The sequence below is a fragment of the Labrus bergylta genome, chromosome 15 (genome assembly GCF_963930695.1).
Source record: "Labrus bergylta chromosome 15, fLabBer1.1, whole genome shotgun sequence".
Lineage (NCBI taxonomy): Eukaryota > Metazoa > Chordata > Actinopteri > Labriformes > Labridae > Labrus > Labrus bergylta.
Genome location: NC_089209.1, coordinates 17,739,678 through 18,025,818, shown reverse-complemented (window position 1 = coordinate 18,025,818; position 286,141 = coordinate 17,739,678). Strand labels below are relative to the sequence as shown.

Genomic DNA, 286,141 nt, shown 5'->3' with positions numbered 1-286,141 from the left:
CGATGTAGAAGCGACGAGACAGACGATTCTGCATCATGCGTCCATACAAAGCTTCAAGGATCATTTTGCGGTCCTTGTCCCACTGACACACTGACTGGATCTCGATTTTCTTTTTCACTCCCGCCTCCCTGACTGTTGATCCATGAGAAGTTGTTTCCTCTGTGGAGGCGTAACAATTAATATCAAATTATCGTAAAAGTCACATAATCAGACATCATGTCCTCCAGTCAAGAGGTGGAAAGCAAACTGAGTTTCAGTTGCTGGGTAAACTAAATGTTGTATCAACTGCATCTTTATTGCTTTCTCACCTGATTCATGAACATTCTTTCCAGAGCTGAGGTCGTGTTTCTGCAGGTTATCTGAGCTCGTGTCCTGTGGTTCTTCCGTGGGGTTCGGTGTTTCAGGATCGGGGATCCGAGGCTCTGTGACTTCAGGGGGGGTCTTGCTTCTGTACCCTCTTACACGTGCACAGGTCATCATGCTCTCAAAGTATTTATACACTGGACTCTTATCCTCCTCTTTGATCTGAAATCAGAGTTTGTATGTATATTTTGAGCAAGGAATGAAAAAGAAACAGAAAACAAATACAACTACAAAACAAAGGTACTAAACTTATTTGATTTACAAAAATGTAAGGCATTACTCAAATCATACTTTTGCTACAAAGCGGAAAAGCCTTAAAAAGATAAATGTTGTTTTACCAGTTGTATTGGACAAGGAACAAAGCTGCGTTTTGGGGCCTTGGCTGGTGCTGTCCACAGAGGAGCCATTTTAGGGGCAGAGAGTGGATCTGTATCCTTGTCACGAATGTCACACTTCCACAGTTTTTTAGCATGGGAGCCCGGGCAAGACTGGACCACAGGATCCATATTAGTCAAAGCTGAGGAGGGATAAAGCATCTCATTAACACCTCTGTGTTACAGACAGAAGTTTTAACAAACCGAGGAGGAAAAATAAAACCAATAACATAATTTATACATCAAAGTAAGGTAAGAAAAAAAAATGTTGAATACTTAAATAAAAATGTTGCATTCCTTCTAAATAATGTCAAGAATACAATAATGAATGAAGCTCACTCTGTAGTTCACTCTCCCCCGTGGTTGTCTGCTTTGTGATCTTGCCTTTGAAGCAGGTGCAGTCAAACATGCAGTCAGGCTGCTGGCAGTGGAGGGGACCTCTGTTGGGATTCTGCAGACTGGAACACACACAGCCCAGTATGCAGAAGTCCTGACCACATTCAGGTCCCTCAGCATTTTGATTTGGATACTGAGCCATCTTCAAGAGCTGGCTAGGCTGCATCTGATCAAGAGGGTTGGGTAGGGGTATTAATAAAATATGACTTGACACAACCCATCTTTAAGTTCACTGTACAAACAAAACAAAGTTATGCTGCATACCTGTTTGGTCAGTATAACAGACAGAGCCACTGACAGCCTGTCTTGAGTCAGCTGTGTTCTGTGCAGACCCTCATTCATGGCTCCGAGCTCCATCTGCAGCAGGTTGAACTGGGACTTAGTAAAGCCTGGAGGTTTATGTGTCATCCCCTGGTTCTGCCCAAAGCTCATCACAGGCCTCTGGCTCACCCCAGGGAGGTATGTGGACAATCTAAAGAGGCAGGATAAACGGAACAGGTAAGTGTTGCACATCGTATTATTTTTCTTTAAATAGCCATGGCTGCATTGATGAAACATTTCTACAAGGGAAGCAGGAGAACTCAAAACCATTTAGACCTTCAAACAAAGTTTGATTAAGTGCTGCTCTGAAGAATGTATCTCTCCATTATAAAGTTAAAAACATGCACTGACACTGATTTAACAACTTTGGGGAAAAAGTGTAGATAAAAGGTACAAACTGCTAAAGTATCTGCTCAACGGCCGCCATTTTCCTAAGAGTAGAAATCTAAATATATCCAGAGATGAATGAAGATACCCTTTAAAACAGAGTATTAGTACTACATGTAGCTGGAAAAAGCTGTGAAACTGTAAATTGGCATGACAGAAAAACAGAAAAAAGTGGACACTTAATGTTGTAACATGTGCAAACAGTGTGCTGACTAGTCATGCCAATGAAATTAATTTGCTTCTATTTTACGCATTAAATCAAAGTAAACAAACACTTCTCTGATTTGGACAATTGGTAAGACAATAAAGTAATAAGAAAATGTCAATGTTTGATTCAACATATCAGGAAAGAATGACTTGACCAAAACATTTATTGTGAAAATTAGTTGATAATGAAACTGATTTTAATAAAAAAGTGAAACTGGTCTTAAAATAAAGATAAATAACAAACATGTCCTCACCTCTGACTTGACCCAGAAGTATTCTTTGTTGTAATCTCGGCTGTTGACTCCTGAACTTCGGAGGTCCCACCAGAGTCGTGGACGCGTTTGTGGGAAAGAGGGCAGGGTCTGTTGCCCACCCCAGGAAAAGTAACGCTTCGATGCTTGAGTACGCTGTCCAGGGTCTTTACGTAGCTGGAGCTCTTGGCAGGCAGCTGGTAGGACACCAGGCCCTCAGGGTTTGTGGAGAAGGCAGCAGCACGCTCACTTATATACTGAGCTTCACTCTCCAAGTACTCATCCAACATGTTGCTGCAGAAGGCAGATAGGTTTTTTTGTGATCCTTGAGGGAGCAAGAAGAAAGAGACATTAAAACATCTAAATTGATGTTAATCACTTAAATTAACAAAAAGAAAGAAAACACTGACTAAAACTTACCATCAGCGTTAGAGGGCGATGAGTCTTTTTTTTTTATGAACTTGTTTCTCCATCCCTTTATTTTCGTCATGTCATTTGTCTTTCCAGTGCGTGAGATGAAGGGTAACCCTTCTGAGAAGGAAACAATAGCATAGCTTTAAGTACACAGACCACTAATATTCCATGGATCCCAACAGCTCTGTTTCCACTGCAGGATCTTTCCTGAGGAACAACAACCCTTTGGAGAAACCATAGGGCTATTTCTTGATCTCCTAAACGCCCTTGCTCAGGCGATATGATGATGGGGGGGGGGGGGGGGGGGTTGAAGCCCTGAACATGTGTGATTGGTTGAGTAGTCATCGCAGCTTATTTCTGCAACCATTAAGAAACACATACAACAGCCCCCTGGTCTTGTTTGAGGCGCTATTGGGCAAATATAAGCATTTCTTTCAAGCTACAACAGAGTGTCTTGAATTTTAGTCCAGGCTTACTGTCACACAGATAATGCTGCATCTTAATAAGCCTTATTTGTTGTTGAGTAGATACATCAAAAAATGGTTTGTAAAAACAACAGTTGATTTCAGTAAATCATCTTATCAATTCACTTGATGTTTGGAAGTCTTAAGACAGGTAAAAATGCAGAGACGATCTAATGGGGACTTTAGGTTCTTTGAAAAGTAGTAACAGAAACCAAAAATTAATTTACTGTGTGTGGGAAATGTTGCTAAAGCTGGTTGAAATGCCACAGTAAAAAGACATATTTGCCAAATGTAATCACTATGTCATTATCTGTTTAATTCAGTGTACGGAATGTACATTTACATGACATGAGCATATTCTGTTGTACCTCTTAGACAACATGCACAAGTGTACAATGAAGTACTGTTGCTGTGTTCTTTGACAGTAATCCACAGTCAAAATGAAAACTACCTGATTTTATGTTGAATAAAAGGTGATTTCTTCCATAAACTCATGCCATTGAAAAAAGAAATGCAGAAGATCCGTCCACTGGGTACCAATAAAAATGTTTAAGTATGATCACAAGGAAAAGAAAACTCCTGCTCCTATTGTGAAGGACTGGAAGGTGGTCTGGTAGCTGGAGAGGTGCCAGATCACTTCCTGAGGTGCCCTTGAGCAAGGCACCGATCCCCCCCCCTCCCCCATCAGCTCAGGAGCGCCCGATGTGGGCAGCTCCCTCACTCTGACATCTCTCCATTAGTGCATGTCCATAGGATCCTGTTTGTGCATGTGTGAGTTGCCTGATTAACAGTGTAAAAAACAATATTTCCCCTTGCGGGGATCAATAAAGTAAATCTTCATGAACCCAGGTAAAAACACACAAACATTTGCTTCCAAGGCAAAAGGCAACTAAATGCCCCCCAACAAAAACATACACTGAGAATCTGCAATCTGTCAAACATCTTTCTCACTTACCACCAGAAGCTGTAATATTGTCTTGTCTTGGTAGGTTTGGGGGAGGCAGCGGCAGGAGAACCCCCAGGTACTTCAGGTCGACAGACTTGTTTGGGTCGAGAGAGGACAACTTCAAGCCCACTAGAAAAATAAGAGTTCATAAAAGAGAAAACATGAACACTTTATGACTTATAAAAAGATACTGCGCCTCTGGGATGTTTTGGTGTGTTTGTGTGAACTCACCCTCCTGCAGCACAGGATGGATGACCTGTCTGTGTTTGAAGACTCTGAGGTTCTGCAGCAGGGCGGCCTCCAAGCGTGCTATCTTCTCCTCCTCGGCCTCTTCAATCTCCTCCACTGAAATACAAAAGAATTGTTATAGTGACATTTGATTCGAGGCTTGCCCCTGAAAAGAATTTAGCATTTTGTCAGTAGATACCAGATGAATAAAACCAGTAAACGGCAGAAAGACACAGTGAAATGTGAATTGAAACTCTTATAGGCTCTTTGGCACTACTTTAGGGCCCAGGAGCTGCAAGATGAAATGCCACTACTAAAGACTCATCGCCTGGTTAAAATCATTCATCTGGTGTTATTATATAGTTATTGTAGGCTGACATAGCAGTTACAACAAGTGAATTGGAATCTGAGTCACCAGACAAAATAGTAAGTTGGGTACAGACCTTCCAGAGACAACATAACTTACATAAAACAGAAAGAGACGATGCAGGATTTTCACAACATTTTAGATATCATCTACAGGACAGCAGCACTGCATTTCATTATTTGTCACTGACACGAGCCAAGTGAAAGTGATCACTACAACTTACCTGTTTGGTTCCACTCTGTAGTTCTTGTTTGGGATTCTGGGAAGGAAAAAGATGACCTATTGGCCGGCGTGTCCCCGACATGAACCTCAAGAGCTTCCTGTCATGCAGAAGAATGTTAAAGCTTTGACTCTTTACAGAACTTTTTACATTTCGCTAAATACTCCTATTTGCAAAAACAAACACCTAAACGAGTGCAAGTGAAACCTCAACACAACTATATGATATTGAATAGATATTTGGGTGTCATGCAAATAGGTGAAAAGAATTAGTTGCAGGAAATATAGTGTTTTTTACCTTTGAGGTAAACGATACAAACAGCAGGCCTTCTACTTCATCCATCTCTGGTTGCATAGCGACAGTTAATGATGGGCTGTGGACGACTGTGGGGGAGGCATCTGTAGCTTTCCACAGTTTTCCCCGGGAATTTGCCCAGCGTCTGTTGATCCTCTTTCTCCGCTTGTGGTACCCAAGCGATGATGCCGGGGTAGAGGTTTTGAACTTTGAAGTCCTGGATAATGATTTAGGTGTAAATCTGAAGCCTTTCTGTATCTTTGGGGTTACACTGATGGCATTTGGTTCTTCCTTGGCTTCCTCAGTTGGACGTTTTTGAACAAGCACAAGCTCACCAAGGGCATGGTTTCCTCTCAAACAGGGGACATACGGGTCATCCTTATTAGCAAAGGAAGACATTATCGGCTTCAGGACAAGTCGAGTTTCTTGCTCAGGGGAGACAGAAGTAGGGACGGTTTGATGGTTTGTGCTGCAACACAAAAAACACACAATATGATGTAGTGTTAGCAAGTAGTGATTCATAAAGGGTGAATGTGATTTTATGATGAATAAATAGACAGCCCCTTTCAGAGATTATATTCATGAACAGCACCAATGCATCATTTGAAAATCGTAATTAGCCCTCTTAACAAACATCAGCCCAGTGGCATTAATGTGGCATGCACTGATGCCAGTTGCCGATGTGCATCGGTTGTGTCGCATCATTGAAAAGCTACAAGCGGAATACCTAACTACTGATTCAGAGAAGACTTTATTTTTAAGGACAAGAAGAAGTCACCTGTTGGACAAACTCTTGACTTGTTGTCATGGTCAACCGTGAAAGAATCAATCTGCAGTGTAGGAGTCACACTCTGTCTCTTGGGATAGTTCAGTTTGTAAGTCATAATCCAGAGACATTTCAAGAGGAGGGACCTCAAGCAACAATTTAAAGACATTAAATCTGAGAGCTCATTTGACTAAGAATTAAGGAAAGGTACTGAAAAACTATTGCTGCCTCTCTATGAATACGGGGAGATACAGAACATAGAAATAGAAGACTACACAATACCATGATTATTAAATTATTTGAGGTGTGACAGATATATGAAATCAAAGTCAGAGTCTCTGTCAGAGGGCTGGACTCTGTTTACGATGAAGGTAGTTGGTGGGTGAGTATAACTAAGAAAATGACTTAAAGTATACTAAGAAGTAAGATTGTTTGATTGACAAGTGGATTGATATACATACATTACAATTTACCTGGTGTCATTTACGCATTATATATCAACAGAATGAAAAATTATTATTGTTGTTTTTTTTCTTCAAATATTGTTCAGCCCTAATTCACATCATGCTTTAACATGATTTTTCCCTTTTGGATAATTTCACACATATAGCTCACATTTACACGCCAGTCTATAGGGGTGTTGTTGTAACAAGCTATCAAAAATCTATCTTTCTATCTGTCTTAGGTTGGAAATAAGAGCACAGATTTTGTACTGAATCCCATAACTTTTCACAAGTCACTCTGCGAGACTGTATTCCAAAGTGTTTCAGAAAGAAAGAAACACATAAATATCCAAGACAAAACTCACCTGAGATTCACAGCCCCCTGGTTTTCATTAATCTCAGCCGGTATTAAAACAGTAGACTGAGTATCCAACTTCACGACAGGATGAGCCCCATTTGTGACCCGCTGTAGGCGAGGGTTGTTCCCGTCTTCCCTGAAGCCTTTTGCAAACGGATTATGATTAATTTTCAGCTGTGTGATGCGAAAATTCTGATACGTTGTCACCGCCATGAATTCAGTTTGTGGAAAGGTGAAGGTCATGCTCTCTGGTCCCATAACCACAGGCTTGTCTGGAGTGAATACGTCCCCATCTGGGACAGGAATCACATGAATCCTGGGAATGTAGCGCTGCATGGAGTGTAGGATTATATGCCCATCGTGATCCTCAGGATTATTGGTAAGTTTGAGTTTGTAGAAAGATACCAAGCTGCCCATCCAGTCCGAACCTCGAACGGGTGAGTAATGGTGAGCAAATGCCCGAATCAGACCCTGTGTCTGATGCTCTGCAGCTCCACTAATTTCCCATTTTAACTGGTTCCATCGGTACCTGTACTGGTCTGTAGGAACTATGGACAAAACCAGGCTATACAGCCGATCAGGGTCCAGACCGGCCAGACGATATCTGCAGTACGGAAACATGCGGCGCCCCTGTTTGGTAAGAATCATCTCCGTCCCACAGCTGTTAAATTGTTTCCACACACTGTTATTCTCCAGTGTGATGCTAACTCCTTTGAATGTCAAAACATTAGGAAAATCCTCCTGCTGGTCTCTATTGCCAAATGTGGTAGGTGGCAAAATAGGCAGTGACGGTGAAGGCGCTTCTGATAGGTTTATAAGGCTCGTCCCTGTGGTTGTCAGGGAGTCAGACGCTGATGCGATTTTTGAGGTATCTGGGCTGGTTTCAATAGTCCCATCAAAGGTAGCGGGTGGTGTTTCAGCAGGTTTGGCTTCAGCAGGAGAAGAGAGAGCTTCGCTGCAGTCATTATTAGCCATTGAGACAGCGTTTGGTACCTTCACTGTCTCACTTGGAAAACAAGGTATTGTAGTGGTTTGAACAAGAGGGGATGAAGAAGGGATGTGTTGTTTGGTCGGGCTGGTTTCAGCAGGCAAAGCGAGAGCAGGGCTGCAGTTGTTATTTGCCCCCGAGCCAGCTGTAGGGTCCATCATGGTCTCGCTTGTGATATTAGGTTTTGCAGAGGTATGAGTAAGAGGAGATGAAGAAGGGATGATTGTCACACTCCCCTCCAACTCCTTCTCTTCCATCGATGCAGGTGGGTCCTCCATTGATTTAGGTTCAGAGTCTTTAGCAGTCGTGACCGACGACTGTCCCACTTCATATGACACCTAACAGAAAATGACAGAATGTTAATTACACTGTACAGATGTTCAGAGATAAACACCTCTTTTTGGGGCTTACTACATAATAATAAGCAATAAAATCAGAAAACCTGAAACAGAAAAAAGTGCCCAATAAATAAATGTATAAATCAAACAACTGCTGGGAGATTTCTGAAAAGCAACTCCTTGACATTTAAATATGGTGTAAACCGGAAGAAAAATAAATTCTGATGCCTCTCAAATGTAGTGCTGGACAATAAATTAGGTTTCAATATCAATAATGATTCTAGCGTCCCACAGTCATGAAAACATGATAATCGAGATTAAACAATCACTGTGCCACATGTCATGATGTGCTTGTTATGTCATGTGTGGGTAAAGAGTACATCCTCACTACAAAGTGAATTATATGTATTTAATAATATAATAGAAAATCAAGTGAGAATCAAACCATTCCCTCCTGAAAACTTCAATGAGGTCCTAATGGAGCACAGCCTCTGTGATATGTAGTTCTATGATGAACTGGTGTTTCAGGCATATTTGTGTAAGTATGTATAATGTGTCATTTATTTGCCACATGTATCATGACAAGCTATAGCAACGACCTGCTTTTGCACCTGGTCAATTATGGTAGTTAATCCAATCCCATATATGCCTGTCCAATCCCATATATGTTTGTTGTGATATCCAATTTTGCATTTAAAAACTACCAAAACATGAATATTATATGATGGTGAAATCAGGCTGGACAAATACTGAGCCATCAGGTAACAAATTGAGGAGGAAATCAGAAAAGATTGACTTAAATAAATAAATAAATAAAAACATCTCAACACAGCCATGGCCTCATTCTCTAAATATAAACAAATTGAACAAAGTTGTGATATTAAATAGAAGTTTATATTGTTTTGTCTGACAGTCTTAAGAAAAGTGGACTTTGCCTTCGTGAAGAGAACCTGACTGACCAATAGCCTGCCTGATAGCCACCCGAGGACATGGCTGAAATGCTCGGGAAGGCCGGTGTTATTTATAAAAAAGTACATTCAAAACAGACATTTTACAAATATCTCTATGTATGCCTCTTAAATAAAATAATATCCGTCGACGACGGTGATAACCAGGACAACATACCTGTTTGCTTGTATTCCTGCCTCCCCCGGATCAATTTCCCCAAACACAGTCACACCAGCACAGATGCTGTCGTCTAAAGGTGTTACTCGAGACAAACGTGGTGTAACTACGCAAAACCTACAACTCTTCTCCGTCTAACTATTTTTCTAATTAAAATAAAAAGCCACGCAAAAAAAAAAAAAAAAAAAAAATGAAGTTGCTCAACAGCAGCTCTTTCTTCCTCACACACCGCAAAAGATACAGGCCGCCCGCTCCACCACTAACCAAGTTGGAAAAGTTGCAGGTTTCACGAACGCCTCACCTTTTAACATCCGCGGAAATGTCTCGTGCCGATCAAAGAAGACCCTTTACGGCGGAACTCAAACTGTTGCACGCCGTCGTGGCCGCTGTTGGGGTCTCGTTGAATCCCTCGACCGTAAACACAAACTGGCAAATGGAGGCCGAGAGCCACGCCACTGTGCTCGCATCGACCGACCCGAGCGTGCACTCAGTGGAGCCAAAGCGCATGCACAGTGTCACCCCCCTTCAATGGCGCGTGATTCCCGGGCCGCCGGAGTGAGGGACGCGGGAGTCCAACATCCCGGAGCTTTCCGCCCCCCCTCCCCCGTATTCCCACCTCTGCGCACCGGTAAGGACAACTCCAGCAGCAAGTTTGCAGAAGGTTGTGCTCGGATGTGTAATCCCTGAATTTAGCGCTCAGACCTGTGACTTTGTGTCTCTCCCTTTGTATTTCCTTTACTTCTTCCACCTTTTCGATCACATTTCTGTTCTCACCCTCCCTGAACCGCGCGCACACACACACACACTCTTCACTGCCCCTCTCTCACACACAAACAGTGGCGCTCTCGGGCTATGACGTCACACGTTTTCAGCCAATGAGCAAGCTCCCTCAGGAGGACTTCACAGGACAGTTTTTAAACATTATGTCAATGGCCTTAAAAATTACCTTAAACACGCTCATTATATTGTAACTCTTTTCCATTGAATAAGCAGAGCGGCTTCTCTGTTGATAACCCGCCCAAATAAAGTATTTAAACTGAATACAGGATCAACCACAGCTCACGATGTGTCCTCTGCAACTTGTAAAGGACACTTCGCAAACGAGTCAGAAGTGCCCTGTGTCTCCAAAATGGCGGTGGGAAAAACATATATAAGACAAAATTAAACATTTTTGCTTTAAAGTTGAATTAAAAGCCAAATGTGAAATGGCGCTATTGTTTAGCCATAAATAAGTCGTAATTTTTTGCTGCTCCGGCTGATAGTGTGCAGCTGTTTTAGGTGGCAGTCAGTAGCTATTAAAGTAGCCTAATAGCTTATAGTGCTGCACAAATCAATATTTGCAGTCTCTGGTACAAACAGAATTTAACCGGGAAGTGAATTAAAGTGAATCACTTTCTTTCAATCTATGGAGCAAACCAACCTTTTAGCAACAGTTTCACTCTTTTTGGTCCCTGTCCACAGTCTAATGTGTCCCCCAAAGGTGTTTATCATCTGAGCAGTGACGAAAATCCCTAAAATATATTTATTTTTTTATTTGTGAGTTCTTCCGTGGATCGCGAACAAAACGTAATAAAGGCTCAGCAAACCAAACCACTGCCCAACTAACTTTAATATCATTAAGAAGAAAATAGGACTAAGAAATTCGTTTCTGCATCGCGAAAATGTAAATTAAATTAAAAAGACGGTTATGCAAACGTGATGAGGGGAGTGGCTTAGCCTGTCCCTGTGACCCCAAATAAATATTAAAATATGGCGATTATGCTGCACATATGTGAACAAAGCTATTATCACATGATAAACGCATAAAATTACATATCTGGATAAAGTGAAATGTTACCCTTCCTGTTTGGGAAATACTAAATAAATAAAACAGGAAAGCAAACAAAAACATTTCTCCATAAATATTCAAACAGGGCTACAGTGTAGGTTGATTACTCACCGGACAAGGGTAGACCTATGGGGTAGACCCAGGCAAAATTACACCGACAGGGCGGAGTCTAACGATTTTGAGGAAGTGAGAAACCCTCATGAGCCGACCCGTCTTTTGTTCTCCACGTGGAGGTCTCGTGGCGGTAGACTGCAGCTCGTTCCTACAGGAGAGCCACTCACGCTCACTTGATCAAAATCTTCACATTTATGAGCTCTTTCAAAATATGAAGCACTATTCAAATAGACGATAATGACTGTGAGGAATAGCCTATAATTCGAAAGGCTGTCACCATAACTTCTCCCTTATATTTCTGTGCAGCATGCAATCATTCTGCACAAAGCAACACTTGGCAGTGACTTCCTATTTCCTTCAGGACTATGATATTGTCATAAAATCCAAAGGCATTTTAGGGGTTTATTTTGTTCAAAAACAGGAAATATTTTCAGACCAAAAATGTTTATTATGTTTAGCATTAATGTTTTTTTATAGTGAATCTCAAATGATGGGTTTAGAATTAGGCTATATTTTTAGTCAAAATAGATTTAGACAAATAATTACAACTCCAGGGAGGTTGCTTTAATGAGATTCTATAAGTCTGTTGATAAATTGATATCTCTACTCTCTTTCACTTTTCATCACTTGTATTTCAAATGCCCCATCTGGGATGTTGTTACATGAGGCTGTTGTTTTCCATATGCTATGTGACAGTGCATAAACACTGTTTTTTCTCATTAAGATATTTGCAAACTGCTTTGAAAACCTGCAAAGGATTACGCAACTCTATGAGCCATTTTAAAACAAACGATGTAAAATGTTATCAAATTGTGACGTCACCTTTGTCAAATCACCAGTGGCAGCGAATAATGAATAGTGCTCGGGCTTTGAACTGCTGTTTCAAGTCGTGCATGTCACAGCTGTCAAACCAAGTTTAAAATTACCACGTGCAGGCATAATATTTAGTCTATCATCACAATTTTAAAAAATTATCAGGGACTGTTTTTTGACAATTAAGATCATGGACATGATATGTAATTTGAAAGTCATTTACATTTTTCCAGGTACAAATCAGGGTGCAAATTAAGATGTCACAACTTCAAAACCAGGTCTTCAAAATTCTGCCAGGCAATGCACAGTATATCAGAGACACTCTTAGCTTATTTTATTATTTACAGTGAATAAAATTGCGCTTTATAAATAATGTTTTGCTGTGAACGACACTGAAACATTTTGCACATACACCAGGTTATTTTACGTCTAGTGATTTGAAATGTATAAAGCACATTTAACCCATATTAGTGAGATTTCCTTTCAACCAACCTATCTTAATACATCTGAGCAAATTGGTCAGACTCAGGAGGAGTCAAGACGAGCAAGAGGGGCCTTTATAGCATTGGTTCTTAATTGCTGGGTCAGGACCCAAAAGTGGGTCACATGAGCCATTTTCAAAAAAAAATCAGATCAAAACGTTTTTAAAGCAATTTTTAAACATACTTTCTGTTTCTTTGTTCTGTTATATGTTTTGTAACGTCTGAGATCCAAATTGCACGTTTCGGTGCAGGACTGGAAGTTGGTCTGGTAGCTGGAGAAGTGCCAGGGCACTTCCCGAGCAAGGCACCGAATCCCCAACTGCTCTGGTGCGCTCTCTGCTTAGCAGCTTGTAGCAGCCCCACTCTGACATCTCTCCACCATTGCATGTCCATAGGTCCTGTTTGTGCATGCGTGTGATTCGGGCCTATGTGTGTGAGAAGCATGTGTCTATAAATAACCAGAGTGTAAACCCGAATTTCCCTCAGGGATTAATAAAGGATATCAAAAAAATCCAAATTAAAAAAAAAAAGTAATTAATGATCACTTCAGTGCTTAATGAAGTCAGTACAACACACCAACAGATTTAATATTATTATTATATACAGTATATAGACAATAAACCAACACAGAAGTGTCAAGTTTTCATTTAGTTTTTTATGTCAATCAAACAATCAAACATTATTTGTAGAGCGCTAATTTACAACAAATGTTATCTCGAGACGCTTTACAAAAGATCAGGCAAAAGACCTTACTCATTGTAATGTGAAATGACACAAAGAACAGAAGTTATTTTATAAACTGTCACAAGTGGGTTTGTAATGAAGTCAAATTACTAAGAAGAAGGTCGAAATGTTGATGTAAAGAAGTGAACATTTTCAGAATAAAGTAACATTTTTGAGAATAGATTTGAAATGTTGAGAGAAAAGTCAAAATATCGAGAATTCAGTAGAAATTTAATTTTGTGAAATTTTGAACTTATTCTAAAAATTGTAATTCAATTTTATTCTCGACATTTAAACTTCTTTCTCAACATTTCGACTTACATCGAAGTGCCTAATGAAAAAAAGTCTTCATATTCTTGTCCTTATGGTTGTACAGCTGTTAAGTGTGGGATTGCATTGGAAAAATAAGGCAATGTGTGAGTTTACTGTTATCAGAGAAAAACAGAGACATGTTACGTCTTCGGTGTTTATTTGGGGTCAGAATGCTCTGCGTAAGATTTTCCTGCCCTAACTGCCAGACTGTAAGTGAGAAGAATCTCCAGGAGAAAAATAAAATTCTTCTTGGGTCTAAAAAAATAACACTTGCCAGTGCTTTACTAAGTCAAAATGTGTGCAAACTTAAACAATTTCACATTTGATTTATCTGAGGGTCTAAAATGATAAAGACAAAATGCTGTCATTTCTTATATGACTACTGTTCAAAAGATATCAAAACCTCTTGTTTACCTATGTTATCTCTGAGTTCAGAAACACAATATCACTGACAGTTTCTAACATTAAGGAGCTGTTTTATTGGCAAACTAAATCTCGTGTTTTTTGCTTACCACTTTTTATCGCCCAAATCCAGACATTTCATTAACAAGCCTGCGTTAAAGAAAAATGTAGACTACTTCTTTGTTAAGTTCTTGAGAGTGAACAGGTTAGTCCCTATCCCGTACACATATGGACTGATGGATGCATAGGAAGTGGAGATGAGTAACTCTATTTCAGCCCAAAAAGGAAACTCAATTGTGCTCAAAGTCAGATGGAAGATCAGATAGAGAGTCCAGTTTACCTGAAAGAGTCCCATAGCTGCCAGCACGGCGATGGTGCTTCTCTGGAGCTTCATATGTGTACTCTTCCTGCTGAAATGACTCGACCCGCTCACACTCCCCACCGGCTGCACCTTCCTCCTCTGTTTCATCAGCACCCTAATGATCAGGATGCCTGTTACTGTCACAATGATGAGAGGCAGCAGGTTGCACACAAGGAGGAACAGATATTTGAAAAATTGGTTGAGAGTGGGACAATCATTTTGACTGCATTGAAAGAAGTCTGGAGGGCAGACGCTGCTGTTTCTTGTGATGTTTGCTGTATGACCATGAGGGCTGATGACAAAAATGGGAACACTCAGTAAGAAGGAGAGCGCCACACAAACCCCGCTGACCATCCAGGCTAACCTGATGCTGTCCAGGAAAATTGAAAGATTGCCTCGTTTGCTTGCATCTCTTAACTTCTGGTAGCGGAAGATGCTGATGAGGACTGTGAAGAGGATGCTGGAAATTTCCCCAAACACAGTCAGGAACTTTAGCAAATGACACGCTAACGTACCAGTGGCTGTTGCGGTGGTGGAAGTCCAGTGGATTATTATATCATAGATGTTCACAATGATAATTTCCTCCAAGTTGGCAACAGCAAGTCCCAAAAGAAACAAGTCGAAGGATTTCACTCGAGAGAGCTGGTTCTGAAGGATGGAGACAATGAGAAACACATTACCCAGAAATCCAAGGCAGGATACGAACATTGTGATTTCCAGGATGGCAGAGAAACTGACCATTATTTAAAGTGAGATCAAACAAAATTTCTGACAAGCAGGCAAAGATATGACAGTCCGACATGGAGCCAAGTCATTTCATGTCGCATCACTGACCGGAATCTGTGTGTTATCAAGTCCTCAAAGGTGGCAGGAATCATGGTTGCTGATTGGCTGTACTCATTACAGAGAAAGGAAAAACAAGAGGATGCTGGGAATCATTAAAGTGTTACCTTTGAGCTTTACATAGATTCATCTTGAGACCAACATGTGACTGATTGAAAGCACTGACAGGTTTTTCCACTAGATGACATCATCAAATGCAAATCCTTCATTCAGGATCACCACAAGACTTTTGGCAAGCTGTATTTTTACTTTCAAGTAAAGTCATATTTCTCCTCCTATCAATGAGGGATGTAACACATTTTGAGGCTCACTGTCCAAACCGTTGGTCTGTCTACCCATAGAGAAAGCAAACCATTGCTCTTTTCTTTCCAGATCGTTGACCTTGAGAAGACTCAGTAGTGGTTTCCTTACTGATATTAACCACAATATATACTACAAGATAGAAACAAATAATGGGCCATTTTAAAGTCTTCAATTTCATAATCTTCACCTTTCAAAGAGGAAATATTCTGCTTCTGAGGCTCAGACTTCTATAGAGTTCACAAAGTCAGCCATGTATCTAAACATAGCATTACCCGCAGAAAACTTCCTGTTTTCAGGGAAAGCGGATGAGTACACAAAGTAATATGAGAGAGGAGTTTTAAAAATTACATCAATGCATGTGGTTTCTTAAGGTTTTCTTTGTAAATGTTTAGGATAAACTGAAAAACCAATCGTTAATTACTGAAATATCATAAGGAATATATGTTTGAGTTGCTGCCTCTGTGTGTGTTTGTGTTTGTTTGTGTGTGTGTGTGTGTTTGCGTGCGTGCGTGTGTGCATGCGTGTGTGTGTGGGTGTGTCTGTGGTGGACAAACAGAGGAATACATAATGGGACAGGGGATTCTGGACTGTGTTATTCAAAGAGGACCAGTTCATGTCCCAGCTTGTCTCTTTTCCAATTTTACTGCACCGTCTAGTTAACAAGAGTTCTCTTCAATGGAGCCCTGCATCCTGATTCAGCTTAATTGTGAATCCCACTGTGTGCTCGTGTGTGTGTGTGTGTGTGTGTGTGTGTGTGTGTGTGTGTGTGTGTGTGTGTGTGTGTGTGTGTGTGCTCGTGTGTGTGTGTGTGTGTGTGTGTGTGTGTGTGTGCGTGCGTGTGTGTAATTAAAGATAAGCCTATGCCTGGACAGCTTAGGAAGTTGTAGTCCTTTTTCACTGTCCAATCCAATCAAAGGGCAGAATCAATTACTTTTCTCAGTTTCTTCATTGTTTCATTGAAGTAAGGTCCAATACACTTTCTTATGCCCATTTTTTTACTGCAACTCCAGCTCAGTAGAAATGTTTTTCTGTCTTATACAAAGACAGTTGGGGATTTCCACCAGCCACAGTCAGTTGTCTTCCTTATTTTGTATACAAATTAAATGGACTGAGCTTCATGGAAAACCCCAACTATATCCTACACTCATTGTCTGAAACTATCTAGGCCTACTGAAGGTTTTTAGTAGAGATAAATAAACTACTGTAGGCATTAGCATGTTCACAGTCACAATAATGACTTTGTGAGGCTCTAAAGGCGGTGCTTTGAGCCAAACAGCTCCTCAAAGGCCCTACACATTCAATGTGGGACTCAACACTTATTATTTTTTGGTAAGCTAAAACAGAGAGAGAGAGAGAGAGAGAGAGAGAGAGAGAGAGAGAGAAAGAGAGAGAGAGAAACAAAGAGTGTTATACCGGGTCAAGAGTAGTGAAATTATTTACATGCACAATAAAAGAGCTGTACTTTTACTTTTACTTAAGTAGGTTTTCTGTTAAGTATTGTAATTCAGTACATTTTAAATCACATCTGTTAGTGAGTAAAAATTATTTACATGCACAATAAAAGAGTTCTAATCACTCATCTGAATTGACTATTTTATGTTTTCTGATGATAAAAAAAGAAAATAAATTAGTTAGCTATGATTTTTTTAATCTGGTGGAGATTGTTAGCTGCACCTGCATGCAGATATCTATTTATAGAGATAAAGAAATCACCGTCAGATTACCACCCTTAGGAGCAAGGATGTCATTGTTTGGATTCCGCCAGCTTTTCTCTCTAGTATGTGGACATAAATAGCTGCATACACAAGGCATGCTGATACATCATAGGGCTTTTTCAATAGAACAGAATACACCTATAGCAAGTAAGACCAGACCATATGTCTATTAAACCAAGTCCAGGCTTTTGTCCCAGTTACAATCTAATCTGTATACTGGAGATTGTACTGACAAGTATTTGAAAAACTCTGAACACTGAAACATGTCAATAAGCATAATAAAACGTATACGCTTTTCCTATTATGATAAATCAAAATCTCTTCCATGAGGGGGAGCTCTTGAAGCTCTTGTATGTATTATTCAGTTAAAGACTTGGACTTGACTTAAATAAGCTTGAAGTCATAACTTAAACGTGCTCTTTACAATTTAAACTTGAAAAAAGTCCAACTTATGCGTTGGCACCTTGGGTACGATGCTCCATGTCATTTAAATAACAGTAAGCAGCAATCAGACACACATATCTCTTGCCCATCAATCTGTCAAGCCAGTAGTTATATTGCTTGATGGAATAATTACATTTCTGGTCCCTGGTTATGTATGTGCCAAATAGTTTGGTAAATTTGGTTTAAAAACAACCTCAGTAGGGATATGCTCCATGAATCTCACTGAACTAGAGTTATTAACACAAAGACATTTCTAGGTTATTACAAGTCTCAGTGACGTAACCCGCTGACACTCATCATATTGGAAATGTGTGCTGAATAAATTTCATGGTTGCTGAAACACCTGGTATGTTTCGCTCGTCATCACGCTATATATATATATATATACACACACACACACACACACACACACACACACACACACACACACACACACACACACACACACACACACACACACACACACACACACTAAACTATAAAAGATACACAAACAAAGACAGCGGTTCAAGGTAATTGAGGTGGGATCAGTTAAAACGCTTAATTAAGTAAAAGTTCATCAAACTGTAGAATAATTAAAAATCTACATTTTACCCATTATTGTAATGATGTACAAACATAGTTTAATTTGACATAAAACCATATCATTAAGTGAAATGAAAATTAAATGAATGTGTAAAAATACTTCAAATATAAGTTTGCACATGACAGCAACATTGTAGGGTTCCTCTGCTCTTTACACAAAGATGCACACACCTGTGAGTCTTAAAGGGGTCATATTATGCTTTTTCTGGTTTTATATGCTCTTTAGTGTGTTTTCCAAGTGTCCTGTGCATGTTTAGGCACATCTATGTGCAAAAATTCAAAGTCCGCAGAAACGCGGCTTCTCCTATGTCCTCCTGTTAGCTGCAGCATTAGCTGCATGTAACGCTCGGTTCTAGCCCCCCTCGAAAAACTTTTGCCAGTGTGACATCTTGGCCCATTGGCTCGTTGTGGCAAGCCCAGCAGCTCATGTTGCACGCCCATTAACTTCTGTAGCACGCCCACGATATGCTGTAGCCTGCGATTGCACAGTAGTGCTAAGGTGCTAATCTTTTTGCTCGGCCCTCGGAGCCAAAGTGGCTGCATTCCCAATATGGTAAAAGGGGCGTGAATTTCCGAGAACTGTGCTGAGCGACTGACCAATTACGGCAGAGCCAACAGGCCGACCAATCAGATCAGACTTGGCACACGTGGGGACTCTGAACGTGGGCACTTCAGAGCCTTAGAGAGAGCGTCAGAAGCGAGCCGGTGCATGGAGCGGCAGTACATGAAAACAGACACTTTTTTCAAACTTTAGCTATTGTGAACATACTTTAGTAGGTACATAGATGAAATATACGAACCCCAAAAAGGGCATAATATGACCTCTTTAAGTTTGTATATGTACACTCAGTGACAAAGGCTGTATACTAATACATAATACATCCAACCTTCACAACATAGCCCTTGGTCTCTAGCTAGACTCTATACCTCTGTCGCCCCCCGGTGGTGGAAGGAACTACCAAACTCCATTTGTACCTTTAAGAAAAAGCTCAAGAAACAGCTCTTTCATGAACACCTATGACCTTAACGATATTGATGATGATGACTTTGTTTGATAATGATAATGACGACATTTAGGATGGCTTTGATGCTGATTAGAACTCTCAAGAGCAGCAGTCGATGTTGATGTTGGTGATATAAATAACTTTTTATTTTAAAAAGAGGGCTTCGCCTCTGTGCACAGCCTGTCAGCGTCCTGTGTCCGATCAGACTTAAAGCTGTTCGATTGCACTCACTGATGTTATTTCCTCCTTTCTAGATTCTTGCTTGTGTTGTATTACTCTCTGATGTACGTTGCTTTGGATAAAAGCATCTGATAAATGAATTGTAAAATGGAAATGAAATCCTGCTCCTGGCCTTTCTTACAATAAATGACTATATTAAATAATTTAGGCTGTTGTATTCTTTTGCGTTGTGCGTGCATGGCGGTGCGCTACATTCTATGCCTTAACCACTTCAAGGAACAGTGGGGGCCCGCAGGTTCTGGCAACCTTATCTTGGGGGTCACAAGCTGAAAAGTTAAGGAACCCCTGGACTTTGTATGCCTTTATTTAGAGACAGGACTTAGAGCCAGAAACTGGGGAGAGAGAGAGCGAGAGAGAGAGGAGCCACAGGTCAGATCAGAGCCCAAGCTGTCTGGAGGACTGCAGCCTCCATGCACCAACCATCTACAGTAGTTTTTAACAATAAGGAAAATGTATCTATAAAGACCAAAACTGTTTTTTGTACCAGGCTATAGACATGTTTGTTTCTGTTCTCAAAATATTTAACATGGGACTCTAAATGGAGATTATTTGGTTTTGGGAGCCAGCCTCAAGTCCACAATTGACGAACTGCAGTTTGTAGGATTTCATGTTTCGACACCAGAAATTGTAATCACAAGTCAAAAATGAAATAATGAGTTTCTTCAATACACAGAGTTTTTGGCTTTTTCCCCCTTTACATTTCACTGTGAATGTTTAGGCCTATATTGCGGAAAATGTGATGTTAAGCAAAGCACAAGTTCCAGGCCCCCTGAGGCAGTAGCCCACCAGAAAGCAACTGTCCATTTCCTGTCGAAGTAAAACCTATACTACTTGAATCCTCCATAGATAACTGGCTCATGCTTTGGGGATCATGTAGGCTATTTGCTATGGAAAATTACAAATTCGTGTTCAGTTAATTTTAAACCTAATTTGGGCTCAACTGTGGGCATGTGGCCCCTGACAACACAATGGGAGATGTTTCCCTGGCCTCAATCCGACTGTGAGTCCTGCTATTTAGCCAGGTGCTTCCATACTTCCGCGCATCCCTCCGGAAAGTTACCGGAGACCTAAAAAAAAAAAAAAAAAAAAAAAGCCCCCTTCCTCAGCAGCTTAGCGTAGATACCCCTTTAAAAGCCTCACCATGCTGCCATCACATGCTTCATCGCAGAAGTCGGGTGAGGATGTTATTTCGGTTGTTGTGTAAAACACACTTCTTTTTTTTTTTTATATAGCCTAGTGTGCAATCTTAAGACTGGACAGACTTTTGCGGAGGACTTCTTCACTTTGTACGGCATATAGAGAGGAAGGGGGGGGGGGGTCCACCCACCCCTCCTGTCAGCGCTGCAGTCAGTCAGTCAGTCATGTTGTGCTGCTAGTTGTTGTTCAGTAGCAACACACACACACACACAAACACACAGACACAGACACAGAGAGAGACAGAGACAGACACACACACACACACACACACACACACACACACACACACAGGGACTGGTGCGCAAACTGAAAGCTGCGTGCGCTGTTAATGCCAAGCGGCGGATATTAAGCGACGTGTGTGCGGGCTACACTGACTGAATCTCCCGCAGAAAACACTCCAGCCTTGCTTGGCGATGGGATAGAAGCAAATAAACATCTTGAAAGAGCCTTCTCTCCTCGGAAAAGGAGTGCTGCCTCTTCTTGCGAGACGAGAGTTGTGTTTGCTCCGTCTCTTCTCTTCCTCTGCTCGGGCTTTTTTTTTTTTTTTTTTTTTTTTTTTAAAGGGTTTTCCTCGAGTGGAGTGCCGAAAACATCGGCGACATTCTGGGTTTATTTCCTTCATTACCGGACGGGACTTGCCTTACCTCGCCGTTTGGAAAACAAGGTGCCCCTGGCTGGCTCCTCTCACCATTATAAATTAGACGAGATAGTGCTTGCCTGCTGTCACACGGAGCTTCGGTGGGGTAAGTAGCGGCGGCTGCTCTACATTATCTTTTCCTCATTGAGCTTTCTTTCTTTTGACATTCAGGCAGAGCCTCTTTTGTGCACGCTCTTTCGCCGTGTATCGAGGACGTTGCACAGGCAGATAATGGCCATGGTGATGAAGGAGATTCTCAGGGAGTGGTACTCTGTCGGACTGGCCGTGCAGTGTGTGTTATCATACCCTCGCACCCCCAACCACCATCAACTTCCCCCTTCGGCTCCACCGCCACCTTCACAACCAGCAGCAGCAGCAGCAGCAGCTACTCATTTTTTAGTAGGCTAACATAACATTGCGATAATAACAGTGTTGTCCGCGAAAGGGACTGGAACAAGGTCAAAGATAGGGACATTAGCCTGTAAGCTCTCTAATGTTATGATTGGCTGGTTGGATGTGAGATGTGTTCACCTGGTTATCAGCCCCTGTGTGTTTGTGTGAAAGGCTGGTAACAAACTTCATGGCTGCAGTGGCGTGTTTTCGGGTTGTGCTTTAATAGTCTCTTTGTATGCCACTTATATTGGGGCTTTAACTTGTTACTTAATACTCAGATAAGAGTGAATAAGTTCCATCGTTTCATCAACAGTCAGATGGCTGTTCACCAATCATTTTGGCTTCGCCACTGTCGCCATGTGCTTGCTCATCGGTGTATTAATGATTGATCTCGATGCAGACCAACCATATGTGTCGTGAGATAACTTTTGTTGGGATTTGCTGCTGTATAAATGAATGCAAACGTATCAAAACGCTTGGAAAATAAACCAAATTGACATTTTACCGATCATGTCATAATTGCAATGGGCTCATAGCAAACCATTATGACATGACAGATTTGACAGCTTCTGCTGTCTGTGAAAGTTTCAGCATATGGATCTGAAGTCACATATGTGAAAGGATTTCTTTCATTAGTTCTTGGTCACATTCAAAAGAAACAGGGACCTTTTATATGGAATCACTCGAGTGTGAATATTTCATCTCTTTGAAAAGTGGCCTATCAAAGCCCTCAGTAAATCAGGCCAAGCTGTCTGTTTGTTATGAAACTGACAGCAATCTGAAAAAATATCATGATCAGTCATATAGATTTTCTTTGAGTCATTTTTTAACTCAACCTGTTCTTTAAACAACAGCAATAGCAATACTTAATATTCATGCTCTGTTAATATAGGAATTGTAAATTGCAAATCAATGTTTAAATAATTGAGCACGGGTAACAAGTACATCAACAAATCACATTTAAACTGTACATTTATACGCAGCAAATTGTATGCACAGAATCACAAGTATAGCCTAAGCAGAAAATGCCTGCATTGACTGCATTATAGCTAATATAAAAAATGAGCAACTAGGCAACTGATATAGGCTATAGGTCTCTTTTGGGTCAGTCATTTGTATCCCTGTACTGGTAGCTCTGTTCCTAATGAGGGAGGAGGAGGAAGAGGGAGAGGGGCAAAGCGGCACTGAGGAGAAGGTCTGAGCTGAATGAACACTACCTGTTGCTAATTTGCTGTTGGTTGCTCACAGTCACCAAGGTTTTGTTTATTTACAGGGTTAGGACTGTGAAAAAAAAACAAAAAAACATTTCCTAATGCATTCATTAGGGCTGTGCTAAAAAAAATATGGCAATATATCGCCATGTGCTCCGAGCAAATACATGTATCGATGCAGATGTTACAGAATCGATATGGCTTACAAAGCGGTTCACAATAACACCATAACCATAGCTCTGGGTTTCAAATATTTGAATGGATAGGATCTCTGAGGACCTGAATTTAAGTGTTTTAAGTTGTAGGATCCTTAATATGCCACTGCTGTTATTCTCAACCATAAAGAACAGCTGTTGTAGTGAATTCTATGAAGAACATGGTCATTATTAAAAAAAAAAAAACAATGTATATCACAATATGTATATGTGTGGTAGTGTGGTCTCTGTATCGTGATATGTATCGAATTGTGAGGTTGTGGGAAATACCCAGCCTTAGCAACCGCTGACAGCTTATAAACCATGGTAGGTGGGATAAGCTATTTAAATCAAATATACGTGACAAATTGGACAGGTATATTTGAATTGCTGCCTATCTGCAGCTCTCATTGGGCAAAAGATGGGGTACATCCAAGACAGGTTGCCTGTCAACTATAGGGCTGACATATAGAGTCACACAAATCTTCACACTCACACCTATGGGCACTTTAGAGTCACCAGTCAACCTAACAAGCATGTTTTAGGATTGTGGGAGGAAGCCAGAGTACCTGGAGTGAACCCACACATGCACAGTGAGAACATACAAACTCTGACCCACTAAAGTCCCTACAACCAAGGATTGGAACCAGCCACCTCTTTGCTGTGAGACAACGGCCACTGTCAACTGTGCAGCTAGCATCATTAAACGTCTGTTTACTTTATTTTGACCTCCCAAAATGTCTTTAAACGGCTTTAACTTCAGCCTGCAGTCAATGTATTTTGCAGTAGTAAGAAGTATAGAATTTGCATCCCAAATGAAGCAGAGTAGAAGGTTAAGGTAGCAATGGGCAGCTTTGGCTCAGTGGTAGAGTCTGTTGTTCTTTAACCTGAAGGCTGGGGGTTTCGATGCTGAAGTGTTCTTTGCTACGCCAGCGGCATGTGAATGGAATAGTACTGTGCTTGGGCAGTTATTGCTAACTTTAGGTAGCGGTGTGAATGGGTGAATGTGACATCATGTACTGTAAAGGTGCTTTGATTGGTTACAAGGCTAGAAATACAACGCCCAGTCCATTTACCACCAATGCACCTCTAAATAGAATAGAATTACTTTATTGATCCCAAACTGGGAAATTGTGGAAATTTGTACTGGTGTACAGGATTTGAGAAGTCGTATTAATTTTCTTCCCCCCATGTTGATCAGCTGTACAGCTGGATAATAAAATGTGGTCTAATTTACAGGAAGATAGGAAGACTTTAGTGACTCTTTTCAAGGAGTAGTTCCTCAACACTTTGCTAATTAAAGCATCGTTTTCTCTGTTATAATCACCTTCAACACCTTACTCTCTCTCATGTTAACACTCAGTAATGATCACTTCTTTGTCTGCCATCTTCTTATTCAGCTCCTCTGTTAGACTTTCTTTCAGTGTAAATGAAAAAGGCTGGTCTGCTGGCCTCTCTCTGACACACGGGTTTATTGTAGTTGAACATTAATCTTTTGGAGTTACTTCAGCAGACAAATACTCCACTGTGCAGCACCTCTTTTCTCTCTGGTCCTTCAGACCGCACCCCACCTCACTAAAGCATCATAAATGTCATAAAACCTAATGCACAAGTGTTTTAATGACTCGCACCTAGACTCTGTCATTAAATAGCCATGCAGGACTAATAACAGAGCCATTACTGTAAGAGCAATCCACTGAGTATTGTCTGTGGACCTCTGCCAACACACAAATCTAAAGCTTTAATCATCAATTAAACGAAGGCTGTGAGAATCATTTACAGATTAGTACTATATATTGTAAGTTAAATGTATTCCTATGCTTATTGTCATGTATTTATTCCATCACTATCATCCTTCATTCATGCTAATTGTTTAGAATAATTTTTACTTTTTTTCATAAACTGTCCATTAGACATTCTGGAAAAGGAATTAAATATCTGTACTTTAATTAAACATCATAGGAGATAGTTGTGTTTTACTTTTCTTTTTTTTTCAAGCTACGGAACAAACTACGGAGGGAAATATTTTATTTTTTTCTTCTTAGTTGTTAATAATTAACGTTTAGAAAAGCACATGTGAAGCCTGAAATATAACGGAGATTCCTTACAATTATCTCCTGAACTTATTCTTCATTTTGGATTCAGAGTTTAAAAAAAGTTTATAACTTGGATTAAACTAGCACTACAATGGGCAGCTCCAACAGTAAAATGTTACATAAGGGTTAATACATAATAATCATACTGTTATTTGCTTTTTTTTTTAAAGATTTATTTATGGGATTTTTGTGCCTTTTAATGGAGAGATAGGACAGTAGATAGAGACGAAAATCAGAGAGAGAGTGGGGAATGACATGCGTGAAAACAGCCACAGGTGGGATTCTAACCTGGGCTGCCTGCTTGGAGGCCCATAGCCTCCATACATGGGGCGTGCGCACTAACCACTGAGCCACCAGCGCCCCAATAATTGTATTGTTGTTGAAGAACGGAATCTCCATGATAACAACCGGTTCACTATTCATAAACTTGTTTATTAAATGGGTACTTCATAAGAAATTTGATCATTTCAAACACAATATTGATTTGGAATCTTTTTTAATTGATTTGAAAATAATGTATTTCTCCCACTAAACAAATAGTTGGAATCAACTGTTGCAGTAACAGTTAACAGGGGTGAACTCATCATTGTCAGAGTCTGGACGTATTCTCTTCCGTCACCTGTCTTTTAACACCACCTTATCCCATACACATTTAATTATGAGTTGCCTTCATGTGTCATTTTCATTGTTGTAGATTCCTCCGTCATAGCCTGCACTTTTGACTGACATCAAATAAACCAGACTTCTTTCCAAGGATTGATATGATTACAGTTAGTCCCCTAGAGTCCGTGATAAGAGCCGCATCACTAGGAACTAGGCCTGTAACGGCTTTTGTGTTCCTCGGTTGTGGAATACAAATTATGAATGAAGGGAGGTCATTTGTTCTTTTAGAAAAGGGCGTTTCTTTCTAATCACAGTAATGACATGGAGAAATAGCCTGTCAGTGGTGGTCTTGACTGCTCTTGATTTAAAATCCTGAGTCCCCTCAGTCTGAGACCGAGACAAGAGTAAAGATGTAGCGCGTCCGATATGAGACCTTCAAAAAGTGATCTCAAGGCCGGTATTGAGACCAAGACAAATCTCCATCATAATGGTACTGTCAGCTGTATGCCAGAGTGAGTCTTCTCTGAAATGATACAGTGTAAGGCTTACTTTATACCATTTATCTGACTGGGCATTTTCTTACCTCATACCAAGAACACAGCAGAACTCAAGATAAATACCTGAAAAGTGTGAATAAATTCTAATGTAATAGACCTGTTTGAAAGACTGTGACACTGAGAGGGCTTTCTTGTGCATCAACGTGTGTTTACTCACCTCAATGACTGGTTGTCATTTGAGCAGTGTCACACAGGAGCACCTTGTGATGAGAGCAGAGATTAGTGTCACGGTTGCTTGGTTTCATTAGAAGAGCCTTGTTTATGTTCATTCACCGTCATTGTCCTGAAGAAACTCTGTACCTGCTTCACGCCAGGTCTGCATGACTTCCCTTCTCAGAGTAAAATCACATCTGTAAACTCTTTTCTACGCCTGTAATGCCTCACTGCTAAACATTTCTATGGCAAAAGCTAGCAGAGCTGACCTTGTGAATTACATGATATCTTTATGTCTGCTACTGTCCTTTCACGGTCATATATAATTTCATAATTAACCCTCGGTGGCGCTTCAACTATAGACGCTCTGCCCTTTTTATTGAATTCATTTTCAATGCCCTGCCGTACTCTGTCCACAGTGGGGCTGAAGCTTTCATGTCAGCTCTATGCTGAGGTGTAAAGTAACGAATTACGTTTTTAAAATCTGTACTTTTACTTTTACTTAAGTAGGTTTTCTGTTAAGTATTGTAATTCAGTACATTTTAAATCACATCTGTTACTGAGTAAAAAAAATAGGCCTGCTATGAATGATTTTCCTTCATCGCACCGGAGCGACGAGAGAGAGAGAGAGAGAGAGAGAGAGACAGAGAGAGAGAGAGGGGCAGAGAGAGAGAGAGAGACAGAGAGAGAGAGAGAGAGAGAGAGAGAGAGAGGGGCAGAGAGAGAGAGAGACAGAGAGAGAGAGAGAGAGACAGAGAGAGAGAGAGGGGCAGAGACAGAGAGAGAGAGAGAGACAGAGAGAGAGACAGAGACAGAGAGAGAGAGAGAGAGAGAGAGAGAGGGGCAGAGAGACCCTTTTCTTGGCTCGTGCCACTTCAGCTAGTGCAGCACGGATAAGCACCTCCACTACAGCGGGTCTACCTGCTGATGTCTCATTGTCTTAAGTCTGCAGCTCCGAGCGATAAACAAATTTAATTCCGGAAAGTTTTTCACAATAAAAGTCCCTTATTGCCATCTCTGTGATGTGCTTTTATTTTGACGCCGGCGTATTAGGAAGTTGGGTGTTATAAGTTGCAACAACTTAACAAATGTCATATGTGTGAAAATAAATACTTCAACACAAGTAGATTCAGTTAGAAGCTTCAGTAGCTAATAGGTAAACAAACATAGACTAAAACATCTAATATTTAAGCTCATAAAGGCTCATTTTAAAACAATAAATGGATTATCTTTCATCTCAGGTTTAGTTGCAGCTACATCAGCCTTTGAGGCTGCATTTGAGACTAAGCAGCCTCAGAATAATAAAACTAAAAAGACTAAAATACTCTTTACACTGTCTATGATTGAGACAAAGACCCTTTTAGTATTTTCTTAAAGAGTTTAACCTTTTCCCTTCATAAAACAGCTGATTACTTGAACATATAAGCCTTGATATTAAATTATCCATCATTATTTATATTTTGTTTTTGTCAATGGGGTAGAAAAGAAAATGTTTATCTGAAAAGATCAATCTTTGTAAAGATTTTCCTTTAATTAAAAAAAACTTTGAGATCAATATCCTCTCGTCCTTTTTGCACTACACAGGAGAGATGTGTTGTAAAACAAAGTAACTAAGTAACTTTTACTTAAAGTACATTTAAAACAAGTTACTTTTTACTTTTACTTGAGTACATTTTAAAAACTGGTACTTTTACTTGTACTTAAGTAAAATTGTATTATAGTAACAGTACTTTTACTTGAGTAGAATATTTTAGTACTCTTTACACCTCTGGCTCTTACTGAACTAGTTAAGCTGAGAGTCAGCGTGTGTCGTCAGCGCTCAGATCCACGTGTGAATGTTTGCACACAGGTTTGATGGTCTCTGCCAGTACCCATAGTATTTTTTCTGCAGGAAGTCTGAGTGAGCTGATGTGAGAATGCATGAGGATATAATCAGCACAATTCACTGAAACTGGGAGAGGCTGTTGCTGTTTATTCCCTGCAATTGGTGTTCATCCATAGACTGTGTGCACGTGACCGGTACGATCTCTGTAATTAAACTGCTGTATTATGGTATGTTCTTCTCTGCTCTTTTGTTGATATTGTGTTTCTGTCAAAGTACACATAGCATTGATATAAAGGCAAATACTCTCATCACAGAGTCGTATAGTAGACTCTGTTGCTTCGTCTGCCACTTCAGCGTTGTTCATTTTATGTCATGTTGGCAGGCTGACAGGGATAGTCTCCTGCATGTGAGGGGCATGTGTAAATGACGAGATCAGAAGGATTTCAAGGGCAGTCTGCCTGAAATTCTCTAGAATTGTTCAGGAGAGCATATTTGAAAACAGCTCATTTGTCACTTTCTATGATCCTCCAATGTCTGTGCTTGTCTCTAATTATCCTTCTAGGATTTCAGAAAGGTTAGAGGCTGACAGATATATGGGTTGGCCGATATCATCGAGTTTTGATATGATGTTTTCTGATATGTCTTCATGGCAACTTTTCTACAGGTACATTTCAGAACAGGTTTTTTTCCGCTCACTTTGCTCTTACTGCCAGGCTGCAACACATGATCAATACCATCACAGCTGAGGAGACGCTGGTGAGACATGACCAAAAAAAACAAATACACATTTTTTAGCTGAACAACTCTAAAGTTAGTAAAGTCAAATGGACCCTTCATTATTTTCATGTGAATTAAAAATGTGTTAGGAATCTAATCATAATGTTTTTAACTTAATAGGGACTGCCAGAAATTCAAAGTCACTGCTTGTTAAAAGTAGGAACAATTAATCTTGTGCTTTTTGACAGATATGCATGTCTTCTGTAACTCCTGAGTACAGCAGAGACAGCTACAGGAATTGAACTCGGTTTGTGTCTGTTTGTGTCTCTGACTGTCAGAAAATGTGTTCAAGTGAATCATTGAATGAGCAGACTAAATCTTTAAAGTGATACTGCTTGCTAAGTCTGTGAGCGTGACACATTCACCCCCCTGAACTTTCACGGTTATTTTAACAGACTCAATCATATCAAGGAAGAAAATCATCATACTATTCAACATCAACTCCAGATGTAATCCTTTTTTTTTTAGCAAACAATGTTTCAAAATGTGAAGCCTGTTTTTTGGTTTAGAATACTTAATTTATTAGGGCTTTCACACTTGAAGAACACTCCTGATATTTGCAGGAGGGGCTGTATGTGTGAACACACACAGCTGAATTTCTCGCTCGGACTTCACCCGGAGGTTCTCCTGCCTCACCCCTAGTATTATTTTTTCCACAACAAGTCCCAGTGGACTGATGTGAGAGCGAAGCAGGATATTCTCAGGAGAATTCACCTTGAGCCAATGGGAGAGGGAGTGAAGTTTATACATGCAACCGCTACAATCTCTGTGCACGTAATATGTTTATGTTTTCTGTTCTTCAGTAATCAGTATGTTCTTCTCCGCTCTTTTGTTGACATTGTGATTCTGTTGAACTACACTTAGCATTGATATAAAGGCATATATTTTGCTTCGTCTGCTACTCTCAACTTGTTTTTACGTCACGTCTTACCTCTGTAGACCCCCCCCCCCCCCCTCCCGTCTGACAGGGATAGTCTCCAGCTGTGAGGAGCATTTGTGGACAGCCAGGTCACAAGAAAATCTGGAGCAAAGCTCCTGATATTATCTAGATATTTTCAGGATATATATATGTATATGTGAAAACGTCTTAAGATATACGACTGATTTTTTTTTCCTGTCCCTCAAACAGCTATTTATTCTGGCAATGTGTAACGTCAGCGCTAGGAATGTTAATGATGAATCTTTAATCGATTAATCACCGTTAAGAATTAAACCGATTAAAAATTAAATTACCGACAATCTGTTTATAATTTTACCGCGGCCACGTATGATACCATTTTATACCAAAAGAGGGCGCCCTCTTTGCAACTCATTTAAACTACTGTTATTACTGCTAAAGCCTACAAGCCAGAAGTCATTGTGAAAGAGACTCAGATGGTTTAATTTGACTTTGATACAGAACTTTATGATGATTTTAAAAATGAGTTTCATTCAGTCAGCCTTGGTAGTCTAGAAACGGCAGTAGCGCCACGTTTGGCAGCGCGGCTAAATAAGGACAGTCGTACGTTGTTTTCAAGCAAGAGTCTCGTTGTTTTATTAGTTCAAACTCTACATAACATAAACAGAGAATTAGACGTGCATTTTGTGGCACATTAATTATTAATGATGAATCGATAATTGATCGTTAAGGTGTTCCACTATCGGTTAAGAAAAATGACTGAAATTTGCAACCCTAGTCAGAGCCAGCAGGACGAAAGAGCGCCGTGTGTATTTGCACAGCTCCTACAGTCTGTACACACGTTGTGCTTCTTGTGTCCACAACGCCATAGCAATGTAAAATCCCTCTCTGGGAAACCAATATTATGCTGTTGTGGATTCAATGTAAAAGTACAAAGGGGTAATGATGGCAGAGCTTTTTTAAAGAGCTGTTTAGGACTCGCAATGTAAAAAAAAAAGAGCTACATCTGCTTTGGGTGGTGGGGATGATTAATCGACTAAACAACACACAACCTCTACCAATACAACTGGTGTCTGTGTGGATGCTGAAGTAAACGTCACGATAAACTAAACCACAATGTTTTTTTCTGAACTGTAACTCTGGTTGTTTTAACCTGAAACTAACCAAAAAAACTCTTTGATGTCAGACAAAAGGGGAAAATGCTGTCCTTTACATCTTCATGAGAATACAATGGGTTTGTGCCCAATATGGAATAAGAATGTGTTGGCTATAGGCACAGCCATTTTTGCCTGTATAGAACTATTTACAAGTTCATCTATAAACATAAAGAAGGTTAAAGCCAAAATCAGTTGGTTGTGCGAGATGGGGCATGGACCCTGATGCCTTGCGTGCAGGCTGAACACATCCCATCACCTCACCTCGTTATATTTCAACAACACGACTTCTTCACTGGTGCTGAATATAAACATTGGATGTTTAATCAAGCAGTGCTTAATCATTCAATATGAGCTCTATTACAGGGAGTGTGATGGTTAAGACACACTAAGGATGTACTGCAAAGGAGAAGGATGAGAAGAAGGTTAACTGTCTTTCCAAAACTCTCTTTGGGATTTGAGACTCTCTTCTGCAATTCTCTCCATTCTCTCACGGTCAAGAAGTAACTGACTTTTATATATCGAAGATTTTAGGCCTGTGTATCTTTAAACCCTGCCTGTATCACTCGTGTGAACTCATGAATACCAACCAGTTGGTTTAACAGCTGGAGCTTAGTAAAATAAATTATTCACAAAGACACATAAGTGACAACAATAGAAGTGATTGGATCAACTTCCTCAATAAAACCGTATAAAGAGGTAGTGACTGTTAAACAATACAGTGTGACAATCACTGGAGTTGTTTTCCCTCGCCACAAAAAGGCTCGGCCAATAACGGGCCCCTTTTTCAAGAAGCTGAATTGATGTAATAGCTGTGTATTCAGGTGTATAATTTGGCCTTTTCAGATAATCTGGCACTTGTCTGCTTTTCTTTGAGTTGAAAAAGTAATGTGTCTAAGTGGCTGCTTTCCTTGATTGCAGGTTCTGATTCTTTCAGATGACAAAAACATCTGACAAAAAGAGATTTTTAAACACTTCTGGATGCAAGACAGTAAGTGCCCTCTACAAGGCAGATGCAATTAAATTGATAACTTAATATTTTGTGGAATGACTGTGATCAAAACATGTGTAACAAACAGAAATGGAGAATCTATTGAAGATCTGTGTTTTGCAAGTTTCTCTTTCAAACAGAGGCCGATTGTGTGCAAGGGATTTACAACAAGCATTAAGTAATTTATTTGATTTAAATTACAGTAGTCACTCAGGTATAAGATCAATGCCACAAAATGTCCACAGGTGGGAGCTGTAAGGATGAAGTCCGCAGCACATAGTTCTACATTCAGATCTTAAGGTGATGTTGCAACATGAAGCATGCCTTTTGACAGACACACCCAGAATCTGTCCATCCTACACCTACACCATCCTGCACCGATTAGCGGCAGGGTTCAGATGATTCAAAAGTCTAGTTTGACACTACCTCTCCTTACTTCACATAAAAACATTCCTTGTGTCCAAATGTCAGAACCAGTTATTGCACCCTGATAAAAGCGCTTAACTACTGTAAAACCTCATCACTTCAAATCCTGCCTCACTCGTCCAGACTGTTTAGATTGAGTTTAAAGGTGGCTGATGCACAGAGATGTATAAAGGAACCCATCCTCAAACATCGCCTATCATAATCTGATGAACCTGAAATGCCTCTGGGGAAAAAAATGCCAACTTCTCAGCAACTGTGGTGAGGCCAGCGGGTAGTGTTAAACGACTTCTAGCCAAGACCTCCCTTTCTGCATGGCAACATAAACGCCATTATTTCCTGGCCCATTACATCCCACGGAGTAGCACGTGGTCATCTGTTTCTCATGAGTATCAGTTCAACATGACAGTTACACATGGGCTTCCCTCTGGATAACTTGAGCTGTATGACCCGAAAAAGAAACGCTTCTCTTGGGATTTGCTTGCATTAAATGGGTAATAAGTTAAAATAACATCATACCTCATCAAGTCTGTCCTCAAGTTGATACCAAAACAGTGTTGAAAATGCTTGTTTGTTAGGAGGTCGATCGATTCGATCATTTCTGATGTGTTTAATGTAGTCTAAACGCTGAGTGGCTTTCGTGACAGCATCAAGCAGATTTGTCACTCAATTTTGATTAATGATCTATATTTCATCATGAGCTGCCCTTTATGCAGATACATTTATACAGATGAATATCAGATTACCGGCTGTATGTCATTATCGTGGATAGCGTATACTGCCTGTTTTTGGAATGGTGTGGACTTCTACAAATCTACAAACCAAAGCCTTCTGATATACAATACAGCTCAGACTACCAAGGTACTACTAACCAGGGTTTTTCCTGCATAGAGAATTCTTTGGCGCCCCCCAAAGAGGTTTTACCCAGCGCCAAAGGAAAATCACCAGCGCTATAAGACGATTCAAATTGCAAATCAAATCCTCTCTGAATGCATGTTAAAAATATCAATACATCAAACGACTGTTGAACAATCAGAACATAAACTTAAATACGACGTCTCTGACTTCTAGCAGTCATCTCCCCTCTCATCCATTTACGCATGCGGCTCGCGCACATAGCCAGCTGATTGACTGGTTTTTTTCTTTTGACTGGTTCCGGACGCTCCGCTGACACCCACAAAGCGCAAAATGCGCTTTGTGGTTGATTTTCCGTTTGGCGAATTCATTTCACAGAGCAAACAACTTAATGGCGGTAAATATTTATCCCAACAGTCATGTTAAAACTATACTAAACCGCGTATGATGTAGGCTAGCTGCAGCTACTTGTCCCTGCTCCTCTGCTGTCTGCAGACGGGTCATCGGGGGGGCACGCCGAGACGAGACACACCAACATACATACATGGCTGCACACACACCGGAGTGCCAACCACCGCGCGTAACCTGTTTACTTGTAGTGCAACTGAACCTGGTTGATCCACTATTCATATGGACCGAGTCTTCAACGCACATTCAACTTTTCTCTGTTCACTTCCACCGTGTCTGCTTTTATCAACAATCAATAACTTAACGATCGTAACGTCAGCCAGCTGTAGTCTGTGAACTTCTCCACACAGACAGTCAAACAGCGCTACGTTATAGCCAGCAAATATATTTTTTATTATTTCTCAATTTCCTGATCTGATCAAATGATCCAAATTATCTGTGACTTTAATCTGTGATTATTTGACACAATACCTTAACTCAAATAAATGTGTATGTAAAACGAAAACACAATTTAAAGGAAAAGAGCAGCCATCATAGGAAGGGGGTGAAATGCACTGGCAGGATGTGACCTTCCCTCTGCCAATCTCATTTACACCCCTCTCCCTCAAAATCCCTCCCATGTTTCACTGTTGCAATAAAAACAAATTCTTCACCAGATTTAATTGGGGTTTCAGTAACTTAAGCATAATGACAATATTATTCATGAAATGGTCAAATAAGGTAATACAGACTCGTAGACTATACTGTAATAAGCAGGTCGAACGTTTACTACAGCGTGTATAGTCGCCCCCCAAAGGCCCATTCAGGAAAAACCCTGCTAACAGAAACAAGAACACTTCCCATGTTGCAACGCCAGACCCCTGAGTACAGAGTCTACATCTTTATGCAGAATCTAGAGTGATCCTGAGTGATCTTTCTAATGCAGCTCTACATGTTCAGTGTGGACTGGAAGAGTGTAACTAGATTTTTTTAAGTACTCCGCTGATGTTTTCTGTGTGGCAATGCTTTACTTACTCCATGCTTGTTTGATCTGGGGGAAAAACGGAACATGACAAGCCGCCATTACTGTGGTGGCATCTCCCTTCAACAGCTGCGGGTTTGAATGCAAGCTGTCCTGAAAATTTAACATTTTCTTTCAATGTAATTTTACGTTTTACAACAATGTGAAGGGGAGTTTTACTGTTTACTAACAGATGTAAAAACTTCAACTTTTGTGAGAAAATAGGGAAGTGAAGAGCACACACTATGAGGGCGAACACTTAACACACATTCACTGTCAGAGGACTGAGAGAGTGTTCAGAGGTGGATCGAGACAAGACTATAATAAGTAGTTTCTGTTCTCTCTGAGTGATCTGTAGGTGGTTCTTGGTGGTTTATAACCAGGTGATTAATACAATGATCTCGTATGACGTTAATCTATTAGCGAGCACAATGTAATCATGCAATCATTAGAGATCAGGTTGTTGTTGTAAAAGATGTCTTATATGTAAACTCAAAATAGTATTATGATCTCCTGATTAAGGTTCCTTGATTAGCTGCTATCTGAGGTTTTCAATCTTACTATGTAGCTACAGTCACAGTAAACAGGCAGTAATGGACACAGCAAGCAGGTTGTAGGAATTTATACTAATAAGAAATAAATAAATCAATACTGTTTTGAGGTACCTGCACTACTTGAGTATTTACATGTCTTTTGTATTTTCAGACAATGAATGAAGACACACTTTCTATGTTAAACTGAATATTCCACTCTTGAATTTCATTTTCAGGGTGGAAAAAATATCCAGACTTTCTTGTTGGGAAGATTTAACAATGTGTGAATGTATAACAATCTAAGAAAGTCTAATTTGACAAAGGCCTATACATCATTTTAAAGATTTTAGAGGGAGGACACTAACTCCTTGCTAGTGTTGTTGCATTAGTATATCGAGGATAACAGTTAACGAATCCACTGCTGTTTTCTTTTGAATTAGTTTAAAGCTTCTTTTGCTGCATCAAACTCGTATATATATCAGCCTTCATAAGGCTCATGTTTCTCCTTTAGACTAGCAGTGGCCTTGCTGTTGGGCAGTTATGAACATTTTTTTAACCTGACTGATTTTTTTTTAACTGAGTTAAGTCACATGTACCAACATTGCTTTTAACTACTTAATTCAACTAGATGAAATATTCAGTAAGTATGAGCTAAGAGGCAGCTCAGCTCACAGTTCGCCCTGCTGAAAAGCATTGCAGATCTTTAACTTATATTTTATATGGATTTATCACTACTCCATCTGTTTTTGTGAGGAGGAGACCTGTTGATAATGGTATAAATATTGTAAAAATAAACACAGAACTAAATCATGTGGCTGAAGAAAATGCTGATATTTTACTGACAAAACGTGAGTTGACTGAGGGGTCTTCTTAATTATGATTGCAGCTGAGTTTTAGGGGACGGGATAGTTGAGGGACATTTGAAGGTTGAACTTGATCTTGTGTTCTTTTTCCAGCCAAGGTTTGTAAATCTATAAAGTTTGATTCAGGAATGATGATTTAAATGTAATTGATTTGAACCCTTTGAAGCTTATTATTCTTGATGTTGAATATATTTGTAAGTTGGGCTGAAGCTAAGGGTTAAATACTTAACGTTTAAAGTGATTTTCGTGTTACTTTCCTTTCCTTAAACATCTCATGACTAGACATAACTTTGTTAAATATGAAGCAGCCTATTTGTCTCTCGTGTGCCACATGGGACACTGTTGACGTCGTTTTAAGCCTTTTACATGTTCACGTCTCACATGAATTTCTCTAGACGTGTTTTTAACAGTCTGGTGGCTGACTGGTCGTGGTTTTGTCACGACAATGATAGGGTGAGGCTGTCTGTCGGCGTTTGGGGGGGGGGGGGGGGGGGGGGGCAGTAACATCCATCGCCTGTGAGGCAGCTCTGTGTTTTAATATACTGTCACCAAGTTAACTCATAAAGCACACTGCCTTTAGGTTTTTTATATCCCCTTCCACAATAAAAACAGCTGTTTGTCCGTCATTGGAGAACGAGGGTGTCAAGCGACCCGGGTCCGTGTGGCAATTGGTTCAGATGAAGTTTTCTTCAGATCGGTTGAAGCCCAACCAGGAAGAGCACCACACACATACACACAAATATACACACACACACACACACACACACACACACACACACACACACACACATCTCGCAGGCAGCGCCACCGACCGTCCTCTCTCCACTCCTCCCCAGCTCTCCCAGTTACGGAGCTCTACCATCGCACCAGTCCGGCGGCTTCTCCTCCCCCCTTTCCTCCCCGCACATTTTTTTGCTCGACGGTTCCCGGCTCGTGCAGGAGGAAGCGTGTCCGCGAGCCGTAAGTTACCGCCTCTCGTTATTTTGTTGCGATTTCGCCCTGAATGTTTGAAGTTGTTCCGACTGGCCAGCCGTCCAAAAAGAGGAGCGCAGAACCCATTTTTCGCTTCGTGCACCAGAAGCGATACACGCACACACACACACGCACACACACACACACACACACACACACACATATACACACACACACACATATACAAGGCTGCTGCTGCTATACGAGCCAGACTCTCCGAGGTCTCAACTGGAAGGACCGGGATCTGAACAGCCACCGTGTCGGCAACACGGAATCCGGCTGGAAAACGCGAACAGGAGGGGTGACTGCCCTTTATTTTGCTTGGTGTGTATGTATGTGTGTATTCGGGTACCCTCTCCCCCCCCCTCCTCTCCCCAGCCCATATTTAGAGCCTGGCTGGCTACTTCAGATGGGCAAGCTACGTCAAGCTGTACTGTATCACATCCTACTGTAGGCTATCCCTCGGCCACTGTATGTAGCCTATAGATACATGTAGTAGCCTATGTATTTAGATATTAATGAATGTAAATCTTCCTCGTCATCTGAGCAGATGAAGCTCAAGGCTGCCGTGTAAGTCTTGGAAGAAAAAACAACAGAAAACATGAACCTGGTGTTTCAGATTCTTGTAGTCTTTTCCTGATGAACGCCTCCTGCTGTATCTGCCTGACAGCAGCCCTGACATGGAAAATGTAAAAGAAGAGCCCTCTCAATCTGATCCCAACGCGCTGCTTATTTATTTTTGATGTGTGCGTGAGTGTGTGTGTGTGTGTGTGCTGTTGGTGGCGTGGCTCCACTTTAAAGTTGAAAAGGAGAAACATTAAAAAAGCAAGTGGATGAGGGGTTGATTACAGGTGTAATAATGTGGAAGAGCAGCTGATGAGTCGGTAATGGTTGCATGAACAGCTAGAGTTAGCAAGTGTTGAGCAGAGCTGGAGTTGTTTCCTGCCAGCAGTGTTGCATGTTGTTTCTTTATGGTTGGATAATATTAAAAGCTTTTGACGTCTTTTGCACCTTTTAAAAAAAAAATGAAACTAATGCCATCAAGAGATCCATTAACAGAGTTAAATGGGCCTAACAGTGGCCACGAGTTGTGACAGATTAATCTAAAAGTGGTTTGTTTTACTCAGATGTGTCATAGGAGCGGTTTTGGAGGCTTAACAGCGAGCCTCAAAAGCATTTCACAGAAAACACCAACATTTGGGGACTGTGTGATCATATTTAAGGAGAGGAAGGAGTCAGACTAGGGGGGAGTCTGAGCATATTTTCTAGATTTGTGCTCTATGGTTATTTTATATTTGACATAATTATTATATATGTTAGATAATATTTTGAGGACCCATTTTCTCCTATTTATTTACACAAATAGGAGAGAGGCTGTATTTCTCAGTGTTATGTTTGAAATATATCATTTTGAGATATTGAGGTGTACAGTGTAACATTTAATGATAGGGCCATGTTGGGATGTGTCGCTTAAGTTTCAGACTCCCCAGCTCAGTGATTTTCATACAGTCCTTTTAGAGAAGAGTTTTCATCAAGCAACACTTTATTGTAAGCCACCTGTTTAGGAATCATATAAACGCAATCAAGAATTTTACAAAGCAATATTATGGTGGACAGATTTTAGTTGTGTGTTTATAAATATCTTGTCAATGTTCTGTTTAGATAAATCTGTGTTTTATTACACTGACTAAAAGTTGTTATCCTAAATGATATTGACTTGAGTAGTTTTGGATACATTTATAAATATGTTTTAACCTGCACTGTTAAGTGTACCTAATACTGTTAAACAACCAAGATATATATGAACAATCATTTTTATTAGTTAGTTTAAAATGTATGTTTTCTCCTTAAAGAGTCCTGAAGTAAAGTGAAGCTATTATAAATATTTTATTAAACTCTACTGGAGATAGTCAATAACTTTTTTATGCTATAAGGATAATGGGGGGTTAAAGTTCTCCTGAAGACCTTTATAAACACCGTCAAAAGCTTAAAACAAAGCGTCTTATAGTCTTATAATTCTTTCACTCAGAGTTTAAAAACTAAAATAAAGTGTTGTTATAAAGATAAATTCTATTCTGCAACACATTTTCCTCTGTATCATGTTAATAACCTGGGACCCACTGAGAGGTTTTGAATTTGGCTTGTGTGTCAGTAATCAAGTAATAATCCCAAAGTGACTTTTGCTTTGTGTGCAGTTTTCTTTTATGTTTGTGATTGAAGATCAGGCTCATTGTCATATTGGCAAACTGCTTCATTTTTCATGACTTTATTTCTATAACCCAGGCTTGAACTTTTGTGCTTTATGCTGACTTGTGCAATATTTGGGACACAAAGAGTTTTATGGGTCTGAACTTATTGTTGAACTATGGAGGCTATAACATGAAACGTGTGCTAGACTAAAATATATTCATGCTTTAGCTTTATCTACATATCACAGTATAAAAAACTATTCATGAAGACATTCTTAGATATTGATTGTTTTTTGTGTGTTTTTTCCCCCCATCCTTAATGTGTAAAATTATCATTTAAACCCACCTAAGCTGCTGTTTCACACACATTGTCTCCAGAGTCCTGGGAGATTTTGCTGGTTTTATGTTGAGAAAAAGAAATACCTGGTGAGCCTGGTGTTTGATGCTCTGAAAGGCGCTCATAATCTGTTTTCTAACCAATTAGAGACGAAGCGCAGGGTCATTGATCTTCCCGTAAACGTGAGATTACTTCCTGAGGATAACCAGGTCTCACTGTGTTTAAAGAGCCAAATTGCTGTTTGGCCACACTGCTGCCTTGTAAGATAATATCTCTCAGGTTATCCCCTCCAGTGTTTCCCCACCTACACTTCTCAGCAATGCACCCATGCACAGCTGCTGCTGGAAAAATGTCTTTGTGGTTTTAAAAAAAGTCCTTATAACGGCTCAGTATCAAGGTCAGAGTTTAGATGTGAACTCGAATACAGACTGTGATTATTGATATAGATTGGAAAGCCGAAGAGGAATAGTTATTATTTAATTCAGGATTAAATATGAAAAGATACGCCTCAGAGTTTAAATTTGTATTATATCGTACTGGTATTGAATTTCAGTCTAAGCTGGCAAGGTCACACCGGCTGTGGCTCTAAAAGCACAAACACAAAATAAGTGATAAGGAATTAGGCCTGCACAATAGGAGAAAAAAATGTGCAATAACATTGTTTAATATTGAGTCAACTTACTGAATTGAGATATGTCAAATATTAGAGTGCCACTGCTAATTAGCTTAAACTCATAGTTTTTAATAGGGGTGTAACAACCCATTGATTTGAACAATGATCCAATCAAATAGATGGAAAGTCAAAACATCTAAATCATCATCTCTAAGATGCGCCTTTATTTACAAAGGACCACGGCACACCTGTGTGACAGTTTCCACCCAGTTGTGCGTCATCCTGAACTGTCAAACAAGCTATAGCAGCAAACGGACAATGACAAGCAGCCAAGATCAAGAAAGAAAACATTCACTCCTCTCTAGGGAAGCAACAACTGTGTGGAAACATTTTGGACATTTAGTCCACTTTTTATTTACTGACCATGTTTGCATTTTTCTTTTTTTTATCCGTATACGATCGCCATCTAAGATCCCATACGAGGGAAAAAACGATCTCCCTTCTGGCTACCTACTCATTAAACAAAGAGAGAGAAGTCCACTGTGTCTCCTTGAAAGGATCGACTATAGTGCGACATCTCATGTTAAATATATTATATACAAGTAAGCTGGACAGCAGCCCCCCCCCCCCCCCATCTTTATGAAGCCGCTCTGTGTCTGAAAACTATTCCTCGAAGAAATTGAATAACTTGATTGCAAATAATCTGCCTCGGGCCTCGTTTAAATCCTTAATATATGGAATTTACTTAATCTTATTTATGTGCTCTCATTTATTTCTGATGAGCATCTATATGTGTTTCTCTGTCCTGATCAATGTCTCTGCTTTGCTCGTGTGTTCCTTCCTACCTAGAGTGAGTGTTTGTCTTTGACACACGCACACTTACTGACACATCTCCTTTTATTTCCCCGCAGACTTTTAATATTTTTAATTGACACATGCGTAAAGCACGCTGCTCTTAAAGTACAAAAATATATGAATGGTGTCGACAAATAAAGCCATTCTTCACAACACAGAGATTATTATTCCTTTTAAGAAAGTGCTCTATTTTTTAAAAAGGATTTATTTTTGGGCTTTTGTGTTTTTAATGGAGAGATAAGACAGAGATGGAAATCAGGGAGAGAGAGTGGGGGATTGACATGCGGGAAAGGAGCCACAGGTTGGATTTGAACCTGGGCTGCCCGTGTTGAGGACTACAGCCTCCATACATGGGACGCGCGCACTAACCTCTGCGCCACCAGCACCCCAGAGAGTGCTCTCTTTTTGATGATCTGTATTGATTATTATTGGTGTATATTTACAATGGAGCAAGGGAGATAAATAACAGGAGAGTGATAGAGCGAGAGATGGACTGGCTGCACGCTCTGTTGATTTATTAATTAGCTTGTTCTAACAGAAACAGTCCGTTTGTGCTTTTCTTACAATATATGGACAACCAGAGTATTGTTGAACTTTTAGCACTATCTTCTGCCTTTACTGTTTGTTAGGATTTGTCAGTAGGACAAGTTTTTCGACAGCTGTGAAATCAGATATGACTCTCTGCAGGAGCAGCTTCAGTCACTGCTGAGATCGATGACGTAAAGATTGTAATCCTTGAGAAGCAAGAACTTTTACCTGATTGAAGTTGAGTCCCTGTCCTGCTGTTTCCCCCTCTGTCCCAGCAACAGATCCCTCTGTCCTCCTGCTTCTGGACAACGTACCATGATATGCTTGGAAATGTTTTAGTTCAACAAACAGGGCTGAATCCAGACTTTTTAGACTGGGGTGGCACAGCCCGGGCCCTAACTTAAACTTAAAGAAAAAAATGGCTCCATATTTATTTAACTAAAACAGTAAAATATGTTTTTGTTTTGCTCAAGTAAATTTGTTCCCTGCCTGTGCTATCTTAATTTAATTTCAATGACCAGTGACTTTACCATCAGACATAGGTAGGCAATAGCCTTGGGCCCCAAAACTGCAGGGCCCAATAAAATGCCCATAATGTGTTTAAGGATTAAAAAAAAAAAGAAAACTTAAGTAAGTTATTATGTTTTTTTTTGTTGTTGTTTTTTTTTAAATCCATATGCAAAAAATGTCATCAGAAGAATGGCTAATTCATAAATAACTTTTGTCTCAGGGCCCCCTCCCCCTCTGGCAGCGCAACATGGACTATTTTAATCTCATTAAAAACCCATAATGTCATTCAAAACTACATAAGAACTATACATTACGCTTCTTTCATACAACTACAGAAAGCATAAATGGCTAAAATAGTGCTAAAACACAGTCAATAATGAAGTCTTCATGTGGGTAAATGTATTTAAAAGAAATGTCAAAATAAGACAAGAAGGTTACAAGACTAGTTCTCCTTTATACTTTACTATGGCAGGTATACACTCTGGCAGTTCAGTCTTGGACCTGTAAACTGCACAAGCCCAGTCAGATTTAGGCAGACAAAATCAAACATGTTTGAAAAACCTTTTAGCCACCAGCTGTAAATTAGTCATAAAAGTAGGGTCCAAACTCAACAGTCCTAAATGTCTTCACACACAGAAATCGGTATCATCGTTAAAGCCTCTGTGTGCCTCACACAGCCATGCTAGTCTGAACAGATGCCTTGGCCTGTAACTCTTGCATTGCAGAATGAATTGGCAAACATTATAAAGCTGACTAGGCCTTGGATGACTTCTTTCTCTGGTGATGAGCTAATACGTGTGATAACTAAGATATGAAGGCTATTTAGGGAAATGTTAAAACTCTAAATTCATGAATACACTCTCTTTGCGCTGTTAAACACGGAAAGGATAGGGGCAAGCACTTGCTATAAATATTTATGTTGACAGTCTTTAAAGGGTAAGTACACCCTTAAATTCCTGCTAGAATCCTCTCCACACATTTAAAAACATGGAGCAGACGAAGGGGTTGTTGTAGGAGGCTGGGGCTCGATGTATAGACTGAAGTTGTGTTTTGTATCTGCTGAAAAGATGGGGAATGAGATGGAGGACAACATGTCCATTATCCTCTGAGTCATAAGGCAGAGGCTCACTGGATCAAAGTATGACGAAGTACAGTAGGTAGTTCTTAAGTGCAATTTCTGGGCGCTGTCCTTTGGCTTTTTGTTTGGATGTGCCGTTGAAGTCATGTGATGTAGTATGAAGAATGCAATAGTCAGGTTGCATTAGGGTAGTACTTCTCAAAGTGTGGGGGGGGATCACCCCCACATTACAGGAGCATGTAGTGAGCAGTGTTTTCCACCTAGGTGGACCACACGTATACGTATTACCTGGCGCCCAGGTATAATTTCCGCCCATATGATCAGCATTTAAAGACTGTGGACAAGTAGGTGATTGATCTCCTTACCCTATCCCCCAGGGTATATATCGCAGATCTATATATTTTGCAGATGACCAGACAAACAGAGAGATGTCTGCTGTTATGGCTCTTTGAATGCATTTGTTGCAGTACGTCTATTAAACAGAACTTAAAATGCTGTTCTTTTTTTTTTTCATTTTTTTTTCATTTTGTGCCGCTGCTTGCTGTTGATGTGATTCTGCTCTCTCTTGGTTTTTCTTTGTCTTGATAACACGCCTTCCCACACTCAGCCTACCTTTTCAAAACAGGAGTTTTGTTGTGTTGCACAGATTCCCCAAGTCTTAGTTACGAAAAAATAAACAGGCGATTGCAAATCCGTACGCACGGTTGATAAATCGTGGACACAGATTAGCAATGTCTGTTCACGGTTTCCTCAAGTGTATGCTCAGATTTGTAAACAGTATCATATACTGTGCGCACAGATTTTCAATGCATATCCATGGAAGTTTACAAATAGGTGCACTTCGTGAGGTCTGGGTGTTAGCAATTATTTCATACGACATTCATAAGGTGTGAAAGCTCTCACTGAAAACTTTAAATAAACTTTTCACAGGATGTTGACTTTATAATACAGCATGCATGGATGTATTATTTTTATTTTGATATTCTCTAATTGAAAACTTGATCAAGGAGTCCTACAAGTGATTAAAGTACCCGAGAGTGATACAAATTAACATTTGCCTCAAAAACTAAAATAAAAGCAAGAACAAATGCTGGAAATTCTTAACACATAATATTAATTTGTTTGAAACCTATTAAATCCATATGCAACAAAGAGCTTTGTAATTATGTATTTCAGTAACTTAAGATAAAGGGAATACATGAATTGGTTTTTACTGAAAAAAAATTGATTGGAGAAGAAATTCATGATTTGGAAACAGAAAACCTCCATTCAGTTCAATAAAGATGAACAACAATGCTTTGTTAAATTAGTTTTTGCTAATGGAGTTTTCTCCTCTCCCACGGTGCAGATTCTACTTTATGTTCAACTTTTTTTTTACATTATGCAGCCAATTCATTTTTATAACCAAAGCTCCTGTATGGTATATTGGCATTCAAGAGCAGTCTCTTGAGCATTTACATTAGTAATTATTTGATTTGTTTAGGTTGCAATTTCACAGTTATTTTTTATGAAAAATTCTGAAGATAATTGTTATAATTTAGTTTAGTTGCTCAAAGGGTTTAAAATGGACTAAAGGAGTGTCATGTTTAGCTACAGAGATATAATTGAGACTCCTTTTCTTCTAACATAACATGAAGTCATGAATCAACGTGAAGTCATTAAATTAACTGAAATGGTAACTTAACTTCGGCATTGAGCTAGTTTATTTTTCATTTGTTGTTCCTTCCTTAAAGGGGACATATTATGAAAAATCCACTTTTACAGTGTTTTTGAAATTATATTTGGGTAACCTGAGTGTCTACCGATCCACAAAATGTGAAATAGATCCATCCAGTCCTTTGTTTGTGGTCTGCATAAGTCTTACAAGAGAAAAATGCTCCGTTTCAATTTGGTCAACTTGTGACATCACAAGTGAGATTCTGGTAAGAAAAATACCCTCCCCTCCCCTGATATCTCCACCCATGGACTCCACTCCAGCCTAGAACAAAACTTTTGCGCAGGTCGGACATTTTCATTCTCACTAGCGAAGGAATGATGCTCATTGCATTTAAAGAGACACACACCAAAACGGAGCTTTCTGAGAGAACTGGTTTATACAGGGTCACAAACCTCCTCTGGTTCTTGATTCATGTTATATTTTGACCAAAGCACAGCACAGATGTTTCATTTAGAACACAGGGGACTGTTTGAAAAGGTGTAGAAGGGGGATAATATGTCTACTTAAAGTTGAGCTTACTGTTGAAGTTTTATTTTGACATTTCCTTTCCAGGTAATCATTGAGACTACACAATTGGCCTTAACAAGCTTCTGTTTGCATGCTTTGTGCAAAGTAAATGAATAACAGAGTGCATCAGTTTTTTTATCTTCTACATAAAACAAAGACACAAACTCAAAGCAGTGACAGGATCTCAAACAGGCGCACAATAGCTGGAGCTCACCATAAACACATCTATATTCAGCCTGATCACATAAACCATTCAGCTGAATGTAGTCATCATTAAGCTTCTTTATGTGCTGCATCAGATGGTGCTGTGTTTAACTCAAAACTGAAGGCTTATGTAAGATTGTCAATATTTCTGCTCCTATTTTGTTGGCTCTCACTTGCTTTCATTATCATTTTGCTGCTGTGTTTTCCACAAAGCAACAAGCTTTGCCTTGCTAAGAGTTGTGATATTAATAACATTTTTAGTAATTACTTAAGTAACAAGTGTTCACACACTCCTGAAATGTCTGCCCAGAAAATAACTTCAGTTCTAATCCGGCTTCATGACCAAAATAGTGTTTCTGCATATCTAAACTTATCTTCTGTGCAGAACACAAGTTAATGAAAGAACATTTTCATTTTTATTGTGTTTAGGGCTAGGGAAGCTAGCTTTCTTTGGGAGCAATTAAAAGCTTTGTTTGTAACTAACTTGTCTGCTTCTTCTGGTTGTTGTTCATTTGATTTTGATCTTTGTAAGCCCATGGTGAAACTAGGACAAACTGTAGTTTTTACCACTTGTCTCTTATCTGTAGGCCTCGTGGAGAAGCATGTGATGACTCACGCAAGGCAGAAGGGTTCCCTCAGGCAGAGTGACAGCAGTGCTGAGTGGTGGGACAACTGCCTTCCTTGGCCACATGGTGGCACTATGGGCGACGCTTGGTCTGAACGCTCACTGCGATTTGGAAGGACGAAGAAGATAAGTGAGATCATCAAACAAAAGAAGAATCCCGACAAGAGGATGAACGTCAAGAGAGGGAGACCTGAAAAATCAGATCAGAACAGAAAACTCAACCGGAAGAATGACAAGAAACGGGACAGGAAGTTGTATCCTTTGCGGGGGAGGGCTGGGGTTTCAGATGGGGAGGGGCTCAGCTGCCATGTTCTCCTTACCCGATTGGAGGAAAGCATTCGTGACAAGGAGAGTTCTGAAAAGAGGGAACATAAAGAAGGACGGCGACATTCATCCCTCAAATCTAAGCCTAAAAGGGGGAAAAAAGTTGTAAGAAAAGAGGAAAAGTTGTTACCAAAAACCAAATCAAAATCGAATGGCCCAAGTTATGACGAGTCTGTTCAGGTCCTCCAACCTCGAAAGCGCCGACTGGCCTCTCTAAATGCAGAGGCAGTCAACAGTCTACTGCTTGAAAGAGCGACTGACCTACAACCAGCCGCCAAACAGGCCAGACGACATGAAGAGCCATCAAATGGAGTAATATCTCTGGATGCAGATCCAACAAGGACTGGTATCTCTGGAAGTCTGAAGGCTTTGCAGGGAAACACTGGCAAAACCACCACATCTCACAAACTTGTAAAGTGCCAAAGCTCTAAGAAGGTCAAGAAGGCTAAAGCCAAACAAGGAGAGATTTGGGGGATGAGTCAGGAAAGCCTAGATGCCCCTGCACCCAGAAGATTGGCGGGCCTGAATGCTGCAGCACTTCTTAAGTTAACCAGCTCGTCTGCAACAAGTAAACAGAGAGTAAAGTCTGCACCTACTGCTACTATCACTTCAGACTGCAAGGCTCCTGCCGCTGCCTCGACCCCCAAACAGCAGACCAGGGTCAAACACAAGGAGCACTCTCAGAAGCAGAAGGGGAAAAAGGTCTTGTCCCCGCACAGCGCCTGCACATCCTGCAAGAACAAGGAGGACTTTGAGCCTAAAGTGGAGTGGGATACTGGCAGCTGCACCCATCGACTGACCAAACCCGGCTACCAGTCACGCAGCATGCTTGCGTACCCGCTAAAACAAGTGAAGGAAGAACAGATGGAGACCGAACTAAGCCCATACTACTGCTGTCCCCCCGAGGGCTCAGTGGAATACTGCCACCGCTTGGCCTTCTTCCTGGGCCAGCAGCCCTACGGAGAGTCTGACGATCAGCCTCTAAACTCAGCCATGACCCCTGTGAAGCGCGAGTGCCTCGTAACCTCCCCTTCCCTCACGCATTCCCATCCGCACACTGCCCTGACCCTCAGCCCCCACCCCTGCCTTTGCACCGCCGACCACTGCTTTTCCAGCTACTACGTCCACATCGCCCACCCGACACACACTGGAACAACATCATCGAGCCTGGCCCCACGACCACTGAACTTTGCCCCCACCAGTCTATGCCCTAACCGGATGACGGGCTCCAAGCTGCTGGATCCACGGGTGTCCCACGGCTCAGGGCTGCCCCATCCCGCCTACTGCAACTCTGTGGCCTCACCCTGCTATGGTGACGCCTGCGGAATCAGTGGATACACCTACAGAGCTATGCCTCCTGTTACCAGCAGGGGGTGCTCTTTCAGCACAGGATGCACTGGATGCACACACGCCATCAAAACAGGTGAGTGGAAGATGGAAAAAATGAATTAGAAAAGGATATAAAGTAGTTCAAAGACCCTAACCCATATCTGGAGTAATACAGCTACAAGCACTTCTAAACAAACACATTTAGCATTTCAATAAGATCTGGAGCAGGGATAGTATTTGACCCTGTTGAAAGAAAGTTCATCTTCATATGTCTTTGATCGCAAAACATGTTTGTAAAGTTTTTTTACTCAAAGAACCCTTTATCTCAATTTTACACTTCGATCCAGTAGGATAAGAGTCTACTTTTGCATAAACTGTGCCTCAAGCTAGCTGTGGCCGAACAATGCCCGGTTAGGGCATTTACGTTTTTTTTTTTTTTTTCTGGTGTGAGCTTTAAAAGTGTCCTTAGCTCGAGGCTTGTTTTCAGATATAATCCTAGATAAAAAGCTTAAATGTAGAATTTTCCGGAACAATTTGTGTTACGTGCAGTTTGGCTGATGAAAAAGATAAAGAAACTGGTTTCTTTTAAAAGGTGTTTTTTTTGTTGTGGAACCAATCTGTTTGTTGGAATTTGATTTTGCTTAACAGAAGTAACTAAACCTGCTAAAAAAGTTTGCCAACGTTAGCTTCCTGTAGCTTTAGTTAGACTGTTAGAAGTTAGACTGTAGCAGCTAACACATGAGTGTGTGTGTGTTTTTTTTCTTTTTGTCTTTCACAAGCTATAGTTTAAAGATTTGTCTTGCTGCATTGTGTCCACTATTCCAGAGGGTTACTCCTCCCCTCAGGATGACCACAGCCCCTCCCTCCTGGTGTCCCCCTCCATGCCGATGTCCAGCTGCCCTCTGTCCACTGGGCCCACTTCCACCCAGACCAGCCTGCTGACCCCTCTGTCGGGACGAGACCAGCCCCCTGCCAGGTTAAAGCTGGCCAGGGAATGTCCTCAGAGCCCCAAACCCTCCAACGGATCCTTGTCTGTCGTCCGCACACGGCCGAAACAGCCGTCGCCCCCGCCAAGCCTCAGCAGCACCAAACAAAAGAGAATCAGCCGCAGACGGGCTACCAACGGCTGGCGGCCTGTCGGCATGCCTTCAGAGAAAGAGGTCTTCATTGCGGTAGGTAATCTGTGAGTGTGTCTTTGAGTGGTGAAGACGAGTTACAGAGTTTTTTCTCTGAGGGCTAGTTGGAACATTAGCATCCATACTGCTGCCTGACAGATAGAGAAAACACATCAGTTCATGGGAGAACACGTCATTGTGTTTTGACCACACAGCGTCGTGTGACAGATTCCTTTTTGTCTTTATAATGAGAATTATATCTGTCATTGTGTGTGTGTGTGTGTGTGTGTGTGTGTGTTTGTCAGGGAGAGGATGAGACAGCCCTGCGGCAGTGTTATGAAGGAGTGGAGAGGGACGGTGAAGTGATACATGTCAGAGACACTGTGCTGCTGCGATCAGGCCCCAGGAAGAAATCCCTCCCATATGTTGCCAAGATATCAGCGCTGTGGGAGGACCCTAAAACAGGTGACGAAGACAAGGATGGGGAGAAACGGAGATATAACAGTGATTTATCTGCATGGAAGGGTAGACGAAAGGACATATGACCAGGATTGTTTACATATACCCCTCTCTCTCTCTGGACATCCCTCTCTCTCTCTCCCTCTTTCTATCTCTCCGTCTCTCTGTCCTAATTTGCCTCCTCAGGAGAGCTGATGATGAGTCTTTTCTGGTACTATCGACCTGAGCACACCCAGGGGGGCCGAGATCCCAGCGCACACTGTGAGGTGAGCATCACAATATAGATTGTACACTAGTTTTAAAAGTTTCTTTATTTTAAAAGAATAGTTTGGGTTAATAGTGGTTGTATGATAAACCGTGTATATGATTGTAGGATATGAGATACAGGAAAACACAGGATTCTTGGAATGAAAATACAACTTTTTAATTTTCTTTTCCATTGTATCTGTAGACACAGCAAAGTAAATAATAGGACTATTCCATTGTGAAATTTCCTTGGGAGTTTGTAAAATATGTTTTATAAAAGTTTGTTTTATGAACAGTTTCTCCTGTACTTGTCCATTACCATCTCAGTCTGTGGAGACAATCAGACAGGGGAGAGCCTGTGTGACGGACAGTTTGTTTTTTGAGAATGAGCAGACAGACTTCAGAGGCAGTGCTCATGGAATTGAAGAAAATTAACTTGCAAAAATATTTTTGTGTGAAAGAAGAAAAACATAAAAAAAGCCCTGAAAATGTTGGGAGAGTTTTATGCCCAAATTAAATTTGTTGCCAGCAACAGATTGGACAGGGTCATGTTTCCCATAATGTTGTTTCGCTTTTGCCACTTTGACATTGTGTTTTTTCTATAATTTTGACAGTAAAAATATCAACTTTCTTAACTTTGTTAGACTGACACATTTTGGCTCGATGATTTCATCAGTGTCTTGAAGGCCACGTGCCGAAAAGCGTCGCTCTAATAAAGTGAATAAAGTTGATTTTATACTACAAGTGTCGCTGGAGCTTCTTGACCTCCTCAAGCCTTTCACTCTCCATGCACCTTGGTAGTTGGGGAAGTTGTGCCAGAAAACCTCACTCTGCTTCTTCTATAATTTTGAAAGTGGAATGATTTACCATTCTTGCTTAATGTAGGAAAACAGCTGTTAAACAGCTCCTTGTTGTACTTTCCAAGGGTTCCAAGATGCTCCAAACATTTTCACTGGGTGACAAGTCGGGACTGCTGGCAGGCCTATTAATCACCTGGACCCTTTTACTCCGAGCCATGCTGTTGTAATACGTCCACAATGTGGTTCAGCATTGTCTCCAGCCCTCCCTGAAGAAGAAGTTGTCTTTTGGCTGCATAGAAACTGTATACATGCGTGCAGCATTAATGGTGCCTTTACAAATGTGTAGTTTACCTATGACGTGCACTAATGCATCCGGTAACATCATGGAATGTGTGCTGAAAACAAGTTAAATGGTCCCTTCCCTCTTTTGCCAGGAGGACGCAACTTCCATGATTTTTTAAGTGTAATTCAAAATTTGAATTGTCAGTCCTCAGGTCAGTTTTCACTCCGCCTCAGTCCATTTTAAAAGAATCTGGACCCAGAGAAGATTGTGGTGTTCCTAGATCTGGTGTATATAAGGTTTCCTCTTGGCATGGTATAGTTTAAGCTATTTGTGAATGCAGGGATGAACTGTGTTTGCAGACAATGGTTTTTGGAAGGGTTACGGGCTTAGTCAGTGAAGTCTATTACAGAATAGTGTGTCTTTAATGCAGGGCTGACAATATTCCCCTGAATACAGAGATGTCATCAGATTCTCTGAATCGTTTAATGATATCATGTACTATAGATAATGAGATCCCCAGAGTATTTGTAATTTTTCTGTTAAAATTATTGAAAAGTTGCACTGGTACTATTTACCAGTATAGTCTTTCATAAAGTGATGAACCTAGACCTAAAACAAATCAAAAATCTGCTAACGAAATTGCAATCGCTGCATCTCGGGTAATAATGCGAACCAAGGTGATTTACATAAGACCATAATGTGCATGGAGGAGGTGAACTCTTTCTCCATGCACACACACAGAGACAGACGCTGGGGCTGTCAGAGACATCATTATCTTCCTCCCAGCAGCCCTGAAACTGTTGATAGCTGCTAAGCTCTTTGGTGAAACCACAATGCAAGAGTGATGATATCTGTGCACCTCAGTCTGCACAAACAAAGAGTGAAGAAACACCACTCGTGTTCCTGTTCACAGTAGATATCCACGGCGTGCCTTCAGTGGAGAGAGGTCTTTCTGTGTGTTAGAAGCTAAGGTAGAAACCAAGAGAGGCACAACCACATCGCACATAAACAATTAGCCACGCTGATGAGTGAAAAGTGTCATCATTTCTTCAGCATTCAGCCTCTGTATTAAGAGGCACTTGAGGTGATGTGACATTGTACACCCACTGTGTTTTCAGAATGAGATTTTCGCGTCTCGGCATCAGGATGAAAATAGTGTGGCCTGCATAGAAGACAGATGCTACGTTCTCCCACTTGCCCAGTACTGTAGGTAAGTACCAACACACACACACACACACACACACACACACACACACACACACACACACACACACACACACACACACACATGGAATATCCCTCAGCATGAGTCGTTAGCAGAAAGCTATAAGGTTTGGTGTCGATCCTTTAATTAACACCTCAGTGTCTGACTTTGTTATTGCACTTCTGTGACACTGCAACAGATAATGAATTCAAGGGAACATACAACATGAATATTGAATAGTTTAGTGACTTGTTATGTTCAAATACAGTTCTGGCTATTCAGATTATGTTGTTTAATTTGATTGGAGGCGTCACCACGGATGTTGTGTGTCTGTTTTTTGTGTAGATTTTGTGCCTTTGTGAAGCGGCGTGCTGAAGGTGCCCCACCCAGCAGTGCAAGTATGGTGCCCTGCGGACCTGACTTTGCCCCCCCCTCCCACCGCTGTGTGCCCACCGACGTCGACCCCGAGCTGGTGTATCTCTGCCGGCACGTCTACGACTTCCGCTATGGACGCATCCTGAAGAACCTGCAGTAGAAGGCAGTGGGGGAGGGGGGGATTCACACCGATGAAATAATCACAGAGTAACTCCCACCTTCTGCACAGAGGTGGTGTTGCTGATGGACTGAACACCCATGTCTTCAGAGGGAAGAGGGGGGGGTTGTAAATTATTCTTGAGGGATTCAGATGAAGCAAAAAGTGTTTGTGACACATAATGAAGCACAGATCCCTTTAGTCGACTACAGAGGGCGCTACAATGTGAGGCAGAGCAACAATTTTTCCCGGTTTGTGGGAGCAAGGAAGAGAGAATTCATTCATCAGTTTGAAGATTTCAGCTTCCACAACAACCGCCCCCCACCACTTTTCTCCCCTTTGCCTGCCAGGAATGCTGAACACCAGACTGAACTGGCCAACGTTCAGGCCTACGGTTCTCCTGAAGCATCTCAGCACAACAATCATGTTTGTTTCTTTTGTAAGCTAAGGCTCAGGAAGAGTCCGGCACTAAGGTGCTTCAGGGTGAACACAGGCCTGCACTGTCAGCTCCATGTTAACGCTGCTCAACCAGCCAGGGTGAAGGAGCAGCTAATCAAGAGCGGCGTCTGATTTCTCCTGGTCTGTCTCACTCTCTGTGTGTGTGTGTGTGTGTGTGTGTGTGTGTGTGTGTGTGTGTGTGTGTGTGTGTGTGTGTGTGTGTGTGTGTGTGTGTGTGTGTGTGTGTGTGTGTGTGTGTGTGTGTGTGTGTGTGTGTGTGTGTGTGTGTGTGTGTGTGTGTGTGTGTGTGTGTGTGTGTGTGTGTGTGTGTGTGTGTGAGAGCGTAGGGGGAGCGAGTGTTGTCAGTGTGGATAAACGGGGGGAATGTGGGGATGTGTGATGGTTTTTTAGGAGGCTTTCAGGCAATCAAACCAAACAAGCAGCTTTAGAGGAAGCAAAGCTGCCGTCTCCGTGTGCCACAGCGTGCTGACAGAAACATTTTCATCAACACTGAACCTGAGAGCGTTCTGAAGCAGATCTTTTGCTTCCTGAACTTGACTCCAGGGACCCGTTTCAGAAAGAAGGTTTAACAAACTCTGAGTCAAAAACCTGATCTCTGAGTTGATTTATCCTCAGATGGGAAACTCTTAAGTTTCCGGTTCCAGAACAGCTGATTTGAGTTTGGTCACTCTGTGTTCAGCACGTGCAGCACGACTATAAAAAGCCAACATTAATGGAGCCTTAATACTACGATTCACCATGGCAACAGGTGACAGAAAGGTGGTTCTCGTACTTTAACCCTCTGAAACTATACATCCTCACGTGGACATACAGCAATTATGAACATTGCTGATTGTGGCAGCACGTTAGTTTGAATGTAGTCTATTTATTTAAAATGATATCATAATGCTGCTTTCACACACACAAATGTCCTCTCACTTATATCCTGTTTAGTTCAGTAAATAGGCCTAGTTAGATGTCTCCGGACGTAAATGTAACTCCCTGTGGAATAATGCAGCCCTTTCATCTCCAGGTTCCTCGACTAAAGGACATGCCATGTTGGACGACAAAGTATGTTTTTATAGTATTCTGAACAGATACAGATATTAAAACTACCTACTTTTTATTTTATTTTATTTTTTTTATAGACAAACACCACTAACACGCGTGATGCGGACTGAATGATTAAATGAGGAAATTAAACCCTGTTTCTGGCTCTAAAAGAGGGAGGAGACCGAAAGAAACTCAGGGTTCATTGAAGAAAACCTGCTCCCAACCAAGTTAGGTCCACAGACTCGGTAACCATAGTAACTGACCCAGAGCTTACGTAACCTCTCTTTCTGGAACAGGCTTGAGTTACGCTTTTTCTGGACGGAAAATTCAGACTTTCCCTTATTTGAAGGTTAACAGACTCGGTGTTTGCACAAAACCTTCTTTCTGAAATGAGCCTCAGGGGAATTTATTAGTGAAACGTTACACCGGACTAAAAAAAACTCCATGGATTTCAAACTAGAAAACTAACTCAAGGGTCTCGTTCCTGAGCGGCTCACTCATTTAAGTGGCTAGTGACCCTGTGAAAGCAAAACGAGGTCCATCCACTCATTCTTTCACATTTAGTTTCTGTTCATTTCTTCTTTTGTTTCTCTCCCTGTGACTTGCCTTATAACTTGCAGGTACAGCTTTAGGCAGCTAATCACAAGAAGTACAACTAAGAATTTGGAAGATCAAATTTACTGTAGTACCAAGAAAAGTTGTTTTGTTGTCAATCAACTAAGAGACATCTATGAAATGATCACTTGACAACTTACACTATGATTGTTTTCTTTATTCATTTCTTCTTCTTTTGTCAGTAAACTGACAAAAATACTGAAACGTTTCCCCTAGGCCAAGACAATTCCCCCGGTTATCTTGGTATGTCAAAGAAAACAAAAACAAATCTATATAACTGAAAAGCTCAAACAAGGAAATGTTTTGTGTTTTTGCACAAAAATTACGATCACATTTTCAAAATAGGTTTAGATATTTTATATTGGATCCAAAACGGTTGCATCTTTACCGGGACTTGTGTCATTCATTTGCTGCGCTTTACCTGCTCGCTTTGCATCCTGAAACATTGTGATGTGTCTTTTCTACCACTTCTATTAATCAGACATACGCATCATTTCCTCCCCCTCCCCCTCCCCCTCCCCCATCTCACCTCCTGAAGATAAACCAAAGGATCTCACAAACATCTCCTCCCTCGCACTTCTCCTCCTTGTCAGCTCCTGCTCGTGTTCCCTTTATCAAATTGCACTAATCCATTCCTCGATTATTACTAAAGTGTTTTTTTTTCCTTTATTTGTTTTGATCTAGCAACTTTTAACACCGTGTGTTTCTTAGAGTGTGTGTATGTGCGATTGGTAGAGGAAAAGGATGTCATGACTGCTTTCGTCAGTGCAAACTTTTTATTTTTTATTCTCTGTTAGTTGAGGAGTTGCAAACCGGTTGGTCATGTGACCTGATGCACAACCTGTTGAATATATACATTATATATAGAAAGCAAGAGTCATTCCATTTGATTTCTAAATCAGCTCTGACATAAATATACAGTATATATATGTATGTATCCACACTGTCAATGTGATAAGAGTTCAGAAAAGGCCTCTGACGTAGCAGCGTGTTAGGCGTGTATTTGGACTGAAGGTGGGCTGGGTGGTGTTTGATATGTAATTATGAGTCGTGGTTTCAAACCAAACTCATTCATTGCCTTTTAACTTGCAAGTGTTGTACTGTCATGTACAAAACGAGTTGTGTCAGAGTGTGTGTGTGTGTGTGTACCTTTTTAAAAATATAAAGAGTACCCGATTGCTTTCCTACACAGCCAAACGCCCTGTTCTTTAAAACAAGACTTTAAAAAAAAGTTGCCCCCTCTCTAAAGCCATCTTTAACTTTTTCTCTATTTGGGCAGCGTGACTCCTTCTCCCCAAAACAAAATCAAACCCTGACGATTGGGTTTTTTTCATTTCTATTAGCGCCCAGATTCTTCTAAGAGGTAATATATATATTCTCCTACTTTACAATTTATCCTTATTAAGAATATTTTATTATGTCGGTTTCCTAAGATGGCATATGCGATATATTTTTAGATGTACTATTTTTGGAAAATGAACTTAACAAATTCAGAAAAAGATATGCATTATTTTTTCTTTTATTTCAAATTAGTTTTCAAATCATCACAGCGATAATTGAGATTTGACCAAATAAAAGAAAGAGGAGAGTGAAGGGACTCCATGCCGTCATGACCTGTCAGGTTGTAGAGAGCAGGCGGTGAGAGACTCCCTTCAGGTAATTTCTTATAAAGTGTACATATCTGAACCCAGGAAGCACCGGGCACTCTTTAAACAAGCAGACAGCCAATGCACAGTGTAGTATTTTTGCAAGATCTGTAATAATTATATTTAAAGTAAGAAAAAAAATATTTAAATGGAGTAAACATTACGATATATTAAGATTTCAATCTAACTTATTTGGAATTACTGTGTCTAATTGATGAACTATATCCTGTTTGTTTGTGCTCCAGGATAGAAATGATCTGTTTATTTGTAACTTATAAGTTTAGAAATTAAATGATTTGAGTGACGATTTTTGACAGAGATGTAAATGTTTAGTTTGTTTCTGTTTGTTGTCGGGTTGGAGAGCAGACCAAAGCACACCCTGACAAGCAAGAGGGCAGAAGTGACTTCCAGATCTGATCTGATTCCACTTATTTAAAATCCGACCTGAGATCTATGGAAAGAAACCACTTCCAGCCCTCTTGTCTAACCTGTCTGACCTTAAGTGTAACGTTTGGGAGAATGTCGTGGCAACCCGGTCACTGGAGCTTTTATTGATTCATCAGATTAGGGATAGACAAAAAGAACACCTGAGACAGGACAGGACGTCCTCTGGACTCCAGGGAGAAGATCCCCTCAGGCTGATCTCAGATCAATATCCCTTCTCTAAATTTAGCGCAACGTTATGGAGGGTTCCCAATGAGTGTCAGAAATAAGGGACTGTTTGGAAATAACTAAGGAGGGGCATGCAATGAGATGTATTTGTATTTTATTTATATAGGATAATTGAAGGGAGACAGGAAATATGGGGTGGACAGAGTTGGGTAGACATGCATCTAAGAGCAGATACCAAGAGTTGAACCTGTGGCCGATGTGTAGGAGACAGCAGTCTCTGAACATCTGGAACCTGCTCCTCCGATTGAGCTAAACATTTCCTCTGCGATGAGGAAAGTTGTGGGATGAGTTATGTATTTTTATTCTGTCCATAGGGGGAGTGGGGGGCGGAGCTATATTTTTTTTCAAGATTGCAAAGAAGGGACTTTAAGCACTTTTGTTTCCAAATTTAATTTGGTTTTTAATTTAAATCTAAATTTTTCTTTTAAATAACACGTTGAATTACAACTCTACCTAACACAGGCCCAGCCAGGCTTCTATCAAAGGACTACTTTAAAGCAGCTTTCTATTTAAAAAGAAAAAAAAAAAGATAGAATTTCAGTGTGGTTCTTCCACATATGCGTTATGTTTGTTTATGTCTGTTGTTTTAAATATTGATGGTAAGAACTTTTTGTAAGTTCGGGAAAATGTCAAAAGGAAAACATGCTTTTTGTAGGGTTCAGGTAAATAGGATTAAGCCTCCCTCCAAGAATCATTTTCATACAGTCCCTTATTTTAGTGATCCACACTTTTAGGTTTACCGGATGACTAAGATCAATTTTGATGTAATAAATGTGAACTTTGCTGAGAATCTTCTCCCACCATCTGAATCAGATGCCCTCTGTTGCCTTCTCCCAGATGTGCATTGACAATATTTGTCCCCTAGAGGGCAGAAATCCTACTTTTGCAGAACAGCATCACGGCCACCTCTCTTAACAGCTTCCTCTCCTTGTCCTCTGTCCTTGCATCCTTAGTTTCTGGTGCAGGAGTTTCATAAAGACAAGAGATGAGGAGGAAAGCTAAATAAGAAAGTGTCAGTGAGTCATCCTCCCAGCTGCTGGCCCGCCCTGCAACAAAAAGCATGGACCAGATTGTATGTTATTATTTATGTAACTTAATTTACCAGCAGCTTTGCATGGACACAGTTTCATCATTTTGTTACCATGGCAACAAAGCCAGGCCACAGGCTGAAGAGGTCACGTTTTGTGTATGTAGGGGTCAAACAGTTAGAGACCTTTACTGATGCCACACTGAGGGTGTGTTCACAAACCCATGAGATTCTGCTTTTTATGTGGTATGTATTGATGCTTATTGTTGACATATATTTTATATATTTGAAAGAAAAGGGGGGTATATACAGTGAAAAGTCTTGATATTTTTGGAGTAGAGAAGCAACATGTGTATCAGATTATCGTCACTTTGTCATTCTCTCTGAAAATCTGTTGGATTTTTTTGGAAGAATTATATAACAACCCTACTGATTTAATGTTACATTGGAAGAATATTTATAAATTTTAAGTCCTTTGTGAAATTTCTGTGTGTGGCTCTTTATTCATTTGATATATTCCAATATATCTTCCACAGTGTTGTTTGTTGTATAATAGTTCACATACAGGAAGCTGTTTCTTACAGGTGATCAACAGAAGGGCTCCAAGTTAGAGGACAGCTGTGATGCCATATAGTGTCCACAGGTGGGCAGCAGAGAGTTAACCGGACCAGGTCAGGGTCAAACGTTTGACCTTTTCTTTTAGGTACATAATGGCCCGCAGTGCATGCTTGTCTGTTTAATTAAATACAGCAGCAGACAGGTTTCCACCTTACGTTGTCTCTCTCTCTTGTCTCCTTAGTCATTATGCGTCTTTGTCCTTTATCCCTGTACAGACCTCAGGGCATTAGGAATATCCAGCTCATACTGACATACATACACACAGTCCACAGGGCCAGAGTGTCTGTTTCACAGGGACACCAACAGACGATTAGTGTCTCATAATAACATGACCAGCAGCGCACTTTGACCTCTCAGGTGCTGCAGTCTGCTGTGAGATTGTTGGCTGCTTAACATGCTCAGGTGACCGGTGTAAACATGCCTCTCTGTAGGATAAAATAAGGGATTCAGCTTTAGACAGGAAGTGACACAGCGCGCTCACTGAAGTACGTAGGACGCAAATCCATTATTTTGGATCAGAATGGCCATGTGCCTCTTTGTCTTCAGAAGTCAATTGCATTGGTTAATACCTGGCATTAGTTGATGAGTGTATGCAGACAAAAGATGCAAACAAATGAATACAGAGGTTAACTTGCAATGTCAATGTTCTTCAGTGATCATGGAGGAGGAGGAGGATTTTCCCACCGCAGATGAGGTTTGGAACTTTATCCACTTGCATTTGCTTTTAGTCTTCTGACTGTTCAAATCATTTAACACACTGACAGAGACTGCTTTTCCTGCTGTGGAGAGTACAGACTGAAGAGAAAACCCAAAACTTGAGATGAAAGAAAGAAAGGTGAAACCAGCTTCTGGTTCTGTTAAAGAGGAAGATGGAAAGAAAAGCAGATCTAATATTTAACACAGGAACAGAGGACCTCCAGTCTGTGTCTGAAAAGCTCTGACAGATCAGCAAAATGTAACATCTGCTCCAAACAGAATCAATCCAGCGAGTGCACAATCGACAGAACTCTAGCTTACACTTGGGGGAAGACCCCCTGACACAATCACCTAACTAGCTCTTCATCTGCTCCTGTGGTCTTCCTCTGTGTGTCTAATTACCACACGCAGCTTATTGTCCTCACGATGAATGTAATTAATCAAGTTGTGCTGCCTAATCTCTGAATCTCATCATCCTTACAGCACTGTGGGGTCGGACACACCGGATGGTAGCCTGATGTAAGCTCTTTTCAGGAGAGTAATTGAGTGCTTGTCGGCAACTTTGTGTGCATCAGAAAATTGAATGAACCCTCCCTGCTGTGTTTTTGTTGTCAGGAGAGTGTGTGTTTTCTCTCTGTACGAGTCAGGTGATTTGAATCATTAGCTCTTCCTTGAAGCAACTGGCCTTATGTGAGCAGACAGCAGTCATCAAATTATCATACAGGACGTTATTTAGGTTTAAGTTTTAAGCTTAAAATATGTTTTAAACTACAAGCTTAAAACACATTTGTACCAGGCTGTTAACATGTTAATTTCTGCTGTTAAAATAGTAATTTTAATATTGTATCTAATGGGGATTTTTTTTTTTTTTTTTTACCTCAAGTGGACACTCGAGGAACTTCGTTTTTTTGTTTTGTTTTTTGTATTTTCAAAACCTGAGTTTGCCACTTGGTACCTACTCTATTGTGTTATTTATTGAATAAAAATTCCTATACACAAGTATGTACATTTTGTATGATACATTAGTATATGTTGTTAAAGTACATAATAATGGAGTGGTTATTATATGTGTAACCCCCCTCCCCCATAAGTAGGTACCCTGGTTGGGCCCCCCACAGTCAAAACTTCTTGACACACCCCTGTCTGTACATTTATAGTCTCTCTTACACATCAGACTCCTCTCTCATAGTCTTGTCCTGAGCTTCAGATGGCTTACCAGGTCTTTAATCTGTCCTTTGAGTGACATCACCCTCTCCCTGCACCCTCCATATGCTCTTCTTGAAACAGGGCAGCGAGTAAGGAGAAGGGAGGTAAGGAGAGTGGGAGGGGCTGGCCACTGTTGGTTTGTGGAAGGTGAATTAAACCCTGGCAGTGAAAACTTTGTTAGAGACGGATAAGAGCACTCCATCAAGGCCATGGCAGCGGGCACAGAGGAGGGGGATGCACACATGGAGGAGCTGCTGGACCAGGGTCTAGGGATGGAGGAGACAGGACACGACCTGCTGAGGAGGCCCTCGCTGAAGGAGTGCTACCACAGTGACTCCCTGCTGGCCCCCGACACTGACTTCATGATAGGTATGAGTTACCTCAGATTCTGAAGTGTCATTCACCAAAATGACAAATTTACTTTTGGTATGCAGTCAAGCAGGTAGCCTGGTTTTATTCTTATCAAAGTGAAACTTTCAGGATAAACTTTGCCAAAGCATCAGTGTACAAAATTATCAGTTTTGCTCTCTCTATGGTTTTCAGGTTCCACCCTATAATAAAGAAAAATGCAATTTTGATTATTTTTGAATATTATTTGTGGTGCTCTAGGAAGTGAAAATACACCAACCTTTAAAAAAATTCTCATGCACTGTATGTTTATCTAAAAAACAAATTAATTCAAGCTTTAAAGTGTTTTTAAAGACTGAAGTGCATCTTTATGTGTAGTAAAAAAATATTATATTACATCCCTTCCTTTTTATCACTAACTGGCCTGTATTCATACAGGTACTGTCTAAACACATTTTAACAGGTTTATTTACATAGTTGTTAACTAAAGTCTACATGTATATCAAGTTTGTTAGTTAAACGTTATTTGATGAAAATCAAAAATAACGCAGCAAAATAGACAACTGCATGAATCAATCATGGGCTGAGAGGAAATCATTTTAATAATGTTCATTTTAAATTGATTGACATTTTGCATCATACACCTGATGATTTAACTTATTAATACAGGAAGTCAAAAGCCAACTATTGTTTCTTTCTTGTTTGATATTGGCACTTTGGACTTGTAACTTGTTTGATACCTTGTTTGATTAAGCAAGTTTGATTTGAAACACAGTTCCTGCATTCCTGTCCGGCCTATCACATGCCACACAGTCAAACTGTGGGTGTGCTGGAATGTGCCTCAGCTGAGCAGATTTAGGGAAATGCCCCGTACCCTCAGGGATATTAGTATCAGTGGACTAATATGCAAAGGTTTGCCAGTGCACACGTGGCATGTATGTGTCAGCATGCAGGCTGATTTGAGCAGACAGATGCTGTTCCTTCATTCAAGAAACACCATCTGCGAGCAGAGATTAAACACACCACCGCTGCTGCTCTGTCTTAATGTGTTTTCATTCTGCTAAGACACATAACAGGCATATGAATTCTGAAACTGTAAGCGCTGTCGAAGCCCTATGTTCTTGTGAGAACCTGTGTGTGTATGTGTGTGTGTGTGTGTGAGAGTGTGAGAGAGAGATAGAGTCAGGGGCAAAACGATAGATTTAGTGTACGTGTTATATTTGTGTTTTCATTTGCATGAAAGGCGTCCAAGGAGCCTGCCTGTTCTCTGTATAGCTGAGTTAGTGCAGAGATTGAGCTCTGGGCTGCTAATTCCCTTTTACAGCACTGGGATTATGTGCTATTCTAATCCCAATCCCATATGGAGTGTGTGGAGGTGGCACGAGGGTGGTGTCACGGCCAGGACAAGAGGAGGAACAGAAAATCACAGTCCTACACAGAGTTACAGCCCTCCACGAGAGACAGATTACTGCTGGCTGTGAGCTTCAAAAAGTGTAGCCTGTTCTCACAGAAGATCAGCTTCATCAGGAGGAAAATCTTACATTTCAAATGATTTACATCCTCCCAAGAGCTGAGGAATTGTATTCAATTTTTAAACAAAAGAGGCATTTTAGAAGATTTTGTGGGTTCATTTGCACTAAACAATGAACTGCATCACTGTCAGACAAACTTGCATTACAGTTCATTTAAACTGTCTGTAATTGATCAGTCAAAGAAAGTCAAGTCGATGTTATTGTTCATATACTTAAGTTTACAGTAGGTCTGTTCATCTTAACTTTCACAGTATTACTACTACTACAACGATCACTGTAAGTGGTAAAGAAGCTGGTCCTTTAAATGTTCACACTATTAGTTTAAACATTTCAGCCATTTAAGAGCTTTTCACGAGTAAACCATTAATTATATATCCATATATTTCAACCATCCATTGATGACTGGCAGGTAACTTTTTCAACCATTAACTTATATGTTTAGCAAACTGGCTGCATCTTATCTAAAGTCTTTCTCTAACTCTTATTCATTCATTATTCATTCACTACTCTTGCTAGCTTGACGACCTGTTTTATCAGTTATCATTTGGTCATATATTTTCTACCTTCAGCAGATTATTTGAACTACTTTGCCGAGCCAATCGGCCTACTTTCAGCCAACGATTTTGACTCTTTTATCTACCAGGCTACATTTTGCTAACTAATTTAACAGTTTTGATATACCTGTTCGCCTATACTATTTTTATTTTCAACAGTTTAATTCATTATTCAGCTAGCCCATCTTTTTACAGTAAACCTTTAGCTAGCTGGTTTATCACTCATCAACTGATGACAACTTTGAGCAATTGTTTTCTATCCTGTTGAATTATTTACCTATAGCTCACTTTTCAAAAGTGTAATTATTTGCGTTAAACCATCACCATCATTTTAGAATTTTTTTATTTTCACTCTTTAACCCACATATTCAGACAGACTTTTGTTTACTATCTTCAGCCCTGTTCAGACTGCCGTTTCAAGGTGCGATATTTACGTCCCTGTGACATTTCACCTTCAATATGAATGTCACTGAGGCGTATTGGGAAGATAAAGTGATCCCACCTGTGTACCGTCTTCGGAGGTAGTAACAGAGGCGTTACAGGGGTGAGACGGGATCAGCTGAACCAGAGGGGGGGCGCAGCGCTGTGTGTGTGTGCATGGCTGACTGTGTGTGTATGTGGAGCTCACACTGTGCCCTGCTTCTGCAACACCGAAATGCAATTTGAATTCAGAGACTGGGACACCATCCCGGAATAAATATAATGAACAAAGACGTGATGACGTGGGAGCTTAGTTACAGGGTCATTGTGGAAACACAGTCTGAAAAGAGCTTTTCACTACTCAAAGTTTTAAATAAACAAAACAGGTCTTAAGGATACAAACCAAACTGAAACAGAAAATGCACAACCAGGTTGTTCATAACAAACTTTACTGGAGAACAGCAGTGAAGTACTTCATTGCATAACTGGATCTCTGAGTGGATTGTTGCAGTGTGTGTGTGTGTGTGTGTGTGTGTGTGTGTGTGTGTGTGTGTGTGTGTGTGTGTGTGTGTGTGTGTGTGTGTGTGTGTGTGTGTGTGTGTGTGTGTGTGTGTGTGTGTGTGTGTGTGTGTGTGTGTGTGTGTGTGTGTGTGTGTGTGTGTGTGTGTGTGTGTGTGTGTGTTCTTTAACACTTTGGTGTTCACTTTGACATGACAATCTGCTATCACTACCTTTATTGTGACCTCGGCTCCTCTGTGGATGTAGAGGATTGTACTGCAAATCAAAACAACCACAGGCCACGTTTCAGGTTGATTTGTACTGTTTTCTCTGTGTGTCTCCATCTCTGGTTGTGACATGGGGCTTATGTGTGGGGGCGGGGTCAAAGAGGCTCAGTCAGAGGGATTATCATTGTACTTTGCACACACACGCGCGCACACACACACGCACACACACACACACACACACGTGCAAAGACAATTTAGGCTGAATTGGACGACTACTGAGATTTTTTAGCATGATCAACCCCACCCCCACCTTTATACCAGCACACACCCTCAGCAAAAGGCTTAAAGCTCCGTCATACACATCGCAGGGTCCCAGAGTGAGTCAGGAGACCACCAAGGATAAATCGGAGGATCAAAACATCATTAACCTCACCTCCTGCAGCATATTCACTGTAATACTGCCTGGATGCTGTAACAGAGGAGGACATAACACCAGAGAGGCTGAGTGTGTGTGTGTGTGTGAGCTAAGTGGAGCAAAGGAGATGAGATCTTAGTGGACACCAGCCAGTGGATCAAACTCAGAATGGAGGGAGAGCCGACCCATCTGAGCGGAGCCAGAGGAGGGAAGAGGAGTGAGAGGTTGTGTTCGCGAGAAGAGAGGAAGAGGAGGAAGACATTTGTGGTGGAGGAAGGCCAAACCAGTGGCCAGCAGAAGCTCCCTGAATGCTCATCAGGGTCCAGTGTCTCCCACGGTATACACCTGTGAACTATTTTTACTGAAAAATATGTAAAAGAAGTTTATCGACAGAGAAATCAATGCTTGTTATTGACAGTTTAAATCGTTTTGGATGTGTGCTGGGCTCTCTTTGTTTACATGAGTCTAAGCGATTACAGTATGTGTGATCTGCTGTGTCCAGCTGTGCTGTGACCTCATTAGCTTGATTTCTGCTGAACAGGCACAAACAGGCTACATTAATGTGATATTCTTCTCCCTGTTGGCAATAAAGTGAACCTTAAGTTGGCTTTCCGAGTAGATTTTACTGAGTAGATAAAATACAATGCTTTGGCTTGTGTTTTAAGCTCAGATTTGAAAGTAAAGTAGAAGGGTTTTAGTTTTTGTTGTTTTTCTTCAGCAGTACACTCAGCAGTGGGGAAGCTTGCAAAAAATGTTTGCATTTGTCTTAGATTTCTCTCCAACAAATGAAGGTGTGTTAAACACGTTCATCAGTCTGCTAAGGAAGCCCTAAAGGGACAGTAATAACAGCTCTTAAAATGATCACGTAACTTTTTAAAATGTTTTTATTATAAAGCAGGTGATAGATGTAGACAACGTTCTGTGTTCTTCCTGGTTGGTTAAGGTTCTTACTGAGCATGTGCAGTACGATTACATCTCTGTATCTGTTTTCTGGTTTCTGATTGGAGGATTGGGGCTTAAAATCATCCCCAGTCATCCCTACACATTTTTAAATTGATTGAGCAGTTTATTTTACTTTCTTATTTTCTCAATGGAGAACTATTTTCACTCATGATCAATATTTTCTCTTACCAAACATTTGAAAGGTTTCAGTCCGAGTCAACCTGAGTTCATTTGGCATCTTTCTTATCCTCTCACCTTCCGACTGTTAAGTGTTGGAATTTTGCTCAGTTACTTTTTGAAGGTTTGCTTTTGGAAATCTGCAAATTTCAAATACCCAATGCTTATAAATTATAAGTTGATACATTTTGGATGCTAAAATATATTCATCAGATGCCTCTTTCAGTGTTGTTCATGTCACTGGTTATGTAATGTCATTGAAAGCATAAAATTCATAATCTCTGTCCTGCTGCAGACTTGTGTCATGCAATCTGTCGGTCTGTCTCTCTTTATCCATCCATTTATCCATCCATCCATCCATCCATCCATCCATCGTAACATTTACTCATCTCCGTCTTCTCTTCAGATGACCGTAGCTCAGCAACAAGCGGTCTGGATGTGGTGGACCGGCTCACCTACCTGGAGCAGAGGATGCAGATGCAGGAAGATGAGATCCAGCTGCTGAAGCTTTCTTTGGCTGACGTCCTGAAGAGACTCAACATTTCTGAGGAGCACCAAGCTGCTGCTGCAGCAGGGAGGAGGCCATCAGGAGCTAAAGGTGAGAAAAGTTCTGTGTGTGGCTTATTGCCTTCACTCACCATGTGTCATGATGTAATGATTTAAGGTGTAAAAATATGCAGATTTCATTAAGTAGACCTTTATTTTGTTTGTGATCTTTGTATGTTAGAACTACTGTCAAGGAATTTGTTTCACCACTGTCATTTATTGTGGTTTAAGTGCTGCTACTGCAGTCTTGACTTAATGTGAGTGTTAATGTTACTGTTAGTGTTACTTAATGTTTACGGTAGCCACGTGGTTAGTGCGTTCGTTACATCTTCAGAGTCTTCAGTCCTTTAGAGTGGTTGGCCCTGGTCCAAAACAGATCTGTTGCTCCTTTCCCACGTCATTCCCAAATTTCTCTCTCCCCGGTTTCTGACTCGATCCACTGTCCTTTCTCTCAATAAAAGCATAAAAAGTCCAAAAATACGTCTTGAAAATAAAAAAAACTAAATTTCTTTGACATGTTTGTTGACACTGGCTGTTTACTGTTCTGTACATTTATTTTCGACTCTCTGAATGCTACTTCATTCTGTATCATACTGAGCTTTTTTTCTTCAGATTTTAACATTATGTAAAAGTTTACTAGGACAAGTCCAGACTGTACGATACAACCGTACCATGAAGATTGGTACATCTGTGTGAATGCATAAATATGTGTAACAATGTGTTACATGTACTGTATACAGAACATTGACCTCTGGTCTGTTATGTAAAGTCATATACAGAAAATTAGCCACAAAATGATACCTAACTTTTTTCCTCGTTAATTACTGTCAGCTGGATGCTCATTTGCTAATTTCACAGACACCACAAACATCCCATGTTGTGGATATTTATGGAATATACATTTACTGTATGTCTGACCCATTTTGAAAACTTAATGGACCATTCTGCTAGTGCATTTTGTGCAGATTTGTAGAGATTTTTACTTTATCTTTTCCCAAAACATGTGCATTTTGCCTGAATAAATAATAAATTATAATCTGTTGTGAAAAAACAAATTGTGCATAGATTTGAACTAAATGTTTTGATGCTCCTCTAAGAATTTAGAGAGGATTTGAAAAAACCAAAGTCTTTCATATATTTGTCAAAATGAAGTTATTGTGTCATTGAATAAGCTATTGGTGGCAAAATGAGCCCTTCTTTTGATGTTAATGAAAAGGTGTTCAGCATGTTCATATATTTGGTCTTAATCAGAGTGGACACAAAGTATGGGTTCTTCATCTCCTTATCCCTCAATATCCAAACAGTCAGGAAATATGCCTTATTTGAATGTTTCTAATTTGAATGTTTTTACCAGAAGCACACTGAATGTTATGGTGGATCAAACTGAACACCCTTCAGATGCTGATTTTTAGTCGAGACTGATGAGAATGCACAAGGACTGCAAAAGCCCAGTTAAATCATTTCCAAAGAGCTTTGTGGTGCAGATCCTGAGCAGTGTATATTTCATACTCACTCCGTTGTGTATGTCTCTACAGCGAGGCCTGTGTCTCTGGCTCTGCCCTCCAGAGCGCCTATGACAACCTCCAGCGCTGCCTTCCTGAAGAAGAGCTCCACGCTGCCCTCTAGCTCCATAGCCAGGAACTACAGCCCCACACCGCTCCGCAGGTAACACAAACTGCTCCTGCTCAGATGAGATCACAGGAGGATCTTTTGGACGTGCATCAAATGGCCAAGGGCGGGGGTGAAACCTGCAACCAGTGCGCTGTGGACTGTAACACCAGCTACTTGTATTTTTTTACAATTTAATACATTTGAAAGATTCTCAATAAGCTTCCTGTTTAAAGAGCTGAATTCGATTTCTTCATTGGTTGACATTTTTCAAAGGGCAAATAAAATCAAATCCTCCCATCATGAACACACACAGAGAAACAAGAGAGTCTGTACACACAGTATAAAAGAAGCTTCAGCTCTCGTTATATTGTGTGAAAGAAACCAGCAGATACCTTCCATTATCACTGACACTGCACACGGATGCTCCATAATTATCACAGCGCTCGGCTTTATTTCAGGGTGATGAAGCAGGAAACGTCTCTGCACACGTTTTCCTCTCAATTACCTTTTAAATGATACTGGTATTAAAAAGCATTAGTCAGAGAGCAGCTTTGTAGTTATTCTCTCTGCTGCTTTTATGTGTTCTAGCTGGTAGATGCTGATATACACAGAGAGGTAGATCTCCATCACTTAAAGACATTGTCATCATCATCATCATCATCATCATCATCATCATCAGCAGCAGCAGCAGCAGCAGGGATGTCCTCTTCTGTCCTCTAAATATTGACATATTCTTCATCGTCATGTTCACGTCTTTTGCAATGTTTTTATCATGACTAGATGAGATATATTTAACTGTTGGATCCCCATTTTTATGGTGAATGTGACTAAGCTTGTAGCATTTTTATGTAAAAATGTATAGAAAGCTAAAGAGACATGACCTAACAGAGCGTTTTCCCATCTTGCAGTGGCGTGAAGAGCCCACCCGGTAGTGTGAAGGACAGTCCATGTAAGACGGCCAGATCTCGACCCAGCTCTTCGGCCTCCACCTGCAGGAAACCTCAGGAAAGGTGAGAACGTTTTCTAACATTTCTAAAAACCTGCAGACACAATACTGTGCTGCTGATAAAATCTGTGTCATTATGAAGCCAAATATGTTTCTAAAAATACACTTCCACCCTTTTTATTGATTTGTTTGATTTCTTAGTTTCTCATGCATACTTACAAACCAGTGCATGTATGAATTTCCATAGATTTTGGGGCCAACAAGTTATTCTTGGCTGAACAAGTAGGAATCAAATGTCTCACAATCAAGTCTAAGTTATTTCCAACCTCGACTTCCTGTTTAAAATGAATAAACCTCAAACCACAGAGAATATCACACTCAGAGCAGAACGCAGGTCTTCAACGGTTTAGTCAAACTGATACTAACAGTGTTTATGCTTCTGTTAAATGTGGTGACTGTTTCTTTTATCCTCTCTGTCATCGTCTTCATTCTTTTCTCTCTCTTTCTCTCTCATTTGAACAGCAGCAAGTCCAAAGACGCTGCAGTCAATGTAGGTAAGAACTCTCCAAGTTATCCTGTAGTCCCCCCCCAAGCATGTTTCTGGAAATATTCAGTCTCATAGCAAGACTGTGAATAAACTGCTGACCAAAACTCTTTTCAAAAACAGCAACACACAATGGTGATTTTAAAGACCCTGTGGAAATGAATGTGACCTCTGTGTTTGTGTGTTTGTACAGGGTCGAGGCGTGTGACACACTGCAAAGGTAGGATTTATCCCCAACCATACACTTACTTCACTTACAGCATATGGGATGCAGTTTTTGTCTTAATTATGTCAAACAGGTGCCTAACATGTGACAAAACGCTTGTCAAAACACTTCAGTTGTGACAAATCTCTCTTGACAATCAGATTGTCAATTGTCCAAATTACAAAATATTTGTCGTTGTCAACTCCACATAAAACTGCACATGTGTCATTATAACGCTGAGCGAGTTCAACATCTTTTGGTGACCTGGCTTCACAAACCCTGACAAAGGAGATTACGCTTAGAGGTCACACAAAGCTGGTTATCAACCTGATAAGTCAACAAGGTGTTTCCATGGGCGTGTTCACATAACAGGGGCGTTGTGTTGGCAAGCCTGTGACCAATCAAAAACATGATCATGTCTGCATGACAGTTTCACGTTTCATTTGAGCTGCAGACCCGACGTGATCAAACGGAGTAGTATGGAGCAATTAAAGCAATTAGAGCAATTAAATGAACATTAAAATATAAATCAAAGGGGCGCTTTATTTTGTATTATATAGGCATAAAAGCGACAAGTACAAGGATCTTGTATCAGTCTCTGTTGTAGGGTGATATCAGAAAAGTGAGAAATCGTGGTGTGTATGAGCATCGAGCTCTGTTCCAAGAGTCTGATTGGTCACTGGGCGTTTCTTTCTACAAACTGATCTCTTCTCCAGAACATAACCTGGTTACCGTGGTGATCTACCCCGGTGACAAGTGAACTACCTTCTTAGTACTCAAAACCCAGAGTTGACCCTGAAGTAACCCGATAAGCAGAAGACCTACTTTGTAGTCTACTCCCCTGATGTGTCCTCCTGATGTGTCTTTAGAAATGCACTCATCATGTTGTCATCATGTGTCGCAATGCAAGTTTGTGATTTTCCAAAATCACAAGAGTAGGTCACAAAATGCTTATCCTGAACATAAGACAACATGTTAAAATAAAATAGCTATGTGAGCCATTCGATTAAAAATGAGCAAAACTGACAACATGACAACCAGATACATAGCAGAAAATAAAATATGTTCACAATATGTTAAAGCTCATGTGAGGAGATTTTAACTGACATTAATATTGATGCCTTTATATGGGCTACAAAAGTAAACAAGACCCTCAGCAACAGGACCGAACATTCCTTTATAGTTATTTTTACTGCCTGAAATGAAGTGCCATGAGGGCAACATTCACAAAGACACAGCAGGATGATACAACACAGGCCAACGGCATCTTATCGGACACTTCCCATGTATTGCACTCCGAATATGTTTTCCTGAACTCAGGGAGAAGGTACAAGGTTCCTCTGTGCAAACACAACCGCTTCAAAAACTCATTAGTTCTTTTTTCAGTTAAGCTCGTTAAAGAGCAAAAAATAGAGGATGAACGGAAAAACAGGAGGCCCCCAATGTACCGGTAACTGTTGCCATGTATATATGTATGAAACCGTAAGCGTTTGGAGTGGCATGTGTACATGTGCACAGTGTGCATGCACCTGTGATTGTAGGAGTGAGTGTGTGTGTGTGCTTGTGTGTATGTGTATGGATACTTACTGTTTTTATATTGTTTTGATGTATTGTCCATGCAGCAATTTCCCAGTGTCCGAGACAAACTTCTCCCTAGGGAGACGAATAAAGAAACCTTGACAACAGGATGACATGCGAAACAAAAATGAAACGACAGCTAGTGCAACAAGACCACACATTTACAGTTTATAGCTGAACTGACACAGACAGCCTGATTGTCAAAATAGTTTTGTGACAACTGAGGTACAGTTAAAAAGGACATTAGTCCCAGACAAATGTTTTTTTCAAATATTTCTTGAGCTTTCTTGACATCATTTTTGTACAAATGGTCCCCTTATACCAACACGTGACTCAATCTTCATCACAAATACAGAATACATGTTGTTGAAAAGGAGGAATGCCAGGAGCATTGTGTTTAAGCTGTCATTTTATGCCCATTCTTCATTTTCGTCACATCTCACCATGACTTGTATGCCCCTTCCCCTCACCCCTTTGCAACCCCATTTGTTTTTGTCTTTTTCCTCCTAATCTCTTTAAATATCCACACTCTGTCCATCCGCTCACCCTCCTCACCTCACTTCACCACTTCACTTAGTGACTATGCAGATCTATCTGAGCCCCCTCGCAAGAAAGACTGGGTCTTCTGAGACCGCCAAATCTTCGGCCTCTGTGCCTGCCAGCAGCGGGTCAACGACAGCGCCTCACAACCCTCAGGCAAAGGGGGGCAGCAAGACGGGGGCGAGGAAAACAACCCCATCGTTCACCTTAAACCTGCAGAAAACCACTACAAGCCACAACACGGCCCAGGACACATCCAGCTACAAGAGCCCGCTCAAATCACCCAGCCAGTACTTCCAGATCTGTTATTAAACGCAAACTATTTTTTGAAAGCCTATATTGACTGCTTGAAGAAATATAGACTTTATTCAATTCTGAAAAAAACAATATTGAGTTTTAATGTGCAAAGATTACATAATTTTCATCTTTTGTCTTTTTGAAAACAATTCTTTAACAATTTTCAGAAAACATCACTGTCACGTTTAATATTCACATGATCACCTATTTCAAGCGTAGTATAAGAACTGTAATGCATTTTTAGCCTCCTCAGAGACCTCAGTGTAGCCGTAGATCTGTCTCATGCTAGTACCTGCGTTTTGTTTCTCTGAACGCTTGTTGTTTGCTGTAAAATCTTCTCTGTCACTCTGTGTGAAATACTGAGTCTGTGGGCGGTAGAGGGAACTTGTGTTTGATGTCAGTGTGTGTGCGTGTGTGTGTCATGTTTGTGTGGTCGCTGTTTTGTTTCTAGTTTTGTTTTTGGTGTCCCACTTTGAGCATAAATACTAAACTGCATTTAACACAATCTATGAAAATTCTGTTCTTTATAGTTTGAAAAAGACAATAAAACAGTGAATAAAAGATATGCTCACTACCGAAATGACTTGTTTCTATATTATCTTACATTTAGTATGTGTTTGAGCAAAGTGAACTGTCCTAAGGCATCATGTATCCTATTATTTTAGCTGCTTTGAATATTATTTTCAATAATCTCCATAAAGCCTAATATTGTAATGTGTCTGTTAGTCTTTTTGGGATTCATAATTATGGTGATTTCTATCTGGAAACCTTTAATAAACCAGTGTGTGAAGGACGATAAAACCAGTCTAAAAACTCCACATCAGCGCCCTCTTGTGGAGAAAAAGGCCAAAGACCCAAAAAGGATAACAGTGATTAAAGACACACATTAGGGTATTAAAGTAACACCAGTAAATCCAGATCAATTAGCAAATGTACAAGTGTTTTGTAAAAATAAGCTTATTATTATTAACTCTTTGATGAACCAGTGAGAAGCAGGTATGACTTCAGAGTTGATCCTCCCCGCTCTACAAATCACAGAAGAAAATACTTAAGTTGTTTGTGAATTAGGAGGACCTCTGCTGGTGAGAAGGCAGCACTGCATCAGCTTTGAATGATTATGATGTAATAGGGGCATAAAAACGACTATGATAAAGAAGGGAGCTGAATATTTAACAGATTAGTTCAAATTCAAAACATGACAACATATTTAAACATATTTTAGTGGGCTACCATAAATCTGTTGATGGAAGGGGTTCTTTCTGTCTTGTTAAGAAACAGATGTGTTGAGCCAACTCCTGTGCAAGAAAAATCACATCATTGCAGTGTGCATCATCCTAAACATGTACAGAATAACCAGCTGATCGATACTTTTTAAAATGATGTCCTCAAAAGACATCTTTTCCAACTTCTTACTGTACTGCTTGCCTCTACATCGCTAAATCTTATCTAGAAATAACAAAATAAATGTAGTTTTTCTATACTTTCTATACTCTCCAGACTCAGTGATGATTCAGAGATTTGTCAGGCTGTCCCGTAGCAACAGCAGCACAGCCTGAGCCTCAGTGGAGCTTTAACTGAGCCGTCTGTCCTCCATGTGAGGTAACAGCAGCTGCTGCTGCTGCACACACACAGACAGATGTTGGCTGGTCGATTGTTGCCGCTGCTGACAGGTGTGTGCACTACACAACACTATTTCATACAGTAAAACGCTGTTTTGGTTTCCACATAAAAAGTATAGCCTCCATCAACATGTACAAATACTTAAGAGTAAATGCTGAATATCAGAAAAGAAGAACATGAATCAAAGTGACAGTGATTATATATTAGGTAGGCTACAGCAGCTATTAACTCGTCTCACATTGGAAATTAGATTCAAATTAACCTATACTAACATGAAGTTTGAAATGTGTCTTTTGACTCCAAGTGCTGCATACCTTCCTCCACAAAAGTATTAGGCATATAGATAACAATGACACCATAAAATAATGGAATAGTATTTATGCAGGGTCTTAAAGGCCTTATGGTTATTTTGCGTTATTCTAGGCCTATATCAATTCATATATCATATATTCCAGGGAGACTGAATAATGTTTTGGTGTTAAATATGATCATTCTGGCCATTTTACAACATCATTTTATCTGTTTTTTATGGATTAAAAAAAAAACTAAATCAAAACAAAACAAAAATATTTTTATTTAGGCCTTCTCACTTAATGGACGGTGTGCGTTTGTTTGTCACTACTGCCTGCACGACTGCTTCATCACCTGACCGAGGGCGCTACTGTGCAGAAAACCCACTCAGACCTGAATATTTTAGCACTCTCTCTCTCTCTCTCTCTCTCTCTCTCTCTCTCTCTCTCTCTCTCTCTCTCTCTCTCTCTCTCTCTCTCTCTCCATGCAGCCTCCCAGTGGTCGAAAGGAGGAAAAGATGGCACCTCACGCGCCGCTGTCAGCCTCTCCGCCCGGCTTCTCGTCCTGCGGACAGCGGCGTGCTTCACTCTGAGACGGCCTCCTCCTCGGACCGCCAGCCTCCTGACGAAACACCGAAGAGCATTTCATTTTTTTTTTACTTTTAAAAGACAGACCTGAAAACTGTGCGCATCTTCTTGTAGCATTTCCCCCACACCCTGCCGCCTTCTCAGACCTCAACATCTGCACATCTCAGCCGGCTGCAGGCTGCAGCGCTGTTTTTATTACTCCGGAGCTGCTGCTGCTGCTGCTGGATCTTTTTTTTTTTTTTTTTTTACCAGAACTTAACTCAAGGACAAACAGTGAGCGGACAGAAAACATTCATTGTGTATACACAGGCAGGAGAGGACGATGAGGTAAGTAGAAGCATGTGTGTGTCTCTCTAGCTTCACAAAACAGTGCTGTGATTCCCCTCCGCATTATTCTGGGATTTAAAAGGATAGAGCGAGATAAGCAAACATCCCATTAAAGGGCATTAAGTTGGTTTTATCATCCATCATCATCATCCACAGGCCTGTGATGTGCAGCTCACCGCAGCACAATAGGTGTATCACATGAGCACGCGCTGCTATTGACCGGCAGGTTACCTGTTGGCCGATAGAAAATCAACCTTTAAGAGGAGCAGCTTCTAAAGTCAAACATTATCATACAGAGTGATGGCGCTTTGATGGTCTAGCTAACATCTCTGTGACCAGCTCGCGCTCTGTGATGAGTCACGTGGAGGTTGTCCGCAGAGAAATAAAAAGATTTGTAGTCAAAGAAAGCAGACTACACGTGCAGATTGGTTTTAATGACACTCAAGTACAACATCTATGTGATCCCTGGATTTAAAAAGAAGTCACAAGTGTTTCTTCTCTCGAATCACACCTATATCTGCACGCGCATGGGCGAAATCCTCGTGCGCATGCACGCGCACACACCTTCCCAGATTAGAGCCAATCCGCTGAGAGTATTCTCTACAGCATCCAGACACAGCTGTCTGAAGGATGCAACCACTGGTTTTATTGGCTGACTGAATGAGCGAATCAGGTGAAAAGTAACTGGCAGAACACAGCAGCACAGCCAATCAGCTGCGAGCCTGCTGAGACACAGATGTGGGTGGGGCAGGATGGTCTTGGCAAAGGTTCAGAATGGACAGGAGGAACCCTTGGCTGACTCTAATTGTTGTTGGCATTGAAATATCTGTGAGTTTGTGAGTGCATGTGTGTGTCCCAAGGTCAGAGTGGGATTTTGTCACAGGATGCTCGAGGTCAGTGTCTCTTTTTACAGGATTCCACTAAACACAGCTTTTCTCTCTGCTACTGCTATGACCACTGCTCTTTAAACTCGGTCCAACACTGGAGACCTAAACACACTCTTATATGACTTACTAATAATTTAGCCTGCAGGAGAGGGTTTATTAATAAAACGCTTTAAACGGTCAAGTGGGCATAAATATCACTTTCCTGCACAGTCATCCCTCTATTTTTTAATTTAGCAGATAAATGACTGTCGATGACTTTCTTCTGATAATGTCTTCCTTCATAGTTCTTGCCCATGTACCATTGCATATCCCTCCACCTTTTTCATTGCATAATTATTACATTATTTAACATTTTATTCTTCCTTAACTGCTTCCTCTAGCTTCCTTTGCTGATTTTAGTTGTTTGGTTGGTTCTCCGCTCATTTATTTTCACCAACTTTAGACTTATATACCTACAAAAAAAACCCACTGTGTATAATTGGCAACATTTGTAGAATTATAAGCTTTTTGGCTCCATCTTGGCCTTTAGGAGAAATCATTTTGCGCATAAAATGATCAACCAAAGAACAATTTAGAAATCTCTCTATTAATGAGGCTGCATAAACACACTGCGTAACAGACTTTTAGATGTTTTTTTATGCAGGTTTTTCCTTGAAGAGCTGTTATAATTCACATAATTCATATTTTCATAGCATCTACGGTCATACTTTTTTCTGTTTACATTATTTTGTCTCTTGTTATGTTCTGACCTGTGCTAAAAGACTCAGAAATGGCTGCAAGTTAAAAAGATGTAACCACGGGTTGAGGTTTATTTCATATAAACTAACTCTGACAAGCTGTCTGCTGTAGCATTTGTTGTTGTGGCTCTTTGTCTGAAAGCCACTTAGACACTCAGCTGTGAGTGATTGTGTGCTGTACGGAAGTGCTCTGCAGGTGGCAACATAGACTGTGACTTCACACAACAAGCCGACACACAGCTGTGAGTGTGTCCCTGCTGTCAGTGTGTGGTCCATACTGTGAGCAATTCTTTCGTTTCTGATATGGTTGTCTGACTTTAAATGTGCATAATTGTAGCACGTAAACTTGGTGCTGTTTGAGCTTGACCATGTTTGTTTGGTTAAGAAGCTGGGCTGATAGTTTGTGTGTTTACTGTTCTATATAGTACGCTGGTTTGTAGGACACAGGCAGCAGTTTAGTGCTGTGATCTAATGAGCATTAATCTCAGTGCTGGAATCTGCAGTTCAAACATCCATTATTTAAGGTTCATTAGAACTCAGTATCTTGGAGAACTGCAGTGAAGAGTTGTTTTTAAGTGCTTTTTAAAAAAATAAAAGGTCATTACCAGTTTGATTTAATGCAAGCACACATTATACAGTATGTTGGCTGCATCAGTCCCCTGTAGGTTTCTTTATACACATGTCTGATGCAGTTATCTTGTTTTGCTTTGAAGTATTTCAATAAACTTGGAATTTGATTATGAAATTGGCTTAAATTGGTCCTCGCATGCAGAATTCAATATTTAATCCTGTTCAGACTTTTCCTTTTCTATAACCGAGGAGGTCCAAATCTTTAAACCAACACAGCTCCTGTGTCTGTTCCTCATTTGTCAGGATTAGACACATTAGTGTAATTATCTCCGGCTGTGCAGACGGCGGAGGTGCTGCACGTCTCAGGGGGGAAAACTCCTGGGACAGTAAAGCCGGGGTTTGTGATTCCAGCCTGGGATTTTGTTCAAGGACTGATGGAGCCTGAATGTCTGAGTCCTCGTCTTCAGGATAATCATTTTATATTTCCTCCTCCACCAGCTCTCCCTCTCTCCCTCCTATTGATTAACAGGCTGTGATGACGGCAGCAGCCTCTTTTCCATGTTGAACTACTGGTCTGACACAAAACTAGTAAACCTGGATTACATGTGATGGACTGGTTTGTTGCTCTATGTGCTACATGTGGACTCTGCTGCTTCTTGACTCACAAACTAAACTGCAGACATTAGTTCTGAAATGGAACTTCAGGCCTGATAACTCTGATCATTAAATGCAATGTTTGTTGGCTAATGAATACTTCAACAATTAGGCTATTTGAAGGAATTCCCTGAAATTTAAAAAAAGGTTCATGTCCGTATAGGAGCATAAATCCTTTTGACTCAGGTTAGGGAAGGGAAATACATCAGCCTCTCCGGGATGAAAACTATTGAATTTATTACAGATATTTAAGTCTCCCTCAGGATTTAATGACCTGATTTCATTTACAGGTACACATGTTCATCAAAAGATCAACATCTTGTCCCATTTTTAGTTCATCATCAAATACCTGCAAAACTAATGACACCCCTGAAATATTCATCTGTACTTTGCGTTTAATGCTTCAACTCTTCAGAGACAGTAAATGTTACAACGGCTAAACAACATCCTGTTGGCACTATCACAGTGAGCATGTCGCCATAGCACGATTAGCATTACGCTTGTTTTATTGATTAATACTTGAAGTGACATAAAGAGCAGTAAAGTGGTGGTTTTAGCTCCTCTTGTATCGTGCTCCCCTGCTTTTATCGGTTGTGAATAACTTAAGATGTAATGTCATACTGGGAAAAAGATTTCTACCTTAAATTGATACGTTTAAGAAGTTTTCATTCAAACATCAGAATAAGTATTATAAATAATTACAAAATAATAATTGACGATGCGAATAATCTTTTCAGCCCTATACTTAATTCTGGACCTTGATTTAAATAGACTTAATTGAGCATGAAACATTTCGAGAGTGTTATCAATTTAGTTTGTCCTTGCATTGCAAGATAAGATATTGTTTTGCCTTGTTGCTTTGTGTACTTTGTATAACCATCTATCTAAAGAAAATGGTTAAATCCAAATTTGACATTTCTGATAAGGTCATCCCTAGTCAATTATGTCAAATCATGCAAATGACGTGAGATATGATGTTTGCAAACATTTGTGCTGACCAAAAGTTTACACTCTTAACTTAAACACACTTGGATGAAGCCTTGCATGTTAACAGTTCATGTGCCTGCGTGCTTTCCTCGCCCTTCTGCTGAGTTTGACTACAGGATTGATGTGTGGTCCTGCCTGCGGCTCACGGTGGCCTCCCACCACTGCCACCACCTCCATTTATGCATGAGTGCATAAAGCAAGTTATATTGCGCTCTAAAAATGAAGAGTGGGCTCTATCGATCCATCACCATCACTGCTGCAGATGTGTATTGACAGGAACAGTTGGTGGTATGTGTGTGACCCATATGAATAGTAGCAATATTAATAGTAACTGGGTGCTGAATTTATGCAGGACAAGGGCGAGCAGATGGACGTGAACTCGTTTAAACACTGATCAATCATACCAACACACAGGCTGATGTCTGAGCAGAAACGTGTGATAGTGAATGTCTGCTTTCCTGGTGCACTGTAGAGATGTGTCGTACGAGGGAAATAAGCTTCAGACAGGTTGACTTCCATTATACACTTACACTGTAAAACAATACTGCATGCACCTGGTGCTTGACCTGAAATGAATCATAATGTCTCCTTTTATTGTTTTGCCTGTGATGTTCTGCTAGTACCACAGAGTCATGCTTCTCAGAGGAGGTCAGATTTCTCTCTCCATGCACAGCTGTGCGCTTTGAAGTCACACAGGTGTGTGCTCTTGATTACATACTTTTTCCAATGTTAAAACCTTCCAGTTGAGGTATATTTTTGATCTTTGGTTCCACAAATGTTGGAAATTCAGAGGAAATATAAACTGTGTCTTTTAAAGATGCAGGCGTCTCATGCTTCCTGAACATTTCACAGTTAAATGTTTTTAAAGTTTAGTTAAAGCATCATAACCTGGTGACTACTCAAAACTTCTTTGGTTGATTTTATTTTTGGGCTTTTTATGCCTTTATATGTCAGGTCTCTCCTCAAGAGTAGAAGAAAACAGGTTAGAAGGTCAGAACAATGATTTTCAATAATATCTCAAACTGATTGTAAGATAGACCTCAATGCAGATATCTGTTTAGAGAGATTGTCACAATACTGTAGATGGGAGCTGGGATGACAAACACATAAAGTTCCTTCCTCCTGATTTTTGCTGAACACACAGACTGTTTCACCTGCATACACCTAAGCCTGCTGATATCTGATTGGTCAATACAGCTCAGACTACAAATGTATTACTAACAGAAACCACAACACTTCTCAAGCTGAAAATCCAGACCCCCGAGTACAGAGTCTACTTTTCTACATTAAACTGCCAGTAACTGTAGTGTTTTGGTGGAGTCCTGCAACTTTTCGTTTTTTGTATAGGCCGAAGTGAAAAGGAAGGATGCCACTACATTGTACTGCTCAAACAGAACAAAATAAAATAAATGAATGAATGAATGAGTCTCAAAGTTTTCATCAGTTTTTTGTTTTCCTTTAGCAAAATAATCTGTTTTTTTAAATCGCTGCAATAGTGCCAGAAAGCAGACGGACAAAAATACAGCTAGCTAGTGAGCATAGTGAAGCATTAGCATTAAAAAAAGGGATAGTTAATAAGTTATAAGACCAAACGTGGAGGTTAATGGCGGGCAAAACCTCGAACATTCAACACAGTATCAAACAGGACTGTAAATAAAAGTTGATGTTCGTTGTGTTAAAGTGTAAACATTAGCTAACTCGGTTGTGTTTGAACTTAAAAGCTATTAGCATTTCCGTATAGCTTCTTTTTCCACTAATGTTCTAAGTACCTGTTTCTGGAGGTTTGAGTACATCTATTTGAAATGAGGCCTGCATTATCTGCAAGTCAATAAAAAGTGAATTAGTTGATTGCTATTTTTAACAAATATGAACCACCACTTTTGATTATTGTTCACCACCTGCTTTATGTGGATCACTGGAGCTAAACAGGATCATGTTATACAAGTTTGATGTGCTAAAACTGGTTGGCAAAAATCCAAATGATCAAATGTAAAGGACTACAGAGACACATGCAGACAACAATCCCAGTTAAGGTTAGGAAACACTTTTGGTCTTTGGAAAAACTGCAATACTAAAGCTCCTTGGTCTGATGCGCCTGATGTGCTGTCCTATGATTTATATGAAATGTAACCACAGAACATCTTCCAGGCAGCTATAATTCAATGATGCAGTATATAAACACAGGGTAAAGTGTTTCTGATAAAAGATTTAAAGATGTGTGATGCTCTACCTGTGTGCCATCAATTTCATACATTTTGAACCTAGTGAGTAAAATATATTGTTAATGAGGCAAAACAAGATTCACAGACATCTGTGACAGCTGAAGTTCAGCTGCTTGTTGTTAAGTTTCTCTGCCTGCTTGAGGAAATTTAATGGACTTCCTGTGAGTTGTATATATTTATATCCCAAAGACTCAGTAGCTAACAGATCTTAGACAGATGCCGTTGCACATCTTTGAGTTATGACGGTCACTTTTATCATATTGCAGCCCGACACACTGCACAAAATGGAGATGGATGTTTTGCACAGACACACTGTGATACATCCCATGTCAGGTGTGAGGTCACGTGGCCTGTCCCCTGTTGTGAATCAGTATGAAAACACAATGCATTCTGGGTGACAACAGTGTGGTTTATGAGTCATAATAATGCACACTGAGGCGTCACAAGGCAGAGCGCTGAAGCTGATCTGCACAGACGTGTGTGTTTGTGTGTGCGTGCGTGTGTGTGTGTGTGCATGCGTGTGTGTGTGTGTGTGTGTGCATGCGTGTGTGTGTGTTTGTGTGTGTGTGTGTGTGTGTGTGTGTGTGTGTGTGTGTGTGTGTGTGTGTGTGTGTGTGTGTGTGTGTGTGTAAGAGAGGTAATCAAATCTTTGTGAATGAGAGGGAAACCACTCCCTCCCACTCTTCCCTGCTCTGTCACCCCCTCCCCCTCTTTCTCCTCTGCCTGCTCCCATTGGTGTGTGGCGTAATTAAAATGATGGGATCATGTGAATCAGACAGTGTGTGCGCGAATGTATGTGTGTTTGATTGCAGCTGAAATACAATCCCCGAGCTAGAGAGGATGAGTCTGTGTGAGTTAACTGAGGCGACAGGAAACGTCATAGATCTTAAACCTCCTCTCTGTAACACCTCTCACGCTCATTTAATACCATTTCTTTTGCCTTGTACAGCATCACTGCACACAGGTGGATTGTGGGTGTTTGTGGGGATGGGGGGGTGGTGGGGAAGTCAGATTGGATTATACAGAACAACATGTGACTGAACAGCTAGAAGAATGTATAGTTTAATCTGGATGTTTCTCTACGGTGACACACTTTATTGTACAAGAAATGAAAAATACAACCTAATGAGATCTAAGCGCTGCACTCAGCTTGAAACTGAATACATTTACATGTATATATAGGATGAACTTTATAGGAATTAAAGTCTATTTAATATCCCATAGTAGAGGGACATACTGATAAATTGCTGCTTAAATGTGTCTTGGGAGTGTATGTTTCTTTACACCATGATTTAATGGACAGAATAAGCTCTTGAATAAGTTCTATAATGCATTTTCATTCTGATCTGGTCTTTGTTAAAGTTGTCTCTTCATCACTTGCAGTACATTTGGACCACTTCTCGTCCTCCACCCACTTCAGTTTGCTTGTTTGTGTATGTCGAGGCTGAAAATCTAAGTGTCAAAAAATTGTGTTTAAGTCAGCCATTTGGTGCTGTGCTCTGCAAGACAAAGCCTTTGCAAACGACTGAGGCTGTAATGGTGGAATTCTTTTCAACGTCCTGGGTGTTTCAGTTGAAATACTGCTAATACATTAAAAGCACAGCCTTTGTATTATGTACCTGGATTAACCAGGATTTAAGGATTATATAGTTTGATTACAGTCCATATTTTAGGAGACATCATGGTTTCATTTTACACAGACAAAATCAGAATGCCTGTATTGTTCAGTTCAAACCCTCTTTTACATTGCCTGTTCAAGGCGGGACTGTTTCACCTCCTGTAACGTAAAAAACACAGAGGTGTAAGGTGAAAGGGGTTCACCTGAGAGTAATAGCAAAGGTAGTACTCGTTTGTGTGAACATTGGAACCAGCAGGATGTATCAGCACCGTGTATGTGTGTCAGAGTGTGTGTGTGTATATAAAGCTTGTGTGGTTTGTGTAGATGTTGTGCCTCTGCAACACTGTAATGCAAAAAAAAGATGAAGACTGACACTTTCAATAACACCTACACACTTAATGATATTGATGCTACTGATGCTACTGATGCTACTGATGATGTGATGACGACGATGAGGATATTGATGAAGCTGTTGATGTTGTAGTTGATGAAGATGATGATAAAAAATAATCTATTTCATACACCCTGTGCATTGTCTCTGTTGTTAAGTCAGTAAGTGCTGTTTATTGTCACATACTGATGTAGTTTCCTTCTTTTTTGTTCCACACTTGTGTTTTTCTTATCTCAGATGTACTTTGGAGAACAGCGCCTGCTAAATTAAATTGTAGAATTCTAAAATCACACACTGCTACTTAAATGTAACACAATAGAGGGGTTCAGTGTAAAATGAACATGGCAGGGTAACAGCAGAGCTTCATTACAGCACTATGGCAGAGTCACTGTTCATAAAGGAAATGTTTGGGTATGCAGCAAACAACAAAAGGAGACAATGAACCAGTGGTTTTTTTTTTTTTTTTTTGAAGATACACACAACCCTAGCTCATCCAGGAAACCACTTATAAAATAAAAAGGGGCAATTTTCTGATCTGTGACATTTATACTGAGGAATGCCTCAAACTGGATTTTGTGTACCTGTTGACCCTTGTAAATAGAGGGAAAATGTCCTTAGCAGATTAAAATCAAATGCTCCATAGAGTAATGAAATCCAGAGATTTAACTAAAGGATAAAGGTTACAGTTTGCAAATTAGAAAGTAAATGTCTTGTAGAATATTGTTGAAAAAGGTCAACCTGTAAAAGAGTACATGACAAAAATAAAATGTAAGGGGAAGAAGTAGAGCTCTGTAACCAAACACAGCTTCATGAAGGTGATGTTATGACTCAGGTATGTGTAGTTTAAACAGAGCCATGTGAATACCATACAGCAAGTTAAAGTTTTTATTCAATAGAGACTCATTTTTGAGATATTCACTTCTCATCAACCGTGAACATCAGATTCTGCCTACATATGCATGTGTGAATGGGTGCAAACTGCTGTGTACAGCTTGAGTTTATCGACATCACTAAGGCGAGTGTGTGACTCGTCTCCTCAGTGACAGCGCCTTCATGTGGTGCCTGTGAATCACAATAAAAAGTGCTGACATTTTGCAGAGTATTCTGTCACTTCACAGTAGACACTCTTGTGCAGAGTTTCGTGCTCTTTTTCACAGAGCTCACATCCCTGAAATGTCACATGATGCTTGTGCAACCTTTTATGTCAAGATGTTTAAACTTTCGATCCATTGTCTTAAAACGGGACGTGCTTTACATAAACCAACTACATTTATTCACCCTTCACACAACAGGGGGATAACATCTGTCCAGATGTTGTGTGAAGTGTGTACAAAACTGTTTCTTTGCATTTGTGCTTTATGAGATTCCATCACATTTTCACCCTGAATTTTTTTGTCCTCTCCCTCCTTGCACACACACACACACACACACACACACACACACACACACACACACACACAAACTCAGTCCTGCTGTGTGTCAGACAGAAGGCCATCCCTCCCGCTGTATGCTAACAGCCATGCTGTTACAGTAGCACTTGGCTGCGCTCTCTCTTTCACTCTCACACACACACACACACACACACACACACACACACACACACACACACACGCACACACACACTCAGTAGAAGCAGCGGTGTGTGGATTATACTGCTGGGGTCTAACCTGAGAGCGAGAATGAGGGATGGGTGGGGGAGGTGCGTGTACTGTAAGTGCAGGCTGGATGTCCTTTCACCTTCCTGTTCTGCTTCTCTTCTTTTCTCTCCCCATCTTTTTCTCTCCTGTTTCCCTCCCCCACTTCCCTGCCCCCCCCCCCCCCCCCCCCGACTTCCTCTCTCTCTCTTCATGCAGTCTATCTCCATCCCACTCTTAAACTCTTTACCTTATCCATCTGTATGCTCCTCTATCCCCTTCACCTGCACACTCCCCCACCTTGAACTCAGTGTCTCTGATATTCTGCTCACCGTGACAGTTTCTCCATAGCTCAGATTTAAAAAAAAAAAACAAGGACCTTCACTGTCACAGTTCCACACAAACACAAACTCACATTGTGATGAATGCTTGAGGGGCTTCTAGAGAGGGGCATAACTGACTTCTAACTGTTCAGTCAGTGAGAAGATTTTTTTGTGTTTTTTAGAGAGAGATGTTTTATGCTTTTGCTCATGTTTAACTGAAGCGCAGTTGTCCTCAGTCAGTGGTTATTGTCAGAGATTAAAAAAGAAAGCTGCTCATGGCGTGCTGAAGTTGAATGTGGAAAGAGCTAGATTTATTGATACCGTCTGTATGGACACTCAGTGGCCACTGGGGAAGCTTATAGCTTACAAACAAAGTTCAAACCTCAATATATTCATGGAGAAAATCATTCCCCTCACATGCTCCCATCAAACTTATCAGGCAGCTTTTTGGACTCTTTAATGATGAAAATTATGGGTTTTTTTGTACGATATGAAACAAAAACAAATGTAAAAACATCCAATCATCTCATCTCTTTGGCAGATTGTCTTCAGTGTTGTCACATTGTCGGTCTTAAGAGTTTAAGGCATGATTCTGGGATTAGACAACAAACAAGTCCAACATCATCTTAGATTTGACAGGAGTTAGGATTAGGCCGACATAAGTAATTAGCATCTGGCTCCAGTGTTTAAGTTTTAAAAAGAGAGACAACTGAGTCCGCATTTGGGACACATATGGTTGAAATTAAAAAATGCAAAAGATTTTGACTGTGGCAGTGTTTTCTTCTTCTCACCTATCACACCTTTCGCAACATGTTTTGTATCATCGAGGAATATGTATTTAAGTTTAAAAAAAAGTTGTCAATCTATTCTTGTATGTCTACATTTAGGGACAGTCTGCCAGTGTCATTCTAGGGTCTACTTCCTTTAATCCGTCTCTTGCAAGTGTCCCATCATTGCCGCTCTAAATCATTGCAGTCCCCTATAAGTCTCTGCCAAAGGGGCGGAGGAGTTGTAATGAAGCCTCATTTCTGTGAGGAGGCAACATGATGCAACTCATTGCAAGTAAAAGCAGACATTTGCAACTTATTCCAAGTAATTTTTTTTTCCAGCAACTGGAAAATATGTCTTCTAATATCATACAGACGTAACAGTAATTTGATTGGCATGTCAGCAGCAGAGTTAACAGTGACTAAATTGCTGCAAATTGCAATGTCAGCCATTGTCCAAACCTATATGACAGACCGAAGCATGTTATCAAACTGCTCTGCAGTCTGACCAATCAATGAAATGGCCTGCTGGCAGACCACAGCGGGACAGATGTGGGTGATGTGAGCTGTACTAGAAAGAGAACATTCCTCATACATCAGAGGATAGACAGTAAATATGAGAGGGATTTATTTATTACAGGCAGAAGATTAATTTTATGGCTCACACCATTTACTGTCAGTTATAATCTATGTGATCTGGATAGATGCAGGATAGCAACTTGACAGGAAGGCAAAAGTAAAAAAGAGGTAATGAAAGGGCAAATGTTGTCAATGCACAAATTTCCCCCACGGGGATCAAATAAAGTTTACCTTTTCTTTTATCTTTATCTTTATCAAAACTAGATAGTGATTTTCCACATGATTCCAGAGATACACTATTACATTTATTCAAAGCAACAGCTTATGTTACGATGGCCAACAAAGTTGTTATGATATTGCAAAAGATTTACATTTGGAAAAACAGGCTGTAAATTAAGAAAACGCTTCAATGTTTTTCTACGTTTTGCATTAGTTGTGTATTTGCAGCTGGTTTGCTGCCTTCGAATGTGTTTCACCTTTTTTTCAGCACATTTCTGTTGTTGTATTTGTTTTGTGTTATTTGCATTTATTTTTTGTACATTTGCATCATTTCTGAAAATGACAGCCTGATTCTCCCAATTGTTTTGTTTTTTTTGCCATGGTAGCATTTGACCTTCTTAGTATACGTTATTATGCACATGTAAATCATCCCTACAGATATATGTGACATTTTTCTTACTGTTGGTGGTTTACACATCTGATTTACAGCCAACTGAGACGTATTTCACCGAGCTCTAACAAAAGAATGTCATGCTTTTTGTATCCCCACCTGTGTCCCTTTGTGTTAATGAACATCAAGTCAATTTAACACCACGTGTGTGTGTGTGTATCCATAGCCCAACCCCAAGCCAGGCATACAACCTCAAATCATATGTGAGAAAAGATGGGAGCCATCAGTTGAATTAAATTGCTCCTCCTCCTCGCCTCTCTTTCCTCTCGCCATGTGGGCTTACACATTTTTGCCTCGGCCAATCATGCAGCCCGGTAGATGAGATGGAAGGGGGGGGGAGGAGGGGCAGGACCATCAGCCTCCAGCACTGGCGGCCCATCGCACTTGTCACAGCTGGGAGGGGGGAATGGGAGGGAGGGAGGGAGGAGGAGGAGGAGGCGGGGGGGTCGGGGGGGATGGAGAGGGAGGAGGTAATCCAATGAGACACAGAGAGGAGAGGCAGAGCGAGGGCAACGCCTCACAGCACCGGGAAGCTCTCTCTATCTTCATCTCTCTCTCTCTCTCTCTCTCTCTCTCCCTCCCTCTCTCCCTCTCTCTCTCTCTCTCTCTCCATCTCTCTTGCTTTTACCCCCCTTTCTCTTTCTCTGAAGCGTAAAAAACCAAACGACTCTCAGCTCCCATTCAGTCTCCTCGGTATGTGGCCAAGGGCTGCTCTCACACATTTTTAATCCTCTTTTTCCCCACAATTCATAATCATTCTGATTTTTTCCTGATTTTTTTTTTTTCTCTACAAGCTATAGGATGAATTCAAAACCACAAACCAGGATTATTGTAGTTTCTCCCGTGTCTTTTTGAGGCAGCATCTTTCTCTGGAGTCATCTTTGTTCTCTTCTCACCGCTGCTGAGTGTACAGTGGGGAAATAGGTTAGTGTGCTGTTCGGTGCCGGGCAGCAGAGGTGATTAAGTGGTCTGTGTGTGAGGTGGAAGAAGAGGAGGGGGATGACTTCCTGGCGGTGACGCTCTTTAACCCTGCGACCATTCGGGGAGAAGGTGAATTGGGAGGCTGGCGTTGAACTCTGACCTTTAGCAGAAGTGTCAGCCAAGAAATTCTGGACCTAAAAAATAAGACAACATATAGAGTGTTTTTTTTTTTGTTTTTTTTTTGTGAAACAGCACTGACCTGTGTGTCTGCTGTGTGTAGACACCATGGACATCAACCTTCAGTCGCACAGATTTTACTTCCCCCAGATCTACTGTGCTGAACCGGGGGCACAGCCACAGATCACAGAGTTCAAAGTCAGGTAAGCTTCCAAGGGTGGGAAAGGAGTAAATTCTAGTGATGATTGATCCATCGATGATTGTTGAATGATGGAGACACCCATGTCTGATGCCTTCATCTTCTTTAGTCAGCATCACATGCCTTTTAGATCCACCCTAAATTCAGCTTAGGCATCATGATTGTCTTACAATGAGAACCTCAGCTGCTGCTGCTGCTGCTGCTGCTGGGGATTGCATATGAAGCATTTCTGTGTACATTGAGAGCTGCTGTGAGTAGCTGTTTGCCCTTGCAGGGGGATGGGGCTGCATGCTAATGTGTTAGCGAGCAGTGCAGAAAAAGTGTTCTCCTCCTGAGAGAAGCAGAGGGCATTGATGGCCTGTGGTGGGAGCTTGCCAAGTTTGGACCGAACGGGCGACAGTGCAGCAGTTGTGTTGTGTTACATTTTGTAGCCGCTGCAGCCCTCTTGTTGGCCGCCTCAAAGGCTCTTTTGTTCTCAGTGTTTACGCCTTTCTTCCTTTTCTGCTACTCTTCCTCTCCAATCAACAGCGAAAGTGGTCAGGGTGGCTTGTTGCATCCACAGCTGACGCCTGCCGTCATCGGCAGACTGCTCGAGGACGCATGCTCAGATGTGCAACAGCTTCACTGCTCTTTGTCTTCTTTAGATGTAATTGTATCGGATGGAGATGTTGCGTTCAGACATGATGCTGTGAGACAGCCACAGGGAAATATTTGTCTTTTCACTTCAATGGTGTGCACATTCATGTTTATTTTAGCATCTTTTCAACCATCAGTGTTTGTATGAATCATACATGCCTCATCCTTGTATTCATGTTTTGAGATGTCCTCGTAATCGTGTGTGATACAGTTGACGATTACTTCTCTAACAGCTCTGATTAGTACAGCTTTAAGAGACTCAGCCAGAGTTTTGCCCCACTAAGCAGCTTTTAGTTTGGCCAGTGTGCCAGGCAGGAGCAGCTTTATGGGGCTACAGCGTGTCACTATCACAGCCTGGCCGAGCTCCCTGACAGCTCCACAAGAGTCTGAGGGCGTTCCCAGCTGGGTGACATCACAAAAGAAAGCGAGGGAAAGACAGTGAGGGCATCTGAATGTTCAGTTTAATAAAATGATGTATGAACTTTTTTTGAGTTGCTCAGCGGCTTCTCATAAATGACCACATTTTGAACTCCCTGCTATTGTAGAGAATGTTCAAAAACCTAAACCAGTCACAAAAATGCCTCTATTCTGCCTAAATGCCTTGTTGGTTATAGGCAAGTACCCTGATACACTGATACAATTCCATAATTTTCCATATCATGTTTTAAAACAGTAGCCTGCACGGTAAAGTACAAATTATGTATTATGCCACATGAACAGTTTCACATCCACAAAGAGCAACTCTGCCAGCTAATAAAGAGTGTAACGCTAGTCAAAGCAAGGATAATGAAAGAAATCAGTTTTCAATTCACACATTTTATTTTATACTTGTAAGGATGATTGTTTTTGCATTTGCCTTTTGTCGCTGGGAAAGCTATAATAAAAAAGAGAGAAAGGAGAAGGTGGAGTTGCACAATTGGGCTTCATGTCAGTGTTGAGCCTGCAAAGATGTGCAGAAGACTTTTATTTTTTTAATGTTCTAGTCTTTAAGAAACAGCAAAAACAAATAGTAAAGCATTTACAAATCGGGGTTTCTCCAATTCTGTCAACAGGCAAAGGCTCAGGGTTTCTTTTTTTAAAGAAAGCTAGCAAGAGGCCAACGCCAGTCCAACTCAGTGTCAGCACTCCCTGTTTTCCATTTGAAGTCTTTAGATTTATAAATAAAAGTTTAAAAATAAAGCTGTTATATTATGGCTGTTATTGGTCACCTTCAAAGGGTCTCCGGCTCACTAGTAGCTACATTAAGATTACTTCCAGGCCGTACAACTATGATAGCACTACTTCCTTATCCATAAATGGGTTTTTTTTCTATTGTCTATACTGCTATTAAAGAAATACAACAATTCAATACCTTTTCTGTCACTACTAAGAGACGTACTCTGCATTGGTTAATACTCAGATCTTGGCTTTTGGGATGCAAAGAGCAGGAGTAACTGTATAAGAATATCTCTGTTATACTCCAGTACTTCATACCTGCTGTTAAGCCAGCTTAGTATTTGCTGGATGGACAGAAGGGTCATTCTTCACATTCTTTGAGTAGGTACAAACAACTGAACAGGTTGGATCCTCTGCAGTCTTACTACTGACTGTGACCTTCACAAGGAATTGGCAGCTAATATCAGCTTTAGATGTGTCTGTGTAGTCTGCAGCCTCAATGAAAGAAAAAAAAAAAACGCTAGTCTCGCACATTTCCGACTGTGCCTCACACCTCTCCTCTTCTTTCCTTGAACATGTAACCCTAAGAGATGCACACACACACACACACACACATACAAACACACACTCACATAATGAACCCTGTGTGCATTTTCAGAGATTAAAGAGGTTTTAAGTGCAACATGTATTCACAAAACCCCATCCAGGCCCTTAAGCAATATTAATGCTTCACAAATCAGATTTCATGCAATGAATACTCACTTGAAAAGCGGAAAGAGATTAAAAAAAAAAAAAAAGTAAATACACATAAATAAACAGACTGTTGTGGCTATTTCTGTGCAGATTTATCGCTTGACATTTTATCAGAGCACTGCAAACGGGAAATAGACACAGTTACACTGCAGCTATGTTAACCATATTATTAGCAGGGTGAGCTCATTAGAAGTGAGTAAGAGGGAACGAGAAGAAGAAGAAGAAGAGATTTGAGATGAAAAATTAGAAAACAAGGAGGACAGAGGGGAAGAGAGAGGCATGGGAGGGAAATGAGAGGAGAAGGAGAGAAAATATGAGCCCAGGAGAGAGAGGGGGGATGGTGAGAAAAGCTAAGCTAAGCAAAAGGAGGAGAGAGAGAGAGAGAGAGAAGAGAGAGAGCGAGAGAGAGAGAGAGAGAGGATGTAAATGTGAGAGGGAAACAGACAGTTGAAAATAGGGTGAATTAATGAATAAAAAACTAATAATATGTGTGTGTAATGTGTTATTTGTTGGGCCTTTTGTGTAATATACACCTTGGAAAATCATTTGCAATGGATGCTGGGATATTAGGGGCAGCCTGGGCTCCTTGGTGATCGAAGTATAGCCACAGTATAGCCAGATTACCATGACAACCAGTGCTCGCCACTCCATGGCAGCGAACAGAGATGTACAGTAAATGTATGCAGAGAACACACACACACACACACACACACACACACACACACACACACACACACACACACACACACACACACAGCAAGAGAGAAAGCTTCTGCTTCAGTGACTCCACGCTACAAGCAGAAACAACCTTCTTGGTCATGTGTTCTGTGTGTGTGTGTGTGTACTAGAGAATTTATATTTTCACTTTTTGATGGCTCATCTAATATTAGCTGCTTTTCAGCTTATAGGTACACTTTTTATTATGGCCTCACCCTTAATTATCGATCTCTAATGCAAGGAAATTCTTCCATTTTCAATTATTCTTTTTATGTATCAAAAAAGATGAATCACCAAAAGCTCCAGTTGTTTTCAGCTAAATTAAAAACATTGCTGACTTTGACAAAATACCACCAATGATGCTGTGGTGCAGAAGCTGTTTTCTATTAGCAGCTCTTTCCCTGATATCCCATTCACACATCTTTCTTCTTGTGCTGCAAGTTCGGTACACATCGACCAAAGATCGCTGTACTTACATCATTTAAGCTCGTTCAACTGTCATTACTGTGGCTACACAAACAATTTAATTCAAGAGAGTTCAAAGAGTTTTGTTAATTCAGGGAGCTAACTCAAGCTGCTCATCTCTATGTCCTCATAGGCCACACACCCCCGTGGAGTCTATGTTCAAATACCTGCATTACTTTACATAATTGTTCAGGACTTTTTGTGACCATGTGAAGTGTGAGTTTGTGTGTATGAAGCAAAATGAATGTGACAGCGTGATAATGAGTGTTGGTCTCATTTAACCATGGAGGTGATCTTCTTCAAAGTTTAAGTAACAATATCTTTAAGAAAGAAAAGACCTTGACATTTACAATTATTTTTCATATCGTTAACAATGATTGTTTTGAAAGTGTTCTTTTTAAGAAATAACCTTTGGTCAGGCTAACTGATATGACCTCAAATGGTATCAGCCTCTCAAAAATACCAAAAATATGTCTGGATTTTTTGAAGTTTTAAATGTCTTCTTGATTCAAAATTACTTTCTATCCCTCAAAACTATCGAAACTAGGATTTCAGTTGTACGGGCTGATTCCCCCCTTCAGCTCCTTCACGTCTTCTTCACCTTGAAAGCCTTTGACATGAATCCAAGCGCTGCTGTAATGTACGTTATTGCTTGAGGATTACATCTTGCATGATGGAAAGGCTTTTTTGTTGTTCCCTCAGTGCACTGCATGACAGATTAGAGCCGGAGCCCGCCACACGTGCATGTCAAACATAGGACAGCACTGCTCGAAATTTGTCAAATATTCTGGGTCACTGCATCTTCTGACTGATGATTCCTGTCACGATTAACAACCAAATAAAATCACCATGTCCACTATGCTGCTGTTGCAAAATAGGATGAGTCGGCCAAATTTCAGACGCCTGTGTTATGTCTGTGTTATGCACACAATCAGAACCCACTGTAGTCTGCGATAGAGAGCACTTAACCTAATGGCCTTCAGCAAACTGTAAAATGGATCACATGTAAACACGTCTCAGCTGTGTGTCTGTGTGTGAGGCTCCACAGTAAGCAGCAGCAGTTAAATGGCATCATGGGGCAGAGTGAGAGAGCAAGGCCTCAGGGCATCTCCACAGCTTCCTTTTCTCCTTCCCTTTACTCGCTCCTTCTTTTCTACGAGAAGTAAGACAGTGTTTCTTCGTCGATGTGAGTCTAAATGCTCCAGCAAAGCTCTATCCTACAGTCCTCTCTTCCGGGAATTTTTTCCCCTCTTCCAAATGGAGATGCATGCATTTTTAAAGCCACCCTTGCTTTACGCTCCTTATCTTCTCTATCTCCCTGCCTCCTCCGCTTATCGTTCTGTCTCTGTCTTTTAATCTTTCTTCTCCTCCTTCTCTCCTCCTCTCTGTACGCTGTTGAAGTATCTCTGCCTGCCCAACCATTAGATCTTTCTGCACATGTCTGTATAAATTGGGAAATTCTAGCCCTTGAGATTCTCAACAGGATGATTCGTACATTAAGTTTACAGAGTGCATGTAGTTTCTGTCCAGGTAGACAAGGACAGCCAGAGGCTCCAGACTTAATATTAAACATTCCAGGAAATGCTCATTAAACTGAGATCAAGATTTCCACAACAAAAAACTAGAAAGGAATGTCTGGCTCCTAGCAGGGCTCCAAGTCTTCAATGCCACACATGGAGCAGAAGTAAAAGGTCTGTTAAAGGTACAGTTTGAGATTTTGAAAAAAATAAATAGTCTCATTTTCAGGCAGAGAGCTGTATGAGAAGATCAATACCACTCACATTTCTGTCTGTTAAACATGACACAGGAGCCTGTAGGCACATGTTATTACAAAGACTTAAGATGTTAACTTGATGCATCTACTCCCTGGTTGTCAAAGAAACGCTTTCAGACAAGGTTTTCGTTTGTATCTCATACAGACCTTGATGGAAGATGGAAGCATCTGTTTTCCCCTGTCTAATCATATGATTAATGTCAAAAGGTTTATTTAATTAGGCACAAAAACTACATGTTGAGGTCAGGATACCTTAAGTGGTAGCTTAAACTGTAACCTATTGTTAAAGATCGCAGAGGTCCCCAAAACATGTAAGTGAAGTTTCTTGCCAAAAATCCACTCTGTATTTGATCATGCCTATTTCAGCCCTTCTATGAAAATGCTGTGTCTGTAGCTTTAAATGTAAATGAGCTGTGTCTGACCACGCCCCTCTCTGGAAGGGCTTGTGTTGCTTGGGCATTCTTGCACCGTTCCCAGTTGTTTATGGTGAGAAGGAAGACTCAGAGGGCAGAACAAACACCTAGTGAGTGTCACCCCCCTTGGGGAGGGGCTGCTGCCATTTGTGATGTCACGGTGGTAAAATCTCCAAACGGCCTGATTGAGCACACATTTTTCTGAAAAGTGGAGAAGGCAAAAGATGGAGACGGTGTCAGCCTTGCAGCCGAGTGGTACCTCATTTGTTCTGTTGCTTTATATTTAACATCATATCTTAGTAAATCTCTGAAACAAAGACAGTTTGTGCATTCAAAATGTCCAATTATCCCCCTTAGGTGTTTTTAATGTCTTCATGCACCTCATTAGATCACAGACGTGTGTCAGGTTGACTAAGTTCACTGAGATTAACTCGTTTGTTTACAGCTTCAGTCAGGGATCTATCGACCATGTGTTGTCTCTGCCGACGCTTCTGTTATGTCAGAGGATTTGGCCGTCTTTGTAGAGACATAAAGGACCATCTGAAGTTTAAATCCTCTGCCACTGAGTCCCTCAGTTATTTTCCACTCTCTTCTGTCTCTCTGATTTAAGCCAAGCGGGGTCGAACACAGACTGTCCTCTCTTTAATTTCAGTAGTTCCGCCTGGCGTCTTCTCTTTCACTGATAAGTCAGAAGGGAGCAAAAAGATGTCAGGACAACAGTAGCATTTTTTGCCCATCCCACGCAAGCTTGCCAACTCTTTATTAGACCTTTTTTAGCAGCCATGATGCTGACGTGACAACGAGCCCTTTACGAGTTTTTACATTTTATACAAAACCACAGAATCCTCCGTTAAACCTCCAACACCCATAAACCTCTACTTTAATGCTAAGGCAAGATTTTCTCATCCCTCACACTTCATAATACACGCACTTATTGGGCAAACATAAAAGTACAGAATACATGACCCCTCATTAAACCTCCATATTCAGCCCTCCCCAAACATATTTCCCTCTGCTGTGTTGCTCTTTTCAGACTCTCAGCATTAGCGCTCTGGGTTTAGGAAACTCTTAAATGCTTTATGCGATCATGTCGAGCAGCAGTAAAAGAAACCTCATCCTTGCACTCTCTCCTCGCTTGCTCTCAGCTTGAATTAAACAATAAATTCAGACCTGTTTTATGGCACCATGGACGTGGCTCGGTTTCCCTTTTGGCCGTCCTTGCTAACCTCAGTGGACTGTCAGAGACGTTAAAGGCTTTATTAGTGGTCTGAAAAAGAACAACAAACCCCCAAAGCAAGGAAACATATACAGTATGCCCAGCAAATAGTTGTGAATATGTTTTACAGGATGTGGGGTCTGCCTGAGGGGCTAAGGGACAGTGGTTTGAGCACATACAATATTTCTAAGCTGCACATACTTGTCTCCCATGCACTCATGCATACCCACACACTGCTAACACACATCTGCAGCTCTCATGGTTAATTGATGTTAAGAGGATGAGACAGGACATTGTGTATTGTTTTTGCAGAGACGTAAGGCTTATGTTGCTGTTTTTTTTAATTTATCTTTCACTACTCATTCATCTTTTCTTCACAGACATATTTTCTAGGCCAAGCGAATATTCCACCCCAGTTGTCATGCCAACAGATTAGCGTGCTCTCGCGTGGCTGCAGCAGTTGAGTCTACAAGTGTGTGTGTGTGTGTGTCTGTGTGTGTGCGTGTGTGTGTGTGTGTGTGTGTGTGTGTGTGTGTGTGTGTGTGTGTGTGTGTGTGTGTGTGTGTGCATGTGGCCCCCTGTGTGTGGGTCCTCTCTGCAGGGTCTCCAGGCTCTGGCTTGCATTCAAATACACACGTGCATGTTCACACTCTCAGACCTCAAATGTGGAGATTCACACGAAAATAAACAGCGTCAGCAATCCAAAAAAAATTATAAACTGGACAAAACTATAAACGTTTCTGAAACGTTGAAATCTGAAGAAGCATATGCCTACAGTGATGTTTATGTTCATGTTAGTGTTTTCTTTTTTTTTTTAAAGCAGAATAATGGACAGATTCATACTTTTTCCTGCCTTTGTGTGTAGTAATGTATTGCTTGCTGATTATGCTTTTTTTAATATTTGCTGGGTTTTATATTTGGGTTATATTAAGAATTGTAGGATATAGACAAAAATAAGCCTTGGGTTTCAGTCTATTCTTTTTTTGGTCATTAAAAGTTTCTGGATGGCCAAATTGTCGTGGCTTCCGGTGTAGCCAGCAGTTGGCGATAAAGAACTTCTGGCCAAGACATTTCTCTTCTGTGTGTTGCCTTTGTTTACACTCTGACAGGCAACATTAGAGAATCGAATTGGTGTTAGGAAACAATGGGTAAGAGCGTTTACTGCACTAGCATTCAGATATGTGTTTAAAGATATTCATTTGTATCATTGTTAGATGATTGTCTAAGGGCCCCTAAATTGCATTAGGATGGTTTGTGTTCCACCTCTTTTACTCTAGACAAATATTTTTTTTCATGGGCACAACTTATGACAGCACTAACAGGAGTGGGGAAATCATGCACCTGCAAAAATGTTCAAAATATATTGCTAGCATCACTTTTATTGGACCCCAAGCAGGCTTTTCAGAATTGGCTTCAAAGTCTCAGCTACTTGCTAGACGTGTTGTTTGGATGAAGGTTAAATGTGCTATGTTAATGTCCCATGAATAATCAATACTTGATGAAGATCCACTGTTACATTGTCTGTCTTAAACTATATATTTTAGGAGTCTGTAAAGTTTTGGTTGTTCTGTGTATCACTTTTTTTAATATAAAAATTGAAAGTAGTAAAAAAAATACTGCTAACATGCTAATCTTTTTCTGGTAAAATGTTAACAGAGTGGTAGGATGGTAACATGTCCTTATTAACCAAACAACAAAATAGCACTGAGGCTGATGCTATGCCTCTTTGTAAGGTGTTAAATCTTAAATGTAAAAGGGGAAAATCTGCCCTGATAAAGGTGCTTCATGATAAAATGTTGATTTTCACAGTCATTTGGATTTCTCCTCTTTCGATTCTTGAATGCCTGAAGCAAATTTGATGTCACTCTGTCAAATAGTTGTCAAGAAATTTCACTAATATCAAACCTATCAGTCCTTATTCCATTCATCTGGATATGTGAACTTGATGACCTGGTGGTGGCACTATGGGAAAATTCAGGTGACCACCAAAGCAAGTATCCTTTGGGTAACTTGAATAATTGAATTACATTTTTTTTTTACAGCATATATCCAATATTTCACATATTTAACTTATATTTAACTATATTTAATCTCATTGACACTGATGGTGGTACCTTACGGAGAAATCAGCAGATCATCAGGAATCCATGAATGATTCTACAAACTCATATTTCGAATGGACCAAATTGGTAGATACATGGCCATCGATGCCTCTAGTTTAGCTAAAAACACAAATAATTTGAGTTTATATTACATGCTGAGTATACAATGGTTTTGTAAAAATGAAATGTGAATATAGTGTGAAAATCAGTGCACAGTTTTCTAAAATGCCTTGCATATAGCCTGAAAAATTGGGCCAGAGGGGGGGGGGGTTATTTAAAACTCTTGGTCCACAGAGATGAAGTTTAAAACCTGCTGTTCTATTTTGGTACTAATATGCCGAGTCATCCAACAATAATAAGTATTACTGAGTCACACTACAGCTTTCCCATGAACTGTTGCTTAACCCTGAAATACAGATGCTCTCTGCCAGGTCATCTGTCCTTAACTCTGACATTTAAACAAGCACACACTGACAGAGTGTTTTTCCACACATTTAAAACTAGTAACCTGATTCATCCAGGGACAGTTATTTTTAGACTTTTCTTTTGCAAGTTGAGCATTTTGGTTTGTTTTATAACAGTACGAGTTCGAGCCGACAGGCTGTTTGAAAGTCTGCTGTCAGCAAAGGCCAATTTTTCTCTCTTCTGAGTCCTCTGTCTCTTTTTACTCTCCCTACTTCCCTTTTTTTTTCCACCTCCTCCCTCCACCGCCAAAACCTCAAATACGCAAGCAAGCTGCTTATGTAACTGGCCTGCTAACCAGCATGACAGTTTATTTTCCCCAAGACCATTTTTCACAGATACATGCGTAAACATGTTTCTACGTATTAACATAGTTTGATTTATACCATGGGACAGAAACACACACACGCACGCACACACACATATAAGTGGCCAGAAATAAGCATCAGTGGCACACGGGATGCAGCTTTAGCTCTCATAATAGATTCAACTAGTCGTATGTGAAGAGGGTGGATTGTTAAAGTAATGCAGACAATGAATTATTTGACCTTTAAAGGGCAGTCGTGTCATGCAGAGCTCACTTGACGCAGGTAAATGTTCCTTGCAGTTTATAGTTGACTTTTTGTATTATAAATTATCAAAGGCCAGTTCACACAGAAAGTCGCTCTGTGTGTCTTCGCAAAATATTCAGCTCTACGTCTTACTGAACTTTTAGGTAATAGATAACATTTAGGTCACAAATCAGACCAAGCAATCTGATTGGATGAGAGGCATTTCATGAGTGCTGATATATAGAGTACAACTTCAATGGGACTTTTCACTGTCTGTATCACTCCGCCTCAGCCTTTTCAACAGAATATGTTCAATTAACACAAACAGCAGTGTCTTGATTAATTAATCCCACAACATACTATCATTTCACTGGCTGATACATTTAAACATACAGATAAATGTACATAAAATAAAGTAGCTGGTCTGTTGTAACAATGGACACACAAATTTGCAAGAGTGTTTGTTTTTTTTGTCAATCAATCAATCAATCAATCAGTAACGTTTGTTTAGCGTTAATTTATAACAACTGTTATCCTGATACACTTTATAAAAGAGCAGGTAAAAGATCTTACTCATTGTTATGTTACAAAAGGAAAATGGGATAGGGGGAAAAGGGTAATGGGTCCGTTTCAGTTAAGCTGGTGCAGCAAAACATTATCTGTTGATGGAGATTTTTTAAAATACTTTTTTTCTAAAATCATGCCACTTCTATGTTTTATTAAAAAAAAATATAAAGACATTCAAGGTCAAGATGATGTACTCGGTCTGTGGGCTTGTGCATACAAACGAAACACAGGAGATATAGCCTAGAGAACATCACTTCCTCTGATGTGATGTTAATTAATCCTCAGAAGTAGTTCTGTGGCGAGCTAGCTGCCCATTAACATGCTATTGAACAAGGAAGTTACTACAAGTGAGTCACAACTCATTAGCAAGCCTGTCAGGGAGACTCTTTTTTCTCTTAACTGCACCATTTACCGAACTTGGCATTTGGGTGTATAAGCCTACATAATTTTATTTGATGAAGAGTTGTTGAGGTGGAGCGAGTCAGCAGGGTTTCAGTTAGCAAGCTAGTTAGCTCTTTGGCTAATTTAAGCTAAGGTCACATTTAGTGCTCATGATGGATAGGCCGGGTCTTTGTAATATGTAATAATAAGTAAGGTCTTTTACCTGCTTTTGGTAAAGTGTCTCGAGATAACACTTGTTATGAGTTGACGCTATACAAATAAAAATTGATTGATTGATTGATTGATTGATTGAAACAAGTAAAATATATTTGAGGTTTAGGTTATGTTTAGCTTTCTACAAAGCTTCAAAACTAATGGTCTTAAAAATCTTTAGTAGCTATAGAAAACATGTAGCCTACAACTTTTAAGTAACAGAAAAAAAACAGGCTGATTAACTTGTTTTGCGGAATAAACATGGCTGACATCCAAAACTGCAAGCTCCTGTTTCACAAACTCTGCAGCAGAAACAACTGGGACAAACTGTCTTTGTCAAAGATTCTGCTTCTTCTTCTCCTCCGTATTGATGAATGTTTGTTTAGTGACTCAGATGAGAGCAGAAGATCAACATCATTGAACCAAAGTGGCTCCTCAATATGCCAACTGGTCCCTGTGGTTGGATTGCAGTGCCAGTTTTAGCACATTTTTTGTACGAGAGCTGAAGTTAAGCTTGGGCTCAGGCTCATTGCTAATGTAGCTCTGCCCTGGCACGCTCATAAATGTTTAAGCTGTCAGCTGTTCTTCTTCCTGCTTTATGCAGCTTTGATGTTTCATGCAGATGATGCTCACACGGCAGAAACACACTTACAAGAAGTCTCATTGTGCACCCTTGTCTTGCTGCTCTGCAGGCAGAGGATTTTTCATCTTTTTCTGCCCCATCCCAGAATACAGAGAACATTTTGTAAAGAGTTAGACAAAAAGACAAACAATTTGTGGTGACGACTGTTCTGCCAGCTAACTCTCTGGATTTGGCCGTTCCCTGTAAGCAGCTGCATTTGCGACACAAAGAGACATTGTGATACACTGACCTCTTCTTTTATTAAAACACAAATTCAAAAACATGCTACTTAATGGTGCATAGTTTTCAGAGGACAGTCAGAAAAGGCAACAGTTTGGGAAATTTTAGACTTTTATACCACTGGGCTGAATGCTGTTTCATCCATAATTTATTTTCTGTTTTTTATATTCACATATAGTGACTGGATGTACTAACATGTCCTTAAAACAGATGAATGTGACAGGAGAGAAGTGGAGTAACTCCTCCACTTCTCTCCTTATCATCTGCTAAAGCAGCAGAGCAGATCACTGTGATGTAACCCTGGAGAGTTAGAGCTCAATTCTTAAAGTAAAGGCGCTGCTTGTCTGGTCTCAAGGTCACTACTTGCTCAGAGGAAACACCATCTTTTGGATAGCATATGCTGTTTTTGCCAGCTTAGATATAAAGTACTTACAGAGATCACAATGAAATAAACACATTAGATTTCAGAAAAAGCAATACCGGGGTTTGACCACCAAACCATCATGTTAGTCTTCTTTTCATTTGACATTGTGCAGTCAATTAGACCATGCAGGTGTCTCAATTTCTCACACATACTGCGGTTTTAAAAAGCTAACATACTGTCAATTATCATTAACATCAGACACCAAGATCAGAGGTGTTGTATTCTGTCCTGTGAGCTGGTTGGTTAAGTAATTTACATACCTGAATTAAATGATTAGATTTAATCTACCTCAGACTAAAGCTTTGTTTGGTTCTTAAAATTAACTTAATTTAAAATTAACTTAATTAATAATTAACACAAATTGTATTAGTTTTCGTTTTACAACCAAGAACTTCCTGTCAACACATTTTTGTCAAAATATGAACGAGCTGCCTCAAATTGATGACACATATTGATCTTTCAACTGCAAATAGACCCAGAGATGGATTTTTCAAAACTGCATCAACTGAGAATAACCAGTAAGTGTTTTTTTTAAACCTTTTTACCACTTACTTTGGGTTGTAAAGATTTGGCTTGTTTATGACTATTGTGAAAAGGGTAAGCATGTTGACATGTTGACATGTGCCATCTTGAAGCAGCAACTTGGACATCAATTTAAGAAATGGCATCAAATTGTCAGCTATTTTTACGTCTTTTCTACTTTCATAACTCCTCTTGGATGTTGTATAGAAAACTGAGGACATCTGAAGATGGGTTTTATGGTGTGCTACATTCAGTACCCCATGTTTTTTTCTTCTGTTGGGTATGTAAGGGGTTTCATGATTTAGCTTGGTCTGTTTTTCCCATCATACTCTCTGGCAAAAGATTCATTCTCAAGATGCAGCAACTGTCCGATTTAGCAGAAGTTTAATCATGTTGCCTTGTTTAAAATGATTCCTCCACGCTAACATCAAACTTTGTCAAACTGAACGTGAGCTTGAATTTTATAGCTTCACTTGTCTTTTGCAGTTGTCGTTCACCTGAAGCAGAGTGAATATGAAACTGTATGTACTCTGAGTGTTCACGCAAATTTGCATGAACTCGCATGAACGTGCACTCGTGTGCCGGCGTTTCTATTTCGAGCAGATCTTTGTTGTTAACGCAGCGCTGCCTTGAGCTCGGAGGCCGCAGAAAGTGGAGCAGCACAATAGCTTTGATGTAGTGATGTCTGCAGGGTGGCTGCTGCATGGACACACGGCCCTCTGACAGCACAGATTAGTGTAAGAGACAGACTCAGACTGACACGTGCAAACACTCACAGCTCCACACACTCTGTGACAGGAGTTTGTGCATAGAGACAAGCACAAACACTCATGAGGGGAAAGAGTGACAGTAAAAGACTGTTCTACATCATGTTACAATCACACAGCAAGGATCTTTAGTGATTTGAAGAATTGCAGTCTGGCTTTCTGGCTCTTGTTCATTCACAAAATGATGCAGAAAATGAATGAAAACTGCACAAAAAGTCAAACATTTGATTAAATGTTTAACCAGACAAGCACTTTATTTTTCCCAAAGGAAAATCTTTTCACATAACAGCACCAAATTACGCAGAAATGTGAGAATTTCCACCTATCTTTCACTGCACATCACCATTACAAAGCATTTATTATGCTGAATTAAAATTCCACCCCCCTCATTGGCTGCTCATCAGTTGGAGAGCAGATCAAAGTGCTAATTATGCTCCATGCTGCAGGGTTTTTTTCCTTATGTGTGTGTTTTCCACCCTAATTCTCTCTCCCCTGCATGGTTCCTACCTGGGTTTCCTCTGTGATTTAGAAGCATATCCCTCTCCTGTGACGGCTCTCGGATGTGCTGCTCAAACTGGATCAGAGGAGTGATCCTTGCAGAGTAAATCTAGTGCAGGCAGACCGGATATTTGGCAGCAGAAATAGAGAGGGGAACGAAACACTTGACATTGCTGGTTAGTGAAACAACAGCGTGACTGGTCCAGGTGTGAGCAGTATTTTTTTCATCTAATAACTTTACTGCAGACTTTAGGGAAACGTAACTGGATGTATAATTTACTTTTGTGTGTAAGGAGAAACACGACCATCTGGTAATAGTGTAAGGATTTTGGTCAAAACAGGCATCCCATTAACCTTGCAATGACTTTAGACATACAAAAGAACAGCTAAAAGGTAGTGTAGTAGTTTGTGTGTCTGTGTGTGTGCGTGTGTGCGCGTGTGTGTGCGTGTGTGTGTTTGAAGGCGGATGATGAAAAAAGAATAGATGCATTTGTGCAATAATTATTCTTCTCAACTGAGCAGCCATCAGCAGTGTGGATGAATAATTCATGTGTTTATCATCTCAGACCCTCATTATTCTGACCTTAGACAGACCCATTAGCTTAACAGGTTTGATGTTTAGAAGCCCAATGCAAAAACATAGTTGTGATGATAGTAACATTATTTTGCGATAAAGTAATTTAAGATACAAATCTCTGGGCACTCTGGGATACTTGTTCAAAGTGCTGAGCTGAGTTCAAAAGTTTGAAACTAAAATCTTTTCACGTCTGGTTGTAATACATCACCGTGTCAGCAGTAGCAGCGGTGCAAGCTTTGATTCAAACACAACCAAACATGTGTTTCTCCTGCACGCAGTTGCCTTTAGTGCATTCTTTTCCCCCATATGGTGCATTGATCAAGACTGAGTTGCATTTATTTAAGTAATTCTCTGGTCTGCATCAATTTGAAAGTTTATGGAAAAAATGTATTTTCCAGATTTTATTGACCTAGTGATTTCTCTGTAAGGGCACAAGTTACCAAATATGAAGCTTTTCTGAAGATTTATTCGTATCTATTTATTGTGCAGGAATTAGAAAAATATCTAAACTATTTTCCTTTAATTATCGTCGGCAGTAAACAAGGCTGCACAGACTTGAAAAATCAAACTGTTAAACTTTTTTCAATACATTTTTGGTTGTTGTAAATGGAAAATAATAAAGCACTATTTTGGGGCAGATATGTTTAACTTTTGTTGAACTGGATGTGGATGTGGCCTCTTGGTTTCAAAAGTGAAGTCAATACATAAGTGCCTTAATCCTGCAGACTTTCTAAAGACTAAGAAGGGGTGATGCAAATATAATATGGCTACAGATATGAACCTGAACTCAAGGCTCTAAAAGTGGGGAGCACAAACCAATGGGTGATGACGTCACTGTTTCTATACGTCAAATGCTTTTATGACTTGGATGTAAAATATCATCTAAAAAATGTGGTAAATTATTGATTTTTCTAAGGGAAAACGTGTAGGAGTATATCATCTATGTTTCCATTGCCAAGGTTGTCAGGATTAAAGTCATTCAGGGATGAATAAAGCTGGATAAAGATGGTACAAGAGTATAGCAAAAATGTGCATCATCATCCAAAATGCTTCTTTTGAAGTGAAGATAGGGCTTTAATAATGATTGAGCACCTTTAACACAGTTTTTATCATCTTCCTGCTCTGTGATTAGACATTTCTGTGGAAGTGACTGCAGGAGAAGATTCCTGAGCAGCTCTCCGAGATTTCTCCGTCTGTCCCTGTCAGCTCGAATCTACCGAAGCTCTGACTTGACATGAACAGACCAAAGAGGATGGCATTCAGGGTGTGTGACCATGTGTTCGCGCTTATATGTGTGTTCATGAGTTCAAGCTTGTGTGCTGTCAAGGTAACTTCAAGGAGCTGATTTATTCATGTCCTGCAGAGCGATTGTTAATTTTTCAGTTGGTGTGACGTGGAGTGATCTGCACTACGCTTCTGAGTTTGAGTGCATGTGCATGTTTGAGTGTGTGTTTGTGTATGTGTGTCCCATAAATGTCAGTCAGAAAAACTGCCTCAGCTCCTTCTCTCTCTCTCCATCTCCCTGTCGCCTTCGTTTTTTCTTCCAGCTTGTGTCTCTTTTAGCTCGAGAACCTCATTTATTCATGCTTCTGGGCCTTTGTTGCCATTTTCAGCTAGTTGCCAAGAACGCCTTTTGAAAAATTAACACAGACGACACGTTAAAGACAATAAATTAAACAATTCATTGCCCTGCTGCTGCTCGGGCGGATTTTAGAGTGTGCACATTTAAACCACTAACGTTTGTGCAGAGAGTAACACTCAGCCTGGGAGAAAGTTATTTTTACCTCCAGCTTAAAATATATTCATTTGGTTATTGTGTGGAGTTTTATATGAATGATTTCTGGTGCTTCGAGTTTTAGCTTGTTCCTGCTGCTCTGCTTTCAGTTTGTTATATGGTAAAAGGGACAAGGTGCTGGTGTCATTTCTAGTATAAGTCTAGTATTAGCCTGGTGCAGTGTCTAATGAATACTTACATTCAAAAAGTATGATTTTGTTTTTCATTATTCAGTGTATGCCTAAGTCAGAAAAGGCTTTACGTAAGCTAAGCACTCCTCATCCTGTAGTTTTCAGCAAGGAATGCTAGTCATTGTTTAGTAATTTGTATCCCAGAATTTGAATTACATCACTAACTACCAGTCATAATGTTTCACTAATGAAGGTTGAATTCAATATCTTTGGTCATTGGTCATCTGGTTATTTGCAGGGATTTGATGAAAAGCTTGATAAAACTCTCATTTTAAGGTTTAGCCTAGAGGCAATTAGCAGTAAACCGGTTAAACTCTAAAGGTCACTAGTTAGTCCTTTGTTATGTCTTTATTCAACCTGTCGAAGGCTACACAAATAGGAATGGGAAAAGAGTCCAAAGCCATGCAGGTCTGTGAAATTGCACTGAGGAATGGCCATGCTTTCAGGTAAATGTTATCATGCTACCATGCTGAAGTTGATGATGTAAAGGGCTAATGGTCAGCAGTTGTTTTTACCATGGTCGCCATCTAAGTGTGGCAAAGTATAGCCTACTAACATTTGGGAAATAATGCTAAAATCATTTGACTGTTTAAGAGGGTTTTTTAAGAAGTTTCAGATATCAGACAAAACCAGAATGTTTACTGCTGATTTTATTGATTAGATTAGAAAATCTTAAGTGGCTGTCCCAACACTGACAGAAATGATCCTTTGACAGGGCTCAAACAATAAACACAATTTAGGCCTACATTAAAAAAAAAAAAACACATTTAAAGACCACACAAAGTTCAGACATTTAAAAGGCGACCAGCTGTTACAAAGTGTTTTATTTGATTCAGGGTAGTTATTGCAGAGGGAATAAAACATTTTTATGTGATGAAATTAATGATTTAAGAAATTAACATCTGCCAGATAGTCTTAGAAGTTATAATATTTTTAGGGTGAAGACATTGGACTGAAACAGGCAAATTGTTTATTGCTGCTTTCACTGTACTTGCTAAGCTAAGCTACTTGTGTAGACTGCAGATACAAACAAGCCAGAGAGCTAGCTTGGCTAAAAATGTGATTGTGTTTTTCCAGGGGTTTATGTGCTGGAATGATTTCTTTATGAATACAACATTCACTAGCTTGTTAATTTAAAGTACTAGTGGCCTTTTTTTATGGGTTGGTGGGATATTGGACAGAACCGGATAGTTGTTTACTGCTAGCCTACGTTCAGTAAAAATGCTGAGCAAAGCTATTGTGAACACGTATTGCTCTTTACGCTGCATTCAAACATTAGAGTGGGTGTACATCTTCTTCATGCTGCATCAAAACTAAAGTCTTCAAGCCAAGACTTTCCCCTTCCCCTTTTTTTCTCTCCTCTCTCTTCTGACGCAGCTTTTTCACTCAGCCTCAGGGTTGATCCACTAATTTTAGCCTGGCAAAGAAGCAGTGACACAGATGGGACTCTTCTTGTTAATCTCATTTGCAATTCAAATTGTTTCTCTGTTCCTCCTCTATGTTTTTTTCTCTCCCAATTTTTATCATATACATCCACCTTGATCGTGTCATTTCTCCTTCACTCTATAGCACATTGCCTATTTTATTTGTAAAATACATAAGAAAGATCATTGAGCAATGCTGTCATACTGACCTGTAATGAAGTCTTGAGATTTTTGTGTAGCAGTGAGTGAAAGTGTGGAAAAGCAGGAGCTACAGCTACTGATAAACGCAGTCAGATGTAAGGTTAAGCAGACGACACTGGAGGAAACACACTCTCACACACACACACACACTACTGGAGTGGAATTTGTGGAAAACTATTTAGATTTAAATGTACAGACATCATTATGTGTATTCACTTATCTCTGATGTCAGTCAGACCTGATAGAGTTCAGCTGTGACTAGATGACCCAAGGACAGCTTAGTGTGTCAAGGGTCTTCCCTCATATCTGCAAGGATGTTTGGTAGATTTATTGTATGTTCCAAATTGTCCTAGACATCACAGACTAGTTTAGGTGGTTCAGTGTGACCCTGACGTCAATAATGTCTTTTTGATATATAGCAAAGCTTAGGGAGAGTTTGGCAGAATTGGCATAGCAGGGACACAGCATCAGATGTGTTCTGCTACTCCATCTCTGCTCCGGAGTATTCTTGTTTGTATATACTTTCTTCAACTTAAGCCATATGAGTCTCCTGAATCATTTTGAGTGTGAAGTCAAGTTCTTAGTTATTTCCTCAACAAACTGGTGTTACGGACCTTGGAAGTAAGTGCAAATAATTTGTATTCTTTGCCATTTCCTGAGTTTGACGATATCAAAGGAAACTGTAATTCGGCTGAAATTATTAAAAAGCTTGACTACATGCTGTTGAATTATAGGTACCGGTATTATTATAAGTATATTTGCATATAATACAAATTGAATAAATTGTCAATGATTGAGAATCATTGATTGCTTGCATTTTCAAATTGGTGAGAGTTGGGCTGCCGGGCATCCTGCGGGGGTGTCTCGGAGGTCTGAGCCAGCTTTTGAGCTGTGACTTGACACAGATAAGACCAAACTGTGAACTTATATTCTAGGGGAGATGTCCCGGGGTGGATGAAAATTAATTTTGATAAGACCAGGAGGTGAATCTGTGTCCGGCGGGACCGAAGACTCTGTAGTCACAGGACTTTAGAGCAATAAGATTTGTGTGCACACTGAGCTGATTACTTAATGTATGGTAGTCGTTCGTTATTAACAGATCCAACACAATTAAAAAGAACCTATACATTGTTCTATATATGCAAAGCCTGTGGAAGAGTTTGGCAGAATTGGCATTGTAGGGACACAGCATTAGATGTTTTCTGCTACTCCATCTCTCCTCTGGAGCATTCTTGTATGTATAAACTTTCTTCAACTTAAGCCATATGAGTCTCCTGAATCTTTCTTTCTGGAAGTCGAGTTCTGAGTAATTTCCTCAACAGCTACGATTGCTTCTCATTAAGAACATCAACAGATTCTGGACAAGTGCTTGATTACATTTGGATTACACTATTAGTGTAACACAGGATGAGTGGACTGTCTGAGCAAGTAAGGGAGATAATTACAGCAAACAATGCAACAACTCAAACACACATCAGTCTGTACTGTGAAATTAAAGTTTGAGCCTAATGACAGAAAACATTTATTTACTGCACAACAGGGTTGCTGCACACTTGAACAGAGACTTTAAAAGAGACTGCAAACTGACTTAAAATTAGTAACTCATTGGTTATATCACACAGTGTATGAATACCAAGTTTGGACATTTCCTTAAATCAAATGTTTCTTGACTGCACAATGACTCATTATTGAATTGATCATTTCTACACAGTTTGAATGTAACTGACTGCCTCCCTCGTCTCTTTGCTTCTCTTTCTCCCACAGTGAGCAGAGTATCTGCCAGGCACGGGCCTCTGTCATGGTCTACGATGACACCAGTAAGAAGTGGGTGCCCATCAAGCCTGGACAGCAGGGATTCAGCCGTATCAACATCTACCACAACACTGCCAACAACACCTTCAGAGTGGTGGGCGTCAAACTGCAGGACCAGCAGGTAAGGGGGTAGAGATGAAGACATGCTGCTGTGTAGAAAACAGTGAATTTCTGCGGTTTAGTCGCAAGAGAGAGATATTTCATTGTGCTGTGGGAGGATTGCAACATACAGACATTTCTGGCTTTAATAGGTTATGATTGTGCGTTTTCTTTTAAGTAACTTGCAAGACATAATCCCTACAGCAGAGTTTAACAGAAGAAACTAATGTGGTTTGAAACAGAAACAGGTGCTCATAAGAACTGAGGACACCTTCTTCCTCTTTGTTTTTAATGTATGTTTGTGTTTAAGAAAACTAGGATTTCATTAGAGATTCCTCGGTCATTGTCTCTAAAGACAGAGTGTCATCAGTGCTCAATACTCTTAAATGTATGTTCATATGTTGATAAGATACTTTATAATATAAAGCTAAAAACCTGTAAAAGCTATAAAAACAGATTTGAAACTGGAAGAGTAATTCATGAAAATAAAAGGGAAAACAAATTCCAATAAAGTGGTTTCTGCCTTTAAAATTAGAAACCATAATAGTGAAATTAAATCAAGTTTAATGACTACTTGTTGTCAATCTCTTTCTGCCTAAGCCGTGTAATGCATTGTTGTTTGAAACAGTGATTTGACTTAAGATGACTTTTTAGTCACACAGAACTGAACTCATTTTAAAAGCAAATATCATTCAAAACTTGTAAGCTGAAAAAAAAACTTTGAGTAGAATGAAATTCAAAATGCTGATTATATCCTTCAATGACCAAACCCAAATAAAAAAATGCATGCACACGTCTATTGTAAAAGATGTTTTTATTCAAATATTTGGTTGAGTACAATAAAGATCTTAGAAGAAACGTGAAACTAAATATAAAGGAATGTAAAAAAAAAAAGGTTAATTCATTAAAAGTTAAGAAAGTAACGTTTATCTGCATAATATAGATATTTCACTTTTCCACTGACAAACAAAAAAATGTTTAAGTTTATAAGGAATGAATAACATTATATTTTTCATCGCTTTTTTTGTTTAAGATTATAGCTAATGATGTATAGCACATTAGCAGGGGACAAATCTGAAGGCTTTTCAGAAACTGTGCTGTTCATTCAAACCGGCTCTGACAGTTACAAAAACTCATTTAATCCTTTGAAAACAGAGGAATCAATTCTCTGGTATTTCACCGTGTTTTTCTCCCAGTAACCAAACTGAGTTTTCATAACAGAGATGATGTTGTATTTATTTCCCCAGCCTGAAATCTGTAGACATTCATCATCCCTCAGATAAAGAAGAATGAGTGTTTAAAAGAAACGCTCCACAGAGATAAATCTGTGTGCAGTTTTTCTTGTGTTTAATAACTACAGCTCGGTCTCTTCGCCTCTCTGACAGGTGGTTATAAACTACTCCATAGTGAAGGGCCTTAAGTACAACCAGGCCACGCCCACTTTCCACCAGTGGAGGGACGCCCGGCAGGTCTATGGCCTCAACTTCGCCAGCAAGGAGGAGGCGACTACCTTCTCTAACGCCATGCTGTTTGCACTCAATGTGCTCAGTGCTCAGGATGGAGGTCAGTTGACCTTCAGTGTATCACACAAACATTTAGGAACAGGTTCATTTTGATTTGAACAAACTTTGAAAAGGTAGAGTCAACTTTTCAATTACTTTTTTTTTTACTTAATCACTCACTCGAACTGAGGATGCAGTGGTTTCTAAATCCAGCTAAATATGAATATGATATGTATAAATAATGTCAAAGTACCTTCAGAGTGCGGCATGAGGTCTCTGATGGACTGACAGAGAATCAGTCTGCTGCTGAAATGTCAAGCATCTTGTCTCACACTGAAATGAACAGTTTCCTGGCTTCCTGCTCCATGTAAGACGAGTTCTTAGTTTATGCTTTTGGCACTGAAACACACGCACACAGGAACTGATCAGTGTCAGAGATACCCATATCAATGTAAACAGGTTGGAGTACAATCCTGCAGAAACGAGAACAATTCATAGTTTAAAAAAAAAACTATAATCACAAACTACATTTCCCATGGTACACAGCAAAGCACAGGTGTCAAATGTATAGATCTCAGTCTGCCTCTAGTTTTACTCAGTCAAATATTTGCCACCCTAAAAGTTAAGAGACCAAAAGTGTAGTGTAGTCAAAGTAGCATTAGCTGCAGTAGTTGTGGTTGTGTAACAGCCCCTGTTAGAAAAAGAGATTTAGAATGATTATTTAACAGCATGTCACACACTGATGGCAGAGGATGCTATGTAATCAAACCCCAGACCTTCAAGTTAATAGATGACCATCTCTACCACTGAGCCACAGTCGGGCCAAAGCACAAACATTGAAGTGTATCAGTTAAAAGTATTTATCATGTAAAAAAAAAAAAAATGTACAATAAGCAACGACACAGCATCCTCAGCAGATGATAAATCAACACAACCGCTGAGCTGGAGTGGAGCAGCAAACCTCTCAGTTTTTGCCATACCACATATAAAAAGTGATAAAGGATGCACTGCAGTCTATCAAATCTAAATCATCTACTTTATATACTACTGACAGCTCATTTGGACCTATGTAGTTGTAAATAACAACCAATAAATGGCTGTGTCTCATTTTGTACGCTGACACCTCTATTAATGGGATTAGTATTACCTTTATGTCACAATGTCACCTGTGAATGAAAGAGTGTCTTTAAATACTTCTCACTAATATTGAATGTAAATAAATCTAATTTTGGTGACTGAAAGGGCTTGAATGAGCATCAGAGAATATCACAGCTTCCATCATTACTCTAGCAGCAGCAGCAGCAGCAGCAGAGTGTCTCCCTCTGCAGTCCCTTCCAGCCTCTTAATTAGGGTGAGTCATTGAGAAGTTCTCCCTCGGGTCCCGTGCTAGAGAGCTGATCTTTTCATCTGCCTAATAACACAGGACCGAGAACAAAGAGGCTTGAGTGACATCAGCCAAACACAAGTGCACAAATACACAGAGAAGGAAACACACACCAAGAGATAGATAGCCTGATAAAACAACGCTATAATGACACCAGCTCAATACAATACAGCAGTGACTCCTCCTGCATAAAAAGATACAATCTGTGTGTTGAGGGGCACCAAGAATATCACACTCACAATGAAGTAACCGTATGAATAGCTGCTTTAATGTCAGTGTGTGTGGGTGTGTTTGAAATGAGAGCGAAAGAAGCAATTAATACATGTATTTCAGTGCGTGTTTCTGATTTCTTGCAAAAGCTGACAAATGAACAGATTGTTGTCATGGTGATTAATAAAACATCCATATCTTAGAAAGCAAATATCAGGAGGATGTATGACTTCCAATTCAATCTCAGCAGTGTTTCTGCCCCCTCTAGTGGTAAGAAGGTCACAACCTGACCTTTTGTACCCAGTTGGAGTAGAGAGTAAATACTGTAGATTGTGGCAGAATTCATGCGTAAAAGAAACGACACAAGTGTTTGGTATGAGTCACATCCTATTTTCAGACATGGGTATACTCAAAGACAATAAAATGAGCTGAAAAAATATCTTTTGGTGGGTGGTTAAAAAAAGAAAATCAAGTTAGTAATTGTTAAAAAATAACTGCGGAGGTTTCAGCTTCACAAAAAGGAACATCTGCGTTCTCTTTTCTCTTTACATCATTACATATCAAAATGTAGACGATTTGTGTTTTTTTTTATTAAGGTTAAGTTGTTTCATTTACGGTAAACATTGGTCTACTTTAGCATTGTTCTCTTGCTTTTCTTTCATGGAAAGATTTAGTTCATAGACTGCCATTCAAATGTGTAATTGGCTGATTATTTATTTATTTTGTGTTTATTTGTATAGGTGCAAGTATGCAGAAGGCCAAACAATGCCACACACAACAGCACTTAGCCTGAGATTAATTACAATGCCCCTACCTATAAGGGATTTGAAATACATCAAAATAAACAACAAATAGACACGAAACAGTGCGAAAAAAAACATATCAAGACAACAGTCAGGATACTGTAACATTACTGGGTACAAAATACCATCCAATTAAACAGTGTCATAAACAATGCTAAATATCAAATGAGACGACATGACTGAGTCTTTAACAAGACAGTTTGAGTTTGTACCTGTTAATGCTACATTTAGAGGATTTGGGGTGGGAAAAGGGACTGTTTGCTTTTGTTCTTATATGCATGGTTCATCAAGATAAAAGAGGTAAAAACACATTTAACATAGATTTGACCACAAGGTTCATTATGAAGCTTTGTCAAAGCCATATCTAATATCGCACAATTATCCTCAGCAGATACGTTTTCTCTGTTATTAAGGAAATACCCTTAAATATCTGTTTTTGTTGGTACACATGACCCTTCATATCAGCTTGAAAATGTTTGTTAAAAGTAAATTTTATAAACTTATTTATATATTTAACATAAAGATTAAAGTATATAAATATTAAGACTCTTTAATGTGTCTTTGTGCGGTTTAGCTGAAACTGGTTAACAATTGGCTGCAAGTGGCCAATACTGACTTTTCATCAGATATTGTAATAGACCTGTCATTTCTCACTGGACCGTCTCTTCGTACGAGGCTCTATCTGAAAGCAGAGATGCTCGTGTGTCAGCTCACTCTTATATTTGCATGTGTGTGTGACTGGCATAATGCCACCCAGCCTACAGACAAACCCGACCTTTTGAAACATTAACCAGAGATGCTCGCTGCACGGCTGCTGCCTGGAGGTGTGGGTTACAAGAAGATGACAGATGATACTGGTGCTGGGTGGAGGAGGAGGGGTGGAGGAGAGAGAGAGAGAGAGAGGCAGGTGAGGAGAGACAGAGGCAGAGAGGGAGGTGATGGAGGAGGGGGAAGACCAGCAGCTGAAGGGGAGAGATGGTGAGCGGGGAGTGGGTCTGTCAGTGTCTCTGTGTCTGCTACAGCCGCTTCCTCTTCTTCAGCATGTCGTGTATGTACAAAAACTCTGAGTGTGTGACTCCACTTCTGCATGGCATTTAGTATTTCAAGTGTGTGTGTGTGTTTAAAGGTTGTGGTGTTCATTCCTCCAAGTGTGTGACTTATTGATGGGTCAGGAAGTGTTGCCTTCATCCGGGTTAATAATATTCTTTGTGGAGGAAAATGTCACTCTTCTTACAATATGTATTAAATGTCACTTTATTTTTCAGACCTGTATATTCTGAGAAAGGAGATGTTACCATTAAGATCTGATCGTTTGACAGATATGAGCTACTGGTGTAGAAAGATGGTTGCTTTCATGATCTCTGAACATTAGAGGGTGTTTAATGGAAGACAAAAGTCTCATTATTAGATGGTGAAAAATATGTAAAAACATTCTTATGAGATTTTTTTTTAATTTGGATGGCAGTCTAAGTATTATTCAGTCGCTGAAATAATCCATACAGTATGTTTAGGCTTGTGGGAGAACCAAAGTTGTTTAGCATGTGTATAGGCTTATAGTTTGGGGGCCATCTGATAGGAGGCATGAGTCAGGTCTTTTGTCATTCTGTTATTCTTTTGGGTTTCTGTTACCTGATCAATGGCAGCCATTAGCACCATCGGCTGGAAGGAGAGTCACTTCCATTAGAGATGTGACCAGTGGAGAGAGGGGAGCTGTAAAAGTGTTATGTAAGAGATATCTTCCATTAAACCGAGGCAGACAGGGGTTTTGGAAACAACCCAAATGAAAGACTTATGGGTGTTCTGTTTTGTTACGTCACACTGAAATAAACTCAGCTCTAATTCAACCAAATACAATCCCTTACACTGCAAGAAATCAACCTTTCTCCTTTTACTTAAGATCGCCCATGTCTCAAATTTAAGAAGACACCAGTGCAAATTTTTTAATGTGAACGTTCTTTTTTTTTTTTTACTTTCCTTCTGAAGTTGTTCTCAGGAGGAACAATGAAGATAAATGTTGTCCCAGACGGGTTCAATGACGAGGAAAAGTCTCATCGTACGCCGATGAATCACTCCTGTTTGATTGTAATCCGTGATTTATCATCCTCTTGTCCTCATTTTATCATGTCTTAAATTAATTACACTCCCTATCGGCCTCTCCATCTGCAGATATCACTTCTGGTGTTAAATGGATTACATCCTAAGGACCTTGTAGTTCAAAACACATTAGAAGTAAGAGGGAAGATATTGGTGTGTCATCTCAAACCTCAAAAAGAACTCAGAACTTAATTGTTTCAAAAAACTAAGAGGTGTGATCCTTCTGTAAACTTTTATGGTGTCATTTTGTAAAGGAGGACAAAATAAATGAAGTAAAATCACTTGAATATTAGACACCAGAAGCACGTGTGTGAAGCAGCAGTGTGTCAAGGATTCCAAGACCGCAGACAACAGAATTCCCTCTGTTTGCACCAGCAGCTCAAACACAATCCAGACCTCCCACTCTGTAGTTTCATTTCACAGAAGCACTCGACTGTCTGTGTTTGTGTGTTTGTGTTTCTAATGTTACCACCAAGTAGAGAACTGTGTGTAACTGTAGAGCACACAGCCTGAATGACAGACGGACATACTGTATGTGCGTGTGATTTTTTTTCTTTTTTCTTTCATTCTCTTCAGGCGCTGTTATTTAAATCAAGAGGATGTTTCTGCTGGGTACACCCCAGGGTCAAAAGGGTTAGGTTTAGTGTTAGATTTAGGTCTGTCATAAAGTATGTAAAATAAAATGAGCCACACACACACTCACACTCACACTCACACTCACACTCACACACACACGCACACTCACACTCACACTCACACTCACACTCACACTCACACTCACACTTGCTATGAAGTCCTGCTTGCTTTTTACTGAACAAGTGGATTAATTAATTTATGTTAATTTACCTCGTGTGAGGGATTATTATGCTTTTTATTGCACATTAGTCATTACAGAAGAAAGAGAATGATGATCAACTGCAGTTTAATTCTCTGTCATTTGCTCGTTAATTGTCTCCTCTGGGAACTAAGTCTTTCTCTCTCTCTCTCTCTCTCTCTCTCTCTCTCTCTCTCTCTCTCTCTCTCTCTCTCTCTCTCTCTCTCTCTCCCTGCCTTCATTGGTATCTTCAGGTCCAGCTGTGCAGCGTCATGTCCAGAACGGACCAACTTCAGACGAGATGGAGGTTCAGAGAGCCAGGTAAAGAGTCATTACTGAAGCTGAAACTATGAAGTCATTTAGTTAATGTTAAAGTAGTACTACACAAAGTGGCTTGCTGACAGTCAATCAAAGCGCTGAAAACAAAACTTGGCCTTAAATCTGAAGTGGTTCTGAGTTAAACTAAGCCTGTCTTTACTTGTTTTTTGTAAATGAGCTTTACTTATTTTTTAGAATACAGAAATAACATGGAAAACTTGAAGAACACACTGAGCAGATAAAGCACAAGGCTCACATTCAGTGATCGCTGTGTTTCTGACCACCTGATGAATCCTTTAAGGGCTGCGTTTCTCTTCATCAAGAGCTGAATAAAATAACTGATTGGCAGTTCATTTCTACAACCCGCTAGTTTTGTTTGCTGTATACAGTGGGGTTTTTAGAGCTTCTTCACTGAATATACATGCATTTTTTTTAAATAAAAAGATTTTCAGCTATATTTAAGTCCTCCTAACAGTGATGAGACATTAGCCCACTGATTCCTGATTGTTTACTGGTAAGTCTGCTCAACTTTTATTTTGGCATTTTTCCGGAAATGTACTAAATAATATCCACACCAGCAGATGAACTCTGAGTGAACACAGCCAAAAATTAAAATATTGGATAGGATTATGGTCATAAGTGCAGCCCCATGTGTCTGACAACCTGCCACACAAAGAGAGAAAATATGAACCCTGGCAACTGAAATAACAGCCGATCTCTTTGACCTTTATTTCTTTTCTCTTTCATCCCACTCCTCTTAATACCCTCGGTCTCCCTCATATGACTCCTGGGGATAACAGTCAGATAAAAATACGTATACAACACAACATATTGCTTTTCCCTGCATCATTGAGGGAAATGGAATAATCCAAAATAAATGGATGAGTACAGGTCAGGATGATGCTTGAAGCAATTTCCGTTGCTTACTAAGCATCCAGCATTTCTTCCACCGTGGCCACGACTCCTCTCAGAGACGGACTCAGGCACAACAACGTCTTTGTTGCTGTTTTTAAACCTTTTTCCAGCTCTGCCCATTGGTTCAGCCAAATGCTAGGGCTTAAGCGAACAAATATGATGGGAGTTACAGCTCTGTCTGATCTAATGTCTGCTAAACTGTACCTCCTGCACAAAGGATTACGTCTGTGATTGTGCTGGGAGATTGTGTGCTTATGCGAGTGGATTTCCTGTGTGTGTGTGTGTGTGTGTGTGTGTTTTTGTGTCAGCAGATGCAAATTCATTTCACTGAGCTCTCTCTCTAGTGGTAGCAGGGCCGTGTTACTCAGCAGCTCTGCTCCGGCTGCGTGCTGCTGCTGTCACATCAGGAAGGTTTGCTAACTCAGCACTTCTGCTCGCTACCACACAGCTGGAAAATTCCACTTCCTCTCCAGGAGATTTCTCCTTCCTCTCCTGAATCATCACATATGTGAGGCGAGATGAGGAGGGTTTGATGAAGAGGACGAAGCTGTTGGGTTGAGAGTGGACAGAGACGAGGGCGAGTGTTATGGGTTTGAACTGAAGAGGAGGAAGATGTTTAAAGGGGAGACTTTGCAGAAGGGCCCAAAGTTCTTTTCAAAATAGGTTTACAAGTAAACTTTAAACTAGCCAAATCAAAGAAGCCTTAAGATAATGTTCATCAGCAGATATTATCAGATGCAATTTAAATGCAGTTTTGCACAAAATACTGATGTCATTGAAACTATTCTTGTTCTTTTATAGCTTCTGGTTTACTAGTATTATAGCAACTTGAATACAAAGACTTATCCCCTTTTTCTTTATCATTTCACATAATTTGTGGTTACAGTGGTACTAGAAATTAAAGAGTTTAGTGCAAACACACTGAACTTTATTTGGTTATTTAATGAGGTATGAATTAAAAGAACAACAATGTGTTTTAATCATGAGCTGTTTATTTTGTTACTTTAATTAGCAACTTTTTTACTAAAGATTCTGTGACAAATTTTCTTTTGGCGCCCCCTATAGAAAAAGCAGTTCACCTCATCTCTTTGCTGAATGTGTCCTGTATGTGTTTATGGAGTGTTAGTGTTTCCTTAATGGGAAGGTTCAGAGTTTTCAAGTGGGGTTGTATGAAGTAGTAAGTGTATTAGCCGCATGCTGGTCAGTCGAGCCCCTTCATTGAGAAACTGGTCAGATGATGGCTCTGAAGCTAGGTTAAACATTGCCGTAGGCGGGGCCATTTGTGCCCTTTAATTTAGCTATTCATTTTCACGGGGAAAAAATTATCCAAAAAACAATGAAATTGTGCATGTATGTAATGTTTACATAATTTACTTTGCTATCAGCAAGCCACTTTGTTTTTAATCAACCTTTAAAAAATCTTAACTATCCCTGCAATCACTTCATCTGTCACCTACCTTCTACTGCAGTAGTTTCTGTTATTAATTATAACAAAATAGAAATATTAACTTTACTAACCAATAGTGAACTTTGTCTATGTTTTGTGGCCATTTAAAACCAAAATATATTTTTCAGTGAAGATGGTTGAATGAATGAACTACATTAATCTGTGTTATGTTATTATTTAAAGTTATTTAAAGAGGGAAACATTTTTTAAAAAGCAAACAATTATACAAAACTAAAAAGATGAAGAGGGCAAATTGGTTCTGTTCTTCTCTAGTTTTTTTAAAATTCTGACGAGAAAAGGACAAATATATTTATCATGAAAGCTTAATTCTGACTATTTTTAGTTGTGTTTGCTCACAGCTTGTAGTGCCTCCTGCAGTGTTCGCTGCATTTGAGGCCTCTTTGGGTTTTCTTGTCACTTTTCCTCAGACCTGCTGATGTTTGAAGTTTAAGGCAGGAGGACTTTTCTCCGGCTGCTGCTTTGAGGTGTATGGCCGTAGTGCTCCTGTGGGACTGCAAAGTGACAGAATCGTAGATTCGATGTGACATTTGTGATATCGTGTGGCTAGCTGTGTTTCCTCTCTGTCCCTCTAGGCAGATGATGGAGCAGCAGCAGCAGATGCAGGCACACATGGAGCGGGAGCGACGGACGTCCAACTCAGGTACTCAAATCAAAGAGCCCTTTTTTTGTATGGTTAAGGTTTTTTTCCCAATAAACATTTTTACAATAACCTTTTTATTTAATGAACTGCATCTGAACCCAAATAAACATCTTTAAATAACAGATTATGTCACAATTCTCCCCCCAGGTTCTCCTTTCCAAGGCCACCCTGCTGTACTCTCTGTGGCCCCCCCTGTAATTCCTCCCCCTATGAACATGGGTGGTCCTCCTCCGCCTCCACCCCCACCTGGACCTCCACCACCTTCAGCAATGGCACCCCAACCTCCTCTCCCGCCCCCTCTCCCCCTTGGAGGTGGATGTCATGGGGAAGAGCCCCAGGCAGCGACAGGCCTCGCCGCTATGATCGCAGGAGCCAAACTGCGACGCGTTCAAAGAGTGAGAAGCAGTTTATCTTTGTGGCTTTGATGTTTTGATAAATTTTCCTCCAGTCAGACAGAAAATAACCAGATTATCTCTACCTGACGTGACTGACATTCTTGATAAATTCACTGTTTGTACATAATCTGAGAGTAAAAAGTAACTGTGGGGGTGTTATTCTTTTCCTCTCCTCAGGCTGATGACAACTCTTCAAGCGCCAAAAACGATGCCAACAGGACAAGTGGAGGAAGCGGAGGACTGATGGAGGAGATGAACGCTCTGCTGGCACGAAGGTCAGAGTGATGAGAACAGAAAACCACTGAATTGTTTTTGCATCGACATCCTGCAGCCACACCGGACATTAATAGTCACAATTGCCTTTAATCAATGTAAGATTGTTTATAACTACACTAAATGAAAATATTGGCAGTTATTTTTCTTACTCGAGGCATCTTCTTTCCCCCAGAAGGAAAGCAGCTTCAGAGAAGCCTGACGACAGCCAAAATGTGAGTGAAAGTCATTTACAGTAATTGAGATGATGATGATTAAAGGATTGCATTATCTGGGTGGTTATTAAATTAACATAATAATGATTTTTATTGTAGTTCCAATTGTGTTTTTTTCACAAAGTGATAAAAAACAGAGGCATTCAGAAAATCATAGTCATGATGTCATAGTCATATTACAGAAACATTACACACAAACTAAAGATATTAAATTAAAGGAACCTGTATTGTTTTGTGTGAATGGGATAAACCAGTGCAAAATGTTTTAACATCAAATAGCAGCATTTTGATCATGCTGGATGAAATGATGCTTATCCACTATTTTCTTTTTTAAGGATGACCCAAATTCTTCGTCACCCAGCACTCGCAGTGGACAGAATGCCACAGGTGGGGAAAGCACAGTAAACTATGTGACAACATAACACAATGTACTTTTTATGGATTTGGCATCAGCATGGAGTCAGTGACTATAATAGACACACTTGTTGATACTGAAGCCTTGAGCAGACATGCATCTGTACATTAAGTTTACTGCATTTTCCTGTGATAATGTGTCATTTCAGTTTTTCATCTAATACCCTGTGTAGCAAAAGTACTAAAAAAACAACATCACAGAAATAGTCTTAGTTTACCTCATTAATGTGGCCTATCACGGTGACCTGTCTATTGTTTTGTTTCCTGGATCACCAGAAAACGGTCCTGTCATCACGACAAAACATGCGGTGTTGTTTCAGGACGAGGAGTTAAATAATCCGTTATAATAGGAAAATCTGCTTTTTTATCCTGAGAAATATAAGTTAAGATCTCGAGAGAAAAACCAAAAATAACATGTTTTCACATTGGGTGAATAAAATATATGGATTTATGTCCGCTTAAGTTTCTATTTTACGATTCTCAAAACTCTTACTCTACATTTGAGGTGGGAATGTTAAACTTTTACAACTTTTTTCCAGTCATTTTTTACACTTCAGATTGGGCTTTTACACATACAATATTAAATAATCTAACAAAATCCAATGTTTTTACGGAACAAACTTTCCAAAGTCATATAAAGTCAATAAGATTGGGAACACTTTCAAGCAATAATGCTATTTATGCATGCATCTAGATGATCTAACTAAAGGTATTATACATAATAAAGTATCACTAACTGAGGACTTTTTCCTTCACTGAGTTCTTTCACTGTCGTTTTTCTCGGAATAATTTACATCTCTACCACAATTGAATACAATTTTGTACTTTTTCTTGTAAACACTGTGATTTTTTTTTCTTTCCCTTTAGTACAGTAGGCGTATAGGCCATGCGTACTTCTGTAAACTTTACTTCTGTAAATGTTTTAGGGGACTCTGGGAAATGCAGGAAAATTATACAAAAAAAGGAAAGGAAAGAAAAATGTAAAGTGACTCTCTAAAAGAAAACTGATCACAATGATTATTGTGCTCTTGATTACTTAACAGAATGTATCTCTTGATCAGTCTCTCAGTCTGACTGTTGATCAAACTCAAATCTGCTCTGTGTAAGTTATCAATAAATCCCTGCTGGTTTTTCAGTGAAACCTCCTCTTCTGTTTTCTAGATGGTGCAAAGAAGCCGTGGGACCGAGCTAACTCTGCAGACAGAGCAATGGCTTCAAGGTGAGCGCTAGAAAGGACAGCTTCTCTGATAGAACAGTGAAGCAATAAACAACAGTCGCCCTAACAGAGAATGATTGTTTTTATGTTCAGGGTACGGTCTGCGGGCGGTGGAAGTGACACAGACTCGATAGACCTCGATAGGATGAAACAGGTAAAGAAACACACCTAAAATAAACACTTTAACCACCAGACAACATGTGCTCCAAACGTGTGCTTCATGTGTACAAGGATTTAAAAAAATAAAGCAATGTTTGTTTCATTATGAATTATAATGTGATTTCTTTCTTTGTGCGTCATTAGGAAATCTTGGAAGAGGTTTTTCGTGAATTGCACAAAGTGAAGGATGAAATCATTGATGGTATGTTTACTTCCATTCGCTCACACTCAGTAATGGTATATGGACATTTAGGACCACAGGCTAATTTATGATAATGAATATATAATTGGAAATCTAACTAGTGGAGTGATGGGAAATGGGCTGTTATGTAGAGAAGGGTCCAGTAGGTGGCAGTAGAGTGTCAGAAACATCATCATAATAAATTCATGCATCCAAGGCTGCATTACATACACATAAAACACCACATTTGAAAACATGGATTCATCAATATTTTTTTGAACTACATGGATAAAAACAATATGATTACTTAAAGTTATTTAATTTTTAGTTAATACAATTCCTGATTTGTTAACAATGTAGTAAATCATATTATAGAAATGTGCCGAACAACCTTGATAGTCATTGTACCACAGGACTGAAGAATGAAGCCAAACTGATATTCAAATATTACATGAAAGTCATTCATAAAACATTTATTGGACATTTTTATTTACACACAAAAGTCATAGATTACAATATCATACTATACATTAAGAAGTAATAAAGGTAATACATGAAATATCTTCATATCATAGAAACTGTACTAACACATGTATTGGACATACAGTATACTTGCACAATATAATCACAAATTATAAGCTTATATAATTTAAAAAAAAAGGTTTCACAGTCATAGTCTATTACAAATAATACCAAATTTAAGAAAAAAAGGGCAGTAGCACAATTATTGATCACTTTTTTCAGAATGATAATATATGACAAAGCGATTCTGATGTTTGAGTAAATACTTTGTTATAGCAAAACATTTAGACATATATTACTCAATACAATGGATCCTACATTGTCCATAATGCAATAGTACAGCTTTCTTTTTGTCAGATGCACCCTGCCCGTCAGACCTCAAGCTTGTGACACAGGCTGTGTTACATTTTTCATGTCTTAATCTTAATCAAGGTAACACTGATAACAATACTGATTACGATATCAGGGTTCATTTCCTTATTTCCTGATACCATTAGAGAGAAGATTGTTCAACTGGTTTCACATAGACTGTGTATTACATTGATGTATGATGATGATTTGAACCTCTAATAACTAATTAAAAAGAAACTTCACCGAACGTCAACACAAACCAGTGTGATAATAACGAAAGATCATGACAGAGTTCACATTTGGGAGAAAGTTATGTGACGTGTATTTTAAATTTCAGTTTGACTCACATGCCATCTGTAAACATGAAGGAGGCGGGGTTTATGACCTATATTGCAGCCAGTCAGCAGGGGGAGCTCTAAATATTCTGGCTTCACTCCCCTGTAGAACTTCAGCGTCCACTGTTATTTACAGTCTATGTGTTGTGATAAAACCACTGATCTCCCCCTTCAGTTTGTCATTTCAGGTTACCACTAAGCACAAATGAATATGACTTTGTTATGGGGATATTTTTCCAGTCTTACCTGTACGATAAACCTGACTTTGTTCCTGTGTTTTCTCTTCTTTGTCTGCAGCCATTAGACATGAACTCAGTCGAGTTAGCACGACATAATCTTTCAGAGCCACTCCCTGACATGAACCACCTTTTGGAAAAAACCATTGCCCCTGCAGCAGCTCCTGTGGTCCTGATGAAGAGGAGGAGGATTAGGAAGAAGAGGAGAATCCGTAACAGAGGCCAAAACTGTGACATCCATTCATCCAGTTCAGCTGCGGTGTTGAAGCGACGCGGCTACATTGCTATAACACCTCAGACGTGTCTTTGTAAAGTTTGGTTTGTCTGTTTGGAGAGAAGGACGTGAACAGGGCTCACTCTCGCACTGATTCCTCTGATTTCTAAACATTTTATGTCTATTTGTTCGCCCACTTTGCCCGCCTGTCTTTGGCCTGAAGGAAAATGGATAGAATTCAAATTATTTTTATTTGTTTTTCTTTTTTCACAGTTTATTGGAACGTTTTTATTGTTACTATCATTTTCATTATTATTTCTATCATTTTTATGATTGTCAAATGTATTGTTAATATGAGTAGTAGTAGCGTAGTGAATACAATGGTAATAATGAGGAAATGATAATGGGAATATGATAGGAATGGTAATGTTGATCATTATTGCACATCATTTAATGTCAGCCTTTTGTATTTTCTAATGGTTGTTTTCATTTGTTTTTGTTTGAGATGAATTCACAAGTACATTAAAAAAGTGTTTTCTCATCATCTCACCTGGATTTTTAGAGGTTTTTTATTCTTTTGGCCAACACAGCTATGTGGCAGGAAAAAAAAAACAGGTCCTGACCTGAAACCGAGGCAGGGCTCTTTGGATATTGCAACCTTATGAACAAAAAAAAAAGAATAATACACCAGAGTATTTGTGATCATGTTGTTAATAAAATGTTTATTGGCTGCAAGGATATGGAGAAGTATTGTTCATTTTATTCTCTCCTTTTATGACTAAGTGCTTCCTGGTTTGACAACGGAAAAAAAAAGAAACACGCAAGTTTAACAAGAATTCAAATAAAAACTGTGAACAATGTCTTGGATAAATGAGGCTGTCTCTTTCCCTTTGTGCTTGCTTGTTAGATTTGGGCTTTTTTTCTAGCTATTTTTTTCTCTCCGTTACTTTTTTAAAACATAAAAACCTATGCTCATTGAATAGGTGCCATAGCTCACAGCTGGTGCAGCATAGAGAAGTGTGAAACATCTGAACTGCTTCTGTGTGTTATTCATGTGGTTCACACAATGCAGGATGCTGTCAGTGTCTGACAAAAAATGTTGGATGATTTCAAAGATAAAACCAAGTTAAAGCACATAGAGAGCAGTACTTAACTTTAATTATCCTCCCATTTTCCCCCATGTCTACAACAGGCAATAGTTTGAGTCCTCAGAATGATATTCTAATCATAAACATAAAGCTAGATTAGGTAATGTATTTCAAAAGGTCTTTGTAAATGTAATCTTGCAGGTTTGTTCAAAATTGCCTTTCTCCATTTGAAAATAATGCATGAGGGAAGAAATCATTAATCTCATTATTGTTGTTTTGAGGTTAAATGTCACAAAGGTGATACTTTAAGCTGAAAGGATAATGAACTATTTTCCTTGCTTAACTCCACAGAACCACTTGTGCAAAACTAAGAAAAAAAAACGGGTGCTCATGGTGGCTTGTGCTCCAGTAAAAACCAGGTGCTCTTGCAGACTAAAGAATATATACTTTTAAGTGGGGGAGGCCACTAGGTTGTCTCCAGGCACACTAACTTGGAGACAAGGATTAAGTGAAAATGTCTTTAAATAATCAATCAGGGCATATCTCTTTAAAAAAAAATAATAATAATAAAAAGATGAAAAAAATTAGGCAATTTTTGACCATGCAGGGTCTCCTTCGGGGCGTGACTAGGTCTTCACTTGTGCTGTACTATTTATAACCAGTAAGTATGAGATTAATCAATTAAGGCAAATGAAAAAGATGCTATAGTTAGAGAGACATTCTCATTTCATCCAAATCATGTTAATGCTGGTTGCTGGTCAGGATACGCAACTCGTATAACATACTTTTGGATTAAGTCAAATTAAGTCAAGTCATGTAAACACGTTAAGATTGAAAAAGCTGCAGCTCTAATTACTAACATTTAATTATGACTGGGTTCAGATGTTGACTCCATTGATCATAGTTATGTAAATTTATTTTTTTAAATGCTACCTATCCTAAAGGTACGGTTTCTGAGTATTTGGCTAAAGCCCGTGTCACTGAAGTTTGGGGAACCCCCTGGTACAAAACAACTAGTACCACACCAGTAGACCAGCAACACTTGGTATCGCTAGACTCACCAAAGTCTCGCGATGCTGGGCAGTGGAGAGTATAGTGGCAACGAGAAGTGGCGTGGGACGGAGTGGAGAGAGTTGTTATCGAAGAAGAGGGGAGCGCAGACAGAAGAGGCAGGAGCAGAGCAGGGGGTGTGTGTGTGTGCGTGTGTGTTTTTGTGAGGTTCAAAATAAAAAAAGAAAAAAGGAGCACAACACGGCGTGAATGAGAGAGGCAAGCTGGCGGAATTCAACATGGCATCCGGAGATACGCTGTACATTGAGACAGACGGCTCGGAGATGCCGGCCGAGATCGTGGAGCTCCACGAGATAGAGGTGGAGACGATACCGGTGGAGACTATCGAGACCACGGTTGTCGGAGGGGATGACGACGACGACGACGAAGACGACGACGGGCAGCCCATGATCGCGCTACAGCCGCTGGTTACGGACGACCCGAACTCGATGCACCACCACCACCACCACCACCATCAGGAGGTGATCCTGGTCCAGACCCGGGAGGAGGTGGTCGGCGGAGATGACTCCGACATGCACACGGATGGAGGCAGCGGGTTCGAGGACCAGATCCTCATCCCGGTACCGGCTCCCGGGGTGGAGGACGAGTACATCGAACAGACTCTAGTGACTGTGGCCGGGAAAAGCTCTCTGGGTCGGGTGAAACGGGGAGGCAGCGGCGGTGGGAAGAAAGCGGGCAAAAAAAGCTATTTAAGCGGTTCGGAAGCCGGTGGAAGAAAATGGGAACAGAAGCAGGTGCAAATAAAGACTCTGGAGGGGGAGTTTTCTGTTACAATGTGGGCATCGGGTAAGTAACATTAGCCCCGGCCGTGTGTGTTGTTAGCCGCTGCATGAGGCCTCGTTGTCAGGGCGTTGTCCTGCTGCACCAGACTAGTTCCTGGAGGGGCCAGCTGTACTGTCGGGAAAACAGACAAATCATGCAAGAAATTGTTGCAGAAACACTTCTACGCGATGGCGAATTGTTTTTGTTTTGAAGGGAGGCCATCTTTTAGGTGTTGCTGGGCGCCGCCATATTCCCCGAGATTAGTAAGTATGGCGGCGGCCCCGAAAAAATGGCGATAGTCGCGGCCAGTGCAGAGATGGCGGCGGTGCATGAGGGGGGTTGATAAGACAGCGGGGGTCTGGGGTGGTAGTCAGGCGGCTTTAATGTGGTTGAAAGTGGCTCTTTAATGCAGCGTGAGAAGCGCCAGGTGGTTATTTAAAGCGTTTTACTGTTCTGTGTGTTTGAATTTGTGGTCGGGTTTGGTTCGATTTAGCCAGCAATTAGTCACTTAGCATTTTAGCTGTGGTTGCTGCTGGTGGACAGCTCTGCGCATGCGTCAGGCAAGCTCACTGCTTCTGTGCGGTCTGATGCTGCTGAGGGCAATATCGATCAGGCTGTCCATCATTTATGAAAAACTAAGTCAGTCTAGTAGGCTACCTAAATATCCTAAATTTTTATTTGACAGCTAGATTTAAAAAAAAAAAAAAAAAAAAAGATAATTATTTAATGTTAGTTTGTTAATTTTATGTTAGTAGGTATTTTTCAATGTTATTTTTAATTGTGGCTTCAGGCTTTTTGTTCTCTAGTTTTTTCCTTCACACTCGACATGCCTAAAGCCTCTGTCGTTTTCATCAGCATTTCATTTGCAGTACACTTACCTGTACTATACTATATACTTATCATGCGTGATATAAATTTAAACTTGTTCAACATTAGTTATAGTAGAAAGTGAATTATATCTGAAAAACGGATCATTTCTCTAATGGGGAGTCCTCTGAAGGTGATTATGCAGACTGCTGTTATTAGCTGAAGACCAGTGCTGCTGTAGATGTTGTTGCTCTCCCTCACACTTGTTGCTAGGGAAACACCAATCTGTTATCCGTTCAGTCTCTGTAATTTGTGCCTAGATAACAATAAAGACATCGACCATGAGTCGGTGGTGGAGGAGCAGATCGTCGGGGAGAACTCCCCTCCAGATTACTCCGAGTACATGACGGGGAAGAAGCTGCCCCCTGGTGGCATCCCGGGGATCGACCTGTCAGACCCCAAACAGCTGGCTGAGTTTGCCAGGTGAGTGTATTGCCTTGGGCTCTGCATCCTGTTCCTGAATGTGTAAACACATCTGTTTCCTGAGAAAAACACAAGCTGTGGGTAACTGTAAACGATTCTGCATGCTCTGACACACAACTCAATCACCACATATTATGACTCTAAACAGTAGGTGCTGTTTTTGGTAAATATTATTGTATGTATTTATTTTTAATTTAATATGCTGCTTCTATCTTTATAAATATCACATTCAGGAGTTGTATGTGCATAATTCTCATACATTGTGCACAATATAAACATCTCTTTCACTGTTCTGCACACTTAAGGTGGAATGTGCCTGCTGTGACAAATAGCCTCTATCAGTACTGATACTTGTTATTGATTAACTGTAAAATTGAACAATATATCTGGACTGTTAAATGGCACAGTGGATTGTGTCAGAGGGATGGCTTTATGCCCACGGTCGTCTTTATATTTGTTTAAAAAACACCATCAAACTGACCCATCTTTTTATCCCTTACAGGATGAAGCCCAGGAAAGTGAAAGAGGACGATGCCCCCCGGACGATAGCTTGCCCTCATAAAGTGAGTTTTAAATTGATTTTTCCCAAAGGCATCGGGTCACCCCTTGCTTAAATATGAGGTCCTGGTTTCTGATTGGTTTAATTGTCTTACATTACCGCTTTGTTGCTGTGGGCGTAATTGAACATTTCTGGAAAGGTTATTTAAAAGTGGTCAAAGCACTTGAGTGTATTGATTTTCATGTACTTACAAGAATGATCAAGCCTTATCTGACCTTTGCATGTTTAGCTTTTGTAAATGCTTTCATTGACTCTATTAGCCGTCTGCCATTAGAGTGTGAAGCTGTTAAAAGTGCGTTATCACCTCAGGGAAAAGAGAGACGGAGCCACTTTTTTCCAAGTTCAAACGTCATTAAAGGAAAACTTACCAAAGGATGAGGACACTTTAATAACTTTTATATTTGTGACAAGAAAAGCAAAAACCTTTTCTGTGCACCACTTTTCAGTTTTCATGCCTGCTGCAAAGAACTGTCCATTATTTGCTGTTTGTCAACATTGTGCTGCACTTAACTCTGGTCCCCAGGGCTGCACAAAGATGTTCAGGGATAACTCAGCCATGAGGAAGCATCTCCACACACACGGACCTCGCGTGCACGTCTGCGCAGAGTGCGGCAAGGCTTTTGTCGAAAGCTCCAAACTCAAACGTCACCAACTCGTTCACACAGGAGAGAAACCCTTTCAGGTTGGCATCTGGACGAACTTCACACTCCCACACGCATAGATTTTCTCACACTATTAATACATCTAAAGCACATAAGCCCATGACTATTTTAAGCCAAATTCAAACCAAGGAGAATGAGATCATAATTAACTGCTCTCTCACAGGATGCAAATTATCACCCACCAACTACCCAAGTCAGTAAAGTTGTCTTCATTAGATACATTAAAGGTCCCCTTCTTCACCCATCACAAACAACTTCAGTCACAAAATCTGTTTTTCCTGTCTTACTTAAATATTTAAAACAAAATGTTATGTTTTGGAAATTTATGTTGACGTGTAAAACTGTTTAGGTGTTAGGAGTGTTTGCCAAGCTCTCCTCTGTTAGACACTGTTGCCAAACTTGTCAGGTTTTCTGCTCTCACCGAAAACAAAGCCACAGCTGACATTTAAATGTTTCCAGCTGTCTCAGAACTCTAAACTAGAATTTTGTAATCTGATGTATTGTGAATTTTGGTATGCTATGTACATACACAAATCCTTTCTTTAAGACGGAGACTAAGGCTGCCTCTCCCAGGCGAAAAGTAAGCTTCCTTACTTACCCAGGCAGAAAAATAATGATTTATTTATCACAGTGTAGAGCTTATATATAGTCGCTAGTTTGAAATGGAAATATATTTCATTACACAGTTTTAATGTGTATATTCTGAAAAAGTGATTGACTAACCTTTAGATTAAAAAGGCTTTAGCATGAACACAAATTTAATACAATTTTGGGAACCTTTGGCCGGTGATTAGGAAGGCCTCCAAAAGAGCCTCCACAAAGTGGCTAAATACTACACGGTGGGTCTGCTAGTTATAAATTAGGCCGTTTGTAAAATAATACCCCTAACCTAACCTATAGTCCTTTACTAATGCATAACAGTATGTTTATCATTCACAGATTTACCTTGAAATTAAAGCTCAACCAATACTAAAGATAGAAACTCTTATCGGTTGACATTTTGCTAAAGCTTGAGGATGTAGAGACCATGTTCAGTCCGTTGAGATTAGATCATCTCTGTTTGTGTATAAGATTTTAGGAAGAAATTCAATTAGAATTCTGATTTAATTCAGTAATGATCAGTGTGAATAATAACTCCCTGCTCCTCCCTTCCCTTTCAGTGTACCTTCGAAGGATGCGGGAAAAGGTTTTCTCTGGACTTCAACCTGCGCACACACGTGCGGATCCACACTGGAGACCGACCCTACGTCTGCCCCTTCGATGGCTGCAATAAGAAGTTTGCGCAGTCAACCAACCTCAAGTCTCACATCCTCACACACGCCAAAGCCAAAAATAACCAATGAGAACCCATCCACCAGCATCAAAACCACAGAGAAGAAAAGAGCTTCAGAACCTTCTTTTCGGAGATGGAAACAGAAAAGACTTATTGATTTATATGAAAAAATCTGACAGATTAAGAGACTTTAAAAACACTGAAGTTCCGCTCGTTCTCCTGCGTCCCCTTTCTTCTGCTGTCAAATCAGACGAGGAACACAGTGACTATTCCCCAAAGCCCCAACCGACACAGTCCCTTTTTTCTCCAGTGGCACTAAGCTTCCAGAAGATGGAACTCACGGACAAACATCAGAGACTTATTTTTACCAGAGCGAGCAGAGAAGCAGCAATCTATTAGTATTTTTATTTTCTCACATAGCTTTTATTTTCCTTGAGTGTGCATATTGTACACTTGTCTCAGGCTATGTTAAGTAAAAAAGTGGTTATTATTTTGACCCCTCCTGCATTATGAGATCCTACCTATGATACAAAAGTTTAAAACAGCTGTATGTTTGCATTTCCATACCTTTGGTTGTATTTTTCTCTAACCACAGAATAACCTTGTATACTTGTATTGTATGGCTGTATTGAAATTACGTAGACATAGATAGAGGTGTGATTTAAAGTGTTAACCAATTAAACTTTTAGTCATGAGTTGCTTTATATTTTCTATGGACTGACTTTACACAGATGAATGAGTAATGTACTCAGAGCCGTCTCAGCCGAAGTATCTGAAGCGTACATGGAGTGGACTGCGAGACCATCACTTTCTTTGTTAGAATGTAATGTACAGACGTCAACATTAACTTCCTTTGTTCATATTTACACCCGTGTATCTCAACAGCCCACAATAAAATGGGTCATTCTAACCCTGATGACATATACACGCTGTTTCTATAAAGTGTTCCATTGTCTTTGACTAGTGTTTGTTCTATTTTTAGATTCAGATGTATTTACAGCGACAGCAATGAATTGAGCTATCAGGAGATGATCAAGCAACCTTCACTAATCGGAGTGTTTGCTGCTTTTCTTTTTCCCACAGAGAAGTTAATTCAATATCTTTACATTTAAACCAATGATTGTGTACAATGTTTTTTTCAAGTGTTTTTGGAAATTGAATTGCTAGGGAACTTGATTAACTGAGAAAATGGTGATCAGTTTGGGACCACTACACAGGCAAACATATTTTGACTTCTAACTATAAGGAAGCATTCGTAACATTCACAGCAGTAATGCATGACGAGCATTTTTCACACATTCAAAACCTGCTTGAAAAATAGGAACATTCTGTGAGCCAGCAAGAATATTTTTAAACGCGAGATGCTTTTAGTTTCCTTCTAGAATATCCTCGTCTATTGTTTGTATTTTTTCAGGCTTGAATTTTCTGCCTATGAATACAAAACATCTAAAACAGTTTTTTTTCATTAAGTACATTTGCTGTATATGATTAACAAAGAAGACAATGTGTATGTTTATTCTTTCTTACTTAGATATTTCCAACATGTTTTTTTATATTTAAAATGAGGGTAAGGTTCACTCCATTATATGTCTTTATGACACGTTTTCGTTAACGGGTTATGTCACTATCTACTCTGTGGATTTAAAGTTTAGCATAGAAGAATCACATTTGATACAAGTATATCTGTCGTGTGGCTTAATATACAGGCACACAAAGCAGTTAAAATTAGCTCCCTCTCCTGCAGGCTGGCTGCAACATTAAAGCACTGCTGACAAGTAAGAAAAGAGCCTATGATGTACTGAACCATTCTGCACAACACCTATTATATATTATTGCTCAATGTATGCACTCATACTTCAGTACATAATTGAATGTAGGACTATCGTTTCTTATTGCGTCATTTTAGTATAACAGGTATCTGAATGTACACTCACCACTGGAGTTCATAATGCATGTGTTGTTTTGTTATTCAGAAGCTATTGAAGTTAAAACCAGCACCTTCAGTCATCCTGTGTTTACCAAAAGATGTTGAGAATTCTCTGTTAAAGCTCCCATGAAGAACCAAAGTTCCTCCCGTGAGGAACTTCACTTCCATAAATCACTTCCTCTGACACCCACCCAGCAGAGGTGGTTACAAGCATTAAAAATGACGACATAGAAACTATCAAAGTTGTCGCTGATGGTCTCCTTGAGTGCTTTTTTTAGGTCATAAAGAGGCATCATTTTTAATCTTTTTTTCCTGTTCCTTCCAGTTTTCAGAAAAAGAAAGAAATAGTGGGATGCTATCGGGTGATTGAAATGTAGAATTTAAAAATTCTAGAGGTGCAACCAAGAGTTGACATTTCCTTTAATGTGATATTAAATTATATATTTTTTTAAATGTGTTATTTATTTATTATTCAGTTTATAAAGGAGATAAACAATTGAGAAGCTCATGTTTTCTTTGAAAATGAAGTCAGCTCTGGAAAATTCACCTTCTGTTGCCTCAGTAGTGGGTTAAGTGAACACACCACAGGCTTTCCCAAGTCTATTTGGTTCGAAAAATTGGAAACAAAAATGTAATTCTCCCATGTTATTCTTGATATATTTTACCCAAGCTAAAACACTTTCTTAGTAAAGTTGCAACAGCTAGATGGAATTTATTTCCTTCCTTCCTTCCCTGGGTCTCCTCTTGCAGTTTTTGGAGTTTACACATAAATCTTTTCCTTTTTGTGCTCAGCCAGCAGGATTAGCACAACTGTCTACCTCAGCGTCCCTCTAAGATCCCCCCTCTTTAGGCCTCTGATCCTGACCATCCTGCTGCAGACCGGCTCTCACTACTGCCCCCTTCTGGCACTAAAGACTTCATTCAGATGACGATGCTGTCCATGGTGCTGAAACCCACCGACGGCTGTGCAGAAAAACACAACCTCATTGAGCTTATTTGTGTGTTCGGAGACTTCACTTTCTTTGTGATTACTCATGTCCTCATTCTGAGTCACACAGGACGATGCAAGAGGATGAGAAAAACAAAAAAGGGGGAGCCGTGTTGTTTCTGTGAGAGAATCAATTGATTCAGCTCCAGGGCATTGTTGATGTCTTATTGGCTTTTTTAGCCTCCAAACAGCTCAGACGGGCTGCTTGAAATTCAGAGCCAGGCGTGTTTTATCTCTACCTGAGACCAACTTTGAGTGCAGTGATGTGTTAGTCCATCCCCTCTCTCTCTCTCTCTCTTTCTCTCGCTGTGTGTGTGTGTGTGTGTGTGTGTGTGTGTGTGTGTGTGTGTGTGTGTGTGTGTGTGTGTGTGTGTGTGTGTGTGTGTGTGTGTGTGTGTGTGTGTGTGTGTGTGTGTCTGATTCAGGCATGATTCCACTTGGGGGTCTCTGTCTGCTTTTCTGTTTTTTTTCCCTTCTAAGGGAGCATTTATTCAAAGGATTGGTTGTTTTGATTGACAAAGGCAGGGGAGAGTAAATGCGCTACTTGTTATGCAGCTGAAGTCTGTCAAGCCTCCAACACCTGCTCTCTTTCAGAAGCTTATTTCATTATGGCTGCTCTCTCCCAGGAGTCAACATACTTGTATGTTTTTTTTCTTCTTCTATTTTTAATTCCTTGCTGCGTGTTTACCTGGATGTTATTCCTCTCCTTGCTCTTCTTTCTCTCTAGCTTTAGACAAGTCTCAGCATAGTTGAAGCCGGGGCTGATCGCACCTACAATCTGGAACGCCTGGATTTTCTTTCATTAGTTTGACTCCCGCTCTGTTGCAAGCAAACAAAGGTTTATCACGCCGAAGCATAGCAGGCAGCCTCGGCAAGTCAGATACTCACAGTCGCAGCGCTAAACCCCTTCATCTGTGAGTGGAAACTAAATCAGAAAAATCCTCACAGATCAAACCTCAGCCCTGCATGCTTTATTATTTATTTTACATTTCTTAATAACACCTCTGCCAGGATCTTTCCCTCGCTTGTGCTCTGCTTGTCAAGAGCGGAATTTCAGAGTTGGGTGTAAATAAATCCTGAGGCAAGCTACCACCAGAGTAAACATTAAACTGTATAAGCTGTGTCAAGCATTAGTTTAATGTACTCTGCGTTAAGGAAGACATATGGATTTAAGCCCATTAAAGAAGAGTTTATCTTGCAAATACAAAGTTGTACAAATTGATTTAAATGTAAATTTATCTTTCACTACATCCCTCTGTAAATATAATGGCCCGTCAGTGACTATGATGCTTTACTTCTCCATTGCGCCATCAAACAGCCAATTGGATGGTAAGACATGCAGAACAGCACAGCTCAATTCCATCCAATCTGCAGGTCAAATCTCTGAACTTAAATCTCTTCCAGACGCGTTTAAATCTCTTCAAGTGCTTCTTTTTTTTTTTTTTTTTGCGTTATGCACAGCCAGAGATGCTATTTCCATGCAGAAAATATGTTGCCAAGGTAACAGAAGAGAGTGAGTACGTGTGTGTGTGTGTGAGAGAGAGAGAGAGAGAGAGGCTGAGATACCCTCTGAATACCAGGACTGCCTCTGCAGACGTAGAAACATCGCTCCACCCTGTCAGCAGCAGATTTTCTATCCATGTACACCTTTTACGTCTGAATTCTGTCGTCGAACATTTAAATGGCAAGACAGTCATGTTTTTGTTTTGTCACACTAGAGAGCGGTACAGGTTGTAATTCATCTTCCAGTTCCCTGCTCTTTCTGCGTCTCACCCTCCTCTTCACCTCTGCTCCCTTTATCAGCTCCCTTTCTCTCTGACTCTGTCTCTACCTATATATAGACCTCCTTTCTTTCTCTCCACTGCCTCGGTTTCTGTCTCTCTCCATCTGAATACACCTGTCTTTTATTCTCTCGTCTTGCTTGGTCTGTCAAACTCAAATCTGCTTCACTGGCGAAGTCGTAATTAACTGCACTGCTGCCTATAGTTTGTGCTATGTTGGCAATGTCAGTATAACAATTTAGAATGTAAAACAGCAACCTTTCTGTTAGTTTATCAAAGTATGTTGTAAAATGTGCTGAAAAAAGCAAACAATGCTGGTTCCGAAGAAAAAGTGAGAAATTGCTGCTTTACTCAGTTTTGTATCTTTACAAGTAATCTATGGATTTAAACTGTTCAACCAAATAAACAATTTAAAGTGTTGCTTTAGACTCTGGAAAACGATTGGAAGGCGATGATACTTTGTCTTACACCTGACTGACTAAATAATCAACTGATTTTATTTATAAATAGTAGCCAAGTGCATTTGTTCTGCTCTTACTGTCATGTTTGACATTTATAGTTTTATGTTTACGTTTCTATTGCATTTCAATTTAGAGGTATTCTTTCTGCTTTAATACCTCATAATCAGTAGTTTAGTGGTGTGGGTATAGTCTTAATTTTTTCCCCACAATTCTTTTTTAAGTGGCCTTTCCAGCAGAGGAGAAACAGCCTTTGGCTTAAACAGTGACATTTAAGTGTACTAGTTAGTGATTACTAGCCAATCAGAGACATAGTAGGAAGAGTCACCCCTTCACCATACGAAGTAAAAAAAAAAAATCAATCAGTGGTGTGTATCAGAGGGGATTTAGAAGTAGGTGTACCCTATCAAGACTGAACTATAGGTGGGTATACTCCACATACCTGCATTTTCCCTGCACTACACCACAGCTTATAATGATACTATAGAATAGTATACATTGTCAAAGATTTCACCTTGACCAGCTACAAAAGTAATGTGCTTACAAATGTGTCTGTATCAACAATCTCATGAGTAGTTCTGTACCTTAATATGAGTATGCATATATTAGGTACTGAATGAAAGGCTTTTATTAATAGTAGATTATTTAACTTTGTTGTCTTTGATTATATCCTTTTCTGACAGATTAAAAATCTTAATTTAATTTTGGTAACAGGACTGCTTCTTTAGTGTTTCAGCAGGCTGTAGTGAGGCATTGATTGTTGCTCGGTCTCTACCTCCAGTTCTTGGCTGACTGACTCTTCTGGCTGGGTTGCCAGGTTTGTCTGTGTCCACCCGTCTCAATGGCCAAATCATGATCACTCTCTTTGTATTCAGTGTCTACTTGTGCTCTCTACTTGGGGTTCTTGATGGACCAGATTGTCTGAAGGTTGTACTATTCTGTCTCTCACTGTTGTCTCGCCTTTCTCCTTCCTTGTCTCTCCCGCCCTCAGCCACCAGGCGTCAATCACAAATCAACCTTTATTTGATTAATGCCTCATTAAGTAAATCATCATCACGTTGCTGCTTCCCTCCACCCGAGCACTAAAGGTGAAATCTCTTCTAAAGAGCACAGCCGTAACATCTACATTTCAAATCACTGTACGCCTCTGCAGGGCCGTGATGGGCCTGAGGGCTCTACATTACAAACGTAGTCACAGTCTGATCAAAAGACCTTCAAAGCCGTGTTTATGGAGAGCTACCTGACACTCTCAATTCTAGCCACAGTGGCTCTGTCCCATCACCTGCTGTGGATGACAACTGATCTAACACTAACTCTGGGTTCACGGCTTTGTTATTTTCTGTCCTTATCCCCATGTGTGTTAGCATGTAGGCTTTGTATGCCTAATTAGCATGATATTTGTAAATGCGACACCATGGTTTGATATCTCAACTTAACAAGCACACATAGATGCGATCACACAGCAATAAACAAGATTAGCACACAGGAACACAATCAATTCATAATCCGTAGTGTGAGCTGGTTAAGAAAGCCCCAAAGGCATGCAGATTTGTGCAGTGTGGATGTGGAAACCATTCAGTCGCTGCCAAATGAACTGCAGGCATGAAGGCAGGAACATGTTAGAGTTTTGGACCACTTGGCGCTTATGCAAAAAAATGTGGCCCACGACCTCCCAGCAGCTTCCTATCCTCCATTACCAGCAGCCTGAAGCGATAACAAGATTAACATAAGCACTTTTGGTAAGTCACTGAGAATGGGATCCTTAAAGAGGCTTAAGCTGTCCCCCCTTCTCCAGCAGCTGATAGATAGTTGGGTGCAGGGGTGTGTCCAGGAGAGGGTGTCTATGGTGCCATGGGTCCTCCTTTAAAATCTGGTTGGTAAACACCCGAATAAATCTAAACTGTTATTGATGAGTGATATTTCAATACATTTTTTGAAAGTCAAAATTATAGCTCAACTCCCAGACTTGCCTTATATCATTCATAAATTATTAATTTTTCTATGACTGTCCATCTTATCATCAATTTTGGGGGCTTTTTGGCACATTTTGTTCTTGTTATCTAAAAAAATACATAACTAAAAATTGAAGGACTATCTTTCAGGTTCAGATCAACCAAAAGTGCCAGGTTACTTAAAAATAATCAGTCTAATCATCACGTTGGCCCACTGGCAGTGTTTGGATTTCCTGTGTTGGATTCATATCTCAGTCCCAGAGTTAGCCACTTGACATGTACAGGTTTATGTGGACACACATTCTTCATCCCATTGTGATTCTGGACATGCCCCTAGTTTAGAGCTGGCTGGCAAATCTGCTTGGTTTATGCACAGTTCTCTTAGTGAGCTTGACACTTGCACATCAAGGTGTGATCCATCATTGAGGACACTCAGTGCAGAGACAGAGAGCAAATCACTGCTATAAGCGATAGCAGCTATCAGGCAAATGGGCAGAAAATGGTTCCTAATGGTGCCTGGTATGTCTGGTGTAAACTGCAGCCAGCCTATTTGTCGTCCATCACCCTCGAGCATGTGTAACCGAAGGAAGGAGAGGCGGCAGGAGAGGAGGGGAGAGGAAGCATCTGTTCCTTCAGCGTGGGAACCCCTCCGGGGGGGCAGCACGATAATCTAGGTTCACGTCAAACAAAATCTGGCGTCTGTGCTGCTGGATGACGACGTGTCACTCAGTATGTCTGCGTGTCAAACAGGGGAAGTCACTCAGTCAGCAACCCCCTGCTGTGTGACCTTCAATCAGCCGCCTCCTTCACTTTCTAATGGGATTTCAACAATGCTCAGTCATTTTCACTCCCGGCTTTGTCAGAATCCTGTTAGTAATCGAAGCACAGTTGACTTGAATGCGCAGATCATAAAAAATGAATGACTCCAACCGTTCTCCAAACTCCTTGAACCTGCAGAGTCAGAGAGCGCTGGTCAAGAGGGGAGCTGAGTGGTTTTCAGTGTGAGCTTTTGACATCATAACAGGACACTTGGCAGAAATTGGTTACCAGCTTTAATCCTGATAGTAACAGTTGGTGCTGAGCAAACAAGGAAGTCTTTAGTTTAGATTTGACCAGTTCAGTTATTGTCCCCCTTTGCCCAGACTGCTGTTTTCCCAGAAACGGTAATCACATTCACTATTAATGAGCCATGATGTTCATCCTGCACCCATTTACTCCTCTCAATAATGCATACTCTTTGGAATTACTTGTGCATATTTTACACGGTACCACCTCCCCTCCTTTAAGAGGGATATCCGGGGCATTTTGAACCAATTCGCTCTCTGGCCTCGGGCTCTCTCCTCTAGAGATAGAGAAGCTCGCCTGGGGAACAATGTCTCATGTGTGACTCTGACTAAGACTGCCTGCTGAGCAGAGATAATGATACTGTGAGCTACGGCCGCTGCATAGAGAGCAAAAGGTGCTAACTCACTTGTTGAAGGGCCTCGGTCTCCTTAAGCACTGATATAAGCCTTGTTTAATTCTAATTGGCTCTTCAGTTTGTTGAGCGATCACTTTGAATAAGACAATTGACCACAAATTGGACACATCAGTGCCCCAATGTGATTCTCCCCACATCATGATTGTCATTAAAAGCAAGCAATTGTGGCATCACAGGCCGTGTTGGCTTAAGTGCTCCGTAAAGCGACTCATCCTGTCAGAAGCAACTGAAACTCACACAAAGGAATGAAAAGCCTATTAGCAGTGACAGCAGAAAATGAATTTAATCAGCAGAACATTGACGCTACCATTGAGAAGAGGAAGAGGAGGGGGACGAGAGTTAATCAAAATGCTTCTGACGATCACACTGACCCGTGTGGCATTTGAGCAGCATATCAAATCAGGCCAGACTGGGGCGAGATTGGCCAGTCTGTTTGTAGCAGGCAGGTCAGGCTTGGGAAGATTGGCAGGTTCAGCTCTCAAGTGGGCCTGCGGGTGGGTGGTGGAGGTGTTGAGGGGTTTGATGTGTTTGGCAGCATGGCAGAACTCTTGCAGTGGAGAGGAGTGAGTCAGCACGGTACAAGACAGTAGACTGAGGAGGAGGAGGAAGGGTCAGGTGGTGGTGAGGGGAGGAGGAAGGCTAGACAAGGGCCAGGAAACATATTATGGGGAGTTTGGAAAGCGGGTCAGGTTCGTGCAGTTATGCAAACGGGGAGCGTGTGGTTCTGATGTGGCCGCAGGGTTCATTCCCCTCTGCTCGCTGTTAGACCTCTTGCCGAGGTCTCTCACCCGCAATCACCCTGCTGCTGCCCTCTCCTCCTCTTCCTCCTCCCTTTTGTGAAGGTGCACTGAATACAGAAGAGCCAGAGGCTGCATGGCTGGCTTACAAAGGATGCTCTTTTCTCTGTCTGAGGCTCTCCTCGTTCTGTTTCGCTCTGCTTTCTCTCTTGCTCCCTGTGCCCTCTTCCTCTCTTTCTCCAGCTCTGCGCCGTCTCGCTTTCTTCTCAGCACCTCCATTTCTTCATTCTCACCCCTACCTCTCTGCCTCCAAACCTCTTCAGCACATTTGTTTCACAAAACCTTCCATCTGCTCCTCTATGCTCTTTCTCAACTGCTCTCTCGCTCTCTCTCCCCAGAAATGCATCTATTATTAACATACACCTCTGGCTCTTGCTGAAGACTGAACCAAGGTTCAGGCCAAGCTCCTCGGCATTTTAATCACCCCTAATGAGCAAGAAATAATGAATACACATGCTTGAATCCAGCCTGTTTGTGTGACAGCAATTGATTTATGTCTTACATACAGTATGTGCAGCTAATCTTAACAGGTTCACCATGCATGGTGTTGTATTTCCAACTGAATGTGCTGTATCCTTAGACGTTTCCTGCTGTGAGACACATACCAGTGCATGGGTATAAAAATCAATCAGACAGCTTCCGACTACCCAACTACACGGAGAATCAGAGCTCGTATTGCAGCACACAATGCATATCATGTCATGTCAGACATTACCGTAGCTGGAGAATTAGTCGTGCGCTGGTTCCCACTGCGGAGCTCGTGTTAAAGCTCTCCTGCGGCAGGTTTCCGCAGTCCGAGGGCACACGCACGCCGCTGTCAAATGAGCGAGGAGATGCGCAGGCGAGAGGCGTCCCTGATGACTAGCATGGCCTCTTTTCATCATCTGCTTCCCCCCTCTCTTTGAACAAACACGAGGGCTCAAGGCAGGGATCTGTCAGAGGTCCAGCGCTCACAGAGAAAGGGGAATTATGTTGCTGCAAGACTACTGAAACCCCAAAATTCATTACCACTCTGGCTGGTTGAGCCTGAAAAAGTGAGGGATTCATCTTTTGTTTTGTTCTGACACAACTTCACAGCACATAGAGGCCCACTGTGTAATTCTGCGGGAAAAGTTGTAGGCATTCACAGTCTGAAAATGAGAAAAGTGTCCCTTTTATCACTGGTTTATTTATACTGGTAAACATCAAACAGAAACAACAGCAAAATCAAGAGCTGACGTCCTCCCATACTTGTGATTATCGTTTCTCTAACATCGACAAGTTAATTTACAATGGTTGTCATCGCAGACACGGTAACATCAGTATGTAAAAAATATGGAAATGAACCATTCCTCTGGATGTCATCCACACGTAATATCAGATCCCCCCCCCCTCCCCCTGTCATGCTGTTGTCGTTGGCTCAATTGTCGCTCAAATCAGCCACGACAGGAATCCTATCAGAGTGGAGTCTTTATGTAATTATGTGATAAAAATGTATTGATTCAAACCTGGGGGCAGTATTAGGCTGAAACGACTTGTGCCACAAAAATACTGCATTGTGCTGCATCTGGGGGTGTGGGGATGAAAAGATGGAGCGCTGTCTGTCTACTACATTCGGTTCCAACACCTCTGGGATGTAAAGCACATTCGTAATCTCTCCAAACCACCGTCAAGGTAATTAGGACACGTCTCCGTCTGTCTGTAGAGCTGGAGACAAGACTCATGTTCAAAGTCTACAGAGATTGTATCACGTTAAGTAACAGGCGATGAGAATGCAAGTATAATAACCCCACCTGTGAGTTTCTCTCTTTCTTATAATACAGTATGTCCAGGTTACTTACTGTATTCAACACCACATGAACACTTAGGGTTGTCTTGAGATATACAGTATCTCACACAACGAAACATTTTTGTACATGAAGCTGTTTTATACATTGTTGTGCCTTTCTTCAAAGTTTGACTGTTATAAAGAAGACTTTGATAGGTTATAAGGTAGAAAACAAATGTGAAACCTTTCCTATAGCCCTGAACGCCTGCCTTGCCCCCAAATATATGAGAGAAGTTAACAGGTCTCTCAGTGGTGAGCACAAAAGCTCAAAACAAGGCATAAAACCCCCGTCCCAGTTTCACAACGGGCCACAAATCCAATCCAAGAAAGCAAGAGAACGCAGGTTGTAAACTCCAAATCATAAAGTGCTCTCCAGCAGCCACTCAGACCTAGAGAGCTTGTCCCTGGCCCGCTGAATGTTTGTTGTGCTCACCAGCTGCGGCAGCTCTCCACTTATTGACAGGCTCCGCTTGGAGCGCAGACTGGCCCCAGTTTTTGGGTAGGCCACAAAGCAGCGCTCCCGAAAAGAGTCAGCATTTAGTGAGTGCCTGCGGTTGACCCTCATGCCCCCTGCAGGCACAGTCATGTAATGGTGGGGGGCTTGGTGAGGCCGTGGACCCCTGGGTGGTGCTGCAGTCCATTTGACAGGCTGGCCGGGAAACGCTAGAGCAACAGTGGTGTTGGCCATTTTAGTCTTCGAGGAGTTATTCCGGTTCATGTTCTCAAGCTCGACATCTGCCAGAGCTTCACTTCGTCGAGCTTCAGAAGATTTTGGTGGAGCGCTTGAACGTTTCGGCCTTGGCGCTCCTGGGGAGGCTGGGTGCCAGCTGTGACTGGCGGCAGAGGTAGAGACTGTGCAGTCAGGGACAGAGGGTTTGGTGCCTGATGCGACGGCTGGCGCTCGCTGCTTGGCCGGCTCTGGGGGCGGCAGGGCAACTCTGAGGGAGTCCTTGTCATTCTTCTCTGGGCGCAGGACCTGCTTGGAGAGGGATTTCGGGATCCCGCAGCCCTGTAGCTGTCCATCGCTGCTCAGAGAGCGAATATCCCCCATCTCTAGAGCCTGACAGGACAGAAGACAAGGGGAAAATACGTGAGGAGAGAGAAGAAGGAAAGAAATTGACTATATTTACTCAGTGGTCATTTTCTTGAAAAGCTGTTATAATGTCATACTGCCATTTTCCAGGGTTTTATTATATTCAGGGTATTGTTCAAATCGTTATTATTTCACAGCCTTCCAGAGAAAATCAACAGTGAAAATCTGGAGGGACATTGGCCCATATTTACAGTAAAAACGAAATATTTGATTACCCCTTAGTCAAACAACAGCTAACATTAGAAACTAGGCACTTACTAACTAATATAGACAGATAGGAAGTGGCTGCAAGATAATAGAACCATTTGATAATGTTACAAGCGACCATAAGCAAGGTTTAAGTGCTTAGCCTATATTGTTAGCAAGAAATGTAGTTTCCTTGCTAACATCAAAGTAGCTAGAAAGTATATTTCTTTCCAATGCAAAATTAGCTCACATGATGTTAGCAAGGAATTCCCTTCACAACATAAAAAGCATGCTTAGTATCCTATTAGCTACCACATAACAGCTTATGCTAGCATTTAACACTGCCTAGCTAATATTACATTAGAATTACGTTAGCTTGAAAGTGTTGAATGCTTATTTAATGGCAGCTAATAGGTTACTAAACATTGTTTGTATGCAAAAATGTTGCTGAATGTCTCTTTAGCTTCCAATAAGTAGTAAATGACAGTCACTTTTAGAAACCCAACATTTATTCGACTTATAAGTACAACTTTATCACAGCAGTAGAGCTTCCAACTCTGATCATGGCGTCAGAGAAAATGCTGCAGTGTGAATGTGGTGAAATCTATTAGACTGTCCTGTTTCAGTATGAACATAATTAATGAAGAGAAAAAAAACTGTGGGAATCATTCCAAGCTGACCTTATCTGTATCTCCTTGGTTACACACCCGGTAGCGCACAATGAGGAAGATGATAAAAGCGAGCACTGAGGCCACTATAATCCCTCCAATGATAACCACGATGGTGCCACCGAGAAACTGGGACTGCATGAAATGGCACCTCAGGTACTGCGGCTCTGTGGTGAAGTGGACACAACCAATGACACGGGTGGCAGTCAGCGCGGTCACCTGGTCATCATAGATAGCCAGCACACACAGGTCGTAGTGTGTACCAGCAGCAAGGTTGTTCACGAGGATGCTCTTACTGGATGGGGGAATCATTCTAAAGGGATAAAAAACAAAACTTTAGTCCTGACATAGATAAGAGGTTGTTAAATGAAAGCGGACAGAGCCAAATCAGATTATCTATCTTATTGTTTTGTACGGATAAAATGACATGACAATCATTTATCTCTCAAAGGACTATTTAAGATCTGTCCGGGTATAATCTTTTGTGACATTTGAGTTATTCTCTCCAGCGTCATTACTGATAAAAGCTTCAATCATTGCATTGGGACGCAGGATGCCTCTGTTCACAGCACCAGGATTAGTGAGTCGATTCTCTAATGCATCCTGAATTCAGTAGCTGCACCTGAAAACCATGTGTGTTGTTGACTTTCAAGTCCCTTTTCTAATAAGAGGTCTTTGCAATGATCCTATCACATCACAGTGATAAGCAGTAAATACAGAGCGAAAGAGGGTAAAGATGAAAGAAAGCTATGTGCGCCAGTTTCTCCGATGGGCATGTGCGACGCCTCTGATGCTTTTCTTTGTAAAACACTGCATGACTACTCTTTCATCTTCTATCAGTCCGCAGCTTAGTGCAGACATCATGTTTTGATTTTGTTGATTAAGCATTATCAAGGTTTTGCACATAGTAGGCCTAAATGATACACAGGCGAGGGGGGGATTAAGAGTTAAAGAATAAGAAGTCAGATAGAGTGCATTAGTCCGTCTACCCGATAGGCTTAATAGACACAGCAAATAATCATGTCGACAGCCAGGTCCACTTCTTAATGTCTGAATATCCAAAGAGATTTAGCATTCTGAGGATAATATAAAGGTAAAACATGGGTCAAGGGATTTCCATAATATTTTCCGTAATATGAACGAGCTGCTGTGTTGACATACATGCTGTGTTTGAATTTCCCTCGGGATCAATAAAGTATCTATCTATCTATTTATCTATCTATCCATCTATCTATCTATCTATTTATCTATCTATCTATCTATCTATCTATCTATCTATCTATCTATGTGAGACCTTAAATGCATTAGTAAATTGTTTACTGAAGTAAAAACTAAACGAAAGAGTGGGATAATTTTCTCATTACGCAACTTAAATTCATACCCTTTTTTTCAAACAGTGGATTCACCCCCTGCAGGTCATTATATAGAATTGCAGGTTAAAGGAATTATGTTTTTGGCTTCACTTTTGAATCCATAAGCTACGTCCACTTTTTGTATCATCACTTTTTGAGTCATTTATGTTTGACCAGAAAGTCCACTCTGTCTGCTTACCTGTATACCAGTGAATCGTCGTAGCTTCCATTATATTGGATCTGGAACATGCGTATCCCAGGAATACTCCTCTGGAAGTTGAACTTGACCAAAGCTGAGGTGGACGTGACCTCTGTGATGACCACTTTCTTCTCCTGGCTAGTCTTTGCATTCCCCAGAGGCAAACCTCCCGCCTCTGCCCCAGTCTTGGTCACTGTGGCGATATCTGATGATCCCGGCGCAGGCTCCTGCTCTGCCACCGTGTTGTTGATGATGTGCGGGAGTTTGGCAATGACCAGATCCACTGTCTGTTGGGCCTCACCTGCCGGGTTGGAGGCCACGCAGGTAAAGGAACCTGCAACACAAACTAATTAGATCATCCTTCCTGATATTTAATGTGGAATATAAATTAGTACTGTTTAGAAACTATGTTTCCAAGCTACAATAGAAACATATCTAATCATATTTAAGAAAAAGTTTGACATTTCAGGGACTTTATGGAGCCCCAGAAGTCTTTATCTAAGGTGTACCAGAAAAATAAATATTATCATGGGGCAGTATGTCTATGGAATAATACATTTTTTGGAAATACACAGACTGTTTCTCTCTGTTTACAGCCTGTTAAGATAAGCTTACCGACTTACTGCTGGCTGCACTGTAGCTTAATATTTAATGGACGGAACTGAGAGTGGAAGCAATCTTCTTATCTAACACACAGCTAGGAAGTATAGAAGTGTATTTCCCAGAGTGTCAAAGTATAGTGTTTAAACATTGTTGGAATAATGTAATATTTGATAATTTAACCAAGAAAACATTTCAGTTTGAAAAAGAACAATTACATCATAGATGTCTATGGCAGAAACTTAGTGGCAAACAAGGTAAAAAAAAGTCATTTTCCTTTCTTTGTGACCTTAATCAGGGTGAGCCAACACTCTCCAGACTAAACTTTGTCATCTGATGTAGGCAAATACTTCAGCCTCAGGCAAACAACTAATTTCATTCAGTAAATAACACAGGCACAGCCACTGGGGTGTAAACAGACCAGAGTCCTTGACGGTGCTGATGAGGATGTCCAACGTGCCGTCTGTGTGGACAGCCGCTCTGGAGGAGTTGGACATGAGACGTCCGTCAGGGGCGATCCAGTGGATAATGGGTTCGGGGTCCCCTCTGGCCTTACAGCGCAGGGTCACGCTCTGACCCTCCAAAGCTCGCAGCTCCTGAGAAGAGAGAGGGAGGGCGGTTGGTGGGAGGCATAAATTTAATACTGAGAGGCACTGATCTAAAAGAACACTTTGGAAAAACAAAAATCCTCTGTACAGTATTTTTTTGCTTAGAGATTAACACTGTGAGTAACTGAAATAACATAATTAACTCCCATATTGGTGATGTTGTGCCTTAGAACTTCATTCTCTGTAAATATAGGCTAATCAGCAATTGATTATGTCATGATATTGAATTAGCATGATTATGAAGCCAAGATAATCAATATGACAGTAGAGTGCCGTGCATATGACGGATCATTTTCTCAGCAATTATGTAAAGATGTCAGCTGAATGTTAATGTGATGACATAGCTGTAGTTATTTGGCTAGGATTTGATCAGATAATTTTGTTTGGATGCATGAATCACGGGCTAAACCAGTGTAAGCTTTCACTGTGTAATAAGAGCTTCACTGGGGATCCATCATAAACCTGCAAATAGCTGTATTGAAACCAAAAATGCTGCTAAAGAAACTTCTCTAAAAACCCTCCACAGGCCACAATTTGATTACATTTTTTTTAGTAAGTCCTATATATTTTTACAATATTGTGTTAGCTGAGCTGCCCAGATGAGTCCCAGACGTCTTGTAAGACTCAGTTGGCTTGCTCCGAATGCTAATATTTGCTGTGACAGTCAAAGAAAGCTCAAAATACCACCTTGGATTAAATTAGACAGAATCCCTTGTCTGGATCAGTATAATATCTGTAGTGCTATGTCTTACAGAAGTTTTACCTGAGAATGCCTGGTGATGAGAGGTGGCTCACACAGAAACTCCTCCTCAGAAACAGTCCAGAAATAGCGTCCAGCAAGGTGTTGCGGCGAGGCACAGGTCTCCAGATCGTCCTCCCTTCGCAGTCTTCTTAACCAGAGCAGCTCACAGTTACACCTAAGTGGGTTCCCTCCGAAGCTTAATGCGAACGACGTGGGACCCATGATCCCTGATGTGGCCAGGACCCCCGCTCTTTGGAAGACTGGGTCAGGTGGAAGCTTCTGAAGCTTGTTGGAAGTCACGTCCAGCCTCTTGAGCTTCTGCAGCCCAGAGAAGGTGCCCTCTGGGATGTAGCTGAGCATGTTGTGGTCCAGATTGAGCGTGTGGAGGCTGGACATCCTCTGAATGGCAACCCATGGAGCACCTTCCAAGTTGTTGTAGGATAAGTCAAGCTCTTCTAGGGCTGTCAGGTCATTAAAGGCCCCGATCTGGATGTGGGTGAGCTGGTTGTTGTTGAGGATGAGGTGGTGCAGCTTGGACATGCCACTGAAGGTGTCATTGGTGATGCGGGAAAGTCGATTGCTATCAAGGTGGAGGGCTCGAAGATTCTCCAGGTCTTTGAAAGCATGAGGTACGATGGAGCCGATAGTGTTCCTGGAGAGAGTCAGGTCTACAAGCTTGGTCATGTTGGCGAAGTCTTTGCGTTTGACGCTGGTAACAAAGTTATCTCCAAGGCGCATCTCCACTGTGTGCCTATCGATGTTCGGCGGCACAAAGAGAAGACCCTTTTTGTCGCACAAAGTTGCTAGGTTGGGGTTAAGCATCTGGCACACACAGCGTTTGGGGCAGATCTGAACCTTGTGCGCCTTCACAGCCACTCCGAGGACGATCAGATAAACCAGGAGAGACTCCATTTGGCTTTTCAGTCAGGTTAACACACCTAAAAAAGATCAAAGCAGAAAGAGAGAAAAAGAAAGGGCAGACTATTTATCGAGCAGTTTAAGAAGGCAAAGCGTGAAATCTGCCATTGTCGTTTCTCTCATCTTTATCAAACTGTAAATTCTGGAGCTGGATAATCACACACGAACTCCTTTAAAAGGGAACTGGGGTATTCTGCTCTGTCAATTTAAAGCTTTCCCACTAGATATGAAAGAATATCAATGCCAGCTCACAGCTGAGACTAACAGTCAGTCCAAATTCCGAGCAGGCACTAAGGAGAGTTAATGCCTGAACAAACAATGAACGCTATGCAATTAGACATGAAACTAATTAGTCACCTGCAGACTTGAGAGTGAAACATCCCTAGTAATCTTATGTGATTCCTATGACAGGATTCCTTTTTAGCCCCTGCTCCCTCAGATGTCCTTTTTTGAAACGATAATGCCAGTCCTTTTATGTTTGTGTACAGAGGGATGAAAGTCTAGACCAGCAGTCCAGGGCCTCATCAGAATTAGACTGATATCTCCCAGGATCATATCGCCAATAGGAAGATGATGATTGGGCCCCATGCCTCGGCGAGGATGTGCTGTGCCTCGCTATTGATTTTCTCTCTGCTCTCTCTGCTGCTACTCTTACTTACGACACAGCTGAGATGGGGGATAAGGAGGGATCCATTTGATGAATCCCGAGACCTTGTCAGGGATATAACATGTCATAAAAGTAAGACAGTGGAGATCAGATCACAGCTCTGCAGGTGCACCGCAAAGTGTACTCAAGCAAGAGCTATGATTATTTTTAGCAGTGAAATTTAGTGTCATTTTAGTTCAACATGCAATATTCAAGCCTCTGGGTGTCCTGTTACGGCACACAGAAAAGATCAACAGTCCAATCAAAAGAAGGAACAAGAGATCCAATCCCACAACTGTAGTAAAAATCCAAAGGCTAACCTTTAAATACCGAAGAGAACGGCTGATTTATGATCATAGCATTTTGTGGTTTGCTGGTAATGGCTCTATTGTCTGTGTTTGCGTCTTGGAAAGAGTGTGCATCTAAAAAAAATTCTCCTCAGCAGAGAGCCTGCCAAATGAGTGTCTTCATGCTTCAAAAGCTTCTGTTGCACTGGAGCAGTGACACACAAGTCGAGGTGTAATAACCTTGACAGTCGGAGTATATGAGGAATATATCATTGAGCAAAGAAAACATCAGACAGGATGGGAGTGACATCCCTGCCATGTGGGGGCACATTTTCAACGCGAGAAGAGGAGCTTAGGAAGCCGGGTGCCATCGGCTGACAACAGGCGCATTTTGACAACCGGGTAAAATGTTTCACAGTTAGACAAGGAGGCAGGGAAGAGGTAGTCTGAAAATGGCCCGTAATAGCAAAGGGAGGGATGAAATTATTGAAGGGAGCACCCTGGCTTTGACAATTTCTTGGAAGACTGCTGATCAAGCAGCTACGAATCAATGTCTTTCTTGACACATTCTAACAAGGGACATCTTAGTCACACAAGAGACATGTTTTTGTTGATGTAGTCTGGAGTGCAGAGCCTCCGAGTTATTTCAAATGTTGCCATGGCTCGTCTTAAAGATGGAAGATGATTTTAATATCAGGCAGTGCTGCAGAGCTGTGTACTCCTCCAAGTACCTGTGTGGAAACTCATGTTGCCAACCACTTTCTTCTCTGACTCTGAATGGCCCCTAGATGTAAAATGAGACGGACAGGACTTGCTTATTCCAGACTGGAATGGCGCTTAAGACGTGATATTGATTCACTTGGTAGAGGTTTTTTTTTTTTTTTTTTTTGCTTTTGCTTAAAATTCAGCCGAACGTGAAGAGGCCCATTGCAATGGTAATCCCAACAAAACACGCTCTGGGAGGGGCAAAGGGACAGCCCCTTACTAGCTGAGGCCAGGCCGGAAATATCTGTTGCCGTCTCTCTAATTTGCATTTAATTATGGTTGTTCCACGGGTGATTTGCATAACAGGTTGCACTCATCAGGTACAGGGACAAATAAGTAGATAATCAATCAATGCATTCATCAATCACACACTTCATCTTTAAATGTCACACCCCCAGAAAAATCATTACCCTTCATGTAGGACTGTTCATTATAGCGGAGCGACTTGGGAGGGCAACAAATAAACAAGAAAACAGATAATCTACTGATGCATTTACCATAATCTCCCTCTTAGTCAATCAAATGTTCGTTTACTACCTCTGAGCAGGTCTTTTTGGCCCTCAGAGAACAGAACAGACTGACAGAACACACCCACACACACACACACACACACCAGTGGGTGGATTTGTGCCTAATAGAGGTAGCTCACTACACAACAACCCCCAGCTATGGAGACAGACATTCATGTGCAGCAGCAGCAGCAGCAGCAGCAGCAGAGCACTGTAGGAGAGGATATCTATGCTCTCCCTGGGGCAGCATTCTCCAAGAAAAACCTTATGCAGCACACTGCATGCCAATCGGCCGGTGAGGTCATGGGGGATATGTTTTCAGATGGTCTAACTTATGCTGGAGCTCATGTGAGGAAGCCTATGCAATCCACGTCCGGGCAGGGAATCAGGGGGAGTTAATGAGATGAAGTCTGCTTGGTTTGCCTCCTCGCAGGTTGACACGATGGCACATGGCGGTGTCTCTGCATGCAGCGTCTCACCTGGTTTACTCAGGGTAAGAAACATCCTGATGTGTGCCTCTGCCAGAAATGTTCTTCTTTGTTGTGTCAAGGAGGTAAACTGATGCTGCAACATGATGGTAAAATGGTATCGACAAAGCACTGAAATGGGTCCTCAGCCCACTTGCTTTATGAGACCAAATGGAGCTGCTGCATCTGCTGGAGTGGATCATATTTTGACTGAAATTCCATTTTGCCGGCTAAACGCTCGTGTAGTCCGAGTCCAAACATCCTGACCAAACATTGATGCAGTTACAGACCGTCTCACTGACACATCTGTGTTTGTGAATGTGTCCATGTGCTGTGACACCCCTTTTTCCTGCAGAGTCTGCCAATGTTGGAGTGCGATAGCTCTTGGGTGACAGCCTTGATGCCATGGCAACGCAGAAAAACGTCAGTTTTAGGGTGAGATGTAATCAGTGGCTCATTTTCAGATCACCTAATAACATTTCAAACAAAGAGGCCTCTCTGTCCTGGTTGGAGGCCAGAGAAGAGGACTCATTGTGGCGTTTATGAGCCTGTTGTAATGAGAGGAAGAGAGATTGTGCATTCAGCTAATTTTCTATTGGATTTGATGTTTGGAGTGACTGAACCATTATTGTGTTCCAGTCTAATAAAAAACGAAATGACTGGGTGTAGGACTCTGATGTAGTTGGAATGATGTGTTGGAATGTGTGTGTGTTTCTCTCTCTGAGTGTGTGTGTGCCAGGGGGAAAGCATACTAAGCAGACCCCACTGCATCAATAGAAGTGCTGTTCATCAGCATTTACAACTCCCCCATGTAGGTCCAAGTGTTTTCCTTCACACACTATCACAGGAGATTCTCTGATACCTTGATATGCAGCAGATCTCCCGGCTGGAGCAGCAGTCCAACAAATCAACAAACAACCCAACAAAAGAAAACACTTTTTTCAGATGCAGTCTTGTATTACAGCAGGAAGCCACATTTAAATGCTGACCGCTGATTTTGGATCTTAATTCTTGCACTGGTGTGTCATGCCCTGATGTGAAAAATGGGCTTATGACCAGGGATTTTATACCGGAAAGACGAATACAGAATCCATGCACACCACCTCTGAACATCAATATGAAGTGTGTATTCTTCACAGTATGGACCCGCAGGTCTGTAGACTTTCAAATCCGCCAATTCCTGAGTGCAATTTCAGGTGGAAGAAGTGGAAAAACAAAAACCATCCATGCCCCTTTTTGCGAAATCACTATGCTTTTGTTAAAAGGGCTTTTATTTCATGCCACAATATATATATGGGGGAATGAAAACTGCCAAAATAAAACCCATGATCATGCATCCATTGAGTCATTTCCCCCCTTTTTCAAAGACCCCCAGGATGCTGTGTTTTTCTCCTCACACAGCAACAAAAGGGCTAAATAATGCATCATCTTCTCTCCTTATTTTGTTGTGTAATCAAAACGCAACTGTCACACACACATATACACAACATGTGGACCAGGTGTGTGTGTGTGTGCGTGTGTGACTATATCAAGTTTTTAAGTCTCTTTGAAAGCATTTCTCCTCCTCAAAACAAGAGCTTATTGTTGGTGAGTGGAAAAAAGAATTGGGTCAGGGAATGAGGAGCTGGTCTGCAGAACAACCTTCTATACATATCATTGCCTGCTATCAGTGAAGGTAGCTGCACATACGCTTCATGACTGAGTGCATAAACATAGCAGTGACAGCAAACAGAAGCAGCAAAATGAGGCGTGGGCCTGATTTCACTGGTGTAGCTGTTACAATGGAGCCTCAGGCGCTCATGAATAATAAGATATGTGATAACTAACACTCGACATAAGACCAGGGCTATTATACTCCATCCTTTATGAGAAAAATCACCGGGTCTCCATCAGCATCAACATGCCAACTCACTCATCCTATAATCAGATGTGTTACTTTGGCTAATTTAGACTTTATCACACCTTGATGACTGGTGGGTAATTTGCATAGGGTTTAAGTACAGCACAGAGCAGTTAGATAGCCTATCACTGGATCCCGTGTGCTGATAAAATGCACAATAAAACAAAGAAACATCCGACATCAATCATATCCTGCATGGATCACAGAGCGGGCTGAATAATGGCCACATTAGAGATGATTCTCACTTTCACCTGTAGGGAGAAAAAAACAAAAAAAACAGGACGCAGCCAAGTGAATACAAATGATACAATTGTTATCTGACAGCGTTCCTGTGCAATTGAGGAATTTTTTTGACCTTGCGGTGCAGGTCCTGCTGGTGGGTTACAGCCACAACCCCTGTCACGAGGGAGAACCTGAGCCCTTTCAAATGGGTGCTGAGGAAAGTACTTTAAGTCAATATTGCGCTTCAAAAGAGTTCACAGGCTCAAATTCCCCCCCAATCGCTGCTTATAGATAGATAGAAAATAAATAAATTAAATTACCTTGCAGATGAAACATAAAGACAAGTCAAAGGAGGCTGCGTTTGAGCTTATTCCTCCCAGAGAGCATCCTGAGAGTGTCTTCTTGCCTTTTAATGGGACCGACTGAGAGATAATTCAGGTGTCCCGAAACACGCGCCTCAGCTCCTATAACATGTGACGGCCTGCGAAACCAGCGATGCCCTTCAAGAAATCCATGAGCGGCAGATAAAGGACGACTCCTCTCCGATCCCGCCACGCCGGAGAAATGTATGAGAGTCCCCCTTTTTTTCTTTAGTGAAAAATACGCTTTGCTTGAAAAACGCAACCTGAAGCGTCCCAGCGTGCCGCTGAGGGGCTGCAGCTGTGCGGGATCGCCTCTACTGCGCATCCGCCTGTATGCACCTCCAGAAGAGAAAACGCCTTTTGTAGCGACAGACTGCTTGAATATCCACAGTGCCGTGAGTGACTGCTGCTGCTGCTCTGAATCCAGCCAGATGTTCCTATCGCTTTCACGCGTTTTTTTTTGCTTCCTGGCGACGCACGGCTCACTGCGAGTTAATCCAGATTGACTGAAAGGTTGCTGCCATAATATGCCCCCCCCTCTTCCTCCACCTCCTCCACCCTCCTCCTCTTACTGCCCCCGGACTACTGTCAACCACCGACCCGGCTCCATTTCTGACCAGAGGTGCTGTGCTCGGAATGGTAATCAGTGCGCTCCGAGCTGCACAGAGAGCATTTGTGTGCACAGACAGATGCAGTTGCCTCCCAGCCTCTCTTTCAGGCAAGGCATCATCATTTATTCATGTAGATTGAACTCTACTGCACGAAAATGCAGCAGGGTCTATAATATTCTGTAACTATTAAATTACATTGGAAAAAAAAAGCAGAGAAATGTTTATCTGATTAGACAGGACAGAAGGAGATGAAAAATTAGTCAGGCAATACGTTTTACACGCCTAAACTAGTCTGTTGTTGAAACTCTGTCCATTGCTTTGGATATAAACTGTGCTTAACTGGTACATCTGGTCAGAGAAAAAGCCAAATATAGCAGCCTATGGCTGAATATCCTGCATTTCTTACATAGATTATTGGTTATAAAGTGTTGAGTTGGCTGAAAGTGGAAGCCCCCTATTCCTGTGGGTCTGCCTAGCATTGGAGCCATCACTATTTGATGCAATGATCCCGTGGCCTTTTGTGCAACTTTGATATTGTTCATAAGTCTATAACAGTGCAGACTCAGTGTTTTATTATTCCCAAAGCACAATGACCCCACACTGCCCCTGAGCCTCCTGGTACTTTGAAATGACTGGTTGTTTGGTTGTCATCCACAGAATTACCCTGAGGATTTCTGCTCCAGATCAATAGCTCAATCCAGTTACGACACATCCACATTAGATCAACGGGAATAAGTGGTTAAAGCAGATCCGGCATTATGCAGAGCTGGAACGGCTGAAATGTTTAACTATTCATTTTAATGTGTGTCTGCAAAATCTCACTTATATAAGAGACATGAAAAGTATAGGCTCTGACAGTGACATCATCCACAACAAAGTAGAACAAGTTTACAGCATTTCAATTGAAATATTATTTTCAGACTGATTACATGTTGGCTACCTGCACAACAAACTAGCAGAATAACTGATTTTTATTGCTTGTATACAAGTTCTTACTTGTAAAATCCAAATAACTCTTTTAAAACGCATTCAACCTGAAAGCCTTTTCAGCTTTTATGTAAATACATTTCATTTAATTAAACTTTTTGTGGATTTTAAATATCTATTATTTCCCATTGTTTTGCCTGAAATGTTTTGACATTTCATTCCTTTTATAACCTGATGTTTTTATGACCTGCCAGTTTGCTATTTGTAACTTGGATTTTGAAAAATGCTCAATAAATAAAGGTCAGCATGAACTAACTTTAAAGGTAATTATCATTATGCACATGACAAACTGTCAATCAAGCTTTTTATGAAGTTCCAAATCACAATAATTACTTAATGAGACTTTATATAAAGAGCAGGTGTAAATTATATTATTTAAAGAGGAAAAACATGAATCTATCAGGCAACAGCTGTTAGGAAGAACTGCCTTTTAACCAATATGTACAGTCTATGCTTTTAACAGACAGAAACCTTGAACAGAACAAGACTCATTAGTGAAAAGCCATCTGCGATGACGGCATAAAAGCAATGCAAGCAAAAGTGGGAAATTACTAGAATTAGCCATAAAAACTATGACAATGATGACCTAAGTATGACTGCTAATTATAATTGTAGCAGTAGTATTGAAGGCTGCTCATTACTGACAGTCTATGACATGAAATGACACTGTCTTGTCTTAATTATTGCAGGGCAACTTCACTCATATGATTCAAACTTTTACTGACGCCTGCCACCCAGAAACTGTTGGTTGTAGGTGAGGCCGTCTGCCCGTTCACCTGACCGGCTCTTCCTCTCCAGGAACAGGCCTATGTGGTCTCGTGGAGGGTCAGCGATGCTACAACTCCACAGGGTCTCTGTGATCCCCAGCAGCTCACGAACACGAGCAGCGATGACCTGCAGGGCACACAGCAGGGTTGAAACCTTTGATAAAGTTTATGTTTACGATATCCAACCGTCATTTAATAAGGTAGTCACTCTGAGAGCGAGAGTCTCTCCTCTTTGAAGGTTATTCCACAAGAGTGTGGCATCACAGGAGGAATACATGACAGTATTACACCCCCAAAAACAAATAGATCACAGGGCTTAGAGGCTAAACAAATATAGAATTTGACTAAACAGAGCGCTGACGATTCTTAACTGAGTCTGCCTGTCTGGAGATATGTGCTCTGCTCCAGTGTAGCAGAGCTGAACACATACAGGCACTGTCAGCCAATTTAGTTGTGACCTCAGGGAGAGATAAGAAAAACACTGGCTTTCACTGTAAACAGCGTATATGTGTTACATCTGATCTGAGGTGTCTGCTGCCAGTGATGCTCGGTTACAATGCACAACTTTAATTGGATGTCACACTGTTCAAAGAGAAGAGTGTTGCGATGCCAAACTGGATGTGCAATTGAATTGGTAGACTAAAAAAATGCTATTGCAGCCCACTTAAGACACTGGAGAGATATTTGTTGTACAATTCTAATTACCATTTTAAATCTGTTAGATCTTTTTCTTTCTAAATCAATGTTACTTTACCATTTTAATTCACGCAAAATAGATTTCAAAATTTACCTTGGTATATTTACTATGTGAATTAGGTCCCTCAAATAATGATCACTTCTTAGGATTTAGGTAGAAGACAAACAACCCAAAAATAAAGTTGTTCCAGCACCAGATGGTGAGAGCAGGTTATACAGAGTACAGTGGTTTCAACAATAGCATCATTATCTTGGTGCTACTCCTCAGCCTGTTGAAACTTCTTTGAACATTGTGTGAGCCTCCATCTTTGATATGTAAACAAGTCCCCATAGTGACATCAATCTCTTTTGAAGGTGGGAATCAAAAACTCAAGCTTCTTCCTTTTCTAATACCTGCATGTCTTTAAAATCTGTGATTCCAAGCCTTGGCAGGTAGATGCAATCTACATAAATGAGCTTTCTTCCGGTGATGAGGTTGTCCATGAAACATGCCTGAGACAGAAATGAATAATGAGTGCACATCCTCTGACAGTGAAAAATGATCTTGTAAGGTGACAGGCACATATCCTGTAATGATCTCTGTTTAGTGAGGTGAATATTAACCTACTTCGTATTGTGGGAATCCTAAAGACTCAATCCATCTTGCAACATCATGACAACTCCACTGCAGGAACTCCATGTTGCCTGTAAGCATGTTACTATGGAAACTGTTACCTGTCACAGGGCATTGAGAAGAGTTTCACTCACAAAGAAAAAGGGAATTCTGGTCAGAAACAAATATATATGTTCAAAACTAGGTTTCTGAATTTTTTTGTCGAAGTTTGTATACCAGAAAAAAAAAAAATCCTCAAAACTTACCGAAAAAGCTTTCTTAAAGTCGCAATGAAGCAACACAAATTACACCCGCTTGTGTTTATTGAAACAGCCAATCAGCTTCTTGTAATTTAGGGCGGTTGTTTAATTGAGCGCTGGGATTGGATAATAAATCGGGCATGTCCCGCCTACAATAGAAGAAATCAGCGAATGCCACATCGCGTAGCTTTCACAGATCATCACATAATGTGGACTGGTGACAGAGGGAGAAAAATCACATCGTAAATGTCTTATGTATCGTATCAAAACGCAGCATAGTATCCCGCCGTCCCCTGCTCTGTTCTACTACTGCTAGCTAAAGTTCTCTTAGCTCGCCGCTGTACTGTGGGTCGGTTGAAGGGCTTCGGAGCAGGAACATAGAAACCAGACTCTCACAATGGCAGCAATTCTACTTCGTTCCCTTTTGACCAAGAAGGTAAAAAAAAAGCATTGTTAATAAACAGCTGGCTTCAGTTTTGCGCTTATGCAACCACACATAGCTGATAACCTGTGCAGCCAGCTAACAAAGTCGCAGTCAACGCTATCTTGGAAAGTATTTCAAGTGTATATTTTGTGCTTATTAAGTTTGATAAGTAGGGGCAGGTTTCACTTGCATTACGTGGAAAGAAGTGGCAATCAATTGAGCATTGACACCTGGCTCTTGTTACCTTTTTATAAAGTCATGTGATAACGAGTTAGATTTGAGCAGTAGTTGACTTTATGCTTTTATTTCTTGCAGGTGTCCCTCCAGCTCGGTCGCTGTTACTCCTCCTCCTCAGTGGTAAGAGCCTCCAATAACACGACTTTTCATTGTCTATATATTGAGAATACATCTCCTAATGAAACTTAACCACATCTCATCAGTGACCCTCATGTATGTTTTGTTCTGTTATCAATGTTTAACATATAATCCCTGCTAATGTTTCACCAGAAAATTCCTTACAGCAACAATATGTTACTTTCCCAACTTCAAATAGTAGTTTCAGAGGTGGATTATATAGCTCAATAACTTTCCACAGGGAGACTGGCTTCTCTCCTGCTGTGTGTCACTTTGGCAGCGGGCCGAGGTCATCTTGTGAGAAGTGCATACAAACTTCACAGCACTAGTTCACACACCGGCCTTTAGTTATAAAGAAGACACCAGTTTGCCCGTCTTGGTAAGGTTTGATACAATGGGTGAAGCCAAGAAGAGAAAAACATAAGTCACCAAGCAAGAAGCAGAGGGTATCTCCTTGCAGATATTTTTCATTAGTAGGCAACATTATCTTGAGATTTATCTTCCAGACAAACTTTCTTATTATGAATAAAGGTAAAATTTGAACTATTAGATCAATAGCTGCAATCAAAATGTCATTAGTTTTGAGACATTTTTAGAAAATCCTCCTGTTAGACCTGCTCCAAATTCTCTTCTGGTTCCTCCTTGATTTTAAAAGTTTAACTATGAATAATTGTTATAATAATCATTTTATTGCAGATTGCAAAAAAATGCTACAGAGATTTCATACAGACAGCACCATCTACTTAACCTACTTTACCTAGCAGAGCTTTAAAGTAAATGACCTCTGCTAACATTACTTACACTGAAACACAAGTCAATCAGACTGGGAGAAAAGCCATCCCTCAGACTTCATCGAGAAAGAAACCTTTTATTCCAAACCTACTTTTCATTAATTAATTGCATTGCAATGAACATCAGCCTTTTATAGAATACAGTCAGTTGAATCTTCCTCACTATTTCAATGCGCTAATACTTCATACTAGAAGCTGCTTAGAGTTGGTGTGTGTGGATTGCAATTGGATATGAGCTGATGACGCAGGGTGACTGTTTGAACCATCAATGCTTTAGGAAGGAACTGCATATGTTGTGACGATGGATGAGTGTCCCTAATGAACTCAGGGATGATGTAAGCATGCAGGACAAGATTAAATCATATGCTTCTGTGATCCTCTAGCCCACAACCAAGCTGTTCATTGATGGCAAGTTCGTCGACTCCAACACCTCTGAATGGCTTGACATCCACAACCCTGTAAGTACTCACAGTTGAACTTTACTCAACCTGTGAAGAGACTGCAGTAATACAAGCTCTTATATAAGCTGGCTGCAAATAACCAGTGCAAGTTTGAAGTTGTAACTTATAATCACTTTTGGTGGGGTGGGGGGATTGTAACTCTTATAGCTTAATGCACAAAGCGAGTGGAATCCATTCTGCACAGCCTCTTATGTTTAATATCTACAAAAAGTCCATCCCCGCTGTTGTGAAGCCTGACAAGTATAACCCTTAAGCACAGAGATGATTGGTGATAATAACATGCAGAAACAGCAATCACACAAAATATCTCACTTGTAAAGGAGATTGATTGATTAAATTAAATTTAAATTGATTGATTGATTAAATTTTATTTCAGACATCAAACAAACATTTGGTTATAGATATTAATGCATTATTAGTAATATGAAGTGATGATCTCTCTTGCTCGAAGTCAACCTGTCTGTAAGATCTGTCTCCTGCTCCTCAGGCTACTAACGAGGTGGTGGGGCGAGTTCCCAAAGCTACACAGGAGGAGATGCTTGCAGCAGTGGACTCCTGCTCCAGATCCTTCCAGTCCTGGTCTGAGACCTCCATCCTAAGCAGGCAGCAGGTCTTCTTGCGCTACCAGCAGCTCATCAAGGACAACATTGTAGGGAGAATTTTCACTTGTTTGCCTTTTGAGAGAAGTAGAATACTTAAGGGCTGCAACAAATAATGATGTTCTTTTAATCTGCTGATTATTTTCATGATAAATCCTTTAGTCAAAAAATTGTTTAGATGTTTCTCAAAATTTCCACTTTTGTCTTTAAATGGCTTCTTTTGTCTGTCCAAAATAAAAGGTCTCATCCATTTACTGTCATGGATGACAAGGAACAGCAACAAATTGTCAAATTCTAAGAACCTTAAAAAAGCAAATGTTTGACATTGCTGCTTGAGAAGTTGCCTGAAAGTATTCATCAATTATCTAAACAGCTAATTTTCCTCAAACACATTAATCACCAAATCTTTGCAGCTCTAGAGTGAATGATCACTTTGCTGATTTATTAATGAATAATTAATAAAACTATCATTAAACTGTTCATCCTCTATTATTTCAGAAAGAGCTGGCTAAAGTGATCACCTTGGAGCAGGGCAAAACCCTCGCTGATGCAGAGGGAGACGTATTCAGAGGACTACGTAAGTAACGCAGAGATCTCCCGCTGTGCTGTTGGGTTTTGATTTCCTGATTAGATAAGAGTGCAGGTGAATATACAGTGGGGATCAAATTCCCCGTTTCAAATAGTTGTCTATAGTATCCGTATCTGCTGATGAAAAGTCTGTGTCTTTGGCAACCCTTTATGCCTCTGCCTGAGTGAACTAAGTGGCTGCAGGATGTCAATTATTTGCGTGAAACCAAACACTCTTCTCACCTTTAAATTAATAATGGGGCAAGGGTTCTTTTTTGGCCATATAGGCATACAGAGGCTTTCAGAATGTCTAATTATAGCAAACAATGGATACAGAGCATTGTTAAGTTCTGATGTCATAGTGGGACCTCATAGTTTGTTTTCTACTAGCTAAGCTTTTAGTTGCATTCTATATAAAGATAATTCTGCTGCCCACCTCCCCCTCCCTTCTTAAAATACTCTTGTTCGCTTTGGAAAACCTGCATTAACAAGAACCATGTTAGGAAATAAAAAGAGCCATGCTCACTTTAAGTAAACGGAGATATATTTTTGTTATTTCGAGACAGAGCTGCCAAAGTGTATTTTGCACTTGGTACAGCTCCCAGTTTGGGGATGCCCGAGTTGTTCTGGCAGACCAACTCACCAACTTATCAGCTGAAAGTCAGGCTACATCTGCAGGTGTGCTGCCAACTGAAGAGATTTCCTGCAGTACTGGGACCAATGGTGTATGAAGATTTGTCTACTTCTGTTACAGTCTACTCATAGGGAAAGAAATAACACTTCAACATGCAATTAGCTAATTTCCCATTATGATTTCTAGAGAGGAATCCATTCACTTGTTATGTATCATGTCTATTTTTGAAATTATTTTATTTATTTTCCTGGTGGAGGTTTAACAGCTATGGTGTGTAAGATGACTTTCAAGATGATCCGTCTTTTCAGCTTTGACAATATCATATGACCCTAAACCTGTTGTATCATAAGGCATAAAAATAAAATCGGAAAAAGACATTTTTTTTTCTTTGAAATAAAGATAAGAAAAGATACATGTGTATGTGTGTATATATATATATATATATATATACCTAAAAGAAAATGTGTTTTTCCACTTCTCTCAAAGTCCTTTTGCTGATGCATCCATGAGAGGCTTATTCATTCAATATAAAGATTTCATGAATCATATCGATTGTGATTTTTCTCCCTCTGTCACCAGTCCACATTATGTGATGATCTGTGAAAGCTACGCGATGTGGCATTCGCTGATTTCTTCTATTGTAGGCGGGACATGCCCGATTTATTATCCAATCCCAGCGCTCAATTAAACAACCGCCCTAAATTACAAGAAGCTGATTGGCTGTTTAAATAAACACAAGCGGGTGTAATTTGTGTTGCTTCATTGCGACTTTAAGAAAGCTTTTTCGGTATCTGGTTTCTGGTTTAAAACCATTTCTTTGTAATTGCCATCCTGACAGCTTTCTCTTTATTCTTAACGCTAATTTCCTTTTAGTATTTGTAGATTAATCTGAAAGTCAAGTCAAAAGTTTAGTCTCAAAACTGAAGACAATTTTACAAATACATTTAAGTGTTTGTAGATCTTGAATCAAAAAATAGTTTCCTTTTTGAAAAGGCCCAATATCTCTGCATATATTGTTGATTTATTTCATCCTTTCTCCATACCCCCCAGAGGTGGTTGAACACGCCTGCAGCATTACCTCCCTCATGCTGGGGGAGACCTTACCTTCCATCACCAAGGACATGGACACCTACACCTACCGTCTGCCCATCGGCGTGTGTGCAGGCATCGCCCCTTTTAACTTCCCTGCCATGATCCCCCTGTGGATGTTCCCAATCGGCATGGTATGTGGCAACACCTACCTGATGAAGCCCTCTGAACGGGTCCCTGGATGCACCATGCTCCTCGCCAAAATGCTCCAGGACGCCGGGGCACCAGATGGTACGCTCAACATCATCCACGGCCAGCACGCAGGTGAGTGTGTCTTCATGTGAGTCATTCAGATCAACACAATCTTTTATAAGCAGTGGGTAAAAGTCCAAGAATGACTCAAACACTCATCATATAACCCCCAGCAATATGTAAATGAGAAATTTCCACAATGCGCTCAGCCTATATCTGTAAGTGATTTACAAGCATTCTAGGCACTACGATTTGAATCTCTGGATTTAAACCTTTATGCACTATTTTGTGCCTAAAGGGAGCCACACAGGCATAGAAGAGAGGATTCAAAGTATCTGTTTGTATTGTTTTGTAGCGGTGAACTTCATCTGTGACCATCCAGCTATCAAAGCAATCAGCTTTGTGGGCTCCAACCCTGCAGGAGAGCACATCTACGAGCGAGGATCCAAGAACGGCAAGAGAGTCCAGTCTAACATGGTACAGCAGAACTCCTTTTACTGATTTGACTGATTTTAACATCCTCAGACTAAATGTACAGATGTTAGATTGTAAGTCCCACCAGGCTGAGGTTCATGTCTTCCATAATAATCCGCATATTAAATGCTGTTCACATATGGAAAACAACATAACGTATAAAATATACGACTGTTACCAAGACAACAGCTCAGAGCTCAGCTGTCAATTGCTGATATGTGAAACATGTGATTATCACCACTCTCCCTCTGTTTGACGTGTGTGACCCAAGAAAAAAAAAAAAAACAGTGCACTGTCCTATATTTTCCATTTTAGGGTGCCAAGAACCATGGTGTGGTGATGCCTGATGCCAATAAAGAGAACACCCTCAACCAGTTGGTTGGTGCTGCATTCGGAGCAGCTGGCCAGCGCTGCATGGCTCTCTCCACGGCTATTTTTGTAGGAGAGTCTCGTGAGTGGCTCCCAGAGCTGGTGGAGCGCTCCAAATCACTACGTGTAAACGCAGGTAGCTTTATAGAGAGCTTCATTTTATAAACCTTTCTTCTATTCTTTGTTAGTGATACTGCCCTTCATAAAGAAGACTCTTACGTGTGGTGTGTGTGTCCCTAAGGTGATCAGCCTGGGGCAGATGTAGGGCCCCTGATCTCTCCTGAAGCTAAGGCCAGGGTGGAGCATTTGATTCAGAGTGGGGTGGATGAAGGTGCCAAACTGTTGCTGGATGGGAGAAATGTTGCTGTAAAAGGATATGAAAATGGAAACTTTGTAGGACCCACCATCCTCAGCAATGTAAAGGTGAGATTTGGCTCCAAAAATGGAATGTAGCAGCCGAGCAGATTCACTACAGAATAAAATGCATGGTCAGTTAACTAGCTTTTTACCTTTAAAATAAGAGTCCATAAAAATGCACGTAAAGCTTTTAAAGCATGAACAAAACCTTTTCTTTAACTTACAGTAAATTGCAACAAGTTTCAGAGGAGCTTTTTTTTTCAAACTCTTATTGTTGTACAAGGAAGAGTTCTGCACCAAAACTTTGAATCCTGAATCCCTGTGTTAATAAATGATAGTTATTATAAATCTTAGCTCAGCATTCCTTGTTCCCATTATGACTGTTAGTTTGAGGCTGCATCCCAAATTACAACCCAGTATGCACTGGATATCCAACAATGTGTTCACATTCACTGAACTTCCTATCAGAGAAATAACAGTAGTAAGGGCTGTATGTGTGCTTTTGTCACTTTATGGGAGTCTACTTGTTGGTTGGAGGCGTGTAATTATAAAAATGTTGTAAAGTGAGACCTAAACGATATTATACAAGTTACACCATTATTACACTAGAGCTGCCTTGGTGGCTTTCCAGTATTGTCTGTTTAAATATTGAATGGTCGGCATTATTGCATTGTGGGACATTGGTGGTTGTGAAGTGTACATTGCTTGCAAATTGATATGTCTTTGGAAAAAGTATAGATTTGACGTGTTCTTGATTTCAACTGAACTTCACTCTCAGATTGAGTGTTAATATAATGGTAGTGAGCACAGGATGAAACTGCTGTACTCTCCTCCTTCTACCCCCAGGAGATGAAGTCATGTTCCAGGTTAAGACACCTGATTCAAAATGCTTTAATTCCAAAATTAGGAAAACTTTTGACTTATTGCACTGAAGACAAACTTTCCTATTCAGACTGTGGCTTATGCTGTTACATGACAGACTTACAGAACCCTCGCCTAATGCTGCTTTCTCTGAAACATTTCCTGTTACAACTAAATCTCATGTAGTTTCAGTAATAGGTGATCTTAAATTGCCAGAGGAAAGTCTACATCGATCTTTATTCTGTTCCTTTCAGGCTGACATGAAGTGTTATAAAGAGGAGATCTTCGGTCCAGTGCTCGTTGTCCTGGAGGCAGACGATCTGGATGAAGCCATTTCTTTAATCAACAAAAATCAGTACGGTAACGGCACCGCCATCTTCACCAACAACGGAGCCACAGCGCGCAAATACACACATGAGGTGGACGTCGGCCAGGTGAGAGCAAAAGCTGAATAACTGGACAAGGGAGGTGTCTTCATAAGAAGCCTCTTATGGTTTTCAAATTGTTTGTTATAATCCAAGGTGACAGTCACCTCTTGGTGTTATTTCTGTTTCCAGTGAATCACCTGTGAGAGACTTTGATGAGTAAACAGATTTGTGTGGGAGGCGTTCTGTTTCAAAAAGACAAAACAGACATTGTTCATGTGAAGTGGGAATATTTATTGGAGCGACATGAAGGCTCAAAGGAAAACTGCTCTAAAGAATTCATGAAAGTGAAACACCCAGTGCTGATTTTTCTCTACTACATTTAACAGTTTCTTCTTTGAACCCAAAGCAGCTTCTGCATATTTGTTGTGGCATTCAAGTCTCTTAAAACATCAGCACAATCTTTCATGTACGTGAAAGGCGTGTGCTTTTAAGAGATCAATTATGCCATCAGAAGTAATAGTTTGGAAAATAAAGGATTGGTTCTCTTTTTTTTAAAGCTGCCTTCAATCAAACTGTTTCTTTCATAAAAAGCATACATTTGTTTGTGCTCAGTATTTACTTTCTCAAACAGATAATGTTGAGCAGGCAGTAAACAATGCATTGTCAACCTGCAGTTCCACCTGCCAGATATCACCTACCAGTACATAGAGTTTTAGGCAATCTCAACCTGTATTAAAGAAGACATGAGCCAATTTTCAGCAGATATCTGGTCCATAATCTGTGACAATGTGAAAATTGAGTCTTGTTCGAGGAGAGTTAATATACAATTTTACATTTATAACGTCTCTCTTGCTCATAGATGAGAATGAGTTTTTACAACCTTGTTTCTGAAGGTCTGACCAGGATGGATGTCTCCCTGCATGGACTCTTACAGATAATTCAGAGGAGCTTGTATTTGTGTGAAGATGAAAGGAAATAACTTGTGTGTCACACTTGACTTTTTTTTTTTTTTAAACTGATTCCCCAGATTTAGGACGGTTTAGCCAACCAAATGATAGAATTAAAAGCAAGATCCGTGTTGAGTCTTTAATCCTGCAGTAGCTATGTATGAATTCTTGTCCATGTGTTCATGCATTTGCACAGATTGGCGTGAACGTCCCCATCCCTGTCCCCCTACCCATGTTCTCCTTCACCGGCTCCAGAGGCTCATTCAGAGGAGACACCAACTTCTACGGCAAGCAGGTAAAAAAAACAAAAAACAAAGCAACTTGTTGGATCATAAAATCTAAACATGCATATGAACCGGGTGGCTGATGGAACACATGCATCTTTCCCAACCAGGGCATCCAGTTCTACACACAGATCAAGACTGTGACTTCACAGTGGAAGGCTGAGGACGCCACTGTGACCAGCCCGGCTGTTACCATGCCAACAATGGGACGCTAAGCTAAATTGACAGCACATGTAGCATAACCATCCCTGACTTCCCATTTGCCTTAAGAAGATGCCCACGGAGGTGATGGGGAGGTTTATGTCCTTTTTAACTAGGGATTATTACTTTGTGACATATCAGACAATGTTCTTCTACAAACACATAAATGCAATTCTAACCTCATTTGGAGACAAAACGGACTTTGTGCTGTCAGGCTTTTTATGGGTTTGTTGTCTCTTTCTATTCTGTTCTCACTGGGGGGAACAGATATTTAATCCTGGTCAGTCATTTTCTTTCTCTGCGGGGTATTCTGGTGTCAAAATCTTTCAAAAACCTACAGTAGAAATTACATTTAGGGACTCTGCCTTTAAAGCAGCCACAGTAAATGTCTTCCACTTTTATCCGCCTTGGCTCTTTCGATTTTATTTTTCATCAGAGCTTTGTGTAGACACTCCAAGTATAAACTGTATAATTGGAACAAATGCTACTCTAGAACAAGGAGACGCCCGTTCTGTTACTCCATTGAAATGTTTGTTGTCCTCTGTATGGATACTCAACTCTGTGTGTGTTAGATAGAGATTCAGTTTTGTCCTGTATTGAGAGAGTGATGCTTTTTAGTATCCATGAATGGCATGGAAGTTGAATTGCAGTGTTTGAAATGACATGGACTTGACAGTGGATGTTCTTTACAAGCCATTATAAAGAAACTGTGACAATATGTGCTCGACATCTTTTCAATTTATGTTTTTGAGCTACTTCAAACTCGGTTCCCTCCTTCACTCCTCCGTTCAGTCTTGTGACTGAAGAGAGGAACAATAACAAGAGTGTTTCAGTCTGTGGTTCACTGAATAAACACACTGTAATTTGTCTCAATTGAGTTCTGATTTGTGTTGCAATTTTTTTGGCTTGTTCATTGCACATAAATACAACTTGGTGATGTGCTGGAGCAAAAGGGGGCAAACATATAAATGATGCCTGATGAAATCGTATAATAATGCTTGAACTTGACTCGATCTGATTCAGCACTGCAACCTATAATTCAGCTGCTAAAAGCTTCCTGTTTTGACTGCCAGTTAAATGTAAACACCTGAAATAAAGCTACCACTGATATCTTTGCCACAAGCAGAATAAGCATATTCTTCTCTTTGCATGTTAATTGGTTAATTCATGTTTTATTCTGTCATGTATTGGTGAGTGAGCGGATGACGTCACGAGGAGTCAGCCGCAGCTAGTCGGACATCATGGTGAGCCTGGACTGTTTTCGTCATCAACACTCCTAGGCGCTTGAAAATATTGTTTTCGTCGTGCTTTTTTTTTTAATCGTTTTGAAGTGCTTTTGAAGTCTTGTGCTCACTTCTGCTCCTTTGATGAACCGGTTGTATCGAGATGTTTAAACTTCACCGGCTAGCTTTCTCCCACGCAGCATTTATGCTAGCTGTTGACACCAATAGTTCAGGATGACGCCAAGCAACTTTTAATAACCTTTAACGTAACCCAAACTTTTAAAATGTGTTTTACTGACGTCAAATCTAGCTGTCCAAAGTCAGGAGGACACAGTTCACCAGTTAACATGACCTGTAGCTCTTCATAAACACACGACAGGTGACCTGACGGTAACACCGACGGCCACAATTTAGTTACGTTAACATTCATAACTCGAGTCATGTCGTTTTAAATACATAGTCTAATATAAGTGATGTTTCACGAGATTACATAGTCTAATATAAGTGATGTTTCAAGAGATTGTGGACTCTAGTTCACTTCATGTGGGCCAGTTATTTTACATGTCTGTCTGCTTTAATAAGCATGTCCCGCCCCTTTTGATTGACAGCTGTCATATTTACCGTCTATGGTAGGGCTGGGAAATATATCGAGTTTTTAAGATATATATTGATATATTTTCAAACAAGATAAAGGGTAAGACAACATTGTTAATATGGATATAGTTTATGTTGCATTAAAGTAATGTTATAGAGGTGCCAGTTCACCTTTTTCTCATCTCACTGATGATGACTGACTGTCTGTCCCTCTTATCCCTGCTCCTCCTCTCTCTCTCTTTTATTGTATTTAAGGAACGTTTTTATTTTATAATATTACTTTTTAAATTCACAAACAGGTAGTTTATTTTTCCATGTGCTTTCACTGTTAATAAAATACATATCGATATATATATCAAGTATCGCCATTCAGCTAAACAATATCGAGATATGAGTTTTGGTCCATATCGCCCCAGCCCTAGTCTATGGCTGGAGCCAATGCATCAGTGCATTGGAAACGGCTGCTTTAGATTTTTATGCAAAAATTTGCTTATTTATTTCTGTTAACGCCACAGTAAAAGAAAGATTTTCTTGGTTATAAACTGTCTATTGACGGGCAAGCCACAAAGTGAGCCTGACAGAGAGATCAAGCATCCCTGCCATTCTTAAGCCCTCATGTTTTGATTAAAAATTATAAACAGATGCGATTAGATGTACCTGTAGCTAATGTGATTTTATTGAGCCTTGTGAAAAAACGAAATTGATGGTATTTAAGACACCTGTAAGCACAGCTATTTGGAACTTTGAAAGGCTTGGTATTATTGAAATTACACGGAGATATACATTTATTTAAGTGTTTGTTCATTTTGCTGAGTCTCAGTTGAATGTGTTTACTGTTATAAGTCTGCCGTGGATATTAAGCTTTTTAGGAAACAACAGTCAAGAAAAAAATGCACAAACTTGACGTCATTTAAGGTCAAGTAAGTGAATCATGCAGGTTTTTTCTTTATTTTTCTCAAAAGCGGACTCAGGTCCATAGACCACTCAAAGCACTTTGTCCACTCTAGCCAACAGATTAACCTTATTTTGATTAAATGATCCTATATGTACAAACTAACTGCCATGACTTTTTATTTTATATATGCGCTTCTAGCTGCTGAGTATACAAGGAGCGTGACTTCCTCATTTGATGATATTGTTTGGGCACGTCTATGATTGCACCTAATCTCCCAAAACATTTGAGCTGTACATTTCTGAAGACTGGTTTATTTTGTGACTTTCTAAGCAGAACGCAGCTTTAAATGAGCAAACATCCAGGCCCGAAAACAAGATTGAAATAATTGTTCTTTACTCCTTTAGTTGACACTTTAGTTCTTAAACACTTCAGTGAGAGAATAAATAATAAAGGAGTAAGGGACCAGAGTCAGGACGCCCAGCTTTTAGAAAGAACTTTTATCTGTAAGTCACGATTCCATTACGCCCTCCTATTCATTTTTCTATCTTGCTCGAGGCAATCGTGCAAGTGAAATTACTGAATTTGAAACTTAAATTGGCTTCTGCAGGCAGTAAAATTCCTCAAGAGACACTGCTTTTAGTGTCTCTATTTTCTGTTAGCGTAAGGTTGACAATGTCTCAGCAGGGTTCTCCAACACAGCAGCGTCTCACTGAGGCTTTGAAGACATCATCATTCCTCACATTTCTTATCTGAGTTTTTTTTTTGAGAGAGATGTAGAGACACGCTCGAGTTGCCATGTATTGATCCAACATCAAGATCAAAGGATTAAGGCTCACCAATTTAAATCCAACATGTTGAAAGTGTGATGTTTTCTAAAGCGTCCAGGAGTCACAGGAGTTGACTCAGCAGGTTCAAGAGTTGATTTAGGGATACGTCTGTGTGTGGTTGGCTGGGAAGTCTGACAGGGAGTGGTTAGAAACCCTGGTGTACATATCTCTATTACCTCTGACTCTTCTTTGCTTGTCATGAAGTCATCCAACATCTCCCATTACAAGCCAGCAATCGTTACAGTTGATTTTTCAATACATTTATGGTGACACAGTCCTGTAACTAGAGTTTGTTGTGTTTCTGCTGTTTCTCCAGAATGAAGATGAAGCTCTCCGTACTAATTCCACTCCTGGTCCTGCTGGCTATTATAGACCTGAGCCAAGCCCAGGTCAAGACCTCTCTCCTGGATTTGACAAACAGCATCGGGAGCATCCTTCCCAGCCTCAGCCGACCTGCAAACCATAGCAGGATCTTCTATGCAGTGATGTTTGATGCAGGAAGCACAGGGACACGCATTCATGTGTACACATTCATCCAGGGTGACTCAGGTAATAGCTGGTAGTACTCTGACCTGCTACTTTATGCTCTTTTAATCACATTATTATATCAGCATGCAGGGTGAGAGGCAGGTTAAATGATGTCTGTTAATGCAGTGTCGGACATTGTATTTGCACTTTTAGTCAAATACTATAAAGATATAAAAAGATTTTACAGTTACAGAGTTACAGTTGGGTAAGAAGCTGTCTTTTTTTCATTAATTCAGCTTGAGTTCTGTAAACCTGCTCGCTTTAACCGCAGGGGATAGAGGTTATACTTGAATTCCTTAACTTTTTAAGTAATAATCCTATTTTGACAGAGTCAACATGCCTCATTTTTGAATAAGTGGATATAGTCTACGTGTGTATGCTAAGCAGATTTCAGTGTCTTAATGCTTTAAATAGCTTGCTGCATATTTGATGTGGGTGGATCTTGTATCTTTTAGCAGAGCTGCCACTTTTGGACAATGAGATGTTCCATTCTATAAAGCCGGGGTTGTCTGGGTATGCTGACTCCCCTGAAATGGTGAGTTCATTTTCAAATCTAATCAATGATATTGAGCAGAAAGGAAAGGTCTGCTGGCTCTACATTGTATTCAGAAAGGCTGCTGATAGCCTCCCTCAGCGGGGAATCACATTTCGCTAATGAAAGTAGGTAGGAAGTGAGAAGAGCAAAGTGACAAACAAGTGACTGATATGTAACACTTGAAGTGTTTTCACAGCTCTTACCAGTCACCCTGTTGTCAGTGCTGAGCAGTGCTGTGTCGTACTGTTTTTAAAGGCTGCACACACGGTGAGGATGCTGCTGAAGGTGGCCAAGAAGACTGTGCCTCGTCTGGAATGGAAGAGGACTCCAGTGGTGCTCAGAGCCACAGCTGGACTGAGGCTGCTGGCCGCAGAGAAGGCCCAGGCTCTGCTGGAGCAGGTAAAAAAGAGTGCAGAGGTAATGAGACAAGACATACTGTTGGGAGCTCTGCAAAAAAAGAGAGCAGTTTTTTTATTCGGGGAGTTGTTAGGCGCTACATTGTCTGACAGTCTGAAAGGAGTGTGCGACCTCTTATCCATAGAAGGAGCCAGCAGAAAGAAAGGAACATTTCTTCTGCTATGGCAGATAGTTCAGACACAAGAGGAAGAGTATTGTTATCAGAGTGGTGGGAGCTTAGAGTGGAAAGATAGTAATGGATGGCCCTGGGGCACCTTGGAAGATAAGTGATACTTTATTAATCCCCTTGAGGGGATTAATTAATCCCTTCAAGCGGAGGGCACCTCTGGATGAGCTACCATTACAGTAGATGACATTAAGGCCATTTCTCTGCTGCTCCCCCTTTCTCTCTCCCTCTGCTCCCTCTCTTCTTCTTCTCTCTCTCTCTCTAGGTTCAACATGTGTTTGATGAATCTCCTTTTTTGGTCCCAGACAACAGCGTCAGCATAATGAACGGCACCAATGAAGGTAACGTCTGCCCACCCTCTGCCCTGACAAGCAACACTTTCGTCAGTAATCACAGCCACTCATGTTCTCTGCGCAGCGCTTTAGAGGTGGCATCAGAGATTCCTCTGCCCTACTTAAAGAGTGGGGTGTAATTTCTATGATGAATCTGTGTTTACTAAACATTTAACTTAATTACAGGAGATTATCTCTGTCGTTTATGATGACTCTCAGGAAAAGGAACTCACTCTCCAACTCCAAGGTGTTGAGGCTTTAGAAGCTGTGATTATGTGCAGAAAATGTCTGTTGTGCTGCAGTGTCAGTGATTTGTCAGCATTTCAACCTTGTTTTCAGATATCTTGCGCTTTCTCAAGTGTTCGCACATCTTCGTTTATGTGTATGCCGTCAACAGTAAATTCTATGAAAATTTGTCATCAATTTTTCTGAAATGAACCGATATTTCAGCTGTAATGTCGTATCTCTGTTTGCTTATCTCTTTTATGAAGGAGTCCTGGCTTGGATATCTGTCAACTTTCTGACAGGTGAGTGCTGTAAACTCATATCTGGGCTGTCTGCAATAAAGAAGACAATATATCTTCCCTGATTCTGTTGTATTTTCAGAGCTCAACTACAACTGCATCCAAATGTAATTTAGTGCCTGGGTTTCTCAGTGTCTTATTATAGACCCTGGTTCACACTAACTATGATCAAAATGATTCTGTAGCCCAAAGGGGAAAGCTGTGATATTAATCAGACTCAGTGTTTGGATTTCTTGTTCTTTTTCGACTTGCACATTCTGTATCAAACTGGCCTTTTGAAGATAACATCTTAGGTGTAACTGATTAGCTCCGCTCTGTTGTGGCTGCGGGATTAAAGTGTGGAATGTTTTTAGGTCACCTGAAAGCACAAACGAAGAAGACAGTGGGGATCTTGGATCTGGGAGGAGGATCCACGCAAATCACTTTCCTGCCAAAACTCAGGGTAAGGTGTTTGTTTGCAGATCTGCGTACAAATCACAAAAACTTGTTATTCACTATTTCTTTCTTATTCCACCTCAGAAAACCATCGGAAGTGTTCCTGTTGATGATTACATCGGCAGATTGGACATCTTCAACTCAACATTTGAACTGTACACCCACAGGTAACAGATTTAGTGGTATGTGTCATATTACAGTTTTACTACTTGTGACCACATCAGTTGTTTCTATTCAAAAGGATTTATTTTTATTTTTAAGTAGCTTACTCTGACCGACTTGTCACAGCAGTAATGCAGAAATTCATGTTGAAACTTTTAAACTTGATCTGATTGTTTTTAATTAGGACAGCATCTATTATCTGATTAGTCATTGGGATGTGAATAATAGGCTGACCATTTGTTTGGCCTAATTACAATATGACTTGCGTGGTACATACCCAGTCTGTTCCTGTTCACTCTTTTAACTGTTTGACAATCTTATTGTCCTCCATCTAGTTACCTTGGAAATGGTCTGATGGCAGCGCGACTGGCCACACTAGGCGCTCTGGGTGCAGAAGGTACTGTGCTTACATGATGAAAAGGTGGCCTGTCGCCATTAGCTGTGGGTCAGAGTTGTTCATTGTGTGTGTGTCCCTGATGGAGACAAAACATTGAGTCAGTTCTCCAAGCACTCTCTCCTGCCTGCATCTTCCTCCAAACACTCAGTAGAAGGGGGTTAAACTTGTTATCGTAGTAAGTCTTTTCTGTCCACTAAACAATTCAACCCAAACCCTGAGATTAATCACTGAAGAGCTTCAGGGGAAATCGAGTTGGTCCCCAGTTCTTGGGACATACTCAGACCACAGTAACCATTAGTGAAGCAGTTGAGTCAGTCAGAAAATTAAATGAGTCATGTTTCTGCTCTCACAGGGTTGGAGTGGCGGGTTTTCAAAAGTTCCTGCCTGCCAAAGAAGTTCAGGGACAAATGGACTTTTGGAGGGCTGACCTATCAAGTCAGCGGGCACCCAGATGGTAAGATCCTGTTGATGTATTGTAAGTGAGTTTAGACAATTCAGAGCTATTAGTGTGGGAATAAACAATTTTAAAAATCCCTTTGAAGTTCATTGTGATGGGTTTAACCTTACACTACAAACACACAGAGGGAATCAGAATGACACATTTGAGCAAACACAGAACTCCCAACTTGTGTGATAGCAGCCAAACATCCGTAATAAAGCTTTTAAAGCCCATTAAAATGGACTTAGCGGTATTACACATCATTTCATGTTGTTGTTCCAGTGAAAGATGCATAATTCACACGGCTGTCTCTGTTTTCTCTCCAGGTTATTCAGGATACAAGCTCTGTTATCAGGAGGTACTCAAGGTGGTGAAGGGGATTATTCATCAGCCCTACGAGCTGGAAGACAGCAGCGTCTTCTATGCGTTCTCCTATTACTTTGACAGAGCGGTGGATGCAGGCCTTATCGGTGAGCACACACTCTCACACACACACACACACCTTACATAATTATACAGACCCAGCAGGATGTTATTACCCATCCCAGTGCCAGACACAGGCAGGACAATTTGAGTCATCAGCACCTGTCTCTGTGGATTTGACGAGTTATAGGTGTGCAGGTATTAGAGAAATTGCTATCCTCTGCCAGTCTGAAAGGGCACCTGCGCTGTTATTAGTATTAAGGGAATGTAAATGTAGATCTTCTCTCGCAATGATAGGTATAGCATTTCAATGTAAGAAAATTCCCCAAATTCCCCCCCCCCCTCCCATGTTGCAGATGGGGTCCAAGGAGGGTTGCTGGAAGTCAGACACTTCAAGAAGAGAGCTAAAGAGGGTGAGAACCAATGCATGGTAACAATGACAGATCTGCAGCTCTATGTACTTGAGACACAGTGCGCATCTCAACTGTCTGGACGAGTGTCCTCGTTGCTTTCTGAAATCCTGCCCTCAGCCTCTCAGCAGAATACAGATGACTGATTACCCATCCTAACAGACACAACTCCCCCTCTGTCTGCCTAGTGTGCAATAAGATGACCAAGAACCCTCCCATCAGTTCTTTCCTCTGCATGGACATGACCTACATCACTTGTCTGCTCAAGGACAGGTTCGGTTTCAAGGAGAGCACCGTGCTGCAGGTGAGGCAGAACTTACAACATGTGATGAACAGAGGCAATACAAAGTAAAGCTCATTTTATATGGTTGTTAATTATTGTAAAATTCACTTCTCACATATGAAGTTGTGTTGTTCAGTTTAAAAAATTTAGGAATCAAAAGCTATGAACTCTTACTTAAATACATGAGTGCATTTAAAATAGCCTCCATTCAGTATTTGTTTCTATGATTTAAATAGATTATCGATGATGAGACTAAAAATGTGACATTTGAGAAAACACAAAATGTACTTTTTAATTAAAGTAGTACTACAAAATCTCCTGAAAAGATTGAGTCCCTGACTTTGTACAAAAATTAGAAAAAACAGGAGCAAATAAAAAAAGAAATCATAAAAGACACAAACATTGTTATTTTTTTTAATTCAATAAATACAAAAGGCATTTAAGTGATTTGGTGTTGGGTTTCCCCCCCCATCTAGTTGACCAAGAAAGTGAACAACGTGGAGGCAAGCTGGGCTTTAGGCGCCACATTGGATCACTTCCACAACCTGAAGATCCACTGAGGAGGAGGAGGAGGAGGAGGAGGAGGAGGAGGAGGAGGAGGAGGAGGAGGAGGAGGAGGAGGAACAAACACTGCTCATAGTGGGCACTGCCTTATCTACCAGCCTCAGACATCTGCTGTTTATTTTTGTCTAACCTCATGTGTAATTTGTCATTTCATTTAAAAAGCAATTATTCTCAAGTGTTAATACATTGAGCTGTAAATGAGCAATGTGTGCCTTACTCAGAGAACAAGTGGAGCGCTGGAGGTCCACACTTGGGAGTGGAAGAAGTTAACCAATACCACGCTCACGCTGAGTCAAGCAGATTTGGGCATTTTGTTTCAGATGGAAGTTTCTGTGTGTGGTTGTGACCAGTGTTTACATGCAGCAGTGTGATATACTGAGCTGTAACAGGTTTTTCTTATCAGTGATACAGATAATAACGTATTCTCTTTCCTGGTGCATTTCAATTTGACCGTCAACTTAATCAGCTCTGGCAGGACTCAGTTTCTACCAGAGAATATCATCACTACATTTCAACTTCAGACTTGTTTACAATGATGTTTTTTAGAACAATGCATGGTCATAATATATTTTCATAAACTTTTAAACCCGTCTCAGTTTTTCTTTGGGAGTATCTGAGTTCAAAAACTTGAGGAAAAATGTTGTTTGTACAAGCGTCGCCATTTCTCACTTTTCAAAATAAAACCATCATCCGTTGCTAATTACAGATATCTACAGGGGTTAAAGTCCTTGATTATTCTATATACAAATACAAGTCTACATTTAGTCCTCTCTGACTGACAGTGTAGTTCTGCAGAAAATGGCAGTGTGTGTGTGTGTGTAATATTTCATGATGGCAGCCTACAGCAGCGCCACCACATCTTCTCCATATGCATGGCCTTCAGTCGTCATGGTCACCAATTCATGTGGCTGTGAGAGAACTACCACTGAGTCTGCGGAGCCTGGAGGGACACAAAGGAGAGGAGGTAAAGAGAAACCAACTGTGAGCATGAAATATGACAAACAGTGAGTCACCTATCAATCTTGCAGTATATGTTCAGAATGCTAAGCTACGTCCGTGATGAGAGGACAAAACTCTAAAATTACATTTGTCCTTGAGTTTCTGAATGCTCTCACCTGGTTATACTTCATTGTTTAAATGCTGACAGGCCAATTTAATAAAAACAGAAGGACATTCAATGATCCCTTTAATGAGCCTATAAAAACATTCAGAGTAAAACACCAAGGGAGTGGAGGGGTTGCATATCGACTATGAAATGCAGATTAGAGGGGAAAAAATCTCAGAGTTAAAATCAACAGATAAATGCTATAAGCTCTTTTTAAATATGCAACAAAGTAAAACTACCAATTTAAATATTGACAAAAAATGGAACTGTAGGCCTTTCTTACAACAAAGGGACACACAACAAAGCAGAACCAAAGTTTTGTGTTTTTATTTGTTGAAACTGTCAAAAGTGTCGACTGAACTGTTGCTTTTTTTGCAGTGCTGCCTGTTACATAAATACCTTATTAAGTAAATTGCACCATGAGGTAATAATATTCTAATTGTGACCCCCATTTTCATTTAGCGCTGCAGCTCTCTGGTGTTTGGCAGAAGTTGTCAATATTTCTTTGAAGTTTAGATCACAGAAAATCCAGTCGGACAAAAAGAAATGGGAATGTAAGCCAAGGAAATAAACTTATAATTCAAGAGACTTTACTATTAAAAAAGTAATCCCCTAAACGTGGTTATCCTGTGTTTGTTGGAGAGGATAGATACATTGTACAACCATAAGAGTTACATTTATAAACCTGAGGCTGTGTCATTTTGACAGCTAGAGACCGACAGTGTAGCAGAATTCAAATTGTAAAATATGATCATATATGTTACAGTCAAAGTGTTTTTAGTGACTTCTATCTGTAATGTAATCAGCTGGTAAGTGTTTCTGGAGCAAACAGCAGGACTACAACAAAGAGAGAAAGAGGCGACAGATGGGAGAGAAACATCCAGAGTATAAATAGCATCACAATACCCAAACATATGTATTTATGTGCCAACGGCAGGGAAGCAGGTGTTACATTTAGCAGAATCACTAAGGTTCATCCTGAATCTACTAGCAGGCTGAGGTTTTCTCCGTGCAGAGATGTGTCATCACTGAACTGGTTGGCAACACTTTTAGAAGATTTTTGTCCCTTTTTCTTCTTGCAAAATTACATCTTTCTCTTTCTTTTTTTTTTTACAACCTTTAAACCTGAAATCTAGACGACACCATTTTTTCTTACACGAGTGAGAAGTTTAAGATTGAGGTACCGACAGGTTGTTTGTTTAAAATCTGAAAAGAGTTTTTAAGGCAACGAAAGCAAAGCAGAGGTACAGTATGAAAGATCTGACAGCTGCTCTCTGATTGGTTAGTTTGTTTGCTTCCAGGAAAACATCTCAAAGTCATGAAAACACACAAAAGCTGCTTGAAAAGAAGTGGCTACACAAAGAACACCAGCACAATTACAAAAAAAGAAATAAAAGAAACATCAGAGAGAAAGACAGCAGCTCGTCAGCTCGACTCAGCACTTCTGACATTAACATTAACACAGTGTACAGCGGGCTGATTGGGCTGTGAGACGTCATATCTTACCTGGTGATCTCAGCATAGCGTGGTGGAGGTTCATGGGCTCTACAGCTGTTGTCATGGTGACCATATCATCTGCATTTTCACCATCTGCCTCCAGCAGGCTGCTTTGTGTGAGAGCCTCACCTGTCGGACACAAACAGGCAACAAACGTTTGACATGGTGTGTTCCTTTACTTTTCAAACTTCAATAATAGTCTACACACACATTTCCAAACATGTCTGTAGATTTTTATTTGATAAGAGTAATCATACCTTCATGTTCATAATTCGTGTTCACATTTGAAATGTCTCCTTGTTTCTTGTTTAGTGGCTGTGCAGTCCACGCTAATGTTATAAAGGTGATGTAATCATCAATAATCTCTGGCCACAGAGGAAGTAAACAAACTGCTGTTAACGCTATTACTTTTCCTGATCAAACTAAATTCATTTGAGATTATTAGCCGTTCTTTATTTTTCCATACATCACATGTCATTTTTTTCTTGTCTGTTAGATTTCTTACTCTGAAAATAAAGGCTACATTTTTTTCCCTGGTTCATTTTTCCATATCATATCATATTAAATAAATATTCAATTAATGATTTCGCTATTTGTCTGGGCTCTTAAAAATTAAACTAAAATAGTGATTCACAGACTTTGGTGTTAGCCGATCAAAGTTCTTTAAATGAACTTTGTAGTGATTTAATTGACTGGTGTACTCACCAATATCCAGTTATAGTCTGATACAGATACTGGTTCAGTATCATTCTGTATTGAACCTCTCTCAGACACATGTATAGATTCGGTTAGTTTTCAGGCACTTAGGATAGAGCCGTGCGTAAAGCCGCAGACGCAGCTTTAAATAGGACAGTGTGCTAAGTTACACACTACACTACTGGCTCTTTAACAGAATGGAAAACATGTTGGCAACAATGTTGACCTGCTTCAAACACCATGACAAACACTCTGCTTGTATGATCAACTTCTCAGAAGTTCACAAGTACACGGTACTCTGTTTTATACTCATCCAGCCCTGAAAACAACAGTAATCCACTATACTTTTCATTCTTTTCATGAACCCTATTTTAGGATAAACACTTGTCTGAGACATCAGTGTTCCAAAGTGAAATCTGCTCATTACTTCCAACTTTTAAAGTTACCTTTTGACGCCTTTTCTTGGGGTTGTTTTTAGGACTGTCCTTATTCCAACAAAGTCGATTTAATAATTCATCTGGTATAAATAACACAGAGTCTCCCCCTCTGTTGTGAAGCTACATCTTTCTTTTTGCTCCGTTTTTTTACAAAAGACCAACGTCTTTGGGGAGGCTGACCCGAATAAATCTGCTGTTTATAATTAGAGCTTTGGCAGCCGTTTCCTCTGTGGTGATTCAGCTGCCGTGCTTCCCACTGCTACACAAATGTGACAAGGAGGAAAACACTCTGTCTGCTCTCATGTTTCATGCCAAGAAGACAACCTAATTTAAGCTGATTTTGTACAATTAGACACTATGTTTGAACATACAGAGCTCATTGAGAGATGCTTTTATTCTGAAGCGGTACTGGAGCCGATACTGAGAATAGAGGCAGGAGTGAACAGTGGTGCATTTCTCCACAGCTGCAGTGGGTGGATCTACACAAACACCCACTCATTTATCAGAGTAATTTGTTCGTTGACGGCAAAAGGAGCTTGAAGACATGAGTTTTAGTTATTGTGCCGTTTTAATTTGGTGATTACAGACAAATCTGACCCCATCACAAGATGCCCGACAGGCCTCTCTAGCTCTGCTATCTCTGTTCTTCTAGAGATATGAGCCGTCTGAAACGATTCAGCTACTAAGCCTGAAGAATAAAAATCTTCATGATTAATTTTTAAATGCTAAAAAGGCATTCATTATTCAAGTAATGTTCCTAAATGTAACTTAAACCAACACTTTCTCTGTGCACTTTTTTTAAATGTATGTGCTGCTTGGAGCTGCATAATCCATGGATTAGCATTACTGCCTCCTGCACAGGGTGTGTGTGTGTTACTGTGTGTGTGTGTGTTTGAAGGAAAAGAATAATGCCAGTGAGAAAGACCTGTTTCTCTGCTTTCAGTGCTGAGCCCCTCCTCTCCGTGCCTCTTCCTCATGTGGACGTTCCTGCTGCCCGACTGAGAAAACGTCTTCCCACAAATCCCACAGTGATGAGGCTTCTCGCCTGGGACACGACGGACAACAAACATAAAGAGACGTGAAATTATGTGATCCTGCTTTGAACTGGTGCAGCATGCATCTCGTCAAGGCAAAACAGGATATAGTGGATTTTGGAGGGCGCTAATTAAAAAAAACAGTGCTGGGACGTTCCACCTGTAAAATCTGTTCCACTCACCAGAATGAACGAGCATGTGTTTCCTCAGACTGGAATACTCTGCAAAGGATCGCCCACATCCATCTGCTTCACACAGAAAAGGCTTCTCTCCTGGAAGCAGCCGCCCACCCCCCAAAACACACAAGCACGAGCACACACACACACACACACACACACAGAACTCCATTTAACAAAGATTTACAAATATACAAAGCATTACTTTGCAGAACTGCATGCATTCAATTATTGGATGAGAATATGGGAAAATGGATTTAAACAGCTCAAAGCAGTCTGGAGGTGTTGAACGCAGCTCTTTTCCTGTTTATTTTACCCACAGTGACAGCCGACCTAATTTGACTCAAACTAAATTATATAATATTTAAAAAATCTAATCCATCTTCAAATGTTTCTTTACCATTTATTTTTCTTTTCTGATACCAACTCAAAGACCTGAATTTGTGAAACGGCTGACACAGAGTATGAATATGGTTCAAGTAAGCTAAAAAAAGATACATATGATTATTGTTACGCCAGGTGCAAGGCATGAGGAAGTTCTGTGATGTGTGATAACACTGCAGCTGCCTGTTAGTTAGAGCTACAATGGTGTGAGTGCATGGTCCAAGAATCATGCTCTTCATCGGATAGGTCAATTGTTGGCTTGCAGATGTGACTCAGTGGATGTACATTACACTTAATGTATGTGATAAAGGCAGTATTTTGTTTATATTGTGCATGATTACATCAAAATTGACTTGCAAGTGATTGTGCAGCCCTGAGTTTTACCATCTGTAGGTCTGTGCTTTCACCCTGTATGATAACACTAGTTTCAGCCTTTGCATACTGTACGCATGTTATTTTACTGTCGGGGTTTTTCAGGGTGATTATTGCCAAGTTACTGTCAGCCTGCTTCCAATGACTAACTTTACAATGTCTGCTGGCTCTACGCCGTTTGTAGTAGTTTCAAGAAGCAGCTCAGAAGAATGTATTCATGTTGAAAGAAGAGAATTTATTTTGACATTTCTGATGGCAGTATCCATATCGGAAAGACTTTATATTCAATTAAGTTGATCTAATAGCTCATAGAGAGCAGTTCTTCCAGACTTGTGGGTAGATATAAACACTATTTAGTTGATCTGCTGAAGAGTCCCTAGAAAGAAGACGCAGACTGTCTATCAGAAATATTAATGTCACCTTAAATAAAACATGACAGAGGACTGATACTCAAATGCAGCAGTGAATCGGAGGCGCCAGTGCTGCTGACTCTTCACATCTCCACCTTGACTGCACCTTCCAAGCATTAAATGAGCGCAGTCTAATGGTCTGACTCAGTTATTGCTTTCAGCATGTTGGTGCTTTTATATGTATGTGTCTCCCGCTCCCCACCTGTGTGTGTGCGTCTGTGGTTCTTTAGGTTCCCAGCAGTGGTGAACTTCTTGCCGCAGTTCTTCTCCTTGCAGATGAAGGGCTTCTCGCCGTTGTGGGTCCTCATGTGAACTTGCAGCCTCTGCAGCACGTAGAAGCTCTTCCCGCAGCCCTCCGCGCCACACCTGAACATTCGGTCGTTCCTGTGAGAAAACCGAACAAACGAGCCTCAGCGCCTCCCCGCACACAAGATTAATTCAGAGCCCACCTCGAGGTCAGACGGGGCAACCACAAGAAGATTTCCTGCACGTGGTGTGAAGACAACACCTGATGCATGAGTGTACATTTCTTTTCAAGTTTCAGCTCCGATTCTTCCAGAGAGGCAGAGAGTTTTTAAGTTAAAAACCTGTGGAAACACTGTGATCACTCAGCTGTAAAACATCTGTACAGCTCCACTCCGTCACCTAGTCTCCTAGAGGCCTGAGGATAACATATTTAATCACTATTTACTCAGATTTCTCCAGAGTTGTACAGTTAACGCCTCTGAAGTAATATAACATAGAATGATATAGCCACATCGTCTGAAATACCAAAGCAACTATTCTTGTTTGTTTATTTTGGGGCATTTTTAACACAGATTGAAATGCTATACAGAACTCTTTCTGTTGTATATAAATGTTTGGTATTCTGGGAATAATAACAACCTTCATACTTAACGTATGTTTTACAGGTAATAATGGCTTTGATTTTCCCTTAACAGTTCAGTTTGATTGCTCTTATTACATTTAAAAGTGACAGTGTGTAATGGCTGTATTAGCCTGCAAGCTTGTACTATTATTTTTCAATTTGGTAAATGTATCCACATTAGCTAGGCTTTGCACATGGTTGAATATTGATGGCAGCAGCAACTTGTAGGAACTGCTGCCTGGAGCCATTATCTTCAACTGCTGTGCATGTGTGTGTGATGTGTTAAATGTGTGTGTGATGTGTTAAATGTGTGTGTGATGTGTTAAATGTGTGTGTCATGTGTTACCTGTGTGTTCGTGATGTGTTAAATGTGTGTGTGATGTGTTACCTGTGTGTTCATGATGTGTTAAATGTGTGTGTGATGTGTTACCTGTGTGTTTTGAGGTGGTATTTGAGATGAGCCGGCCAGGTGAAAGTCCTGCAGCATCCCTCAAACGAACAGCGGAGGATCTGCTTGGAGAGGGGGCGGCTGGTCCGAGGCGGGAGCTCTCGCTTGTCCCCCTCTGCTATCAAACTGTGCGTGTGGTCACCTAGGCAACAGGAAGAGGAAAGTGAGCGGGGTTGTGCAAAAAACAATCCAGGAGTTGCCAGGTGGTCGGCCTCTGGAGCCCGGCCGTATAAAAAGCTAATCACTGCATAGTGACTGAGACCTGCTGAACAACTGCTGCCAGAAGAAAACAACCTGAAACTGAACGCAATCACTTGCTTTTGACCTGCTCAGACTCCCCACTTTGAACACTGTTAACAGGTCCAATTTTGCTTACAGCGTGTCTGCAGTAATGCAGCCATAAGTGAAACCCCACTGCTGAAAGAAACTTGTCTAATCTAATGCGAGTTGGTGGGAGGGCAGCTATTACAGCGGCTCAGATAGAGGAGTTTTTAGTCCCACACTGAAATCAGTTACAGCCTGCTGCAGACTTCTCATTTACCAATGTGCTCATTACTTCAGGCCCTTTCTTTACTACCACAGCATCTCCCAAGAACACTATATATCTTACATTGTGCTAAAATATAACATCATTGTCTTGGTAAACCTGATAAAAGACATACAAGATCGGATCCAGAAATACGTTACCTTCTTTCCTTTGAACCATTTTTTCCCTCGATCTTAAACAAGCTTAAAGAGGGCAAAACAAATGTGGAGCAGGTAAGGGGATCACCTGTCAGGCTGAAACCCATAATGATCTCTTTTGCCAAAGGAAAGGAAACACCTAATCAACTTTCTAAAGCACGTTGGGAAAAGGACCTAAACCATGTTTCAAAATACAAAGGTGAATTCACTAAGACTGGATTGTGTGTTTGATTGTGTGTGCTTCAACGGATGATGAAGTGAAACGAGAGGGGCCACTTCTTACCGGTTTAAATCCAGATTCAATAGATAAAGTGCAAGTTCATATGTTTATACAACAAGCCTCCTTCGACGACAAAGCCAGTAGCTTGTCCAGATTAAAAAAACTAAAAACCTACTCATCGCTCTCCTGCACAATGGCCAAGACACTTCATACTAGGGCCAGACAGATGTGGGATTTTTGGTGCAGATACCGATATTGCGGAAGGGAAAAAAATTTGATACAGATATATGGGCTTATATCTTTCTAAGATCAATGTTCGATCTGTAGAGATAGATAGATAAGACACATTTATTGTGTTGATCCCTCAAATTCAGTTCTCAAACACTTGTGTAAAAGATGTACACAGTATAATGTAGACAAGACGGTCACTCCACTGAAAAGTAACTGGGCATGTACGTGCATCACCGCTTGACATTCTGGAGAGTGGTAATGTTTGTTGTAGTCCATATAGCACCCTCTGCTGGTGACAGCTAGAAAGAGAACTGCTAGTGTGATACAATGGAAACAATGAAAACAAATTAAATGCTATTTGACTTGTAAAGAATTCTCATAAAATCGGCGCATTTCTGCGATAACATTAGCCGATACCGATATTCACTGGACAAGCCAACAATAGGTCAGACTCTTCTTCACACATGTTAAAGTGTGCCTGTATGTGCTGTGGTCTCTGACAGCCCTGGATGGATTTAACCCTTTAATATGATTTAAGTGATTTTAATGGAATACTTTTAAACTTTATTTACAGATAATTTAATTTTAAAATTTAATTTTTTAAATTTATTTTAAGAATAAGTAATTTAAATACCTGTTAGTAAGTAATTAAAATATTTTTTCAGTCTATCTGTCTGTTAGCCCCTTTATTTGTGGATGACAGTTTTTTGCTTTAAGGCTCATTTGCATAGAAAGGGGGACAATCTTAGCCCAAAGACTGCATAATGGCTCAGTTAAACAAGTTCATGCAGCACCAGAGCACAGTGATGCTGTTTGCTCTGCAGCACAGTTTGGGGTGCATTTTACTCTACAAGTGTGCTTTGTGGATCAGGCCCACAGTAAATTTAAATTATAAGTCAACAGCTGCCAGATGTGCTGTAAAAAGACATCACAAAACATCTGAGACAAAAGGCCACAAAGACAAAGTGTAGAACTATTTCTGAGGCTGTTGTGAAAGATATATTTTGATAGTGACAGCAGGGCAGTGTACTGCTGTGTCTTTATCTTATTTCAGGAAAATTGCCCAAACATCACACCATCATTAGGATAATATCTGTATTAAAACATTTACTCTTTTATGTTCCAAGGACTGTGAGAACTGCAACTGGATTCATCTCACTGCCTGTAACATCCAATACCAGAGCACTGCTTCTTGTGCAATCTGAGGGAATTAAGCTTTGCCAATATATAAAATAATAATATCTCCTTAAAGCTAAAAAAAAAAAAAAACACTGCTTAGTCTCTGGCTGTAACACCACTTTTAAAATGTGTTGAGAGCTCTTCTGGAGAACTTTAGACCCTCAAGGCAATTTAAAGAATAAGAATGTCAAGCATGGGATCCAAATGAGCTTTTTCTTGTTTTTCTTTCATTTTATGTTCCCCTTTTTTTCATTCCCCCAAAACATTACCACACACCTGTCTGTTTTTTTTGGGGTTTTTTTTGGGGGGGGGGGGGGGGGGGTGGGGATATGTTCACTGTGCTTTGTGTGTATTAATAAAAGTATTCATAATATGAAATAATAATTTGAAAACAATCTTTTAATGTAAATAACTGATTACAAACCCAAACAGCATTATTGAGAAAGGAAACTTGTATTGCAAAGCATAATAACCCAAAACATTATTTTCTCACAAACCTAAACATTTCCACCAATGAGCGAAGAAGAAACTACAAACGCAGTGAAGCAGAATTGAAGTCAAAGATCCAGAACAAAAGATCCGGGTGTGCAGGAGATAGTCTGGGAGCTGGTAATGATGGGAATAAAACTCACTCCCCTTTCACTTTTCTAACCTGGACCTCCGGCTGCAATTTGGCTCAGAGGGAGTTCAAAGATCAGAGACGTAGCTAGGAGACACGGCATCCTGAATGTCAAGGGTGAAATCTAACTGGCCGCCTGTGGAGGAGAGTTAAAATGTGGTGTGATGCAGCGCAGACTCCTGGTGAGGGTCAACAGCAAAGGAATGTCTGCAGTTCAGATCAGAGAGGGGAGCTGTACAGTGAGGGGGGGAGATTAAATGTAACTTTGAACTGAGAGGGCAACAGATGAGAAGGACATTTTAGCGATATGAGAATCCATAGTAGACAAGGGTTTGTAAACATATTTATAGCATTTCGTTTCCAAAAACGTTGCCGCTCTAGTGTTTCGACAGCTTTGATTGTGTTTCCATGCCAGCTTTATTCCTCCATTTCAGGTATTTGTGCTAAACTAAGACTGTGGGTAGCTTCATGTTTAGCACACAGACATGAGAGTGGTGTCATTTAACTCTTTCTCGAAAAAACCTAAATAACACATTTCCCAAAATGTCAAACATCTCAGAAAGATCAGATGATCTAATATCCTTCATGTGACATTTTCCTGATGTCTTGTTTTATCACCTGTACACATCTTGTCCTGTCGTCTAACCTGCATCCGTCTACTAACTGCTGCCTCACACTCTCTCTCTCTCCGTCTCTGGAGCCCGCATTAGTCACATTACTAAACGCACATTAAATCATCAGAGACATGGCACACCGAAAGGTACTTAAGCGCGATCAATGTTTCACGATAATGGGGCGCTGACAACTATGCTGGATATTTGCAGACAGATTTGTAAATCTATGAAGACAAAGCAACAAATTCATTTTGATTGAGAGACTTCTGATCAGGAGTGCTGAACACAGTTTCAGTCGGTGCTGATTACACCACATTTTCATCTCACTGCTGACCTCATTTCTCTTCTTTCTGTCTTTGATGCCTGCCGTAAGTAGACCAGCTGATGTTATCTCACACTAAAATGTGCTGCCTCCTGCACACGAGCCTCATTTCTATTTAATTCTCTCTTTTTTTAGCCTTAACCATCACAGACTGCTAGCTTTGAAGCACATACAACTAACACTGCCCACATCCTTCAACGCATTTCTTCCGTCTAACTTACTTTTCAGGCCATTACTGCTTGCGCTGATAAAACAAAGTCACTTTACCGTTACTGACACTTGCTGCTCTGGCGTCCTGGCTGGCCTTGGCATCTCTCGCAAGCTGCGCCCGTGTGGCGGCAATCAGGCTGTCATGTGCCAGCTCCTGTACTCGCAGATACCAGGGAGCGCTGACATCCATCCCATAGTCCCCTGATGAGACCACCTCATCATCATCCTCACCGGGGCCATCTGCGGCGAAGATCAGCGACTCAGAGGAAGCTGTGATGCCTGCCGGGGGAAGAAAAGGCAGAAGGACAATCATTGTGAAACAGGGGAACTCAAGGCCATCGCAGAAGTCTGCAGGATCATCAATGATCCAAGTCCCTTAAGGTCATGTCCCTGAATTCATTATTATTCACCAATCCCACTCAGCAGTTTGGGTTGATGTTTTACTCTGAATGGCTAAGAGGCTGCTGGCAAACAGACACGTACACCCACTGAAAACAACACAATCCCCCTTTATTCAAGATTTGAATTCAAAGTAACAAAAGGCAGAAAGTGATTCTGCCTTCTGAAAGTCTTTTCTATCTGTCACATCGCTCACTGAGTCACAGACTGAACATAGCGCTGCACAAAAGGTGCATGTCAAGGGACCAAAATTAATTTTCTGGCTCTATTGCCAAGGGCTGATGAACCAAGAGAATGTGCCTGCCAAGGATCATTTCTTCCAGCCAAAATAATTCACAGTTTTCTTCATGAAAATGTGTCACCCCATTTCTTTTTAGCTCTCCGTGTAGAATCAGGAGCCGTGCGAGACACAAAGTGCATACAAAAAAACAGATTTAAAGTTTTAATGTGAAACTTCTCAGCCTTCTGAAACGATGTTTGAAAACCATCAGGAAGTAAGTCATCTTACAGGAATAAAGCTTTGATTGATCGTAACGAATGTGGAAAAAGCCGATCACTGTTGCAGACAGGAGGAGTTTGTCTTACTGAAGTTAGCACCACATTTGTGCATGGTGGGTGTAAATTCAAGAATGTGTTCATATGAATAGTTAAGGGTTGGTTAGTTCTTTTACCTTTGGCAAGGTTGAGCAGGACATATGAAGGGCTGTCCGACTGCTGCAGGTCGTGGAGGATGGGTGGGGGACTGGGTGAGGCCTGTGGATGAGAGTGTGTCTGGACCACCAATGGGCCTCGCTCCGACACGCCTCCAAACTCTGACAGTGAGGGTGAACTCTGAGGATCATGGCTAAGGCCTCCATCTGAGGAGAAAATGAAGAGTTTCAATCTCTGCAAGTTATCAGCAAATAAATGCCCAAACCAACCCAGCTTGATAAAACTCCTCATTTTATATATATATATATATATATATATATATATATATAAAAATAAATAAAAAAAACACATATTTATGGTAAGTTATGGATGTCGTGTCTCTTGAATAGCTGAAGCCGCTGGTGTTTTGTTCTGACGGGTTTTAACTTCACTTAAAAACTGTTCTTTCCATAGCAGAGTCGGATCTTGTAAGACTATTTTATTAACACAGGGAAGAAAGCAGTTCAACACATACGTTTCAAACATAAAGGTTACAGAGATGTTGTGACGACAGAATATACCACAGATACTGTGGGAACACTGCATTACATAAACAACAAACTTCAGGTATCCAGAGATGTTTTAAAACTTGATTTCAAATCACTAGATGGGCATTTTCCTCCATATTTATTGTTTAGTAGACTGCTGACACTAGCTGCTGCGTGCGCCCCCCCCCCCGACCCCCCTCAAACAAATAATCACAGCACTTCATTCATTACTGCTCTACACTGTTTACCGAGTACTGAACCTAACACCTGCTATGCACTTTCTTTCTTAGAGCTTTTTATTTTTTAGACTTTAGAGTGTTTAACTTTTGTTTTTATGACTTTTATCATAACAATATTAATTTCTCTGTCTGTCTGTATGAGCTGCCACTGACAAGAGCTGCTAAACTGGCTTTAGCTGTTTTTCTAGAAATGACAATAAAGATCTATTCTATTCTAGTCTAGTAAAAGACGACTGATCTTGACATAAAAAAGATGCAACTCTATCTCACAACTGTCGTTCATGTATGCATTATCATGCAAAACAAGATCCAGATGCAAATAGAAATAATATCGGAAAACAATTGTAAAACCTCATATATCTGATTTTATCACTATTTATTATAATCGCTTGGGGAGTTATAACAAGTTGTGATCATAATATTAACATATCAGCATATGTTTAACTGTTATAGAAGTAAAAATCTCACTTCTTTACGCATGTTGAACATTTGAAACAGAATGTTATCTCACTGGCTGTCATGCTAAACTCAGTCCAGTCAGTCAAATTCAGTGTTGCTGCTTAATGCTCCACATTTCTGCTGGTGCTGAGCAGACACTGAAGATTGGATTTAAAAATTACTTCACTGAAAACTTAAATAAGCTATTCGAGAAATGGGAATTAAGAAACTATTTGATTTGTGTGCCAAACTAGGAAATAAAAATAAAAACTTAAACGGTCTATAGAGCGGCCATAAAGATGAGGGGAGCTACAGATTCAGGTGATAATACTTTCATCACTACAAATAGCTTTCACATTTATTTACCTCTTTTATTATTTGATGCAGTTACTACATAGTTATTTCAAACATATTACATATATTTCATCATTTTGAGATCAGAAAAAAAGATTCAGAAACTGTTTGGCACTGGGTGTATCTTCAATGCAGACATTAAAAACGTTGTGATGTTAAGCTCCACAGTTTCTCATGTTATATGAACAGATATGAATATTAAAGCAAATAGGATAGTCTTTCAGTGGAAATTGCAAACTCCCTATGTGGTGTGAACAACAAGAGTTCTGAAGTGCACTTGTATGTAATTTAGGCTTTGGAGATGTCAAATTTGAGGGATAGCTGTTAAACTACAACTATACGCTATGTCGCAACAATAAAGGAGACAGTGATATAACTAAACAACAACTGAATCACCAGTGGTACAATGCGGCATACAGTAACCCTGAAAACAACTCAACTCTGAACACCACTGATGGTATTTAGCTGCTGACCTGTGAGCTCGAGCGGGCTGCACAGTGTGCTCTCAGCCGGGGCCAGCAGAGGCAGGCAACAGTGTTTGGACTCTGAGTCCTCCAGACCCTGCACAAGAGGGATGGACGCGTTCTGTACAAACTGCACCAGCAGCTGAGCAGAAAGAAAGAGACACAACTTTTAAAACATTGTACAGTAATGGTTTTAAGTTTTATTTAATGTCACAACAACAGTCTCCCCCCCCCCCCCCCCCCCGTAATAAAGGACCTGCGCATAAAGATATGATGACAGGAGTACCTCTGGTTTGGCGTCAAGCTCATCAGAAAGCATGGGTCGCCCTGTGTGGAACCTGCAGAATAGAATCAGCTGCTTACACACACACACACACAAGGAATTTGTCTTCAGCAACAATAAAAGGATAACACTGGTTAATGCAACATGCTGCAGAGTGTGATACTGGAGGAAGTCTAATTCAAACAATAATTACCTCAAATGTGACCTGCTGAATGTGGGATAGTGTGTTGGTCATGCGCGAAGGCTGTAAGTCATCTTTTAGTCCAAACCATCACACAAACAATCACACAAACATCACACAAACATCACACAAACCATCGCACAAACCATCGCACAAACATCACACAAACATCACACAAACATCACACAAACATCACACAAACAATCACACAAACATCACACAAACAATCACACAAACATCACACAAACCATCACACAAACATCACACAAACAATCACACAAACATCACACAAACATCACACAAACATCACACAAACAATCACACAAACCATCACACAAACCATCACACAAACAATCACACAAACATCACACAAACAATCACACAAACATCACACAAACAATCACACAAAACAATCACACAAACATCACACAAACAATCACACAAACAATCACACAAACATCACACAAACAATCACACAAACATCACACAAACATCACACAAACAATCACACAAACATCACACAAACATCACACAAACAATCACACAAACATCACACAAACATCACACAAACATCACACAAACAATCACACAAACAATCACACAAACATATCACACAAACATCACACAAAACAATCACACAAACATCACACAAACAATCACACAAACAATCACACAAACATCACACAAACCATCACACAAACCATCACACAAACCATCACACAAACCATCACACAAACAATCACACAAACATCACACAAACATCACACAAACAATCACACAAACCATCACACAAACAATCACACAAACATCACACAAACATCACACAAACAATCACACAAACATCACACAAACAATCACACAAACAATCACACAAACATATCACACAAACAATCACACAAACAATCACACAAACATATCACACAAACATCACACAAACCATCACACAAACCATCACACAAACCATCACACAAACAATCACACAAACATCACACAAACATCACACAAACATCACACAAACAATCACACAAACAATCACACAAACATATCACACAAACATCACACAAACATCACACAAACAATCACACAAACATATCACACAAACATCACACAAACATCACACAAACATCACACAAACAATCACACAAACAATCACACAAACATATCACACAAACATCACACAAACATCACACAAACATCACACAAACAATCACACAAACAATCACACAAACATATCACACAAACATCACACAAAACAATCACACAAACCATCACACAAACCATCACACAAACCATCACACAAACATCACACAAACATCACACAAACATCACACAAACCATCACACAAACAATCACACAAACCATCACACAAACAATCACACAAACATCACACAAACATCACACAAACAATCACACAAACAATCACACAAACATATCACACAAACATCACACAAACAATCACACAAACATCACACAAACAATCACACAAAACAATCACACAAACATCACACAAACAATCACACAAACATCACACAAACCATCACACAAACAATCACACAAACCATCACACAAACATCACACAAACATCACACAAACAATCACACAAACATCACACAAACAATCACACAAACATATCACACAAACAATCACACAAACCATCACACAAACATCACACAAACATCACACAAACATCACACAAACAATCACACAAACAATCACACAAACATATCACACAAACATCACACAAACCATCACACAAACATCACACAAACCATCACACAAACATCACACAAACATCACACAAACCATCACACAAACAATCACACAAACCATCACACAAACATCACACAAACAATCACACAAACATCACACAAACAATCACACAAACATCACACAAACAATCACACAAAACAAGATTATTATCTGCTCTACCTCACATTTTCTATTTTAACTGTCCAAATAAGAAGCTTTTCAAATGAGTTAACTACATGTATCCTCCACTCTAAAGCCCAGAGTCAGTGTGGGTTGTTTTTGTTGAAGCTGACAGATAAAAAGACTCCGTTATTAACTTAGCTAGCAGGGTTAGCAGTTCACAAACTAGCTACAGGAGCTAGCAGACTGGTGAAGGCGTGCCGGTATCAAAGCATAGGTCACAACGAAACACCGTGCATATAGGTTAGACTTTTCACATTAAAACCATTGTTTTACCTTGTAATAGTTGTCCGACTTAAGTTATAGAGTGACAGAAGCAAGAAAATAATTGTCCCAGAAGAGAGTAGCAGGTTTGCTCTACGGAATCTCGGGTGGAACAATATTTGTGTACTTCCGCGTTTTCCAGACAGACAGGGATGCTTGTGTGACCGACTCCACCTAGTGGTCGAAACTGTGAACTACATGTTTTTTTTTTTTGCACACAAGGTTAGGGAGTGTAAGTGCGTTTTACTGCGAACATATGTAGATAAATATCAACAAATACATGAAAAAGTACATTTTGATTTTTTTTTTTTGTGTGTGTGTTTTACTTTTATTCCCCATGTGTGGAGAAGAGGTTATCACAGCTGTCTTTTTTCTGTAGTTTTGAATGTTACCTTTTTTGAAAGCTTTATTTTATGACCCTGCATATCGAGATGATTTACACGATTATTCCTGACTCTTAGATTCAAGTTTATTTCCTTTGTAGTTACAACCCCCCTTATATGACAGCTTAACCGTGTCCCACCAGACATTGAAAAGACCTCGGGAGCAAAAATTTAACTTTTACCTCCTTAGCCAAATCGCTTAATTGAAGGAGTAATTGGTTAATGCTTAGTGTTCACACTAAAAAAATAATTGTATCAGGTTCTCAGTTATTTAAAATTAATAAAGTTATACTGTTTTCATGATTTGTAGGTATTTATCACAACTATAGCACTGGTGTTCTAACCAATAATATTAACTGGAGATAAACAGTATACAATGTCTCACATTTCACCAGTGTGATAACTCCAAAAATAAAATGTTTAGAGCTCCTCTTTCTTACCTCTGTCCAAGAAACATGATTCCACTCCCTGTGTTACCTAAAATGTTGAGTTTCTTTTAACAACTTCATGCATTCAAGAGACAGTTACACCAATTCTGATAGATACCTCTGTAAAAATGAACAAGAACATTTTCTTTGGAATGACATTTAATACACAGACAATGAGTCTTCAACTTTAACTGTAAAAAAAAGCCCTGAAGCGCATTCAATTCAACCCCTTTAATCGTATTGTTCTCTGATTGGTATTGGTGAAGTATCAATATTTACAACAAGTTCATTAAAAGTTATTTCTTGGTAAATCCTCCACAGTGGTAAGTCTCATGAGGATTTGAACAACTTTAGATTCACATGTTCAGAATGGAAAAAGGTTACCAGCAAGACAAACTACATTCGGTTTGCCTGACTCGACTACAGGATGTTTTTGAGCTACTGATCACAATGCTGGTGCACTACTGAAACATGTTGATACAAAAATCACAAGTTATTTCACAAACATCTCAGCATCTTTACAAATGACAGAAGGCAAACTGAATTGCACTGAGGAAACAGAGCTGCCAACATTTACATGAAAAAATTAAAATACAGCGTTGTAAAAAAAAATCACAGGTGTCCTACTGTACAAGCATGACCAGTCTTTGCTCTTTTTAAAATCACTGTTTTGTTTTTAACAACAATATGAGTTTGTAGTTATGATTGCAAGAACCGCCAATGACACAGCATGTTGCAGATATATAATCAGATAATTATGGTTTGATACAGTTTAGTCAACAGGCCATCGCACAGCAGTTTGGATCCATGATAACCAACAAAACATAAAATTACAGAGAGCCAATGGTAATTGAATCTTTATAAACGTGCCAAGGTGAAAGCAGACAGCATCAAACGAGGAAAGCTCTTTAAACATATGGACATGACCAGTTTTTTTGTGCTTTTATCAGTCAAAGAAATCTCTGACCTATTGCTAATTCAGTACCAACTTGTATTCCTCATCTGATTGAAAAGGAACTGGTCGACAAGAGTTTTAATTCATTTGCAATAACTATGGACATGTGTTGTTGTGAAGAGAAGAAACCTTGTACTGTCAAGAGTCTGAACTCTGAGCTCTTTTTGCAGCAGCCACACATACTTCAAACATACCATCAAAAAGACCAGAATAGTTCCAGCACTTTGGTTGCAGTCCTGGCTCGAGTGTCCTTAATAAGGCCTTTATTAAGGACACATGGTATAAAAACGAATGACTGCTCTATTACAGCGATAGTAATAATAAGCCTAAAAGTGGCTTTACATACTTAGTAAGTATTTAGTTCTTGTTCTGACATTTGGAAAACATGCAACATTCAGGCACACACAACCATAAATAAATTAGAGGTCTTCTGAAGAACTTAATTCAAATCATAGCACTTTTACTTTAGAGTGTAGAAAAGTTCACACTGCCATTGTGACATGGCATCAACATGATTGTTTATACTGCAGACACTTCTGTGACTGTCCAGAGAGCCAGTTCAGCTGCACTCAATTAAGATGACGCTAAAAGCTGATTACAAATTGACAGAAGTCAGTAACTTTACTTTGAGCCCTGGCAAATAGAAAAAATAAATTCATCTCTTTTATTTCACTGACAAAACCGCACCGTTTGAAAGCGCGATTAAGTCAGTGTCCAATGTCGTAACTGACTAGGCACTGTTGACATTTTTGACAGTATGAAATTTAAGAGCTGAAGGTAAACAAGTGTGTTCCAGACTCGACAAAACGCTGAGGCATGGAGCTAAAGATGTGCTGTTTTTTTTTTCAGAATGATCTCAATTCATTCATAAAAGAGCCCAAACCTCAGAGTTAGAGTTACTGTACAACTAGCCGACACATGATCCCATTTAGGTCAACAACAGCAGACATTTAAACATGGTGAAACAGAATACACCAAAACAAACTGCATACTTGGAAACCCGCTGGTAATAATAAAAAAACCTCTGACAATGTGAATCTGATGTGTGGATGTAATATAGGACAATTATTTACATAATGGTAGTTTTCTGTGTTGCGTCTCAATGCACTTCAAGTACTGTAACATCAAATAAACTACCATAGCTGCCATTTAATTCTTCCCAGAGATTACATCAGAGCCACTCTCAGGTGAATTTGGTGCAAATGCAAAGCTCTGAAGCATACATCTGGTTTGAATATTAAGGCCATAATTTATAGAAATCCAACAAACTCCCACAACTGGTCCTAATTTGGACATTGTAGGTGGTGGACTTCCTCTGTATCTGGACATGTGAGGCCCAAAGCTGACACACAACAACTGGTTTTCATCAAGAAACCTGGCTTGATGGTCATAGCTGAGAGGTTCACACAATGAATATCTCATACAAACCAGAAACAGTAAAGAACTTAGAACAGAAAAAATCTGCTGAAGTTGGACAATATTGTCAGCTTAAATTATATCCATGTGCAGAGCAATTCAAGGAACTGACAGAGCACACACACAAGTCACTGAACATTATTGTTGAGCTAAAGGAAGCACCTTTTATGCTGGGATGATATCAGGGAAGCATATAAATGGCTTCTAAAACCTTTACCCAGCCTGTTAGCACTACGGCTGCTGTCAACATGACTGGAATGCTCAACTTAAAACCGTTAACGGGATTCGCCAAATCCTCCACACCATGTCTGAAAATGCAGCTGCAACTTAAAAGACACTTCAGGCGCATGTTTATCCATTTAAAGATGCTGACTGGCGAGAGGCTCTGGACGCATTCAGTAAAACACAAAGTTTTACATTCATCACATGGTGCCTTCGATCTAAGATCTCTCAGGGCTTTAGGTCTTGATTGCAGATGAGCAAAATATTTCTGTGCAGCAGAGAAGATGCATCAAGGAAGAGATGCAGTCAGCGAGCTGTGATTCTTGTTTTAATTAGCGCAGTTCTCTTACACACCAAGCAGAGACGGCTAAATGTGTGGTCGACCACAGACTGTCTCTTTTTGGACAAGTTTGTTTAGTAAGCAGTGGCGGTAATTAACCTTTTGTTCAGATTGGAAACAAATCAGATTTGTTTCTGAAAATCAGAGCTTTAAGATAGACCACAATCATTTTGTTTTTACAAGTGATCATATCCAATTTGTATGTCCAGACATCATTCAGCTTTCTGTATGGGGTTGCTGTGGTTACCCTGCAGCCATAAAAAAAAATGACATACGCTGGTGATGCTGCTTTCCAAAGCAGAAACATGAGAAATGATGGTCCCCAAACAAACACTCTGCCACACTGACTGCTATTTTTCCTCTCTGATCATCACATGCTGAAAAACATCAGGGAAGGGCAAGACAAAGTACACCACCGCCACTCAAACGTTTAAAAAGGGCTATACCAATACTCTCAGTTCATAATCTGAAAATATAAATGAAAATGTTTTCACATATTCAAAGGGATATTAGAAATGGTAATGTACTTTGCTTTACTTCTCTTTCCTGGATAACGTACAGACTGCTGACTGAAATATTTTCCCTTCACACAGGTGCAAACATACATGCATCTTCGCCATCAGCTAGACTTTTCAAGGGCACTATTTCCAAAGAAGACACGAGGCAACAAAAAGTCGTCATCTGAACCAAATCTTTGAGGTCGGCTTGATGTATCAGGTCCCTCAGGCAGCTGGCAGCCAAAATGTAGGCCACAGCTCACTGTGTGTGAGTATCAAGTCTGGGGGTGTGAGAGTATTGTGGAGCACATTACTTTCGGTCCATCTGTCTCTGCACTCTCCAACCCCCAACCCTGGTCCTCCTGTCCACATCTCAGTCTAAAGGATTATTGCCTAGCACTAGTCTCGGTCTAATCTGCCTTTAAGCTGGTCTGAGCAGCTCTCTCCTTCTCTTTCTCTCGTTCCTCGTCCTCCTGAAGGCGGGCCTGCAGTTTTAAACAGATGCTGGTATCATCACTCCATGCAGCCTGAAGGAAGAGGTCTGTGTACTCCTTCAGCTGGTCTATGTCGCTCTGGGTGCGTCGGTTTTGCCGGTGGAGCTCCTTGGTACGGAGTGCAATGTCTAGCAGGCCGGAATTGCTCAGGATGTTATAGGTGTTGCAGAAGCGCTTCCTCTTTGTATCAACTTCACCTTCACCTTCACCTTCTCCTGATGAACTGTTCTCTTGGTTGCCCTCCAAAGGCACAGGCAGAGTCTTGTTTGTGGAGCCTGTGGATTGACTGAAAGATGGGTAGGAGGTAAACTCACACTGGCTGATAACTGATGAAGGTCTCTCCGTTGCAGGGCTGCTGCTGGCGCTGGTTTCCGCTGTGTTGAGAGAAAGTCGGCTCTGAAGCAAAGGAGACATGGGGCTAGGACTCGCAGGAAGACTGGGAGTGGTCGAGCCGGAATTAGTTACAGCAGCACACAGACTTTTCAGCTGTTTCTCTCTATGACAGTGTTCCCGGGGGGTGGAGGCTGAACTGCTGCTTCTTTTTGACTCTGATGAAGTGGAGGAGGTGGAGGAAGATGAGGAAGATGAGGAAGCAGTCCCTCTTCCTGAAGAACTGGAGCTGTCTCCAGGATGAGGAGCAATCTTCGGGTAGGATTTAAGGATTGGAAGATACTTCTTAGGACGTCTGTGTCTGGAGGAGGTATCTTTGGAGGCGGGGGAAGCCTGACGAGAGACCACAGGCTGGAGAAAGACCACCTGAGGCTGCTGGACCACGGGCTGAACCACCTCCACTGTGGGACTGAAACGCCAGGGTTTCAGAGCTGGAGGATTATCTCCAGGCTGCAAAAGCAGAAAAGACTAAATTAAGTACTTTAAAAAGGCGGGTCCTTCACAATCACTTCCTAATTTGAAAGCTGTTCTTCATTTCGTTGTTACAATGAGAATCAATGAAGAAAGATCGAAAAAGTGGAGAATTACAAAATCTTGAAGTACAAATCAAATAAAAAAAACATTCTTTTCATGTTATCAATTGATTATGGTATGGTAAACACTGACTACTATTTCCACAGAAAAGCTTCTTTCTAGAAAGTATTTATTACTTTTTAACAAATATCCCCTGAAAAATACATATGTTTAAAATGGGCAAGTAAATTAAATCATGAACTCTTTCATGATGTTTTTAAGTTACTGTATGATCATTTTTCTACAACAGTTGCAGCACCACCACCCACTGCGTTACCATGGCAACCTGAACAGCTGTTTGATGATAACCAACTCCCCTTTCACGGCTTTGCATACAATATGGGTCTACTGACAAGTTCCACCTGCCTTTGACCTATGACAGACAGCTGTTTCAACCTCTGCTTTTCATTACTACCAGAGACTGCTTTCTACCTTGTTGTGCTACACACATAAAATTACATAACATAATGTAAGTAAAAGCTGACTCTTTCCTGATTCGACACACATGCATGCATCCCTAAATCTCTCTCTCTCTCTATGTCTTTGGAGGCAGTGAATTGACTTTATTACGTCAATACCACAAATTGATTTCCATGTCTGGTCCTGTCTCTTTAACCAACCTGGAGGAGGGTTGGATGACATGCAGCCAATTCATTCAGATAAACTGCATAACCCCAGCTTTGTATTTGACAGAATGGGATGTGACTACGGCCGGAGTAAAATATAAAAAGATGAGGCCAAAATATGAGACTCAAATTATGCCACCAACAATTCTATTCAAAGAGAAGCCCACAAATGATAAAAACATAATAGGCGTGTGTGGGTCATTGGATATGAAATTTGATGTAAATCAGCTACAACTTATTCTGTAAAATACTTATATTTGACATATCTATCCAGATAATAAAACACATATTTAAGTAGTTGACAGTAGCAGCTCTGCTGTGTACTTGCTTTCTATTTAACAATGTAGTACTAAAAACTTTGCCATGCACTAGAACACCATGACAGATTCCTTGCATTTGTAAACATCATATTCTGATTATTTTCATGCATCAAAGCACAACCAAGCCAATACCATTGAGTTTAACTGATAGGTTCCATATTTGTTTGAAGGAACATCTTTGTCATAACAATATAACTAACTAACTACAACACCATTAACCAATTGTATTGTTTAAGTCAATCTGGGTCATGTTTCAGGTAGCTCTGAATAGACTGTGAATACATGTTGAAGTCAACCACAGGAGCAGAAAAAACATGCCCACAATCATTTTGTGACCTGCTCATACCTCTGCCTGAAGTTCTAAGGTTCAGGGCTGAACCTGGATGGAGGCAGAGAGCGAGTTCATCCAAAAGAGATAAAAGTCTTGCTGAGTAGCATCAGCGTACCTGCTTCAGGACAACGTTGTTCATGATGATCATAGGTGAGAGGTTAGAGTAGGAGCCTCCCACCACAGTTAGCTGAGAGGGCTGGGGGGCCGAACCAGACTTCTGTGATCCCTGCTGTACAGCAGTGCGGGGTGAATCCTCTGGGTCTGTTGTGTCCATAGTGCTTGTGTGTTCTGAGCTAGCATCTGTGGACCAGAAAGAAGAGTAACTGGGGTTGAACTAAAAAGGTACCTTAATATCTGGAAACATAAATAAAGGCAAGAGAAATGTCGAACCTGAGAAACCAGAGTCTCTCTCTGAATCAGCCCTGGAGTTTACAGACTTCATGGTGCGAGGTCTGTTTGCTGCCCTCATGTGAATCTCTGCCTTCCTCTTGGTGCTCATCTTCTCTCCTGCTGCACACAGTGGACGTCCTACAATCTTCAAAGCTCCCACTGCAACAAAAGAAAGAGTGGGGATAAATATAACATTAAGAGAAGCCTATTTTCATGTCACTGACACACTATGGAGCTGTGTAAAGAAAGCACATATGTTATCGTCGCTTCGTGATGTCAAATTTCCACGAGAGAGTGGGGGGGAAAAAAACAACTAAATTGTCTTATCTGTCAGACAAAATAACTTTGCACAAGTCCGAAATTAGCTTATCATAATGAGAACCAGCAGCTAAATGTTGATAGTTAAAGAATAAAGTATAATCTAGAGAGTCGCAATGGTCAATTTCACAAAGTAGTGCCCAGAAGAAACTTCAACAACAGACTTAGCACTAAGCTTAGCTTCGTTTCGGGCTAACTAACAGAAGAGCGCTACGAAGTTCATTTTAGGTAAGTTACCTAAAGATGCACGACAAAACGTTTTAAACCCAGGTGAAACATGTTTATACCTTTTGCTTTGGGGGCTCTTCCAACGACGCGGTCTTCACAGCTGAGGGGATAAGTGGTCGGTGTGCTGTCGGGTCGAGTTGTCTATTGTCGTCTCGTCGCCTCTGCTGATAGAACTCGGTGTTCCACGGTACAATACACGAGACACGACGCCCCGCCCCTGTCCGCTCGGTCACATGCCCAGCACCGTGGCAACAGTCGTTAACCACAGCACTTCAATTGTCAAAACAGAAAGCAGACTACCGACGAGCCATTTGGTTATCGCCTTTCGCTTATCCGTCAACTATTGTTCGCTGAATATGGAAAAAAAGCAAGCGGCAGGATATTCGCTAGTACAGCCACTGAGCCATATTTGGCAGTTGTGGGCGTGGCCATGTCTGGAGTACCAGACGCGTCAAATTCCGTACGTCACTTCGATTTGCCACCTGGTATGTTTCCGAGCTTCTGATTGGCCGGCGGAGCCAGCAGCTGAAAAACGTGACAGCAGCCAAATGTGTGGCAAGTTGAGGACATTGTGTTCATCATGCAGTTAGGTGGTGTACAGTACAGTCCAGTGCAGGCATCTCAAATGTACTGTCGGCAAAGCCTGTGACGGGAAGCTCTGAGCGTAGTGTGTTACATAATAGCCTGGCTGGCCCTCAGCTAACCTAGGCAGGGTTAAGTTTTCACTGCACCACGTTTGAATAAAGTAAACAAACGACTGCCATTAGAACAAAATGTTCTCACGTGTAGGCATGTTGCTCTCAACTATCTTACTTTCACCAATGCAGCTTCTTTACACACCATAGGATTGGGGATGATGTGAGACAATGTTTTAAATGGATGTGTAGTAGTGCATACACTCTTAAGGAATAAGACACAACACAAGAACAGCTTTCAATAATAGCTGTGTAATTGCCCTTTTGAATGCTGTTCAAGAATGATTTCACCAAGTTATAGTTAAAGTTCCTAATGGTATTTATTTAGAGCCTTTTAAAAGTTTTAATAAGGTTCTTTAACTTATACCATGTAATGGGAGCTTCTTCAAAATGCTGCCCATCAAGGATGACTATCCCCATTTTTGTGAAATCCCAAGAAGTGTTTGCTGTTATATCAAGCCACACCTTTATCATCTCACATGTCTCTGGAGGTTTGTGTGAACACAATACAAAAAAGGTGATATGGTACAAAGCCTGGCCACATGTTGAGGTTGAGCCCACGTGTCCTTGCATGATACTAATTTAAATGGACCCCCAATGCAAATGCAAATAACACAGGGTTCTTTCTTTTTAGCACATTTTATTTCACACATTTATTTAAGGCAGAGTTAAAGCAAGTAAGACATAAAGTAAAAAATATGTGTTTTTTTAAGTTTCTGTAGCACTAGCACAACAATAAAAACAGGAGTCAGTTTCTTAAAGTCACACTGAATATGAAGGGATGGAGAAGTTCATGGCCTCTCTGTGAGTGTTGTCCGTGGATGATCAGACAGTTAATCAGGGAACACCTCAGGTTGGATGAATGAATAAATCCTTTCCTCTGGCAGCTGGCAAGCAAATTACAACGATTATCTCTAAACCTGTTCTAAATCTGCCTGTGTCTGTGTTTAAAGCCTCATACAAAAGCAACCTGAATCATATCAAATCTAAATTGACATTGACTTTGGTCCGTTAAAAACGACAGTTACAAGCAAGGCTTGATTGTTTGCTTTGTTTTTTCAATCAGAAGACACATGGATGTCACAGACAAGATGGAAATTCTGATGAATAAACAGGATGAGGAAACAAAAAAATGGTCAAAGAAGGAACCAATAAAATCAATCCACAAATGTGATGTCAACTTCTCTAAACATCTCCAAATTAAAATTACGACTAAACTGTCGCTCAATGAAGATTGATCTTGTTTTGCGGGAACTGGCACCTGAAAATTCAAAAACAAGCAGTAAAAATCATAATTGGTACAGTGGTTTCTTAATGAAATACACATTTTAACAAGCATTGTTCGATTTACCCAAATGTTTTGAATTTAAAATGTTGTGACATAGCTCTAAGGCAGAAAGGCATTTGGTATTAATAAGCAAATAATTCATGAGCCCACACACTGCATTTCACTGGTCTTATTGATGTTTTGTTTTTTTTGCCATCACTAGAGAAATTTTAGCTATTCAGCTAAATTGGCTGTATTTTCAGGAAACATACATTTTTTCAGACCCCAAATTGGAAGAATTGGTAATGGAATATCTTTTTTCTTTTTCATTTTAACGAGGCTTTAAGATTGTTCAACTGCATCGTTCAGCCTTACAGGAGAAACAAGCAGTTCCTGTTTGTGTTCCACAGTTCTTAAAACATCTCAACACCAGAAAAACTCGACAAACGATCCTTAGACACTGATGGTAAAGTCATGCTGTTGACTGTCTTTTTTTCAATATGTCTAAGTTTTTGGGGAATTAATATTATGTAATATTTGACTTGCAGACAAGCTTCCTAATTATTAAGTTTGAAACTATCTCCAAATTGCAAGTGGACACTAGTGTATCTCTGTGCTACCAATCACCACCCAGATGATAATTATAACACATGGATATATTACAGACCAGGCCTGCAAGGCACAGGTCAAGGGGTCAATATGGTCATAGGTCCCTACAGAGTCTCTGTGTGTGAGTCTCATCACACAGTGAAAAGTCATCTGTCATCAGCAGAAGTAAAATCCCCAACATTAACTTTGAGGTTTTTACATGACTGAAGCCACCTTGAAACAATCAAAATGAATGTTTATTTCTGATGGTTTTGAGTAGGAAGTTGTGATCAAACTCAGTTTATGTTCAGTACTGGCATACAATTTGATCCCTCTGAATCTCCTGGAAGAAATTAAAAACTCTGCAACTGTGTGGTCCCCTGACCACAAAGGACAGGGTTGAGGGGCTACAAGATAATGAGCCACTGACCCTAAGTAATGGTTTGCAAATAATAAACAAAAGTCACGGTTCAGCATTAACATGGCTCTCGACCAGAATACAGTGAAAACAACATGACCACCCAGGTTATAAAGATGATAAAGTTGTTAAAAGGGGGGGAAACCCATAGACCACCACCAAACACGGCCTCCCACAATGACCTGAAGTCCAGTGTATGGCTTTAAGTTGGTTTGATTCTCAGGGTGGAGTTCTTTGCAGCTCTTTTGAGGCTGCTGGATAATTATGTCCCCTCACAAGGACCTCTTACCAGGGGACATGCTGAAACCTTAAAGCCCTGGCTTCAAACAGCAGACCTTGCTTCATCTTTATGTTCTGTTCCCAAAGAGGGAAACATTTCTGCGCCTAAATGTATCGTCAATAGAAACTTGTTTATGAGGTACACTATGTCCTAAAAGAAAACTCACATACAGTATGTTCAATTGTTACATTATGTGTAAGCTCCCCCAATACTGTACGTAACATATGTAATGGAGAAAAGCATCCATAGTCCTAATCAAAAATACAATCTCAAATTCACCTGAGGCTAAATTAAGACATGGCCGACATCTCCCAGTTAGTCTTGTAGGTATGATATATATATATATATTACAACATAAACAGTGTAACTTTGCTCTGCTGAGATGGAGGGATACAAATGCCATCCAAATGATTTGACTAGCATTGAGCGCTCAGCCACATTTACACATGAAATAAGCTATAAACTACATTTGAGAATGCAAATCTGAAGAAAAGGGGGATCGTGGTTTTTATCCTCCGCTGCCTATATTTGAATCATTTAAGAAGGGACCGGTCAGGTACGCTGCGGACTGGATCATTTGTTACATTGCAAATAGCTTCATTATGCACATACAGTAATATAAATGTGATATGAAGCACTGCATTTTCATAAGGACGATGTTCAGGTAAGATTCATTAAAAATGTGTAGATTGCGTGTCTGGATCTTAAAATTCTTCAATCACCCAGATAATCAGTTTCTTTAGACCAACCCTGTCTTGTAATTGGCCACGTCTACATTTCTCCAGTTCATTACACAGGTTTCCTGTTATCAAGTTGTCGTGTTTTCCCAGACAAATTGACAGACCCCAGAGCTTTCCTTTTTGTCATATATTCCACATTTTATGACTTTGTATTTAATGTCTGTTTACTGTGTCTGTTTTCATGATACAACCTTTATATGTGAATTCCAAAGACCAACACAATACCAAAACTCTGCTCATAAAGCCTTTGGATATGACTGTTAAATGATAAGTTGAGATGGCTCTGACCAGCTTGTTCTTTACTGGAATCAGATTCTGCTTTAAAATGATATTTTGGTTTATTCTCAAGGTTTATTTGTCTGTGTTTTTGGAATTGAATCACTTGCAATTTTAGGGCCAAGGTGGATATCTGCTGTTGTTGAACTTACTCTCCAGTTATCTCCAGTGGCTGAGTGAGAAGCATACTGATTAGCTTTAATATGGATTCAAATCTGTGTACAGTGTTTGACGTGACTGTACAAGAAGGAGCTGCCTGCTGCAAATAAGAATGTGACTTTGAAAACATAAGAAAGAATTAGGCTTATAAAGAAGTTTACCGCTCTATGTATGAACTCCTGTACACTAGTTGTTTTTCCCTGACATGTGTTTTTTTTCACATATTGGCAGTCTTGGGTTGGCTCTATCTGCAGCCTTGGATAATTTTGCTAAAATTCTCTCTGTGGCCTTAAACTGAAACACAAGTTCGTGTGCTTCTAGAAGAGTAACACAGGAGAGGATATACAGTGATATGGTTTAATCTCATCCGTCCTTGGGTGTCTGACAGAGTGGGGGAAACAGTGATAAATGTTGCAGTAGATGTCCAAACATTATGAATTAATGCACGCACGCATGTGTGTGTGTGTGTTTGTGTTTTTGTGTGCCGCAGGGGAGCAATCTATCTCTTACTTGCCACAGCCGTTTGCTGTCTTCTTGTGTTTCCTCCTCCGAGGTCTGTTCTTTATAGACTCACTGCTGCTGTGGAGGATGAGCAAAGGGCAATGAATAATATTGATGTGTTTATGTCTGATAGATAAAACGTTCATCCACTGACCTTTTATCATTTTGAAGTTTCTGGCGGGCTCTAGAAACAGGGAAAACACAAATAGCCGACAATTAGCAACAATAAGATGTTAAAAATATGCCTTTTTATGTGGAAAATTACCTGCATTCACATGTCTGGTGCTCCACAAATGTGAGCTCTACGTGGTGCATAGAGATCATGGGATGAAGCCTCATTACCTGAGAAACCCAAACAAAAGAAAACTGAAATCAAATACATAGAGAGTAAACAGAAGATGCATTCAAACACCTCTCTTTAGGCTTTTCTGATTAATCCTTCCTGATAAGAGATCTCGCGGCACCTGCAGAGTGATGTTGCGTTCAAGTAAAGCCTGGCACTCCAGGTTTTCATCCCCACAGCAGCCAGCGCATCGCCAAAGTGGGACACAAGCAGGCATGTAGATGTACTCCAACTCTCCAGGGTACTCCTGCTCCACATCCACCAACTGCTCCATGGGCCGACACAAGCTCCTCGCCCACACCTCCTGGAACCCCATCACTGCAAAAAAAGTTTCATTATTAGTCTTTAATAATTTGCATGTGATGGAATTAGAAATCTCGTGTATTGTGATCGAGAAAATGTCTTACATTTGGAGTGGCCTTCTTCCGGAGGTTGTGAAATCTGCAGAGAAAACAAATAACTGAAGAAAGATCCCGAAAATTTTTGTTTTATAAAAGAAAAAAAACATCAGTTCCAAACAAAGCTGTAGTGATAAAGCGCCTGCAGTCAATGAGAAATCTGATACAGGTGAGAAATGACTAGAAGCGACTCGGCTATGGTGAGAGCAGGTTCGTTGAACAATTGAAGTGCGCCCTCTAGTGGCAGAGAGAAAGCAGTGCACACACATTGATCCAGTAAAAACAATGACGCAGCATGATGTACCACTGTGCCGCTGTTCGCAAATCAGCAAAGAGCAGTAAAATGAGCCAGCCACCAAAATAAAGCCCACTTTATTTCTCAATTTGTTGCAACATTAGAAGGTTTTTTAAAATAAGAGAAAACTTTCAAAGTATGCAAAGAATAACAACAAAGAATAGCTGCTCTTGTCTCATGGGAGGTTTGCGGACAATACAAAGAGAGAAAACAAAGGAGGAACTGAAAAGTGTCATGGCACATAATTGATTCTTTTGTTCTCACAGCCCAGCATCCACATTTTTCTTGATTTTTTGAAAGCCAAATTGAGCAGAGAGACAAAGTGCAAAGTTGATTTTGGCTCTGCTCTTCTTTTGAATATCAACAATCTCTTTCTGACACCTCAACTCTCCCTGGGAACACTGGCTGTTTAAAGTCAAACACAGGTTTAATTGTGGGATTTTTAAAAAGTCTGTACTGCTAGATGGCTTGCTGTTGAATCACAGCTTCATTAAAAAGAAAATGGTGTCAGTGTTCAACAAAATAAAACCTCATCAACCTAACCTAGCATCCTGAACAACAACAAAAAAAGGTTACATGAGCACAAATTCTTTCAAGGCATTTTTCTTTTCAATGTCTGACTCTCATCCACTTTCTCCCGGCCTTCCTCACATCTCTCTCAAAAGGAATTTTTAAATGTCAAGTGGTTGGTTCATAAAAACCACTGAAGGAGTCTCCCCCGGGGTGATGGGAGTGGAGAGATATTTTGGAAGCTACAAGAAACATCTCATTACTATTTGGTCATTTATCCACTGATTGATGTCGAAGGCATTTGGGTTTTAAAAAATTTGCATAGAAAATGAATTGTATCTTCCATGAAGGTCATTTATATTAATTTACAAAACATATGCTTCAGAGTGCATCAACATCAATTTAATTCTAGTGTGTTGCATTTACACAAGGCAATTATTTTTTTGTTTAAACACTACTTGTGTAGCTTCAATCAATTTATGCAAAACACAGGACAGTCATGTAAATGAAGTAAACGAACTCTGGCAAAGAAGAAAAAATATCTTACACAATATGGAGGCTTTAAGCATGTATATGAGCTGAGTCTGACACATCTGTCATCACCCCTCCTGTAAGAGGCTTTATGGACTACCTTTATAGATTTTAATGAACAAGTCGGATTAAATATCTATATGCCTTGCACTCTGCAGTTAGTTACTTTCTGGTTTATATTGCATTAAATGCATCTGTGGTGGTGATAGTGTTACAAAAAGAAGACGCAGAACCAAAAATATTGTGCGGAGTAATATATACTCATCATAACCATAGGAGCAGGACCGAGACTCATCAGGTGTTGTTCAGTGGTAAAAAAATAAATAAAAAAAGACAAAAACAAATGCACTTGTAGTCTGAGTTTTTCATACAGTGACTCTGCACCATATACGAGCAGCAGCTGCATCAGAATCTGTCTGTCTCAGTTAATATCTGTAGACAACATTAATATGACTGTAAGCATGACGGTTCCCAAAACCCTAAATGCAGATAATATCTTCAAGGTAATACATACAAGCACAGCCAGTCAAAATAGAGATAGTGAGAGAAAAAAAAAAGTCTAAGGAGAGGAACAGACGTCTCACAGTGACTGATGTGATTCCTCTTGGTTTCACGTGAAGTTAATAATCAGAGTCACGTTTGTAGCGGTGGACAAAAGGCAACATTCTTCTAATTGGATTACAGAATGATAAAAAACATCACATACGCAAAAATTCCCTGTTGGGTTTTTGTGTTAAATGTAGGAAACATAACTGTAAACCTTTCACTATAAGTAATGATGACGAAACAGACCCTGAAACAGCCATAGCGTAACTTTAGACAGTTTAAAAAAACAACAGGTAGCCTAAAGCTTTCTAGTGGGCAAGCAATATTACGAAAATGTGTGTTTTGAATTATGAAAAGTTACCTGCGCAGGTATCCCATGCAGCACTAATAGCACCAATAAGAGATGTGGGACTCCGATGAAAGTTTGCATGATATTACCTCCCCTGGCCTCCAGTCCGTCAGAATAAAGTGAACACAGAGGCGTCGTGAAGGAGCTCGTGAAGGGGCTCGTGGAGGGTTTTTTTTGATTGGCGCGCCTTCTGATGTGCGCGAGGTGGAATGGAGAGCGAGCGCGCGCCAGTCCCTCCGAAAAAGCGATTGAAACTTTGCATCGCATACAACAACAACAACAACAACAATAACAACAAAGAGGAAATTAACTGTCCTCTCCCTTTCTCTGTCTCTCTCATCCACACACGAACAGGAATTTTCTGACAAGAATAAAACAGAATAGGCAGAAAATAATTATAAATGAATTAAAGTATTTCGATAGACATATCCTTAGGGAAGCAAAAGCGATATATCGAACTAGACTTAGGCTACTTGTTCTATGTAATTAGTCGTAATAGATGAAAGCTATGCAGACAGTGATATATGTAGTAATATCTAGATTTAGGCTTTATTTTGTTTTCCATGCCCATAGATTTTTGTTCAGGAGCTCATGTTAAAGGGTCAAACTTCAATTTCTGTGTTGCAGCCCAGTTACTCCATCTAATAGTTTGCAGACCACGCTATTGTGTTTTGGGAATTTCTACAATATTTCCTGGCAGGAACACTTTGGTATTTATTTATTGGAAAGAATCTGTTGGACAACTTTCCTGAGTTTTGTAATCAGTTAAACATATTTCATAACTTTTTTCTCCAAGTGTTATTGCGCCTCATCTGCAATTAATCTTACGAACAAGAATAAAGCATGACATTCAGACAATGTGGACATGATTTAATATTCACTGTGTCTATCCTGTAATAATAATTATAATATCAGAAGCAAAAAACCTCATGTCTCAAGTTTTATCCTTAATTCTTCAGATACAATGAAGAATAATGTGTTGCTTTATGTGCTGAGAAAACTGTCTTCTGAAGCCACATAAAAAAAAAACACATTCACAAAGCTGAAAGTGTGGCTCTACTTCATGACTCATGAAAGTTGACATTTTGGAGATGTTGTTTTTTTTGTAGGACTGTTACTTGTAATAAAATAAATTAAAACAGACAGTTGCCTGGAGCATACAAATAAAGCCAAAACATTTATAAAATGAAATGTACAATGTTTTGTCATTGGGAAGCTGATTCAGAAAACAATGGTCTTTCCAGATATTTCATGGTAATAATAATGTCTGGCTCGGTAAACCAACAGTCCTAGTATTCCCTGGATCTCAGTTCTACTAATACACATACTCTGGTCCATCTCTGAATCTGGTTCCGTGTTTAATATGTTTGTCTCTTCTTTATTGGTTATGCCCACAGAATATTGCCTGTTTAGTCTTTGTTGAAACCTAGCAGAGTCAAGATTTTTAACACAGGATGCAGGAACCGGGAGAATGTTTCAGTGGTCAATTACATTCATAATTTTGGCTTGTTTCTGCAAAGTCACCTGTTTACATAAAGTATCTGATATCATTGGTATGTCTGATATAGAGGTTAAAAAACCTGCTGTATACATTTTGCTTTCCTCTTAAACAATATCTGTCTTGTTGTTGATTGTAGATCTCATTTAAACTCAATTCTGATCCTGATCGTTTTCCAAAATGACTAACAGGTGCAGTGTTGAGATTCATGTTTTCTCGGTCAGCAGGGCATGACTGACATGCACTGCGGTGCACCTACATTTATTAGGAGGGCTCAGATGGGTTTTCGCAGCCAGTGTGATTTATGGGGTAATTGGTCCGGTGTGTTTTGAAAAACAGCCTCCATGGAGGCGATAACAAAGATGGATGACACCGCTTAATCCATGCAAGTCCACGTACACGGTTTGATATAGGTTTTTGTAATTGATATCCATTTTAGGGGGGACATAAACATGTATAGGGTGCCATGCCAGTATATATAATGGACAATAAAATTATAATTTAAGCTGGAATCAATTTCAATATTCTTCTGTGTCAATTCTCAAACAACATGACTCTGAAAATGTACTCAGAATTCAACTTTTAAAAAGAAAATCATCATTACAAATAGTTAGCCAGGTCTAGTGTGGTCCATTGTCTGCACAGTTTTAATGCCTTGTTGCATGTGCATCAATTAGTGCTGAAAATATTGTGAACTGTATTAGAGCGGGCCTGAATGGACAAAATACACAATGAAATCACTTCTACATAACCCATACATTGTTTTCTATGTAATATGTTCTCTAAGAACTTTTATTTTAGTGCTCATCCAAAATCATAAATGCTGATACCGCTCTACATAGGGAAACAATATTGGTTTGTCAGAAATATCTGTTAGACTGAGGAACTCAATATTCTGCACTGTAACAAATACAAAACGATTGTTCTCAGTAAACCCTTTCAGTTGAAGAAGAGTGTATACACCCAAATCTATCTGAAAAATCTCTTAATCTAGTGCACAATAGAGATAGTACATAGTAATCCCATAAAGTCTGGATTGTATCTGTCAAATCCACCATGAGCACCCAGTAAACATCCAGACAGATTTTATAATATGAACTGTTTTTGACCTCAGCGGCCTTCAAGTGAATAACTCCCCATCACTCCTCAGAGACAGAGTATACCCACTTTTAGGGGCTTTCCCTGGTCCCTCAGAGTCCTAGTCAGATCAGCAGAGGTCAGACAGACAGCTGCTGCTTCCTGTCTCTGGGAACCGCACTGATGCTCCAGTCCCAGTCCCTATTGAGGTGAAATGGGGTTTCCTGCAGCTTGAGCAGGTGCAACTGTAAGGATCTGTTTATCCTCAGGTGATTCTAAGCTCTTGTTTTCTTCTTTTTCTTCCCTCTGGAGCAAAAAGAGGCTCAGCAGATCACATGAAATCATTAGAAACAGAACTAGAGCTTGATTTGAGCCTGAAAGCCAGAATTATTCAAATTGTACAAATCACCAAATATGGAAAAAAAGTTTCCAACAACAATTACAATGGTTTGCCTTCACAGATGGACACAAAGAGAGGCAAACAGATCCACACATCTCCAAATGTTCTTATGCTTCTTTGGTTCTCCTCCCCCCAGTGTTTCTCCCTATTTTTATGCTTTTTATCAGAATCCAAACTCCATCTGTTTCCCACACTTCTTGCCAGTCTTTAGACTGCAGGTGCATTGTGGGTAATAAAGCTACTGGTTTCCCAAGCCCCACAGTAGCCTGACAGACAAACTCTGAGTGTTGAATGTGACCCTAAAGGTCAAACAGATGCAACTCCAGTCTGGGACACATACACAGTGTGTTTGGGGTTTGTTGAGCTAAATAAGGAGATCATCTTTGACATACTATGATTTTACCAGTTAAAGCAACTGGTTTCACTAATACAACACTTACACATCCTAAGAGACAAATCTCATAAATACAGCTCTAGTTTCTATGTTCAGAATCTTAAAACGGACTTGATTATGTTTACCTGCTCCATAAAGGCCTCACTATCTGCTGCTTATTTCCTGTCATTCTGCTCAGTTGTGTTACTTAAATATCTGTATGTTATAAAGCTGAATGGAAAAGTAAATATGCCAATCTATTGGTTTGGTTATAACATCAGCCTCTTGCTGTTCTCTTCTCTACGTGTTATAGACAAATTCAGAATAAGATAATTGAAAAAGAAAATAAAACACGACAAACCACTCTGATACTGTGCAAATTTACAGCTCGGGGAATAAGATGGGGCTGCAAGATGGTGCAGTGGTTAGCTCTGTTGCCTCACAGCGAGAAGGTTCCTGATTCAAATCCCCGTCAGACAAAGCCTCTCTGTGGGGAGTTTGTATGTTCTCCCCATGCATGCGTGGATTCTCTCCGGGTACTCCAAGTTCCTCCCACAGTCCAAAATCATGCTTGTTAGGTTAATTGGTGACTCTAAAATTATTAGAAAATAATAATAACCCAATAACAGCTGGGATCTGCTCTGGAGAATGAGGTCGGGAGAACAACAGAGGGGTTTTGAAGGCACCGGTAGAAATAGTCTAGGGGAAAAGTTTCACCGTGGGGGTTTATTTTTATCTACAGCTTATTTGAAAACTAGATGTGATACAAATTTAACAAAGTCAGTGTCTTTTGAGTTTGTTACTGGAGGATGTTTGGTCTGTTTCTTTTCAAGCTGTATGAAGAAAAAATGTTTAGAAACTTCAGAAATAGAAATGGTATTCACACTTTAGGCTGCTGTCTATAAGCTTTAGTCCAGTTGTAGGATAAAAAGATGGATAAAGCTTGTTTTGTTGAAGTCTTAATAATTACTTGTTGCTTTTAAAAGGTACAGAGCAAGATGGCATTTACTTTGGAACTGTTTTAATCATCTACCGCCATCACACCGATAATCTCATTTCTTTTGAGTGATCTGGCTGTGTTGATGTGTTCACACCATAACCCTCCCGGGACACTTCCATCCTGCTAAAACATGAAAAGGTGATAATGAGTGGGAATAACTGAGAACACCTGAGCGAGTTTACAGGGCCTTTATTACATCCAAATAATAAATAAGTACTTGTTTTATATGAAACTGGATGTGACATTACAGTTAAACACAGTGATATTCACCCTTGATCAGTCATCAGGAGTAATGCTGTATGGTCCAAACTTGAGAATTTTTTTCTCTAGTTTTGCTGAGAAAAAGACAACTAAAGTTCGACTTGTTAATAATCTGAATTGTTTCTGCTTTTAGTTTTCCATCAAACCGCCAAAAATAAAATGCATGACAAAGTGGAGAGAGAGTAAACAGTTTGGCTAAAGGAGACTTGAAATGAGACACAAACATGGCAGCACAGAGACTAATCCTTGTAGGTGATCAATGATGTCGACTAGGATCCAAATATCTAATTGGTCTGGTGAGGTCAGAAACCAGTTCACCTGATCATCAAACTGTCCAAAGCGTGTGCATACAAAAACGTAGGTTTGACCACCAGACGTGACAACATCTAGAGCTGTTAGTGTAATCAACACATGAACAACAGTTGTGTGTAGATGTTATTTTTTTAGATTACTTGAATGTACTTTTATGTTGAGTTAAATAGATTATATAGTATGGATTATGTTACAGCGTCATCTACTTCTCTGTGGAGAAAGCTCTCTTCATGAGTGGAGGAGGGGTCTTTCCTGCCTCGTAGAGAGATTCAGGAGGAGGAGAGCTCAGGCAGCACCAGTCAGGGATGCGTCCTGTCTGGTTGTAGTAATCTCGAGACACCGACCTGCTGCCCAGGATGTCTTGCAGCGCACCGAAGATGGCCCCTGGTGAGCAGAGGACGACAGGGCTTTTCAGACAAACACATTTACGTAATACATTAAAAACAAGTTCAACAAAGACAGCACAAACACTTAAACACTATGTGACAGCTTGAGCAAACAAACTGTTTCTGTGTCTAGTTGTGCTAGCGTATAGAGCTACCTAAGGGAAGAAGTCATGAGATCATATGAGATGCCACAAATAATATTTTGCCTACAAACAGTCAGGCCTTCTCAGCTGGAGAAATATTCAACATCAGCGGCGTTTTCAAAAGTGTACACACTCTGAGATAGCCGTCTCTGTAGTGATAAATAATTCATTAGAACCCAATAGCTGACCTCCGAGCCAGGCGGTGCAGTTGGGCTTGGCAGGTGGAGCGTGTATACGCAGGCTTTTGCTGGCCAGCACGTCGCTGTACTTGGGTTTCTCCACCAGGAGGCGTAACTCAGCCAGCAGGCGGTGCATGAAACCAGGCAGCATGGCGGTCCCTCCGATCACCACTAGGTTCTCAGAGAGCACTTTGCGTGCGTCAATGGGGCACTGAAGGAAGACACAAACAGACACACACACACACACACACACACACACATGAAACAAATCAGGCCATATGGATTTGAATCCCCCAATAGTGGAACGCATTTCTTTATTAAATGTCTTTATTTTCACAGTAAGGCATTTCAGAGAATAGCAGTAGGAGAAAAGTTGTGTCAGGATGAACCAGCAGCTCTACCACTACCAAACGGCACTCTCTGGTTTTCAGGATGGCTTCAGAGAGAAAATGTGATGATTTGAAGCAGGCATTACTACAGTGCCTCGTCTCATGTGTAGATGTATCAATGATGTATCAATGACATATCAGTATCTTTAACGCCCGAGCACTGTGCTGCCCAGGTCCAGGATTTACAAGTAATGCTGTTACAGTTAAAGCCTTCTGCCCATGCTGAGATTAATTAGGCCTTCCTGAGCTGGCTTGATACCCACATGGAAGCTGCTCTGCTTTATGGCCACTGAGTGTTACCATAGCAACAACACTGAGTCAAACTGTATGCTGAACACCACAAATATACACCACGGAGAACAAAACATGCTGAAGCATTCCTCGTAACAAAGATATTGTTGTTATTGTTAATAAACCGATATTAATAAACAGTTGGTATAATGATTTTAGGTCAAAATACAATCGAACAACCATTGTTGTTTACCGCTATGTCTACCGACTGTATTTGAGCTGCCTTTCAATCTAGCACATCTTAATATTTTGTACATAGTATGCACATAACTACAAATATATATTTTTTATATATCACAAGATTTGTAATGCTGCTGTACAGGATTGCTGCCGACAAAGTTTTGTTGTGGTTTTTAATGTTTATTACCTTCTGGATTTAACTTACGGTTGTTCAACCATGTTAGCAATTGCAAACAAACCACACACACATCATGATATACAGAATGGATGAATTCTCTCTACCTTGACCAGAGCATCAAGTATCAGAGAGGCCACACTCTTCTCTTCGTTGTCCTGTTCAAACAGGATCTCCATCACAGAGTCCCTGGTGAAAAAGAAGACAAACTTCAGACAATCAGCAAGTAAAAAGACAAGCGTACTGATAGATTCTAGGGGGGGAAAAAACTAAAGGTTTTTTTTACAGATCGACCTTAGTCTCTAAAAAAAAAAAGACTAGAACACCTTGAAATATATTCAGTTGAAAGACATTCTAGGTGGTTTATTAATTCAAAACATGAACACATAGAGAATCTGTATTTTTGAACTGCACCATTTGATGAGCTACCTGATTGATCCTTTTACGTGCAGGATTTTCTCCCCATCCAGAGGGTAATCCACATCTGGAGGAGGAGCTGGACGCTACAAACACATATTCACAAGAGGGAAGAGGTGAAAGTAGATCAGCAGCGATGTGTTACTTAACCCAGACATGTTTAAAGACCGACAGTAACTGCATTAATGATCATGAAGAGCTGTGAATGACCAAACTTTTCACTCACCTCAGCTGTACCATCCAGGTTAAATTTGGCTTCCTGGATCTTAAGTCCTCTCTGCAGGTCACTGACAAAGCATGTTCGGACTGCAGGAGGTGAAACACATTATAAAAGCATTCTACTTAACAAATGACAGCAACATTTAAAACTATAATGTAACCTTTGATAGGTGAATTGATGACTCTTAATTGTCTGTAGGAGTGGATGTGAGTGTGACATATGTCAGTCCTATGATTGAATGGTGACATGTCCAGGGTGTAACCCGCTTCTTGCCAAATGACAGCTGATATTGGCTCCAACCGGGCGCTAACCCAATCAGGAGTATCGATAAAGGACAGATGGACTGAATTTAACCTGTGTTCTGTGTGCAGACTTCTACCACATATTGACTTTCTTTGCAGCACATACCAAGTGGTTATAAAAATGCCTGATTATACTATTCTAGTGAATAATTACAATCGAAGAAAAAAACACAACCAAATATTTTTTCTTCCTAACAGGAACCAAGTTAGAAATAAAAAAAACCTACCCTTGATGTCCTCCACAGTCTCCTCGGGGATTGTTCCTGTAAAAACAAATCAATTCCATTTTATTTGTAAAGCACATTTCATACAAATGTAAAGTCCATGTGCTTTACAAAGCTGGCCAGCACGTTGAAAGATTACAAAAACACACACAACACAAACACATAAAAAAATGAACAAATATATTCAAAACACACGAGAAAGCCAAAACACATTTATAAAAAGGACCCTGCACCATCACATACAACACACACACCTGTTCTGAAAATTGAAATTCTGAAATTACACTTGGTCCATAGACTAGCTTTTTCTCTCATTTGGCGTCAAAATGTATTTACTGACGAGGCCAAATTAACAAGCTGAGATCACAGCAAAGGAGAGGAATCACATAAGACTGCTTGTGAAAGACCACAGACAGATCTTGGAAAATAGTTGCAAAGGAAACTTGTTTTGTTGCATATTTTACACAACTGTCAGGGACTCACAAGTCCTGTGTGGACTTCAGATTTTGGACACTAATTGTTCTCCTTGGATCATGAGGAGTGTAAAGGGTTAATTAAAAAGACCTCAGTCTGTCTGGGCTTACTGCAGAAATACAGTTCATTTACAAGTCCAGTCAAGTGAGTCAGCCTGCTGTCTGTCTTAATTATTGATGCATGTGTGTTTAGCTTCACTCTGCAGCAGCTGGAGACCTTACAGTTGATTCAGTTTAGTTTCAAGAAGAAAATGTGGCAATACAACTCTAAAAGAGACCGTATGCATATGTATAATTCACTCAAATGTCATGCAGGAACATGTTCTTCTTATGAATAGTAAATGCAGCATCATCTTCTGCTCGCTGCAATCAGCACGCTCTATAACGAGTTCAAGTTAACACTTTTTCTATTTACCAATGGCAGCTGGTACACTCTGCCCAGTTGTGGTGTCCGTGTCCACGGTGCATTGTTCAACAAGAAGTGCATCTAACTCTCTAAAAAGAAAGAACAGAAACATGGATTTATGGGAGGGAAATAGGCATATCTTAAAATGTTCATTTTACAGGATCTCTGTGAAATAATTTAGTATTGTTCTTGTAACAGCCAGGACTAAATGTGTTAGAGCTACTTACTTATGGATTGCTTTTCCACCTAAAGGCAAAGCTTCCCAAGCTGGCAGTATAGGAGTGCACTCATAAACCTGATTTCACAGTTAAGGTGGTAAGACAAGTTTCACACAAACGTTCTTTCTGTAATTACATAATCAGAAATGTCACAGAGCAATAAAAGAGTGATGAGTTCAAAAGAAGACAGTCATTGTTTTGCTCTCACTCTAATGAACTAACGGCTATAAAAAAAATAATCTATCCTCTCAACTAATGCTCACAGAGAAAGCAAACATATCAGTTTCATAAACTGTTAGATGATTTCCTTAAGGCTTAAAGACTTCATCATCACATGGGAAAGATACAGGTAACACCAGCGTCTCTGTGTGTCCACAGTCCATCACCAGAGCAGAGTTGATTCCCAACGTCATGATGGCCATGAGATGACTCGGGGCAAACAGCACAGAGGGAACCTGGAAAACACCATCAACACTCATAAATAAACTAGTAACACATTGTAGAGAACACATACTATTATTATAGATTGGCTTTAAGTTGTTTTTAGAGCATGTGTGAGAGTTTGAATAAAATGCATTTAGAAATGTGTGTATAAATATGTTACAGGCATGCTTCCTATTAAGCTTTTTTACAAACTTGTGTTGCAGCTTAAATTAACCCTTGGTTGGCACTTACAGATCGCCAGCTGAGGGCGAGATTCTTATCCCCCCCCTGTTACAACTTGCATATCATGTAATGCACAGATGCAGAATGGTGGGGTGAATTTGTTACACTTGTTTTTCCACCATTGGATGTAGTAGCAGAGGCGTAACGGGGGGAGGACCATAGGGAAGTGTAAGGAGAGCGGAGGAGCAACATCTGGAGATGTGCATCGACAGCAGTGCTAGTTTATAATGCACTGCGACTCTTAACAAAATAAGAGTTAAGGACAGCTCTGTGCATGTCAGAATGTTTTTAATTCTGGTTAAATGTTTGATGCACGTACACACACGCCATAATTGGATCGTTTTATTTAGCGTCCATGTAATCAGTGAAGTTGAAATCCTGAAATCAGAATCACATTGATTGGATAGTTCATGTCTGATGAAGGGCGAGGGCCTAAAATGTTACATGTGGTGATAATTCCCATTAAATGTTAATTGGAGTGGCTTCTGGTGTGCAGAATTTGTCTTCCCCTGTCTTTTTTGTCCATGACCCAGTACTCAAATATTTGGGTGTGTGTGCTGTTTGATATTTTTATAGAAGAAATGGTGCACATGTAAACATAGCTACTGTCAGGGATGTAATGAGTCGAGGAATCGCAGTCTGTAAAGGGCTACTACTGATGCACTTTTATACCTCAAACTGTTTGAAGAAAACTTTGGTGAGCGTCTCTCTGAAGTGAGACGGGCAGAGGATGGACTCGATGATGACCACTCTTCTGTCTCGAGGGTTCACTAGCAGGTGCCTGAATGAGAGGAACAGGAAGACAAACGCATCTGATGAGACCGCTCCTCTTTCTGACACGTGAGTTGTTGCTACAAACGTCTTGACAATGAGAACTCAAGCAGTGAAGTCTCACCTGAAGTACAGCAAATGGATGAACTCTTTGAGGATGACATAAAGTTCTTCTGTGTTGATGTTGTACTGAACCACTTTGGTGGCCTGAAAGTGAGACATCACATCCATAATCAACATCTATAATTCAACACACAAACTTCTTTTCAAATGAGCACACTCTGCAAAGCACAGTGGCGTCTCACCTGTTGCTGTCCCGGTTTCCGGATCTCGCTCGGAATTATGAACCTGGGCCCAGTTTCCCCTGCAAAGCCGCATCTGCAATGACAGGAAACAGCAGGCTAAGTATGAGGTGGACAGTACATTTCATTTATTTACAACATTTTTCAAAATAAAAAAATACATGCAAACAAAGCGAACAACAATGAGAGCATACTTTCTGTAGTGGTTCGATTTTTCTTTTCCTTTTTTTTGTTCGAAAAAAAGGGTGTAGGATGAAGTGAACGAAACACATCCAGTCCTTCCCCTTTTTCTTGTTATCTTTCTTAGTTTATCGCAGGCCCAAGTTAAAGACTACAGATAACTAGCTAAGTAACAAACGCAACAACAAATATAACATATTGCGCTCATTATTTTGTAGACGTACAGACCTCACAAAGGACATTGTTCCACTTTACTCATTGATTCTTCAGTTTCATATCTGTTGAAGTTAATCTGTGTTTGACATGTTTTCATATCTTCACTACAGCTGCTCCATCATTTAACCACCTGACTTTCACGTTGGTCCTTACTGCTTTTTACTGATTACTGATTACCTTACTGATTTTCCCTCAGCCGAAAAAACCTTTGGATGACGTGCAGTAACTGATGATCTCTTACTCCGTTCATGATTTGGATAGTTTTGAAGTCAAGCAGGTCTTTTCATTTCAGCGATTTCGTACAAAATTATATAAATGATTGTTTACAAATATCACGAAGAGGAGGAACGCAATCAATATTATTTTTGAGTTATTAATTAGACACAAACTTTAATATAAGTAATACTAGGCAACATTTGGTTGTGTGCAAAGAAACCCCCCTCACAGTTCTGTATGAAATGATGTGGAAGAGCAGACAAAGACGTGATTATTAAAAGACAGGAGCGCACTCCTCTAGATCTTCATGTGACTTCTTGCCTCAGGCTTGTGTTTCTTCTTCTTTAATACCCAAGTCCATTCTCAGCGAGATGGCTAACATTAAGTTGCATTAAGACATCGCAGGATATAAAGAAAGGTTTCATTGGTGGAGGAGATTTGTAAGGTTTGGTGATGGGTGCTGTGACTTTTGGTGTCTGGCAGCTTTCAGATTAGCAGGTGCTTAGTTACAACTATTTAGGTCACTGGAACAGCAGCCAAATGTTCAACTCACAACAAACAAGCAAGCACCATCGTGTGAGCTGATGTAAATCATTTAAATGTCATGTTAAGTTGATCTTTCACATCGAGACCAACATTATTCATTATCCATCATAACAAACTTCTTGTTTTTTCTTTGTAGGCAACTCAAAACACAAACGAGCTGCTCTGGGGCTCATTTCTGAAATAATGTGAACTGTGTGGTCTTTAAAGGAGCTTAATGGAGGAATGCAGATCGTTTTAATAATCATGAATTCACAAGTTGTTTCATTAACTGGATTTGAGCTCTTTAATGGAATTAGCCGATGGGAGCTAACAATAACCAAGCTAACAAGTCTGGTGAGCACATAGAGACATTTTTAACACATGTCGGTGTGTGTGTGAAGCTTAACCTCTGTCTGAAATGTTGAAGGCACATAGGTGCATTTAAGCTTCATATCTAGATGTAAAAATACATGAGCATGTGATGCTAACCAGATGTCTGCTAGCCTCTGACACTCACTTTGTGTATGCTGCTCCGAGGTCAATGACGATCGCAGTCTTCTCTCCTCCACTGCCCAACCCATCAAATAAGGGCATTTTAATAAGTCTACTCCTAATTATTGTTCGTATTTATCCTTGGAAGTAGCAACTTTGCATCGTAGGATCGCATCCAAAAAAAAGATAAAGAAACGCTGTTGTCTTCCTGTTGGGTTGGGTTGGGTCCCTTTGAAACGTAATGACGTCACATGCGTTTGCCTGATCAAAAGTGCTCAACTAAAATGATCGATTACAATTTTCCTTTAGATAAACTCACAAATGATAAATGTTTTTGCTCATTATGACCACATTTTTGTACACGCAAGGCTGGATTCATAAAGACTCCAACAACTTTCTCCTGTTACTATAACGAAATCAAACTCCAAATGGGCCAAAGATCTATTTGAATCAGACTATACTTTTTTGTTGTTGTTTTGTTTGTGTTTATTTATTTTCACCATACACAATCAGATTTAGTCTTTCCATTAAAGCATATGAACTATAACAGCTGCTCTCCCCCATGTTTATTCAGAAAGGTGCCATATGTATACTTAAAGGGCTTTCATTTGATCAAATTAAGCTTTCAAAGTTGTTTACCAGCGTTGTTGTGTAAATGGAGTTTTGCCTGTTATGAGGTTAACAGCTAAGAGATTTACTTAAGAAACTTTGCTATGCATGTATTTTGTCTTTTGTACTGCTTTGGGTTGGCTACTTTTTTTGTTTTTATTGCTGATTTATTTTTGCTGTGATTTTTATTTTGAAAGTTGCGTCTGTTTATTTGGCTGCAAGGGATCCGTATGTAGTGAATGTTTGCCTTACTGTTTGTAACTTTCAATTAACTACAAGGCATTTATTTGAACATTTTTGCTAACAACAAACACAGAATCAGCGAATCCAAGTAAAGAAAGAAGAAGTTAACAATTACATTCTTTGCTTATCAGAGCCTATTGAAATCTTTAGGAGACCGGGAGGACCTGTATCAGCGAAGAGCTGTTACAGGACAAAGAGATATTAAAAACTTGCAAGAAAATTCAAGTCATGATAAATAAGTAAGCATTGCATAATTATATATATATGCTAGAATGCACAAATCCATACACAAATATCCATGTAAGTATCCATGAGTGTCCACATAAACACATACAAATGCCGATTAATATACCCTATATGTAATCATACATGCATACATGCGTGCATGCATATATACATGCATAGATAGGCTACATACATGATCTACATGACCCTGATCTGTTGAGTATAAACTTCAGCAAATAATTTCGATACATTTGCATCTGAATAGTCCTATAAGATAGTTGTATGTTGGAACCTGGTAATACAATGGCTCAGATCAGAGACCTACAAAAATCAGATTTCAAGAAAAACAAAAAATGTATTAAGATATAGCACAACAGCCTACAGTAACTGGACCTCTCAGTAAAAACAGTTAGCCAATCAATCAGAAAAAAACAAAAAAACATTTGAAAAGTTGTGAGCAGCACGTGACCTCTAACTTGAGGTCAAGGCGCTGTCCTTTCAGCACCACTGGGCGCCTCGTATGACCCATGAGAACAGACAGCCGACATTAAAATGTAAAAAAAAAAAGTTAGAATAGAAGTGAACAAGGAATAAATGCACCAGACGCATAGGCAGAAGGTGTCAATGCCTTCGGTTGAAAGAATAATCAATCGTGCGGATGTAAAACATTTGGCGACAGCTGTTGAGAAGCAGGCGGACGTACGTAGAGAAGACGGAGACTTTGAGTCTGTGACGCTGAGCTGCACAACAACAAGCCTCTCCTTCAGCCTGCTGAACACACGAGACTCCCCGAAATCTGTAGCGAGCTGCAGCCCTGCGTCTACAGGCACGAGGATCCGTCATGAAGTGTGGACGGTAAAGAGAGTTTTTATTTGAAGCCTTACATTACTTTGTTTATGTTGATCAAATACAAGTGCTGTAAAATGCATTTAGGGGCTGCATTAAGACTGCCAGTATTGTAACTGTGTGAGATGTGTTACATGACCGCAGTGTGTTTACAGTGTTAGACTGCATGAGTAGCCTATACCGTGTGAGTGCGTGGACTGTATTGTATTATTATAGGGGAGGTACGCAGGGAAGAAAGAGGGTTGAATTGTGACATTGTTGGACTGAGCATCATGAGGGATGAGTGCTGAGTCCTCTCTGAGACGTTTCTCTGACTCAGGCAACATGATAGGGTGTCACCCTTTCAACGGCACGTCAGTTTTTCTTCTTCTTCTTCTTCTTCTTTTGCCAGATAACATATTGATTGTTTGCTGATGACTGCTGTAACATCATGTGAAGCAACACACGCGCCATGAACACCTGTTTGTTTTTCCAATCCATTTAGGGAATGCAACATTTGCATACCCTGTTTAAATATGGCCCTATTAGCGGTAGAGATGCAGGTTTGTGTCATGTGAAAATGTAACATTCATGGACCCTTCTGTAGAGGCTCCTGGAGGATAGAAAAGCTGGTGCTATTTATAGGTGAAGTGCGGAGGGGTGCTAAGGATTGCTGTGTCAGATTCCACTCTCTTCTCCTCTCTCTTTTTCTCACTCCCCCTCTGTGTGTGTGTGTGTGTGTGTGTGTGTGTGTGTGTGTGTGTGTATCTGTACCCAGCATTTCCCTCTATTTATACAAAAAGAACTGAAGAGCCTGAGATGAAAAGGAATTTCATCCAAATTATTCAAAACGGTGCAAATGCAGCATCAAAGCGGAGGCAGGCAGAGCTCCGCAGCTAATCCTGTTCTCTGTGGTTATCACTGCCTATATGAAGTTCTTACTTTGGGTTCTGGTCCTTAATCTGCAGTTGCACTTGTTTTTGTTTTAAAGTGCCATGTCACCTATCATCCCTCTTCTGCCTCTGATTTGTCCCTCTTACATTTATCCTTGGTACCAAGGTTGCTATCTACGCCTATAAGCTCTTTCCTTTGTGTCCACTCTCAGCAGGCATTGAGACAAAACAAAGATGCTGATGTCTGGGACGCTCCCCCACCTCCTCCTGGCCGGGACCTGTCTCTGTATCTATGGAAATCCTGTCCACGTCTCAGACCTGCTCCCCACACAGGACAGAGTAACAACTGTTAGGTCAACACAAACCCCAGATGTAGAGTCTGAACCCACAGGTACAGAGCATGTGACTGGACTTATGTTGGATGTAGGTGCAGGAGGAGGGGCTGGCCCGCATGGCGCACCTGAGGAAGCAGCCCAATTGAAGCAGACAGAAAACAGGGGCGGCCTCGATGGAAGATCTGGGCCAAGGGAGGCTGGAATAGAAGCACAAATGAGCCAAATGAGCAAGGAAAAGAAGGTCGGGAGCACATCTGAGATGGGAGACACTTTCAGACAGGCAGAAAGAGCTTCAATGCTGCCTGTTGAGGAGGATATTGCCAGCACCGAAGATCCAACAGGTGGGAGGAAGCAGTTGGACTTTTTATTAGATTCCTCTACAGCCAGGGGGAGCAAAGACCAACGTGTTGAGGACCTAACAGACCAACCAGCATACGTTTATTCTGTCCAGTATAAAAACCCAGAAACAGGCCTTCCATCCTCTACAGAACCTCCAAATCCTGGAGCAACCATCCAGAAACTGACCTCCTACAGTCCCATCTTTTTCTCCCCTCAGACCTACACACCTTTGTCCCTTTGGGGTCAAGATGGAGCTACAACATCCTCTCTCCAAGACCCCCTTTTACCTGAAATCGGACCAAACCTGATGCCAAAAGAAGATGGACCAGAAAGCCTGTGGACGGAGGCCGCAAGGTCTGCTGGAGGTTAGTCAGAAAAATAATGGAACGTTGAGTTAAAAAAAAATGGACATACCGGTATATGCTTTTTTTTTGGGTGGTTAAACTTTCCACATATTTGTTTTTGGCATGAGTTAAAATATCCAATTTTTATCAACACAAAACCCATCTTTTGCAGTGTATGGTAATGTTCTGAAGTCATTGTCACCCTATGAGAATTCTCTCAACATGGAGCTTTATTCTCCGTCTTGCTGGAGTTTTCAGAGTTTCAGGAGGCTTCGTTAAAGAGCGGGGCGAAAATGAAAGCGTCAAGTCTTGTGGCAGAGTTGGCCTTTGATGATTGGCAAAGAAAGGAGCCCGCTTTTCCACGCTTCACTTTGAACCCCAGCTGGGACCCATGGCAGTCTAATTACTTTCTATTCTTGACTCCAGCTTGCAAAAATAAGAACAGACGCACACTCACAACTAGCAGGGAATGTCTGGTAGCATGGTGTGTTATTTAAGTCTTTGGAGGATTCAGGCCCTTCTTCTCTTTCCCTATGTACCCCCTTCTCCCTCTAAACCTTGTTTTTTCTTTCTACACTATTGAAAAGACTCAGGCAGGATATTATTCAGAGTGGCAGAGGAGGAAAATGGATTAAAAGAGTCTGTCTGAGCCAATATGTGTTCCTGACGTCCATTTGGGGCTCGTGTTTGATGAAGCTTCCTCCCGACAGAACAGAGCCTGACAGAAAAACCCAACTCCCAAAACAGCGTTATGTAAAAGCATTGCGCTCTTTATAAGTATCTTCCAGCCTGCTTTAGAAATGATTTGGACTAAAGGAGATGCCTGGGACCTTTGCACAGTGACAGTTTTTCCTCTGTGGGAGCCCCTTATCTAGAAAGAACATTGCTTTCACACACTCATCCTTTCATTGTGTCATAGCTGCTCTGAAAGGGTGCAAGTGCTGTTAATGAAGGAAAACCGCATGGTACCTGCATCAAAATGCTGCGTTTCTCACAAATTATTCAGTGCTATATGCTGAATACAGCTAAAAGAAAACATGCATTTTTCATTTAAGCTGAGTTATGTGGGAAGAAAATGCAAGACTCTCATCTTTTCCTTGTTCATTTGTCCCAGTTTTTTCACAATGTGTTATGCAGACAGGAAGGTAGGACTCAAGCGCAGATACTCACACACAAAGCACTTAATCGTCACATAACACTAATTCAGTGAAACTTCAAGGATATCAATCTGTCCTTTGAGGAAGCACAAAAGATTGTGCAAATAAAATGGATATCAGGTGCAAATGAGCCACAAACGCAAGAAAACTCCCAAAAATGGAATGGTTATGCAAGTAGTGGCCACCGACAGTTTTTCTCACCTCATCCTTACTGACTGATTCATCTCTAGTTTTGTGTTCTGCTAGTGTTCTTGTCACTACTGATAGCATGAGCCCAGTCAGGTGACAGAGTTAGTCCAGCTTCTCCACAATGGCTCATCAATAATGTGCAGTCACATGATGGTTTGCCTTGTCACACATCACAGTCTCAAGAGCATGGAGGAGATACACAGAGACCTACAGTTACACGTGGAGAGCTGGACAGGGCTGTAGAAGTGTGGCAACCCTTTGAGCAAGGAGGAACAGACTCGCCCTGCCAGAGCCATACAGAATAACCTCCAGCAGGCTACTTTCTGTCAGTCAGAAAAAGACTCCATGAGGGTTGCATGAGGGCCTGCTGTCTTCTAGTTGGACCTGTTCTCACAGCCCAGCACCGTGCAGCTCGATCACCAGAATTGGCAGGTCCACCATTGGAGCCCTGTTCTCTTCAGAGATGAGAGCAGGTTCACACTGAGCACATGTGACAGGCGTAATGGAGTCCAGTCATGGTACCATCTGCTCTCACCTGTGAAGAGAATGGAGGCGCCAATGGCGGACCTGCCTACTCTGGTGTTCTCAATGAAGAGTTGACTATATTCACACAGAAGCCATTTTCCTCTGACATCATGACCAAGTTGTGAAGCTGAAATGCAGTTGTAATGTCGTACTGCTTCCTGTATTCCTGTTTGTAAGGTGTATGGAAATAGGAAATTTGATAAATCATTATCATTTCACCTCTTAATGATCAAAAACTAAAACGACAATAAACTGTAAAAACTGCAGGAAAGTGTAAATTTTATAATTTTATAGATGCAGTCATACACAATCCAAGCTAATGTAAATGAGAGCAAGAATGCTTGAAATGCTAATTGGCTATTTAGATATCAAATATATATCTTTTTTACATTAAATATGGCTGAATGTCCCACTGTATATTTGCTATTCAAACAGCAATCAAGAAATGGTGTAATGTTACCTTTTCTGTTTGAAATGGATTTAACCAGGAGAACCTCATTGGGATTAAGAATCTCATTTGGAAGAGTGTCTTGATCAAGAGGGGTGACAGCACCATAAACAAGTCACAGACATAAAGCACAGAGCAATTACAAACACAGATCAACATGTTTTCAGTCACAGAGCAGAAAAGTAATATTCAGAGCATCTACAACCTACAACCATCTTTCTCCAACACCTTCAGTCTACTTTTAAAAAGATTTAAAGAGATCAGCTCCCCGAGACACAGATCATCCTGCAGGAGATTCTGAAACTCATTTTCCCCATTTCAAAAAGCACTTTGGGAACAGATACCAGCAATCCGTTTTATGACTGCGTTACAGAGCGAAGACTGTGGCTTCCATCACTTTTCACATGAATACAATTACACAAGTATGAGAGAAGCAGGTGAAGTACAGCCTTATAAATAAGGACATGCCAGTGATTTTGTCTACGCATAGAAAATGCAGGCCATACGACTCGATCATACAATATACAATGATGAGTCAGGGCCTTGAGATTTGTTACGAATCCAAACCCAGCATGATATACAGTGTCCAACGATTTTAGGCACTGAGAAGATGCATGCACAAATAGACCATCATCTTAATTGGGGCATGAAAGTAGCAGCAACAAGGTGTTGTTTTTTTTTGCAGTAAAAGAAAAACAAGATTTGTTTCTGAAAAAAAAACGTAAGCTTCTTTACACGTTGCTGAATATGATGCTTAAAAGACAAAGAATCATCAATTCCGAGGTATTTATAAGAGGATACAGACTCAATCACATTGAACTGAGATATAATAACAGAAGGCAGGTTAAGTGGCTTTTTCTTTGAGTTTGAAAACAACTTTGGACAAATGTATTCTTTTTTCCTGACCAACAAATGTAGGTTATAAGATTTAAATTTCTCCACTTTGTTGAGTTTCTTTTTAAGATAAACAAATTCACACAGGACTATAACATAGTTTAGATACTTTAATGTGAAAGTAGATATGATCAGTGGAGATAGGGCCACCCCCAGTCAGAAAACATTTTGATCCATCCTTTGGTGTTTGAATACCATTCTTTACTGTATATCCTGACACCCCCTCCTGTCTGTTTTCATGTTGACAATGTCACAGTGGACACGGTGGTCCCGCTGTCTCTGGATGAAGCCACAGAGGGCACCATGTCATCAGAAGCTCTCCCTCTCATCTTTGAGCCTTTTGAAGATGTCCCATCCGAAGGGGTACTGGCAGCAGAAGCAGCACCGGCAGTGCCAGACATTGCTCAGCCTCCTGCTGCCATGGCAACCGCAGGAATGGACGTGGACCCGCAGCTGGTCACCATGGAGACAGACAGCAACGGTCCCTCACTGGCCCCTCCTCTTCTGACACCAGACTGGACATCACCCTGGCAGACGTCTGGTGCTGAGCTGCCGGAGCCAATCAGCTCCTCAGGACCGTCTGTTTCACAGCGACAAGCAGGAAGTGAGCTGCAGGATCACATGGAGAGAGGTGAGAGAGGAGACGTGGCAGGAGAAAGATTAATGAGTAAATCTTAGTGTCAACATAATGCTTTATACAACATTTTGTGTTCATTTAGCAGACACTTTTATCCATAGGGACAGACATCAGAGCGTGATGACAGGCAGGAAACAGAGGCAAAGCACTTCTTCTTTTTCTTTTTTTAATTTAAACTTAATATATCGTCATCAACAACAACATCAACACATGTTGTTGAGAGTTCTAATCAGCATCAAAACCATCCTAAATATTGTCATTATCAAACAAAACCATTATCATGTATTTCGTACATATGTGTTTATGAATGGGCTGGTTCTTTAGTTATAATATTTTATCTCGCTGGGCATGCTTGAATTTGGATGAATGTCATTTCAGCTGTACATGTATAGTAGGCCTACTTGTTTGAACACACATTAACCTTAATCAATCATTTTTTATTTAAATAGCTCTAAATCACAACAAAAGTTATCTCAGGACACTTTACAAAACGAGCAGGTCTAGATCCTTCTCTTTTTTATGCCTAAAACAAATCAACAATGTGCAATGACTTGGCTCTAACATGTGACAGGAAAAAACATAAAAACATACTTTTAGCAGACAGAAAGCTTGGACAAAACTGGGCTCATGTTGATCAGCTATATCTGCCGCAACTAGAAGTGCTGAGACAGTGGTATAGAGGGAGATGCAGGAGGAGAGAGAAGGACTGAGACAACAAAAAAATAGCTACCACGACACAGATAACACAGAGTTATTCCTACAATGACAATAATAGTAAAAATGTGTGTGTCATTCTCATGGTTGGATATGGATATTCTGAATATTAAATTAATTGAACCATTTCAGCTGTTTATAGCCCCAGAAAAACTTCAATTCATTATCTCAACCTTGCCAAGGTTTTCGTACTTATGCCTGAATAAGTCCACAAATTGATCCTGTAGATCATCTATTGTGTCCTATTTTTTAGATCTGGATTAATTACTTTTCACAAGCTTTATTTTCTCATGGCTTGAACATTAAGAAGATGTAACATATTTGCAGTAATTTTCACACTATAACTATGTATCTTGTACTCAGAGACTGCCTCCCACACATAAACAGTGTGGTGTGGAGCTGTCAGTTACACAATGTGTGTACACCTCCCTTTTCTTCTGATTTCTCCTTGTGCTTTGTTTGAAACATGTAGGAACTGTCAGGACACCCGACCTCGATGATAAGTTGCCTACCACTGGCCCCACCTTCTCTTCCTTCCCGCATACTATGACAACTGTAACCATGGCAACCCATCACCTCGCACACAAATCTAGATCGGGGTTAGAGGAGATGGAGTCTGATGGTAAGACGACTTTTATCGACCCCTGTAAGTCGATCTCATTTTAATCATAATCTTTTCTGAGCTCCTGAGGAGAACATTTTTAATCTTTCCCCCTTTAGAAGAGCAGGACGATGATGAGGATGACGAGAACTCAGAGGAGTCAGTGGAGGAAGAAAGTGAAGAGGACCTCACAGAAACTCCTAAAATGTTCTCCACGCCACCTCCATACAGCCTCATTCCTCCACCTCCTGTGTGGGTTCAACGCAACCAGGGGCTGAGTATGACGCCATGTTTTCTAAAACATACCTGTTTTATCCTAAGAGTTTAACTAAATAAAACTCACAACTTCTCTTGAGCCAATATAAAAGCAAACTTACATTTAAACTACTAAGAGTAAATCTTCAGGATGTTTTAATCTGTGACTCTTTTCTTCCAGTGCGGAGCTGGGTAGAGCTGATTAGAGAAAAGGTAACACTGCCCTCTGCTGTCCTGGAAACATCTGTTGTTCATCAAGAAATGTCCCTTAACTTCAGTCCTAAACTCATGCATATAGCTGGCCATATTGTCTGCTTGTGTTGTTGTCAGCCATTCTCGTGTAAAGACCAACACCGATAATTGATTGATGTCATCACCAGGACAATAATACTTATTTCCATCAGAGGTGGCTAAGCACAGACATTATTACTCAATGAAAAGTACAAAGACCAGATTCAGATAGACTCTGTTAGAGGAGAAGAAGAGGTTGTAATCAGTCTCATTGTTGGGAAAGTGGCACCAAATGAGGTGAAATATAAAATAACTGAAAACTCTCCTCTGATTGAGTGAAGCTAAATTAACGGGTCTGTTTTCAAAGTGGGAAGAGAAAGGACGTGAGAGAATGGATGTGTAAAGATGTCCATGAACCCCTGTTTGAGAAACGTTTGCTAAAAAGCTAGAATCAAGCTGCTTCAGGGAAATGTCCAAATTGCTTATAATAAAAGCAAAGAAATATTAACAACTCACCTGCTTTTAAATATAAAGACTGGTTGGGATTCAATGACAGGTGAGGGAAGTTGGAAAGTAGCAAGACAAGAATGTATTCATTCAATTGGGTTAGTTATTAATAAGAAATACCTGACTGTGTTTTGCTGATAAAAGTAATCTTCTGAAATGCAAGCAAATACAACTCTACTTTTTCGGGATAATTTTGGGAAAAGAAAGGCAACTGGTTTACCTGGTTTGGGCATGTTTGTGACTCAACACTTAAGCATCTCCACTCTTTGCAGGCAGGTTATGTGTCTGGGATGTTGGCCCCTGTGGGCATTGGCATCACTGGAGCCCTGCTTATTGTTGGAGCGCTCTACAGCATCAGGATGATTCACCGTAAGAGGAGGAACAGCTTTAAACACCAGAGGAGGAAGGTCAGGCAGCAAGAGGTAAGTACCCTACCCTTATTAATCATTTTTAATCTCCAGTTTCACTTGTTGAAAATGTAATATCCTGGATTAAGTATTGAGGTTATTTTCCTCTCCAGCAACCTCGGGAGCCTGGGACCAGCGGTCAGGACCAGGCCATGCTGCTGGCCGACAGCTCCGAGGACGAGTTCTGACGAGATCCTTTTGGGCTCCTTTTGTTAGTGACCAATGGCTGATGCTCCTGTAAAGGAGGCCTGTCGACCATCCCCATTGCTATGACTACCACATCTCCAATCACCGGGGGCTGTTTCATTATGACTCATCTGATCCTCACCGTGTGACTGAGTATAGGACACAGTTTGCACAGGCTGCACAAAGGTCAGCTTTGTATTCCCCCTTTTCTAAAAGTACCAATGTGAGCACTTTCCTGAATGTTGTCAGGTGATGTTGACTTTAATGGTTGGGCAGGGCTGGTGTGATGCACTTTGACATTCAAAATAATGTTGCTGCTGGTAAAATAAAAAAAACATTGCTAGTTATTTAAAGTTTTCGTGGAGTTGAGGGGGAAAAGCGTGGACAAGCTGGTTTTCTGTCAAGTAATATAAAGGGCTGTAGAGGAATTACATTACATAAACATTATGTGAATACATGTGCTGTTAATGTAGCTGACTTGAGGTCAGTCATGTTAATGTAAATAAAGGTTAAGTTCTTAATACTCGTCTGCTCTATTTTAAAGGAATTGCTTCACATTTTGGGAAATATGCTCATTCACTACCTTGCAGAGAAGAAGATCTGTTAGCTGCTGCAGCTAACAATGAGCTTAGCCAAATAGTTAAAATGATAAGATCTGTTGGCTTGAGATATTAAGTACAATAAGAATCAGAACAGGAGTAACTGTAACAGGCAGCTTGCACGGTCAAAAAAATATATATATATATATATTTTTGCAAGAATTAGATAAAGAAAACAGGGAGGAACCATCGGCTGGAGCTAGCAATCAAATTAAGCAATTTGCTTAGTTTTGAATGTGGACTTTTGGCTTAAGAGCTACCCAGTCTAAAAGTAACAAAACCTGCCTTAAAGCAGCTGTTTTAAACAAAATAGTTTGTTTAAAACACTTGCAGAGCAGTGAGTCTCTACATGGTTACCGAACAGCAGATGGCTAAAAAAACATGTTAATAAGTAAGTAAGTAATAAGTAAGCTTCAGATGTGCTTGATGACTGAATTTGATACATGTTGATGAAAAGGCTAGCTGTTAACTAGTGTCCTGTCTGAGTGCTAAGCTACGTTTGCCCTAGCTGTAGCCTAACATTAGCTTAATTTCAAAAAATAGATATGAGAGCTGATTTACTCTCTGGAAGAGATTAACTGAGGGTGTTTCCTAAAACGTTTAACTATTCCTTAAATGAAGATTTTTAACACATTACGAATCATTCACATAACACCTGTTTGAACTAATGTTGAATTTTGAGGCAATGTTTGTTTCATTCAGGGGCATAAGCTTGTAAGAGTTGCCATGATACAAATACAAAATACCATAATCCTACACATGTAGCATAGAACTGATTTTGATGTTAATATAATGCTTGTCTGGATTCATTTTTACTACCACTCTACAAATCTTGTTTTTTTTATTGAGCATGAAGACATCCCAATCGACTCAACACCGAACTGTTGCAGAGATCACTTTCACACTGAAGTGAGTCTGCTGGCTGGAAAAGCACAAACATTTCAAACAACTGGGCTAGGAGCTACTATTTTCAAAAGAAACTTTGTTTTGACCAGCTATCCTTGCACAAGAGTGTTTTTTGTGTGTTTAACTGATCCAGACAGCGACAGATAAAGAAAGCCTTTTGGTAGACTTGTTTGGTTAAAGATTGTCACAGATGCTGAGTTTTAGTACCCCCAACCCACACACACACTTTTTTAAGCGAAAAAAAACCACACAAAAAACAGACAAATCGTTCAATAAAAAGTCTTCGCTTCAGTTGAGACGTTTAAATTGGCCATTTGAGCCATGTTGTAAAACCAATGACTAAAACTGTTTTCTTTTCTTTTTTTATAAGGAAAATGTATTTTCTGTAACTCCATGAGCCATCTGATATGCTTCATGTACAACTGCCTGTTTATATGCAATAATACTGTTTTAGGGTAAATGTGATGTAAAATAGTGGGCACTTTTTTGTCTCTTTATGTAGATATGAAACAGAATGTGACAAAAATTAAACTAATTCTTTTCAATGTCTCATTGTGACCTCTTTCTTTATAGTAAAGCTTTAGTAAGAACTCCTAAAAAACGCTCCAGACAGCAGACAAGATAACCAGTTTACAGCATTAAAAAAATCAAATAATTTATTTCTGTGTTCTTTTTCCACATTAAATAAAAGCTATTGGACATTTCCAGATCAAAATCAAGAGAGGGGACAGGGAGGAAAAAACAGGGGGAACAGAAATCTGACATGCAAAAACACCTTTTGCACCCTTGTTGATGGTTGTGGAGACGACGCAGGAGGCAGTGCAGGCTGCCCTGAAAGACTGCAGGAAGCCCCTTGCTTTGGGAGGTTGCTTGCTTTTAGTTGCACAGCCAAGAAAAATGTCTATCTGACCAACAATCTGGTTCTGGGGGAATTTATGATTATAACACTCAAAATGAAGGCTGGCAGATGTCGCCCCAGTTGAGGACAGAAGTGGGGTGGTGATTGTTAGAACAAGCTTCTTAGATTGCACACTGACGTCCGGGGAGAGGACAAAAAAAAACCACTTCTGACATCTGTGAACACTGAACTGGCACGTCAAGTCAAACCTTACTCCAAATGCATTGTCAGAGAGAAAAAGCTATGCAACAGCACAAGTTATGGCAACAAACTGATAAAGATGACGAAGCCCTTCAGTCTGCGATCTGAACAGAGCTTCTTGGCTCTTGGGGACAGGCTGTAATGCCCATAAACCTAACAGAAAAGCCAGAGCTTCACATGACTAAACGAAGAAGAAAAACAACAGCATTTTCCTTCAAAATCTCAAACACCTCCGCACGGTGACAACAGGTTATTGGGAGAACGATAGGTTAGGTTGTAAGGTTTTATAAATCCTCCTCCATTCATCAGTAGTTGATGGAAGGAAGAAAGGCTGGGACAGTGAGGGGGCACTGAGGAGGGGGATACAAGTGTCCAACACAGTGACCAAAGATTCAAACTTAACCAAAATAAACCAGGAGAGGTTAACACAGGGTGATAATTGAAATATAAACAGTGTCAGAAGAGCAGTGAACAGAGTAGTTTGTGTTTCAGGGTCTAGAGTGTTTCTGAACTGCCCCATAACTCCCATTTCACAGAAACACAAAATAAAAATTGAATCTAAAAAAAATCTACTTAAAGCGTCCCGTTCCCAACAGATGATTCACAAAAAAAAAAAACCCATGCTCTCAAAATATCCAAAGAGTAGAACAATACAAATCTGAAAAAATAAAATAAAAGGTCATATGATCCTTTGCTCCAAATGCAGACACACACTTGCATACACAGGCTGTTATGTGGGTGGCAACTCTGTAAACATCTACTCTCCCTTTCTTTCAATTATTGGCTCCTGGGATCAAACATTTTAACTAAGAGGGGAAACAAACTATGACAATGGATCCATCGATTCCAGAGCATCCGACTACCATGAATGTTTGCTGCGGACCTAAGTGTGTTCTGAAGTCAAACATTTGCAGCTGTTTGTATGCCACATGGCCGTGTCTTACAGTGCTTTCCACTCAGATTATTAAAGGCAGGATGAAAGCACACAGATATCCAATTGCATAATTTGAGACTCTCAAGGAAAATGGTACTTAAAATTGCATTAACAACTTGTATATGTGGGTTGGGTTTTTTTTTTGGACTGTTGAAAAAAGAAAAGAAAAGAGGATTTATTGTCCACTCAACTATTAACCAGACAACCTACGACCCCTTCTACTGCATTACCCATCACCTCACATTGTGGAAAGCTTAAAACAAAGTGTGTGAATTCTTTCTTCCTGTTGTCCTTTTAACGATGCAGGCACAACAAACATAGCCAAGCAGCGTAGAGACACGCTGCCCAGCTCCACTGCTCAATTGTTGTCTTGTATTGTGTGGTCTTTAAAAAACAAAACAGCACCCCATACGGTTTATATACTTAACAGTTTCACAACTACATTTTCTTTTAATGGATGATTTTGACATAATGACGGAAAAAATCTGTAAAAAAAAAAAAAAAGAGTCGCCTCCACTTTAGTCCACGCTGAGCTATTCCCACATGCTTTGCGAAAAGCTGGTGCAACAGACCAGGCGTTAACAGGCTGCAACTTATTAACAAATTTGGTCCCACACTATGAGAAACTGATGCATTTAAAGAAAACAGTAACAAACTGTTTATCAAATAAAACCTTGTGGGATGCTTGCTTTATTGAAAGACTCCATAATTCAAGACAACAAGTGAGCAGCGGAGCTGGGCGGCACATCTCTCTGTGGATTGGAAATGTGTCGTGTCCACACCACAAGGCTGGAATAAAACACAGCACCTAAAAGGATCAGAATTTTCCTGTTCAGGGTCTAAGGAAAGAGATTCACACCGTTGTCAAATAAACAAAGTGACAGACATGGACGCATTCACACGTACACAAACACACCGCAGCAGTTTCCAAAGAAGTGCATCTGACCTTTGTTCATTTTACTTTAAAAACAAAAAGAGGCTGAAGCAGACATTTTTTTTTTGCTGCCATAATTAGTGTGGGTTTGGAACGTCTGGGGTGCATCTTTGACAAGTTCCAGGTTGGAGATATTTAAAATGTTAGCGAGGTTGGTTGTGCATTGAGTTTTAGGGCCCATGGAAGTGCATCATAGACTCAGCCGCTGTTGGGCAGCATGAGGTTATACAGGTGTAGAGTAGACAATCCAAATAAACTGAAAGCGAACACAAGAATAAAATATAATCTGCTAAGAATACTTGTCTATTTTTCCTTTTTTTTTTTTTTTAATCAAGAGATAAACACACACGCACACATTCACAGCACACTCAAAACGGGAATCCAGCATATGTAAAAATTCAACCAGACAAGAACCGGGCCGAGGCTGCCGAGAGACACCTTTAAGGGGGCGAGGTCACTGCAGTTGTGGCTGATAGTGCAGATGAATTGAGTGGCACTTTAAAGAGAAACAGAAGAATCATCTTAAAAGAGTGACACATTTGACCTCAAGATCGTTGGCAAAGAGTCTGTTATTTTCTCTTACTTGGGGAATTTTGCAGCAGCTGGCAGTGCATTTGGAAAAAAAAAAACAGCTCTGAAGAAAAAGGTCCTCAAGAGTACTGTGAGGGTTTGATGATAAGAGATTTAGTGAAGGACACTGAAGCGAAAAGGTGGGCTAAGTTTGAGGCTCTAATGGAGTGATTTCGATCATCTGCTCTGCACCAACATGCTTACACCAAGCACAGCAAGGGGGTTAGCTTGGGACTGGGTTAATGGGCACACGCATACACACTCTTCACACCTTTTCCCCGCACTCACATTAAAATAAATGCATGCATATCTTTACAGGCTTCAGTCCTGGAGGCTGAGGCAGGTGATGGAAAACTGGACAGGATGAGAAACAAAAAAAACAAACAACAGTATTCACATTTCACACAGTCACACACTCTCATAGTGAAAACAAGCACACCACACACATGCACACAAAAACAGGCCACACACTCCTTTATCCAGTAAAATAAAAATAAAACATGAGGCGGTACAAACACACAGTCATACTATAGCTTCTGCATCCACCATCCAAGGTTAAAAAAGAAACACAAAAATAAACTCCACAAATATTTTTTTCTCCCCAGTCTATTTATGCTGCCCTGCTTCCTTGTTTCACGTGGTTTTTGTTTTCCTTAAGTTTGTTTGTGTCCTGTGTTCTTCACGAGGATTTGCTGTGTCCTCACTTGAGCTGCCTCACGACCCGGTCAATGCGGCATCCAAGCATGAAGGTCAAAAGGGTCACCCCGGGGTCATCCTAGAGACCACCCTCACTCACCCCCTTCCTTCTCATCACAGGAAGTATCAAGGGGCTGCTTCATGTGGGGTGTTCATCCTTTCTACCTAAACAACACTTTTTCAGAGCTTGAGGACAAAAACAGGGTGTGTTTGCATGTCTATGTGCATATTCCTCATGTCTGAACACAGGTGCGTGTGTGTGTGAGAGGGTGTGTACTGTGTGTGTGTGTGTGTGTGTGTACTGTGTGTGTGTGTGTGTGTGTGTGTGTGTGTGTGTGTGTGTGTGTGTGTGTATAAGAGTGAAATGACCAGGGCAGAGCTGAGGCTGTCAAGCTGATAGTGTACGAGGTGAACAGCACCGGCTGTCCCGTTTCCTCCCCCTGTCCCGTCTTCGTTCCCCTAGCGGAGCCACAGTTTGAGCCGCAGCGCGTCCACTCCGTTCAGGTAGTATCTGAACAGCCGCTTGTCTCTTACAAAACCCAAGTTTTCGTACAGCTTCAGAGCTGATTTGTTGGTGATTTCGGTCTCCAAAACAACCTGGGGAAACACAGACGGTCATGTCAATATGTTACTGTTAATATCTGTTCTATACAAACTGGTATCAAAGACACTTTTGATCGTTTGGACTCTTGGTGAACACTAACAGTATTTTGGCATGTTATACATTATTGGCATGCTAGCACTACGGAGTTAACCTTAAAAAAAACCACAATTCTCAACCTGTCTTGGTAGTTATTTGGTGTTTCTTGTACGTATACTTCCAAGAGTCAGCTAGCTGTTGTACATAATAACATATGAAAATGAACTGTAAGGTGCATGACAGCTCATGTCCGGTTTATTTGGACAGCTGTAATTGGGCAGAAATACCTTCTTTGCGCTAGCTGCAAATGACACCTTCTAACACCAAAATGTCTCGTATTCTAGTCCTACGGGACTTGCACCTTCATCTGAGCTGAGCGTGCAGTTTCTTTCTGCTGCGAGGCTTTGTGCTGCAGTGAGCTAACAAGAACATCGAGCAGGCATTATTTTCACCTGCAATGGTGGGAATAGTGCTGTACACATCAAAACAACATTAAGAATGTTGGCAGTGTGCCGTCAAGCTGTGACGGAGTGATGAGAAGCAGACATAGCAGGACCCTAAAACTGAAGCTACATTCAACTATAATGAATGCCATTGCTAACAGTGGTGATTGTCCTACTGCGACAGATCACAGGTCTTCCTTTTAGACATATTAAGCACCTAATTTTAGCATATTCATCTCAATGACACAATGCTTAGATGAAAAAATAAACATCCTAAATGGTTGGGGGGGCACTCCTGTTAATACAAATCATTTATATTAAGAGTAAAAGACATTCACCTTACAGGATTCAACACAGCTTCATACTGGACAAAGAAACTTTCTTTAAAGTGATCAACAGAAAGATTAAAAACATAATCAAGAGTACCCTGAGGACATATCGACAAGGTACAACAAATCAAGGACCATAGAATAAATGGCAAGCAAAGAAAATCATCAGTGACATACAGACCATGATAACGACCATGCTGAGTTAAGTATTTCTGATCAACATCGTATTTTGATAACTTCTTCACTTCTGAGTAGGTCTTATCGTCCATTCATCGTGCAACAATTTCCAAGCCACATGCTTCTTGTAAACATGCTTGGCAAATGTGAACCACGGCAGTTACTCCTTATTAGAGGCGGAAGTAGCTCAATTCTTAAACTTAGGTTGGGAACCGGAGGGTAGTATGCTAATTGGTCAGGTTGCTGGAGAGCGGGGCAGTTCACTTCCTTAGCAAGGGACCCTGACCAACCGGGGCGCCCTCACTCTGACATCTCTCCATTAATGCATTCATGTGGGGGTCTATGCGAGTGAGTAACATGTCTACCAATAACAAGAGCATAAACCGGAATTTCCCCTCGGAGATAACTTAGTATATAAAATAAAAAAGTTGTTATCTTTCGGTATGAGTGTGTCATGGCTTTGTAATGTAATTAGATGAGCTGTTTTTCCTCTCTGTGCCTTTAAAGTAGATCAAATTGAAGTTTACTGTCATTGGATAATTTATTTAAAAGCTAAACAGTAATGGAATCACAAAAGCTAAGCAGGATTTTGTTGTCAAACATTAGAGGAGATATATTTGGGTCCGTTTTAAGAAAAGTGATACATCATTGGTACCGCTGTGATGTTTCTGCTTCCAGGACTTACTGTAAGTTATGATGTTTCTATCCATACAGAAACCTGCCTGCTGATACTCAGACACTAAAGATGAAAAAATGCAACGTGCTGCACACTGTATTTTCACAGTTGCTCTAATCATGACAAATACATTTTAATAAAAGCCTGATAGCCAAATCAAAACCAAGAAAAGAAATACTGTGATGAATTACAGTAGCAGTTCTTTGCAGTGTACGTTTAACACAAAAATCTAATTTCCATCTCAAACATTTGGAGATTTCAAATTATTTCAAAACCTTCTGTGTGAAAGAAGCAGTGAATGCGTTTATTCAGAGAAATGAAGAGCGAGAGAAAAAGCTTTGAGTAGCGGGGATAGTGAAAGGCTTGAAGGAGCTGCCAATCAAACCGAGGTTACCAGCTAAATGAGATATGTGAAGGACAAAGCAAGAAATGAGGGCCTTGAATACAAGCAGGTCTCTTCATTTCAGGGTTTTTTCTTTTAGCTCCTGCTTGCACAGAGACTCCGTGTCGAGCAAGAAAAGGTTTTCAGTAGCACTGACAATGGGCCAAGACCAAACTAAAAAACAAAGAACTAAAGGAAAATGTAAACAGACGGTTAATTTGAAAAAAAAGAAAAATCATTTACAGACGTTTCAATTTTTGTATTGAATGTTTTTCTGAAGGATTTTAAATTTTTCTTTTTTGTCTTTTGTTTCTTTAGCAAGACTGTCCTTTCATCAACCGTATACATGAACATTGTGAGGAAATACTCTGGCACACAGTTTGAATGTGTGCCAGTGTCAGGCATAAAGCCCATGCATGTTAGCATTAACCCTTTAGTATGTTTCAGGCTTTTCTCTTGATGTAAAGAAAGGCATGCAAAGTGAATGAGACATCCTGCAGTAGGAAGGGGTTTCATGTGTCTTACCTCGTCACAGTCACCCTCCACCATGGCATAGATGGCCTTTTTAACTAGATTAGTACCTGACAGAGAAAAAGTCAAAGTCAGCAAAGGCATAAAAATAACAAAACATACACTTTTGAGAAAACTCCACATGGGTTTTTCTATTTTTATGCCTTATAATCTGATATTATTAGAAAGGCAATAGGTAAAGTGTTGCACATGAACTCAGGCTGCCTAACTTTTCTAAATTTAGCATTTGCATAAAGAGATTTGGCTTTCAAAGAAACCAGAAAATACGCTATTGGCTCTACATTGTGCAGAGTCAATATCTCACCGATGCTTTTCCTTCTATGTTTTGAGTCCACGGCCAGCATGGCGATGTAGCCACGGCGGAACATCTTCTTGTGCATGTCAAGCTTACATACAATGGCTCCGACACACTCCTGCTCCACCATGGCCTGCAACACATACACACACACAGATAACAGTAAGTTGTCTGCTGGGGAGGTTACTAAAAGGTTAACAGGAGTCCCTGTAAATCAGCAGTCATTCTGCAAGTTCTGCTGGCTCTCTGGGCTGACCTCTGACCTTTATTTCATGACACTTCCTCTTATGTCACATGCGGTGTTCCAGATAAACTGGGAAGTTTATGACCTTGAGGCTCAGAGGATAAACAAAGCAAAGACAGAAAACCCTGACTGGACATTGTAAGTACAAGAGGAAATAACTTCTTGAAGTCCATAACTTTCTACTGAATATAGCTTCTCAAACTCCGCCTTCTCCTGAATTGCTGAAAAGTTTGACACGACAACTGAAACGCGAACTGTAAGAGACGTTGTCATGGCAGTGAAATCTTTCTTGATAGGACAGCTGAAAATTTAGTCTGAAAGACTTTTACAGAGGAGTATGAGCTGTAGCTGAAAAGGAAACAATAGAAAACCTCAAAGCAATGTTCTTTCAGTGAGACATTAATATATGTGGTTGTGTATCTTTTGTACATATCAGCACTATGCTTGGCTGCCTCTGACACACTGACAGGTGAAAGCATGCAGTCACACCCAGCCCAACTAATGGTATGCAGTTTCAGGTAACTAAAGTCCATCAGCTAGAAGGAGGGTGGCTCTCACAAAAACATATGAATGGAAAAAACAGGTTTAAAGAGGGAATACTAAACTATTTTCTTCAAGGTGTCAGTGTGATACTCACCAGAAAGCAAAGCTGCGGCCAGTTGTGGATGAAGTACCTGTATGTGTAAATTGAATAAGGCTCAGACAAGTCCTTGGTGATCAGTCTCATGATCCACGGCATCTGCAGCTCAGACTCGTAGCGGACATATCGGATGCCGTGGCTGTCCTCCTCCTCCGCCCGGCCGGGAGAGCCGCTCAGGTCGAGCCGGGCGAGCTCCGCGGCCGGCGGCTGGAGCTGCTGGTCGACCGGGCTGTGCTCTCCCCCGGGCCCCGCCGCGTCCGTCGGCTCGTCACTCGGAGGTCTCGGCGGCTCCATGTGGTCAAACTCGTGTTTCTCCTGGTTTTCCGGGTGGCTGCGGGCCGCGTCAGTTCTCGAGAAACCGGGCATCCCGTTCATGGTGTTGTTAACCAGGGGAGAGTGACTGCTGCCGTTTTTGGAGAAGGGGCTGTGGCCTTCCTGTTGGCAGAGCTCACTATTGTTTCTCCCGGCTGGAGCCTCCTCGCTGCTGCTGCCGCCGCTGCTGCTGCTGCAGCAGCAGCTGTCACAGTTGTCCACGGACGGTCTCGGGTTGTCAGGCCGGCTTCCTGCGTGCTCATGGCTGTCAGTGTCCTCTGCGGAGCTCGACAAGCCGTTTAGCTGCTGCTGCTCTCGGGCTTGCGTTTTGAGGTGCAACGCCGCCGGGCTAACTCGAGCTAGCATGTTCTTCTGGTTCTTCTGAACGGACGTGTGGGCCTCGCTTACCAGAGGACACGTCTTCCCTGTGTCGGTGGGTATACCGTCCTCCCTGCAGCAGCAGACCGGCTCTCCGTCTCCCCCCGCCGGCTCCGCACTCCCAGCCCCGGGGAAAGGAGGGATTTCAGCCGGGGATGCGGACAGTGCGCTACTAGGCCCAGGCGGCACTGTGGCCATCCCACCGCATTAAGGAGGAGATTCACGCTTGTAAAACGTCGAACACAATCTCATCGACAAAGCCAAGACATAAACAATGAATAAACAATCGAGTAAACCGAGTATTACATAAATACACCGGGTTTAAGGGCGATAACGTATCCGCTCCAGACGCTAGTCGCTGCTTTCTCCTCGATTTCCCTTCTGCCGGAAAGTGATGTCGCAGCAAACGCCATTGCAACAGTAGGCAGATACGTTTTACGACAGTGGTGTAACGTATGACAGAGGCGAGTACAGTTCAGACACTGTAGTGCAAGAACCACAGACTGTAAATATTAGGCAAGATTAGGAACGTGCGAACAATTCATAGACTGGTTGTGTAGCAAAACCAGTAAGAAACATGCCATTATATCCCAATAGCATTATTTCTGTCTCGTTGAAAAACAAATTATTGACTTAATGGTGAGAGTATTGCTAATTTTTCATTCACAAGTCTAAATTCATGAAGACTCCACTTATATTCTAATGTTACTTTTAATTAAATTGAACTCTATACTAATTCCCTTAAATTCATGAAATCCAATTGTGCCAAATATCTCACTATTTAAAATTGACCTCAAAATGACATTTCTTCATACGTTTGTCTTTTTTATATATTTGTTTTCATTGTTTGTTTATTTAAATATTATATACCGTATTCTGTCATTTGTGCTATGATTTTATTTAACTATATTTCTGTTTCAGGGAATTCTTGTGAATGTAGTAAATGTGTGCATAACTAGGCTACGATAAAATGAAATAAAATAAGAATTGCACCAGAAAAAATGTGCTTTATGGGCTTTTATTTGTTTGTTTCATGTATTGTATTAACAGGATATACAAATAACGAGCTTGAGCACTGTCTCTAGAACAACATTAAAAAAATTATTCACAATTATAGAAGAAGAGAATACAGGCCCGGAGATGTTTTGATAAGTTTTATTTTTATTTAATCCTCATCGTTCTCCAAAAATCTTTTAATTAAGGCGAAATCATCAACTAAATATATCTACATGATTGATATAGTTCTATTGAAAATCAGTCATATGCAGAGACTTTGTTATCATAGTTTTATTTGTTATTCAATAGCAATAAGACCTAAATAGATCATTCTCTGGCTGAAATTGAATGTGTTTTTTAGTCTGTTATAAATTGGACTACTTTAATTTGAAATGGCTTCACAAGGACAACTGATCAAAACATCCTACTGAAATTTGTCAGTAAGTTTTCTTGTTCTACTTTCCCACCAGCCGGGGGCGCCAAGTTGGTGGTTCATTTGAAAAATGTGTATTTTTATTTTCGAACAACACTGCTACTTCTCCATTAGATGTCGCCAGTAGATCATTATTAACTGCCATCATTTTTATTGGCCAGGCTTCGTCCTGTTCACGTACACCAAGTTTGCTTAGAGGAATGCAACTTTATCTGTGATGGCTGAGACTTATTGATTTTTTTTTTTTACAAATTATAATATACTGTTTCGTTTTTGTTTGATTCAAAGTAATACAGGGCAGACCACATCAGTCAAGACTTTTAGCTGTCATGCTTTGAGCACTATAACACATTGGTATGAGAACACTTGACTTAAGTGTTAACAAAACTACCCAATAAACCAAAAGTTTATTTATCTACTTTATGAACAATAGTAACGTTTATTTGATGCAACTCAAAACAATACTCAATTTCAAGCTGAATAATTCAACATCTTTAATTATGTTTGTAGAACATTTGCTCTGTATCTGTCATGTGGTCACAATTTGGATGATGATTTATTCTCAATAAAGTTGTCAATTGAAATAAATACGTGCTTATTTCAGAAATCAATGTTACAATTTGGCAGCCAAGGATAGGTACTGGGTAATTGTTGATAATTTCCTAACACTCTCACAAAGCCTATTGTTGGCTTTCTTCTTAGACGCTTAAGAGAATGGTAAATATTTTGGCCAATTCTGCCCAAAAATAGCAGTCAGGTTTGAAATGTGAACTTTACAACCCAACCTGCAGGCTTGTGTTGGTCCAGGTTTATCTGCAGAAGGATGTAAAACATCCTAGGTGGCAGTGTTACTCTACTGAGTTCTCAAGCACATATGTACTCAGTGGAGGATATTTTGCATATTTTAGTTTGTTTTTTTCAAGCCCAATAGCCCAATATAGCAAACTTGGTTGGAAGGAGAAACGGATATATGGATGGATGGAAATAGATAGATAGATGGAAATAGATAGATAGATGGGAATAGATAGATAGATAGATATGTAGATATATAGATATGTAGATAGATAGATAGATAGATGCTTGACATGTTTAAAGAGGCAGTGTCACACTTTGTAGATATGTGTCACAGAAACGGAGAGATAGACGGAGAGAGAGACGGCCCTTTGAAAGCTAAGCCTCAGGCTGAGAACTCTCTGAAGAGCTGGAATCAGACATGCACAATCAGTTCCCCTCTTCAAATCTCCTTTACAGGCCTATCTACTTGAACAGGCTTCTCTTAATTACTTTCTCTATCACTTAGCGAGCGGTGCCTGCCTGGGACGCGGAGCAGCAGCGTCTTGCCAGAGACACTTGGCTGGTTTGAACCCATATTCAGATATCTTCTTTCTCACAATCCTGTCCCATACCTTTTTTTCCCCTTCCCTCTTCTTCTCTTTTCTCCCCCCCCCCCCCCCCCCCCTCCTGCTTTCACTCCTCTTGTCTTTCCGTGGCTCTCCCCATCCTGCCTCTATTCCCTTTTCCAAATACCTCCAGGGTGTCAGTTGCGTCATGTGACTGGTGTGCTTGTGATTACAGCAGCTGGCATCCACACTCATCTATGAGGAAGAACCAAAATACCTTTAAAAATGTTGTAAAGAACAACATTGGTCCATGAGTGCTCAGAGAAGAGTGACAGCTCTCTCAGGACAGTCTAGGCTGAAATGACACCCAAACATCCTCCTTCTTTAAATGTCTTGTCTTCTGTCTTTCAAACCTGTCTCTTGTTTTAGAGGCCAAGTTTTTGCATCTCCTCCTTTCCCCCCCTTCTCCTGCCTGTCACTTTGGCTCGCTCCCTTCACATCCCTGTCCTCCTCCTCCTTATTCTTCATCTTTTTTTTTTCTTCTGTCTGGCGTCTGGTCCACTAGAGCTGTATTTAATTAGTTTCTGTTGGGTTAATTAGGGGGGTAAAGTTAGGGGGTCAGACTACAACAAAAGCGGGTCAGGCTGGACGGATGCAGGTGCTCTTGTGCGGTTGCCAGATTCCACCGTTCAGATTAAGATGGCTGAAAATTGTCTCAAGTAGGAGACAGGTTTTCCACCAGATTTGGGATGCAAGCTTTCTTTATATTCATAATGGGATCATTGTACTTAAAACATTTAAAAATCTCATCTTTGCATTTTCCCTAAATGAACACCTTAAAGTCGAAGGACTTCAGCTCACTTTCATGTCTTCATGTCTCCCTCTCATATTACCCTGGCACCCATCACACACAGCTGATCTAATGTATGGTGCCTTCAAGTGATCTTTCTGCCAGTCTGTTTCCATACAAGGTACTGTGTCGTCGTATCGCTCCCAGCACTCAGTCCATTATTTTATCCCGGCATGGCAGCTATACCCTCTCCTTTCTGTTTGACAGTTGTCTGTAGAATTAAAAAACATGTGAATAAGACATCAAATGACCACTCCAGCCAAGTTAAGTATACATAAAATGGGCACTTTAAGGCCTGTGAAGTGTACATCAAATGTTTAAATGGTGTGATCACATAAATGAGAAAAGCATTATGCTTTGCAGAACGCCCCAGTCTGCAGGACTTTGAAGGTCACCTGGGTACTTATTGTACTTATTGCATGCATTTACAACTTAAAACTGCATTTACGTGGTTATAAAGAGGGTTTGTGATAGATTAAGGACAAATATGCAGATTTAGAAGTGGAACTTTGAACGCAAAGAAGCAGAAGAGCCAAAAGAGACAGAATATGACCTTTTCTTCCATTCTGTAGAGATGAAGAGGGAGCAGATGAACTGATATAAGAGGGGAGGAGAGAAGAGAGAGGGGAGGAGAGGAGAGAAAAAGGGCATCTCTGGCATGGCTGGAGACCCTCAGTGTGTGAGAGTCCTGGGGCCCTTTAGACAGGCGCCAGCCCAGCAGGGAGGCAGAGACAATCGCGCAGCACCAGATTCAATGCAAGGGAGATGGAGGGAGATGAGGAGACACCGAGGGGAGGATGGATGGAGGGAGGGAGGGAGGGAGGGAGGGCATGTTGAGGGACAAAGAGAGCGGCTGAGAAAGGTGGAGGACATGACAAGGAGACGAGTAGACAGGTAAGAGCGAATGAATAGAAGAAACAAGTCAAAAACATATTGATGGCGAGGGAGGAAACGGAAAAGTGTGACTCAAGAGGAGGAGAAGGAGTAAGTGGAAGAAAGAGTGAGCGAGGTAGAGATAGCACGTATTCCCTCTGTTACAGTCTTTATCATCGGCCCAGATCGTGGTGTATGAACAGTGATCCAAGTCAACCATCTGCTGAGGCTAGATAAGCCTGGGAGAGCCGGGTATTGAGCTGTCACTCAGGGAGGAGTGCCGAGAAAGAAAGAGAGGAGGGGAGAGAGGAACAGAGAAGAAATAAAGACAGAACGGGAGAGGGTGAGGGAGGGTTGAGGGAAGGGGGTCTGTGTTGCAAGGTAGGAGAAGAAGATTTGCGCAGGCTGCGGAGCATCCGTCTTGTTAGAGAAAGACTTAACGTCAAATAGATGTCCAGACATGTCCTGCCTCATCGTCAGCTAATCCTTCAGCTAATAAGAAGAACAATGAAATGTATTACTTTTTTATTTTGTCAACCCACTCACACACACACACTCACACACACACGCACAGACACACAGACGCATACTCCCATCAAAACTTGTGCAAAAGATGACAAGAAGCTGTCTGGTGATCATTCCCTGTCACCAACATGTTCATAAATGTGACCACAGTCGGTTGAAAGTAGAATTTGAGCTCTTTTCCTTACACTTAGAATAACTTTATAATTCAGACACAAAGTGCACGCTCTAACACACACGCCACAATGTCAGAAAGTTTGTGCAGACAGGTTTTTTTTCACCTGATTAGACACCTTTAACTGCTGGTGAGTATCCCCAGAGTGGAAGATGAGTTGATTAGGCATATAGGTGATTAAGTTAAATCCCACTTAAACATATCCCTCTAAACCACTTAATGCACAACTATGAATGACATTATAATTCTGTATGTGTCTCAGAAAGTTTCACATTCAATATTTGATGATTTCTGTCATCATTTAGCTGATTTGTTGTCTTTAAGTTGTATATCTAATCCAAGTCTTTATTTTTGCATGTATACTTTTGCTATATTGTGATTCTGTTCTGTGGTAGTGCAGGGGTGTGAATTAAGGCTGGGAGGGGGGTCAGACCCAGGAGTGGGGGTTAGGAGGGGATTAGCCAAGGCCAGTTGGATCATTTTACAGCCGGAGGACCCCCACCCTCTGCAGTCTCCTGGACAATGAGGATTAAACTCCTCTTGTTCCTCAACTCCGAAAAAACGGCAGGACGACAAAGACACTATTCCTCCTGGGTCCCCTGGCTGAGGCTGGGAGCTGAGCTGAGGAGAGGAGGGAGCGAAGGAGGGAAGGAGTGAACTGGAGAAGGAGGAGGGAGGCAGCAGGGAGGCAGGGGGTCCATCATAAAATTAATCCCTTCACAGTTTCCTCAGGGTGCAAAGTGAGATATGAGGCAGACATGTCTAATGAAACGCTACAGTCATCTAAGGGCACAGCGATAAAAGCATATATTAAACTAATGGAGCTCGTCATTAGTGCCTCTATTAAGCGGATTGAGAAGACTGTGCTCTCCTTTAGTGATCGGCACTGAAGATTAATCAGCACCAATAAAAGTCCACCTTCCCTCTATCTCCTATTTCAGTCCTGCACAGGAGTCAAATTGCAATATTTAAGCTCACTTACCTATAATCTTCTGGGTTGAACCTAAGACTGGACTCACTTTCTTTTATTTAGTCTGTTTGTAAGGCCTATTAATTCTTTATTTTCTTGCCAAGAGTTAGCTGAAGATCAATACCATTCATGTAACTAGATCAAACACCAAGCTATGGGTACAGTTAGCTGCTAGTTAGCATCGCTAGTATATAGACTTAGTCACTAATGGTGCGTTCCATTTGATCTCAGAAGTCGGAAATTCTGAGTTGCCTGTCTGATCAGGAACGCCCCCCTGAAGTTGGCTTTCTGACTTTGAAACTCAGAGCAGCGTCAGTACTCCAGGTCGAAATCCAACCTGGCTTCTACATGCATCAACAGTAACGTTTAAGCTGTAACTATTGTCTTTATTATGAACTTAGTCCTCTTTTGCATAACTAAATCAATCACACAAGTGGTATTGTGCAAGTTCTATCTGTGGACATGTTGTCATATTTGTATCATGCACAAACTATCACGTATAGTGGGTTGTTATCGACAGGTATAAACTCACAAAACAAAGGTACTCCTGGAGGCGTCCATGTGGGCTGTCCTGCTGTTTTCTCTATACAGGCAAAAGAGTAAATGTTGAGGAACTGCAGCAATTGTAGTGCATTTTGCTCCTTTAATAGGGCTAGCATTAATGGCTTACTGGCTGCTATCTGTCTGAAGGGAAACATTTTTAGAAGGCCAACAGCATATTGGTAAAACGTTGACATTTCTCAAACAAGAAGAAACAAAATAGACAAATTAGCTAGACAGTTCTCATGAGCAAACCAGCTGCTAGCTGTCATAGCTTCACACGTTAGCTAATGTTCATCTCATATACTGTAACTCCTTTTGAGAAGGTTCCAGACATGTTAAACTATTCTTTTTAATGGATAAGAGTCATGCTAGCTTTGTTAACTTCATATAACCGAGCTAAGTGCAGCTCTCAATATCAATGGTTTTGCTTACCTAACCTGCTGCAAGCTGAAAGAAGACAAGATTTCATTCCAGTGTCTCTAAAGTTAACTGTGTCTTAAGTTAACTGTGGTATTTCACACTTCCACAGAATAATCTTTCTAGACTTATTTTCTGCAAAACTCAAACAAGCTAGGTGTTGTGTTGCAATTCTTTACACTAAACCTCACCTGCTGCTAATTGTAGCTTCATTAATATGAAGCCTGTCAACTAATTTCTTTGACTCTCTTTAAGGAAATGTCACAAAATATTGAACTGTTAATTTGTTTTCTGGACTTTTTGAACATCAGACTGAGACTGAGAGTTGCCTTCTCTATCCAGTGTTAAACTGGCAGACTGCTGTCTTTCTGAAGGGAACCAAAACATTTATTATTATATATATATATTTTTAGCATGAAACAAATAGCGAGTAAAGAAGGAAGCTATTGTTTATGCTTACATGACCTAACCTGCTGCTGTCTTTAGTTTAATTGATTTGGTAACATCTTTTGTTAAGAAAGTTGATAAGAAATAATTGATCAGAAAGTTCCCTTAATAAAGAACTGTTCCTATTATTAGTAAGCTTAAGTCAGACTTTGGTAGGCTACTCATCAGACAGAGCCAGGGCAACAGTTACCCTGTGTTCTGAGTATATGGCCTATACAAAACAAATTAAACATTACCTGTGAGGCCGTCAAAATATTTCTTAAAACAAAATGTTTTATGATACACAAAGTGGACACTTGGCCACTGTGTGAATTAGGTTCCACAGTTTTAGATAATTGAAAGATAAATCCTGTGTAAAATCCCAGTGTTGAGAAGGGCGTGATCATAGCCCGAGGCATGGTGATTAATGATCTCTATGTGGCAAAGTGTCCAACATAGCTAACACTAGTGGGCTCAGTATGTGGCAGGATTATAAAGAGACCGATTTGTTTGCCCTCAATGTTTTACTGTAACAGCTATTTTCTTATTGGATAAAGGACAAAAGCTGTTTTTTGAAGTTGTGATGCTGAGGATCAAATTTACTGGTCAACATCCAAATGAGAGGGACGATAAAAGAGAAAGACAAAGGAAACAGAAGTCCAATGGCTTTAATCTGAGGGAAAAAGAGGGAGTCAATATGGAAACGTAAAGAGAAGAGAGAACTGAGGAGGAGGTTGAGGAGCACAACAGAACCAGGGGGAGTTAGAGGAGAGTGGAGAGCAGAGGAGGGGCCTTTCATACAAAAAAAAGCCTCTCTTTTACTTATAGAAAAGAAAAAAAAAAGAGCAAAAGAAAAGCTTCTTCTCGCCTCCTGGACGCAGTGTCAAACCCAATCAGTGTCTGTTCTGGCAGCGCTGCTCGTCTCCCAGGCACCGGCTCACAATGGAGGCTATCCAGGGCCGCCACACCTCTCACTTCCAATCTGCGTCCTCCAGGACGGGCCTGAGAGCCGGGGGCTGCATGGAGGCACTACAATGCACCTAAAATGTTCAAATTCTCTTGAAAAAATCCCAGTGTGCTGAGAATTGGATTAACTAGTAAAAGTCTAAAACACTCCTCAAGTAGCTTTAGATCAGTTCATGTTGATTTGGACAGTTAATATCAGGTTTTATTGTGAGCAAGCTGACGCAGGTATGGCTTAGGATAAACCTCTGGGTGTAGGAAGGTATTGTTCTTATAGATTTTCAAACACAGGTGGAAAGAATGGGACTTAGTGTCAGGGTGCATGAACGTAAAGCCAAACACAAACATGGATAAACTGCTCCACGATTACAACGACCAACAATCCCTGAGCTGCGGAGTCCCGCGCTAATAAACGTGAGCAACAAGGCTTGATCCTTAAAAACCTTGCCACTGAAAAAAAAAAATGTCTGTCTTGAATAGACACCCCCCTAAATCGCATTGTTGAGCAAATCCTGCATTAAAAGGAGAGAGTAACTTCGCATTTATACTCCTGAAGACTTTAGTTAAGCCAGTGCCTCTGCCACTTTGCAGCGCGGGCTTCATCCAGCCCGAGTAAATCCGTCTCTCAATTGGCGATTGGCTGAAGCCGAAGGGGCCATCTTTTTCACACGCTTCCACGCTCGCCATCCCCCCACCTTCGGCTAGTATTTACTCGTCACCAAACAATGGCCGGTTACTGGCAATTAAACAGCATTTTGCGAGGAATCCGTGGCACTGGTTTAATGGCATTACTGTTGGATGATTCAATCCCTGAATAGTCAACAGGATTTTGCCTCTCACCAGGAAAATACTGCTTCATCGAATTACCCGTATTACATAGATTTACCCAAAGCTTATGATTCAGGGTTCACAGATTACTGCTCCTCTAAAGACGGTGGGAGAAAGGAGTGATAGGCCAGGGAATGTTGACTTAAATATCTCAAAACATTTGCAGATTTATAGAGATTGTGCTTTTTACTTTGCATTTATTTCATAGACTTTAATAAAAGATGATGTAAGTCTTGAAATAGGTTTTCCACACACTCATATACACACAATCATATAGGAGCCAAACTGCACATTGTGCCCTTTGGCCTTTCGTGGGTCGAGTCGGGCTGGGCAGCTCAGGGAACCAGGAAGACCGGCCAAGTCCATTATCTCACAATGAAGGGCTAATTACTGGGCCCACAAGCCTCAAATCACACGGCAGCAGACTGCCTGTCTCTGTCCTCCGCTCACCCAACATCTTAATTGCTCTTTTATTCTCTCTTCGTTTTTTACTGTGCCTCTTTCCCCGACTCGCTCTGCTCCTCTCGCCTCAGCCATTTCCCACATAAAAGCAAGATGCTAATTGCCTGCTATGGAAATATTGGGCCTGTGATTAGCCAGGCAGAAGGTTTGGCTGGCCTGTGTACTTTTCCCCCGTCTGTACAAGGGAGTGCGGCGCCAGCACGCCGGGTGTAAAAATGAGAAACTGCAGTGTAAATTCATTTTTCTGTCATTCAAATGCGCAGCAGAATTGAAAGTGTGAGCATTGTCATTGTGGGCTGGTGGCAATTTGTCAGACTGCTATGTTGGTTAATTGTTGATGGAAAATGACCTTGAAGAAAATTACAGGAAAATTAGTTCAGCTGCTCGTTTTGGAGGATTGCTATAATTATCATTGACTTCATTATAGGAGTAATTATTTTGCCGTCCCCATAGTTTAAATATCTGGACTGCTAACTGTCGTATCTGAGTTGATAAAGAAATCATTTGTGATCAAATGTGTGGTCAACACATGTTGGTGCACATATTTGGTTGTTTCTTTAATCTTTAATCAGTTTTTTACCCGAACCCTAATAATCATCTCCTCCTTGACCCTGTCTCATTAACTCAATCTGTAGATAATTTACTAATAATGGCCACACATAATCATCTTACAAGACAACAAGGGTTAGTCCTAATAGACTCCATCTTGAGATGCACATACATATGGAAATGAGGCCCAGCAGGGGAATTTGCTTCAGCTTCTGCTCCATATAACAGCACTCAACTTCTTTTCTGTAGAATTATTTCAAAGAGTTCATCACTTTCTTTTCTTCAGCTCAGTTTCAAGGGAGAACTGGATAACTTCTTACCTTTCATCACTAAAGACAATTCACAATCTTTATAAAAGAAATCTTTAGGTGAGAATGTTTGTGATTATATCGACTTTTAGATGTGACAAAATCAAACACACCTTTTTCTCAAGTAGAAATACTTTTACAGGAGATGTACTTTAACTTCTCGCTATGAAATGTACTAGAGTAAAAGTAGCCCAATGAAGGACATTTCTAATAGCTGTTACTGTGTAGATCATTTAACTTAAATCATTTTATACTAAAACAATAATCTTAAAGTAAAAAAACATTAACTTTGCTCTCATCAGTTAAGTTAAAGCTAACTCCCCTGATTATAAAAACAGTGTCTCCTTACCAGCCAGTGTGCAGTCAGAGATCCTCAGGCAGGATCCTCCTCACTGTTCAAACTTAAAAACCAAAGGAGAACGAGTGTTTCCTGAACGACCTGCCTGAAGATGTCAGACTATCGACATCCGTGTTTTCATTTAATTCACTTTTGAAGACTAATTTTGTCAAAAGGCCTTCTATTAATTCTTGTTTTATCCATGATGTTTGACTTGTTTTATTTATTTTTACTCTCTAATTTCATCAGTCATCATTTCTCTTCTATTCCCCATGTCTTCTTGATTTATTGCTTCATTGTTATTTTTATTTTAATGGTTTCATTGGGATTTTATTGTTGGTTATTTTCCTGTTGGGATTTTGATGTTCTGTTAAGCACTCTGTAACGTTGGTTTTGACAAGTGCTTTAAATAAACGTCATTATTATTAATATTGTTATTTATTTTATGTGTTTAACTGTTAAACAGAAAGATAGTTAAAGTTAAGTAAAAAATAACTCATTAATTCCAGATACTTGAAAGCACAAGTGCAATAACTAAGTATCTGTCGGCTTCTCCTTTAACTTCTTTTTACTATTTGAAATCTATTCAAACTAATCAAGCAAACAGCAAACATAATTTCTTTGGCATTGTCAAAAACAAATTGTAAGTGTATCATGGGAAGAAAAACACATCATATAAAAGAAGCAAGCGATATTTTACGGACAAATTCCTTTTAAAATACAGTTTTGAGATGCTTTTGGAAGCTTCACTGATTTTACTTCTCTGAGTCTTAGCAGGTGCAGCCTCTCCTCTCTCCTTCTTCTTTTATAAAGCCTCCTTGGTAATCTTTAGCTCTTTTTCATACAAGTCAGATGTTAGCAGGTTATTTCAGTAACTTTTCTCCTTTCACAGTCACCTGCCATTTGACCTCGGCCTTGTCCCAAGTACCGAACTAAAGCTTTTTGAGAAGCTTGGCGGATATTGAAATGCTCTTTCAGACGTTTTCTCTTTGCAGTTCTTTGTCTGAGATGTAGGAAAAGATGGAGAAGGCAGAGAGGCCACTTTTCCCAACGATGGGAGCAGTGGAGTTTTTGGGCTGAGCAGTGATTGGTGATGGTGTGGTGGTGGTGGTGGTGGGGGTGTAGCAGGAGGAGGGCAGGTCGGCTGTTCAAAGGCTGGCTTTTTGCATTGTTGGTCAGTTGGGGATTAGGGTCCTCTGTGCAGCAGAATAGCCCCTCTAATTAAAAAGGATAAGAAGGCAGAAAAATAGCGAGAGGCACGGGAGGAAGCAAAGAGAGAGGGAGAAGAGGGGAAAGCAAATTTGCAGAGAAAAGAAAAGAAAAACTGTTTTCAGTGTCACTCCTGCAGCCAGGCCCGTCGATTCAGACTGGATTAACTTTACACTCCTCCCTCCCTTTTTTTCTCCTCTCTGTCACTCTCTCCCTAAATCTCTTTCTGTCAGTCTTTCTATGTTGCAATTTCCGAGCTTTTTTTCTCCACATGAACTATATTTCCTTGAAAGAACAGATAAAGAGAGCATTCAAAGCATTTCGATAGACCTTGAAACCGCTACAAAATTTTGGGTTGTATTCTCTAATCAAAAGTAAAAAAGAAGCAAGAACCCAAATGCAGACTGTTTTTAATGAATGCTGCAGGTTCAATAAGTTTACAATATGATATTTTATTGTATTTTAGCCCTGCCTCCTGCACCAGTGTGTTTGTGTGTGTGTGTGTGTGTGTGTGTGTGTGTGTGTGTGTGTGCTACTGCTGCTTAGTATTTGCCCTCATCAGAATGTGAATAGAGTTACTGTGTGTTGTGCCCCAGATGCCTGCTGTCAGTAGGTGGGCTGTTTGCCGTGGGGATGCCAGGTTGTGTTTTTGTTTGGCCCTCCTCTGTCCCGCCTGCCTCCCTCCCCTTGCCTGATGGGGGGTCCAGGGCTCCCTGGGGCCAGTCCCTGCTGACCAATACCCAGGTAAGAGGCTTCACAGTTTGGCTAACACTAGCCGCAGGCCGCGGGAGGTTAACGAGGTACCAGCAGGGACAAGACATTCAGCCCTCCCCTGGGCAAAGCACAAGTGGTGGAGGTATCTCAATGAAGGGCATGAATTTGTTTTGATGGAGGCTGGCTGTGGAGGGGGCAAAGGGGATTTAAAGGAAACTTTTCTGCAGGTGTAATATGAAAAATCACCCTCAGCTATCCAGGAAAAAATCTCCACTAAGTTGTTGTATTAGCAAAGAGTCTCTCAGCTGACCAGATGTCAGGGTTGAGGTCACAAAAGGGTTTACTTTTGGAAAATGTAATAACCCAGTTGGATGAGATCAATCAATAGAGTTACTCGAGAGACTGAATTTAGTTTATCCGAGGAAAAGTTTTGCATCCAGTTCAGCTTTGACTGTAACGCACAAGTTTCTATGTTTGTCCACTGTCAGCTTGACTGTGCTGGGATGGATGACTCCAACAACTCTCTTTATCTGAACCTTACAGAAAGACATTAAGATGATAGAGAGACAGAAACTGGGGGTCAATATACAGTTTGGTATCAAGAATAACTTAGTTTCACGAGGGACCTAGCTTGCTCAAAGAGAATTTTGTTGCCTGGGGGGGGGGGGGGGGGGGGCTGGAGTACAACAAGAGCTAAGATAAGCAGCAGCTGCCATTGAAAACACTGTAGAACTGCAGCAGAGGCTTCTTCATTTTCCATCACCTGACAACCGAAGTAAAACAGCGATATTAAGATAAACTGTGAGTTTTGGCCAGTTGCGACCCCTGCATTTAAAGGAGAATCCCTCTCCTTCAACCACTGTAGGAGAAAAGTCTACAAAAGTACAAACCGTTTGATGGCCCTGTCAGCTCTCACTGTCACTCAGTGTTCTGCGGTAGTTAGGACTATTTTGGATAAGATTAACACAATATTTTATAGAAGTCTATTCTTTTGTACCTTCACAGGGACAGTAGATCATCTAACAGCATTAATCCTCAATCTCCTCCTCTCTGGGTTCTCTTTCTCAGATTACATTCTGTAGAAGAACAACCGGGCTCGTCTCCTCACCGGTTAGTGCGTCACATTCAGCAACAACTCTCTTTCATCTGAAAAATGTTAAAATAAAAACTGTTAAAAAAATCACGTAGGCGTCAACTGAGACCAATAACTTCTCAGAAGTGAACAGCGGCCTTTGTGACGTCCCATAAACTGTGACATCACATAAAAGCTGTGAATTTTATTATTTGATAGTAACTGCGAGAAAAACATACTAGAAGGGAGCAAGTATATAATTTAGCTTACACCAGCAACTGTAGTTCTCCAACTTGTCTTGGACTCCTTTCAAATGTTGTGTTTCCTCAGGTTGGCTTTGCAGGATGAAGCAACGCATGCCAAGGCAATTTTTATGACTGCCACAGTGAAGTTGTTTGTCTTCACAGATGAGTCTGCTGTGTAATCTGTGAAACTAAAATAAAACACAGAGGTATCATTTTGGAACAGACCTTTTTCCACAGCCACAAACATTGATTTTACCCAAACATGCTTTGTTACCTGAACTCGACCAAACTTTGACAGTTTGTCAGAAGAAAACTAAACAACCTGAAAGTGTGTCGATGGCCACTTAAAAATCTGCAGGCAGTGTAGTTACAGTTGCAGCTTTTCCAGCAATAAAATCACACACAAAGGAATATGTAGAGTGAGCAGGTCGTTATATTTGAATGGAACCATGACAGGGTGAGCGAGGCGCCAACGCAAAGCAGAGGCAAGTTAGATTGCAGTTGGTTTTGCTTGCTAAAATAAAATTGACAAGACCACTCAATGCAAGGTGCATCAGACACACTCACTGACGCTGACCATTTGAAAACCACCTTACAGGCAAAATACTGTGATTTAAAGGAGTCCCTTATACAGCCATAGAGCCCTCCCACTACTCCTGACATCATAAAGCCAATATAATACCTAATTTTCACAGACATGTTGTGAGGGGTATCAGGTACTTGATATGGGAAAAAAGTAATTGTGGGATTATGTTCATGGAAATTCTGATTGCAATATGATTCAGGATTATTGGAGAAGGTTTTTTTGTATTCAAGCTTCATTAAAAAAAACATAAAATTCAGAAAAATGTCAAATTTGCCAAATTAAATAAATCCTAATTCTGGAGAACAAGGTCTGTAGATGTTCAGTGCTTCATCAAAATACTGTTGTTGTTTTTTTACACACTTTAGCTAAATCCACGAAAATGACAGCTCCTACTCTTTTTATCTGGCACACTGATATTTGGATAATATTTGGATAATATTTGGATAAACTGAACTGCCATAGTGACTTAAGGTGCCTAAAAATACATGTAACTCTTAGAAAAGAAATAGCCTAATCTGTGTTGATTTCCTCAGAAAAACACCTGCTGTCTAAAACTCATGCAGACTCTTCTGATGATACTGTAGTTCAACATCCATGGACGCTCCCTTCAGTTTGTTGCACAAACAACAAACCTATCAATAAATCTATCAACGTGAGTGTGCAGATGGCAAAAATCAAGCATTTCCAATCTCCAAACGAGTCCTGTGCCCTGTGCCCTGTGCCCTGTGTGTGTGTGTGTGTGTGTGTGTGTGTGTGTGTGTGTGTGTGTGTGTGTGTGTGTGTAACAGATGGGGCTGAGTGGGCCAAGACATTGATTTGACCTTGAGTTGGAAATCTGAATTGAAATTATAAAAAAAATTGAGGATAAAATATTATGGATGGATAGAAAGACAGTGTGTACTCATACAAGAAGCGTAATCTGATTGGCTTCACATCACTCATGTACAAAGAGTGTAATGATAAAAGGACTGCTGTTTATTGTAATGCTCAACGACTCAAAATCATCGCCACGTGTAATCTGAGCGACTCGCAGGCAGCCATTGCAGCCTTTTTTTATTAAATATGTCTAAGGTAATTGAAAAAGCCTCAAATCATATTTGAGTTGTTTTCATGTAGTAAATGTTCCTGATTTTTGATTATTGACATATTTTATCAAGGTTTATGAATTGAATCAAGAAGAAAGGTATTATTACAGCTGTCTCTGTGATATCAGCATTTATCATATTGTTGTCCAAAGAGTCAACATTATGTCTTATTGTTAAAACTTGTGATTTACACTACATACAGAAAGAGATTCAACATAAAACAAGGAAAACAAATGTGATTTTTTTAATAACAGCTGATCTAATTAATAAAACCATGTTAGTCACCAAGTGCTCTTTTTAGCAATAATGTCTCGTCTACATTCATACTAACCAGTTGTACATTAGGCTAACAAAGGGCTGCAGGAGGAGGAGGACGCAAATCACTCTTCCTCCTGCCAGCCTGTACTATCACACACACAGTGACAGAGTGTTATATCTCAGTCCCACGATTCTTAGCCTTCAATTCGTCTCCCTGCAGCAGCAGGAGAAAAGCGTGACTCCTTCAATCTGCCCGCAGACAGGAGGAGGGCAGATTGCCACAGACATTAACAAGAGACTTCACCTTTTTACAACCAGCAGCCCGTTTAGCTCAAACGCTCCCCCGGGCTGTCAGATATTTTCTGATGAATTATGAATCAGAGCTGGAGATGAAAGAGCTCTGCGGGAGCCAAGAACAACAAGGGACCAGATCAGTTAGGCTGTTTGTTTTAGAGAATCTCTGAGGGAAAATACACTTAAACAGAACAACTCGGCCAATAATGACCAACATGAAGCCATAATAATTACATCCCCCCCCACCAAATGTTTGGTTTCCTGTTGGCACCACTGACTTTGTCATTGAACTACATTTTAAACATTTATCAAGGATTCTCTCCAGCAGGTTTTTTTGTAGCAGTCTGTTCATCACTTGCTAACCTGCTGCTTGTTTGGGAGCATCAACAACAGCCTCCAGTCTGGACTGCTGAGGGCAGGTTGGTCAAAATGGAGTGAAGCTATGTTTACAACATTGCATTAAATACTGGATTTGGATATTTAGCTTTTCAATCCTGTACAAAGAGAGGAGGCTATAAGCACAAGAAATGGCTTTATTGATTATCCAACCCAAAGATTTTTGTTCAAGTAGTTTAACCCAGAAAACGTTACTTTGTTGTGGTTTTCTTAAAAAAAGGAGATCTGAGAAAGTGTTGTGGGGGTGTAGCTTCCTGGGCAACCATCTCCCCCTCTCCTTAAATCTCCTTTACAGGGTTACACAGAATCAAACCGTGACAAATCCCAAAGAAGTTTTTTTTTTTTTCCCACTTCTCGCTACAAAAAAAATGCTTCAGTTTTGCTTGCTCAGCTTTTATATTTTTAATCTGATGGGAGCTACAGTTCTTATAATAAGTGCTAGGACTGCAGTGTTATTTATCAAAATGATCTGATCATCATTTAGCCAGCCCAGGTGCTTGGCTCTGATTGGCTGCTTTGGATCAATGCACTAGACCTGTAACTATCTTTAAACCGGAAAATGTAAATGTACTGTAGCTACAAATTAATGTTGATCATGAGGTAAATATTTTTGGTTATTTTTATATAACAATGTCATTGTTAAGACATGGTTTAGAGCTATTGGGGATTCAGGGGGGCTTCTGGGTTGATGTTGCCTCCACAATTCCACTTTTCTCCAGCTGATGCATCCCCTCACACCTCTGCACATCATAGTTTTTTTCTCTCATTTCCATTGGCTGCAAAAATTCCTCTCTCACTCTCTCCCCCTCTCTCTCTCTCTCTCTCTCTCTCTCTCCATAAATACTGAGCATCTCTCTGTATTATCCGCATCCAACGAACTTAACGGGAGGAAACTAACCACAGCCACAGAAAAACATAAATCTGCATTTAAGAGAGAAAGACACTTTTATTAAATTACAAGCGTCGAAAAAAAACGAGGTAAGTAGCCTAATTGTTTTTCTCCTTAAGCAGACAGATGTTATCAAAGTTACTGAGAGGAATATTACACAGTGTGGTATTTTGGAAGCAGTCAGGTTCACGTTGAGCCTGCAGGGAGGTAATTGGGGAGGCGGAAACTTTTCTGCCTCGCGCCTCTGTCATCTGCAGCGAAGAGGCATTCAAGCGATTAATAGCAGCCCACAACTTCAGATAATACTCTGCAACTGCTGCTGTTTGACTACACACTCCGTTTGTATTCAAGCATGAAGAGAATGGAGGGGAAATACACAAAGACAACATGTAATTGGTTGTAAATGATTTTTTTTTTTAAATCGTGGATCACAGCTTCTATTTAATTTGCAATAAAGGTTCCCCTTTGTTCACTGTAAATACGAGTGAGGCATTTTATTTTTTTAAAGAGATTTTATTCTTGTTTTTTTGTTTTTAAAATATAGTTTCATATTTATTGTTTAGCCTACAATTCATTATATCAATATCAATATCAATATCAATATCAATATATATATATGGCTTAGAATTAAAGATACAATAATAACACACAGGAGATCAACGGACTTAATACTTAAACTTTTTAACAATGTGTAATAATAATAGTTTAGTTAGTTGATAAATATGTCAGTTTGGGAAAGTGAGTGTCAGGTTTGGTTGGTCTGTGTTTTGGGGGGGTTCGGGGGGTGGGGGGTGTCTGGCAGTCAGCTGGTTTGATAAATACAATGCCAGGCTTTGTTTTATTTTCGTGACGCAGAAAATTGCGGAGGCCTGAATGCGGAGTCGTGGCTGGCGTCCTGTAATCAGGCCAGCGCGTGCCGTCCGGATTATCTCGTTAATTTCTTACAGAAAGAAAAAAAAAATCTCATGTAGCCGATCATAATTAATGGCTGCATGGGAGGTTTTTTATTAGTATTGAACGGATGTGGAGCGACCGGTAGCTCGGGGTGGAAAAAAAAAGTGACAGATTGAGTATCGTGGAGTGGCCGTTATTGGCTGTATAAGAACCAGAAAGAGGGGAGCACCCCGGGGTCCTGGGAACTTTATGCTACAGGTAGGTGTCACTGGAAACGTTACGAGAGGCCTCAGACAGCAGCATATGGTATACATAGTAATTAGCTATTATTTTTTAAAAAGGAAATAGGTTATAATATGGCCTAATAAACGCTGGATTATTTTATTGCTTGAATCCAGTATTTTCTCTTTTATTGGTTTCTAGTCCAGACACTGTGCGTGTTCTTTAGAGAAAAACGTGTACAATTAATTTAATAGCATATTTGACAATATTTACATGTATTTTGGTTGCAATTCTAATAGACAAATTATTTCAGATGTTCCAAATAAAAATGTCTTATCCAAAGAAAAAACATGGTTCATGATATTCCAAGAATATTATTGTGTGACGAATTATTCATGAATGTTCAACTTTATATATTTATATGATAAGGATATAAAAACAGACTTTTTGTGTCTACCTTGTTAATAATATTAAGGCATTTTTTCTTGTTTTGTGATTGTCTTTTTTTTTTTTTGTTAAGCTTTGTCTAACTAAACACTAATGTCGTTAACAGATCTCGTTCCCATACATTTGAGCTTTCCCTTATTTAAATCTAATTTTGAAAGTAGACTATGAGAGTAAAAAGAAAGCGTTTTTTCTCGAACTGTATTTCCCCAGCAGCATGTAGATAATTGTAGATAACTGTAGTGGTCCATCTCTTTGTTTGTTTAGATTACGATGAAGTGTTTTCCTCTAATCAACACTTTTCGATAGTCTCACCTTCCAAATCTAATTACCGGGAGCGATTCATTAGCGGAGGAGGGGGGAATCACCCCGAGGAGTGTCAGAAATATACCCAACCCACACCTCCATGTCTCGAATTATTTGTTGAAGTTGTCCTTCGTATTTTAATGTCGTTACATTTGAATGTACAAGGGTTTTAGAGGAAACCAACAATAGGCTGAAGTTATAGAAATGAAGATGCTGAGTTGTATGTGAATGCGCGCTCAGTTTGCAGTATTGGCCTCTTTGTTTGCGCCCTTAACTCTTTTGTTATCAGCATTACTTATCGGTCAACAGTGGGCTTTGTTTCTGCAAATGGCCCCCCAATCAGCTGTCTATTTAGCTTCGCCTAACCTGTGGGTATATGCTAATTGAGAGCCCGGTAGGGGCCCACGAGTGTGCGCATTTTAACGACAATGTTTTGTTTTGGTGCTACTAGGAGAGGAGTGTGCTTGGGGAGGGGGTGTTAGTGGTAGGGGGCGGGGTTATAGTATCGGTTGGTGTGTGTGTGTGTGTGGTGGTGGGGGGTGATGGCGTAAACGCCAGTCAGCCAGACAGAGCATCCTCAGTCCAGCAGGGACAGCTGGGGGTCTCCACTCAGCTTTAAGAGCCGCGCGACTCCGAGGACGCCCACTTCTCCAAACCCGCCGCCGTGCGTAAAACCAGCTCACACAGACGAAACTAAACAAGCATCCTGTTTTATGTCCTGCTGCAGGTGCGTCTGGACGACGTGAAAAAAGCCAAACAGAGACGCGAGAGGATTTAAATACATACTTTTTGCCACATTTTTCGATTTTTCTCCCCAAAGTGGTATCCCTTCGCCCGAACGCCAACATGATGTCCTATCTGAAACAGCCGCCGTACACGGTAAACGGACTGAGCTTATCTGCTTCAGGAGTGGACCTGCTGCATCCCTCTGTGGGATACCAAGGTAATGAACCATAGGGGACACCCATTTTTTAAGGAAAACGATACAGATAAGTTCGGATATTTTGTGCGTAGTATGATCCAGAATTAGTAGCTTTTTTTTTTTTTTTTTTTTTTTTTTTATACAACATACGATAATAAACAAAGCCTCGATACATAATTTAAATTTCTCATTTTAAACACTTCAGTCTGTGTAGATGAAGATGAAAAATATACCCTTTCATTTAGCCACGGAAAATAAAAACTAGGGTGCTATATTCTAGATTCGACTTTTATCCAGATATGTGTTTCAGAAGTTCGTTTATTAAAATGCTAGTTGTTTTAATGTTTTAATGACCATTTGTACTCAATTATTTTCAGGCACCCCTCGCAAACAGAGGAGAGAGAGGACAACCTTTACGCGGGCTCAGCTCGACGTGCTGGAGAACCTGTTCGGAAAGACCCGGTACCCTGACATCTTCATGAGAGAGGAGGTGGCCTTAAAGATCAACCTGCCCGAGTCCCGCGTGCAGGTCAGTCACAAAATAAATCAAAACAACAATGTCTTCTTTTCACGGACGACCAATAACTGTAAAGTGTCGTCTTCATTGTGAGAGAAATGCTTGAGGGGATGTTCCCTCGGTGACTGATTGCCATTGGGGATACTTAAAAAACACTTTTCAAGTATCCCACTTTTCTATTTAAAACATTATATTAATATTAAACACGACTAAAAATAGACTATTTGATATTATTAAAAATCTCTAAATGATATAGCCAATACATTTCTGAGATATAGCCTATAGATTATTGCATTGACTTGCTCACATAACATTCACCTTAACACTGCAGGGGTTTGGAGTCCCTTTAATTTAAGAAATAATCAATTCAACATCCCCACATCCATATTATCCCTACTGACATTGAAGTAGCCTAATTCAAACGCTTTTTCCTTGCAGGTTTGGTTTAAAAACCGACGAGCCAAACACCGGCAGCAGGCCCAGCAAACTCAAAGTGGAGTTCAGAACAAAGTTGTCAGCAAACCGGTGAAGAAGAAATGCTCTCCAGTCCGAGAGGTCAGCTCAGAAAGCGGAGCCAGTGGCCAGTTCACGCCGCCCTCGAGCACACCTCTCCCGGCTGTGAGCAGCAGCGCAGCGCCGGTGTCAATCTGGAGCCCGGCCTCCATCTCCCCTCTCTCGGACCCTCTGTCCACCACCTCCTCCTCCTCCTCCTCGTGCATGCAGCGCTCCTACCCCATGACCTACACCCAGGCATCGGGCTACAACCAGGGCTACACGGGCTCCTCGTCCTACTTCACTGGGATGGACTGCGGCTCCTACCTCTCGCCGATGCACCACCAGCTCTCCGCCGCGGGCTCCTCCATGAGCCCCATGGGCGGCAGCGGGGTGTCCAGCCACCTGAGCCCGGCGTCCTCGCTCTCCACGTCGGCGTACGGAGCGGCAGGTCTGGGCTTCACTGGAGCAGCGGACTGCCTGGACTATAAGGACCAAACATCATCGTGGAAGCTCAATTTCAACGCAGACTGTTTGGATTACAAAGACCAGTCAGCGTGGAAGTTTCAAGTGTTGTGAGAGGAGAGAAAAAAAGGGACAATTTCTACAAAAAAAAGCAGACTTTACAGGCGAATTCAACCCTAAAGTTGGGCGCGACAAGTATAAAGGCCCCCAACTTCTACCTCCAGGACTGCAGGTCTCACTTGTTGGGTTAATTTATTGAACATAGCCTACTGACTGATTCTCTCGATCTTTGATCAAGGACACGGAACAAATGTGCTGACCAAAAAGAGAAAAGGATCAAAAGAGTCTAACTTGGGTTGAGTTTGAGGAGTAGGTCAGGTTTTCTTCTCTAAGCTCCTTAAAGACTCCCCTCTCTCTTGTCTTTTTTTTATTTTGTTGGCACGCTGAAGGGCCCCTTTGATCAAAGCATGTGTGTTGTGGAGAGAGTGTGTGTGTGTGTGTGTGTGTGTGTGAGAGAATGAAAGCAGCTCTGATATGAACCTGGATGCACTATTAATTTATAAGAAATATGTTTAGTAATAAGAGACAATCAGTCCGTTTGCGTGTGCTCATGTCCTTTTATGTGTTTTTGAATTATTTCCCCAAGTGTTAGATTTCTTTTTTTCTTTGAATATTGTGATTCTTTGTATGCAAGTTTGACACAAAAACCCAGCTGTGAATTTGATTGATTCATTTCCATATCTTGAGTGTTAAATAAATAAATTATTAAACGGACATATTAGTTGAATTCAATAGGGAGTGCAGGTTGAATGAGAAGCAAATAGCCTCTGGTTAATTTGAGCTGTAATGTGCTGTGAAAAGGCCACAAACACACTAAATGACAATAAAGACCACTTGACCTGACCCAACACTGTGACTTAAGTGTAAATCCATTTTTATCTTCTTTGTTTCTTTCACTTTTGTATGACCTATTTATTTATTTGTTGTTAATTTATATCAAGTTTATATTAAAAGTCCATGTAGATAGTGCCAAACTCCACCCATTGCAGCGCCACCAAATGTCATGAGAATTTCCCCAGACTTTTTATTTCTACATCACCAGATGTTCCTCACAGCCTGGGCAGACATCACCAGAGTCCATGATTTCTGTCCAGACTGTGAGGAATGTGAGTAATGTTCGAGCTATGTTAATCCAGGCTCGTAAAGAGGATAATCCAACATTTGTACTGATGGCTGCTCGCTGGTTGAGGGTGCAGCGCTGCTCAGTTCACATGCAGAGAAGAGAAATTAGTTCTTCTGCCCATGAGTCCACATGCCAATATAAATACATAATGAAGAAAAAATACACCTGACAGTGAAGTGGAATTAAAGGATGCTAAAATATATATATTTTTGTCAGTTTGTGATGCAAGCAGAAAATCTGGCTACATTTGAACTTTGTCGTCTTCAGAATCACTAGAAATACTCAAGTAGCCTGGCTAAATGTCATGTGATAGAAATTAACAAAATCACTAGTTTATATGTATTTTATTCATCATAAAATAGTTTTTTCTGCTAATAACTTGATTAAAATCAATTCATAGGCCTAGACATCTGTTGCAGAGTTTTAGTTTAAGCGTGAGCAGGTTCAGGGGCTCGCGCATGATTAAGGACGAAGAAGAAGAGGAGGAGGAGGAGGGGCTCGCGCTATATGTCTAATTACAAGTTGACAGGACACGAGAGGCTTCTTTAACTCTTTTGTGACTTTTTGCTGCCGTTTTTTAGGCTAAGTGATTTGTTTTCCATTTGACCCCCAATTAGCACGACACACAATAACTGAGAGACAAGTAGACACAAACACCGTCCGGGGTGCACTTTGTTAAAAACCACAACAGCCTGTACTCAGTCCATACATCTTTTCTTTGGATGACTTAGAATAAGGTGATTGTAATCGGGTAATTCAGAAATCACGAAAAAGGATTTGGAAGTGGCACGAGCTTTAATACTTTTGAGCTAAAAGTGTGTCTTACATCCTGACCTAAATATAATTATTAAGTCAAATAAATGACTAGACAAATAAAGATATAGGCCTATAAAACTGAAAATAAGGTCAATGTAATAAAGAAAACCACAGTTTATGAAAAGTAAGTCTTATTGATGCCTTTAAAATGATCAATTTAATGCAATTTAAGGGGGGGGTGCCCCTTTCTAAACCTTTAAAATAAAAAAACAGTTAGGGTAGGCTAAATCTACACGTAAAGATTTAAGCTCTTAAATTTAAACTGTGACAAAGTCTGTTGTGAATAAACAGTCATACGCATGTAACTTGTAGTGCAAGTAAATGAGACTATGCTGTTTTTATTTTGATCCCGTAGTGATACTGAAAGCTTCAACAGGTCCAGTAATATCTGTGCACAGAGTAAGTCGGTGTGCCTGCAGCAGGAGGCCCCGAGTAGCCTATCCGGTTAATCGGTTATAATTAAGAACCAGCAGCACTAAAGGGGACATATGGGTCCGGCAGACGCGCTTCATTAATCCTCTCATCGCACTGAGGATGTTCAACAATAAAAAAAAAATGATTCTCGGAAGCTTCTTCTTGACTAAGGAAGACACCACACATGTTGTCGGCCGTGCGCCCTGAGGCAGGTTTTCACCGAGAGGAGCCACTTCACCCCGGCCGGGGATTCAAGGGGTTTCCTGCCGGAAGGAGAGGAGGTCCGACCGGCCTGCGGAGGCTGGAGAGGGCGGCACGTCCTCCATTGTTCACTGTTTAACTTTAATCAAGATTTACCGCGGACTAAAAGTATAATGTTAACAGGAAAACACTGAAATAGTATACCTATTTTATTATTGTTTAAGCCTAAATCATTTAACCTTTTAAATATTTATGTTAAGCCTTAGAAGCATAAACCAAATCCAGATGCAAGCTTGAGTTTTTATTTTCCATGGAAAGTTTTTTTTAATGGGACATTGACAATCTTGTGATCTTTTTATGAATTATTATGGCCCATTTATTGACAAAATAATGTAGGCTACATTAGTCTAGAGATATTTTGAGTCTGGAGATTAAGTCAATGTTTTTATAAATCTATTTTTTTTTTTCAGGCTTTGATTATTTATGGCTTTTTAGATGTCCTTAATGGTGAACATTAATTTGTTTTTCATTCTCCGTCCCTTTCAACACATCAGAAAGAGGCTACATTTTGTTTTTGTTACTGCTGATATTGCCTTATTTGGGAGTTAAAAAATAAATTCTATTCACTTTTTCTTCTTTAGTAACATCTTTCAAAGTAGCAGTTAAATATAATCACAAGAAGCATTTTATAGAAGCATGGCTGCAAAGCTTTATCTGTTTTGCACCTCAGTCCAAACTTAGGTAACATTACTATAGCTGATTCAGATGTGACTGGTTCTATGTAAATATTGTAACATCTGATTTTAAAGCTAGTGTTTTAGCAGCTTATAGATGATGATGATTTTTCTGTCAGACAAAAACAACAGGACTGGTACAAAGCAGTATAACCAGTTATTGTGTGGACACAGAAGCGGCCTGCTTTAAAACATGCAGACATGCGGTTCATTTCAAATGGCGAGAGCTCATTTTAACAGGCTATGATCAGCTGTACAGTGTCACTGACAGGCGTCTGACTTTGTCCTCCATGGGGGGATTTAGTGAAAGTACTGGGGCAACAGTGGGGCAATCATGTGAATGCAGAGCAACGGCCGTTTGGTAAAGAGGATATGAAGCCGATTTCTGCATAAAACAAACAAAAAGATCAACTGAAGATAGTTTCTTTTATGAAGAGGAGAACATGGGAGATAAACGGCCAATTTGTTGGTGAGAATTGAACTGAAGACTATTGTTATGCATGAGTACGTGTCCTACATTCCCCGAGAGAGCACGTCTATTACATATCAACACAGAAACACATACATAATTCATCTGCAACAACAACAGTCCAGGAATCTCATTTAAATGAATGAAACAATAGTGTTTCTGTACTCGTGTCAGACTGGCGGTTAAGGAATATGTTAAATGGTTAAAAGTACACAGCTGTAACTCTTTATGACCCGCTCTATCTGTGTTAAGCCATTAGAGTGATTTTATCTCCTGGATTACACAATCTGATGAGATTAAGCTCATTTCTGCCAGATGCTCACGCTAAATGTTGCCATGTGATGCTTTAATGGGACTTAAGGCGACACAAAATGTTCTTTTTAATTGCTCCAAACACTCAGCTATAGGGCTGAACCTGGAAATAGGCTCAACTAGACTGATGCTCATTCCTAGACTTGTGTTTACAGGAAGAAAAAAGAAGTCATATTTAACTTAGGACAAAAGCAGGTTTATAGCTGCCTAATTCTTTCTTATACTGTGGGTTAAACTGACCAAAACACTGATTTTATTTGAACCTGATTGTTAAAAACTAATACAACCAGTCAAAATAGACAAGGACCAGGACAGCCATGAGATAGTTACCCGATGCAGTGCTTGTTTCATTAATCTCTGACGATACAAAATGTAGTCCAAAAAACAAAAAAACAACACTTTGGACTACCTTGTATCATTCAGTTGTTAGGCCCTGCAGTGATGCTCAACTTGAGGGTCTTACCGCATGTGAAGGGTCCAAATATAATTATTATGGGATGGAGAAAGCTGACTCAGCAGCAAAAATTGTATTAGGCTTTAAGATTCTTAATCTAATCTTTTTTTTTTGTATTAAGCATTTTCAACCGTTACCTTTTTGGAGCTCATTGTGACAAGTTGGTGAAATGAAACACGAGACAGTTCTTTTAAAACTTCTGACTAAGTCTGACTTATTCATATATAATCACAATCTGAAAGAAAGGAGCTGTAAATGTAGAAGTTTAAATAGCATCCTTCTGCCTCACATGTAGAGTCGTATGGAGCAGCAGGATGGAAATAATGAAAGTGCCAGAACCTAAATATTGAACCACTTTCAAAAAGTATTAAAGGTTTTTATGTGTGCATATAGATTTACTTGCTGTCATTTTTCATTGTTAATGTTTATTAATAAGTATAACATAAAAAAGATGCAGCTCCCAAAATGTTAACTTTGTTGCACATCGTGACTGTTTTGCAGGCTATCCGAGAGTTTGGATTTAATTGTACATTTTGGATCGTGGTTGAGTGTGTTTATTACCAGGATTTTTTGGCTCTCTTACAATTTAAGATATAAATAGCTGCAGAAAATGTAAAAAAAAAACTGGACCTCCTGAGTGTTTGCAATAATAATGGCTGCTTTCGCCTTCTGTCAGTGGCCGTGGCACACTGCATGCATGGTTTTCATTTCTTGCAAGGAGAAGGACAATCTGCCAAACACATGAGCATTTTCACCAAGAGATATAACCATTGGTTAATAGATTTTTTCAGTATTCTGTTAGAGATATGTGTATAGTGCTCTCATGAAGGGCAGGGGCTAAAATGTTTGTACTCTGTCTTCAGTTTTGAGCTCGGTGAAATGTTGTTTGAGCTCTGAGAAGTATCAGTGTTTCTGAGAGGAGGGTTATGTAAGTTTAGAAAAACACTTTCGAGGTTCCATGGTGAGCAGAGTCCTGCTTTTAAAATCATAAATACATATCGGATTTAAATCCTAATCTGCACAGGAGTCTCATCCAATAATAACTAAAATATTTCAATTTGAGCCTGTTATGAACGCATGCAAACCACTTATAAAAGAAAACACTGGTGAAATGTAACACTCAATGAATTTTTAAATTGGGCCAGGAGGATATGAGCTTTGTGTCCCACTATATGGCTGCAGTTACACACGAGAGCCAAATGAGTAATAATGCTGAAATATTGACACTTGAGGAATACAGCAACGTTAAAACATGCACACACAGAACACACACACACATACACACACACACAGACATAAAGCTGATTACAGGTTTTCAGTAAATCCATCATATGTCAAAAGAATGAATTGCCATCAGAGAATTAGTGTTTTACACAAAGTTAATGCCTAGTTAATGTTTCTTTCTCTTATTTTAAGCATCCATTTAGCGTCATGACCTTATGACCTTGGATTAAGTTGACAGTGGACATCTAGCCAACAAAGCACTCCTGCCCTCATGAGAACAGACCATTAGCAGGAAAATCATAAATCTCCTTATGAAAGCAACAGGGAGATGTCATAATAACAGCTTACACGCGTTTAATGGCCAAGTTTACATCCGTAAGCTGAAGCTGAAAGCATTTTTTTTTTACACAAACAGATGACAGAGTGAAGCTGAATGGAGGAAGCTCTATAGGACAGAGAGGCAGGATGGACGGCTACGTGAACAACCATCACAAACACACCTGCATGAGGTTTATGGAGTTTGTTCAGTCAATGGTAACTTCAAACACTGGTAAATGTGAAGATGTTTGTCAGGGCTGGAAAATAATTATAACTACATCTCTGAGTAAACAGGAACTTATGAGGTCACAGTTCAGTAGATTTATTTTGTTTCATTGTGTTACATTGAAACTTGGAGATGGTGATCGTATTTGTGTCCATTGTTCACGGATACATGTGTGTAGAGTTTATAGAAGAGAGGATTCAGCCACATGCAGGGAAACATGTCAGCATACCAACACAAATGGAGAAGTGCATTAGTGCTTGAGCGTTGTGTTTCTGTTCAATTCGATTATTTCTTGATTTACTTTGTTGATTGTTTTAATTTTTTTTTAGGTTTAATAAGATAACTTTCAAAACATATTCATGCTAACTAGTACTACACATATGTCTTATTGGATTCCACTCATAACTCCATAACATGGTGCACTATATATTGTTATTAAAGATTGGTGATATCATTTACGACAGTGAAAAGACGTATCACACTTGTTGCATCATGAACTCTAACAGACACACTTATTCTTACAGTTTATAAAAATATAACCATTTGAGTTACATTTTGTTACGTTGGATCTTTTTTTATGGATTGTGATCGCAGGATGTCTCCTGCCTCACAATGATCAAATTAAAATATAGTATCGTAAATATAGTTATTTATAACACACCATATTTGAATCAAAAGTTATTTTAAATTGTATCCGTTTCATCTATTCCTTTATATAATGTAATGTATAGCATAGTGAGAATACCTTGAAGAAGGTCACATTCTGTGCTAACAGCTCAATAATTGGACACACAGCGACCTCAACTGCCAAACATCTCCTGTACTGATTTTACAACACAGGGGTCAAAGGTCAAGCGGGGCCTCCTACTGCTTGTTAGAAGACCTTACAGTCGAGAAAACCTTAAAAAACATGATACATCTCCATCATGGTCCATATGTACTGAAATTAGAGACAAATGAGACAAATGAGACATGATTTATTAAGATGAATTAAAAACAGGTGAGTTTTAGGGGTCAGGCCTCATAATTACAGTTTCCTCTGACTGTCCTGCTCGCTCTGCGTCTCTGTGGGCAGATGGAGAGGTGTACAGTGGAGAAGGACGGATGCAGAATTTGTTGACAGATGCCCCTCTCTGCCCGCCCCGCCTTGTCTTGGCCCACCTGTTAATGGCAGAGCTGAGCTCCTGGACGCAAGCGTGTCTGCTGCGGACGCACGCTGGGATGAGGCGGAAGGGGAGGGGTGGACTGGGAACACTGGCACGTGCTTTCCTGTGGAGATCGTTCTCCTTTTACACAACATGTAACAGGGCCTTACTGTGTTCTGGGAGTGCAGCTCTAGGAGTGTGTGTGTGTGTGTGTGTGTGTGTGTGTGTGTGTGTGTGTGTGTGTGTGTGTGTGTGTGTGTGTGTGTGTGTGTGTGTGAATGAGTGCAGGTGTGTGTCTCTGTGTTTCATCAAAAAGCACAGATTGTGGACTAAAGCATTGACATGTTTCTGGGTTTATGGATCAATCATATGTGTGTGAACGTGTCAGTGTGTGTGTGTGTGTATGTTTAGGGGAGCAGGAGGAGTGTGCCCTCGCTGCACCCCCACAGCCGCCACACGCCTGGCCACCTGCTCCGGGATTAGAGAGCATGCGGATTACACGCGTCACAATGGAGATACACAAACACAAATATGCCCTCGGCCAACAAAGGAAACACACACTGGACAGCCTCACTGCTAATGGCTTATAGCATCTTCAATATTTTGATAGTTTGGGGAATTATGACTCTGGAAGCTGAGGGTGACGTGGTGGATGAGGTTACTGTTCATGTTGACAGATGCGTTTAGGTGCCAGATGAGAGATCTGGAGCTTTGATTCTTATTCAGAGTCTGTTTTGTTTATGTGTTTTTTCAGTTTCAGTTGGTTTATTTTTACATGTGTTGTACGTGTGTGTGTGTGTGTGTGTGTGTGTGTGTGTGTGTGTGAGGGGGGGGGGGGCATGCGTGTTCCACGGTGAAAACAACACACTGTCCTACTTTCCTACTATAAAAACACTGTGACGTAAACAGAGAAACCAACAGGCGATCATCATCACCAGGAGGTCATCAACACAGAAAGTCCGTCTCGATGACAGCAGTGCAGCAAACTTAAACAAAATCAACAACAACTACGTCACAACCAATGACGGTACTCGTGTGTGTAAGTGAAAGAGTGCAGGCTCTAAGTTACAACAAAATAAGGTTAATTCAAAGACCACTCAAGAGGCCTGTGAAGAAAGGTGACTCAATGAAGCACAGCGAGTCATTAGTTTGGCTCTAGAGAGGCTGATAACTCATCTACTTAACTCTTTGGTTTGACATTATTCTGCACAAAACCAAAAACTCTCCAGAGCTTTGAGTCAGTTCTCCACAATAACTTAAAGTAATATACCGATTTTAAGTATAAAGCCCAATATTGCCATTTGATGCTCAAGGCAGCTTGTGAAAGCACTTAAACGTCTTTTGAGGCTTTTGTGGACATAAAATGAAACATCTTGACCTCTACACAGTCCATTTTAATCAAAGACCTATAAACTCATGCAAGTAGATAAATGAATCAATAAAATGCCAGTTTGAAGAAACAGTCTCTGAAGGAAATGGATATAAAGAAAGAAAGTAATTAAATTAAATCAAATCATAATAATCATAATCATAATGAGGGCAAACTTTGGAAAAAGTCAGAGCAGCAAAACGTATGTTAGAACGCATTCATTTGAACAAGATTGAGTTGTCACTTTTCAAATGTTGAATCAAAAGCTTGATAGTGAATAAGAAAAGTTTTTCAGAATAACTGACTTCAGTATTATGGCTCAGTGAGGATGTAAGTTTTGAGTGTAGTTTCAGTTTATTGGATACAAAAAGAAAACGTAATTTGTCACATATAAGGCAGGAACATGAATGAAAAATGTCACTCATGATGAAACAAAGGATTACAAACATCATCCTGAGGCTTGAGAGTAACATCAGCTGCCTGCATGTAAATCTAACAGTCATCTTTGTAAGACTTGCTTTTGTGCGCATGACGTAATTCAGGGCTTCAGTGTCATCTGCACACATTTCAGTGACACATCTGAACTAAACCTATCACACAAATTATAGTAAAGTGATGTAAAAGTACGCCAACATCGTGATGTACTGCCAAATGATGAAGTGCTCATGAACTACCAGCATGGTGTGTTCAGGGACCTCTCACACTTTATGAGGGAGACCTTCTGCCACCCTCTTCCCCCTCTTCTTCCTAGATTCCTTTTGCCCCTTGGGGTCGGCAGGTTTGTTTTGCTAATGACCCCATCCCGTTATGACCTCATTCGGATTGCGCTCAGTAATTGGTGGCACACTGACACACCGCAGTGTCGGGGGAGGGGCTCACAAGCCGGGGGGGGGGGGGGGAGCAATCCCATTGTAAACATTCCTCCCTGACAAATAAGGCATTGTTATTGATGATTAACGGCAATGAGGGGGTACTGTGAGTGTGTGTGTGTGTGACTGTGTGTGAGTGTGATAATGAGGATGATTCAGGTGATGAATGATGATGACAGTAAAGTGTTACCACAGATTAACATCCTGCAGTGATGAAGCTGAGTGAGATGACAGTAAATATTATGCTGGTTGATGTTAAAGATGATACTCTTCACACCTTCCTGTGTGTGAGGTAATGAGTCCTACGAACATATCAACCTGTATTTCTCACTACAAAGTCTCCATCGAGTTTGTGGCCCATGAACTTGACTTGAATATTTTCATCTGCTGCTTCTTTATATATTTTACTCTGTGGTGTAACAGTAATAGTCAGTAATAACACTTTGTTACAGTAGTTTAGTATTTTCTGGAAGTATCTGTGTTTTACTTGAGTTCTTAAATGTGTCAACTGGACAATGTTTCCTTAATGTCTCCTTAATTAAGTTTATTTCCCCTAATCTTTGTTACTCAAACTTTAATTGGGAGAAACTTGGTCTAATAGTGTGTTTGTTTTTTTTACTGAAAAAAACAGCTTTAAATGAATGAAAAATGTCTTGTTTTCGTCATGTGACCTCATATTTTAAGGTGGTAAACAGTTACATTTTTTTTTTGATATTTCCCTTTTATGATTCCATAAATTACTCTTACTATTGCTTTCAATAATTATGTTTAATTCATATTAAATAGTTTGAATAAGGAACAGGAAATAACAGAAACTATTACCCAAGTCATATTATAATACCTGACTGTCACTCCTACAAAAGGCATTTTCTGGTATATTTTGTACTTTAACTCGAGTATCGCTTCACTTACTTCATCCAACACTGTTTCTGCTTGTGTTTATTAGAGAGGGAATTACTGAACATTTCTAAACCATTTATTTCACAGCTGTAGTTACAGTTACTTTTAGATTAATAATAATATAAAACACATCAACTTGATTAATAGCAATGCTAACAACTATTTATTAGTTAATAAATTACCTTATTCAAGAGCAATTATAAGTGATGACAGGGTCTAGATTATCAACTGAGGACCACAGAACTGCGAGGTGCTGCTGGTGGATGGTCTGTCTTGTTTGGAAAGCTTTCCTCCTTTGAAGACACTTTTTCTTTACAACTTGTCAGATATCTTTATCAGCTGCAGCTCTTTATTGGGTTCAGTTTTTGTGTTGTTTTCTAGTTGGTTCTTTTTTAAACTGTTTTTGAGGTTGACTTTCAGGTTCCCCTTTTTCTGACCTCCAGGCCTCAACCGGTCTGCTAGTTGGGAGAAGACGCTCTGTATGAGTACAAGGGAATCTGGTATTCTAACTAAAGCCAGTTAAAATGTGATATGTGATATTTGTTCATGTACCTGGGTGTGTCTTTGAAGTTGTTGCTAAAGATCTTTTGACATCCTGGGTAGAAAGACTCAAAGTTTAAGCTCAATACAAAAGAATAGGTGGACGAACAGTCAGGCATTTATGTCGTCGTCCAGAGTAATTACTTTAAACAACATCTACATGTGGATGCAGAATTTGTCAGAATGTTTGTCAGTTTTGTCGTCTGAGTAGAATTGACAAATCCAGTTTGACTGGGATTTGGTTGTATGTATGCAACCAGTCAGTGTGGAAAGCTAAAAAGCCTTCAGATGTTCCCCGACATAGATTTATCATTTTTATAAAGCTTATACACAAAAAGGTAGATAACATTCGGTTGTGCATGCTGTCTCTCGGATCAAACTCCTATTTGTGTCTCTGGTTCCTAGTTTGACTATAACAATGACCAACTCATAAAACAGGAAGTCTTGGCTTGGATAATCAGTTAACCTATCAGTTATCAAGATATGCTAAATGGTAAAAGGACTTGAGCTTGTATAGCACTTTTCTAGTCTTCTGACTACTCAAAGCACTTTTACATCATAGTCATTCACACACTGATGGCAGTGGTTGCTATGTAAAGTGACAATCAGAAATAACTAATCCCATTCATACACATTCATACACATTCATACACCACCAACGAAGCAGTGGGAGAAATTCAGGGTTAAGTGCCCAAGGATACATCGGACATGTTGTTGCAGGATCTGGGGATCGAACCCCCAACCAACCAGTTGAGAGACTCTACCAACTAAGCTACAGCTGCCCCAATATTTACCATCTACACAGGATATTCTGAGAGGAGCCATGGCCGAATGGCTCCACAGATTGGATAGTCGATCGAATCCACAACAGAATGTGATGTTCTCTGTCAGCTCTGGAGGACACAAGGTTGCCATGGTAGGTAAGATGGTCCAAACTTCAATGTGTATTGCAGGTTAGGAAGCAGCCTGCGGTGAGTGAAGAAACACACACATACAGACAGACTCTGACACTCAAATTAACCATCCCAGTCCCTAGCAAATTGCTCATCTTGTAAAAAAAAGTTCCCTTGTTTTTGTTTTTTACATCTTGTAAAGGTCTATTTAAGGTCACATTTGTACTATTTATACTGTGTTTACAATATAAACCAGCTGCACTTTATACAGCATGTACTGGTAGATCAGACGATGCTAATTACTGACACTGTTAATTTGACTACATTCTGTTGATTGAAATATGTGTCGTTCTACTTAAGTAAAATAGCGTTTTCATTCATTATTAGTAGATGAACTGAAGTAGGAGATCACAACACCACTGCTTCACAAAGGGAAATCTCAATATGCAGCACGAATGCAGTGGATACAGTCATTATCTATGACCGAAGTGAATAACTGTTTTCATCCTCCTCCTCTTTTTCCAAAAACTTTCATTTGACTCCCAGCTGGAGGGCTTCTCTCACATGGAAGGTAGACTAATACACTCGTAATATAGCACAAAATTATATCCTCAAGGTCTGTGTGTGTGTGTGTGTGTGTGTGTATGCATATATGCATGTGTGGTTATGTGCTAAGTGGTTAAATGTCATCTGTGAAAGTTGCCTGGAGTCATTCATGGGTTTTTCTAATGTGTCTGTTTACATGCCATTATTCAAATGAATTCAAGGAGAAGTGTATCATTGCATGTGTGTGTGTGTATTTGTCTTCTTTGACTTTAAACTGAGGCAATAAAACCATCATTTGTACATCAAAAAGTCACAAACGATTGCTATCAGTGTTACTTATTATTAGTAATATTAATCGCTTATGTGTTAAAGTCATTATTCAAATTAATTAAGCCTTTACAGAGTAATGAGCATGTTGTATGGATTTTCTGTGTGCGTGTGTGTGTGTGTGTGTGTGTGTGTGTGTGTGTGTGTGTGTGTGTGTGTGTGTGTGTGTGTGTGTGTGTGTGTGTGTGTGTGTGTGCTCTGTTTAAATGGATTTGGCAGGTTGACAAAATGTTCTGCTGCTGACAGTTTCTGTGTGTCATGCAGGTGAGCACAGCAGACATGACAAAAACAACAAAAAACACGGGATGAAAGTGTCTGTGTTTTTTCTAAATAAAGAAAAATACACATCCACACACGAGCTCATAAATACCTATAATGCAGACAGACACACACACACATGCACAATCTTTTGACTTCTTTTACTTTTAGTGGGTGGCAGCAGAAGTCATCCCTGCAACCTCCCCTCCTCTTCCTCCTCTGCCTCTCTCCTCATCCCACTATCACATCGGACAGGGTCTACTTATAGCACCGAGCCAGCGAGTGGAGAATGGGGAGAGAAAGGGTATTATGACAGTGCGTAGAGAAAAGAGAGGGAGCGAGAGAAAAGAAGGGCAGACAGGGTATTATGAGAGAGAGGGATGAGAGCAGTGAAGGCATTTGGAGTCTTTATTCGCTTTCCTAAGCCACGGGCTCTGCTCCCAATCCGATTGGTCGATACGGCCAGCCATGTAAATGAAATGCAAAGCAGAGAGAGACCCTGACTTCCCTTTGCCAATTTGTGGGGAGCTTTCTCTCTCCCTTTGCCGATGGCTTCGTTCTTTTATCAGTCTGTCTTCCGTACAACGTGACGCCTTTTCTTCCTCACTATCACCGCCCGCCGCCTTCAACCTCTGATTCTTCCTCTCTCTCTCTGGAAGATAATGATTTGCTTTTTTTTTTCTTCCCTGTAAGAGCTGAACTCTGCACTTCTCTAATGTTCAGCTTCAAGGATTTAATCCAGTCTTTTTTATTTCCTGGGAAACTCCAGTGGTGATTAAGCATGTGCTCTTTTTAAGTTTGTGCATGTGCAAAAGCACACACTGTTTGTCCCATCAAGCTCTGAGTAAAATGTTGGATGTGAGGCCATTTACTCGACCCGTCCAGTAGGTAGCGAAGTAGCAATTGTAACAATTTACACAAATTTAACCAATCCCTGTGCATTCTGGGAAACTTGCAATTTTGTCTCGGCTTTTCCAAAATATTTTACCAATTGTCCTTGTCCCCCCCCTCGCACATTGCCACTAACGTTACCCAACCAACTTCCTTTATTCAAAATAAATTTGGTTTAGAGAAGTGACAGCCATCCACTTAGCCGTACCATGATGCCTAGCGTTACGTTGTCTGCCAATCAGATGGTGTGTTCCTAATTTAGGGGCCTTTTTTACAGTGAAATAGAAATCCACCCAGAATTGTATCAATGTCTGTAGAGTAGCATAACAGCCGGGAAAAAAAGGAAAAACTTCATGAACTACAGTGATTAACAGATTACATTCTTTCTTCAACACAGTTTTTCATTACTACGGTCAACATTTTGAACTTTAAACTGTTTTACATTTTTATCACGTTATTAAGAATGAATCAGGACCTAAAAAAGATCTGGCGCATTGAGGAATAATTCCCAGGTACAGTTCTTTATGCACAAATAAAGCATGTGTTGTTGTTTACAGCTACAGCATTTAAGTAAAAGATTAACGGCTGCTGTGAAATGTGCCTTTTTTTTAACAATCCTGAAGAAAATTATGAAAAATACTGAGGTGGTTTTAACTTTACCTGCATTTTTCCTCAGCTACATCAAGTCAAACCTTTAGTAAAATTCTTTAGACATGACTTATACATCCTCCTTGTCATTAAATGTCCCTGATGGAGACCCTCCTCCACCCCTGCAGAAGAAGGCTCTGTTGACACTAAACTCTTCCCAGGGGGTAGAGCCCCAGTAATGGGGGCTCTGGCAGCCTAAACCCCCGACTGTGAGATTTAGGTTGCCGTTTATTTATTTTATTTATTTATTTTCAAGCTCAAGCAGAGTTTTTTTTTTAACAGGATGATGACAGGGTGACAGGCCGATAGACGGGTCAGGACTGATGACAGTTTTAAGTGCAGACAAATGCCACAGTCTGTTGCAGATTAAAAATGCCCACTACCACTGTAATCCCTGTAGCGCTGCCAAATTGGTATTTCCTTCTTTTTCCTGAGCTGAGCCGAACCAAATGACCAGAGACTGAGACAGGAAGAGAATCAGCCTCACATCATGGAGTGACTTTTTTGGGACTGACCCTGGTGAACTCTCTGGCCCTGTGCTTGGTCAGACCGGACGGATGAATGAAAGAAAGGAAATTTGACCAGCTTGGTACAAAAGGCAAATCCAGAAAAAGAAAAAAATTAGAGAGGAGAACTGGTCCATGTATCAGCAGTTCTTCTCCAAGCCTGTTCATAATGCAAACACTGCCACCTGCAGGCAGCTGTTGAAAATGAAACTCATCATACATGCCAAAGATTCACATGCACACCAACATTCACACGCACAGACACAATCCTATATAAGAGCAAAGGAAGCAGGGGACCTCACTTAAAACGTTGTTTTTTAAACAACATGAAACCTACTGCAATGACTTCTTCTTATTTTGTTATACAAAAAAAATACATGAATCACTGATGTTGAATTTAAGTGCAGTGTAAAACCAATTAACAAATAACTTAACATATGTTGTAATACAACCAACTAAAATCTACAATGATTCCACAATGAAGCTTGTGTTACCAACAGAGACAGTTTTCTAGAGCTAGAATGATGAATAAAGCTGACAAATATGTTGGCTGATATTAGCATACTTCAGATATATAGTTTCAGCACACATGTTGTTTAAAGAGAAAAATACAGGGCCGTCATCATTCCCCCGTTAATAAAAATCGATTTAGTGTTCTACTAGTGAGTGACAAGTTGACTTTCTAAAACCACACCAAAAGATCTAAGGTATCTTTGTCAAAATTGTTCTTTGTGTTATATGCCAATTTCAAAGAATCTACTATGTGACTATGTTTTCATTATTTGATGTAGATAGTTACAATGCCTAGCCAAGCCAGCATGTCTCCAAAGGTGGGTGACAGACTGGACGCAGTAAAGTTCCAGGTGTTCAATCCAGTGTTTGTATCAATGAAACATCAAGTCTTAAAATGCACCACAAGAATGGTAGTTTCACTTGTTAACATCAATTTTAAGCTTTCACAAAAGATGTGCCTCTCACATTAGAAGTAATTACATGATCAGTTTTAACATCAACTCAATGTGTCTTCTGTTAAAGTTAGTAATATTTATAGTGGAAGACATTAACATCCCTGAGACAAACAGCAACCTCTGCTGCTAAAAATGTAAGCCCACACAAAAGTGGCAAAACACCGCAGTGTCTCTGTCCACTTGACGCTGGCTATAAAGCAAGCCGAAGACAGCCATCATAAAATGTAAACTGAATATAAAGATGTTTACAGCCTGTAGTACTGAAGAACAATTTTGTCTCTACACTTGTTTTTTAATATACAGGAATAATTCTCATAGTGCTAAAAGTAATGCATCACAGAGTCATTCTGAGCGATAGATGCACTCTAGCTGTTTGCTAAACGACACCTCAGCAAATTTAAGTCACTGAACTTCTTTGGTATCTACCCTTTCTCCAAAATATACCCAACATGTTATTCAGTCATGGAGACAGTTCATTCTGCAAGGGAGGTGGCTTTTTTTTTCCATTTGAATATTTGACAGCAGGATTATGAAAAAGCTACTCGCCTAATTTGCATGAATATTTGTTGAAGGATGAAGCAAGGTATCAGGAAGAACCAGTGAAAACATGGAGTACATATGGGACAGACTCAAGAATACTGACTGATTGGGGGCACCAGTAATCTAGTGGCTAGCGCGCACGCCCCATGTGCCCGAAACTCTCTCCTTGATTTCTGACCCTATCCACTGTCCTCTCTCTCTCTGACAAAGGCATAAAAAGCACAAAAATATATAAACAAAAAATGAATTAAAAAAGGCTATTAACTGACTGAAACCAACCAAAGTTTTTGAACAGATCACAAATGATAAAGCGGTTGCAGGTAACAGAACAAAGTATTCACTATTGATCTTGGTGTAGGTCTGCACTTTCTATATGATCTTTCAATACTTACAAAACACTTATTTCACAATCTGGATACTTGCCACCAAAACAAAGCAGGAGTAAATCAGAAACATATAGACTTTGGGAGGCAACCTCTTTTCTAGAAGCACTTTAACTTGAGTTGTAATAAATAAAAAAATGTCTCCATATGTTAACTGTGCAGTGTTGATGTGGCAATGTGTGTGTTTGTGGTAGAAGAAGCTCTATGACGGGCAGCGTGTGGGAAGCTCCTCTGCAGCGTCCTGACAGGAGGGAGGAGGCCGAGCATAACACACGTCAGACACACAAAAACACACTCGCACACTCTCCTCATCAGCCTCTCCTTCCCCGTCCTCCCATCAACCCTCTCTCCTCACTGGCTCTCTCCTCCTCCTCCTCCTCCTCCTCCTCCTCTCAAACCCTCCGAACAGTCCTGCCAAGCTGACAGTTCCAAGCTCCGTGGAAAATGAGTCTCGCTTGCATTACAATCGCGCAGGACAGATTCCATTAGCACTATCTGAAATTGAGCGCGGGGAGCAGAGAGCGGGAGGCGGCCGCGCGTGGCCTTATCAGAGGAAGAGGGTGAGTTCCGTCGACGTCACTAATCCACCGGGTAGGACTCAGCGCGCACACGCACACACACACACGCACGCAGTGAAAGACAACTTGGGGAAGACACAGGATGCGCACACACTCTTCCACATACTGAAGAAAACAGAGAGAAACATACCTACACACTCAGGGACACATTAAGTCAAAGAGGAAATGAAAGGCTCATAAATTCATAAATAAACACACATGGATACCACAACCTTAACTCTCGCATCCTACAATGTTCTGAAAAGGACCAGAATTTGCATTTAGCCAAAGGACATGATGAAACTGGTGGAAAAACAGGCAACAGATCAACTCTCACACAGCCTCGCTTTCTGTCTCTCTCTGTGTGTGTGTGTGTGTGTGTGTGTGTGTGTGTGTGTGTGTGTGTGTGTGTGTGTGTGTGTCTTTTCCTGAGGAGTGCTGGCGGGTCTGTTCAGTGCTGCAACTGGTGGGATTTGTAACATGTCAGTCAGTCGGTTTGAGATGAAACTGAGCCTCGCTGGCCCTTCCTGTGTGATCTCTACCTCCCTGCACTGGTGTCTCCCTTCCACTTATCCATGCACACACACACACACACACACACACACACACAAACATCCTTGCATTGCCTCAATATATATAAAGACATTATACACATACATGCTGACATATACACTCATATGAGCATACGCAGGACCCCCCCCCCCCCCACAGGAACCCCCCAGTGTCCCCATCCCGATAGTTATTAACCCTTGACACATAAATCCAAGGGTATGTGGGTGTTTGATATTAGCTGCGTGTGTAAGAGAGGACGGGGTTAATCTTTATGTAGTGGGGATCTTTCCACACAAGATCACTCAATTTAAATAGAGCAAGAACACTTTGATGTCTCCAGCCCTCCCTCCCTTCATCCTTCGCTCTCCGTCTCTCATTCACTCCTCTAATTTGCTTCATGTCGCCCCCCTCTGTGCCCCGGTGATAAGGTGTAATGAGAAATGTTTTCAAAATGGCTCTCACCTACCATGCGACACTAATTGGGTGTTTGTGCTTGATTCGGCCGGAAGAGGAGAGCTGCTCATCCTTGACCACTGAAGATGCTGAAGAGAGGGAGGGGGGGAAAAGAAAGGAGGAAGCACTTTTACAACAATCTTACAAGCGAGAGTTGACACGCACAGTCAAATAAAAATTGGCACGTGCTTGCATCAAGCGAGTGCCACTAATAGCCCTGCCCCCTCAAAGACACAAAGTGAGGAGGGAAATACCATCTTCATTAGTTGTCATTTACAGGGAATTACAGCGATGTCACCTCGAGGCTGCTATTGGTCACGCTGAAGCAGGCAGCAAAGAAATGTCACAGAGGAAAAGAGCAAACTTTGGGAAGCTGTGGTAACAGAAGAGCATTTGGCCTACTTTCATTTAGCTGCAGAGGGACGCAACAGAATTTCCATTTAGTGAAATGAGGAATGTGAGAGAACATTTGCTTGGCTTCCAAAAGCAAAATACAAAATGGAACCGAAACGCAAACATGAGTTGAGTTTGAATTACAAAATATATTTAAAATAGGAATGACTTTTATTCACAATTCAATCAGAACTGTAGACTTGAAAAAGCAACTTCTCAGCTTTAAAAGTTGTTTTGAAACAAGCACAGTGTTGGGATAGGCTGAAGTAAAAGCAACATAAAACAATATAAACTAGCTCCTAATATGCAAAACCACCAGGGCTCATGAAATAAAAGGCCTCAGAAGATCTAATGGCTTTAAGCTATATAGCTAACTAGAATTAGAACTACAATTTAAGCCATTCACATGATTACATCAGCAGCTTAGAAATTGTAGGTTTAAAATAAAAAACAACTATAGTGCTCATAGAAAATCGTTGTTAAGCTGTGTTTTAATATACTTTATGTTAAAACGTAAAATATTGTTGTTTTATATGTTTAATTACCGAAGTTCCTCTAAATGACGAAACACGGCACAGGTCAGATGAGTTTTGTTCCGGTCCATGAGCAGGTGGGCGGGGCTTCTCACTGCGTCATTTATTGCGTCTTCTTTTTTCTTTCTTTTTTTGTTTTAATAACAAAATGCGTCCGAAGCTTGTTAAACTTCGAGTGGAATAAATAAGCTACTGATAAAATGGTTGTATTGTTAACTTTGTAATTCCTGCCATCAAGATGTTTTACTCAAAGTGTCTTTGACTGAACAATTTAGTCATTTCAATAATCTGATGCAAAGCATGATACAGGAACACAACTCCCTGCAAACTGGTTTGAAATATAGGCCTGCTGTAAGTGGTCACGTATGCCATGTTTTGTGTTTATGTCTGTGATTTTTTTAAATGTGATGCCTGGGCAGTCTGATAAAAGAGATTCTTAATCTAAATAACGCTTTCCTGGTAAAACAAATGTTAAATTAATAAAAATAAGTATTCTAATGCAATCAAAATCAGGTTTAAAAAAGTAGCCTTTAGAAATCCATGCAACCAAAAACAACTTTTTCACAGAAGTAAAAGGCCTACTTTTTTATAGATCCATTGGTATTTAGCTTTGGAGTCAATATTGATAAAATTGATGTTTTGTGTTAAAGGCAGGGTTGGTCATTTTCGTAACGTTCCCTCTGTGCTCCCTCAACAGCCACACACTTCACTTACATGCTCCAGAAGCGGACCTCAGCTCATCTTCTGCATTGTGTAGAAAGTCGTCCAATGTCTCATTCAGCGGCAAGTAAACACTGAACTTTATCATGCTACTTTAAAAAATCCGCTACTCTTAAAATATTACAGATTAAACTCAACAATTAACTCACTAAATTAATTTGTTTCACCCTTTAAAAAAAGTTCTGATGCAAAGCTCATTGTTATTAAGCTGACTGTGATTCATTTTTATATCATGATAAAATCAGAATCCCTTTATAAAAAATGTTTGTATAGGGGAGAGTAAAGGGAGAGTCAAACCAAATCACAAAAGCATACTCTTTGTTATCTGTAAACAGCATGTTATTGTTAGATGAACAGATTTTCCAGATGTGATGTTTACAGCCATAAAGGCCAATTTTTTCTTAATCTGAGAACATGTAAAATTTAAATTGTTTGAATTTGATACACCATATGAAGGTCTTATTGCTGCTTTCACCACACTGCCAGGATACCTTTACTCCTGACAACAACAACAACTAACCAGCCATTAATGGAATCTACCTTTACATTTCCCACCATAAACATCTTCAGGAAAAAATGATAGATAACATGCCCTCAGCTATAGGCGCAGCCACTACCTATTGCAAACAAAAGCTCCATTTTTTTAATGATGTAAATTGTTTGAATATGAATACATTTGAGCAGGAATTCTAGCCACATCCGGATTACATTCAAGTATTTTTGAAGTCTCAAGTGAGGTGTATGTGACAGGTGCTGAAACAGATTCCCTCTTCCGTCAGATTCTCATCCAGTCACATCCATGTTGGGCCTTCCCTTCACAGAAACAGTGATTTTTGATGACAGTTTTCATTGGCAGTGGGAAAGGAAGAGACCACTCGGTGAGACACACGATGATCTGGATTACCAGCCTGCTGCTATAGCATCACCTCCCTAACAGGATAACACAGCATAATAAACTCCATAAAATAATCAAACTTATTACAACTCCTAACCCCTGTTAAATACACTGTGCTCAGCTTACGTGTGCTGCATTCACTGCCACAAAAGAAAACAGTCTTATAAGACTGGAGAACACAGGACAGCAGCTTGTGGTGTCTTAATATTGGGGTTAATTGGATTTGTAAATTATGTGGCTAAATGAACACTTCCTATGGCTCGGTGACTTAGTAAAATGTGTGTTAGCAAAGAAAAAGAAGAAGTGAAAGTCTTAAAGTTAATTAATCGTCTGAGGCTCCAGATTAATTAAAGTTTCCCAGTGTCTGTAGTTAATGGGTGGATTGATGGAACAATGGCCTGAACGCCCTGCGATACCTCCACAGAGAGTCCACAGAGAGTACGGAGAGGAAGATATCTGAGTTGTTAACACCCACATTTCGGATGCCTTCGCATGCTCCTTGCTTGTAACAGATGTGTTTGTTAGCATGCACACGCGCAGATGTACACAGTAAAGCATACACACACATACACACAGTCCCCTTCAAACTTCCCATACACAGATACACCATTACTCTCCATTGAGGGTTTCACATTAATTAGCTGGGATCAAAACCTACAAATCCCTCCTCTGAGACTTTAACTGTGATGCTAAACCTCGCCTCCATCATCTATACCAGGTCCCATGACGTGCACGCACGCACGCACGCACGCACACACACACACGTGCCTCAGGGCCCCTATCAGCCCTGCTTCTTACCTCTCTCTGTCTGTACAGTCTTCTAAATAAGAAACAGATTGTATATTTTCATATGTTGTAATCATTATCATCATTATCTTCAGTATAAATATGACAGATTGATTTGACAAAAGGTATCTCAAGTTAAGATACTGAGGCAGGACTCACCTTAAAGCAATAAGAATCTGTTTTTTATAAGCCACCCGTGGGTTTAACTTCACAAGACGAACATCGCAGCTGCACATTTATAACCATTTATAAATCTGGGAGATGCTGAGTTTTGTCTGTATTACTACTACAAAGAGTTGCTAAACTGACTTACATTGTTTCTCTACAAAAATGACAATAAAGATCTTTCTATCAAATAACTTGTCGAGCAGCTATGGAGCAACATTTATATTTACTTTGAGACGTGTTTCTGCCAACATTCACTCTATTTTTTTTTTTTTTTTTAATAGAAAAACGTTTGCATGCTGATTCTGGATTTAAGGTTGATGAGATCATTGAGTGAACAAATAGAGAACAGTTGTGAGCTGAAAGATGCTTTAAAATCCAAACATGGCTGGTTTCTCCCCTCTCATGCTTTAGAAGAGATTAAATGTAGTGTGCTGCTAAGAAACCCATAAAAAAGGTGAGAGGAGTA

The 286,141-nt window shown here is 40.4% G+C and overlaps 17 protein-coding genes across 34 annotated transcripts in view; 8 read left to right on the top strand and 9 right to left on the bottom strand.

Moving 5' to 3' along the window:
- Positions 1-10,020, bottom strand: part of magl (MAX dimerization protein MGA-like) — a 16,451-nt gene extending 6,431 nt beyond the window's left edge. The window contains exons 1-13 of the mRNA XM_065963806.1: positions 9,251-10,020; positions 6,807-8,125; positions 5,236-5,701; positions 4,942-5,038; positions 4,355-4,468; positions 4,133-4,252; positions 2,720-2,830; positions 2,303-2,624; positions 1,398-1,605; positions 1,077-1,299; positions 702-880; positions 309-525; positions 1-159 (exon numbers count right to left, since the gene is read on the bottom strand). The exon at positions 1-159 is cut by the window's left edge and continues 71 nt beyond it. Coding sequence (XP_065819878.1) covers positions 1-159; positions 309-525; positions 702-880; positions 1,077-1,299; positions 1,398-1,605; positions 2,303-2,624; positions 2,720-2,830; positions 4,133-4,252; positions 4,355-4,468; positions 4,942-5,038; positions 5,236-5,701; positions 6,807-8,065 — 3,475 coding nt within the window. The 5' untranslated portion in view covers positions 8,066-8,125; positions 9,251-10,020. The remainder of the gene's footprint in view (positions 160-308; positions 526-701; positions 881-1,076; positions 1,300-1,397; positions 1,606-2,302; positions 2,625-2,719; positions 2,831-4,132; positions 4,253-4,354; positions 4,469-4,941; positions 5,039-5,235; positions 5,702-6,806; positions 8,126-9,250) is intronic.
- Positions 10,021-13,129: 3,109 nt separating this feature from the next.
- ora6 (olfactory receptor class A related 6) lies at positions 13,130-15,298 on the bottom strand. Its single transcript, XM_020632383.2, has one exon. The coding sequence runs from the start codon at positions 15,024-15,026 to the stop codon at positions 14,097-14,099; it is 930 nt and encodes a 309-aa protein (XP_020488039.2). The 5' UTR covers positions 15,027-15,298; the 3' UTR covers positions 13,130-14,096.
- A 5,367-nt stretch (positions 15,299-20,665) lies between these two features.
- Positions 20,666-58,548, top strand: LOC109982934 (bromo adjacent homology domain-containing 1 protein). Of its 4 annotated transcripts, none has more exons than XM_020632412.3 (7): positions 20,666-21,359; positions 46,285-48,069; positions 48,801-49,147; positions 49,396-49,555; positions 49,736-49,815; positions 51,997-52,088; positions 52,428-58,548. In XM_020632412.3, the coding sequence occupies exons 2-7, from the start codon at positions 46,305-46,307 to the stop codon at positions 52,615-52,617; spliced, it is 2,634 nt and encodes an 877-aa protein (XP_020488068.2). In that variant the 5' UTR covers positions 20,666-21,359; positions 46,285-46,304; the 3' UTR covers positions 52,618-58,548. The 4 variants fall into 4 exon arrangements, with proteins under 4 accessions (XP_020488068.2, XP_020488070.2, XP_065819698.1 ...); XM_020632414.3 differs by lacking the exon at positions 20,666-21,359 and adding an exon at positions 36,675-37,147; XM_065963626.1 differs by lacking the exon at positions 20,666-21,359 and adding an exon at positions 36,675-37,460.
- A 2,044-nt stretch (positions 58,549-60,592) lies between these two features.
- On the top strand, positions 60,593-72,539 carry LOC109982935 (echinoderm microtubule-associated protein-like 1). 4 transcript variants are annotated; one of them, XM_020632416.3, is made up of 7 exons: positions 60,593-60,954; positions 66,105-66,296; positions 67,780-67,909; positions 68,764-68,865; positions 69,327-69,355; positions 69,539-69,565; positions 71,706-72,539. In XM_020632416.3, exons 1-7 carry the CDS (start codon positions 60,795-60,797, stop codon positions 71,978-71,980), a joined length of 915 nt encoding a protein of 304 aa, XP_020488072.2. In that variant the 5' UTR covers positions 60,593-60,794; the 3' UTR covers positions 71,981-72,539. The 4 variants fall into 4 exon arrangements, with proteins under 4 accessions (XP_020488072.2, XP_029132912.2, XP_065819701.1 ...); XM_029277079.2 differs by having other exon boundaries at positions 69,324-69,355; XM_065963629.1 differs by lacking the exon at positions 60,593-60,954 and adding an exon at positions 64,088-64,916.
- Positions 72,540-74,361: 1,822 nt separating this feature from the next.
- evlb (Enah/Vasp-like b) lies at positions 74,362-124,201 on the top strand. Of its 3 annotated transcripts, none has more exons than XM_020632363.3 (13): positions 74,362-74,790; positions 108,536-108,704; positions 110,068-110,245; positions 115,744-115,810; positions 118,763-118,830; positions 118,978-119,225; positions 119,403-119,500; positions 119,674-119,713; positions 120,049-120,100; positions 121,289-121,346; positions 121,437-121,497; positions 121,647-121,704; positions 123,189-124,201. In XM_020632363.3, exons 1-13 carry the CDS (start codon positions 74,786-74,788, stop codon positions 123,224-123,226), a joined length of 1,140 nt encoding a protein of 379 aa, XP_020488019.1. In that variant the 5' UTR covers positions 74,362-74,785; the 3' UTR covers positions 123,227-124,201. The 3 variants fall into 3 exon arrangements, with proteins under 3 accessions (XP_020488019.1, XP_020488017.1, XP_020488018.1); XM_020632361.3 differs by lacking the exon at positions 74,362-74,790 and adding an exon at positions 87,440-88,130; XM_020632362.3 differs by lacking the exon at positions 74,362-74,790 and adding an exon at positions 87,443-88,130 and having other exon boundaries at positions 119,677-119,713.
- A 1,334-nt stretch (positions 124,202-125,535) lies between these two features.
- yy1b (YY1 transcription factor b) lies at positions 125,536-130,971 on the top strand. Of its 2 annotated transcripts, none has more exons than XM_029277075.2 (5): positions 125,536-126,286; positions 127,390-127,552; positions 128,055-128,115; positions 128,635-128,793; positions 129,934-130,971. In XM_029277075.2, the coding sequence occupies exons 1-5, from the start codon at positions 125,719-125,721 to the stop codon at positions 130,114-130,116; spliced, it is 1,134 nt and encodes a 377-aa protein (XP_029132908.2). In that variant the 5' UTR covers positions 125,536-125,718; the 3' UTR covers positions 130,117-130,971. The 2 variants fall into 2 exon arrangements, with proteins under 2 accessions (XP_029132908.2, XP_020488080.2); XM_020632424.3 differs by having other exon boundaries at positions 125,538-126,286; positions 127,402-127,552.
- A 9,606-nt stretch (positions 130,972-140,577) lies between these two features.
- lrfn5b (leucine rich repeat and fibronectin type III domain containing 5b) lies at positions 140,578-153,435 on the bottom strand. Its single transcript, XM_020632438.3, has 6 exons — positions 152,719-153,435; positions 146,706-147,622; positions 145,756-145,930; positions 144,735-145,068; positions 143,196-143,496; positions 140,578-142,296 (listed from the first exon to the last, which is right to left on the bottom strand). The coding sequence occupies exons 2-6, from the start codon at positions 147,594-147,596 to the stop codon at positions 141,595-141,597; spliced, it is 2,403 nt and encodes an 800-aa protein (XP_020488094.1). The 5' UTR covers positions 147,597-147,622; positions 152,719-153,435; the 3' UTR covers positions 140,578-141,594.
- Positions 153,436-154,154: 719 nt separating this feature from the next.
- Positions 154,155-156,777, bottom strand: LOC109982973 (sterile alpha motif domain-containing protein 15). The gene is made up of 4 exons (XM_020632461.3): positions 156,680-156,777; positions 156,429-156,535; positions 156,215-156,313; positions 154,155-155,252 (listed from the first exon to the last, which is right to left on the bottom strand). Exons 2-4 carry the CDS (start codon positions 156,513-156,515, stop codon positions 155,076-155,078), a joined length of 363 nt encoding a protein of 120 aa, XP_020488117.1. The 5' UTR covers positions 156,516-156,535; positions 156,680-156,777; the 3' UTR covers positions 154,155-155,075.
- Positions 156,778-156,923: 146 nt separating this feature from the next.
- Positions 156,924-166,522, top strand: LOC109982974 (methylmalonate-semialdehyde/malonate-semialdehyde dehydrogenase [acylating], mitochondrial). Its single transcript, XM_065963453.1, has 12 exons — positions 156,924-157,109; positions 157,413-157,454; positions 158,626-158,700; positions 159,191-159,352; positions 159,801-159,879; positions 161,554-161,856; positions 162,140-162,261; positions 162,574-162,763; positions 162,869-163,050; positions 164,100-164,279; positions 165,357-165,455; positions 165,555-166,522. The coding sequence occupies exons 1-12, from the start codon at positions 157,071-157,073 to the stop codon at positions 165,657-165,659; spliced, it is 1,578 nt and encodes a 525-aa protein (XP_065819525.1). The 5' UTR covers positions 156,924-157,070; the 3' UTR covers positions 165,660-166,522.
- Positions 166,523-166,827: 305 nt separating this feature from the next.
- LOC109982972 (ectonucleoside triphosphate diphosphohydrolase 5) lies at positions 166,828-174,840 on the top strand. 2 transcript variants are annotated; one of them, XM_020632460.3, is made up of 14 exons: positions 166,828-166,889; positions 169,501-169,733; positions 170,171-170,247; positions 170,503-170,646; positions 171,096-171,171; positions 171,654-171,689; positions 172,040-172,128; positions 172,206-172,288; positions 172,619-172,680; positions 173,033-173,134; positions 173,446-173,589; positions 173,899-173,955; positions 174,141-174,256; positions 174,712-174,840. In XM_020632460.3, the coding sequence occupies exons 2-14, from the start codon at positions 169,502-169,504 to the stop codon at positions 174,793-174,795; spliced, it is 1,302 nt and encodes a 433-aa protein (XP_020488116.2). In that variant the 5' UTR covers positions 166,828-166,889; position 169,501; the 3' UTR covers positions 174,796-174,840. The 2 variants fall into 2 exon arrangements, with proteins under 2 accessions (XP_020488116.2, XP_020488115.2); XM_020632459.3 differs by having other exon boundaries at positions 166,829-166,889; positions 170,168-170,247.
- Positions 174,636-192,173, bottom strand: znf410 (zinc finger protein 410). Of its 4 annotated transcripts, none has more exons than XM_065963454.1 (12): positions 192,047-192,173; positions 189,854-189,915; positions 189,664-189,732; positions 189,354-189,519; positions 187,376-187,561; positions 186,363-186,584; positions 182,209-182,368; positions 181,113-181,294; positions 179,751-179,840; positions 179,460-179,579; positions 177,411-177,530; positions 174,636-175,739 (listed from the first exon to the last, which is right to left on the bottom strand). In XM_065963454.1, the coding sequence occupies exons 2-12, from the start codon at positions 189,893-189,895 to the stop codon at positions 175,639-175,641; spliced, it is 1,458 nt and encodes a 485-aa protein (XP_065819526.1). In that variant the 5' UTR covers positions 189,896-189,915; positions 192,047-192,173; the 3' UTR covers positions 174,636-175,638. The 4 variants fall into 4 exon arrangements, with proteins under 4 accessions (XP_065819526.1, XP_065819527.1, XP_065819528.1 ...); XM_065963455.1 differs by having other exon boundaries at positions 189,387-189,519; positions 192,047-192,170; XM_065963456.1 differs by having other exon boundaries at positions 189,664-189,715; positions 192,047-192,135.
- Positions 192,174-193,061: 888 nt separating this feature from the next.
- On the bottom strand, positions 193,062-200,348 carry cipcb (CLOCK-interacting pacemaker b). The gene is made up of 4 exons (XM_020660920.3): positions 200,005-200,348; positions 199,400-199,558; positions 199,125-199,309; positions 193,062-197,609 (listed from the first exon to the last, which is right to left on the bottom strand). Exons 2-4 carry the CDS (start codon positions 199,506-199,508, stop codon positions 196,686-196,688), a joined length of 1,218 nt encoding a protein of 405 aa, XP_020516576.2. The 5' UTR covers positions 199,509-199,558; positions 200,005-200,348; the 3' UTR covers positions 193,062-196,685.
- A 912-nt stretch (positions 200,349-201,260) lies between these two features.
- On the bottom strand, positions 201,261-208,009 carry LOC109982914 (vascular endothelial growth factor A). Of its 2 annotated transcripts, none has more exons than XM_020632380.3 (7): positions 207,854-208,009; positions 205,620-205,653; positions 205,334-205,530; positions 205,135-205,211; positions 205,024-205,053; positions 204,879-204,947; positions 201,261-201,901 (listed from the first exon to the last, which is right to left on the bottom strand). In XM_020632380.3, the coding sequence occupies exons 1-7, from the start codon at positions 207,920-207,922 to the stop codon at positions 201,865-201,867; spliced, it is 513 nt and encodes a 170-aa protein (XP_020488036.1). In that variant the 5' UTR covers positions 207,923-208,009; the 3' UTR covers positions 201,261-201,864. The 2 variants fall into 2 exon arrangements, with proteins under 2 accessions (XP_020488036.1, XP_020488037.1); XM_020632381.3 differs by having other exon boundaries at positions 204,879-204,944.
- Positions 208,010-212,362: 4,353 nt separating this feature from the next.
- On the bottom strand, positions 212,363-220,378 carry actr10 (actin related protein 10). Its single transcript, XM_020632367.3, has 13 exons — positions 220,159-220,378; positions 218,508-218,580; positions 218,327-218,409; positions 218,104-218,212; positions 217,113-217,220; positions 216,775-216,842; positions 216,557-216,636; positions 215,672-215,707; positions 215,149-215,228; positions 214,935-215,008; positions 214,613-214,694; positions 213,480-213,681; positions 212,363-213,146 (listed from the first exon to the last, which is right to left on the bottom strand). The coding sequence occupies exons 1-13, from the start codon at positions 220,233-220,235 to the stop codon at positions 212,965-212,967; spliced, it is 1,254 nt and encodes a 417-aa protein (XP_020488023.1). The 5' UTR covers positions 220,236-220,378; the 3' UTR covers positions 212,363-212,964.
- A 1,467-nt stretch (positions 220,379-221,845) lies between these two features.
- armh4 (armadillo like helical domain containing 4) lies at positions 221,846-232,751 on the top strand. Of its 2 annotated transcripts, none has more exons than XM_020632448.3 (8): positions 221,846-222,065; positions 223,144-223,967; positions 227,416-227,790; positions 228,983-229,132; positions 229,231-229,389; positions 229,548-229,579; positions 230,377-230,526; positions 230,625-232,751. In XM_020632448.3, the coding sequence occupies exons 2-8, from the start codon at positions 223,163-223,165 to the stop codon at positions 230,697-230,699; spliced, it is 1,746 nt and encodes a 581-aa protein (XP_020488104.1). In that variant the 5' UTR covers positions 221,846-222,065; positions 223,144-223,162; the 3' UTR covers positions 230,700-232,751. The 2 variants fall into 2 exon arrangements, with proteins under 2 accessions (XP_020488104.1, XP_065820112.1); XM_065964040.1 differs by having other exon boundaries at positions 223,141-223,967.
- Positions 232,752-232,831: 80 nt separating this feature from the next.
- On the bottom strand, positions 232,832-241,902 carry naa30 (N-alpha-acetyltransferase 30, NatC catalytic subunit). The gene is made up of 4 exons (XM_020632450.3): positions 240,790-241,902; positions 239,918-240,041; positions 239,608-239,663; positions 232,832-237,032 (listed from the first exon to the last, which is right to left on the bottom strand). Exons 1-4 carry the CDS (start codon positions 241,678-241,680, stop codon positions 236,895-236,897), a joined length of 1,209 nt encoding a protein of 402 aa, XP_020488106.1. The 5' UTR covers positions 241,681-241,902; the 3' UTR covers positions 232,832-236,894.
- Positions 241,903-259,190: 17,288 nt separating this feature from the next.
- On the top strand, positions 259,191-264,387 carry LOC109982938 (homeobox protein OTX2). 3 transcript variants are annotated; one of them, XM_020632419.2, is made up of 4 exons: positions 259,191-259,311; positions 261,816-262,031; positions 262,388-262,539; positions 262,966-264,387. In XM_020632419.2, the coding sequence occupies exons 2-4, from the start codon at positions 261,935-261,937 to the stop codon at positions 263,596-263,598; spliced, it is 882 nt and encodes a 293-aa protein (XP_020488075.2). In that variant the 5' UTR covers positions 259,191-259,311; positions 261,816-261,934; the 3' UTR covers positions 263,599-264,387. The 3 variants fall into 3 exon arrangements, with proteins under 3 accessions (XP_020488075.2, XP_065820128.1, XP_065820127.1); XM_065964056.1 differs by lacking the exon at positions 259,191-259,311 and adding an exon at positions 260,088-260,374; XM_065964055.1 differs by lacking the exon at positions 259,191-259,311 and having other exon boundaries at positions 261,646-262,031.
- The last annotated feature ends 21,754 nt before the right edge of the window (positions 264,388-286,141 follow it).

Bases quoted from the DNA above. Each gene is read 5' to 3' on its own strand.
- LOC109982972 (XM_020632459.3), top strand. From the start codon at position 169,502: ATGAAGATGAAGCTCTCCGTACTAATTCCACTCCTGGTCCTGCTGGCT. The intron at 170,647-171,095 runs GTAAAAAAGAGT...CTCTCTCTCTAG, and splicing joins CCCAGGCTCTGCTGGAGCAG to GTTCAACATGTGTTTGATGA. The intron at 173,135-173,445 runs GTAAGATCCTGT...TTTTCTCTCCAG, and splicing joins AGTCAGCGGGCACCCAGATG to GTTATTCAGGATACAAGCTC.
- lrfn5b (XM_020632438.3), bottom strand. From the start codon at position 147,596: ATGGAGTCTCTCCTGGTTTATCTGATCGTCCTCGGAGTGGCTGTGAAG. The intron at 145,931-146,705 runs GTAAAACTTCTG...CTCTCTTCTCAG, and splicing joins TCATCACCAGGCATTCTCAG to GAGCTGCGAGCTTTGGAGGG. The intron at 142,297-143,195 runs GTCAGCTTGGAA...CTGTCCTGTCAG, and splicing joins ACCAAGGAGATACAGATAAG to GCTCTAGAGATGGGGGATAT.
- LOC109982914 (XM_020632380.3), bottom strand. From the start codon at position 207,922: ATGCAAACTTTCATCGGAGTCCCACATCTCTTATTGGTGCTATTAGTG. The intron at 205,654-207,853 runs GTAACTTTTCAT...TTTTCTCTGCAG, and splicing joins TGCATGGGATACCTGCGCAG to ATTTCACAACCTCCGGAAGA. The intron at 205,054-205,134 runs GTAATTTTCCAC...CCCTGTTTCTAG, and splicing joins CACCAGACATGTGAATGCAG to AGCCCGCCAGAAACTTCAAA.
- LOC109982973 (XM_020632461.3), bottom strand. From the start codon at position 156,515: ATGCTTACAGGCAACATGGAGTTCCTGCAGTGGAGTTGTCATGATGTT. The intron at 156,314-156,428 runs GTAGGTTAATAT...TTTCTGTCTCAG, and splicing joins TAGGATTCCCACAATACGAA to GCATGTTTCATGGACAACCT. The intron at 155,253-156,214 runs GTATTAGAAAAG...TGTGCCCTGCAG, and splicing joins CAGATTTTAAAGACATGCAG to GTCATCGCTGCTCGTGTTCG.
- cipcb (XM_020660920.3), bottom strand. From the start codon at position 199,508: ATGAGCACCAAGAGGAAGGCAGAGATTCACATGAGGGCAGCAAACAGA. The intron at 199,310-199,399 runs GTTCGACATTTC...TCTGGTCCACAG, and splicing joins GAGAGACTCTGGTTTCTCAG to ATGCTAGCTCAGAACACACA. The intron at 197,610-199,124 runs GTACGCTGATGC...CTGCTTTTGCAG, and splicing joins ACAACGTTGTCCTGAAGCAG to CCTGGAGATAATCCTCCAGC.
- LOC109982934 (XM_020632414.3), top strand. From the start codon at position 36,865: ATGAAGTTTTCTTCAGATCGGTTGAAGCCCAACCAGGAAGAGCACCAC. The intron at 37,148-46,284 runs GTAAGTTACCGC...TCTTATCTGTAG, and splicing joins AGGAAGCGTGTCCGCGAGCC to GCCTCGTGGAGAAGCATGTG. The intron at 52,089-52,427 runs GTAAGTACCAAC...TTTTTTGTGTAG, and splicing joins CCACTTGCCCAGTACTGTAG to ATTTTGTGCCTTTGTGAAGC.
- LOC109982974 (XM_065963453.1), top strand. From the start codon at position 157,071: ATGGCAGCAATTCTACTTCGTTCCCTTTTGACCAAGAAG. The intron at 157,455-158,625 runs GTAAGAGCCTCC...GTGATCCTCTAG, and splicing joins GTTACTCCTCCTCCTCAGTG to CCCACAACCAAGCTGTTCAT. The intron at 159,880-161,553 runs GTAAGTAACGCA...CATACCCCCCAG, and splicing joins AGACGTATTCAGAGGACTAC to AGGTGGTTGAACACGCCTGC.
- evlb (XM_020632361.3), top strand. From the start codon at position 88,036: ATGGACATCAACCTTCAGTCGCACAGATTTTACTTCCCCCAGATCTAC. The intron at 110,246-115,743 runs GTCAGTTGACCT...TGGTATCTTCAG, and splicing joins GCTCAGTGCTCAGGATGGAG to GTCCAGCTGTGCAGCGTCAT. The intron at 121,705-123,188 runs GTATGTTTACTT...CTTTGTCTGCAG, and splicing joins GAAGGATGAAATCATTGATG to CCATTAGACATGAACTCAGT.
- ora6 (XM_020632383.2), bottom strand. From the start codon at position 15,026: ATGGTCAGTTTCTCTGCCATCCTGGAAATCACAATGTTCGTATCCTGC.
- armh4 (XM_020632448.3), top strand. From the start codon at position 223,163: ATGCTGATGTCTGGGACGCTCCCCCACCTCCTCCTGGCCGGGACCTGT. The intron at 229,133-229,230 runs GTAAGACGACTT...TTCCCCCTTTAG, and splicing joins AGAGGAGATGGAGTCTGATG to AAGAGCAGGACGATGATGAG. The intron at 229,580-230,376 runs GTAACACTGCCC...CACTCTTTGCAG, and splicing joins TAGAGCTGATTAGAGAAAAG to GCAGGTTATGTGTCTGGGAT.
- znf410 (XM_065963454.1), bottom strand. From the start codon at position 189,895: ATGACCAACACACTATCCCACATTCAGCAGGTCACATTTGAG. The intron at 189,733-189,853 runs GTAATTATTGTT...GTGTGTAAGCAG, and splicing joins TTCAGCAGGTCACATTTGAG to CTGATTCTATTCTGCAGGTT. The intron at 186,585-187,375 runs GTAAAAGAACTA...TTCCCCCGGCAG, and splicing joins CCTGCTCAACCTTGCCAAAG to GCATCACAGCTTCCTCTGAG.
- actr10 (XM_020632367.3), bottom strand. From the start codon at position 220,235: ATGCCCTTATTTGATGGGTTGGGCAGTGGAGGAGAGAAGACTGCGATC. The intron at 218,581-220,158 runs GTGAGTGTCAGA...CTGTCATTGCAG, and splicing joins CTCGGAGCAGCATACACAAA to ATGCGGCTTTGCAGGGGAAA. The intron at 214,695-214,934 runs GTAGCTCATCAA...CTTTTTCACCAG, and splicing joins CACGTAAAAGGATCAATCAG to GGACTCTGTGATGGAGATCC.
- LOC109982935 (XM_065963628.1), top strand. From the start codon at position 64,748: ATGGAGGGAGAGCCGACCCATCTGAGCGGAGCCAGAGGAGGGAAGAGG. The intron at 67,910-68,763 runs GTAACACAAACT...CCCATCTTGCAG, and splicing joins AGCCCCACACCGCTCCGCAG to TGGCGTGAAGAGCCCACCCG. The intron at 69,566-71,705 runs GTAGGATTTATC...CACTTCACTTAG, and splicing joins GCGTGTGACACACTGCAAAG to TGACTATGCAGATCTATCTG.
- LOC109982938 (XM_020632419.2), top strand. From the start codon at position 261,935: ATGATGTCCTATCTGAAACAGCCGCCGTACACGGTAAACGGACTGAGC. The intron at 262,032-262,387 runs GTAATGAACCAT...AATTATTTTCAG, and splicing joins TCCCTCTGTGGGATACCAAG to GCACCCCTCGCAAACAGAGG. The intron at 262,540-262,965 runs GTCAGTCACAAA...TTTTCCTTGCAG, and splicing joins TGCCCGAGTCCCGCGTGCAG to GTTTGGTTTAAAAACCGACG.
- naa30 (XM_020632450.3), bottom strand. From the start codon at position 241,680: ATGGCCACAGTGCCGCCTGGGCCTAGTAGCGCACTGTCCGCATCCCCG. The intron at 240,042-240,789 runs GTGAGTATCACA...TATGTGTTGCAG, and splicing joins GGCCGCAGCTTTGCTTTCTG to GCCATGGTGGAGCAGGAGTG. The intron at 237,033-239,607 runs GTAAGACACATG...GTGTTTCCCCAG, and splicing joins TGGAGGGTGACTGTGACGAG to GTTGTTTTGGAGACCGAAAT.
- yy1b (XM_029277075.2), top strand. From the start codon at position 125,719: ATGGCATCCGGAGATACGCTGTACATTGAGACAGACGGCTCGGAGATG. The intron at 127,553-128,054 runs GTGAGTGTATTG...TATCCCTTACAG, and splicing joins CAGCTGGCTGAGTTTGCCAG to GATGAAGCCCAGGAAAGTGA. The intron at 128,794-129,933 runs GTTGGCATCTGG...CTTCCCTTTCAG, and splicing joins CAGGAGAGAAACCCTTTCAG to TGTACCTTCGAAGGATGCGG.